This window comes from Mesoplodon densirostris, chromosome 16 (genome assembly GCF_025265405.1).
Source record: "Mesoplodon densirostris isolate mMesDen1 chromosome 16, mMesDen1 primary haplotype, whole genome shotgun sequence".
Lineage (NCBI taxonomy): Eukaryota > Metazoa > Chordata > Mammalia > Artiodactyla > Ziphiidae > Mesoplodon > Mesoplodon densirostris.
The window spans coordinates 5,129,481-5,417,838 of NC_082676.1; the positions used below are offsets into that span (position 1 = coordinate 5,129,481).

Consider the following 288,358-nt stretch of genomic DNA (forward strand, 5'->3'; position numbering starts at 1 on the left):
CTCGGCCCAAGCTCCACTGAGCCCGGCCTCCTCAGAGTGGGAACTCTGAGAATTCCTTGTATTAGTTAAAGCTCCTCCTCCTCTAGCCCAACTGTCTCAACAGGAAGAGGCCACTCCCACCCCAGGGCCCCCGCAAGACGCGAGTCGGTGAACTGCCATCACCAGCAGGGGGAGCAGCGGCCTCTCCACCTGCCAAGGTCTCAGAGGTTAAATGTTACTCAAGTGTACAAGGTGACTTCCCAGCCCAAGTCCCACCTTGCTCTTTTTTTTTTTTTTATTTTAATCAAGAATTTCACAAACAACCCACAACCAGAAACTTTGTAATTGGGCCAGTTCTTTGGAGAAGGAACTGAAAATGACAAAAGGCATTCTATTTTGGCATGGATTCTGAGTTTGCAAATATAAAGATTTTTGTGTGCAAAAAATATAGGCACCATTTGAAAAATGTTAAGCTACTTACATATGGTACATATGCTATATATATACACACACACAGCTTGTTTTCAAATTAATGTGAACGGCTATTTAGCTCTGAGCTATCACCTCATTCAGTTATATCTGACTCAACACAGCCTGCAAGTCCAGTACTGGTATCTTCCAATAGCAATTCTGTTCCTGGGATTTCTTTGAAAGCTTTTAGGTTTTCACGGATCACTGGAGGTTCTTCATTTTTCCCCCTTCTGTGTTATGTAGGTATAAGCCGTCTCTCTAGGTATAAACTGTCCACTGGTAAAAATCAATTTTGATTTTATCAGTATTTATTAGCACTGGTGCCAGCAGTTTAGAAGACTAGAGAAGGAAGACATGCAAACTAGGAGGAGAAAAAAAATTAAAGCCGGGTCCTCATACCTACAAATAACATAGCCTGCTGGTCTTTCAGTTATTTTGTAAGGTGCCAAGGGAGCTTAAATTACCAATTTTTAAATTCAATCAATAAAAATTTACAGGACTCTGTTACTGCTTGCATCTCTCCGTACCTGCGAGCCTGGTGGCGGGTATTTCTAAAACAAGGACACCACTCTCAGAGGTGCCGTGAGCCAGCAACCAGGGCAGCAGGCACCGGAGCAGCCTGACTGCGCCCGCCCAGTCTCCCTTCCCGGCCAGCAGCCTAACCAGCTTCAGCCTGGCTCGCTCTAAGCCAGTTTATTCCAGTGACTTGACTCTCACCCTCTCAGGACAGAATAGACCACGGGGCAGAACCGCACATCCATCTACCTGCTTTACTCTCATTTTCCAGGAAAGACACCCAAAATGTGCATGCTTGGGACTTCCCTGGTGGCGCAGTGATTAAGAATCCGCCTGCCAATGCAGTGGACACGGGTTCGAGCCCTGGTCCGGGAAGATCCCACATGCCGCGGAGCAACTAAACCCCTGCGCCACAACTACTGAGCCCATGAGCCATTAACTACTGAAGCCTGCGTGCCTAGAGCCCGTGCTCTGCAACTAGAGAAGCTACAGCAATAAGCAGCAGCACATACACTGCAACGAAGAGTAGCCCCTGCTCGCCGCAACTAAAAAAAGCCCGCGCGCAGCAACAAAAACCCAAAACATTCAAAAATGAATAAATTAAATAAATAAATAAAACATTTGAAAGTGTGTTTCCAGGTTCAAGATCCTGAGTGTTTGTGGCTCTTAAAATGGTCCCTGAACCAGAGCGGCGCCTGCTCCACACACATTCTCCTCCCTGACACACTCTTCACCGACCAGGGTCATTGGCACGGTGTCCGCTCTTCCCATCACCACCCTCCCTTCCTCTCCCTGGGCCGGGGGGAGATGTTCCCTTCTTCCACTCAGTCAAAAAGCTCAACAGGTGCTTGCCAAGTCCTAGCCCCTAAAACAGAAAGAGGTTTCACAGGATGATTAGTTTTAAGAGACAGCTTTGGATTTTAGATTTTGATTTTTAGCTACACACAAAATGCCACCATCCTCGGAGAAGCTGAATTCCTTCTAGATGCACACGGAACACTTAGTCACTTCCAAAGACCTAAAACCCAAGTGTCCCAGGTACTCTTTTTGAGAACTTAGTCACTCGACTACAGGCGCCAGCAAACTCCAGTCTCACGGGCCAAATCCCAGGAGCTGTTCTTGTGAATAAAGTTTTAATGGCACACACAGCAACATCCTTTAAGAAAATGTTTACCAACTCCTGCCCTAGAGGAATGGGACTGTACTGCACCCCCAGGCACTATTTGAGGCCCCCCCCCCCAACCAATCACTCTCCTTTCCAGGTCATCAGGTATTAGAAGCCACATAAAGAGTAATTTGTTGCAACTCCTACACTCAGATAGATTTTACTCCACTTAGAGAAAACAGCAGAAAGCACATGCTTCCCAGCTCAGTCTTCTCACTCCTTTTCCTAAGTACCTGGGTCCACACGGAATAGAGACTGGAGACTAATTTATAACCGGGCAGCCGGCCTTCCATAGCTTCACACCATGGGTGTGTGGTCGAGAACTAGGTCTATTCAACATTTACCGCGAGTTCTCAGGATGTATAGTAAACATGTTATTTCTCATCGATAGGGTTCATTTTTAAATCAATCTTCCAATGATAAAATAATAATGATAAAAATAACGTCTCCCTCCCCCCGCCATTTAGCAAAAGTGACAAAATGACAAAAGAACTCTTAATTTGGGGGCTTTATTTTAATTTTTTTTTCTTTTTAAGATGCTACATAGTCAAACAGAATTGGATTGGTCTTTTATGGCATAAAATTAATTCACAAGCTCTCAATCACTACTTGATGGATTATCTGACGATTCTCTCCCACCCCCTCCCAACCCCACCGAGCCGGTTTCCTCTCTCCTCCCCCCTCTGCTGCCTGACTCACCTGCCCTGATCCCCAGCTAGGGCCACACGGGGAAGGCCAGGGCCACACTGGGGCACGTGTGTGGAAGCGTGAGTGGTGGCTGATGAGTGGAGCAAGAAGGAGCAGCACAGAGATCGGTACCCCTTCCCCGCAGCAGGCGTAACCCCGGGGTGACTGCCACTACCGAGCACTTCCCTCCCCATGAGAGGTGCTCTTTATTTGCACAGAAAACCACTTCCTGGCAGCTGTTCTCCAACATTCCAACGAGCCGCACCTCCGTATGTGTGTACAGCCCAGAACCTCCAGCAGCAATGCCAGCTTCACCCAGCAGTGTTAGGTAGCACAGGTGACTTTAGGCCACAGAGTTAATTATAATCTTGTGACAAGAAAACATGAGATGAAATACATTAAATAAGTTAAATATGCATTAAACATCTCTGAATAACAATTCAATCTCATGACATGAACCAATGGTTATCTAGCTTGGTCCCTTTAAGAGAACAAAGCCTTCACTGACTTTTATTTCCAGAGTACTGGGTCACTCGGGCAACGCACACCTCCCACTCGTGACAAGCACAGCCGAAGCTGCCACAGCGCCGTTCTTCTCGGCCTCAGACTCTGTCCATCAGTCCCAGGGGACTGATGGCCGGGGCAGACATGGAGGAGCAGCCCGGAGGGAGCGAGCAGCGTGGGGAGGACGCCTTGGGGGGGGGATGCACTCTCCACCGCACTGGGCTCCGCTCCCCGAGGGCCAGCACCAACAGGCAAGGAAGAGTGTCATGTTGGAAGAGAGGTGATCAGCAACGTGGACCAAGGCTACAGGTGTCTAAAGTGACATGTACAACATGCCAGTCTCGTTTAATCATGGTTTCCCTGTCATTAATAAGGATCATTCTTTTCCCCCAATCATTTACTACACGTGTTAAACTTTCTAAAAGATTGTTATTTTATGTTCTATGTGTGTGTGTGCACGCGTGCGGCAGCACACATGCGCAGGGAGGGGTAATTTAAAGGCAAGACCTGTGAGATGTCATCATCATACATTAACTTCTTTTTACACGCGGTTATGATACATTTAAATCCCATGATATGGCGGAGCCATCAATCCAATTTACCATCCTTTGCCCGCTGCCTCTACAAGGCGATCTTCCCTATGATTACACCAACGATAAAGAACAAAACCACCAGCGCGAGTAGCCGGGTGCTGAGGCCCTCCTCCTTCCCAGCCGCGGCTAATGCAGGAACGGGGCTATTGCTCTGCGCGGCCTTCCTCATCCGAAGTCCATCTTCTTCCTATGGGAGCAAACACACGTTTCAAAGACAGTCCAAGGCACCAGAGCAGCAGCCAACTGTACAGCTTGGGGGACGCGGCGGGGGGGGCGGTGATGCTCAGACTCGATCACATGATGAGGTCCCACCTCCTCATTTTGCAAATGGAGAAACAAGCCTACAGAGAAGAGACTGGCTTGAGGCCACCACGAAAATACTGCCAGGAGCCCCTCTTTTCTCCCATCCATCCTACACAATGCTGCTGGGTACCTTTTTATACCACACATCTAAGCAGGGGACTCCCTGGTTCCCCATGATTTACAGAAAAAAACTCTTCAGAGAAAAGATTCACAAGAAACGACCAAGTGGGGGACCTGGAAGCTTTCAATGGTAGAGCTCTGTATATAGTTGATATCTGACGAGTTACAGGTAGACTGCTGGATCAAAACTGTGATGTGTGTAATATGAAAATGTAACTGAGCTTGATACATGCATCTCAAATATTTTCTACTTAACGCATGGAATTCCCACCAAAGAAGTGACTCTCTTTCTCATACACATGAAGATAACTTGGCCATTTCCCCCCGCACACACAGACCTGTACGAACAGAAGCTTTTGCTTTCTCCACGTCCCCAAATGGGGCGCACACCAAGGCTTTCCTACCCGGCTAGTTACCCCTCGACTCATCCCTGACGCCCGCACAGCAGCTGCACTTTCTCTTCTTCTCCTTCAGTCCGTTCACATTCACCAAGCGCCTAGCAGGCCTTGAAGACGACAGGCATCCAACCCATCGACCTTCCGTGACACTCATGGCCATCTCGGTGGCACCAAGCATCACACTCGTTACCAGTATTCGTATCGGGGCCTCTCCGGCTACCCTGGTTAACAGGGAGCTTATCTTAAGGGCAGGGACTGCCCGTGTCTGTATTCACAGAGCGGGGTACAAGGTAGGGCCTCAGGAAATGTGCTGGCCAAATGACAGGATGAAACAGCACAAAACAAGAAATCAGTGTTTGGCAAGATAAAGAATCTTCTAATGTCAAGATCTGTCTGATAATATTTTAAAGACACTCTGCTCATGGGGCATGGCCAATACGACTGCACAGTGATATACGACTGGTGCTATTCGATTAACTTTAAAAAAAAAATGGGCACAGCAATACAGCATTTATTTTATTGGGTTTATATAGAAGCTATTTCTACCTATTTATCACCTTAAATGGCACAGAAGTCTGTTTCTGAAAAGCAATACATTCAAGGAGAACCTTTAGGCGTATCTTAAATTTTTAGCCAAAAAGTAGTGTGTCAGCTTCATAATTTACTCCTTACTAAAAGAAGTCGAATCAAGATGACTGCCAAGAAAGAAGATGATGCCATTTCCCAAACTCTGTCAGCCCTTCTGTATCTACTACCTTGTTCAGAATAAGAGATGGAAGATTCAACTGCCACGAATTTATGACGTGTACCTGGTGCTATGCAGTGAAAGAGTGAAAAAGCCTATCATGTGGTTGGGGTACATGATCACGATGAAGAGAACAGATCAGCCTCGAGATTTAAGCTGCAACGAAAGACCCTATGATCAGACGTTCAGAAATGCTCTCTTGAATACTGTGTATGAAACAGACATACTTTTAACACTGGAAGGAGCCTTAAAGGGGTTTTGCGAACAGAGGCCTGGGAGCCGCTGTGACTAACAAAGATTCACAGCGAGTCCAAGTGTGGCTGGTTGTTTCCACAACACCGCAGGCCTCCAAGACCAAGTGAGGTGCACCTGCTCCCCTCCAATGCCAACCACCGGGTCAATGGCCACAAGCTGGAGACTCTGGTTCCCTGTAATTTCCACCCATGTACGGCGACAGCTTCCCATCTCCAGTCTCCTCACTGCGTTAACAGCAGGATGAGACCCTACTGCCTAGACCTATTTAGGATCCTCATGAAACAGAATTTTGCCTCTGTTAAAACAGAGTACAGGTCAGTATTTACCCACTTAAAAAAGATTCTCATCCAGTGGGGATGGAGTGGGGTTTGAACATGTGAATTCAAGATAACCACTGCTGTTTTATTTTTAGTCTCAGAACTGAATTTCAATTTACACTAATGGACTGTTTTGTTTGTTGCTTTTATACAAGGTGACAAGAGTTTATATTGTGCAAATATAAAACAACTCTACAAATTCAGGAGTCCATCAACTTCCCCACCCAAGATCACAGTGAAAAAGCCCCTGTTCCCCGCAGATGATCAGAAAATAAAATGCCGTTACCTTGAACTGCTTGTTCTCTTCCCGCAGCCTCTGAACTTCACTCTGCAGCCGCTTACATTCTTCCATCACCTTCTTAACTTCAGTGTCATCCAAAGAAGAACTCAGAGTTTTAGACACTGTTGGTGTTTCTGTCTTTGATGCAGTTGTGGATATAATTTTATTTATTTCTACATCATGCTGTTCAGAAATAAATGAAAGCCCAAGTGTCACCAACTATGTAATAATGGACTTTTTAATGCAAAGTAAAGTAGTTCTCAGCAAACACCACACGTGGTAGCGTTTCATCCACACTGTAAAATGTCACATTTACTTTTAAAATGGATCACTTTATCTAGTATCTTAATAATCTAAAGCAACTGCGCTCCAGAAATTATGGATAAGGGCAAATAATGAAGTTCGGCTGAGACTAACACTTCAAAGAAAGAGACAAGGGGCTGTGCATACTGCACTATCAAATTCCTGCCATGCAGAAGTTAGCATACTGTAATTGTGCAAACTCAGGAATTATCGGCCACAAATTACTGTCACCACGAAGATCTGAACACCCCCAGGACTGGCTGAGCGGGGGTGGGAGAAGGCCAGAGGGGACGTTAACACAGAGGGCGATTTATTTCATGAACTTAGAAAACTCTGAAGATGGAATGAAGGTGCAGTAAACTCAGTGTCTACAATATTTCAGTCTGGGGAAGCGCCACATTCCTCCATTTCCTCGGCCAAAACTGTGCTGTGACACACTCTGGAGCCCGGCTGGGGATGAATCGGTAGTGGTGGGAGGGCATGGAAGCACTCAGGTGTGTCGGGAAAATAAAATAACTGGGGATCGCTGCCCTGGGGGTTCCATGCAGCAAACTGAAAACTAGGAGCTCTACCCTTCGTCTCCCAAGTGAGAAGAGTGAGGCCCTGAAAGGCAAGGCCCCAACATACAGAGCTAATCACCTGGCACAGAGCTAGGGCCAGAATACAGATCTCACAGCGTCCACAACTGACCTTCCCAGGACAGACGTGTAATGGGAAGGGGGAAGGAAAAAAAGACCAGAGCCATTCAAACCAACAGGATAATGATAGTGGTCAATTATCGAGCAGAAAGAAAATGCTCCGTAGTTTCGACACAAAGCGTCAGCATTCCTGGAGGTGGCTACGGAGAATGTGGAGAAGGTGAGCGTTTCTGTTTCCCACGTCCAGCTGTTAACAGCCAGGGTGGCTGAATGTTCTGCATGTGTTTTAAACTGTGCTTTTAATACAATTTATTATAAGTTTTTTGACTAGGTTGAAGGGAGGTCCACATTAGCGTTACGGATACAATCTTCTCTCTCCAACTGGTCACAAGCCAGGGCCACGACAGGCTTATCCCTGGGTTTCACACAGAGAAAAGAGAGCTGACAGCTTGGAGGAAGTCGCTCCTTGCCCTCACCAGCTCGGAAAGCAAAGGGGGCGATTCTCAGCAGGGAATGATTCTGCCCCAGCAAGGGCACATCTGGCAATATCCGGAGACATTTTTGGTTGTCACAGCTAGGGGGTGCTACTGGTATCTAGTGGGCAGAGGTCAAGGATACCGCTACACATCCTACAAGGCACAGGACTGCCCCCATGGCAAAGAATTATCCCGCCCGAGTGTTAATAGTGCTGAGGTTGAGAAATCCTAATCTAAAGGCATATTTTGACTGAAGAGGTGGGTGGGGTTCAAGGGGTAGAGAGGTGGTGCTGAGGGAAAGTGTGGACGGGGAAGCCTACAGGCGGCACTTTGTAAAACAACAGAACCTCAGAGCTCACCACCACCTGTCCACCAAGCACCATGATAAACGGCAAATTATTCCCTTTTGGTCTTACCCACTGTTAAATAGCAACCTATAACTTTGCCAAGTCACAGAAGCTTTTTGGAATTTATGACATTTCAACAGCCAACAGGTTGCACTTTTCAAAGGGAAAAAATGTTTCAATTAGCTGTCTTTCTGCAAGTCTCTCAAAGGCAGATTTCATGAAGGCCCACTTATTTGTTAACTTCAGCTTATTTTTTTCTTCATACATCAGAAGAAGGAAAATAATTTGCCAACTTAAATCTTGGTTTTGCGGGAGATGGTATGCAAATAAGCATCAGCTTGCAACATTCAATTACTGTTAACTATAAACATACTTACTGGTTTATCATTTTCTGCTGGCAATTCAAACACACATCTAAGTTTTGAATCCATAAGGTCTTCCGGTTTTGCCTCCTTCCACTAAAACAATTTAAATTTAATAATCAGGATATTATAAAGCTGCTGGAAGAATAATTTTCTTCCTATAACTGACAATTTCAGAAAAATACTCTTAATGAGAAAGCCCTGATGTATATCAAATAAAGAACTTAGTTAAGTCTGCTGAGATTTCAATATTTTTAACATGACCAGATTAAATACACTAGCTCTCCTGAATATGTATTATTCTTCACAGACCCCAGTCTTGCCGCTTGACTCCTCAAAGCCCACCAGCGCTCCCCCTGTCCCCAGTCTGCGGAAAGCACACGGGACCGAGAAGACCACCACTGACCCAAGAGGAATCTTCTAAACTGCAACTGGACGGCCTAGGGACATCTGGGCTCTCCTTAAGAAAACACAACTTACTTCACAGGGCACATCCTTCTTAAGAGAGAGCAAGCACGCACTATCTGGGAGTGGTTTTAGAACGCTGCCCACTACCAACAGGGCACAAGAACTGGCGGGCCCCTCTCTGTGGGCACCGCTGTCTGGGCTGACCCCCACTGCCTCAGTCTGCTGGTAGTAACACCTTCCTGACTAAATCCATGCTCTGGGATGATGCACTTCTGGCTTACTCCTCCTCCTCTTGGCAGTGGAGGACAGGAATTCCAGGTGTTCTGATCCTTACAGACCAGCAGAGCAGGAAGGCTGCAATACAGAAGAAGGGACGAACTCCCCCAGCCTCACCCCAGAACCATGCAGCAGGCAGCAAGAGCAATACAGTGCCAAGAGCCAAAGACGGGAAACCATCTTCGTGTCGAACAGCAGGGAACCTCCACGTAACCCCTGGCGGGTACAGTCAATGGAACAGCAGGCCGTTCAAGGGATTCTGAGGAGTGTTTAATTGCATGGGAAAAATGCGCAGGATATTAAGTGAAGAAAGTACAAGCAATATTTTAAGTCTGTTCCTCTGCACACGCGCGCGCGCACACACACACACACAGAGTGTACGTGTGCCTGCGTGCGTTGTGTCAAAAGAACATCGGGCAAGGATCATCTCTGGGTGCCAAAAATTACCAAGTGAAAGGCTGCTCGCCGGCAAGCGGGACGTTCGTGTGGCCTCCAAGTATCTGATTACTCTGAGTATCACAGATTACCTATTAACCACAAGGGGGAAATGTGCTTTGACACTGGGGAGAGTTGGCATTCACCATCTTAACCAAGTAATCAAATTTAGTATCATCAAAAGAGGGATAACACAGCATTAAATGCCTTCTGATATGATGCATCATACATGACACCACCTAGGGAATATTCTTGCCCCCCCCCCCAAAAAAAAAAAAAAACATTTAACCTGAATTTAATCATGAGGAAATAATTGGACAAATCCAGAATGTGGGACATTCTACAAGTCAGCTGGCCTGGACTGTAAAAAGGGTGAGAGTGCTCTAGGAGAAGAAAAACTAAAGGCCATTTTTGGAACAACTGGAAAATGGTGAATATGGGTATGGGTTTCTCTATTGAACATTACTGAATCAATGTTAAGCTTCTTAGCTGTGATAATACGACTGTGGCTATGTAAGAGACTGTCCTTGTCTGAAGCAGTTAGGTGGTGAAGTGTCATGAAGTCTGTGTCTTACAGTCAAGTAGTTCAGCAAAAAAAGAAGTTTATGACAGCAACGAAGCAAATGTGGCAAAATGTTAAACGGTGCATCTTAGTAAAGGTTAGATGAGTAGGCACTACTATCTTTTCAACTTTCTGTATATCAAAATATAAAGAAAAATATTTTAAAGTAAAGAAAAAGCACAAGGCTCTCATTACAGTGGTTGGGTTTAGTATAAATAAGCTACAGGTCACTTAGTTTTATTTTTGCTCATTTGTATATTTCCAAATTTTCCAACAATGTACATTTCATATAAAAAATTTTTAACTGTTATAAAAGTTATCATGGAAGTAAAATTCACCTTTACTGTGTACATAGAGTGCCTGGCCTATAAACGTGCTCAGGTAAAACAGCTGCCAGATGCCAGACACTATGCCAAGTGTCCTACATACACAGCACATTTAATCCCACAACAGCCATATGAACTAGGTTTTCATCCCCATTTTGTATGTGACCAAACCCTCAAGAGAGTTAATGAACATCGCCCAAGGGCACAATGTTAGTAAAAGGCAGAACTCAGCTTCACACCCAAGGCACCCAAGCCCATGCTCTTTTCACCAAGCCATGCAGCAAAAGCCAAACAGAATATATTCTTGGATACTCCATATTTTGCATTTGCCATACACTTCCTTGATCACACAAAGTAACATGAAGTGACACATCATGTTCCAGGAAATAAAAGTAGTGAATGTCTCAAAAGTCATTCCTATTTGAAGGAATCTTAAAGGAAGCCTCCTCTCACTGATGTCTCTGAAACCCCCAAATATCTAGCTTACCCTTCATTTCCTACCCAGAAGTGAAACATGCATGAAGGTGGTCAGTTATGCTTTTCCAAGATGAAAGGAAGCAGCTGCGTGGTGGCACGGGGACATGAAGGTAGGCTGTGCATGAAACAGCACTTAGTATAAAACTTTGGAAGAGAAGCGGCAGTACAGTGTGAATCCTAGCGAACTCAAACTTGCAGGCATTCCTCGGACGACTTCAGTCTCCTAGTTTCGGTGGGCGAACTGCAAAGCGGTGAAAATGTTGAGGCAGTCCTGCCCTCCTTTTCCAAGCTGTGAGGGACAGACAGTCTGTCCTCACTGGTGCTGTGGATTTCAAGGTTTATCAATATATTGTGACTCACGCTCACAGCACCAGGATGCCTGCTGATTTATTTAAGTGAAACCTTGGGGAAGAACTACCATTATAATCTTCTTCTAGAAAAATCAATACGAGGGATTGATTGCAGGGCCCCGCCCCCATGGCTACGAAAATCTCAAGTCCCTCACATAAAACGCTAGGACCGTTGGCCCATATCCACAGATGCAGAACCCACAGAAATGAAGGGCCAACTGTCATATATCAATTATTTATTTTATGATTTTTTACCAAAAATTTTTTTTTACCAAAACTAAGAGACGGAGTTAAACATGTATTTAAGCAGGGAAGAAAAAAAAAAAATGAAGGAAACTTGGGGAAAAAAACAACAACAAAAAACCCAGAATCATGCTTACCAGAACCAAGCATGAAAAAATAAATGCCTAAAGGGTTGAAGGATATTTAGTATTCAACTCTCTCCCATCCCTCTGGGTTCTGGAGGATGGGGAAGATGTGGTAGGAAGGTTCTCTATAGTGAAAACTGTCCTTTTCTGTGGGGGGAATGGGAGGGGGGTGAAGGGAGAGAATCCTCAGACCATTCAAGACACAATCCACCAGAAGGCACTGCAGAAGGCAACCAGATACAAAAGTCAGAAAAGAAGCGTGTTCTAGAAAGTTACGTGAAATGTTAAAATCAAAGTTTTAGAAAAATCATAAAGGCAGTCAAAGCACAAACCTCCCTGAAGGCGCCATTCCCCTTTACAATCCATTCTGACACACTTTGAAATGCATGCACCCACAATTCTGCACCTAATCATTTCTTCTAATTACTGAAAAAAATAAGAAGCATTCAGTACTTACTACTGCTTCCATATCAGAAGTGTCAGTTGGAGCAAACATAGACTGAACCATAAACTTGTGTTTACTTTTCTCATTGGGATCATAATCGAAAGGCTGTAACATCACTGAGAAAGAAAATATTTCATTAGGAGGGTCAGAGCTTGGTTACCAGCAGCCATTTGTTACGTTAATTACTTGTAGTTTGGTTGTACATAGTTTACCAGGATTCTCTCATCTGAGCCTTAAGAAGCCCCAGGTGAAGCGAGCAGGTCTCCCCCCACTTTGCAGGTCTCAAACCCGAGGTCCAGGCAAGTGAAGGGACTTCCCCAAGGTCCAACAGCAGGTAGTGGCAGAACCAGGACTGGGGCTTAGGACCCAGGTCTCCCAATTCCCAGTCCACTGATCTGCCGCTAGGGCACACCTGACCAAACATCTGCTACGGGCCTTACATCCAGGTCAACCAGGTAGGAACACCTGTGCCTGTTTTGCTCAAGAAGACACATACAGATGATCTCTTCGGGAACTAAAACAGAGTAATCCAAGACATCTAAGGAACTGTTTTAGCTTCTCTCTGTCCTATTTCCCACGTCAAGGTCATCAAAGTAATGCTTCAAATGCAATTTTGCCAAGAATGTTAGAGAATTTTCAGAACCAGCACCCTCAGGGCATGGAGAAGACACCCCCGGCTTACACCCTTTTTCTCCCTAAGAACCTAGGGGAGTCTCACGTAAGGGCTCCCTTGACTGAGCAGGCCCACTGTGCTGCGGGAGGTACCGTCCTGTTCTGACTGGTTGCCCTAGGACCTACCACCCTACCCCATTAAATGACAGCTGCTTTAAAATACAGGTTTTGCTACAAGCCTTTGACTAAACCACACATCTCATTAAGTTCCCTGAAAACTAACTTTTCCATACACAGGAGAAGCCCGCTGTAGCCCTGACCTTGATAAGAGCTCCCCGGGACTGAGCGTCTCCCTTGGGCCAGAAGCTCAGCTCTGCACTTCAGCTTTATCATTACCTCAAAGGCAGGTAATGTTGTGGAAGTTGTTTTGATGGCTGTTCTTCAGATGAAAAAACTGACGCACAGAAAGGTCGGCTAACCTGCCCAAGGTCATACCGCGGAGGAGTGGACACCCCAACGCAGGTGGTCTGACTGGACAGCCAATGCTCGTGGCCGCCACGAGGGGCTGTGGCTCCCTGTCCTCTGACAGCGCAAGTCCTGTCCTTCTCCACCAGCACCTCTGCTGCTGGGCACTCATCAGTGTTCTCTTGCCCTTGAACACCACTTAGAACTTCCCAGGTGCTTAAAGCCTCACAATCAACCACCCCCTGCAGCAGATGAAGGGCACCTACCCTAAGCCCGAGCTTGTAAAGGAATCGTGAAGGGACTCGACAAAGTGAAGGGACCTGCTCAAGGTCACTGTGCTGGGAAGCAGCAAAACTTCGACAAGAAGCCACGTGCAGTCGGCACCCCTTCGGCCACAATGGACACTCCAATTCGAGACGGGGTCACATCCTGCACACGCCCCAGACCCACCATCACATATCTTACAGAACCACACATGAGGAGGAAGAGAAATACAAACACCCCCCTCCGTCTCAGAGATGCATGGGTCCTTTCTCTCTTGGGCACAGAGAAAGTCTATCAATATGTTCAGTCTGAGGACCCCAAATCCAAAGTGTGACCATAAGCAGAGGGAACAAAAGGTGGTTTAAAACACAGGACCACTCTACTTGAAATTTTATTCTTGCAGATGTAAAGGCACAGCTCCATCCTGGAAAAGCAGTCCCTGCTAGTGGCCTGGGACCTGGAACGGAGACAACTCTGCCTCTGGCATCACAGCTAGCAAGAGCTCTCCTGTGGAGAGACCTGGAACAGCACTACACACCTGGGCTTGACCTTTAACCTCAGGGACAAATGACCAGATTAGCAGGTCAAAACCATGGACTCTTATTCTGAAAGCTAAATTCCCATTACGTTTTTTCCACCTGCAAGACTGCAACAAGGAAGAGGCGTGTGATAAAGAAAGAAGCCAGTGTCTTCACATGCACTGTGATCTTCCCTGGACAGGAACTGTCAACTTTTTTTGGAGTTGGGTCACAGTCTTCAAACTACTATCAGATTAATATTTATTTTAAAAAATTAAAGTGAATTAGGTTTTAAGAATTTCAGATCTCACCTGGCTGTGACGAAATCACGCTCTAGTATTTTTTAGAATTGGAAAGAAAAGAACTTTGTCCTAGACTACACTTAGATTTTCAGCAGGGCACAGCTCTGGTAGAAACACTGCCTCATCCTTGAGGCTCTGCTTTCCCAGCTGTGAACCATGGAGGGCTCTGAGGCTGAACAGGATTACCTATAAAGAGCCCAACGCCCAGGAGACGAGAGCACTCAGAAGACACTAATTTTCAGAGAAGTTGGCCCTTCAGCTCCAGTGACACTGGATCACACACAGGGAATGGATGGGTCCAGAACCCTAAGACAGCCCCACATAAAGAGCCCCGGGAAGACCTGCGGCTCCCTTTCCACTCTTCTCCCCGTTCCTCCAGGGGGTGTAAGCCAGAAAGAAGGGCTTGGTTGCAGGCAAGTTCTAAAGCAAACTGACCCTTCCTTTTTCTCTCTACCTCGCCCCACGCTCCCATCCCCAATGCCTTCGCAATGTCCCAAGAAAGGAAAATAACTTTTACTAGGGCCTAGTACAGACTAGGCACCAAAGAAGGAATATTCTCCTTAGTTCTCCCATCAATCCTCACAACAATCATAAAGATGGCCATGTCCTTATGTTCTAGATGAGAAGACAGGGCTTGGAAAGGCTAAGTGGCCTCCCTCAGGTCCCATGGACAGCGTATTAACTGTTGGAACCAGAGCTCCGCATTGGCTTTGTGTCCACAGTCCAACTTCCACACCACAGGCTCTCGAAGTGTTACTCCCAGACCCCGAGACCCACCCCTCAGGTGGTCCATAAAGTCAAAACTGCTCATAATAATACCAAGACGTTACATGTGACATGACTTTTCCACTGCACTGACATTCAAAGTGATGACCGGCACAAAAGCAACGGTGGGTGAAACTGCTAGTGCCTGAGCGCAGACTTCACTCAATTCCAACCCTTGACGATGCATCTTAGCCCTCTGTACAATGAAATGACAAGTACACATCAAGCATTTCTGCTGCCTTGGGAAAAGCACCTGTGCAACTGTTTGGGTTGTGAGCTCAACTGGACGCTTTCTCATGGAACCATTTACTTGAATGAACAACCAACAGAGAAACTATGGTTATTCACACCTGGGTATACAGCAGATATTTTCCTGAAAAATGAATGAAGGGAGCCTGTCACTTTAAGGAAAACAACTTACAGTTGTTGCTGGTGATAAACACCAGGCATTCAAACAAAAGTTAGAATATTGGAAAACCTCTTTCTGCCACCAAGAGCTTCACAGTTTCCTGAAGATTTAAGGACTTTTCCAATAAGATCAGTGGGAATAGTAACGAATGTACTTTTTTGATACTGTATAATGAAATGTCAACAGTTGGAAGATCTGTATAACTCAGCTAGCATAATATTACCAAAGCCATCAAGTGTAAGAGAAACCAATGCATTTTAGTGAAACAAAGTTCAAATGGTACACTGACAGGGTGTCAGATTCTACACTGTACTAAACTTTAAGAAAGTGTCACTTGTCAAGTTTTGGTATAGTATCAAAGAATAATGTCTATAATTATCTGAAAAGGCTATTAAAAATACCCTTTCCTTTCCCAATACATATCTGTGGTAAAGGTGGTTTTACTTCATATATATTCACCAAAACAACACATTATAACAGACTGAAAAGCAATTGAGAGAATCCAGCCTGTCTTCTATTTAGCCAGAAATCAAGGAGATTTGCAAAACATATTGAATAAAGCCATAATTTTTTTGAAAAGTTATTTTCCACTAAAAATGTTACTGTTTGCATATAATTGTATTTATTAAAGTTGTTATTAAAGAATACTTTTTAAATTTCTCAGTTTAATTTGCAATACGATAAATATTGATACAACCCACACATCAAAAAAAGCTCTTTTGGTCTTTGATTTCTAAGAGTGTAAAGGGGCCCTGAGACCAAAAGGTCTGACCTCTGTTATTCTACATCAAGCTGCCTCGCGGGCCCCTCCAGGAGGAAAATGCTCTGGTCAATAACTCAAGTGAAGGCACTGGTGGCTTTGTGTAGCCCCCTTCTTGGGAGACTGTGCAGTTTGAAAGAGAAAGCAACCTCACGCAAACCAAGTCTCGAGTCCCAGGCCTCGGGTGGAGACAGAAGCGCACGTGCACGTGTCCCTTACAGAGAGGGGACTGGGGTTCCCTGTGCTCTGCTAACCAAACCACCCCGCAACCTCTTGCTCCACCTCTGGAGAAGGGTGCTGTCTGAGACCTCCTGCCACCCTCGGACCTTGAAGGTGGCATCAGTCCAACTCCAGGCCTAGAGCACGCTGCCTGCCAAGTCGCCACCGTGCAGAGCTAGAAGACCCTCAAGAGGATGTAACTGACACTTAGACCTCCGAGCTCAACAAGAATGTAAGCACACAAAGAGGTGGGTACTGGTGGTAACTGATCACCTTACAGGAGCACTGGGGACAGCAGAGGTGGCAGGTCAATTACCCCTTCTGCAAAGGCTGGGACTCATGAAACAGAAACACAGATGCCCGATGCACTGGTGAGACTGGCAAGGTGAAAACTTTAAGCTGAGTGAAAATAGTGGCTGCTGGTGAACTTCAGGAAGCGCAGGGTGTGAGATGGGTGTGAGACGGGTGTGAGATGGGTGTGAGACGGGTGTGAGACGGGTGCTCGGCCCCTCCCCCTCTGCAGCAACTCTCCTTCCACCTGGAACAGTAGGTGGAAAAGAAGGCGTTTGCCACCTACCATCGCTCCTTTCTTGTGGGCTCCCCAATCAGTGTGCAAGAGGGAGGAGGGCAAGTGGCACCCAGACTTTGTGAAATTTCATAAACCCTCGCTGGGCCTCAGCATCTGCACCCTGCTGAACGAACACAGCCCCCAACTCATGTCCAAAAGTTTGTATTTCTCAGCTACGATCACCTCATGTCGAATTCAATTTGTTATACCCTATTAGCTGGAACTTCACGAGAACACGACAGAATAAATGTTGTTAAACGTTTGTGCTTTCAGCTGCATACATGCAAATTGTGACAGAAATTATGTACTTTTTTCCATGACAGGCTAGAAAAGAGCTTCCCATTAACTTAATTTATTTCACTTGAATACCAGAGACACTAATGATAAAACCCTTTTAAATGAACCATCTATCCTACTTTTAAAAATGTATTGCTGATACTACACTAAAAAGAAGCCCGTTACCAGGAGACGGCCTGGAGACCAGGTCACCACTCACCAGCATTAACGCTTTGTGATACAATGTCTGCTGTACTGCAGACTGTGAAAGTGGGATCCTGTTAGGAAAGGGCCTTCATGGTCATAAAACACTGGATCAATAAGATCAGACTTTCTTCAGAAGAAATGCAGTATATATGCTGCTTAACACACACACACACGCCCCTCGGAGAAATGACTTGATTAAATGCAGCATAAAAGCTTCTTATGAGAACCCGAGCAAGTCACAGATCATTTTCATCTGCATCATAATGGCAACAGAGCAAATGAATAAAAGTCTAACAAGCACCTCGACACGCGCTTTATTATTTTTTTAATCTCAGAATTTTATCTTTAAAATGTCCCTCTCCTTGTTCACATGACCACAATCTCAGCTCAGCCCCACCCCCCAACATCTAAGTTTCCCAGCTAGATCTCCCCGCCTCCTCCCGGTCTCTCTCTCAGACAAGCTGCCCTGCAGAGCCCTGTAACACTACAAATCTAATCTCCCCCTAAACACCCTACTCACCATCACGATATTCCTCGGACCAAAAACCTGCTACAAAAAAGCCTATTTCCCAAGTAAAAAACAATCAATTCAAGTCCACAGCCTGGTTCTCTCAGTTTACTGATAAGATCCAACAATAGGCTTCCCTGCTGGTCCAACAGGTGTGCACATGGTGCTGGCCACACCCCCGCACGCAGGTGTTCTCCTGTCGTCACCCAAGTCTCCTCTTATCATGTTGGGCCTAGGAGGCTGGCACATCCCTCTCGGTCCCCCTGCCCTACTCACATCTCGGTATGTCACACACCCCCGGGCTTCATCGGACTCTGAACCTGCCACTAGTCTGACTCTGTCGTGAGGGGGTCTCCAGCTTCAGTGTGCATCAGACCCACCTGGAGTGCTTGTCGAAACACAGGTGGCAGGGTCCCACCTCCAGTTTCTGATTCAACAGGTGGGGCTGAGAACACGTATTTCTAACCTGTTCCCAGCTGCCGCTGCTGGTCCAGGCACCCACCTGGAGAACACGTGCTGCACGACACCGCCTCACGCCGCGCCGCAGCTGCTACTGGAATGCTATTTCACGCTCTCATCTTACTGGGGCTCTTACTCTACCAGCGGGCATTACTGACACAGAGTTCTCCCCACATGTTCGCCGTTTCTACCCAATTAAGCTGAGACCAGGACTCCATGCTTTGCTACCTCACATTCTGGGAGCTAATGTGCAGCTTTCCACTGGCTGAAGAGTACGCCCTGTCTTCCCTTCCAACATTCAAAGCCCCCCGGAATCATGCTCCCCCCAGAAACCTCCCTGGGCAGCACAGAGAGAGGAAACCCTCTTTAACCCTCAACCAGCTCTCTTCTCTTCTGCCCCACTTCCCAGAGCCACTCACTCTTCATCTCGTGGTTTAAGACAGTGGTTTCCAATCCTCTCATCACCACTGCGCTCTCTCTCTGTCTTTGCTTTCATGCCTGTGTCAAAAGACTGTTCTCTACCCACCTGCATTTACAATGTCATAATGAAGTCCCTGCTCCACTTTTTTGAAACGAATCAGAGACAAACCAGAACTCTGTCATCAGCTTATGATAACCAGTGTTCCACAACGAGGTGACAGAATTCTAGCCTAAAGCAAAGCGGACATCTTAGTTAGACTGGATGCCCTTATCATGAGTACATGTATTGTTTCCTTTAGGATGCTCCAAATGTTGAAAACATGACTACTTTCCTAGACCTCTGTCTATTCAGGGACCCATGGATGGAGCTAAGAGTCTAGAGGGTAAATAATTAATTTTATCTATTTATAAATTGGTTGACATTGAATTGTCTTTGTGCTCTCTACAGGAGTTTCCAGTTCAGTACAGCCCATCTTAGATAACAAACCCCTCAGAGTCTTATTGATTTATCTGTGCGGAGTTTACAGTGCAAATGTACCCCAGTATCACTGGAAAATGAGGTGTGCCATATACAAGTACTGGCCAAAGAACATGGCTGACGCACTCTTCTTTATAAATATCTTTTAAAATGCACATCTTTTCTCAAAGCTCCAACACACTTTCCCATCTCCATTAACACTTCATACTGGAACACCATCAGCCTTTCCTGAGTACTCGCGTGTTCTGATTATCAACATCCATTACATGCTATCTTAATATGGCCCACAAGCAAGGTCTCTCGGGACTGACCCACCGCACAGGGAGAACGGTCTGCCCGGAGGCTCAGGCAATTCCAGATCCCCGTGTTCTCTCCCCCGTACTTGTTCTTTGCGGTGTTCCTGTCCTGTCCAGGCCGTCACTGTGGCCACCGCTCACAGCCCGTGCCCTTCACTGTGGCCTGTGATGGGCTGGACATCAGAACAGGGTTAACAGAGAGTCTAAGGTAAGGGTACAACAGGAGAGTCAAGACTAGGGAGCCTAAGTGTATAAATGTGCAAGGTGCCGTAACCAGTGAAAAGAACATGACTCTTGGCTGCTCCGAAGTCACGCCTGGCTTTTGCTCCTCAGCCACACTGTAGGAGCTGAAGTTACCTTCAGCTAAGTGAGGTGTACTGAATGGACTTGGATAAGTCCTCTTGATCATGATCTTTGAAAAATGTAAATAATAAGGAAATTGTGTTACACTCATAAAAAGTGAAACATAGGATTCTCCTTAAGAAACTTCAATATTACAGTAAACTTTTTTTTTATACACTTATTTATTTAGTTTTGGCTGGGTTAGGTCTTCGTTGCTGCACGCGGGCCCCCTCAAATTGCGGCGAGCGGGGGGTACCCCCCATTGCGGTGCGTGGGCCTCCCACTGCAGTGGCCTCCCCTGCCACGGACCACGGGCTCCAGGCGTGCGGGCCTCAGTAGTTACAGCACACGGGCTTCAGTAGCTGTGGTGCACGGGCCCAGCCGCTCCGCGGCATGTGGGATCCCCCCAGACCAGGGCTCGAACCCGGGTCCCCTGCACTGGCAGGCAGGCTCCCAACCACTGCACCACCAGGGAAGTCCCTACTGTAAACTTAAAAAAAACCTTTAAAAGCACGATTAAGCTTAATTACTATTGGTAACTACCCCCCCTTTTTTAAAAACCACAATCTCATCTGGTGAAAAAGATTAAAGACATCTTTTAAGTATGAATATGAGATGTTCTTATCTGAGAATCATAAAGCTGGTTCATGAAAACCACTTATAAAAAGGTTCTGTTTTTCAGAGACTTCCAAAGCAAACGATCAAATGAAGAAGAATGTGGCTGTTAAGATGCCCAAACCTCCGAATTTAGCTCCCACTATCAGCACTTGACGCATGAATCCCTGACTTCTTTCTCTAAGGGCAGTGCACTTATACTCGGATGCTAATCACCTAAAAGCTGCAACCCAAGGTTGGCTGGTCCAGGGCAAGCAAGCAGCTCCTTTAAACTGAGTCAGCAAAATCTTAAAAGGATTAATTATCAGTTGCAGTACTACCCAATTACATTACTTGACCAATGTTTCCATCCAAGAAGAGTTGCTGATATTCATTCTGTCCTCGGGATTTTACTGGAAGAACTTTATGCTTTAAATGTGATTGAAATAAGTGCTGAAAAGGGCTATATGTCAGGAATAAACGCTGCTCAATTCTTTGAATTTTAATTTAAAACATAGATTCAGACACTAGAAGATTTGTGTTTGTTTGTCTTTAATCCATTTTCAATTCCCAGGGTACACTTAGTAAAGTGTATCTGTACCTAAATATTGGTATCTTTAATGACTCTTTCCAATGCCCCCCCCCCAAACAGATATTTTGCATTTCTAATTTCCTTGGTACAAAGGCAACCAATATGCATAAATGAACTGCAAATGGAAGCGTGCTTGCTACTTTAGTGAAATTAGAATTCAGTGAAGGTTATAAAAATATTAAACTTAATATCATATTACAGGAAGCCTAAGTATTTTTGATGGGCCCATAATTTTACCACTTCATCTGCTGTATCCGCTGGCAAACATGGTTTGGAATATTAATGGAAAACCCCCTCATTATTAAACTGCAGTATTAAAAAAAAAATCCACAACCACTAACAGCTTACCACAGACATTTTCAGAAATTATCTACCTTAAAAATATTTTCCCACCAGACAGTTCAGAAAACAGATTTAATTTTGTAAAGCTAGAACAAATGGAGAGACACCCCGCTGCTTCAAACAATTCATTAATTCAAAAAGTTCTATTTTCCTCGCATTTAAAATCTCTAGAGGAAAAAATCCAATCTCCTCTTCTCCAATCTCCATTTAAGTGTGCCTATTTTGCCGAGGTCCAGATTTGAATAATTCAAAACCGTCTCTAGCAGATGGTGCGTATCAAGGGGCAAGGGGCCAAAACCATGGCATTCTGGGCCAATTAATGCAAACACAAAGCACCCACCACCCCTCCCACCTACTGCCTGCCTCATCCAACAGGCACAGATCCCAGAAGGGGCTGTCAGAAAGAGATGCAAGGAGCACCTATCTAAAGGACAAAGAAAAGGAGTCAATCAGAGACCCGAGTGACCGGATCCCAAAACACCCCTTTGCAAAGTCCACATGTTTTCACCTACCGACACAAGAACTTTAGGTTATACCTGTTTCCAACTGTAACTTTACCACCTGAGTTTATACAAGAGCTGTTGTTGTTGCTTTTTAAGGACCCAATGAGTGATGTGCCATCTTCTGAAGAAAATACATGACAGGTCAGCGTCTGGACTTTTGATGCATAACGTAAGGTCCTGTGAATATCAGATTAAGCTGACAGCTGAGAAGAGTTTCACGGGGTGTGCCTGAAAGACATCTGACAGCTAGAAAGTCTCAACCCCCCATCAAAACCCTGATCCGTGTGCCTTCAAACCTCAGTCAGTCTTGCCAGCTCCACGGGTAGATACCATCCTCCTCCTCCTCTTCCCCATCCTCCTTGCCCCCCTCTCTCAAAGAATGATTTATCACCTTTCCTATCAGCTAGCACATCCCAAGGGTTTTCAGAGATGGGAAAAAAACAATGTAGTAGTCATGTCCTTTTCAGGTATGCTGTGGCATTCTGTGTGGTAGGCGGGGCGATGCTGGTAGTATTTTCAGTTGATTGGATGACCTCCTTTTTATAGACTGTATTTGAAAATGTACTAGTGACTTTTCACTATAAAACAAATGCATATTACAGAAAGAAGAAAAACAAAAATTTCTTCTTAAATTAGAATTAGAAAAATTTCATAAATTAGTAAAATGTATAGAATTGATTTATTTCTAAAAAGGCAATTCAAATATGTACGATCCACCTTCAACAGAAACTAGCCAGTTTCTGTCAAAGCTAGTGGAAGAAAAATGCAATCCCACTCTTGTACCACGCTTCCCGTTAAAATTCTTCAGCATTGGTAAATACTCTGTGAGGCGGATACCATTCTCTCCACCTCACAAATGAGAAAACTGGAACCTAGGGTGGTTAGAGTATTGGCACAGATCAGCCGACAGGCTAAACAGCAGGGCTGGGCTTCCCGTTCAGGTTTCCGAAGCCCAGCTCTAACGCCCTCTGAGCAGAGCGGGTGCAGCCGAGCTCGGCCGGGCGCGCGCGGGAAGGGAAGGCCGGCCTCCAAGCCCTCTGCGCTGCCCGGCCGCCGGGCGCCTCCTTCTCCTGAGGACGGTCTCTCTCACCCGCGGGAACCCGGGAACCCCACGTCCTCACCCAGATGCCATCACGTGGCTGCATTTTAACAGGACCCTTGGAAAAGTGCGGTACTTTTACCCCAAGACATGAATGTCTAATAAATGATACAGCGGCCCCTCGGCACGGAAAACTACAGCAAGTGGAGGCTGGTCTCCTCTGCCGACTGATAAGGCTGTCCCGAAAATGCGACAAAATCTGGCTTTACCCAGGTGCACCCCAAGCACGGAGACCGATACACACCAAATAAAAACAAAGGAGGCCTTTCTCATGTGTAAACATAATCTTGTCTCATTAGGAGGAAGGCCCACAGACACATGGACGTTTTGTTATTCAGTGGCTTATTTCCCCAAGTACATGACGTTTTGAGAGCCAAGGTATTTTGTTTTACATTCATTTGGAAGTGGGGCCGTCCCCTAACACTGCTGAGGCAGTTCAGGGTCACCAAAGAGCCACTCGATCAGGACAGACACCTGGCTTCCAATACTAGCTGGGCCACTGGTCACCCATGTGCCTGTAGGAATTCACGCCCACTCTCTGAACCTTACCTTCTTATCTGCAAAAGGAAGGCCACAACCACAAAATCTTGGTCTTCCTTAAGGAGGCAGACATAAATCAAAACAAATGCCCAGGGTTAGTTATTACCTTAAAAAAACATTCCTCTGATGGGGGAGGGAGGGGTCAATCTTTCTGAAAGAGATACACATATACTCACACACGTTTATATTTCATATTGGAAAGCACACCTACGCTGCACTGCTGCCTGTTGAGGCCGTTCAGAAAACGACGTTGCTGCCCCACGTTTACCGTGAACACATCTAAGTCTCATCTACTGACGACCTTACTCAAATCTGACCTGGGCAAGGAAATCAAGAGGTAAAAAAGAAGTCAATTTAAAAAAGGGAATTAAAGATATCAGCTGCCCTTGATTTCAACGGAAAAACTGAAACCCTATGGATCCAAGGAACGCCGAAATGCCAACATCCTGGGCCCCTTCCTTGACCAGCATGCTGCAGTTCAGAGAGTCTGGGCATCAGAGCCAAACAGGATGGTCCACATCTTGGCTCTGTCACTGGCCAGCTTTGTGAGCCTGTGGCCACCGGCCTCCTTCTTAGTACAATGGGGGTAACAGTGCATTCTGCACAGGGCAGATAACAGAAATTACATAATGACATGTGTGCAGGCCCAGCACAGAGGAGACCCTCAGTAAATGCTGGCTGCCACCCTCCTGATTTCTCCTGGATAATAACCCGACGTGAGAGTCCAAATCAGGTCTTGCAGCCTCAGAGACAAACACACAACGGGACAGCTGGTGTGGGCGCACCATAATGAGAGAGACCAATGGATGTAGGGAACGAGAGTTCGCAGAAATGATCAGATAATGAAACACCTTATATCTTTCCAAAGAGGTGAGTCATTTTCTTTTAGGTGTCAAATGAAGAGCCACATGTATCACAATCAAAATCTGTCATGAAAAAAGCCAGTCAGGTACCCACTTCAAATGAGTAGTAGCTTCTAATGATGCAGAACCTTCTGTAACACTCTCCTGATACTTAAAGGATTAACACACACTACCCCATAGCTCCTCCACAAATAACAAAAAGCACTGTTGGATCCAGAAGTTCTAATGAGCTAAAAGTTTATTCCATTTCTAAAATACATTTAAACTCAAACCCATCACTTACATCTCCTTAATTCTGAAATCCAATTCTCAATTTGGGCACTCTACCAGCATCTTTTCAAAATTTGGACTTTGGAAAATAGATGCCCTCTCAGACAGGAGGGGAAAAAACCCATCAGACATGCACAAAACTTGCACCCTTGAATATATTCCAATTTCCTCAGCCTTCATCTCCCTTACCCTTTCACAGTCAGTAAAGTGCAGTTACCAATCACTGGAAATGACATGAGCTTAATGTCAGAAATCATTTAGCTTAAATAAGAAAATAACTCCATTTAGCTTTCTCCCACAAAGTAAAATTAAGTTTGTTTAGCCCTTTTTTATTTACTGCCAAAGGGCAGATTTAATTTCAAGGGAGTGAAATCCAAACTCATTCTGAAGCAAAGTCTGAAGTTACCACTTTCATTTTGCTCTAACTATTGAGGCACGAAGGCTGTAAGCATTAAACTAAAGAGACTTTAATTATGGGAGAAAAACAGGTGAGTGGGACCCACAGGGCTTTTTAATCAGAGGGCGGGGGCTTGTGGGGGAGAAAACGACCATATTATTTTGCTGTACTGCACATACAAGCTTTAAGAGATCCCACTACTTCTAGGGGGCCTTTTTAGCCCACCCTGTTGGCCTTCATTCTCAGAACTTACCAGATACATTAATAGAGGCCCCTGCATCAATGATCCCACTGTTGGGCCTCACGCAGTACCTACGTGGTGCCGTGGTCTTCACTTTAAAACACACATTTCGGTCTGTCGGGTTGCCAAGCTTTAGGTTGGTGGTGACAACGTCGGTGAAGGGACCTGTGGAATGAGACAGAGACTGATTGGGGATCTCAGGAGGATCGTTTAGAAGAAAGACTGATTTATGGTCTGGAGTCAGGAGGGATGTGCAAATATGATTAATCCAAAACCATCTCATTATGATGGACAGGAGAGACCAGCTGAGGCTGACGCACTAACAGCAACAGCTAACATTCACCAGGTTCTCACCACGCCACCAGGCACCTGGCCTAGTGAGTGTTCTAGCATACAGTATCTCCGTGACACCTCACAACTTCATGATTACTGCCAGAGGAGAAAACTGAGGCTCGGGAGGAAACACTACTTGTCTAAAGTTTTCACGCTAGTTAGTGGTAGTTAGGATCTGTAACCAGGCAGCCTGAATCCAAGGCCAGTTCTTAACCTATGCTGAACACTGATTTCCACAATAACAAGATGAAATCTAACAGGGAGAATGTAAAGGACTAGACCTGGGTCCAAAATGATTATCAAAGGCAGAGTATGCCAATCGTAGTAGAGAGGCAAGAAAGACGTTGAGGTGTTAACGGTCTATACACACAAACTGCCCCCACAGCAATACAGTGTCGCTGCAGAAAAGTTAACATCATCTTAGGCTACGGCAAGTTCAGAGTCCTGCTGGGCAGCCCGCCCCTGAAACATCACGTTCAGTTTTAACTACCCAGGGTACCAGGAAGATTGAAACAAAGTGCCCTGAGGGTATTTTTTTATCATTATTATTTATTCATTTTCTACTTTATTAGATTTTTTAATTAAAAAAGTAAAACATGCTTCTTAAAACAAGCCAAATAATAAAGGATGTATAAAGAGGAAGTTAATAAGCTTTCCCTTGTCCCCTGAGATAACTAATATTCACAATATGGGACATCTTTCCACATCACGCATGCTTACACAAGCAGTACACACATACGTGAGTGAGGAGGGGGATTAACAAAAATGGGATCAAACCATTTATGTGACTCTGAAACTTCTCCAACACCTGACCACTAGGGTTTATCAAGAAGTCGGGGTGGGGGGCGGTGGGGGAACTACAAGGTCTCTTAGGACCTCTTCAACCCCTTTTCAAATTCCCATCTTTTCACTATGTGAGTCGATGACGTCTTTGTGTTTCCTCCAGGCAAGCTCTTGACGCCATCTTTACACGCACAGGAAGTAAGAGATGGGGTGGGGAGGTGGGTGTGCTCCTGGGTTCACAAACTAAGAAACACACGCAGGTGGTGCATCTGCTCCCTAAGAAGATCCACAACCAAGACGTTTAAATCTGCGCCTTGAAAAGTTGTCAATGAGACTCTAAGCTCCTGAGGACAAGAATGATACCTTACCAGTTTCTGTATCTCCAGCACTGTGCCTGGCATGTGGTAAAGGGGTGTGCGTGGAGAGAGGGGGCAGGGAGAGACAGAGACAGAGACAGAGACCGACTGAGAGTCACTCAGCAAGGAGGACAGTACCTCGTGGAGTACCACTAGCGAAATTAAACTCTCAGGCTGCTTGCTCGCCTCTGGAGGTGCTCTGGGCATGAAAAATCAATCTGATATGGGCTTAACAAATATAAATTAAGAAATCAATAACAGTGAAAAGAAAGAAAGGAAAAGGGACTCAATTCCAATAAAATAAACTACAGCCAGTTCTGCTAGAAACCTTATTCTGAAAACGTGAATCTGTTTCAGTGTGATTGATGTGAATATTATGGGGACAATCTGAGCATAAAATGAATTTCACATTTGCTTATGTGTGATTTTGTCTGCAAGAAATGCTAAGTGATCACAGAAAACTGCACCCAGCTGCACCGAGTGGCATAGAAATACACAAAATACACAACTACACACACCTCAATCACCCACCAGCACCTCAGTGCACCGTGTGGGACAGGGGCCACACCCCCATCCTCACCTTGTGTCACCTTCCCTGTGATTTCAGGTAACCCTCCTTCCTCCACTTCACTACCTCACAAACTGCAACTCTTCCAGCGCCCACGTCCACAGGCAAACTTCAGGTCTTTTTCAAGGTAAAGTGCCATATTTATTATAGTATGTATATATTTCCGAGCCATTTAACGTGTGCAAAACTGTGCTTCTGCTTGTATTAGGTTCCTATCTTTGTGTGTGTGTGTGACCAGCAAAGCTTTTGAGTGTTATGCACCTAACTTCGTTTCCTCCTCTTAAGTCCTATGGTTTTTACTGTGCTATTTTGTATAGGATGGCGATTTTTAGGAACGCATATGCCGCATTATAGCAGGACTGATTATACTACTAGATTATCTATTGTTTTGTCGTTACTAAACTAAAAGCTATTCCCATTCTTTGAGCAATGACACCTTCAAGAATGAAATGCCTAGGGAATTCCCCCGTGGTCCAGTGGCTAGGACTCCACGCTTTCACTGCCAAGGGCAAGGGTTCAATCCCAGGTCGGGGAACTAAGACCCCACAAGCCACGCAGCAGAGCCCCCCGCTACAAAAAAAAGAATGAAATGCCTAGACAGAATTTCTCCATTTGCTTACCTTTCCAATAAGCCCCGCCTCTGGCCCCATGGCAGTCAAGCTGGACGCCACAAGAGCGAGGCACTTTGTAGGTCCAACTGTGGTCAGGCACGGGGAAAGGCAAGGCCTCCGCTATCTCATCCCGCCTACTGACTCCGGGGAAAGGCAAGGCCTCCGCTATCTCATCCCGCCTACTGACTCCATCACACATAACCCTCTCTTGACATGCTAAGTCATCTCCTTACTGAGAACTAAAAGCTTACACAGGAGGGTGGGTACCCTGTGGCCCAAGAGGATTTTCAGCCACAGTGAGGGACAGCCAGATGCTGACCACGCTCCACCCTTGTATCAGATTTTTGGCCTCTCGGGAGAAAGAAGACACTTGGTGCTGAGGCAGTCTTTTCGGGATTCTGGAGGCAGCCGCTCTCCGTGACTCGACCCTTTTCCACTCTCCAGCACACGCAGTCTGGCTCAGAATGAAGATGGGGAGAGTCTGACCGCCCATTAAGTCTCTTTGCTGGACGTGGATATCACTCTAGCAATGATAAAAGAAAAAAAGAACAACTACACACAACTCCAGTTTTCTGGAGTCAAAGAAAGCAATGAAACAAACACACAAACACAAGCTCAGACAGACCTACACGGGCACAATCACGATGTCCATATATTCCTTGGCCCTCAGGTAAAAGGTGCCAATCACAAGGACTCACATGCCAATCATATAAGCAGAGCTCCAGCTCAAATGACCCCACAATGCTGGGGGGAAAGGAGAAGAAAACAGACAAAAACTGTGAGACACCTGAAAAGGGGTGCGCTTTCAAATATAAGGCCTACGGGGGAAAACAGTACCCTCACTGACAATCTGAAGGTGCTTCATAAACTAACAGGCCTTAAAGCTTTCCAGATATAAGCTTAAAGTTATTTGTTTCAACAAAATTCTGCCTCAAGAACATGGAAACATCTTCAGATCAGAATGCCAAGAATCCATAAGGGCCCACAAAGACATCTTTTCAAAAAAATAGAGGATTTTCTAAGGTGGTTTGAAGTATACTAAGCAGAAAATAGGGACGCTGGCAAGATTTCACTGTGATGAAATTAAGAGTACTTACTTGTTTCCAGCTCAGTTTCTCCTGTCTCTTCCTCCTCACCCTGCCTCATCAGAGGGGGGAGTTTAAGTGTGTTTATCCTGTACAATGACCTTTTCTTCTAGGTATTCCACAAAAATAAAGCAAATTTAACTGTAAACACTAATCTGCTTTTGGAAATTCCACCAGTTAACCCATTACATAGCAATCTAAATAATATTTCAGCCTATAAGATTCACCTAAAAAGTAGTCTATATTATTGAAAGACAAACGATATTTGTGTAATAAGCAGAATAAAATAAATATCCCAGATTTCTCCCTCAACACTCAATCCTGAGCCATTAAGTGTTAGAGATTTCTTGGGCTTATGTAGGTTTTATTTTTAAAAATCTGGAAGAAACTATACTAAAAATATATGCAAGTGAACAACATCATTGATAAAACAGCAAAGTCTCATGTGTAAAAATCATGACATTTTGTAAAAACAGGCCAACCCTTCTCTCCTCTCCCTGGGCAATTTACTCTAAGAATTTTATTGAAAACAAATTCTATTCGATTTGAGTAATTATAGGAAATAAACCATGTTACTGTTCTCCTTTTCCCCTGTATTAATGAATCAGAATACACAAAAACCTCAATAAAAATGATGCAATAAGGGCTTATGAGAATTATTCATATTTTTACTAGTCATTTTCATTTCATAAAACTGTCATTTCCATTAAAGCATTATGTAAAAAATGGGATTTTACTATACCAACATGTGTATTTATCACCAATGAACTTAAACATTGCTTATATAGTACAGAGTCAATTTACAAATGAAATCTTCAAAAATTAGACTTTTTTCTTTTAAAAGATGAAAAAAATGATTTGGTATCTCTAGTACTGCAGCACCTCCTTTTAAGCATTTTTCTTTCTAATCTTCTAGTCCTTATTTCAGATAGTTATACAGATATTTAAGAATTAACATCTAACGTGAAAAAGGAGGTCCAAAAAAATGAAGCAACATGAATTTGGGAGAAATTAGGAATATTCCTTAAAGTTTTAATTTTTCTTCTTTTTAACAATTTGAATAATGTTCTTCATGCCCTATATTATGCATATTCATCTGCGAAAATTCTTGTGAGTTTGATAGATGCTCATGAATAGCATTAACTAACGTGAATATGAATTCCACGACATGCTCTAAAACATACTAAGATAAAACTAAGCACAGTATAAACTATTTCCTCCACCCAGGTTTGGCTTATTGGTCATTTTAAAGTGTGTATTTTAAAACAGTAAGAAGATCTAGAATTGGCCTTAGAAAGTAAATAATACGATGTCAGCAGAAATATGCATAGCATTAAAAGTAAAAGCAGGAACAGTTAACTTTTCAGTCTTACTTACAAAAATGGAGTCTCAGAATTATAAAGCGCTGGTTTTAAAGGTCAAGGAAAGAAGGTCATAATCCAGCAAACGAGATTCTCAACAGTTAAGACATCAGGTTTCAGGTATTGACAATTTCATCAAAAATGGCTAGATAAACTTATCAATCAAGAAACACAAGGGCATTCTGTGGAAAAAGTATTCCATTAACTTTTTAAACATTTTAGCAATCTATGCACGGTGTAAGAGTACTTCCTTCCTGCAATCGTTCATTCCAAGATCCATGGAAGAGAAGACTACAACAAAACTCTTCCTTTCAGAAAATGCAAATAACCATTTTCACAAAAGAATAACTTAAGTGTTCAGGTCCCAATGACTGTAAAAGGTGACAGTGAAACTCCAAGTGAACTCAAAACTCAATCTTGACCTTACTTATCTGTGTAACCTTAAGCATATTATATCACCCCATATGTAAAGAGCAGGACAGAATTTAAGGGGTAATATTTTTCCTTAGCAATTCAACTAGAAAACAAAGATAGATACACACACACACACACACACACACACACACAACTATAAAACTCCTAGATGATAACATAAGAAAATCTAGATAACCTTGGGTTTGGCGATGACTTTTCAGATACAATACGGAAGGCACAAACCATGAAAAATAATTGATAAGCTAGACTTCATTAAAATTAAAAATGTTTGTTCTGCAATGGATACTGTTAAGGAGAATGAGAAGACAAGCAAGCCACAGACTGGGAGAAAATATGTGCAAAATATTTAAAGTATTTAATAAAGGACTGTCACCCCAAATATATAAAGAACTCTTAAAACTCAACAATAAGAAAATGAACAACTGAACTTAAAGAAAATGGGCAAAAGATCTGAACAGACACCTCAGTAAAGAAGATATACAGGTGGAAAAAATATACAAGTGAAAAGATGTTCAACATATGTCATTAGGAAATTGCAAATTAAAACAATAAATGAGATACCAATACACACTTATTAGAATGGCCAAAATTTAAAACACTGACAGCATAATAGGCTGGCAAGGATGTGGAACAACGGTTCTCATTCCTCGCTGCTGCGAATTCAGAATGGTATGGAACTTTGGCAGACAGTGTGGCTGTTTCTTAAAAAACCCATACTCTCTTGCCACACAATCCATCAATCACACTCCCTGGTATTTACCCAAAGGAGCTGGAAACTCACGTCCACACAAAAATGTGCCCACAGATGTTTACAGCAACTTTATTCATACTGCCAAAACTTGAAAGCAACCAAGATGTCCTTTAGTAGGTAAATAAACTGTGGTATATATAGACAATGGAATATCATTCCACACTAAGATGAGCTATCACACCATGAAAATTCAGACACAGACGAACCTTAAATGCATATTACTAAGTTAAAGAAGCCAATCTGAAAAGTCTATAACCTGTATAATTCCAACTACATAACATTAAGGAAAAGGCAAAACTATGAAGGTAGTGGTTGCCAGGGGTTAAGACGGAAGGGAGGGATACAGAGACTGCGTACAGAGGGTTATTAGGGCAGTGAAACGATTCTGTATGATATTATACTGGTGGATGGATACATGTTATTATACATTTATCAAAACTCACAGGATGTACTATACCAAGACTGAACCCTGACGCAGACTACGGACTTTGGATGACAATGACGTGTCAGTGCAGCTTTATCAACTGTAACGCACGTCCTGCTCTAGTGCTGGACGTTGACAGTGGAGGAGACCGTGCATTTGTGCGGCCGGGGCAACTCTCTGTACTTTCTGCTCAATTTTGCTGTGAACCTAAAACCGCTCTAAAAAAAATAAAGCTTTTTCTTTTCCCCCCAAAAAAGAAGGAAAAAAAAAGTATTTGGTCTTTATATTAATCCACTGTTGGTGGCACCCCCCCAGTTTCAGATAGTAAATATTACTGATTTTAATATATTGTGTATGTATAATTGAATAAATAAATAAATGAAAAAAGATGCTTTGTTTTGCTTTTCTTCCATTTTCTGGAGTTCATTAAATTCTGGTGTTGCAAATACATATCCTTCCTTTGTAATATGTGTCCTGATGTAGACACAATACTTTGAAACTCAAACTATGTGTTACCAAGTAAGTTATATGCCAATTTGATATATAATCTATCAGCTCTCAGCTTTCCAGATATAAATTTAAAGTTATTAGCTCCATAACAGTTTTTTTCCACTCTGCATAAAAAGAGCTATATTATTTTATACTCTTTTATAAACACAATTTAGGTACAATATCTCTTGTTTCTTCAACACTTCCAAAAAACAAGTTACCATATTTCATTTCAACTCTGAAAAGATTACCTTTTGGAAAGGTAATAATCTGTCTCCAGAAGCCTAGGACTGATGATGGATTTTGTTAAGACAATGAAATTATGCTTTAGGTTTCAATACAACAGACTCTGATGCATAGAGTCTATTGTAAAAGTATATTAAGATGAGGGAAATGGACACTGTAAAGTAAAAATCTGTTGGATATCTTACAGACGTCTTTAAAATTTATCCTTTGACAGTGTATTTTCATTAAAGGTATCCTACTGCTTCCTACTTTCCCTAACCATCTGCAATGCACCAATCCTCACATTATTTTTCTTGTTTATGTAAGGCTTCCACTTTCAGAATGTAAACTCCAAAAACACAGAGACTTTTCTGTCCCTCTTGTATTCACCACTGATCATCAGTTTCCAGAACACTTCCAGACATAGCGCAGATGCACAATAAATATGCTGAACAAATGAGTAAAACGGCCATGCCACACTTCTATCTATTTTAAACAATGCTTCCAGTCTTCCTGCACCCTCCCTCCTGGATGCACCACCAGGCTCGGGGTGAACTTGCACTGAGCTGGCTGCTGACTGCTCCCTCCGCAGCATTATCCCCCGTTTCATCTTTTACCTAAGACTTACCACTGACTGATAGTTCATGTGTTCCCTTCCTGCCTGTTTCCCACCTAGAGTGAACCTCCACATGATTCAGCACTGGAAGGTCTGAGTCTAGAACAGCACAACACACTGTTGCACTAAAGGGCTCAGTAAGTGTGTGCAGCACAAATGAACACCAGACTTCCTCAGAAGCGATTCAACTCTGATTCTGACACGTTTCCTATAAACGAATGCCTAGTCCATAACTTTGATCTGAAATCATGATACATTTTTTTTCATACACAGGTTGAAGGTACTAAAAATGTTCACTTGTGTCAATAATGCCTTTGTCATTATTATTCTATGATAATTTTGTTTAAAGTTGCCCCCTCTAAAAGAATGAAAAACAGATTTCATAGTAACAGCTATTCAAAGACAGTAAGCTCTTAAATAACCATGAATTCAAGAGTAAGGACACTGGGAGATAATTTTTTAAAATCTATTTTCTTGATTTAATTCTTAGCTCACACGTTAATTCAAAGCTTTAGAAACAAAAATAAAGCTTTGCAACCAATGTGCCTTTAATGGCAGACAGTGGATTCCAATATTTCAGCAGAAAGCCTAATGATGTATCTCTTATTTTGAAAGAACCACACATAAAGAACCCTACACATACATATAACTTTCCAAAGAAATCTTAGAATGCAAAGTGTTCTAAATTAATAAAGTAACCTACCTGATATCCTCGGAGAAGGCCAGCTACTGAGAAACATCACACCCATTATTATAGCAAGAGAAATCAAAACCCAAGAATACTGACTAATGATGCCATCAAAGGCACACTAGACGCCAGCTTGATTGAGACAGACTATACCAACCTTTTAAGGCTGCTTATTCAACTCACTAGTTTCCTAGCTCCTTTGGAGCAGAAAGAAATAAAACTCAGTCTCCCATCAACTCCATGGGTGGGAAAAACTAGACCACAAGGCACCCTACTGTAGTGTAAGAATCCAATGGATAAAGCACTATGGAAGGGTAAGATCAAACTCAGGAAAGCTACCTGCAAAAGACATAAAGCTGGACAGCAAGGAACACCTTAGGAAACTGAAGGATATTTGGAGCTTATGTTAACAGATAAGCAATTACTATTAGAATATATAAAGAACTCTTATTAAGAACAAATGTGTTGGGACTTCCCTGGTGGCACAGTGGTTAAGAATCTGCCTGCCAATGCAGGGAACACGAGTATGATTCCTGGTCTGGGAAGATCCCACATACTGTGGAGCAACTAAGCCCATGTGCCACAACTAATGAGCCTGTGCGCCGCAATTACTGAATCCCGCGGGCCTAGAGCCTATGCCCCGCAACAAAGAGTAGCTCCCGCTCGTCGCAACTAGAGAAAGCCTGCACACAGCAACGAAGACCCAACACAGACCAAAAATATATATATATATATATACATATATATATATATAAAACAAACGTGCTAAATTCTTATGAAGGAATACTATACAGCAATTAAAAAGAATGAACTACATCTGTATTTCAACAATAGATAGGTCTCAAAAAACATGTTACGTGATACATACACCACAATACCACATTAGGTGATACAGAAAAAAAATGGAAATAGTTCACACTAAATTCCTCTGGGAAGTGAAGAAGAGATCTGGAGATGTGGAGGAGAGACATGTCTTCAAATTCTTGGTGAAGGTTTATTGATTAAAGAAAAACTTTACAACAAGTCTAACAAATTATTAACATTTAGTTATTCTGTATTTGGGTGTTTATTAAATTATATGTATTTTTGTGTATTTACATTTTTTTTTCCACAGGAAAAAAGCAATAGTTTAAGATCCAGACAATGTTCTGAGAGAATTTTCTTCTTGTCCAGAATGCTTTGTATACATAAAAATACTAGAATTCTGAATTGTGGAGTTGTTGAAAACCATATACATACATCAATAGCCATTCTTGTGTAGTTTTTTTTTTTTTTTTTGCTGTACGCGGGCCTCTCACTGCTGTGGCCTCTCCCGTTGCGGAGCACAGGCTCCGGACACACAGGCCCCGCGGCCATGGCTCGCGGGCCCAGCCGCTCCGCGGCATGTGGGATCCTCCGGGATCGGGGCACGAACCCGTGTCCCCTGCATCGGCAGGCGGACTCTCAACCACTGCGCCACCAGGGAGGCCCTCTTGTGTAGTTTTTATAAAAATCAAGATTATTATTTAAAACACGTTTAGAGTAGAAGTGGTCTCATTAATTCAACACAAAGACCCAAACCCCAAAATCTGACAAAATCTATTGTAAAAACTTTGAAGACTAGAAGCCTTTACCCATCTAGAGATAAATTCTTTTTTTTTTCCCCCTGAAATTTATTTATTTTATTTATTTATTTTTGGCTGTGTTGGGTCTTCGTTGCTGCACGTGGGCTTTCTCTAGTTGCGGCGAGCGGGGCTGCTCTTCATTGCAGTGTGCGGGTTTCTCATTGCAGTGGCTTCTCTTGTTGTGCAGCATGGGCTCTTGGAGCATGGACTTCAGTAGTTGCGGCACACGGGCTCAGTACTTGTGACTCACGGGCTCTAGAGCACAGGCTCAGTAGTTATGGCGCACGGGCTTAGTTGCTCCGTGGCATGTGGGATTTTCCTGGACCAGGGCTCGAACCCGTGTCCCCTGCATTGGCAGGCGGATTCTCAACCACTGCGCCACCAGGGAAGCCCTAGAGATAAATTCTATGACTACTTTCGTTAATGCAACATTTCTTTTCTAAATAGAAAAATGGCTAAAACTATTATATAAGAGCTGAAGTTTCGTACATTCTACCTACACCCAGCACTAAAACAGATTATTTTAAGGTAATGGCACACGTGTGTGAATTTTATATCAGTTCTAAAAGTATCTCAGACTCAGTTTTTTTTCAATGCATAATCTTTGACCCATTGACTAACAAACATCTAGTAATTTTTCTTTATTTAGGAGACCAAATTTGTGATTAGGGTGATCATGAAATTAAACAAAAAGATAAGCAATATTCTACTCCAATTAAAATTCTACCTGTAAAGGAGAGTGGCAAAACATGACATTTTTTTTCACACAAAGCAGGAAGAATCAAGACAGATGTTATGCCCAAATGAGTTATATGCATGACTAGAGAGCAAGGGGTCCCAATTGCTCAGGGTCATGGTTGTGGCTGGAACTTGACTGAGTTATAAATTAACAGTTCAAGTCAAGTGCCTAGAGTCAGTATCAGCAGAAGTAAAAACTTCCCCAAAATGTTCAACCTTCAGTGGAGATGACAACATATGAAAAACCTCCACACCAAAATCAACACATCCCAATTCACAGCAGACACAGAGGAGTGAAGCAAAAACACACTTAGCATTCTGCACCTCTATGGTCCAAGTCGAACTTTCAATTTGTGAACAATGAGAAATAGCAGAATGTGGTTTATCAGTTAGTATGTACTTTGCTCTGGTTTCCTTTTCAACAGAGAACCTAAGTGGCTATACAAGTGAAAAGAGATTATCAACCAGGTCAGCAGCTTCTTAAATTCAACAAGAGGCCACGGAAAAAGGCTGTGAGACTTCGGTGAAAAATATCTTCTATTTTCCCCTTTCTTGACTTTGGAAATCATACTCATTCTTCAAAGTTTTGCTCAAATGTCCTCTCTTTTGGAAAGGCTTATGTCATCTCTCAGTTGGAAAGAATTATTCCTCCCTATACTGTGTTCTAACGATAAGCTGAGAATTGCCAAATTTATATCCACAGCCTGACCCTCTCCCCTGATGTCCACTTACGGCTGTACTAAGCCTCTCAAGTTTATCATGGCCAAAGAGCAGAGTCCCATTCCCCTCCCCCAAACCCACTGCTTCCCATCTCAAGAAAAGAAACCACCCTTCACCAAAATGCTTTAGCCAAAAGCAGTTACCTTAGTTTCCTCTCTTCCTCTCCTGCTCCACATTTAACCTTTCAGCCAGCTCTACCTTCAAAAGAGATTTGGAATCTAAGCACTTCTCATCCCATTCTCTCCACGGCCACCGCCCTGGTCCAAGCCACAGTCTCTTGGCCTGGGTTATGGATAACTGTATGGATTATGGATGGATGGATGGATTATGGACAACTGTGTGGATTATGGATGGGTGGATGGATGATGGATGGGTCAATGGGTGATGGATAACTGTATGGATTGTGTATGGATGGATGGGTTACGGATAACTGTATGGATGACGGATGGGTGGACGGGATACGGATAACTGTATGGATGACGGATGGGTGGATGGGTTACGGATAACTGTAAGGATGATGGATGGGTGGACGGGATACGGAAAACTGTAGCAGCCTCATGGCTTCCACACATACCACCATCCACACATCTCCCACAGCCTACTTTCCCCACACCGGCCATGGTCTTTTAAAAAGACTCCTGGTCAGAATCCTCCGTGCCTTCCCACATCACAACAAAATCCAAAGTCCTTCCCGTGGCCCGTCTACCAAGAGCTCCTCCTTCCTCCCTGAGCCCACCTCCTACTGCACCGCTCCATCATTCATTCCACTGCAGGCAAAGTGACTGTGCTGCTCCCTGAACACACCAAGCCCATCACCATCCAAGGGCCATGTACTTGCCGTGCCCTCTCTCTCTAATGCTCTTCCCCCAGCTTGCATGCTCATTTTACACAGGCCTCAGTTCAAACATCACCTTCTCGGAAACTCAGCCTTCCCCAGTTACCCTCTTTAAAACAGAACCCACTCCCAACCAAACCCCTTTATCCTGCGTCCACCCCCACCCCCCATTCAGCACCTACCATTGTCTGACACCATATTATACGTATTTCCCATCCTTTTATATACTGCCCATCTTCCCCACTAGAAGGTTTTGTCAGTTTTTTCACCTCGGTGTCTCAAGTACCTGGGACAACATTTAGCACACTGCAGGCATTCAATAAGTAACCGACGACTGACTGCACAGTCCAGGCTCAAGCTAGACAGATGACACTGCTGCTCCCGCCCAGAACCCTGAAAAGACAGAGTAAATACACTGGGAGAACCATGCCAGGACCCACCCAGGACTCACGAACAAGAATCTCTAGGGCTGAGGCTCTGGAATGATGTACCTTGGAAAAAAAATTACCAAACAATAGTAACATTAGTTAACACGTAACAGGTCTATTCTAAGCACTTCACAGGTGCTAATTCACTAATCCTCTCCTAACATACCACAAAGTGAAGAATCTGAGGCACAGAAGTTAAATACTTTATCCCAGGTCATCTAACTTTTAGGTGGTAGATCCAGGATTCACATCCAAGCATGTTCGCCCCAGAGTTCACACTCTTAACTGCTGGGTTGTACACTCCCTCTCACTGCACTGAATACCACGTGAAAGATAATATATAAAGTTTTGTGTAAACACAGGAGGGTGGGGAGTTGAACACTGAGGGCAAGTCCCGGAGTTTGAAAAGATGAAGGAACTACATTCTCAGTTGGAGGAAAAGCCCTGGGGTAAGCACAGTGCGGTGTGATCGAAGTGCAAGAGGCCTTTGTAAGGGAGGCCATATGGCTGCAAGAAGGGGTTTGAGGGGAGGGAATGAACTGAGAACCGGGAGGGGTGGCGGGAAATCACATCTGCTTATGCTTTTTAAAAGCTTATAGTTTAAGTAAAAATAAGCTGTAAAACCGTAAACCTACACAAGTCTGGCAACGAGCTCTGTGGAAGGAAATGAAAGGAAGAATATTAAAAATGACTCTAGGAAGGCAGGTATGAGGAAGGGAAATGGGTTTCCTTCTCCTCATGGGTTCTGAGAAGTATTCACCACCTCTGCCAGCACTCAGGAGAAACCAGATATAAGAGGAGATGTACTCACACATCTGTGTGTGTGTGAGTGTTTGCATATTTTAGTTGTTTAAAATAGAGAATAAAAGCCGATTGTTTTAAAAATAAAGAAGTGTGACCCAGTTTTGAAAGGCTGTGATGCTGGCCTAAGAATTCTGAACACTAACCTGTAGGATTGAGGGAGCCAACGAACGTTTTAAAATAAAGAAATGACATGATCAATTTCAATTTTTAGAAAATAACTCTGAAAAGTCTATCCAGGATAGCTTGAAGGGTGAGGGAAGTAGGGAGTAAATGAGAAACTGGGAGTTGGGACGTGGGGCAATACTACTGAAGAGAGAGGGCCTACACTCAGGATATGGCAGTGGGCAGAAACAGAAGCAAAGGGGTGCAGGAGACGCTGCTAATGAAAATGGACCGACTAGATGTGAGCAGTGTGGGATAAGGGGCGGGGAAAGACGAGGTTAGGATTTCTGGCTTACCCCTCTGGGTGCAAGGGCCATTCCCAAGATACGGCAGACACGTTCAACGGGGAACGAGAGCATAAACCATGAATGCAGCGTGGAATATGGCACGTCCTGAGGTGTTTTCATGACCACCAGATAGGCAGGAATGACTGGTAGGCAGATAGCCTAGAGATCAAAAGATCTGCTTGGAGATGGAGATATGAAAGTTTTCTGTGTAGAAGTGAGAGCTGAAGGGACTATTAATCAGACAACACAGAGAATGCTTAAATGGAGAAGACTGAGGACAGAAGTTTGGGGAATGTCAACATCCAGTAAAAGAGATGATAAACGGCTGGGCAGTTCACCAGAAAAGTCAAAGACAAAAGTCACAAAGAGAAACCTGGTGAACTGAGAAGGGCTTCAGTGGAGGGGTAAGGAATGAGAACCGAAAAGAAAGTGAAGACGTAACCCAGTCATTGAGATTCACTGCTTCCAAAACTTTACCTGTGATGTAAGACCGAGCATTTGCTAAAGTGGGGGAAGATCTGGAGGAATGTGATTTCCTTTTAGGAAGGGGAAACTTAACCATGTTTGCAGGCACTGGGAAAGCATCAAGTAGAACAGAAAGTTGAGACACCAGAAACACAGAGGCTGACTAGTGGAGCAAGATACCACAAGTGATGGAAAAGGAAGGGGGTGAAGCACACCAGGTGAAGAGGCGGTGGGGGCGGTGCTGAGGCTCTGCACCAGGAGGGGAGGCGGTGAAACCTAAGTGTGCAGAGGAGAGAAAAGTGACCAGTGCTTGGTAGAATATCTTTATTTTCTGAGTGGAAGGCACTATGTCCACATCGATCAGCTGCACACAGCAGGCCTTGCTGAGGGGCTTCACATTCCTTTGCACAGAAAGTTTTCTTTTCTTTTTCCCTTCTCACCTTTCTCAGCCTGGACATGAACTCCCTGAGAAGGGGCCCCGTGCCATGCATTATGCTAAGCACTGGGACCAGGGATAAAAGACATGGTCCAAAAAAGACCAAGGCCTTGCTGATTAACAGGGGAGGAAGGCAAGTAACCAAACACAACTCACCACGATACACGCAGGGGCACAGGGGACAGGCACAGTGTGAGTGGAGTGCCAGGAAAAGGACCTCAAAGTGCAGGAGGGGGCCTCCCTGGTGGCGCAAGTGGTTGAGAGTCCGCCTGCCGATGCAGGGGATACGGGTTCGTGCCCCGGTCTGGGAGGATCCCATATGCCGCGGAGCGGCTGGGCCCGTGAGCCATGGCCGCTGAGCCTGCGCGTCCGGAGCCTGCGCGTCCGGAGCCTGTGCTCCGCAATGGGGGAGGCCACAACAGTGAGAGGCCCGCATACCGCAAAAAAAAAAAAAAGTGCAGGAGGGAGCGGTGGGACAGGAGGAGGAGTGAACTCATCTTGAGTGATGGAAACAACATATGCAAAAGCTCTACAACCAGGGAGAACCAAAGGCCAGAGCACAAGCATGAGGAAAGGTGATGCTGGAGAGATCAAGGGCACAAATGATTTTCCAGGTCTTGTTAAAGAATTTAGAAGTTATTCTTTTGGCAATGGGTAGACATTTAAAGATTTTAAGAAAGCAAGAGAACTAATAAGAACCTGCTGTGTAAAAAATAAACAAAATAAAATCCAAAACTTCAAAAAAAAAAAAAAAAAGCAAGAGATAAGCTGAGATTTGCACATTTGAAAGTGCCATCAGTATGGAGAGAAGAAAGAGGACTCAGGCAGGAACCCCAGGTAAGAAACTATTAATTACAGTCATCCGGGAGAAAGGTGAGGCAGCCATATAGAGGGGACAAGGAAGACGGGAGAGAGCCGAGTCACGGGCTTTCTGAGTTCGGTCGCTCCACTGTGTGGATGTGGGTACCATTCAAGGAGGTATGTGCAGGAAGAGGAGGTTTGGAGAGAAAAGGAAAAGGCAGTGGGGAAGCGTACATCTCGGGGCATGCTGCATTTGAAGTATCTGCAGCCCCACATAAGGGCTCGGGTCAGGCCTAGGATCATTGGTCAACACCGTTAGAAGCCAAGGGTACTGGCAGAAGAGCTCCCCAACAGGGAAAAAGGAAGACGGGTGGGGACGCTGAGAGACAAAGAGAAAAGGAGCAAGAAGGGGTGGGGGTGGGGGGAGGGAAACCTGTACCCCTGAGCCTCACCCACAGGACTCTGTAAGGAGCGGGTAGAAACAGCCAGATGGGTGGGAGAAAGCCAAAAGAGGGGGATTAAGAAGGTGAAGGGAAGAGTGTCAAGTAGCACAAGGGCAACAGGTGTCAAATGCTACAGAGGGTACACAGGAGATAAAGAATAAAAATCCAACAACAGATGCAGTAATGAAGCAAGAAAGTCCCCAGGCAATGACTTTAGGAGTGAATGGGTGGTGAGAAAATGGTCATGAAGACTGTTTGCAGAGGCTTGCTAGGAGAAGCTACTTCCAGAAGGGAGTAGCTAGGGAGAGCGAACGAGACTGAGAAAGCAGTTATTCTTTTTTAAAGGTAGACAGGACAACACTCAGACATTTACTGAAGAGGACTAATTGCCAAAGCACTGTGCTCAAAGTTAGGCATGTAGAGAAGAGAAAAGAAAAGAAAAGAAAAAGAAACAATCTTACTAGGAAGGGCAAAGGCGTTCATTTAAAAATTTTTTGAAACAATAAAATAAAGAGACCCAAATAAACTGATCAAGTTTTCTCTGGACATCTCCAGATGACCTCTCATGTTTCTTCCCCCTCCGCCATTCTCTGAGCAAGATTAGAGGCCAACTAGGCACCCACAGTAAACTGTGATCCTCCTGTCCCCAAACTACATGAGAAGTTTTGAATGAGGAGTGTATCTGCAGATTCTCCAAGGAGTGATTCATGGCTTTTCTTCATCCAATTAGTAAAGCAGTGCCTGACTTCGAAAAGGTCAAAAAGCACGGATTTAGATTTTCAAAGCAGTCCATCAGGACACACTTATATGCCAACAAATCAATTCGACCAACAGAAAGAGAATTCAAATAAGCCTCCACAAGGACAAACCTTTGGTTTTTCAGCAAATCCCTCTTTTTATTCTTGTGTATGCTTCTATTTCAAATGGTCAAACCAAACACTGAAAAGATGACTTCTTTGGGGTTACTAGCAGAAGCAAACAATTAAGAAAAGAATATATTCTATCAGTTACCGCTGGGGAAAACTAGAGAAACAAAACCTATAGGAGCTTGCATTCTATAGCATGGAAGACAAAGCAATCAGTAAATAAAGCACAAGGAGAGGAGAACATAAACTAAACATGCAGTGGTACACAATCTGTACAGTTTGAGGTGATGCAGAAAACACTGGAACTGGATAAGAATATCCAAGAATACTCAAGAAAGGTTACTAGGATAGAGTGAGCTTTGCAACAGGAACAAGAGGGCTCATTAATCAAAGATCTGAGAGCCCACTAGTGCAGAGCAATGGTAGGTTCTAAGAGGAATACAAACTCCACTTTCTGCCCTCACGGGCTTTCCATCTTTCTTCTTCAGCGAAAATAAATTTTAATCACACGTTTTCAAGACTAGAGCTGGAAGGAACACAAAGTGGCATGGAGTTCAAGCTTCCTCATCCAACAGAAGAGGAAATCAAAGCTGGGTGGGGAGGTGAGCTGAGTGTCTCTCTAAGTGACAGCAGGAGTAGGAACAGAAGCGTCCCTTTGTAATACAAAGCACACAAGCTGTAGAGGCTGGAAAGGCCGAGGTGCAAATTATGCATTCCACCAAGTGCTGGGCCCAGTTTCTCTCATTTTTAAGATGGAGATGATGATAATACTTGGCTGTTCACCTAGATTTGAACTGCATGTGATGTGGCTTGGAACACTTAATTCCTTGGGTTCTCTAAAGGCTGGAGGGTCCTCTGAGAATGGACAGGAAGAGAAGACTGACCTAGGTACCATTCCTTTCCTTCCCTTTTTTCTACTATACTGTAAATGTTGCTGAGTGATGTAACTAAAAGGCAAAAGAGTACCCAGTCAACCTGCACTGTTTGTGATGACAGACACTGAGGTATAATAAAGGCCTTGGAGTTGGGGGGGGGGGGGGGCGGTGGTAGAAGGAAAGGTGTGGTGATAACATTAGCACATAATTTTCAACATTAATACATGAATGACACAATCAGAAGTGATCGAGTGAGAACAAAAGTTCTCAGGGGAAAACAGAATTAGTATTAAGATTTTTTTAATCAGTCGCTTTAGCGTTCCAGAACAACTCTGCGCTTCGTGGAAGCGGTGACAAAGAAGCCATTACTAGATTACAATGACAATTAAGCACGTTTCCTTCCTGTTTATATCTTGTTTCTCTTTCACTGCTCCTTCTCAAGTCCCACTGTCCTATTTCCAGTCCTGCTTTCATCTTCCTAACAACATAATAAATAAGAAAATCCCAGGCCTTCCTAGTGAGCCACACTCCCACTAACTTTTTAAAGGGAGCAATATAGCCAATGTAATGATAAACAACATGGGCTTTGCAGTCAGACAGATCTTGGTTCAAATCCCAGTTCTACCTCTAATTCAGGTTATGAACCTGAGCATCATAACCATCTACTTCCTAGACCTGTTTTAAGAATAAATGAGCACTTATAGAAAAATGCCTAGCACAAGTCACAGATCTCAAATCCCACCTTTCCTGTGAGGTTCAAACCCCAAAGCAGAATTAACAGTTTTTTCTAAGCTCCCAGTGAGGGACAGCCCGTAAGTGTCCCATTTCCACACTCTCCTCCATCCTCCCAACACCTGGAGGCTGGAAACTCTAAGGGCCGGGACTCCTCTCCAGTCCCCACTCCGGTGCCTGGCCCACAGGAAGCTTTCAGGACCCTGAGTCACAGTTATGCTATACTCCGTCAGACAAGAGGGGGGTCATCTGTTTATGAAGTAAACCTCAAAGGATGAGCTGTGGAAAAGGAAGAAACCCCAAATACTCTCAATCAGACAATCATCTACTACGCACACAATCATCATACCCATGCATGTCTCTAAACCCTCTCCAATCTGATTCATGTGCATAGATGTCATCATTTGGGGGAATGATGACTTCCCAAAGTATACCTCCTACAGAATAAAACAGCACATTCTGATATTCACCTTGAGTTTTTCTCTTTCAACATTTGAGAAATCTCTAGTTATATGTTAATTCACACTTATTTGTTTCTCTGCCTTTGTAGCCCCACTTGTAAGGTTTAAGATAGCACCTATGAAGGTCACTTATTTCAGACCTTCCTATCTTAATAAGCACCCTTTTGAACTCTAAATTCCCACTTTACAAATGTGCAAACCCGTGAAATCTCTACCTGTAAGTTTCACCCTACCTTCCAAAGACTCCAGAGCAGACTTGCAAATTACTCGAAAGTTAAATGTGTTCTAAATATACAGAATCATTAAACACCAATGATACCTGTTATAAAAACTGAATATTCACAAGGTAAATCAAAGAATGCTCTGGAGTCACCAGCAGGAACTTTTAAAAAGTATGCTGAGAAATCCCTCCTAAAAATTCCACAAATAATAATTCTTAATTAATTAATGTTCTTAAGAAATTACCCTGACAGCTCCTAACACTTCCTTAATGGTTAAAAATTCTCTGCCTCCCTCCCTCCAAAATGAAACCCTTTATGAGTTCATTCTAGAGTCGATGTGAAAGAAATGGGCTTTGACGCCAGACAAACCTGCATTGAATCCCTGCACCACTGTTTACCACAGTGGCCTCATCCAGAAGCAGGCTCCCTAACCACTGAGTAACTCACGTCACAGGACTGTGTTGTAGATTAAATAATAAGATGAAGAACATAAAGCATCTACCACAGTCCCTAGACTTTGTGGTCTACCTTCTGGAAATTAAGCATTTATCTCCTAGAAATGTTCATTCTTCCCTCACCCTTTCTTTCCTCTCATATTGCAAAAAGAGTGTCAGCTCCACTATGGCCACTGCTTTTAACTCCAGACCCACCCTACTGCGGGGTCTACTAAGTGGTGGACCTCCACCACTTAGCCCCTTACAAATACGCCCTCTGCTCCCAGCTCCCTTGGTGCGGGGTTCTGTTCCTCTCCAATCTTTGAGCACCCTCCAGCCTTTAAAGACAGCCCAAGGAACTTAGAGTCATAAAGGTTACAAGCCACATCACAAGCAATTCAAATCTAGGTAAACGGTACAGGGGCCCATATAACACTGTCTTCAAGTACAATCCAAAAGACAAAACAGTCTCAATCTCTTTCTCCTCCAAAATATTTATTTCCCTAACGCCCCTCCCAAATAGGCTAAGGTTGTAAGACCCTACTGAAATGCCAACTGGATACTAACTCAAACACATCACGGGTACCTGTGAGAATGTGTGCACACCAGCAACACTTTAGGTGCCCACATGGGCGTGCACACACAAACACAGCCAAAAGCCTGATTGAAGACACTACTTGACACAGATGAAAAGAAATAGTAACTGCTAGTGAAAAACTGATAATAACCCCTCTGAAAGGATGAAGGAAAACTCTAGGGAGGTATTTCTATACCTTTACAGTTTTGTGCCATTAATGCTAAATTATTAAATGAAAGCACTTCAAGATTTTTCCCTTGGGACTATGGCATTTTCTCAACGGTTTTTTTTTTTTTTTTTCCAGGCAAGGGGGGAAAATCCAAAAGCACATTAAGGCATTGTTTCTAGACATCAACAGCTTTTGTTAAAACAACGTATTTAACATTTTGAAAAACAGATATTCTAGAGATACTGTTTTGCCACACTGGTATTTTTTAAAATAGTCTTAAAATGACTGTCAAGTTCAGTAATTTTGTTCCCATAATGAAGCTTTTTAAACAACTGTTGTTTTCGTAAAGCTAGCAGCCTAGGTCTGTCAGGTAAAAACTTCAAAGAATGTGCACATCCACCGAGCAAGGGCCAAAGCAATCCTGGATACGCTATGCTGATGACAGCCTAGAGAGAGGGGCCTAGAATGATAGAACAGGAGGAAGCAAGCCTGGAAACCATAATGCAGCTTTGTTTTTAACACAATCCCCAGTGCAAAATAACTGCTCAGAAGGCTTTTATTTCATTAAAGACACTCAATGGCAACCCTGTCTTGACTAATGGAACTCAGCACTCTTTGTGTTCGTCTTTCTTGTCGTCTTGCTGAAAGCTATGCTCATTTCTTCCAAATCATGGTCATCCTTCAGATGGCAAATTTTTCAAATACAAGTGGGAGATATATGAAGCAATCTTGGAGATAACTCCTTATGTAAAAATTCAAGTTTCAGGTTCTAAAAATCAAGTCTAAGGGTAGTATTTGAGTATAACCAATATAGTTTACTCCCTTGACTCCTCCCCTGATTTTCAGCAACTTAGTGGTAATATTACAGGGTCAAAGTTCTCAGTATTTTGCCTTCCGCGCTGGAAGGAAAGATGCTATATAATTTTAATAAATAAAAGACAGTGTTAATCATGTTTAAGAGTTCACCTCTTTTATAAGCATCAATTCAGACTAATTATTTTAATAAATCCACACTTGGATGCAAAGCTACCAGGTTTATCATGAAGAAAACTGTGTTCATGTTACAACCACACACAACAAGGAACTATCACCATATAAGCACATAGCCGAGAACTATCCATTTCTTCCTTAAGGAGTTAACCGTGAAGAAGAGAAGTAAATAAGTGGGTAAAAGTAAGTTAACTTCTACCTCACATTCCTCTCCCAGGAACAAAAACTCAGAAGTAAGTAACAATCTATGAAGATTTAGGTTTGACTAAAGGTTGGTAAGTTTAATGCCACTTGCTTCTTATAAGCAAGCTGGTTAATAATTATATAAATGAAGATGATCTATTCAGGATGGATTTAAACCACTACCATAAAGAATCTTAAGCACACTGCTGACATTTTGTTGTGCTGTAAAACACAGTCTGCTCTATGTGATCATGAAATGTTAAGGAAATCAGTGCTATGCTAAAACTAGAGAATTAATGCTGTGATTAGCATCTGAAAGATAATTACTGCATTGAACAGACTATATCTACAAGATGTTATAATTTTTTAGCTTCCTAAATACTAAACTACACGTTAACTTAAGAGGGTGAACTAATGATTCTAAGCACGCTTTCCTTATACAAAAGAGACTGTCCCTAACCTATCTACCCAAGTTCCTATTTCCACCCCAGAGTGGTCATCAACCACACCAATCCAGTGGTGCTACCCGACCTGTGACCCACACTGACCAACAGCAGGACTACCCGAGACTTCTAGAAGGCCATGGTTTAGTCACACAATAAAGCAAAAGCAATGGGTCCACAGCAGGTTTAAATCTTAACTAATCAGCTCACGAGGACGGTTAACTGACCACTCTCAGGTAACAGTATCACGAGATGGGGAGAATGCCGGAATGTGAAGAAGGATTAAGAGTCCTGGGCAACGACCGAGAAAATACAAGACACACTACTGACCGTGGATGGAATCTATGGAAGGGGGAGGGGAGGAGGAAAAAAAGAGATACAAAATGCCCTGAAAGTGACTCATTCAAAAAGCTCTCATTCAGCTGGGCAACACGTGGGACCTCAGAGTGAAAAAGAAAATGATGTGGCCTTGGAAGAGGTGAGAGCAACAGAAAGAGCAACAACGCAAAACACACCTCCCAGGTTGTAGAAGCCCTTAACTCTTCCAGAAAGGTGTCCCCAGTCCAAAGAGATCCTACTGCTTCACCAAGGCAAATGTCACAGTGTCATGCTCCTTTCAGGAGGCCAGGAATCCTCCTCCTTTTGACACTCAACACAAGGCAGCACGGCACTTCCTATGAGACTGAACGAGGTCCTGCAAGTCTGTGCCCTCTTTTCTTCTGCAACATCCTTAACTTCAAAAGAATCACACAGAATGCCCAAGACGAAAAAGAATCCAACATATACAACCCTATGTCATTTTAGGCTACACTTAAAAGATGACTAATTTTTTCCTCTGGATGACAAGCATTTTAATTATTATCTTCTTAAGCAAAGTTAGCTTACGAGTTTGATTCATCTAAGTGAACCGTATGAAGTCAGAATCATCACCCCAAGTAGTCTGGAAGACACCAGTTAAATGTGCCAGTTCTCGTCCTGAAACGAATGCTGTCTATACAGCAAAACAGGGTATTGAGCCTCTATTCTGACTTCACAATCTTAGTCCTCAGTTTAAAACTAACCAACAAACAAATCATAAGGTGGTTCACATATGCCTGCAGATGCCTCAAGCCAACAGCCTTCAACAATTTGACACCGTAACTTTCCTGGATCACTTCCCTAGCAAAAATATCCAGTGACTTTGGCCATCATTACTTTGGTCAACCCTAGGCCAGAGACAGGTCACTCTTCTTTGCCATACCTTTCAGGTAAAGAAGTTGAAATGATGAAACCAGTGGTGTAAATACAACCAGTCTCTGCATAATACTGCACATTTACAAAGCAGCTGAGCAGCCATAATACCAACAAAAGTTTCTACACGAGGTAAGGGAGATATGAGCGCCATTCCCATGGAGTAAAGAGTAATCCCAGGCTTTGGGGAGCAAAGTGGGCAGCCCAAGGTCAAACATCACTAAGTAAAAGAACTGGGACAAAAACTTCAATTTTCTCCAATTAGTGCCTCTTTCTATCACATCACATTAGAGGAGAGTGTATGTACTAGGGGTGGGGTTAAGGTTGCAGGGGATCAATCAAGGAAGAACTAGCCGAGGAGACACAACACAATATGCACTTGGACACTGGCTGTGTCTGTGCACAGAGGCCTGAGAAGAACTGGCTCCTGTCTACTAGACAGCCTCATCTCCTCCTTTGCCTCGCGACCCCAATAAATGCTCTTTGTCACCGTCATTCTGAAATACTACTGGCATCCCAAAGGAGCCCCATCACCTCAGTCTTCGTGCCTCTGTACGTGCAATTTCCTCCACCTGACACGCTCCCCAACCCTTTCTGCTTTTCACCTGCTTCCATTCGACCTTTAAACTCTGCTCAAATGACACCTCCTTCAGGAGTTGGCCTCCTTAGTGCTCTCCGAGTACTCTGGACTACCCTGCATCACTGCACTGTTCTGGCTGGTTCTGTCATCTGCTCTCTTCCCTAGACCTAAGTTCTGGGGTGGGGGGTTGAGGGACAGCAGGGGCCTACACGTGATGTGACTCATCTCCTGGTACCTGGCACGTGGAGCAGGCGCTGAAATGTCTGTGGACTAAATGAATGCACGTGCCAATTCCCAGGAGTAGCTAAGCCAGGCTTCCGGGGTAGAGAACTTCAGACAACTCAAGTGGAAACCACCACCCTCCACATTCAATTGAGTCACCTGGATTCCTTTCTCAGGCGGGCGACGAGAACATCACGTAAGCTATAGCACGGTTGTGGAATTATAATCCACGTTAGGTTTTTGGGGTGTTTGTTTTAACTGGAAAACCTTCAGTTGTTTATACATTTGGAGTCACTTCCCAATGTGACCATCTGGAGATTGTTAACCTGGGAAGCTAAGTGACAGTCACAGAACTGGAGTATTTCCCAGGGGTCGGACAGCATAACGGTTATAGCGTGAACTCTGAAATCTGGGTTCAAATGTGCCATTTGCCAACTGAGTAACTTTGGGTCCGTTACCGGACACTACCTCCTGCCGGTACATTTAAGGTGGGGTGCCTTGGGGCCAGCAGGCATTCCAATGCCACAAACATCTATCGAGCAGCCACCCTAGGCTAAGTGCTGGTGACACAGCGGTGACCTGGCCGTCCAATGCAAGCATAGTCTCATCAAGCCAGCCTGTCTTATTTCCTTCACAGCACTCACCACTACCTGAAACACTCTCGTGTGCTGGCTTGTGGCCCCTCCCTACAAGGTAAGCTTCATGAGAGCAGGGGTCTTGTCTGTCTTGTCCATTCATCTCTCTCAAGGGCGAAGCAATGTCTGCTACACAGTTACTCAGTCCCTCTGGAAAGAAGGAATGGCCAAGTCAGATGAAATCCCCCGGCTCTGATATTTTGCTGGAGAAGGTAGGGGGAAAAGATTAAAATTAAGGGTACAGGGATTTCCCTGGTGGCACAGTGGATAAGACTCTGAGCTCCCAATGCAGGGGACCCAGGTTTGATCCCTGGTCAGGGAACTAGATTCCACATGCATGCCGCAACCCACTGCAACTAAGACCCAGTGCAACCAAATAAATAAATAAAATAAAAATAAAAATAATTTTAAAAAAACTAAAGGTACACATTTCAAGGGTCTCTGGCTCGCCACAAACACATGTGGCCCCCTGGGCTTCCTCGGGCTCCAGTCCCAGGCGGCTCCTGGGAGAAAAAAGATCTCGCCACCCTGACAGCCCCACACGGCTGCGGAGACATGAGCAACGGGCACGAGAAAGGCAGGAGAAGGAAAGCTGGGCCACGCATCCCGTCGGAACTTCTGCGGACGTTCCTTTCGTTCATTTGCTCAACAGGTACTTATTAGGCTCCTAAGGCGTGCGGGGCATAAAGCAGAGACGTGACAAAGTCCTGTCCTCATGGAGCTTCCCCCCTTACAGACACGGTACACAAGTGCGTAAAGTGGTCCTTTCAGCGAGTGGTAAGTGCCGAGCTGCCACGCGACAGGGGACGGCCGCAGGTGTCCACGGCGGGGTGGCCAGCCAGCGAGAGGCGACCTCTGACCCAGGGCCTGAGCCTTCTCGGCACAGGAGGCCGCCGGGGCCCACACTCAGTGAGGAGGCCGCATTCGGGACAGGAACGGCCAGAGCGGCAACGAGGAGACTGTCTCGAGGGCGAGGCGCGGGAGGCTGCGGAGGAGCAGGCCCTGGACTCCCGCGCCGGACGCCTGGCCCTCGGGGCCCGGGGAGCGCGGGCGGGCGGGCGCCGCGGCCGGGGGGCCGACGTCACCACCGCGCCGCCGGGCCCTCCGGAGCGCGGGCCGCAGCGGGGGCGCGGGGCGGCGGGCCTCCGGGCTTACCTCGGAATTTGAGCTCGTGTTGCGGCTCGAGGCTCAGGACCTGCTCCACCTTCGCCATGTTCCTCGGCGGCGGGACACCTCGGGCGGGGAGACCCCTGAGAGGTCACCTGGGGCGGGAGGCGTGAATGCTGCGCCCCCTTTAAATTTGGAATGGGGGGGCCAGCCGGGGCGCGGGCGGGGGTCGCCTACGGGGTGCGCGCCGGGGGGCTGCCTACGCGGTGCAGGCGCAGGGGCGGAGGGCGAGGGCGAGGCCGTGGCCGCGGTGCCCAACGAGCGCACGGCACGCACGCACGCACGCACGCACGCAGCGACGCACGCACTCACGCAGCAGGCCCGCCGCCACGGCCCGGAGCGCGCTCGGGCGGTGGAGAGCTGAGCGCGCCGAGCCCCTATCGGCCAGTGCGCAGGCGCGGCGCTTGCCGCGGGGGCGGAGCTGCCGGACGGCAGGGGGTGGGGCGTTGCGCAGGTCCGGGGGAGGGGCGGGTGGGGGACGCCCAGAATTGAGGACCGTCCCCCTGAAGATTATTTTTTCAGGGCCCGTGGGAGCCAGGCTTTGTGTTAAGTGCTTTACTCAATAATAATAATTAATAAGAATGAACTTCCACTTTCCCCTGCTAATGTGGTGCCAGGCACTTAGAGATTTTGAATAATAATGAAAGTACTATTTATTCTTATTATAAACATGATGTTTATGGGTGAATGATGTGTGCTAGGCACGATGATGTATGGTAAACAGTAAATATAAATTTAGTAAGCTACCAATTATTGCTTGCTCATTTTGTGCCACTCTGCTGAACGCTTTGGATAACAACAGCATCAATTATAATAAATAAAAGCTACTCTACATTAAATGTTTACTATGTAACAAACACTGTGCTGAATCCTTGCTACTAAATGCAACAAATATTTAGAAATACAATGATCAGAAATATTGACCTGGTTCCTACCCTCTCACTAGAGCCCATAGGAGAGGCAGCCTTTGAATAAATAACTGCACAGAAAAAGTACATGATTAAAAATTACTGAGACCCCCTGGACTTCCCTGGTGGTACAGTGGTTAAGAATTCGCCTACCAATGCAGGGGACACGGGTTGGAGCCCTGGTCCGGGAAGATCCCACATGCCACAGAACAACTAAGCCAGTGAGCCACAGCTACTGAGCCAGTGCTCTAGAGCCCACGAGCCACAACCACTGAAGCCCACAAGCCACAACTACTGACCCTGCGTGCCTAGAGCCCGTGCTCTGCAACAAGAGAAGCCACTGCAATGAGAAGCCCACGCACTGCAGTGAAGAGTAGCCCCTGCTCGCCACAAGCAGCAAAGACCTGACAGAGCCAAAAACAAATAAATAAATAATTTTTTAAAAAAATTACTGAGACCCCACATCTGCTTGGCCTCAAAAGTGAACACTTGGGCCTCCCTGGTGGCGCAAGTGGTTAAGAGTCCGCCTGCCAATGCAGGGGATACGGGTTCGTGCCCCGGTCTGGGAGGATCCCATATGCCGCGGAGCGGCTGGGCCCGTGAGCCATGGCCGCTGGGCCTGCGCATCCGGAGCCTGTGCTCCGCAACGGGAGAGGCCACAACAGTGAGAGGCCTGCATACCGCAAAAAGAAAAAAAAAGAAAAAAAAAAAAAAAAAAAAAAAAAAAAGTGAACACTTTACCTCATTATTGACATTTAAATTTTACTTTGTTATGTAATGTTTACTACATAAAATATGTATTAATATTCTCCTTTTCATATATAGATGAAACACAGCAAATAGCTAACACTGACCCTACATGGCAGGCATATGGGGATTCTTTGTACTATTTTTCCCACTTTTCAGTATGCTTGGAATTCTTCATAATAAGAAGGTTTTTTTAAAGATAATCTTTGTCTTTTAACTACAGCATTTGGTCCATTTATACTTATATATTTATGATATATATGGATTTATTTCTACAGTCTTATTTTGTGCCTTCTATTTGTCATGACTGTTTTTTCTTTTTCCTTTCCTTTTTGCTTCTTTAGGGCTGATTGTTTTTTCCTCATTCCACTTTTCTTCCTCTTATGTACTCTACTTATGTTGTTTTAGTGATTACTCTTTACTTTGCTCCCTGAAAATAAAAGCACTTAGGCATACTTTAACTCTAATCACCCATCCCCTAAATTATATGCCTTAATTATAGTATATTTTAAGTTTAATCTTTTCCTTTTTCACCAGTGAGTCATTACTAAATTGTTTATATAGTCAATGTTAGTTTAGACTCAACCACACAGTTACCAGTTTCTTTGCTCATCTTTTCTTCTTGCATCTCAGAACTTACAACCAGTATCACTTTCCTCGTGCCTGAAGTAGAGCCTTTAAACTCTGTTTCAGTGAGTTTGTTGGAGCAAATGCTATTGGTTTTTGTTCATCTGAAAATTACTTTATTTTTCCCTTGTTCTTGCAAGATATTTTGGCTGGTTTACTAGAGGGACAATTGTTCTCTCTCAGGGCTGTGAGGATGCCACCACTGACTTCCAGCTCTCGTTGTTACTGCTGAGGTTTCAGATGACAATCTCCTCATTATTCCTTCAAAAATAATCGTTTTGGGCTTCCCTTGTGGCTCAGTGGTTAAGAATCCACCTGCCAATGCAGGGGACACGGGTTCAAGCCCTGGTCTGGTAAGATTCCACATGCCGCGGAGCAACTAAGCCCGTGCACCACAACTACTGAGCCTGCGCTCTAGAGCCCATGAGCCACAACTACTGAAGCCTGAGCACCTAGAGCCCATGCTCCACAACAAGAGAAGCCATGACAATGAGGAGCCCGCGTACCGCAACTAAGAGTAGCCCTCACTCGCCGCAACTAGAGAAAGCCCGCGTGCAGCAACGAAGACCCAACGCAGCCAAAAAATAAATAAGTAAAATAAATAAAATTTTAAAAATATAAAAAATAAAAAGTTTTTTCCTGTTGTCCTGGGGTTCTGCAGTTTTATCATGATGTATCTTTTAATTTATTGTCTTAGCCCATTCAGGCTGCTTTAACAAAATACCATATAGACTGGATGGCTTAAATAATGACATTTATTTCTCACAGTTCTGGAGCCTGGGAAATTCAAGATCAAAGCACCAGCAAATTCTGTGCCAGGCAAGAGCCCACTTTCGGTTCATAGTCAGCTATTTTCTTGCTCTCTGGGGTCTCTTTTATAAGGGCACTAATCCTATTCATGAGCTCTCCCCACTCATGACCTTATCACAGGTCCTGACCACAGGTCCTTAATACCATCATTCAGGAATTGGGTTTCAGCGTATGAATTTTGGGGAGGATACAAATGTTCAGTCTATAGCATTTATCCTGCTTGAATTCCCGAGGGTTTCTGAATTTGTTGACGTATCTTTCATGGTTCTGGAAAATTCTCAAACAACATTTTTTTAATTTTTTAAATTGTTGTAAATACACATAGCATATAATTTACTATCTTAGTCATTTTAACTGTACAGTTCAATGATATTGAATACATTCGCATTATTGTGCAACCATGACCACCATCCATCTCCAGAACTCTTTTCATCTTGCAACTAGAACTCCATACCCAAAAAACAATAAGTCCCTATTCCCCCCACACACAGCCCCTGGTAATCACCATTCTACTTTCAGTCTCTATGAATTTGACTACTCTAAGTAAGTGGAATTGTACAGTATTTGTCCTTTTGTGTCTGGCTTATTTCACTTAGCATAATGTCTTCAAGATTCACCCATGTTGGAGCATGTGTGACAATGTCTCTTTTAAATGTTATTTTAGTCCATCCTCTCACTCTTTTCTTCCAGAAGTCTGACTAGTAGTTTATTCAACCAGTATTTTTCAAACTGCAGGTTGTTTCCCAAAGGTGACATAAAATCAATTTAGTAGGTTGTTACCAGCACTGAGAAAGAAAATGAACAGAAACTATCAGAGTGTGTTGTATTTTTTCATGAAACTTTTGTTTCAGTTGTATTTACTAACATACCTATACACGTAACTATGTAGTGAGTTACACGTAAAATGCATTTATTAGACCTTCTCATACCGTTCTCGGTGTCTCTTTGCCTCTCTGTCATAGCTTCATCTCTCATCTCTGTGTCCCGTATTGTGGATATTTCTTCAGATCTTTCTTCCAGTCAGTAATTTTCCCTTAGACTGCCGATAAACCTGTTCCAGGAGTTTTTCATTTCAGTTATTTTTTTTTAAGCCTCTAAGTTCTACTTTGTGCCTTTATACAACTAAGGATCACATTGGCAGGTCTCTAACGTTGGTTCCAGGCCCCCCTCCATGCAGGGAATGGTGCCGTATTGGGGTTTTAGTGTTGGTCTCCACTGTTGTCACTTTAGGCAGTGGCAGTGGCCAGGTCAGCTTGATGAGGGGAAGTCCATGTTCTCGGGCCCATGCAGAGCTTCCACACCTGCTACCATGAACACTTTTAAGTAAACTCAGTGTACAAGCAATGGCAGAGCTGGCCCAGAATTTGTCATCCTGTCCAGTGGATTATTACTGAGTCACTGATACCCTTGGGTGGGCATTCACACGGGACACTGGAAATATCTTCACACTGTGCTCATCCTGGGAGGCATCCACATCACCCCTCCCCACACCTCCTTCTCACGAAATCCAGTTCTGCTGTATCTGTTCCTGGCCACCCAATAAATGGAACCAGGATGCCACAGAAAAATGGCTGATTCTAAGAAGGGAGCATGGAACATATGAAATGGACCTGGAGCACCTTAGAGTGCCTGGAAATAAGGAAGTGCTCAAAAGACAAAACTAGGTGGTATGTCAAAGGGACACAGGAGCCAATGAAAGAGTTCCCAATGGAACAATTTAAGCAACAGCAATCAGTAGCATAGTATTGGATTATAACCTGAAGAATAAAATAAATATCCATGAGTCCATACTGATATGAATCATGTATTGAGTAAATAGAGTAGAAAAGACAGAAGAATTCCAAATAATTTATGTTAGCTATTCCTCCCTCAAGGAGGTGGGACATAACCCCCCACCCCCTGAGTGATGGCTGTGTTTAGTGACTTCTTTCCAAAGAGTACAAGATGGAAAGTAGGGAAATAGTAACTCTAAGAAGAGAGACCCAGGAAATGGTACCCCAGCCAGGTGATCAATGATGAGTCATGGTGGAGCATGGACCTTAATACGATGTGATGAGAAGGGCAATTCACCTCTGTGGTATTCCCCCCCAGAAGCCCACAGTTCCAGTCTAATCACAAGAAAAACATTGGAAAAACCCAAACTGAGGGACGTCCTACATAATACCTGAGCAGCACTCCTGAAACTGTCAAGGTCATCAAAAACAAGGACAGTCTTAGAAACTGTCACAGCCCAGAGAAGCCTCAGGGGATGTGATGACTAAATGTCATGTGGTGTCCTAGGTGGGGTCTTGGAACAAAAAAGGGGCATCAGGGAAAACCAAGGAAATCTGTATAAAATATGGACTTCAGTTAACAGTAACATGGTAATCACATGAATAGTGGTTCATTTGTTGTGACAAACGTATCACACGGAAGACGTCAGAGACAGAGGAGACTGGGTACTGGGCACATAGACACTCTCTTTACTGTCTTTGCAAGTTTTCTTTTTAAAAGAATTTTTATTGAAATATAGTTGATTTACAATGTTGTGTTAGTTTCAGGTATATGGCAAAGTGATTCAGTTATACATATACATATTCTTTTTTAGATTCTTTTCCCTTATAGGTTATTTTAAGATATTGAGTATAGTTCCCTGTGCTCTACAGTAGTTCCTTGTTGGTTATCTATTTTATATACAGGAGGGTGTATATGTTAATCCCAAATCCCTATTTTATCCCTCCCCCCGGGCTTTGCAAATTTTTTGTAACTCCAAATCTCTTCTAAATTTAAAAGTTTATTTAAAATATTATTATTGGATTTTCAAACACCTACATTGGCGTTCTCTATAGTGCGATCAGTTACTGTTGCTCTCTGACTCTCAAATTCTTTGATAACCAGAATGCATAAGGTTGAAGCACATTGAAGAAATGGGTGGCTTTGTCGAACTGGTGTCTCACCCCCTTTCCTGTTTCAGAAATGCCGCCACCCCTGGCTGTCCTTCCTGGCCTCAGTCAGTCACTCACTCATTCTCTCTTTCATTCATTCACTCATCCAAGCAGCATTTCCCAGGATCCACTGCATCAGCATCCTGCAGTGGATAGATTTAACCTTGGCTACAAAGGACCTTACTGTCTAGTGAGGGGAGTCAAGAAGAAAGATACCAAGAGACAATGAACTTTACTCTGGGGACTGGGAGAAAACTTAAAAGCTCATAGGGTATTAGAGAATAATCTCGGGAAAACAGTAGGAAAGATCTTGCCAGACAGAAAAGAGAAGGAAGAGTTCTCCAAGTAGAGGAATAGCAAATGCAAAGGCCCTGGGGTACACGGCCTGCCAGGGCCTATCTGGGGAAAGACAAGGAGTAATAAAACTTTCTCAAATTTATTTAGCTCCTGCTCTGTGTCAGGCAGTAGGTTAGCATATGTATTTGTTTCCTATAGTGCTATAACAAATGACCACAAAAGTGTGGTTTAAAACAGCACACAGGACTTCCCTGGTTGTCCAGTGGGTAAGACTCTGCGCTTCCAATGCAGGGGGCCTGTGTTCGATCCCTGGTTGGGGAACTAGATCCAACACGCATGCCGCAACTAAGAAGTCCGCATGCCACAACCAAAGATCCCACATGCCGCAAATAAACATGCCACAGCGAAGACCAGGTGCAGCCAGAATAGATAGATAGATAGATAAATAAATAAATAATAATAATTTTTTAAAAAGCACACATTTATTATCTTACAGGTCTGGAGGTCAGCAGTTCGAAATGGGTCTTACGAGGCTAAAATCCATCTGCGCTCCATCTGCAGGCTCCTTGCCTTTTCCAGATCCTGGAGGTTGGCCACAGACCTTGGCTTCTTACCCCTTCCTCCAAAGCCAGCAGCACAGCATCTTCGACCTTCATCTCCCATGGACCTCTACTTCCTGTGTATTGAGTGTGTACATGTGGGCCAGATACTGCACCAAGTGCTTTGTTTATATTAACTTGTTTAATCATCACCATGTCAAGAGGGTGATCTAGACCCACTTTACAGATGACGAGACCAAAGCACTGAGAAGCGTACCAGCAAGGGCCAGGGTGATGGGTCTTCTGTTGTGCTATAGAGTCTAGGTGTCACCCTTGGCTATCCTAGAGGATGTCCTATCCAGATGAGTAACATGACCAAACGCATTGGTTCTTTGTTTGTTTGTTTTGTTGGTTTGTTTCATTTTGTTAAATTTTTTTTCGTTTTTGTTTTTTAAATGTATTGTTTTACTTATTTATTTTTAATTGAAGTATAGTTGATTTACAATGTTTCAGGTGTACAGCAAAGTGATTCAATTATACATATAAAACGCATTGTTTTTCAGAAAGAGACCCACAGACATAGAAAACAAACTTATGGTTACCAAAGGAGAAGACAGGGAGGAATAACTTAGGAGTATGGGATTAACATATACACACGACTATACCTAAAATAGATAAACAAGGACCTACTGTATAGCACAACTATACTCTAATAAAAAATACATAAATAAAACCATTCCAATAGTTAGAAAGCCTTAAAAATAAATAAAATGCTCAAAACAACAAAAACAAAAAGTAAAATGTATTGTTTTTAAGTACACTTTTAATTTCGCAACAATTTTAGACTCACTGAGAAGTTGCAAAAGCGTTACAAAGAGTTTTGTCTACTCCTTACCCAGTTTTCCCAATGTTATCATTTTACATCATTTTACACAACTGTGGTGGCAACATTGGAACATTCATCATTGTAAACTCCAGACTGTTTTTGCACGTCACCAGTGTTTCCACAAATGTCCTTTTACTTTTACCGGATCCAGTCCAGGATACCACACTGCATTTAGCCAGTTTATTTTTCACAGAGATGCTCTGGAAGCTGACTGGGGGATGAAGTGATGTCACCATCAACTGTAGCCTCCGAGGACCAAGTGCCACATGACTGGCACCATCCTGAGAGGCACGGGTTTCTCCTACATTCTCAAAACGATGAGTGATAACATCCCTTTCTCCAGTTTGAAGCTGAGGGAACCAAGGCACAGGGAGGTTTAAATACTCGCCCAAAAGGAGTGAGAAACTGGAGCTGGAGGACAGGGACGTGGATGAAAGGGACCACAGGGGTGCGGGTGCGGTGCGTTTCTCAGAAGTGGAGAACACGGTGAGGGCCTGGGGGATGGCCACAGAATCCCGTGGCCCTGCCCGAGGCCCTTCCCACTGGCTGTTCCCTCTCCTGCGGGGCCTTCCCAGGGCCACCTGACACTGTCACTGTCATTCGACCACTTCCTGACTGCCTGCTGCGCACGGAGCGCCGGGCTAGGTCCCGGTCACATGTGGAGACACGTGCGCACAGGTGAAAACGAACCTCGGGAGGGGAGTTGTGGGCGCAAAGCTGGAGGTCCAAAGGCAGGTGGGTGTGAGCTGGACGGGACACCCGCCTGAGAAGCCTGCTCTGTGAGGCTTCCCTGACGCCAGCTTCTAAGTCAGGCTGTTCCTTCCCAGCGCTTGTCAACATGGAATTACGTATCTATTTATATGCGGCCCCTCTCCCCACTAGGACACAAGTTTCACAAGGATCCCGCAGGATGTGAGCTCCTAGCGAAGCCTCCAAGCACAGTAATCAGTAGAGGAAGGAGGGAGGGAGGGAGGGAAGAAGATCCAGGGTCACCAGGTATTGAAATTTCAGGACTAGCTCATACATACGCTGTGTTAAAACCCACGTGGACCCAGCAGCTCCAAACCGGCCTGGATGGAGGTGGAGGGTCATGGACTCAGAGCCACACCACTTCTTTGCAAACAAGGGTGCACTCATGTGGCCCGAGGTGGCCTAACCCTTGTCCAAAGAGGGGGGCCCTCCAGGCTCAGGCAGGAGGACTCAGGAAGGGCTCCCTGCTCAGGGGAGGGAGACGGATGCTTCCTCCCTTCCCCACCCAGGAGCAAGCTCTCCCCGCTGCCCTGAACTCCCTTGGTTTCTCATTCCTGACTGGGAGCGACCTGGGGCGGGATGGATTTGTGGTCCCCATCTCTGCGTTCAATACATGTCTGATGAATGAACGAAATAATGTAATTAAGAATTTGAAGGGGGGTTGGGGAGAAAGAGTCTTTTCCATCCTTAGGCCTTGTCCCCAAGCACCCAGAAGGCCACATTTGCATACAAATAATTGATATTCTAATTACAAATCATTGGTATTGATTTATTAAGCAGATCCCCAAAGGATCTCTAGAAGATAATTAGATTCCAAGCTCCTTAGGGGTTAGGAAGGCATATTTACCTCCTTGTTCCCCCCGGCGGTGTGAGAAGATGCCTACGTGATACGTGTTTGATGAGACGGGGTAAGCCTGCCCCCCTTGTGGGGAGAGCTGATAGCGGCCCCATAGATCATTTCCAGTGTGTCGGGGGGTGTTTGGGGGACAGGGGGCACCTCCATTTGTGTGTTTGCAAGTTCGTGTATGTGTGTGTGTGTGTGTGTGTGTATGTAAAATTTGCAAACCTCGCTTTTCCCCAAGCCCGAGTGATTTTCCACCCTGTGAGTGGCCTTCCCTCACGGAGGGGGCACACCACCCGAGCGTGGGGACCAAGGGACAAAAGACATGCAGACCCCTCGTCCAGGCCCAGCCGGAGACAAAGCCAAGCAGGACAGAGCCTGCAGTGGCCCCGCCACGGGGTGGCAGGGGGCTGGAGGTGTTGGACCCTTCCGGTCATCTCTCTGGGCCTCTTTCCCAAGCCACCCCAAATAGATGACATTAATACATTAAAAAAAAAAAAAAAGCCACAGGTGAAGGAAGCCATCAATAGAAAACTTGGCAGTTTTTACTGATCTGATTAAAAACTCTGCTTGCTCTGCGAATGCAGCTTCGAGTCCCCCCAGGTCCGCTGTCTGTCTGACCCACTGGCCACCCCCAGGGCCCTGTGAGAATAGACGCCTTGCTGCAGCCCGGGACACCAGGCTCAGAAGAAGAGGAGTATCCTGCAACACGACCCTCCAGAACTCGGTGGCAGAGCCAGCCAGCAGGGCCCGGGCAGGCCCAGGGATGGAGGGAGGGAGGGGTTGGCAGGAGAGAGCGCTGGTGAGAGAGGGAGGGAGGGACAGGTGTTGCGGTGGAGGTGTTTTACGGTTTGGTTTCTCCACTTCCATGTTCCTGTGCCCTGCTCCCAGGAATGCTTAGGGCCACAGATTTTCAAGTGACTGTCACAGCTTTGCATTTCTGTCTGGGCGCAGGGAAACAAAAACAAGCGATCACAATATGTAAAGCAAATGCAGCTTCTCAGCAAATCCAAACAGCTGCAGCCACCCCATCATCTCATGCTGGGAAGGGCCTTGTTGACCCTATCTGGGTGGTGGAGGCTGCTGCCTGGGCCACAGACCAGTTTAGCAGCTCTGAGATGTACTAGGTGTGTGACCCTCCGGCAGGTTCCTAAGCTGTGGGCAATGCCCTCCAGCCAACGGCCCCGGGACACAGCTGCAGTGGCCCGAGGGGAGTCATTGCTCACTGCAGTGCAGAGGAGGTAGCTCAGAACACCCAAAGGGAACGAGTTGAGGGAGGGTTTCACTCTGGGTTAGATGCAAGGGAGGGCAGACCAGAGGCAGCTTACAGCTGTAACCAACTGGCAAAGCAGTAGCCTACCCATCACTCAGATTAGCTGGGAGAGGTCAGTTTGGGGGGTTTGGACAACGTCCTTGTTTTGTCTGGGCTCAGAAGGATGACGGAGGGGTCTTGTTGTTGTCTCGACCCACCGTGGTCACGGAGTGGCCCTGTGGGGTGCTGGTGTCCTGTGGAATTCTGTTCAACAGGAGAGAGGACATCAGGACCAGCTGTGAGTGCCAGGCCAGCTCCTGGCTGCCAGGAGCTGCGTTTCCTTCCCTGCCCACGCCTCACCTGTAACGTGGGGAATAATCAAAGTTTCCCTCTCTAAGATTTGGGGAGGATGCAATGAATGAATGCAAGTAAAGTTCTTAGCGCCCTGGGCCTGGCACATGGTAACTCCTCAATAAAATATTAGCTATGACCATGAGGGTGGCATTTCACACAGCTCTCCCGGTCTCTTGTGTTGCATCTGGGAGGCTTGTATGCTGTGTGGGCTTGGGAGCTGTTCTATTCCTGGATATTTTACTTATTGCAGGGCAGGTTTTTTGGTACATTGTGAAGGAAGTGAGTTCATTGCATAGGTAAATCCCTCTCACCCCAAATACGGCACACCCAGGAAACAGGGCATTAAAAACTGGCTCTTCATCATCAGTTTGTAACTTGGCGAAGGCATCCCCTATCCCCCCATCTTTTGTTCAATAAAAGCAAGCGATTCTTCATTCGTAGCAATTAGAAAAAGGGGCATGTAGTAGATACCTGCTGTTATTTCCTCCCGTGGGAAAGGTAGCACAAAGAACCAGCTTTATCTCTCGGAAGATTAATTCCCTTGTGAGGTCCTTACGTATTTGTGTTGTGATAACGCATGGTGTGTGATAGGGGTCATAAAACCCTGTCGTGATTTTTCATGTATTTATTCCTCCGTGTCTGAGACGTAGGGCTTTGCAGTGGCAGGACTGTTTTAACATTTGATGATATAAATAATAAATGATGATGGATCAGCCTCTGAAAGCTGGTACCTGGGAGGGGAGGGGATGGCATCTGCCTCGCCACGGCTGTGGGCAGCAGTGCCCATGGGCACAGGCACTGTGCTCCTTCAGCTGCTCTTGTCCATCCCCTACCGCCCTACCCCAAGCCTCGGAGTTCTCGGGTGCAAACCCTTCTCGTCCTGTGCTATTCTGCTGCTGCAGCTGCAAGACATCTTTTGTCTTTTTCTCACGGTACTTTGCAATTTAAGTCATTGCCTTTGCTTCATTTTGTGTTTGTGTGTGTACTCACAAGCATGTGTGGGTGTATTTTTATTTAAAGTACAGCATTATGATAAATAAAGACAAACTCTTATATGTTTTAGCCTGTAATATAGAAACAAGAAAGAAGTCCCCAAAGGAACCCTGGTGAAAAAAAGCAGGTACTCAATGTGTGTGGTTTTGTAACAGGCTGTCGGATGCTAGGGCTAATAATGGAATTTGTATGTTTATTATTGGTGCGATTAATAATACTGATTTATAGAGCTTGACGGCTTGCCATCATTAGCTGTTCACAGTAGCCCCATGAAGTTGGCATCACTATCATTTAGCAAATAAAATCACACGTTGACTTGCAGAGGAGGTAGCCAAAGTTCAAGCAGTCACTGAGTAGGCAAAATACTACATGTCTTCTGGTCGGCCTTAGAGCCCCCTTCGAAAAATGAGCCCGGAGTCATTCAGTTTAGAGAAGAGCCCAAGTAAATGTAATTTTACTCCACATCTTGAAATGCTCTCTCTTCAAGATTACTAGATCCCTTAAGCCTGTACATCATTTTAATCCAGCTAATGCCCAGGCGCCTTTCCAGGTTGGTCTTCCACTCTAGGTGGCTGAAGTTTTTTTTTTTTTTTTTTTTTTGCGGGGGTGGTGGTAATTTGGTACGCACAATAATCATCTCTGTATTTGTACCATAAGAGGCTGTTCTTTCGGCACTGCGAGATTGTTAACAGTCCGTTTATAAAAACTGCCGCTTATCTACCCATGTTCCCATCTCCTACTACATTCAGAAGGAGATGCGTTTGGGGAGAAGTAATTTAAAACCAGGGAAAGAAAACCCACGGAGATCTTACTTCTCTAACATGAGGTTATCACATTGGACATAAGAAGCATAAAGATAAAATTTAAAACATTCAAGCAAAACGTTCTTAGTGGGATCTTTTATGATTTGATGGCCCCGTGTATTCATAACTGGTAATTCAGACCTCATATCACCCTGGTGGTAAAGATCTCCTCTGTCATTGCTGTAGCGTCTGTTCATTTTTTCCTTTGTTTTTTTTTTTTTTTTCACTTTTTTCAAAAACTATGATGTGTTCCATTTATATGCAAAGAAGATGTGACCTGACCCCATCGCTGGAGCAGCTGATTGAAATTCTAATGTTGATGATAGTATACCACGGGTATGGATTCTGTGCCCTAATACTGCGCATTAACCTCACACTTACATTCACAAGCCTACAATTTTCTTCTTAAAAGTGACCTTTCTCTAATGGAGTGGAGCCTTGGTAGCTTTGCCATTATGCTTTCCATATATTTTATTTAACAGAGGCCTGAAGGTAATAATATTCTACACTGTGTATTAATAAAGAGAATTCTGACCCTCTTGTCCTGTTTCCCACCCCTTTAACAGTGACATCTGTGGTTATATCAGCTTTATGAACACATCTTAAAAGGTGATCTCTGCATTCTTACATTGTTTCCTGGAAGATGCTGAAAGGTTACGCTGAAAATAAAAAATCGAAGTGACCAGAGGTCTGATTAAAATCATTACTAACACAGTGATTCATTTTGACAAGGTGTTAGCTGTGAAGTCTTTTTTTCCTTTCCTCTCCCTTACAATCTCCAGCAGTCTCTCAGAAAGGGTATAAAGAGAACTGATAATTTAATACTCTTGGTAAACCCTAGAAGGCTGATGATGCTTGACTCCCCAACCAACACTGACATTTTCAGTGGAGAATCATGTTTTTGGCTAGTGTTATTATAAGCCAAACAACTGGAAAATTTTAAAGGCTTTGCATTTTATTTGTATAATATGCCATCTTAATGGAAATCTAGTTCTTAAGTTCTAAAGGGAAAAAAAAATCTGCAATAAACATTAAGGTTGCTTAGAAACCTGGGTCCATGATTTAGCTCTTATACGCTCTAAGGTAACAGCCAGTTGCTTGTGGAAAAATAAAGCCCAGTTGTTTTGTGTCTGCATTTAAAACATCCCTGTTTGTTTCAGGTGTGTGCTAATTTGTTTCTTCCCTGTTGACAGTCTTCTCTTTTTCTTGGCATCTATAAATGAGACTGGCTTCTGTAATGGTACTATTTTGATAGGTGATAGTCTAATATTCTTCTTCTTAACATATATTTATTTATACTCTCCCCACCACCCTTTCTTCTAGGTGGATTTAGGGCAGCTTGAAAAGATATCAAAATAAATATGGACTGTAAACTTCTAAACACTTGCCCCAATCCAGCTCTAAGCTTTTCATTAACCAAATTGAAGGTGTGTGTGTGTATGTGTGTGTGTGTGTGTTTATTTTTTTACAATTTATTTTAATTAATTCATTTTTGACTGCATTGGGTCTTCGTTGCTGCACACAGGCTTTCTCTAGTTGCAGCGAGTGGGGGTTACTCTTCGTTGCGGTGCATGGGCTTCTCATTGCCGTGGCTTCTCTTGTTGTGGAGCACGGGCTCCAGCCACGCGGGCTTCAGTAGTTGTGGCACATGGGCTCTGTAGTTGTGGCTCGCAGGCTCTAGAGTGCAGGCTCAGTAGTTGTGGCACACGGACTTAGTAGCTTCGCGGCATGCGGGATCTTCCCGGACCAGGGCTCGAACCCGTGTCCCCTGCATTGGCAGGCGGATTCTTAACCACTGCGCCATCAGGGAAGTCCCTGTGTGTGTGTTTTAAAAACGAAAAATAAGACCAATGCAACTTCAGTGTATGTATTGAGCCAGTTTTCATGAAGAATCTGAAGAGTGAATTAGGGTGCAGGAGTTCATGACTTTTTAAAAAGAATATTTATTTATTCATTTGGTTGTGTCAGGTCTTAGTTGTGGCAGGCGGGCTCCTTAGTTGTGGCATGTGAACTCTTAGTTGTGGCATGCATGTGGGATCTAGTTCCTGGACCAGGGATCGAACCTCGGCCCCCTGCATTGGGAGCATGGAATCTTCACCACTGCACCACCAGGGAAGTCCCCATGATTTTTTTTTTTAATAAGAAGAAATCCACACCTAACATGCAGTAAAAAAAATTTAAAACTATAGAAGTACAGATAAAGCAGAAAGTGGAAAATAAGTTAACAGCTCTGTAACCAAGCCTCTCTCCTCAGGGAGGAGATTTTGAAAGCATGCACACATGTAAATGTGTGTATGTGCATAATTTGTTTTATACACAGACTCATACTCTACACGCATCCTGCTCTTCTTTTTCACTCAACAATATATTGGGCACACCTTTCCATGTTAATTTGTATGTGACAGTTTTGTTTCCTTTATGCTCCTTTTCCAGAAGTTATAAGCAAGGCTGCAAAGACTATTCTCTGTGTGAATCCTTCTACAGTATCTCCAGGCGGTGATGTCTTTAGATGGTGACCAAGGGAGGGGTCCTCGCCCCCCCAGAGGGCTTGGTGTGCTTCCCTCTCACCAACAGGCCAAAGAGTAGTTCACTGGTTTGGGTGTGCATTAGTGTAGTTTATCCTCTTTAACCTGTTAATTTGCTGTATTTTCTTTCTTGTGAGTTGTCTTTTCATGTAATGGGTCTTTTTATTTCCTTTTTTGAGGGTGGTTCTTTCTGCTTTCTGGACACTCTTAGCAGACTTAGATAGTAATCCATTCCATCATATATGCAGCAAACATTCCTCCCCCCGCCCAGGTTTTGGTTCACCTTTCAACTTCATCTATAGCCTTTTCTGGTCTATCTTCTCCAGTAGCCAGATAAAGGACCTGGGAGTTGACCCTGGCTTTGGGGGTCCCCGCCATACCTTGCATCCTCCTCCTTCATCTCCCCACACACGGAGCTCTAGCTGTGGGTGTATGTACTGTAACACTGGAGGATATGGACTAAAAAACACATTGAATAGGAAAATGCAAATTCCACCATATGATACCACTACACTCTGCAAGGACGGCTAAAACGGAGAAGAATATACCACGTGTTAGCAAGGATGCTGCGCAACTGCAATTCTTATATGCTGTGGGTGGGAGTTCTAGTGACATGCCACGTTAGGAAAACTGCATCTACTGAAGCAAAAATGAATAAACCAGTCTACAAATACATCTCTCTCCCATGACTCAGTAATTCCACTCCCTGGTATATGTCCAGCAGAAATCTGTATACAGGCACCGAAAACACGTGTAAGAATGTTTGTTGTGGTACATTCGTAATGGCAAAAATCTGGAGACAACCCAACGCTTATCAATGCAGAATGGATAAACAGTAGTTTATTCACACAGTCGAATACGATAGAGCCGTGAGAATGAACGTGAATACTACAGCCCGTGTTGAATGAAAGAAGCCAGACCCAGCAGTACATACACTACGGTTCCAAATGGTACGTATGGTAAAGTTCAAAATTAATCTCCTCCAGAGAGGCACAGGGTGGAGCTTCTGGGATGGGATGATGTCCTGCTGTTTGGGCTGAGGGGTAGTCACGTGGGTACGTCTCCTTTGTGAAAATGTATTGAGGACGGGCTTCCCTGGTGGTGCAGTGGTTGAGTCTGCCTGCCGATGCAGGGGACACGGGCTCGTGCCCTGGTCCAGGAAGATCCCACATGCCGCGGAGCGGCTGGGCCTGTGAGCCATGGCCGCTGGGCCTGCGCGTCCGGAGCCTGTGCTCCGCAATGGGAGAGGCCACAACATTGAGAGGCCCGCGTACCGCAAAAAAAAAAAAAAAAAAAAAAAAAAGTATTGAGGTATATACAAGATTTATGGAACTTTCTGTATGTTACGTTTCAAAAAAAAAAAGGCAACAAACAAAAAACCAAACTAATGACAAATAGTTATTTTAACTGAAACAGATAAAGATTATCAGGGAGATGGCTTTAAAAACAAATTATATGCGAGCACGTACTCTTTGTCAATGTTGTGCTGAATGCCAGGTATGTAGGTATCTCCCCCAAGCAGCCACATGTGGTTGGTGCTCTATTAGCTCCCCATTTTACAGATGAAGGCCATGAAACTCAGAGAGGTTAACAACTTTGTCTAAGGCCACCCAGCCTAGAAAGGGGCTAAGCTGAAGCTCAAACCCAGGTCTGTCCACCTCCTGGCTTCGCTGCTCTCTCTGGTTCCCTTGTTAGAACACATCTGTCCTGTCAACACAACCATAGCATACAGACAACTGTGCTTCCCTCGTAGAGGGATATCAAAGGGAAAATGAGTGTGTGAAGCTGTGCTTCTGTGGGCAGTGCACGGACTGAGGGCGTCCAGGGCTGAAGTCCACACTGAATGGAAATGCTGGCATCGCTGACGAAATCCACCAGATAACAGAAGATGGTGTGAAACTTTTTGCTCACGAGGTGGGGAAGCAGCGTTCCCTCCAAACGCTCGCTGGAGGCTTTGCAGGCCTGCCTCCATCATTGTTCCCCATCTGAGCTCTGCAAGGACACGGACAGGAAGGAGTTGTCTAAGAGAGAGATGCTGGGAGCTGGACTGATGGATACAAATACTGCGCTGCTCAACAGACACTATAGCTATCGAAGTTCTGGCATTCCAGTTTTCAAAAATCATTTTAAAATGACTCCGGGAGATTTGGTTAAGACAAACGTGTGATGAAGACTATCACAAAGAAAAACCACTTGAAAGGCAAATACATGTATCTGTAAACATAGCATTTTTATTAACAAAATGTTTACACTCTCCTTACAATACAACAAATTTTGTAGTGACTTAGCATGTTATACTCTATAAAGGTTTAGTATAGAATATTCAAGCTAAAACAATATAGTTTAAAAGTATGCCAAATCAACCACCATTGCAAACTATCTACTACCAGCCTAAATGTAAAAAGAAAAATCTTACAACAAAAATCAAAAGATCAAGTTTTCTTTCGTCAGCATCTACAAACAATACAGACATCATACGGTTTATATATAGACTTAGGTCCAGCCCAAGGTTAAGACTGCAAAAATAAAGTCTTCAAACATCCATATAAGCTTGGCAAACCATCATTACAATATTTCATCACAGGTAATCAAGCGATGCGTCATGCAGAGAAGCCACGGCTACACATTTGGGCGGTTTATAGTGCAACAAGGCGGCCTAAACTGTAAGCAACTTGATTTTTTTCATAATAGATGCTATTATAGAAAGGCACAAATATCTTATTCCTTGCATCAGGTCTTGAAAAGGCATGACATTCTTAGGAGAAATAAGACTTGCTGGTACAACGGCTTAGCTTTTTTTTTTTTTTTTTTTTTAAATGTCTAGGCTCATCTCCACAGCCGTTTCTCTCCAAGACTTCAGACTTGGGGTTTTACACACTTTAGCAAACGTTCTATTACAAACTGAGCGAGGTGCTGACACTTAAAACTGCCTCGTCGCCGGCGGTAAGGAACATTTTGTTCCGCAGTCGTGTTGCCACTGTGGGCTGGTGCTGCCCTTTTCCTCGCTGGAAATACTGGACTTCTTCCCCTAAAATTACCCTTTGTGTTATCTGACGGCACTGGTTACCTACTGCTTTCCCTGTTGGAGGTGGTGGGCAAACTGTACTGCTGCGACCAGGTAAGGCGGCACGGGAGGGCATGTCACACGCGCCGAGGAGGCGGCTGGTGCCCTGCGTCTTTAAGGGAGAGCCCACAGCAAAATGAGAAGAGGAGAAACAAGGCCAAGAAGTCGGCTTCGATCACAGAGAAGGCAAGACGTCCATTCTTAAGAAGGTCAGAGGCATGACTGACAATTATGCAAGTGACTCATGACGTGAGATGATGGAAAGACTGAGCGGCTGGATGAGAGTTAAAAAAAAAAAAAAAAAAAAATCTTTTCCAGGGCAATAAAGCTCCGTCTGCACAATACAACAAATGGTTTAAAAAACAGAGCCACCAATCAGTTGCTCTGACTAGCCAGCTGCTGCTAATTTTCCCCACACTGAATCGACCAGTCGCTTGGACGTCACGTACATGATCCACATCAAGAAAGTTTCCTAAACTAGGTAATAACCGCACAGGCAGAGTCAGCGGAGGTACACAAATTTAAGCCCCACTTTCAACATTTTCCAGTGGGTGAAACTGATGATTCAAGTATAAATTTCATGAAAAAATTAATAACGATGAATTAAGGGTTAAGCTCCAATTGATGTCACACGCTGCTGGGTGCTGACGATTCCTGAAGTGGGAGGGGGCGTGCTCCACCCCGTCCCCCGGCCTGTCCCACTCCAGATGGTGCTCACTAGGCGCTGGGCTTGCCCTGGCGCAGAAGGGGTGCTTGGCTCTTCTCCGTGACATAAGATGGGGAGTTTCTTGGATAACTGCAATTCTGAGTAAAGATTGTCAGCCCTTTGTGTGAAATGCTGTTTTAAAGATGACTTCCTCTGAAGCACCGCTTTAAACAATTTGCTTCTGGAAACACGAAAAAGTTCCTGAATCAAGAAGTTGCATCAAAACCGGAGCATTTTGTTTCTTTTGCAGGATTAAGGAGATGATTAAGATTAAGGAGTTTAAAACTGCCAATTATAGAAGGCTCTTTCAAAAAATCATTCCTATCTGAGGATTTCCCATTAACTGGCTGAATTCCTGGCACTTGAATTCCTGCTCGTGGAAAGCTACCCAGAATTTTGTTTGTTTCAATTATGAAGCATTTTGATGAGGCACTGGATGCCAGGACCGTGCACACCAATCTGAAAATGAACTGGCCGTGAGTTTTTTTAAATTTCTGTTTAATTTGTTAAGACTCCATGGTTTTAATTCTAGTCTATCTACTGAGGACACATCCTAATCTTACTATCTATCTAAAATTTTCAAGATAATGAAAGGAAAAGATGGAAGATTTCAGATTTTTCTTTTTATTAAACTTCTGAATCTTTTGTTTGAAAGCCACAAACAATTCTAGCCTATCTGGAACTGATTATACTCTAAGAGGAAAGAACACAGATATTAGTTATTTCTGATGGTACAGACCAAAAATCAGAGTTGATCTATGCCACTGGAAGTCCTTCTAGATTTGGGAAGTAAATCACTTTCCTTACATGCTAGGAGAATCCTGAGGGACAAACTGAGAAAGAGGGAGATCCTTGGTTCTATTTATCCCCTTTCTTCATTATGCCTGATGAAACTTCATCAGTAACACGTTGCTCACTTATCATTCTCTGGGACTGAAAAAGTGGAGGCTCCTGAAAAATGTAATACCCTCCTAATTTTTTTTTTAGACTTTCATTTGCACATAAAACAGGACAAATGCCCCAGAATTCCATTAATATTTCATGAAAACCGGATAACCACATTGCCTGGCTTTCTATTACTGGGAGTCAAGACAAGTAACTCTGCTGTCAAAGAGAAACGGGCAGAGGTCACTTCTTCCAGTCCAAGGCTAAATTCCACCTCCACCTCCCTTTGCTAAAACTATACAGTATCATGTTTATCTCCTGGATAAATTTGTTGCTTGGACTGTTTTTTTGTTTGTTTGTTTGAATTACAGTACCACAGGGGTTAAAACACATCTCCTAAACATTACCTTGAATCATTTAAAATTTTCTGATGGGCCAAGCTAACTGAGGGCAGGTATACAGTCACAGCCTGACCCTTGAAGGTACATTTCACTTCTTCTTCTAAACAATATTAACTGTTAAGAGGTAGACGATCTCTTGTAGTCAAACAAGTCATGCTGCTATAGTCCCTTTAAAACAAATTCAAATAATGAAGAATGTTTACAGGTTTCCACTCTCTAGCTTATCACTGTTGTTTAACTTTCGTTACAGAGACAGGGGAACACGTGCAGCCTAATGAGTTGAGAGAGAAGAGCCAGCCTGAGTCTGTGGGCTGTCATCTCTCCCCCAGATGCTGTACAGCAGGTACCTAGTATAGATCAGAGTTAAGGGGATTCTACTAACTTTTCCCCGGAAGGAAAGGATTTTCTCATTACTTATACAGGTTCTTGCAAAGACATCCGAATGTGTAGGGGGCTCGTCTGTCATACACATAACATACTGTGTGCCTATTTCTTATACACTAAGGGGCCATGAATCACTTTCTCAGCGTGTTCTGAAAAAAAAAGTGAAAAAATGCTTATAAGAATTTATACAACCTCTTTTGCAACTTACTCTCAGCCTATAAAAAGATGCATATAACAGTGAACAAATGCCTTTTCAAGCTCTGAGGCTGACATGCCAATTAGTGCAGTGTAGTCTGAATTAAATCTGCCCATTTTAACACAATGCCATAACAGTACAGATATGCTGGTTTGACGCCTCCAGGAAAGCCATGGAATAGTCATCTGAGGACATTTTCATTATTCTATCTCCCAGAGTTTAATTTAGAAGGTCTCCTAGACCTATTTTCCTTCTTGAGAATAGAAAAGAAATAAACACAAAACGTAAAGAGAAGTTCTGAAATTAAATGTGGTTTCCTTTCCCTTTTTATATATTTAGAAATAATAAACCCCGATAACCTCAAGAAGGACACCAGCCCACTTAGAGGAGGTCGGGCCTCCAACACAGGAGGGTCAACCCTCTCAGACTTGGGGAGGAATCCAGGAAGCCTGTGTACAACGGGAGGCAGGCGCCTCAAACAAAACCACACACAGGCGACCACGAAGTGTGTTATTCTGAAGGAATCCAACCTTTCCTTCGCTACGTGTAGAACGTGGCCTGTGGCTGAAAAGCAGGTGATGGAGGTTTCATTTGGAACCAGAAGGGCCTGCGATAGGTACTTTTCCCTAATCACTTCTTAAAGAGAGTTTAAAATGAAGGACACTTAATCATACTCATACTTTATGTTCTTTTAATCACCAAATGACAGTTAATGAGTTATCACAGAATCAGAAAAACACTTGTGTGAAAGGAGAGTTCTTAAGACCAATGGTTACTAAGATTGGACACCTGCAAAGAGCTGATTTCCATTTCTCTGAGAGGAATCAGTATACACTTGCAGCTAATTAATCATTTTTCTCTTTTCAGTCCCCAAAGTTTTTAAAGATGGCCCTGCGTCATAAGAGAACCAAAAGAAGATTGTTATAGATGGGCTGTCTCAATTCTTTTACAATCTAGCATTTTCTATAATAAGAAGTAAGAATAAAGAATATATAAAACGTGTACTAGATCACTATTTAGTCAGGTGAATAATCCAAAGTGGGCTCAAAATAAAACACTGTTTCTGACTTGAATATTCATCTTTGCATTTGAGAAGCAAACAAGATAACTGAAAACATTTCCCCCCGTTCTCATCGAGTATGAATTATGAATTCTGAGAAAGCAATGTGTAGTTGTTATTGTTAAGCATTAAAAAGACACCACATGAGAAACAGAGCCATGGCAATTTCTGAGACAGACTGAGGAAAATGAGAGCAAGAGAGGGCCTGAAACGCATGAGGAACACATGGGAAGGAGAACGAGAAATCAGGATGAGAAGGCGGCTGCGGAGGGCTGAAGGATGGACCCGTTCTGGGCTCCGTGCAGTAAATGTCACAATAGGATGAGAGGCATTCGGAGGCCTTACCAATAAGAGAGGCACCGAGGCGCTTTGCCTTTCCCTGTGCACCCAGACACCATGAAATCATCCACGCTGACTGACAGTTTTGGTTGAAAACATGTGAAGGTCACAGATTTGGGTCATCTTTTGGTGAAAAAAGACGGAAAGGGCCACACACGCGTCGCCTCTTTGTGAATCCAGCAACCTTTGTTTTACGTTGTTGTCATGGAGATAGAGGCCCAGCAGTGGGAATGTTAGGGACAAACCAGGGCGGTGGCCTGATGGCCCGATCCATTTGGAAGTATATGAGACAAAGCCAAGCCACCTTCAGGTGTAAAGAGCCCAGCCTTTGGAATCACACATTCTCTCTGAAAGCTTGCTAATTTCACGCTGGGAAGGAAGCTAGATGCTGCAGGGGCAGAGAGTCCACACGTATTTTAAACAAAACAACATTAGAATTTTCACTACCTACGTTCCTTCTGTATGATTTCGATAAGAGAATAAGCAATTCCAAATGCTTAAGACATACACCAGGGGAAAGGGAATCGTCTTTTACTTAATCTGAGTTATAATTTTCCCATTACAACCTAACCGTATCAAGTGGGGGGGCACAAAGAAATAACCATTAGTTTTAAAAGTTTCAACTGTTCAGCTTAAGGATAGCTCTGAAAGCACAATTTAGTTTGAAATTCAAACTGTTTCATTTCCTATTTAATCTTGTACATTTCCTTCCCTTACAATACTCAGGTTGGAAGGGTGCCAAATTAGACCAGGAACAAATTTTCACCAACTTCACTTCAGTGCTTTATTTTTAGATTACATTAAAAACCTCAGTAGGCTCCCTGAGGGAAAAGAGCCTTAACCACTAACAGAGGCAGGGGAAAACAAGGGAAAGGGAAAGACAGGCTAAACTGTTAACAAGGAAAGCTCTCTCAAATCAGTTGGCCTGAGGCTGCTGTGAAAGCTAAAAGAAACTTACCCCCAAGACCAGGTAGGTAAATGCCGAGAGCTCGGGACCTTAACCTCTTGCCCCGACGCTAGGAAGGGCTAGTCAGGCTTGTCAAAGAGGCATACGTCTTCACGCTGATTTCCAGATGGGACTGGAGGGGCGGGGGTGGCGGGAGGGAAGGCAGAGAAATCCTGACCGATCACAAGCCACGCGCTCTAAGCTTTTGCACCATGTCAACGTGCTTCAAGGAGCCTCCTGTGCACGGGCTGCGAAATGGGCGGGCACAGGGTGAGAGTAAATGGAGTGTCGAATGAAACACAGAATTTGTTAATGTATTTACATAATTTATAATCTGTAAGCAATGGTCTTGTAAGTATAGAGTACAACTTTACATAGGCTAAGCAACAGATCATTGTCTCCCCCACCAAAGTATCTCGGTTAAATAAAAAGATTGACAGCATTTACACCGCTTGCTTTACTTTCCCTCTCCTTCCCTTTGTAAACCACTGCTAGTCAGCTGAGTCATCTGCGATTCAATGTATTCCAGGCAGCTTCTCTACCACCACCACCTTGATCGTGACAGCTTCCTTAAAAAGGTGCCAATAATGTGCCTGGTGACACGCACGTGACAGGGTCAGGGTGCAAACCCCGGGTGAGGCATGCACCTGCTGCTGTGAGTTTACTGTGCATGTCCTGGGCTGATGTACCCGATGGCAAGTGCTTTAGAGATGGCAGGGGTGAAGCCATCTCCATCAGCCCTTATACATAAACCATTTTAGCTTCAAATAATGATAACTGCCATCCCTCCATTTATGATAACCGACCACATTCTAAATGACACCAAGGAAATGGTATCATTGGTACCAAATGGTATCATTGGTATCAATGGGAAACCGAGGAAATGATAATCTCCACAAGGTCTTTTTCTTCCCTTAAGAACCACAAAAGTGCTAATTTTCCCTTTACAAATGTTACATAAAATCTTGATTACAAAACTACCCAACAATTTAATCCTACCATCCATACAATTATACACTCCTTCTCAGCAAGGTCAAAAGCCTATGATGTAGTCCCTTTGTACATCAGAGATTCTTTACAGAAGAGAAGTCCACAGACTGAAATATTATTGCTGCAGTCTCCAAAGAGGAAACAGAACCGGTCCATTCCTGTGGATCCTTGTTGCCCGAAGAAGATACAAGACCGGCGAGGCGACCCCTGGCGACAGGGCTCCAGCCCTCCCGCTAACTTTCAGGACCACCTACTTCACCGTTGAGCCTGGAGGCCGAGGCTCAGTCAGCAGCAGCTCCGTTTCGGCTCCGAAGGCTGTCTTCGGAGTTTGAAGCCCTTTCCACCGGAAGGCGGGTTGGCGTCAGTGGATGGAATTCTTCGACCTGAACCAAGAGGACAGGAGGGAAGGGAATGAGCTTTCACATTCTCAATCTGTTCATTCTCAGACACAACCATTTTGCAGATGCAATTTGAGAGGTTTCATTAAAATTAAAAAAGTTGAAAAAACTTCTAATTTCGGGAGACTTTCAGATTTACAGAAAAGTTGCAAGGACAACACAGAGCACTGCTGTATCCCCTCACCCAGCTTCCCCTGATTTCGGCATCTTATAGTATTACCATGGGATTCGGCAAAATGAAGAACTCGACACTGGAACATCACTGTCAACCCAACTCCAGACTTCTGTCAGATGCCATCAGTTTTCCCACTAATGTCCTGTTTCTGTTCCAGGGTCCAAAGAAGGGTATCACATGGCATTTAGTACAAAATTTTTTTAACTAAAAAAATTACATGTTCAAAAAATTGCATCAGAATGTGCCTGTCCCTCTGTCTCATGGCAGAGGCCACCTTCCAGAGACTGGTGTGTGCAGACATGCACAGCACACACACGCTCTTAAAACCAGGGCAGGAGCAAATACTGTTTCACTTAATATATCCTGGGGATTGCTCCACCAGAGCGTTCTTTTAAATAGCTCTGTGATACCGCATTGTGTGGATGTACCGTTCTTTATCCCCTATTGATAGATATTTAAGTCTGTTTCCAATATTTTGATGTTATTAAAAACAATGCAGGGCTTCCCTGGTGGCGCAGTGGTTGAGAGTCTGCCTGCCAATGCAGGGGACACGGGTCCGAGCCCTGGTCTGGGAAGATCCCACATGCCATGGAGCAACTGGGCCCGTGAGCCACAATTACTGAGCCTGCGCATCTGGAGCCTGTGCTCTGCAACAGGAGAGGCCGTGATAGTGAGAGGCCCCGCGCACTGCAATGAAGAGTGGCCCCCACTTGCCACAACTAGAGAAAGCCCTCGCATAGAAATGAAGACCCAACACAGCCATAAAAAAAAAAAAAAAAAAACCAACAACAACAACAATGCAAAGGCTGTGTTTGTAAACCCATGAGTGCATGTGTGGGATAAATTAACAGGCGTGGAAGAGCCGGGTCATGCGATTCTACTCCTGGGTATTTATCTGACACCGACACTGTATTCCCAGTGTCTATCTAGCACAAATGCAAGAAGGATGTGCAATTTCAATTTTGACAGACGCTGCCAAATTGCTCTCTGAAGAGGTTGTGCCACTTTATTCTCCTACCAACAATGCATGAGAATGAACAGGTTTCACTGTACTGCTCTGTGACTCATAATGTCAATTTCGAGAGAACCTTAAATCACCCATCCACCTACCTCACTGATAACTCAACGGCTGCTTCCTGTACAAAGGCTTTGCTGAAACCCTCCCACTTCCTAACTCTGTCCAATATCTCAGATGCTAAAATCAAGTCAGGAGCCAGAAGCACATTACTACACATTTGTTTACGCAACTATCTCCATTATCTCCCTCTAATCAGGCCCAAAGCTCTTCAAGGGAAGAGATCTCTAGCTTTATGTTTCCAATATCTATTTAGCATAGCACCTGGCACTGAGGTATTTTGAAAACATGGAACGAACTGACACCTGCATCTTTGGCATTAATGAGGCTGAGTGGGAATCTGCCAACTCTCAGGCCCTCGGATGCCCAGCCTGAAGCCTCTGGCACATCCAGCGGCCTGCAAATCAGGGGTTGGGGAGGGAGAGGTCAGAACACAGCATGGTGCCCGCATGGCTAGGAAGCATCCTCCAGTATGTCCTACAAGCACTTTCAAATGCCTATATGCACTGCTGTGAATACAACGCAAATTTATTTAAAAGCTTTACTGACTCTTCTTGTCATTACTTATTTCTCAATAAATGGATACTGAAGACACAGCTGGTATTACAGAGCCATCTCTGAACTATTTTTAGAAGAATGCAGAGGAGAACACCTTCGTGACCTGAGAATAGGCAAGGGTTTCTTAAACAGGAGCCCCAAAATGCTAACCATAAGGGAAAATAAGGATACATCGGATTACATTAAGATTAAAAGCTCCAATTTACTAAAGGGGTTGATTCAAAAATTAAAGTCAAGGGACTTTCCTGGTGGCGCAGTGGTTAAGAATCTGCCTGCCAATGCAGGGGACACGGGTTCGAGCCCTGGTCTGGGAAGATCCCACATGCTGTGGAGCAACAAAGCCCATGAGCCACAACTACTGAGCCTGCATGCCACAACTACTGAAGCCTGCACGCCTAGAGCCCGTGCTCCGCAACAAGAGAAGCCACTGCAATGAGAAGCCTGCACACCACAATGAATAGTAGCCCCCGCTCGCTGCAACTAGAGAAAGCCTGTGCGCAGCAGTAAAGACCCAATGCAGCCAAAAATAAATAAATAAATTAATTAATTGGAAAAAAAAAAAGAAAGTCAAGGCACACAGTGCGTCTCTCCAATAGACATAATCAACAACGGACTCATAGTCAAAATAAACTATAAACACTAAGATAAAGGCAGATAAACCCAACAGGAAAATAGGCAAAACTACACAAAAGAGGATATCTAGATATCATAAAAATGTAAACAGACATCGGAAAGGGGCTCGACCTCATTCACTGCCATAGGTGCAGGTCACTACCCTGCCCCTCCGCGTCGGAGTGACTGGGGTTCGCAGACCCCACTCGTGTCCGTGCCAATGTAACCACCCTGAAGACTGTCTGACAGTCAACTTGTGCTCAACGCACGCATACCTGAAGACTCAGCCATCCTTCTCCTGGGTGTAAACAGACCCAAGAAAAACGTGTACCTGTCGTGTACATGTTGGACATGAAGCAGAATGTTCACAGAGGTTCTACTTGTCATAGCTCGAAACTGGACAGAACCACCCAAACGCCTACCCACACTGTGGGTATTCCTCGCCGCGCCCGCCCTAGCACACACACTCTGTGGCGATGAGGACGAATCGCGTGCTGACGTGGACGAATCTACCACTTGTGATGTAGAGCTAAAGACGCCAGACACGAGAGAGTAAATCCAGCATGTTTTAAAAGCATAAAATATAAAAACAGGCAAAACAAGAAGAGTTAGTGGTCAGGATGGTGCCTCCCTGGGGCGGGCAGCGGGGCGGGGGGGAATGCTGCCGGGACGCCACTGGGTCTTGAAGTGAGTGCCGATTACAGGAGTCTACACAGTCCGTCAACATGCCTGGAGCTTTATACTTCTGATATGAGCACTTCTCAGCATGTATATTAGACTTTAATAAAAAGCTCGCAAACCAGGCACTGTGCTAATGCAATTTTACAACACCCCAGTAAATAATAAACTCAACTTACATCTCTTAAAATTTTTCTAATCTTTTTGAACATATATTTTTTATTTTTCACAGTTAAAATGAGTACGTACAGGCTAGTTTTTATACAGGAATTTTCATTATTGGTATAGTTCACCACTTTCCTGTTTTTTAATACTGCTGGAGTAAAGAACACTTTAAAGAAATAGTGATAATTTTAGCACTCATGACACCACACACTTAGATATTTTAGCTTGAACTGTGAAAAATTCCCGACCGGCTTCATGCTGCCTTTCAAGAATGCATCTGGGTAACTGCTATTTACAATCTAGGAAGACGATAAACATCATGACTCTTCAATGCTGGAAGGAAGGGGCTGGACTAGAGCTTGCACACCAGCCTCTACCAGCCATCCCAGGCAGCAGATGGGCCTGGCAGGCCTGCACAGTGTTCGGAAAATATTTGAATAAGTGGCCAGATTTAAAGAGTGTGACATGTTACATAAAATTCAGATCTCTGGTTCTCGGAACAGACTAAAAACATCAAAAAATAATAACACTGAAAATAACCCCAACAATTGAGCATCCAAGGGCCTAAATCCCAGTGCGGTCCACCTGCTGGAGCTGGGCCTGCCGTAGCAAGCTGTCAGGGTCACCAGGGCTTTGTGCAGCCCCCCAAGTCTCGGCACTTGCCCCAGGCCTGCTCCTCTGTTGGGCCGTCCCTGCCTGGCCCCGGTGGTTCTTCCTCTACATGTTGGCCAAGGGCCCTTCCACTTCTCTCAGACCTCCCCCAAAGGATGGATCTTAACGAATAAGTTCACTGTGCTTTGCTGGCTTTCTCCTGTCCTCCAATGGGAAGTCTGACCTGTTCAGTTAACATGAACCCCAGGGCTCTGCACACCTGCTCTGTCGGGTCTCAGCTCCAGTATCACCTCCTCAGAGAAGCCTTCCCCGACCACCTGCAGAAACTCTTTCACTTCATCCTATGTTATTTTCTTCCTATCGCTGCTCATCATCTGAAAGCACCTCCCTTATCTGCGTGTTCACTGTCTCTCCCACAGAGGAACGTGCGCCCCAGGACAGCAGGCGCAGACCCCATCTTGTTCACCGCTGCCTCCCCCGAGCCTGGAACAGTTCTCAATGAATATACTGATGAATTTGAAGGAAGTGAATCAACAGGTACAATCTGTAGAGGACCCCAAAGGTACACTGCAGCCTCTCTCCTATCTAGTGTCATCCTATTAACACTTCTGGAAAGGGAAAGAGGAGGGGTGGGAAACAGCGGTCTTGCGTTTCACCAGCGAGTGTCTAGTTTTAATTTTTGAGGGCTTTCTTATAGTGGAATTACACACGCATTTCATTTCCCTTTATTTATTTTGTTCATTTTCAATGACTCTGGACAACTAAGTGAAACACAGTTAAAGAGAGAAAGAGGGAGAGATGACAGCTTCTAGGACCTCTAGGCCGTGCACATTATTTATTCAGTAGCAACGTTCTTTCTAGAAGGGTTACAGTCATTGGGCAGCAGCCCTCCAGCACTTACAGCATGATATGAAAACCCACCGTCACTCTTAAATTCTCAAATCTCATTCCACTGAGAACAGTATTAGAGACTAGACCACTCTATGTAAGGGGAAAATTCTACTCGGCAAGATAATTCTGTTTTAAGTTGCTCTGCACAGAGGAGACCCATAAGGCACAGAGATACTCACTAATTTCTATAAAGAGTTCGTTTATGTTTATCGCGTTTTTTGCGCTGGTCTCTACAAAAATTGCATGGATGGAGTCGGCGTAGTCCTTAGCATCTCTCTCCATGACCTCTCTGGAAGGCAACGAATTGCAAATCAGAAATTCTGCCCATCAAGAGCTTAATGTGATCCCCACCTACCCAGTAATTAACCAGATTTATGATGATAAAGGATGTCACGAATGGCTGGTGAATGAGCCCTGACACCGCGGTCCTCCCAATTACACCACTTCTACGGTTAAAGAAAACAGAACAGAACAGAATAGGACCCGGGACTACTAGCAATGCATCCAATGGAATGGCCAGAGAATCACCGGGGTTTCTTTTCCCCTCAAAGTAGAGCCCTTGCTTGGGGAACCATGGAAGTGGTCCAGAGAAATTGCCAATAAATGTACTTTCCTTAAAATATCCTTCCCCATTCAGGTATCCTATGTCATGAGAGCTGAGGGCTACACTAATCCCAGATAATGTCAAGTATGATGCAAATGATGTTTAAATAAATTACACACCTGTCTCGATATATAATCTAATTAGCTCCAAATGTCTGAACTCTTAAATTTTAGTTTGAAACTTCAGGACTCCAACCAAACAAAAAAAGGAATTTTTCAATGTCAGAGATAAAATAAAAGCAAGATTCTTATATTGGATATTGCTCTGTAAGAAAAGGAACACACAATCAGCACTGTAATCTCCTGTTCTAATAACTTACCTTACATCGATAAGATCACACTTATTTCCTGCAATGGCAACTACAATGTTGGGGGGGCCGTGCTGTCGGAGCTCTTTTACCCAATTCTTTAATGTTGAAAACGTCTCCTGTAACACAGAGGAGGAAAGCAACTGGAGATATAAGCAGCCAAAACAGAGTTTTCAAAATAGTCTAAAGAAAACGGTATGTAAGTCTTACTTCTTTTGTGATATCATAAACAATTATAGCTGCAGCCGAGCCGCGATAGTACATTGGCGCTAAGGCACGAAACTGCAGAGAAGAGGGAAAAATAAAAAACAAAATTGGGAAAACTGGTTAAATATGTTTTTTACTAGACTTTTAAGCCCATTATCCCTGCACAAAAGGTAATCTTTCTCTTAAGCCAAAGATGCCATGATGCTTTAAAGCAAATGAACCAGTAATTACCAAAGGCAAAACTTTTAATGTAACACTGAAATGCCTCTCAGAAGGTAGTTTAGAATACAGTTTTATAGGAATTAAATATGGTGCTATAAACAATTGTTTCAGCTAAAAAGGCTTTTTAATTGAACTCAATGTTATAATTCCCAAATTCATTTGTTCAATAGTCCTTTAAATTCTGGCTTCCCAAACTATCAAAGAGATAAAAATAATGCTGTAGGGCTTCCCTGGTGGCGCAGTGGTTGAGAGTCCGCCTGCCGATGCAGGGGACACGGGTTCGTGCCCCGGTCCGGGAAGATTCCACATGCCGCGGAGCGGCTGGGCTCATTAGCCATGGCCGCTGAGCCTGCGCATCCGGAGCCTGTGCTCTGCAATGGGAGAGGCCACAGCAGTGAGAGGCCCGCGTACAGCAAAAAAAAAAAAAAAGCTGTAAACAGTTCTCCAGAGAAGTGGCTGCATTTGGGTGTTGAAAAGATAACACTGTAATCTAAATGTTGATTGTGCTACAGAAATGAGTACACATTTACATTCACCACTTGGATGAGCCTGTAACTCGCTTTTTTGATATCTTCCACACACGTGGCAATTCCCAAATGCAGGTACATATCTCATTTCATTAACATGAATTTAACTTTGTGTGCAGGGCTCCTTCCCACCAATCACCTCCCTGCCCCAATACAATAGGGAAGGAAGAGAAGGAAAGGGAGAGTAATAACAATTTAAACAGCGAGGCTGATTTAGTGGGCCATTTCTCTTGATAGAGTGTGAGGTGGAAAATGGGAAGCTCTCTCTCCAGTCAACCCTGGTTCCTGGGCATCTGTGTGAGCACCCTGCTCAGTGAATGTGATGCCAGTGTTGAAAGACGAGACTCTTACCTACGCTTGACCTTTGTCTTACACCCTGACTTTGAAACCTGACCCCTACATATGATGTGAGAAATACCCCTGGACTCCCCTCTGGCTCTCTGTTCTGTGGCTTCCCCGCAAAACACAGGTAGGAACTCTCATCAGAAGTGAGCATCTGAATACATTCCATATACAGAATTACAGACTCCACAACTTCTTACCCAATGACTTAACCTCTGGCTTTTAAACTTTCATGCTAATTTGAGTTTTATAAATGAAAGTGAAATTATGACTGTAAACTCCATGAGGAAGGGTGCATATCTGTTTAGTACCCCATTTTATCTCTGGGCCAGGTGCCTGGCACACTGCAGTAAGCCAGAAAGAAGTGGGGAATAAGGGAATCAGAACTGTTTAGGTGCAGGAAGAGGTCAAACTAAATGCCAAACCCAGATGAGCATCCATGTGAAGTTTTACTGCTCTCAGTGAGGAAGATCCCTGCTTCTGGGGTCAAAGCCTGATAACTTCCAATAAAATATGTTAAGTTTTAGAGAAGAAAAAAAAAAAACCAATAATAAAGCCTGTAAGCAACTTTAAGGAAACTAGATTATTAGGTAGAAAAGACTCTGGATTGTCTTCCATGGGGTGAGAGTCACAAGAGCAAAGGCAATGATATTAGCTTTCATTTTTGATGCATTATTCTGGCAACATGCTTTAGAAGATTGTTGGTTTTTTTGGCTTTGTTTTGTTTGTTTTTTACATTTAAATTTGTAAGGTAAAATCCATTTAGAGAAGTGCAAAGATCTTAAGTTTGATAGAAGGTCTTAAGTTTTGGTACAACAACAAATGTGTATGTATACAACCACGTAAACATCATCCCACCGAGATATAAAACGTTTGTATCAACATGGAAAGTTCCCTAATGCTCTTCTTTTTCATGCCCCTTCTTTATCCTTGAATATCCAAGTCTATTTTATTGATATTTATTGATATTGATATAACCACAATGGTTTTCTCTTGCTTAAGATCCGCATAGAATATCCTCTTCCATTCTCTTATTTTCAAGCAATCTCTGGATTTACATTTAAGGTAATCCTTTTATAACCAGCACATTGTTAGATCCTGACTTTTGATCCAATCTGACAACCTCTGCCTTTTAAGTGGAATGTTTAGTTCCTTTACATTTAATGTACTTACCAATATATTTGGGTTTTACTAATATTAGGTCTACCATTTTGCTGTTTGCTTTATATTTGTTCCATTAAAAAAAAAGAAAACCCTGTTCTTCTTTTCTTCCCTTCTTTTGCATTAACTAAATATTTTTTAGTATTCAATTTTAACTTATTAACTTGTCCATTGGCTTTTTAGTTATACCTTCCTGTATTATTTTTTAAGTGGCTGCTCTTGTAACTACAATATACATTTCTCACAGTTGACTTAGAGTTTAAAATGCACCACCTCATGTAAAAGATCAGAACCCTGCAAGATTTTTTAAATCTCACTGCCCTTTGTGCTACTGTCAAATATTTTAAATCTATGTGATAACCAACACAATCCAATATTATAATTTTTGCATTAAATAGCCAGTAGTCTCTTAAATAAGAAGAAAAAAGACAGATTCTTATATTTACTGTTTCTAGTGGTTATTATTTCTTCCTATGGATCTGAGTTACCATCTGGTGTCATTTCCTCCAGCCTGAGAACCGTTCTGGGATCGCTGCTGCTAAATCCTCTCTGCTTTTCTTCTTCTAACGGTGTCATGACTTTGACTTCATATTTTAAAGATAATTTTGGCAGATGGATAATTTTAGCACTTTAAAGATACACTGCTCCACTGTCTCCTGGCCTCCACTGACTCTGTGGGAAGCTGGCCCTCATTCATACTGTTGTGTCCCACACATAATGTGTCTATACTATTATCTCTGGCTGCTTTCAAGATCTGTCTCTTTAACTTTGGCTTTCAGCAGTTTGATCATGATGGAACTAGATGTGGTTTTCTTCGTACCTATGAGTTTGCTAAACTCTTAGATTTGTGAGCTGATATATTCCACCAAAATTTGGGAAATTTTCAGCCATTATTTCTCAAAATATCTTTTCTTTCTGTCTCCTTCCCCTCTTTTTACAACTTCTGGGTCTCAAGTTACACATATGTTAGATTGTTTGAATTTGTCCCTATGGTACTAAGACTATGTTCCTATTCTTCCACTCTTTGTTCTTTTGTTTTGTCACTTACCCAGTGGACTTCTCATCTTAAATACTACAGTTTTCAGTTTTAGCATTTCCATCTGATTATTAGTTGCCATTCTGTGTAAGATTCCCCATCTGTAGTTAAGTAGATTATGACTACTTTACCTAAAAAAAAAAAAAAAAAAAAAAAAAAAGACTACTTTTCCTTTAAATCTTTGAACATTTCTAAACCATCTGGTTTCCTTTATCTTCTCTGAAGAGTGTTAAAACACTGGCTAATCACCCTGAGATTGGTTTTACACATGGTTAGGGTGGGTCTACTTGGGTCTCTACTCTTAAGACATGGCCCTTCAGAAGTTTCAAGGGAAGCCCAACGTGTTTATCAATCCTCTCTAACAGGGCAGGACTGGACTCCAAACTCTCCTTTTCCTGTGATGAGCAGCGACTGAATCTCTGCTCCGCCTTGTCACCCCTCCAGCTGTTGGCTTCTGCTGGGTCTCTTAGTGTCGCTCCTGTGCATTCACAATTTGGGGGTTAAGCAAAGCCTTGAAGGGAATTTACAAGCAGGTTTTGGGGGCTTCCCTCCTTGTTGGATCCATCTTTTCTGGGATTTGCCTCCTTCTTTCCCAGATGCTCTAGCAACCTTAAACTCTGTCCTCAAATACTGCAAGCTAAAAAGACAGCCTTTCTGTTGGGAGTCCTAGCTACCCTGTGCTGCATGGCCTGGGGAGTGCCCTCTGGGGAAAAGCCATGAAAATGTGAGCCTCACTCAATGTCGTTCCCTTTTCAGTCCCCAAACTGCATCTGGTTGCTTGGCAGTACCTTCAGAGAGTTGTTTAATGTTTTGTCCAGAGTTTATACATAATAGTTCTTTGTGGGAGGGTTAGTCTGTTACAAGCCACTCCACCATTACTGACACTGAAACTCTTTCCATGTCCTTTCGGTGTAAAGAAAGAAGGTGGCAGCTTAAAAAGAGACTAAAAGGACGTCCGCACAGCTCTGTGCCCAATCTGGCTCTAGATCAGGGGTTGGCAAACTTTTTCTGGAAGGGGCTAGGCAGTAAACATTTTGGGCTTTGTGGGTCATACGATCTCTGTCGCAACTCCTCAGCTCTATTACGGAAGTGTGAAAGTAGCCGTAGACAATATGTAAACAAATAAGCATGGCTGTGTTCTGATAAAACGGGAAGCAAGCTGGATTTGGCCTGTGGGCCACAGTGTGCACCCTGGCTCTAGATATTCAGCCACTGCACGTTTTCCTGATTTCAGACACGAGAACAACTCCTATGTGGCTCCTGTGGCAGCGGATGAGTCCGTGTCTTCCTGGCGCTCTGCCCTCTAGGAACAGTCATTAGGAGAAACCACAGTAAGATCCAGGGACAGAAATCTTCAAGGACTGGATGCAGTGTCTATGAGACTTTGGTTAGAAGCTTTCTTTTACATGATCACAGACAGATGGCAAGTAATTGAAATGCTGCTGCTACAGTTACGGTGCATTTCTGATACGGACTTGAGGTGCATGTCTGAGCAGGGGCTGGGTCTGCCTCCATGCTTCTGCAGGAGTCCCTGTTAGTGAAGGGTGATTGGTGGGAAAAGATCACTTAAAACGAATTCATTTAGGATAGCAAATAGGAATGAAAAGGTTTGACAAAGGCTCTATCTTGAGAAAAAAATTATGAAACGAGTTTCATTTTATCTGATATTAGAAAAAACTTAGGTTTATTATTGCAACCAGGAGCTAGTTTCCTGAATGAACACTGAGTCAGAGTTGATCGAAAACTTGACTGTGATTCTTTTGATAAAACCATATGCTGGCACAATATGATATCTATCTTTCATTTCATGTTTGTCTTTCCTAGTCCTATCATAAAAAAGGAATTTTTACAAAATATTTGAGGACTCCAACAGTCTTCCCTAGACCTCTCAACAACTTTTTGATACACAAATCATTACCTTCTGAAGCACTATGTCATCATTCTGATCAGTAGTTTTCTCACTTAATGTAACAAACCCCTTACCGTCCATGGCTTTGCCTGACATCTGTGAAGTTCTCCAAAATCACTTTCATTGACTTAATGAAATTACTTTGCAACCAACTGTGACTGGACCATCAGAAAGATGATCCATCTGTGAAAACGCGAGGGTCAAATGGGGAGGATGTCTGAATGGTCAGTTCACCATAAAGGGGTGCCATTTTACGAGGACTTTTGGTTCCATAATAAATGTCATTACTACAGAGAACTGAATAATAAATAATAAATATGCAAAAATCAGAAATGTGTAATTTGAGGCATGCAATACTCACATGGTAAAACTAGGCAGAGGATTTGTTCCTCCTTACCTGTGCCAAAGTAGGGCTGACAATCAACTGATCTAAATCCACTGGCATCAATACTGTGTGCCAGGGGCTGAGTGCACAGACATGAGGACGGTCCCTGCCCCCAAGGAGCTCACAGTCTAACAGAAGATAAACAAGTAAGGAAACGGGGGACAATCCCACGGATGTGGGCAATCGCAAAGTCTGTTCAGGATCCGAAGAGATACACTGAAGAGTTCAGCTGCTAATTGGTCCTCCCAATACCTGAGCATCAACCCCAGGCCAGGCTCTGTGCTGGGCCCTGGGAATACGGCCCCGTGGTCCCGGCTCTCACAGTTTACAGTCTGTGGGGACAGCCTGTCAGGAAGAGTGTGTAGACAGATATCTAATTACAACTTGGAAGGAGGGTCCTGAGGGAAATGAATAAAGGGCAGTGATGGAGAACGAGCTGGGGTCGTGCTTAGGTGCAGAGGGGTTAGGGAAAACTGTGAAGGTGTGACGCTGAACTTGAGACGAAAAGGCTGGTAAGGAGCCAGCTGGCCAGGCTCTGAGTGGAGGAAAGAGAGAGTTCCAGTACGAGAAACAGCGTGTGTGGAGGCCCGGTTCCGGAGAGTCTGAGGAACTGAGCAGAGGCAGCAGGTTGGAGCTCAGGGGCTGAGGGCGTGGATGGACCGGGAGGGCCCTGGGGAGCAGGGGGAACAGGCCGTGCAGGGCTGTGCAGGCCAGTGGGCAGGGCGTGGCTCCCAGGAGAGGGGCAGTGGGCAGTCACTGAAGGGCAATAAGTGGGAGGATAAGGTACTAAGTGGGGCTGGGAAGGGGGAAGGCAGGAAGACCAGTTAAAAGGTGAAAGGAATCCTCAGGTGAGAGTTAAAGGTGGCGGAGAGCAGAGCTGGCAGTGGAGACAGGGAGAACCGAGCGGATCTGAGGTGCATTTAGAAGCCGGAGCTGTCGGGACACGCGGTCTCGCCGACGTGGCAGGCTGACGGGGAGGGGGGTCGAGGAGCGCCTCCGCGTTCACGCCTGAGCACAGCGGGCACGTGGCCACCTGAGAATGGCAGGGGTGGTGAGGAAAGCTCCCTGGGCGACATCAGACGCCAGCTCTGAAGGCTGAGCATGCGCTCTCTAGGCTAACGGTGGGAGGGTGGGTATTCTGAGCAGAGGGAACGGCAAGCCATGGGTATGAGGGTGTGGACTGGCCTGGCGCACTGCAGAAGCCTATGCAGTTTGGTCTTGGAGGATGAATGGGTGGGAGGAGGTGAAGGTGGAGGGTCAGGACGAGGCTGGCACGGTCCGGGCCCTAAAGGCCGTGCCCAGGACAAGTGGGAAGGACAAGCTTACAGATGCGCCCTGGAGGATCCTCCCAGCATTTCAAACAGTTTGTGATTAGCTGTCAGATGTTTCGCTCTTCTTAAACCCTGTGATCTGGCAACAAGCAGCTGGAGCGAGGGCTCACTGCAGGCACCCCTCTCCTGAGGGTCTCCTCGGCACGGGGCTCTGATGGGCGGGCCTTCTGGGCCCGCTGGGCTCATTTACATTCCCTGCGCGAGCCCCTGGCTGGTTCAGTGATCTAGCTCCAGGTAGGGGTGAGGCAGATTTGCATCTCAGAGCAACTACTCCTGGTGCAGAATCAATTAGAAGTGGGGAAACAAGAGGCATGCAGACCAGCTAATTACAGAACTTCACAGAATCCTGCTGTTCTGGTAGCAATAAGAGAGAGGCCTAAACCCTTGTGCTCTTTTTTTATGTTCTGGAAAGAAGAGATGTTACATATCACCATGTCCACCAGGACGGGCTCTGATTCAAAGCATAATGGAATCTATATCATAGCATGTGCTTTATAATGAGGGTTTCGCTGTGTCATCAAATATATGGGAGGGGGTAACCGAAACTTGGGATTCAGTGAAAGGGCACATATATTACTTGTATGAAGAGCCACGAGTTGGGGGCTAATAGACTAGATGCCAGGGCTGTGTCCATGGATATATTCAGGAACACCGTGTGGCAAGCAGCCCTTCTGAAGGACAGCAGAGTGACGGTTAGCAAAAGCCTATCCGCACTGGAGACGCACAGCCCAAACCACGTAGGAGCAGCGGGGACCGGAGACTTAGCAGACGCATCTAAGATGAGGAAATGGACACAGGGTGTGATATCCGGCATTAAAAAAACAGAAGAAACCAAACAGAGCAAACTTTAGACATTAAATCTGTGCAAATGTATGCTGTCTACGTCTAGGACGACAGTAATGGTTTGTTGTGTTTTCCTCCACGTGTCTGTGATGATTCTTTTCAGGGTTTATACCATTTGCGGTATCTGTGCCGTCCCAAATAGACTGTGAGGACAGACTATTTCTCCTGATTCCTTCTGCTGTAAGAGCTTAAGGTAGCACTGTGCATCCATCCCATGTTCTTGTTTTGATAATACTGTTTGAAAACAAAATTAAACAGCAGCTGGGTAGCTGCCAGACACCCCTCCCAGACACCCGGAGGGCAAGTGAGGTGGCCGCAGCGTCTGGTCCCCTCCCCGCCTTCCCAGCCCGTCCGATTCGGGCGGGCTCTGCCAAATGCCATTCTGCACCGTGCAGCCGTGCTCCTGGCCCCAGCTCTGGGCCAGGCCCTTCCTGAGGCAGATGACCATCTTGGACAACTTCATCATCAGGCGTTTATTAAGCACCTATTGCACGGCACTGTGTTAGCTCATTCATTTCACTTAAATCTCAAACTTTATACGCTGTAAAGTTCCCTCCTTAGCTTTTAAAAGGCGACTATAAATGAGAAGTGCTTAACTCTCCCTTTCTACCATTAATTCTTTTATATCTTTGCTAGAGGATGGAGCCCCAGGTTACACACAATACTCTGAGCAGGGTTTTATCAGGCCTGTTACTCAGCGTTTACTTGAGGACACTAAAAAGCATAAAAATGTTCTCAGTGCCCGTATCACTTCCTCCATCGGTGGACTCTGTGGTTCTAATTGAAAAGAAAAAGGCTGGTCCACGCAAACGGAAAGACGTGTCTCCAGCACAGAGAAGTGAGGTGAGGGACGTGAAATGACAGGACCCGGCGGTTTTGTTGGAGCCTTAATTTGGGCCTCAGAAAAACACAGAGTAAATTGAAGAGTGACTTACTCGTTCTTGTCCAGCTGTATCCCAGATTAGGAATTTATGTAGCTCATTCTGGTACTGGACAGTCTTGGTCATAAAAGATGCCCTACAAAGAGAGACCTAAATGATCAGAATACAATTATTTAGAGCACGTCGCCAGCCCCAGCTGGAAACACCACTTAGACTTCACGCTCAAACTCCCGCTCCACACTATATGCTAATTGTGGTCCCCTCTGGAGTATTTACGAGATGCCCAGATGCTGGCTGCATATTCCGTGTCAAAATAGAGTGTCAGGCATATCTGCCCAACACAAAGGAAGGGTTCTTTGGCTTGTGACTGCCTAGGCTCCATATGAAAAGAACCAAGAGATAATTTGATAATCCAGACATTAGCCTCCCTTGTAATATACAGAAGCTGTTCTTTAAAAAGATGGCACCATGGGAAAACTTTTGTAAAAACAACTGTGTCCAGGAAGTCAGCATGCTTATAAGCATCAGGCCGTTCAGGTTTGTCCTCACCCGTTCCTAAACCACATGACCACATACAGAGCTAGTGTAATACTAGAGTTAATAAAACTACGATGCCAAACAAGCAGCAGGAAGACAGCTGGTACCTCCGTGTTTCAGTAACAAAGCAGCCCCTTGGTGGTCCTGACGGGCCACCTCAGGCCTCAGGGGCCGCCCCAGCCCTCCACGGGGAAAGAAATGCTGATGTGCAGGTCTTCCTGCTCTCTGTGAGGTACCACTCTGCCCAGAGGCCTTTGAAGGCAGGGGCGGGGGGGCCTCATGCTTTCTGGAGAATCTGTGAGGGGCTGTGGTGGCCCAGAACACATGCCTGGACCCTCTAGGGGCTCCTGGCTAAAGGTTCAGGGGTCCTGCCCTGGGCCTGCGCTCGGCTCCAATGCCACCCTCTGCTCCCCATCTCACCCGGGAAGCTCCCTCCTGGGAAGCCCTTTCTCTCCCAGTCTCCTCAGTGCATCCGAGTCTGGGTCAAGAACCCAGAGGTGATTACGTCTTCCTTCCCACTGAATGAGCCTCCTGGGGCCGAGGGTCCAGTTGGACTCTGGGAGTCATAGCCTAATCATCCTAATCAGAACAACCAACTCAATGGCTAGACATTTTCAAATATGCTGGATCTGAAATATCCTTGAGATTCAAGTAACAGATACATAATTTTCAAGAAAGTTCAAGCTGAAATCGATAGAATGAATGACTTTCTGAAGTATTACTGAGCTTAGGTAAGTATCAGAATCCTAGTTTTAAAAACTTAAACTCTGATACAATGAATTCCTAGTAATATTTATATGAATTTATGGTTTAGCAAGCAGCCACCAAAACAGTGACTGGGATGAGGAAGGGGGAGTGAGCCAGGAAGCAAGATCACGTTTATTGGGCCGGGGCTCCTCCCTTGGTATCTCCTTAAGGGAAGTTTACCCCGTGCTGTCCTTAGCAAAGTGCTTTAGGCACAGAAGGTGCTCAATAAATGCTTATCACGTCAAGAACTTCTGGCAACTCACCATGATTAAATCAAGATACGCACCATGATTTCTCACTTTAGGAAAGATCTAAGCATTCAAAAAGCCTCATTTATTGCGAAGATTAAATGATATGATGTATGTGAAAGTGCTTTGCAAATTGTAAAGTACTATCCCCATACAAAATATTACGACTACTGTTATTATTGTTATGTACAGGCAGCCGCAGGAGGCGTTTTCGTTTAGACTCTGCCGTTAGTCCTAAGGGCTTGCAACTCAACTCTCCATCAGTGATGGCTGTGGTGTTGGCTCTAAGCGTGACAGCAGAGCCCTGGTAGGGGCCTGTCAACAGAGCCAGTGCATCCAACACATCCGTTTTGGCTGCTCAAAGGACAAGAGAAGAACTATGCTTTCAGTAGAGAAAAAGCTGAGAAAGATATATACAACAACGAAAAGGAAATGTTTCATTATTACATCTGAATTCACTGAAATCCAACCGACCTGCCAACCACTTCCCTTGTAACGAAAGCACAGATTCATTACTCAGACAGGAGGAAAAAAGACAAAATGGCAGCTGCAATGTAAGGTAGGGATCTAAAAGGATTAAACCCAACTTCCTGTCTGCGACCCTAGGCCATCCTTCCACCTCTCCCCCGTGGTCGCTCTCAAGACAACTCCTTCCCATCTGCACTGAGGTCTTGTCATGTCCAAAGCTCTCTACTTAGGCCTCCTTGGGTCTACACATCTGTTGTCCTCTTGCCCTTTTATCGCCAGCATCACTCGCCACACTGTGCCAGTTCTTTAGGAACCTTGCCTGTCCTTCCGTCTCAACCACCTGGAAAAGCCTCTCTCCCTGCTTCCTCTGCAGAGAGGTGGGGTGGCTGCCTTGCTGGAAGAAAGTCACAGAGCTGTGAGGACCGGTGTGAAGACTGTCCTACTTCAGCTGAACCCACCCAGGCCTCTCATTCCACACAGCAATGATCCCACACTCCTACGACTTTTTTCCAGCTCCCAACCACTGCCCGAGACCCCTCTTTCCCGGGCAACAGCTTGTTTCAGCCTTCTCAGAGAAGACAGAGGTTATAAGCCCAAAGGTTCCCCACACGTTCCCCCATCAACCCTCCCAACTTGAGAACAAACACATTTCCATTCACACCAGCTGTGATTTCCACTTTTCTGCCTCTGCTGAGTCAGAGGTGTCTTGTCCTTGATTCACCCATCATCACTGCTCTGATCATGATCCCAGCACACCCTGCCTGGGCCACTGCAGTCATCGAACTGGTCTCCTCCTCCCAGACTCAAAACCTCCCAATTGTCCTGTTTCTACCTTCACACTGACTGTTCCTCTTCCTTGAATGCTTTTCTCCCTGGCCAAATGCTCCTCAGGTTTTAGGTCTTAGCTCAGCTGCCAACAATCACAAAAATCTGTGTGGTCCACCCAAGCCAGGCAACTTTGCACCCCAACTTTACCCTGCAACACTTACATCATCCCATTTTGACTTCAGGGCATCTGCTACAAGGTGTGTATAATATCTGCCTGGCTTATTTATTTATCTATTTTTATTTTTATTTTTATTTTTTTATTTTTATTTTTTTTTTTCGGTACGCGGGCCTCTCACTGTTGTGGCCTCTCCAGTTGCGGAGCACAGGCTCCGGACGCGCAGGCTCCGGACGCGCAGGCTCAGCAGCCATGGCTCACGGGCCCAGCCGCTCCGCGGCATATGGGATCCTCCCAGACCGGGGCACGAACCCGTATCCCCTGCATCGGCAGGCGGACTCTCAACCACTGCGCCACCAGGGAGGCCCTATTTATCTATTTTTAAATCTACCTGTTCAATGCCTAACTCACCCATGAGAAATGTAAGTGCCACGAAGGTAGGGACCTTGTTGTACGTCTTTCTCTGTAATAGGCGTATCTTCCTCATCTCCCTCCTTGCTATCCTGGAATTCTGACAAAGCATTTACCATGTTGCCATAAGCCACTTCGCCTTCCATGACGCCGACAGCTCCAGGGAGTCTCGGCCAAGCACTCCCCAAAGCATAAAGTGAGACGTGCTTCTGGAGCACAGAGAGAGCTGAAATCAGAGGAGCCTTGGGGGCTCTTGAGCCAGGTGGGTGGCCTCTGGAGGTGGGGGTGGGTGCCCCCAGCAGGGCTGACCACGCCCAGGGAAGTCCTCACGACCTGCTGCTGCCTGGCCGCCAGCTCTCACCTCCAGGCCAGCCAACAGGCACCGGGCGACAGCCAGGCGTCTTGAGCAGTGACCGACTCCCGTGTCCCTCCATCGCCCAGACTTCCAGAGCCATGCTGGGGGAGAGGCTGTGGCACTCAGCAGGAGGGTCTCCCCAACCGCCGGGCCTCAGCTCAGGTGGCTGTGGCGTGACCACCACGCCTCCCTGTCCTCTCCTCCCGGAGCCCCGTGACGCCCCTTTACTGCAACAGGTATCTCTGCTGATCTCTGAGAACCTGAGATCTTGGCCTGTCACACCTGTAAGGACATTTCCTCCCCTTCGGCATGTGTATTTGGTGAGTCTACACAGTGATGACACCCCGACTCGGGCCCAACACGGCAGGGGGTGATGCCCACTGTCTGTCCCGGGTGGTCCCGGCGTGCTGGCCGGCCCTGGGCAGGAGGCCTCCCGCACGGCTCACCACAGCTTTAGGCTTCCGTCCGTGGGGGACAGTGCTTTTCTAAATCTGACCGCCTTCAGCTCAGCTCCACAATCTAGACACTTCATCCGCATCTCACACATGACGCGTGAGGACGGGGCTTACTTCCACTCCACTCCCACCACAGTCCCCGATTCCAAGTTCTCAATCAGAACATGGGGTCTGCCTTCCATGGAACAGACACGGGTCTGCAACTCTTCTCTGTCCTTTGTTACTTCCATCCACTCTGAGAGAACCGTCTGGTTCTTCATTTTACATTTAATCTACATTTGAACCTCAACCCCTGAAATAAATTCACAAGTTGGACCCTACTCTTCGAGCGGGACCACTACAGTTTCTCCCTCCCACCATCACTCCAACTCCAGGCTCACTCCTTTAACGTGCAAGTTAAACGATGCGGGCGGTATGATAACTTCAACAGCTTGCTTTTTGAAGAACAGGCAATGGCTCCCTGCCATCCAAATGATACATTTGTACTTTCCAGCCCGTCATTTACTTGTCTGATAGCCTGATTCTTCACGGCTAAACCACCCCTCCTCACTCCGCCTAGGCAGGTCTTATTACCTCTTTAACCTAAGATCCCTACTAGCACTATTTCCTAAAGCTGGAACGCCTTTCATGTACGTCTCCATTTCTCGTGACATTCTAAAAATATGACTTTCATGGGCACCAAGCAGTCACGATCTTCGGTAGGGGCATGTGTTCCCAATGAAAGTACCTGCTACAAGGTGTTTGAAAAATGCCTTTCCTCTAACGGCAGCAGACTTGTTCGGCCCTCTCAGAACACAGGTGTGCCCTGCATCACACTCCAGTACCTCCAAGCCCTTTCCTTGGAATGACACATGGATGCTGCCATCCCCATAATGGTACGTGGTGCCTTGTAGGGAAGGCTTTGAGGATCCAGAACCTCAGCTCCTCATGTAGGTTCCACAGTCACACGCATCTTTAAACTCTACCATCTCTCAGAGATCTAAGGTCTGATGTGCCATTTCGTACCACTCTGCACGGGGCAGTTGTCTAGGCAGCCCTGCCCACCTGAACCAGAGCAGTAGGTGCACACGAGATGGCTAGGCCACAGGTTCACGGTCACCCTAAGCAAGTTCTCTAGTACTTTCTACATTTTTGTCATTCTAAAAACTTTTGCAAAAATATTTAAAATCAAGGAAAACATTACTTTAAACCTAAAGACAATTAGACTTCATAACAGAGAGCGTAGCCTAAGTTTCCTAAGTTTGTCCAGAATAACTTACACAACAGAAAAACCTTTCACAACATAAACAGTAAAATCAACAACAGCAGGGATGGAGCCAGCCACCCTGAGTGGTCATGACGGTCAGGTGCTTTTCTCGTCCTTCACGCGTGTGACCCCGTTTAGTCCTTGCTGTTAGCCTCTGGGTTGGGTTCGATTCGTCAGCACCATTTTGCAGACAAGGCATGGAGGGGCGGAGCAAGCGAGTGGCACAGCTGGGAACCTCACCAGGCGGCCGGGCCCTGAGCCTGGCCTGGGAACCGCAGCATTGCAGGGCCATCGTGCACTGGGTGGTCGACTCCCTCAAACACCTGCCTTCTTCTGTCCGGCAGGAAGTCTGGGCAGGCAGGATGGCTGCAACCCCACCCCTGCCCCCAGGAGGCTCACAGGGAGAGGACTGGTCAGATGACAGATAATTATAAGGCAGGTACTCAACGAGATACTGAAGGATGGACAGAGAGGTGCGGGAGCACAGAGGTAAAGCCACGTCCGAGTTCACAGGAGAAGGGTGGCTCCAGGTGTGGGAGGATGTCCACACCCCAACCCTAGAACCTGTGAATATGTTACTTTCCATGGCAAAAGGGGCCTTACAGACGTGATTACGTTAAGAATCTTGCGATGGGGTGAGGATGCTGGATTATCCAGATGGGCCCAAGGTAATCACAAGGGTCCTTAGAAGGAGGCGAGAAGCTGGAGCCAGAGAAGGTGATGTAAGATGCAAGTGGAGACCAGGATAATGTGCCCTGAAGATGGGTGAAAGGCATCTTCTGGGTGCTGCTCCCTTCCCCTGTGTTGTGAGGCGTTCTCCTGCATGGGAGCTTGTTTTCCAGAGGGTGCTGGGCTCGAAGTGGCCAAGGCCCCACCCCACTGGCCTGGTTTGCCAGGGTCCTCACGTGGGGAAGGAGAGCCATGCCCTGCTTCCTTTCCCATCCTTCTGGATTTGTTACTATTTTGCATTCTTAACACCTGCCAATAAAGACTGTCTACATGGAAAAAAAAGAAAGTACCCGGGAGAGAAGCGGTGCCAGGTACGGGAGGCTGGAAGAAAGGCAGCCCTGAGAAGCTGCAAAAGGCAAGGAAGCCAATTTTCTCCTCAGAGCCTCTGGGGGGGAACCAGCTTTGCCAATACCTTGACTTTAAGCCAGTGCAACTAATTTCAGACTTCTGACTTCCAGAACTATAAGACAATAAACCCGCGCTCTTGCAAGTGACATTTGCTATATTTTGTTACAGCAGCAATAGGAAACTAATACACCAGGGAGGACTTCATGAGAAGAGGTGAAGTTGGAGCTGAACCCCGCTGAACCCTCCTTCAGGAGAGTGTTTGCCCAGCAGAGGCCCAGCAACAGGACCTAAGGTGGGGGGATCACATTCTATAGAGAGAAACAGCAGGAACAAAAGCACAGAATGGTGAACGTGCAAGACGAATCCAAGTGGTTCTGCAGAGTGAGCCTGGGTGGGGTGGGGTGGGGTGGCCAGCACGTTCAGGTAACCACAGAAAAGGCTCCAGGCAGGGCGGGGACAGACAGGTGGTGAAGGTCAACGTGACGCTGCATCTTCACACCGATGAGTGTCTGCTCTGCATGAGGCCCCTGTTTCCTGTACGTCAGCATCTCCCGAAGGCCAGGGCCTCACTGTCACCATTTCTGCCATATCCATGTTCCATCTGTATTACTTACTACTGAATATTGTAAAAAATCATTCTTTTTTTTTTTTTTTTTTTTTTGCGGTAGGCGGGTCTCTCACTGTTGTGGCCTCTCCCCTTGCGGAGCACAGGCTCCGGACGCGCAGGCTCAGCGCCATGGCTCACGGGCCTAGCCGCTCTGCGGCATGTGGGATCTTCCCAGACCGGGGCACGAACCCGTGTCCCCTGCATCGGCAGACGGACTCTTAACCACTGCGCCACCAGGGAAGCCCTCATTCTATTTTTTTTAACTTAAACTTCTCTGAGCAATAATATTGGTAAAATTAAAATCCCACAGGATTCATGGACTAGTTTATTTTTTCTAACAGACAATAAAATACTTAACAATATAAATTTAAAACGTCCACCTGTGCACCATGTGAAGTCATCTGGAGGGTGATGTTTTGGGAAAGACGGCTGAAAGTGGGAGGAGCCCCTGAGGGGGGAGGAAGGCATAGTGTTATCAGACCTGTCTGAAAGCTGAATTCTGGAAGCAACAGGGCTTTGGGGTCCTTCTGCCAGATACCAAGCCCTTAGTAACCCATGGATGAGTGAGATGGATGTCTATTTTTAAGGACCTTACAGGGCAGAAGTGGAAATGGATTTCTAGGCAAAACCTGGGGAATACTAAGCACCGTGAGAGCTTGGACCAGATGGAGGGAACGGGACACAAAAGGGAAACAGGGAAGGAAACGAGCTGGGAGGCCCTGAAACAACCCTGGAGAAAGATGGGGTAGGCTTGATGGGTAGGAAGGGACACTTTGAGGCTGATACCCCAAAGCCACAGGGATGCTGGTGAGAGGGACAGTTCTAACAAGTCTGAGGCAGGCTTCTGTCAGCTTAGGCAACTATGTGTGTGATGAGCTATCTCAGTCATTTCCAAATTGTTACTATATCATTAATTTTTGGAGTAGGTAATACACTCACAGGCTTCATGACCCAGCATGTACAGAACAGGTGTACTGGCCTGAAATGTCTCCCTCGCACCCCTCTCTCCCAGCCATTCAAGTCCTCTCCCTGGAAACTATCTCATCCGTTTCTTAGGTTTCCTTTCAGATATACCTGCGGTTTATACAAGCATATGTGCATGGTTTCCCCTGCATCCTCTTTTATTTATTAACCCAGATGGTAGAATACAGTAGGTATCTTTGATTTTTTTCACTCTACACTACACCTAGGAGGTCATCCAATATAAGTATATAAAGTTTTCTCAAGCTGGCCTTTTCCCTTTCATCATATTATATCAAGTGATTATGCTATAAATAATATAATCAGCCCCCTGCTAATCCACAACGCTGCAATGACTAACCTTGTATAGTTACTAACCTTGTTGTTTGGAACTTCTGGGACTTTATCTGAAGGATAAAGTCCTAGAAGTAGAATTTCTGGGCAAGGATCTGAGACAACAGCCTTCTCACTAAGAGTGCAGGCTTTTCAGCCCGACTACCCAGCTCGGTTTATTCGTTTTGCCAACTGGGCAAGTCAATTAACCTCTCTTTGCCTCAGGTCTCTCATTTGAAAACTAGGAATACCTTCAGTACCTATAACACAGGGCTTTTAAAGCGTTTGATATATCTAAATATATATATATATATATAAAAATATAAATATATAAATATATATATAAATATATAAATATATATATGTATATTTATATATATAAATAAATAACATATAAATATTATAAATAATATATAAATATATAAAAAATATATAAATATATACATATATAAATAATATATAAATATATATGTATATTTTACTGAAGTATAACTAACGAACAATAAAATGAAGCATATGGTTTGACGTTTCATATTCTCGTGTAACTACTGCCCCAAACAAGATAAAGAACATTTCTATAACCCCCAAAGTTTCCTTAGTTAAGGACAGTTTGCCCATTTCTAGTTAAGTCTTGTACCTACCCCCGGCAAAGCTTTTTGACTCCTACTTCACAGATTAGTTTTGATTGTCCTTGGATTTCATATAAAGTATATACTCTTGTGTCTGGCATCTTTCATTTAATGACGTTTTTGAAAGGAATCTATATTACTTGATAGCTAACTCTTCTTTTAGTGTGGTATGGTATTCCATTGTATGAATATATCAGACTTTGCCCATCATTATGTCGAGGAATATTGGGGTTGTTTCAAGCTTTTGGCTATTATGAATAAGGCATTTTTTTTACAAGTCTTTCTCTAAACATATATTTTAATTTCTCTTGGGTGAATACCTAAGGGTAGAAGTGCTGACTCCTAAGTTAGATGTACGTTTAACTTAATACGAAAATAGAGCACAGTCCTCCAAAGCAGTCACACTATTTCCTACGCCCCTCAGAAATGTATCCCGTTCTAGCTGCTCCACATTCTCACCAGCATTTTGGCTATTATGCTGTAATGTCAGCCATGCCTTATGACAAGGCATGGATGTCCACTCTCACCACTTGTATTCAACACTGTATTGGAGGACTGAGTCAATACAATAAGGAAAAAAAAAAGCACCAAGACTGTAAAAACAGTAAAACTGTCACAGAGACCATATTTATAGACATCAATATAGAGTATGTAGAAATGCACAATGCCCTGTGGAATCTATAAAATATGTGAAAATATGTGAAATAAGAAAATTGACATTCAATGTAATTATTTCCATGACTGGTTTTAAGTGTCTCATTTTGGCATTTGTTTGTTGTTTCTCTGCTCCTCCTTTTCTGCCTTCTTTTGGATAAATCACACTTTTTTCTGTATTCTATTTTTTCTCTTGTATTGACTTTTTAGCGATACCCCTTTGTGTGTGCCTATTTTTTCCAATGTTTTTCTAGAGATTACAATATGAATCTTTAAATTTCAGTCTATTTCCACATAATGTCATGCTACTTCATGAACAATGGAAGATATACAACAATCTAATTTCATGTATTCCTCTCCCACCCATTGTGCTCGTTGCCTTATATTTAGCCTCTTCAAATGTTATAAACACAGTAATACAATTGTTATTTTTGTTTTAAAAGCCAACATTCTTCTTAGAATTTCATTTAGTATCTTTCATGATATGGGTCTGCTGTAGGCAAATTCTCTCAGCTTTTGCCTGCGAGTATCTTTAATTTACCTTCACTTTTTTTTTTTTTTTTTGCGGTATGCGGGCCACTCACTGTTGTGGCCTCTCCCATTGCAGAGCACAGGCTCCGGACACGCAGGCTCAGCGGCCATGGCTCACGGGCCCAGCCGCTCCGCAGCATGTGGGATCTTCCTGGACCGGGGCACGAACACGTGTCCCCTGCATCAGCAGGCGGACTCTCAACCACTGCGCCACTAGGGAAGCCCTACCTTCACTTTTGAAGAAAATTTTTGCTAGATATAAAATTCATGCTTGGCAGGTCCCTGCCCCACCTTTATTTACTGTGTTGAAGATGCCATGTCATTATCTTCTGACCTCCAGTGTTTGTTTAGAAGTCGGTGACAATTCTTATCACTGTTCTTCAGTATATAATGTGTTTTTTAATGCCCTTCTGATTGCGTTTAAGATCAGCTCTTTTGTATTTATTCTGATTGGCGTTTGGAGATATTCTTGGACTTGTGTATTGATCACTTTCATCAGTTTTGGAAAGTTCTTGTCCTTTATGTCTTGAATTATATTTTTGTGCCGTTCTTTTTTTTTTTTTTTTTTTTTTTCTTTTTGCGGTATGTGGGCCTCTCACTGTTGTGGCCTCTCCCGTTGCAGAGCACAGGCTCCGGACGCGCAGGCCTAGCGGCCATGGCTCACGGGCCCAGCCGCTCCGCGGCATATGGGATCCTCCCAGACCGGGGCACGAACCCGTATCCCCTGCATCGGCAGGCGGACTCTCAACCACTGCGCCACCAGGGAGGCCCTGTGCCATTCTTTTTCTCCTTTCTTTCTGGGATGCCAGTGATGTGTATGTCAGTGTGGCATAATAAGAAATATATATTTGGTCTTTGTTCCCAGGCTCTGACACAGGGCTATTAAATCTCTTGGAATATCCTCAGTGAGAGGAGTGTCTTTTGTTCAGATGAGGTGAATCCTGGCAGGTCTCTAGATAGCTCCAGATTGTGGGGTGGGAGGGCCGGGTTGCCAGAAAGACCAGATCTTGATAAGGGGGTTGGAACTTTCAGCCCTACCCCCCATCCTCTGGGGAGGGAGGAGGAGCTGGAGACTGAGTTAATCTCAATGGCCAATGATTTAGTCAGTCATGCCTTGCAATTGAGCCTCCATACAAAGTCCTTAACAATGGGGTTTGAAGAGTTTCTGGATTGGTGGCATACCCCCAACTCCACAGGACAGAAGCTCCTGTGCTTGGGACCCTTCCAGCACTACAGACCTCTTTGTCTCACTCTTCATTTGTATACTTTATAATAAACCCGTAAATGTAAGTAAAGTATGTTCCCGAGTTCTGTGAGCTATTCTAGCAAATTATCAAACCTCAAAGGGGTGGAGGGGTATGTGTGTGTTGGGGGGCAAGTCTCAACTTTGTAGCCACGTCAGACAGAAGCGTGGGTGCCCTGGGCACGCGACACTGGTGACTGGCAGCGGGAGAGCCAGCAGGCTCGTGGGACTGAGCTGTGAACCTGTGGAGGCTGACACAACTCCGGGGAGGTAGTGTCAGAAACGAACTGGACTGAGGATGTCCAGTGGTTGTCTGGAGAGTTGGAGAGTTGACTGCTGGTGTGGAAAAAACCCACACATTGGGTGGAAGAGGTGTCATGAGTAAAAACAGTTAACAGTGAAACTGCCTTGATATTGTCCTGCAGATTTCAGACGTCCTTTTATTGCTGTTGTTAACTCTTTTCTTCCCCTTGTGGTGCAGTCTACTGACCTGACTTTAAATACATATTTTATTAGATCAGCTTAATGGCTGACCGGCCACAGCAGAGGAAGGATCAGCAAACATGATCAAGATTTTGAGGAGTTCCCTTGGCCTTGCAGTTCCCCACCTGGATCCCTGTGCCCTGGCTGCTGTCACCCTATGTCCAGTGAAGGCGGGGACTCCCTCAGAGATGTTTCTCTGGGCTCACCAGCTGCCTCAAGTCTCCGCAGTTGACAGCCTGAGGGCCCCGTCTATGGCAGCTTCTCCCTGTCCCTGTCTCCGCAGGGAAGGAGAGCAGCCATGGATCACTTCTCTCTTGTGAGTGGCTTGTCACTTTCTGAAGTTTCGTTCATTTAGGTTTCTTTGTGAGCTCAGGTGTCTAATGGGCTTTAAAAAATTTATCTTGCTGGTTTTGTTTTTTTTTGGATGAGAATTTTGTGACTTTTTATATCTGGATTGTAAGCACACAGGGTTGTTTTAAGGATTAAGTTATCGTATTTAAAGTAAAAAATATGAGCAACATTATCACTACAACTTGGAGCTTGGAGTGGTTGTATCAATTCACACTCAGTGGTGGACACACTGACAAGGAGGATGAGGTCTTTGGGATGAAAGGTGGAGAGAGGAGTTCAGGGGCAGATATGTCGTGTCCCAGGTGTGTCTGCAGTGACACAGCAGTCATCTGCAGTCGCTGGAGAAAGGTGGCCCTCAAGGCTGTGAGCGTGAATGAAATCACCTGGGAAGACCCAGGGCCATGGCAGAAATCTTCCCTGCTTCCACATTTTAGGGGTGGACAGCAAGGCCAAGAAACAGCAAAAGGAGGACTATCCCAAGAGGTAGGAAGGAGGAGAATCAGAACTGTATCCCAGGGACTTCCCTGGTGGCACGGTGGTTAAGAATCCGCCTGCCAGTGCAGGGGACACGGGTTCGAGCCCTGGTCCAGGAAGATCCCACGTACCGTGGAGCAACTAAGCCCATGCGCCACAACTACTGAGCCTGAGCCCTACAACCGGCAAGCCACAACTGCTGAGCCTGTGTGCCTCAACTACTGAAGCCCGCGGGCCTAGAGCCCGTGCTCCATAACAAGAGAAGCCACTGCAATGAGAAACCTGCACACCGCAATGAAGAGTAGCCCCCACTTGCCACAACTAGAGAAAGCCCGTGCATAGCAACGAAGACCCAATGCAGCCAAAACAAACAAACAAACAAACAAACAAACTGAACCCTGGCCTCAGAACCTTTGCACTTTCTTAAAAAAAAGAGGAAGAAAAAAAAAGAACTGTATCCCAGGTAACAAGAGGCTTTGCAGAAAAAAAAAATAATGCTAGGTATTTCTAGAGAGGAGAAATACAATAAAATGGATTATACTTGGCCATTCACGAGTTGATGTTAAACTCTGCAACAGTGGTTTCAGTGGAATAATAGGGCAGATGTCGATAAGAGGAGGGTCTGAAATGAATCAGAGATTGGTAAATAGAGATGATGACTATACAATTGTAAAAATCTTATAAGTAAAGAACAATCTTTTTTTATTACTGAGCACATTAACTAAGGGCTAGGCACTATGGATACATCTGTAGTCACTCTGGATAAGGTTCCTTTGCTCATAGAACTATGGAGTGGTGGGGTCAGACAGTAAGTAAATAAATAAATGATAATAGATTTTAATATTTACTATGAAGATAACAAAACATTATGCGGTAATGGTGATTAGAGTGGTTATTTCATCAAAGAAAAGAGCACTGAAAGAAACAAACCAACCAGATATTCCAGAACTTTAGAAAAATAACAACAGAAATAAAGAATAAAGATAGATTTAAAATTAGATTAGAATTAGCTGAAAAATTTAAATTAAAAGATTAAAAACTGGATTAAGGGCTAGGAGAAAATACTTAGTTTAAGGCGTGGAGGAAAAAAATAATGGAAAATGTAGAAAAGAGTGTAAAAGCCACACACACAAATTCTAAACTATATGTGATAGTAGTCTGAGAATGTGAAGAGAGAAAATGGAGCAAAAGCAATATTGAAGAGATAATGGTTGAGAATTTTCCAACTTGAAAGACATCAAACCACAGGTTCAAGAAATACTATGAACCCAAGCAGGATAAATACAACAGAAGTCTCACCTAGGCACATCAAAGTAAAACTGGTGAAACCCAAAGACAAAAAGTAAATTTCAAAGGCACTCAGAAGAATAAATGACACATTAATATTCAGAGAGCAGCAAGACTGACACCTGACTTCAATAAAAACAGATGAAGTCATAAGAAAATGGGATACATATTTTCAAAGACCTAAGAGACAATAACTGAAAACCAAGAATTCTATATCCAATGAAAATAGACTTTAAAAAATGATTGTGATGTGCCAAAATAGCTTAAATTAAAAACAACTGTTGAAGATGTGGAACAAATGGACCTGTCATGTATTGCTGGTAGGAATGGAAAAGAGCATGCAACCACTTTGGAAAACAGCAAGTTCTTATAAACATGCCTTAAAACCTATTGTGGCAGCCAGCATCTAAGACGGCCCTAAGGATCCTCACTCCTGGTATTTATGTCCTCGTGTAGTACCCTCCCACAGTGAATGGAGCTGACCCATGTAACCAAGAGGATATTATGGAAATGAAGGTGAGGTCACAAAGACATTGTGGCTTCCATCCTGGGCTCCCATGTTGTGAGGACACTCAAGCAGCCCTATGGAGAGGTCAGTATAGCAAGAGCCAGAATCGCCCAGCTAAGTTGCTCCTGAATTCCTGACCTACAAAAACTGTGAGACAATAGATGTTCATTGTTGTTTCAAGCTGCTAAGCTTTAGGGTAATCTGTTACACAATGGTAGATAAGAAAGATGCCTTTGAACCAGAAATTCCATCTTCAGGTATATACTCAAGAGTGACACGTGTACATATCTACACACAAAAAATGTATACAAATATGCACAGCAGCTTTATTCATAATAGCTTAAAACTGGACTCCATTTAAATGTCCATCAATAGGAGACTAGATAAACAAATTGTGGTATATTCATACAATACAACACTACTCAGCAATAAAAAGGAACAAACTACTGATATGTGCAAAAACATGGATGAATCTCAAAAACAGTATTTTGAGCAAAGGAAGGCAGCACAAATGAGTAGATATAATAAGTCTCCATTTATATGAAGTTTAAAAACACACATTTACTCTATTGTGATAGGTTAGGTTGATGGTGGTTAGGCTGATGAGGCAGGGGTGGGTATACCAGGAAGGGAGCTTTCTGGGGTAATGGAAATGTTCTATAGCTTGATGGCACTTAAACAAGTACAAGGCAAAAATGCACTGAACCACACATTTTATTGTATGTAAATAAAAGCTCTATTTAAAAAAGATGAAATTAAGACATTTTCAGACCAAAAAACCCCCCAGCACCAGAAGAGTACTGTAAAGGAGATATGAAACAGTGTTCTTCAGAATGAAATAAATAATCCCAGATGGAAGGTCAGAAATGCAGGCAGGAATGTAAAGCAACAGGAAGAGTAAACATGTGGAGAAAACTGATAGGAATGTTGACTGTATAACAATAATAAAGGTCCTATAAGGTCTAGAATTAAAATGAACTGTAAAAGCATAAAAGGCAGGAAACAGGGAAATTGGATTTGAGATCCTTACGTTGTGGGAATGTCGTGAAGGTAATTTATATTAGACTCAAAAAAGTCAAGGATGCGTAAAGTAATTGCTAGAGTAACAATTAAAGAACAATTAAAGAATGTACTTCCAAGGTAACAAAGGGGGAAATATGGCACTAAAAGCAAAACAAAACAAAATTCAACCCACAAGAGCACAGGACAGGGTAAATAAAAAGCAAAGTGTAAAACTGTAGTGTTTAAACACAAATACATCAGTAATTATAATAAAAGTAAAATAATTAAATACTCAAATTAAAAGTCAAAGTCAGGGAGCTCTGAGCCCAGGCACGGTGGTGGTAGCCCGCACTGGGAGAATCCTCACCGGCCTGTCAAGCAAAAAACCAGTGCCGCTGGCTGGAGGATGGGGTTTGGGGCTCCCAGTGTGGCTGGAAATGCAGACGGGATGCCCTGGGAAGGAAGATGCTGCAGAGGAAGCCTCAAATCCATGCATCAAGTCCCCTCAGACCCACGGTGACTTTGAACCGCACATGTGTGGGGGAGACTCTGAGGACAGCGCCAATGGAAGGCTGAAAGAGCTGAGCAGGATTTCAGCTGCTGTCAACTGCAGGAGAAAGAGTTGGAAGTCTGAATACTGCCGACTTACAGGGGCCCAGTGAGCACCATGAGTAAAAAGCCAGGTAGGCCACCCTTCAGAAGTAAAGACCGTATCCCAGGAATAAGGATTTGCCATGAGGCTGAAGGCAACAATCCAACAGAACCATCCTAATAACAGAGTGTAAAAGCACGTTTCCCCAAGTTCAAGGTGATTGGCCCACAGTTCAACTTTCTGCTAAAACAAAACTCAGCATTTCCCAGAAGATAAGAGAATAGAAAATCCCTACAACATACCTCTGCAGCATTCAGTATACAATAGTAATTAAAGAAAAGATACTACATACGCAAAGACATGTGACCCAAGGTCAAGAGAAAAAAGAGTAAATAGCAACAGATCGGAGCTGATCCAGATGTTGGCACTAGCAGACATGTGCTTTAAAAGCTATTAGAAATATAATCAGGACTTAAAGACAAAGAGTCATATTGAGTGAACAGATAAGCTTACAAAATATAAAAAACAAAGACTCTAGAATTAGACAGTATTTGAAGTTAAAAAAATATACTAGATGTGCTTAAAAGACAGAAGAAAGGATCAATCGAACTTAAAGACAGATCAACAGAAATAATGTGATCCTTAAAGAGAAAAATTTGGAAAACAAAGCAAAACAAAACCCAGGCCGCAGTCACCTGCGAGATAATATCCAACAGTTTAATACACGAGTAACTGGAATCCTATAGGTGGAACAAGAGAATGGGGTAGACAAAATATTTAAAGAAATAATGGTTGAAAATGTCCCAAACAATCATATTTCTAATCCAAGCAACTCAGTTACCCCAGAGTATATCAAGCACCTAGCACACAACAGTAAACTGCTGAAGACAAAAGATAAAGAGACCATAGATAACTAAGAATGTGCTGTATAGCACAGGGATCTCTACTTAATACTCTATAATGACCTATATGGGAAAAGAATCTAAAAAAGAGTGGGTATATGTATATGAATAATTGATTCACTTTGCTGTACAGCAGAAACGAATACAACATTGTAAAGCAATTATACTCCAATAAATATTAATTAAAAAAAAGATAAAGAGATCTTAAAGCAGCCAGATGATAAAAATGTATGTTACATACAGGGGAACAGTGCTACGGATGATGCCAGGCCGCTCAGCAGAAACCACGGAGGCCAGAATACAGTAGAATACTATATTCAAAATGCTGAAAGAAAACCATCTGTACATTACACCTCCAAGTGTGTACCTCTGACATCTTCATTCATCTCACCCATGGAAGGTACAGCTTGGTGACTATAGTTAATAATATTGTACTGTATATTTGAAAGCTGTTGAGTAAATCCTAAATGTTCTCATAGCGAGAAAAAAATTTTTCTAACTATGTGTGGTGACTGGATGTTAACTACACTTATTGTGTAATCACTTCACAATATGGTCCCATATCAAATCATTATGCTGTACAAACAAAATACAAAAAGGGGAAAAAGCCCCCCCAGAAATCCTTATCTAGCAAAAATATCCTTTAAAAGTGAGGATGTAATACAGACCTTTTCAGATAAACAAAAACTGAGGGAATCTGTCACTAGTAGCCCTGAGAATCCATGAGATGCTAAAACAGTTCTTCAGGCTGAAGGGAAATAACAACAGATGAAAGCTCAATTCTACAGGAAGGAATGAAGAGAAATGGAAGTGGTAATATGGGTGTAAAATAAAAAGAAATGAGTTTTGCATTTCCTCTTTTTTCCTACCCTGAATAATTACTCAAATCTCAGTATCGCTTAAATTACGTGGGCCAAGCAGGAAGGTACATGGCGGCGGAGGGGTGGGGTGACCCAGGCTCACAGAGCCGGCGTATAAGGCGAAGAGTGCGTCAACAGCTCAGTGTTACACTGTTTTACACCAAGCAGCCAGCTGTCTTTTAATGACATTGGGGGATAAAAGCTGGTTGTCTTTTAATGTCTTTATTTACAGTAAAATAGCCATCATTAAAAACAAACAAACAAACTTGAAACAGTCTCTAATTTAGAGAAAAGTTACCAGTACAGAAGTTATTTATCCTGAGCCATTTCAGAGTAAGTTGCCTCATTACCTCTGAACATTAGTGGACGTTTCCTACAAACAAGACTATCTTCCTGCGCAAGCAGAATAAGATAATCAAAACTGTGAAATTAACACCAACACATTATTACCATCTATTCCTCGGAGCCCATTTGAGTTTTGCCAATTGTCCTAATAATACCCTTTTTGGTAAAACACCCACTTCAAAACACATGCTGTACTTAGCTGCCATGACTCTTTAGTCTCCTTCAGTCTGGGTTAGCTTCTCAGTCTTTCCTTGACTTTTTAAACTTTGAGACTTTTGAAGATTATATACCCGTCATTTTGTAAAACGTTTCTCAATCCAAGTTTATCTGATGTTTACTCACAACATGATTAGATACAGTAAGGATGATTAAACTTTTGAAATTCAATTAATGTAATTGTGGTAGTTACAAAATATGTTCATTTTTTGCTTTTTGATACTCCTTCCTTCAAGACTGGAGCTTAATTCCGTACCCTTCGAGTCTGGGATGGGCTTAGTAACTCCCTTCTAAGGCGTCATAAAAATACTACAGATTCTTCCTTGCTCTCCCTTGGGTCACTTGCCCTGGGGAAAGTTAGCTGTCCTTTTGTGAGGACACTCATGCAGCCCCATGGAGAGGCCCACATGGTGAAGATCTGAGGAACTATGGCCTCCAGTCAACAGCCATGTGAGTGCGCTATCTTGGAAGCAGATCCTTCAACCCCAGCCAAGTTTTCGAATGACTGCAGCCCTGACTTGACTGGGACATCTTGACTGCAACACCACAGAAGACTCTCAGCCAGAACCATATCAGCTAAGCCACTCTGATTTCTGATCCACAGAAAATGTGGATAATGAATGTTTGTTGTTTCAAGCCGCTAAGTGTTGGGATAATTTGTTACTTAGCAATTAATAATGAATACAGTTATCCATCACATTGACAGAAAAAAGGAGGTAACAAACCATATTGTCATCTAAATAGATGCAGAAAAGTATTAAGACAAAATTCAAGACCCATTCTTGATTTTAAAAAAGTTTCAGCAAACTAGAAAGAGAAGGAAGCTTCCTTATCTTAATAATGGGCACCCTACAACTAACATCATACTTAATAGTATAATGTTGAATGTTTTTCCACTAAGATTGGGAAAAGGCAAGGATGTTGGTCACCACTTTTATTCAATATGGTACCGGAGGTCCTAGCCAGTGCAGCAAGGTATGGAAAAAATTAAAAGGAAAGGAAGAAACTGACTTTATTTTCAGACAACATAATCATGCATGTAAAAAAAAAACCTAAAGGGGCTTCCCTGGTGGCGCAGTGGTTGAGAGTCCGCCCGTCGATGCAGGGGACACGGGTTCGTGCCCCGGTCTGGGAAGATCCCACATGCCGTGGAGCAGCTGGGCCCGTGAGCCATGGCCGCTGAGCCTGTGCGTCCGGAGCCTGTGCTCCGCAACGGGAGAGGCCACAACAGTGAGAGGCCCGTGTACCGCAAAAAAAACAAAAAACAAACAAAAAAACCCCCTAAGGACTCTACAAGATAGCTATCAGAATAAATGAATTTAACAGGATTAAAGTATATAACGTCAATATACGAAAATCAATGGTATTTCTATATACAGGTACAAACAATTGTAAATAAAATAAAAAATTACAATTCCATTTACAATAGTTTAAAAAACATTAATATTTAGGAAAATTTTTTAACAAAAATACTCTTAAGACTCCTGCACTGAAAACTATAAAACAACGCAGAGACAAATTAAAGAAGACCTAAGTAAATGGAGAAAGACACCATGTTCATGGATCAGAAGACTCAATATTATAATTTATTAAGATGCCAATGCTACTCAATGGGGAAAAGAAAGTCTTTCAACAAATGGTGCTGGTACAACTGGATAATCACATGGGAAAATAATGACTCTTACCTCTACCTCACAGAATACAGAAAAGTTAATTTGACATGGATCAAAGAACTGAAAGTAAGGCTAAAACTATGATGAAAACATAGGAGAATGTCTCTGAGAACTTGGCGCAAGCAGCGCTTGTTTAGACAGGACCAAAAAAGCATGAACCCAAGAAGACAAAACTGATAACATGGCCTTCATTGAAATTAAAACTCCTCACTAGAAGACATCATTAAGAAAATGAAAAGGCAAGCCACGGAATAGAAGAAAATATTCACAATAAATATACCTGACAAGAGAGTTCTATTTGTAATATGTAAAGAATTTCTACAAGTCTGTAAAAAATAAGGCAAAAACTCCCAGTAAAAATGGGCAAAAGACCTGAGTACTGACTTCATAAGATATATATGAATGACAAATACACACATGAAAAATGCTTAACATTATTAGTCATCTGGGAAATGCAGACTAAGAGCACAATGAGATACCATTTTATATCCACTAGAATAACTGAAGTTAAAAAGACAAATGCTGGTGAGGAGGTAGGGAACTGGACTTCTATACCTTGCGGGTGGGAGGGTAAAATGATACAACCACTTTGGACAACTCTTTGGCAACTTCGTACTAAGTTATACATGCACCTATCCTGTGAACTACAAATTCTATTCCTAGTTATTTACCCAAAGGAAATGAAAACCTATGTGTACAAAAAGAGTTTTAAAAGAATCTTCACAGCACCTATATTCATAGTAGCCCAAAACTAATGGGTAAACAAACTGTGATCTATTCATATAAGAGAATATTAGTCACCAATTTAAAAAAGGGACTATGATACATGCAACAACATGGTTGAATCTCCAAAACATCGTTTTATGGGGAAGAAATAGGACACCAAAGAGTGTCTTCTGTATTATTTCATTTACATGAAATGCAAGAACAGGCAAATTAATCCATAGTGATTGAGGTCAGCACAGTGGTCCCTTGTGAGGAGTGGGACTCACAGAAACAACCTTCTGAGGTGATGAGAATTTCTGGATCTTGATTAGGTGGTGGTTATAAGGAATATATTTTATCAAATTCAAATCATAAGCTGCTTACAAGAAACCCACCTTAAACAGAAAGATACAGAAAGGTTAGAAAACAAAAGGATGAGACAAAGTTGCACCATGCAAATACTGACCAAAGGAAATAGTCTTGTTATATTAAGACACAATTAGACCTCAAGGCAAAATGCATTCCCAGAGCTAAGGAGTACATTTCAGAATGTTAGAAGGTTTGTATTATCAGTAAGATACAAAATTCCAGGTTTGTAAGTACTTACTGTAGCTGCAAAACAGATAAAGTGAAACTGACAGAACAAAAAGGATAATCAGACAAATACACAAGTATAGTGGGAGATTTTTAACCCACTAAGTCTCTTAGTAACTGATGGATTTGGGTAGACCAAAAAACCAGAAGAAATGAACACGATGAATAAACCTGACCTAATTCCACTCACAGAACGTGGCAAATAACAGTTGCAAAGTATACAATCTTTTCAAACACATATGAAACATTTACCAAAATCAACATATGCTGGGTAAATTGCAAACTGCATCAGAAATTAAAGGATTTAAATATGTTCTCTGACCTCAATACAATTATGCCAGTAATCACTAAAAAAAGTTAACTAGAAAATTTCCCTATATTTGGAAATCAACAAACACATATCTAAATGACACTTGGATCAAAGGTGAAATCATAATAAAAATCAGAAAATATTTTGAAATGAATGACTTTGAAATGTATGACAATGAAATGATGATATACAAAAACTTGGATCCAGCAAAAGCCATGGCTAAGGTATTAAAACATAAGGAATACAAGTGAAAATAAAGACTGAAAATCAGTTATATAATCATCTCTTTCAAGGAGTTAGAAAAAGAATAGCACATTGAACAGAACAGAAACTATAAAGATAGGAGCAGGAATTAATGAAAAAAGAGAAATACTGCAGAGTTGACCAAAGGCAAAACTAATATCAGAAATGTAAAACAGATATATGTAAAATGTAAAAAGTATAAAGTCTTAACATCTTTCTGCCAATAAATTGGGAAAAGTATATGAAAATAGTGAAAATCCTTTAAAAAAACCCCAAACAAACCACAATCTATCAAAATCAATACAAGAAGAAATATAAAATCTGAAAATGAATAATCTTACAACTATGAAAGAAATTGAGGGACTTCCCTGGTGGCACAGTGGTTAAGGACTCCACGTTCCCAATGCAGGGGGCCTGGGTTCGATCCCTGGTCAGGGAACTAGACCCTATATGCATGCTGCAACTAAGAGTTCGCACACCACAACTAAGGAGCCCGCCTGCCACAACTGAGGAGTCCAAGTGCCTCAACTAAGGATTTGGCAAGCTGCAACTAAGGAGCCCACTGGCTGCAACTAAGGAGCTCACTGGCCACAACTAAGGAGCACACATGCCACAACTAAGGAGCCAGCGAGCCGCAACTGAGACCCGGCGCAACCAAATAAAAAAATAAAATAAAAATTATTAAAAACAAAAGAAAGAAATTGACTCCTTAAACTATATTATACAAGGACAACTTGAAGCCCACATGCATTTTACTAATCATTTAAAGAAGAAATAAGAGCAATTTTACACAAACTCTTCCATAGGAGAGCTTCTCAACTAGCTTTATAAGGGAAGCAAAACCTTCATGCCAAATCTGACGTGTACATTATAGAAAGTAATATTACATGACAATCTTACTCAAAGGTCCTAAAACATACACAAAGGTCCTAAAATAACACAGTAAACTAAAGCCAGTGATATGTAGAAAGAAAAATATATCACCATCTAAGTGGATTTACTCCATGAAAATTCAACAACGTTATTTACCACATTAACATCATAAAAGAATAATTACAGCATCAAGCCAATAAATGTAGAAAAATCTTTTGGTAAATTCCACCCTTATTCATGTTAAAAAAAACAAACAAACTCCAGCATACAATAAAAAGAAGGACACTCTGTAATGTGATAAGGTGTATGTACAAAAACCTTACAGCAAACATATTTAATGGTATGATAGAGAAAGCTTTCCTGCTAAGATTAAAATAAGATAAGAATACCCAGTACGACCATTTCTATTCAACACTGTACTGCAGATCCGTACTCAACTCAATAAAAGATACAAAAAGTTTAAGTTTTAGAAATAAAGCTATTTCAAAGCAATACCATTTAGCACATTGACAGCAGGAAACTGCACTGAAACATCAAACCCCTTGGATTAAATCTAACGAAAGATGTGCAAGTCCACTACACAGAAAAGCAGAAAAAAATGCTCAGAAAAAATAAAGAAGCCTAACAAATGGAAGAATAATCTATGTGCATATATTGAAGATGCAGTATCATACAGATGTCATTTCTCTCCAAACCAATCTATAAATTCAATGGAATGTCAATCAAAAACACAGTGGGGATTAGTGTGTTGGTGTGTGTGAAAACAGATAACACTAATGTTTACATGGAAATGTAACAGGCCAAGAACAGCCAAGAAATTACTGAAGAATAAAATAGAACTACTCATACTACTGGACATTAAGACTTATTACAGAGATACTGGATTTAAGAAACTGTGACACTGGCACAAGGACCCAGAAAAAAGACTAATTTAGTCTCTTTAAAAGATCACTGACTAAGGCAAAAAATAAGTGTATTGTGGACTTTATAAGATGCAGAAATAAAATATATGACAATAATAACAGAAAGAATGAGCGAGGGGAAATGAAAGTATACTCCTGTAAGGAGGTTCTGGGAAACTGTATATTATTTGAAGGCAGGCTGACAAATTAAAGAAGTATATTGTAAATCCTAGCACAACCACTAAAATAAGAGAAGAGGTACAGCTAACAGGCCACTAGTGGAGATAAAATGGAACCATTAATATGGGCAGTAGAAAAATACAGCAAGATGGTAGATTTAAGCCAAACCATATTGATAGTTACAAAAAATAAAAATGGTCTAAACCAGTACTATACAACAGAGCCTTCTACAATGAGAACTTGAAAGGTAGCTAGTGTGACTGAGGAACTGAATTTTAAATTTTAACTTAAGTTCAGATAGCCACATGTAGCTACTGTATTAGACAGCACAAGTGTAAACACGCCAAATAAAAGGCAGGACCCATAATGCTGTCTGCAAGAAACTCACTTTAAATATACAGATATAAATAGGTTAAATGTAAATGGATGGGAAAAGATATGCAAACACTAACCACCAGAGAGCTGAAGAGCCTGTATTCATATGAGACCAGGTAGAATTCAGAATCAGGACTGTTACCAGGGAAAAAGAGGGACATTTCATGACAGTGAAGGGGTCAAGTGAGCAAGAAAAATAACAATGCTACATGTAGGTACACTCAATAATAAGAGCTTCAAAACAGCAACAAAAACTGATCAAACTAAAAACAGAACTAGACAAATCTTCAATTAGGGTTGGATTTCAGACACTCCTTTCACTTCAAATAAGGGAAAAAAAACCCAGTAAGGATACAAAGGAGAGGAACAGTGCTGTTAGCCAAGCTGATTATTTAACATTTACAGAACACACCACACAACAGTAGCAGAATACATTCTTTTCTGGTACACATGGAACATTCATGAAGGCCATATTCTAGGCCATAAAACAAATGTCAAATGTAAAAGGTCTGAAATAATAATGAGTATGTTCTCTGACTACAACGGATTTAAACTACAAATCAGTACTAATTGAAAATATCTGGAAAAATTCCCAAATAATTGTAAGTTAGAAAACATACTTCCAACAACTAACAGGTCAAACAAGTCACAAGGGAAAGAAATACTTTGAACTAAATGAAAATGAAAACACAACATATCAAAATCTGTGGGATTCACTCAAACCAGTACTTACAGGGAAATTTATACTTCTAATTGTATAAATTGCATAAATAAAAAAACGCCTTAAAAAATCAATATTATAAACTTCCACCTTAAAAAACTAAAAAGGAAGAAGTTAGGCCAAAATAAGCAAAGGAAGGAAAAAATGAAGATAAAAGCAAAAATCAATGACAAGGAAAAGAGTGAAATATTAATGAAATAAACTGATTCTTTGAGAAGACCATTAAAATTGCTAAACTTATAGCTGGACAGATCCTAATGACATTAAAAAGATAATAGAGGAATATTATGAACCACTTCATGCCAATAAATTAAAAAACAGATACAATGGACAAATTCTTTGAAAGACACAAACTACCAAAGCTTACTCAGGAAGAAATGAATAGGCACATATCTATTAAAGAAGCTGAACTGGTAGCTAAATTTTTCTGAATAAGAAAACTCCTTGCTCAGATGGCTTCATCCATTGATCAAATGGATATAATTTATGAATTATATCAAACTTTTAAGGAAGAAATACCAATTCTACATGAATTCTTCCAAAAAAGTAGAAGAGGAAAAAACACTTCCCAGCTTAATTTTATGAGGCCGTGATACCAAAATTAGAGAAACATATTACAGAAAACTGCAGATCAATATCCATCATGAACATGGAGGCAAAAATGCTTAGCAAAATTTTAGTAAATCTAATTCAGTAATGTATTAAAAAATTCATATTAACCAAGTGAAATGTATCCGAGGAATGCAATGTTGGCTTAATATTTTAGTATCAATTGTTGTAATTCACTATTTTAAGACTGAAAAAGAAAAAGCATAAGAACAGTTCAAAAGATGAAAAAAACCACCTGGCAAAATTCAACACAATTCTTGATAAAAAAAATCTGATTTAGGGATAGACGATAACATTCTCAACCTGATAGTGGGCACCTATAAAAAAAACCTAGAGCCTAGACGTCTAACTTAATGGAAAAGACAGAATGCTTCCCCCACCAAGATTAGGAATAAGGAAAGGATGTCTGCTCTTACCACTTCTCACAGTACTGGAGGTCCTAGCTCATGTGCTAAGGTAGGTAAGAGAAATAAAAGGCACACAGATTGGAAAGAAAGAAATAAAATTGCCTATTACAGATGGCATGATTATGCACCTAAGAAAATCCCAAGGCATCTATTAAAAAGGTGCTTGAACTAACTGAATTCAGCCAAGTCACACAACACAAGGTCCATACGTAAAAATCAATTTTATGTCTATATATTAGTAACAAACAATTGAAATTTTAAAATTCCATATAATCTATAGTGACAGAAAGCTTATCAGTGGTTGCCTGGAGCCAGTGGTAGGGGTGGGGATGAATACAGGATGGGGCAAAAAGGAACAGTCTGGAGTGATGGAAGTGTTCTACATACTGATTGCAGTGGTGATCTCACAGATGTATAAATCTGTCAGAATTCATCAACATGTTCACTAAAAATGGGTGCATTTTATTGCATGTAAACTATACTTCAGTAAAGTCAATTAAAACCACAGATCAATGGGATATAATAAAAAATCCAGGGGCTTCCCTGGTGGCGCAGTGGTTGAGAGTCCGCCTGCCAATGCAGGGGACACGTGTTCGAGCCCCGGTTTGGGAATATCCCACATGCTGCCGAGCGGCTAGGCCCGTGAGCCATGGCCGCTGAGCCTGAGCGTCCAGAGTGTATGCTCCGCAACGGGAGAGGCCACAACAGTGAGAGGCCCGCGTACCGCAAAAAAAAAAAGAAAAAAAAATCCATAAAAAGTGCACTATAAATACAGATGCTCAGTTTATGACAATCACAGCTCAGCATAGAACACTGAATTATGGATGGTCTAAAAAAACAAAAAAGGGATGAGGATTACTGGATAACCCTGTTGGAATTAAAAAAAAAAAAGCCAAAACGCCCCATAACTTAACGTTTATTTTACATCTCATCCAGAAATTAATTCCAGGTAAAATTTAAATCTCAATCTGAAAAGTGAAACAAAATTTCTATAGGATAACAGGAGAGTATTTTCATGACCTTGGTAAATCAAAGTTTATTAAAAGGACATAAAAAGCACTAACCATAAAGAGAAAGATTGATCAAATGGATATATTAAAAGTAACAACTCTTCATTAAAAGATCCTTTCAGAGAGTGAAAACCTTAGTCACAGAGTGCGAGAAAATATCTGCAATGCTCAGAACCAATGAATGACTAGTATCCGGAATACGTACACAACACCTACAGATCAATAAGGATATGACTGATGACCCAATAGAAAAATGAACAAGATTCTCAAACAGGCAACATATCCAAATGACCAATAAACATATGAAAAGGTGTTCAATAGCTTTAGTCATATGGGAAACAGAAATTAAAACCAGAATGAGGTACTACCGCCCATCCTCCAACACAGCTAAAATTTGAGACTGACAATACCAAATGTAGCTAATATGGAGCAACCGGAACTCCCAAACACTGCTGGTAGGAATGTAAATTGGCGCAATACTTTACAAGGTAGCTACTAGAGTTAAGATACATATTCCTTCTGACCCAGGAATTCCACTGCCAATTGCCAAAGAAATTCCATACATATGGGCACAAAAGACACGTACAAAAATGTTCATAACAAAATTATTTGTAATAGCCTCACACTAGAAACAACCACAATATCCAACAGTAGAATAAACTGTGGCATATTTATCCAGTGAGTTACTTACTATACAGAGATGAAAAAGAATAAACTATTACTACATGCAATGACATAGATGAATCGTACAAGGTTTGAATAAAATAAGCAGATACAAAACAATACCTACTGGTCTAATTCCATTTAAATAAAGTCTAAAAAAAACTATAGTGTTACAGGCTTATTAAAAAATAACAGTTGCTAAGAAATTACAAATGCTTACCATATGCCAAGTACCATTCTAACTAATTTTTATGTGTTTCACTCAATTTTCACAACTCTATAATGAGATGCAACTTATTCTCCCAAATGTGCAAATTTAGTCACAAAGAGGTTAAATAATTTGCTCAAGGACACACAGCGACTACGTGTTAGACCTGGAATGTGAAGGCAGCTAGCCTGGCTTGAGAGCCTGCATTCTAAAGGCTACATTGATGCTCAGTGGTAGTGCTTTACTGGAAAGATGGAGGGAGGGCAAATGAGCACAGGGAGGTGGGAGAAGTAGGATGACTAATTCCCATCTCTCAAGAAAACAATCAGTAGATACTGCCTAAAATTGGGGGATGGGGTGGGGGAGAAGAGAGAAGGGATCAAGAATTAGCAGTATATGCATGTTATGAAAAGATCTGGAGGAAAGAAAGATCAGAAAAAAACAGCTAAACAACATCACAACAGTCGTTGCCTCTAGGGAGTGAGTCAGAGTGGACCAGGGGACTGTTATCCTTAACTTATAAGCCTTACTGTTACAGAAAAAAACCACATGCACATTACTTTGATAAAAATAATTTTTAAAGATTTTAAAAAGATGTAAATATTTTTAAAAACAACAATGCTATCATGTATTGAGCCCCAGGGTCCCTGGCATTTAGCTAAACATTTTAAATACAGTAGCTCATGGAATTCCCCTAACAATATGGAATTGGTGCCAGTATTACTATTATTTTGCTGATGGGGAAACGGATTCAGGGTTAACTAGCTGGCAGGTGGCAGAGTCCATGTCGGAACCAGCACGAGGGAAGAGGAAGGTCTAGAAGTCAACAAAGAACAGGTATGGAAGGATATTCAGGAGGAGCCCTGGACAGGAGCTAGCGACTCATGCTGGCTTCGGGGAGGGGAGGGGACATTAGGAGGGGGATCTGAGATGGATGCCCAGGTTGCTGGCTGGCTTGGGTACCTGGGGCCATGTTGGTCCTTTTCTCTTGCACAGGGTCCACGGAAAGGGAAGCAGGGGGCCCAGCCTCTGACGGGGAGTTTCTGAGCTCGGTCACAGATACACAGAGCCCCTTAGTGTCTGGGAGAGGCACGGCGCGGAGGAGGACAGAGGAGGACGCAGTGTGGGGAAGACCAAACGCTATGAACTCAGCGGGGGGAGAGGGGGGCAGGGAGAAGACTGGGCAGGATGGTCACGGACCCAGGGAGAGAAAGAACGTCTGGGGCCTGGCCCTGCTGCCTGCCCGGCCTCCGGGCCACCCATCCAGTGTGCCCTGTCCCCCACCCTCGCAGCTCCTGCTGTCCCCCGTGCTCCTCACTGCCCTCAACACCACCGATGGTTACCTTCCACTCTTCAAAAACTGTTTTTCGAAATACAGTCCACTCACCTTTCAGTACTGAAATGTCAGGGCTTCCAAGTGCCTCACACCCTCACTGTTCCCCCAGGAACCAGTCATGCCCTTGGGCCTGGGTGAGGCCCCTGCTACAGGCTCTCACAGATGCTCCACATTCCTCCTTTGGAGCACAGAAAATGGTCAAAGAAATCACTTCCTATACTTTAGTTACAGAATATGTCTCTCTCCTTCTAGGAGAGGTTCATGAGGGCAGGAGGGGCTGGCAGACTCTTTCTGAAAAGGTCCAAACAGTAAATACTTTCAGCTTTGCAGGCCACAGGGTCTTAGTCACAACTATTCAACCCTGCCATTGTAGCCCGAAAGCGGTGCAGACAACATATAAAGGAACGGGTGTGATGTGTCACGGTATCACTTGATCTATAAAATCAAGAGGTGGGCTTCCCTGGTGGCACAGTGGTTGAGAGTCCGCCTGCCAATGCAGGGGACACGGGTTCGTGCCCCAGTCTGGGAAGATCCCACATGCCGCGCGGAGTGGCTGGGTCCGTGAGCCATGGCCGCTGAGCCTGCACGTCCGGAGCCTGTGCTCCGCAACGGGAGAGGCCACAACGGTGGGAGGCCCGCGTACTGCAAAAAAAAAAAAAAAAAAATAGAAGAGGTGGGCCAAACGGCCACGGTTTGCTGAGCCCTGGTCTAAATCACCAGCCCCCAGTCTAGCATCCGGCATACAGCAGGCAATCAATGAATGAAGAAAGAAAGAAAAAAGCCATTGCTTTGGCAATGAGATGGAGACAGGTACTGAGGGGAGGTGGTTTCAGTGGGACGGTGGGGTGGGACGGAGACAGCAGGGGGCTGAGCAGAAGCAGCAGCTGAGGGAGCAGGAGGTCCTCCTTCCGGAGCCCCCTGTTTGCCCGGCAGGCTTGGGGGACGGCCCTGTCTTCGGGGAGCGTGTCTGCAGGCTCCGACAAGAAGGCAGGGCTGGGGAAGGAAGGGGAGACCTGAGGAAGGCGGGGCTCCAGAGCTCAGGTGTGTGTGGGGCTGGTCCTGAAGGAGGAGGACACGTGCGGAGGACAGAGAAACAAGGGCGGAGGAAGGGACAAGGGGGAAGCCTCGGATCCTCTTCCCCGTGAGACGTGCGCCTGGACCGCCTGGGAAGAGAGCGGGGCTCGGGGAGGTGAAGAAGCCCAGCGCCTGTGGGGCTGGGAGGGCCGGCCACGCAGGACAGGGCCACAGGCCTGAGGGAGACCCTCCACCTTCCTTCCCTCTTCTCTGGTGAGACAGCGCTTCTAACCAAGCTGGCGTTTGGGCTTCTGTGCTGCCTAGTGTGAGGTGTGTCACTCACTGAGTCACCGGCACGACCTGCTATCACTTCCTGTCCCTTCACTTTCCCACGCGGGTAGTGACAGGCAGGCCCAGAGGAGGATGAGTTCACACTTCAAACATGTAGACATACCCAGTTCTTTCTTGAAGGCTACTGGAAGGCATTTTAATTTCAGAGAATCACTGGCTGTTTCATCTGGGTGCCCTCAAGTGTGTACGTGTATGCTGTAAAGTATTTCCCGATTAGGCAGAACAGAATTTTTCTTTAAATGGAAGAAACCACTCGATTGGGGCTTTGAATAGTAGCTATCTAGTCTTACAAGCCTAACAAAGTATTAAAACCCACGAAACACAACTTCTCACAGAGAAAGGATTAATATTATGATATTTAAACAGCCTGAAAAGTTTTCTCACAGAGTGGAAAACCGACAGCCAGTCAATTTCACTTATTCTAAGACCCAGATACCAGGAAAAAAGCTTCCATTTTGACATTAATTTGTTAATTCTTTACTACTACTGGAACATGTAGTAGCAGTGCTGGAATGTGTGAGAAGGGTTTGGACCCCAAACTATTTTTTACGAAGAACTAAAGCCACCTAAAATATCTTTTAGGTGACATACCGGGGAAAAAAAAGTATTAGGACCTGTTTTCTTCTGCCTTATTTCAAGGTGTAACTGCTGTTGCTATTCATAGATCGAAGGCTCTATGTATATTCTAACAAGTAAAACTTTAATTCATACTTTCATTTTGAGGTTTTCATTCCTCACAAATCAAAAGACAATTTTCCTAAAACACATCAATCCTCACTCCACCATTTCAAGTTCTTCTAGACATGATGGGAACCACTGACTCCAAATTTACTGGAGTTTAAAATGGGGATGCCTAACCCCTGAAACACAGCCTTTATTTGAATGGACTTTTCAATACACCTTTAGATGCACATTCAATAAACTTGATCTCTTACCCTATTGTTGGGTTGATATTCGGGTCAAAACTGTCTTCCACGAACCGCCACACAATACTTGATTTACCTACACCTGTATCCTAAAAGAGAATGAGAGAGGTAAAGAAGAAAAAGTTTTACCTGCTTGCATACACCAAAAACTACCTTGTGCCCTAAGTTCAGGATTTTGGGAAAATCATTCCAGATAGGTAAATTTTAGAAGTTAAGAAACACAAAAAGGTTTTCATAAAAATTCAGTGGAGTAACTAGGAGATTTCAAAATGTATTGTAGGAGAGGTGTTCCAAGTTTTTAAGAGACAGGATCTTTTGAAAGATCCAAAGTTTCTGCTTACTGTGCAAAGTGACAAACTCACTTGCTTTATAATAAGTCTAAGTGAACTATGAACTCTTGAACTACTTCTGAGTAATCCCTGATAAATCCCAGCCCCACCCTATCTAGGAAGGGGTAAGACTAGTTATTGAAATCTTTTTCAGTCTTTAAAGTAGCAACTCAGGCAAGAGAGCATCAATTTCAGAAAGTATGCTCTGAAATAGCAAAGTTGCCTTGACAAGTCAGGAAGCTGAAGCTTCAAACTAGTCTTTGGGGCTTCCTGATTTGAATGTCCCCCCGCCCGCCCCAAGGAAAGTAACTCTGTGAGAAGTGTGAGAGGTATCCCACAAGTTCAAAAACACCAAGCAGATGGCAAAGGAGACTACTGCTGCTCGTAAAACCTAAAGACCTGTTACTGGCTGTACTTCGCAAGACTTGGCCAACTCCTAACTAGTACCTGGGGAAGCTATTTAAGAGCTGCTCTTAACCCAGATGCAATGGAGAAGCAGGGAGGGCTCTTCACCCTTTAGGGGGCGGGAAGAGACCCTGGGCTCCAGGGAGGGACGAGGGGGAAGGTCCCTCCCGCCAGCAAAACCTTCAGGATGGTGCGGCCAGGTGGGCGGGACGGCCCGGGGGCGGGAGGGGGGCTGGAGGGAGGGTCCCGGGGCAGGTAGGCGGCGTCCCGCACGGAGACTGGGAGAAGGGGCAAAGGGGACGTGGGCACGCCCGGGTCCCCGGCCCGCCTGGCCTCCCGCGGCCCTCCCAGCCGGCCCGCCGCCACTCACCCCCAGCAGACACACTTTGAGCTCCCTCAGCGCCATGGCCTGGGAGCCAGGGGCGCGGGCCCGCCGCCGCCCTAAGTTGAGGAGGGAGAGGCCCGGCCCAGCACGAGCATCCCCCAGCGCCGCCGCGGCACGGCCTAGCCCCGGCCGCGGGGCGCGTAGAGGCGGCGGCCGCCCGTTCGCCGGTCCTCGGCCTGGTCCGTCCGTCACCAGCCGTGCGGGGCCCGCCTCAGCAGCCGGGACGGTGCCGCGGGTTCCCAGGCGCCACCGCTGCCGCCATCTTGGGACGCCAGCCGGGTCACCTGACCTCCCCGCCCACCTCGGCAGCCACCTTCGCTGCGAGGGCGGGGCCGGCTGGCGCCGTGAGGCTCGAGGCGGGGGTAGGGGGGCGGGGCCGCCGATGAGGGGCGGGATCCGAAGCCAGATACCCCGCCCCTCTTCCTTTGGCCCCGCCCCTCGCGCGCCGGTCCCGCCTCCAGGCCCATTCCAAGATGGCGGGTGAGTGGGGCTGGACTCCCGGGGTGCCCCCCTACCCCCAAGCCGGGACCACCCCCTCGAGGCCCAGGGACCACCCCCTCGAGGCCCGGGGACCACCCCCTCGAGGCCCGGGGACCGCCCCCGCCCGCCCCTGAGGCCGCCTGCCTCAGCCCCCTTGTAACTCCTTATGTGTCTCTTGGTTTTCAGGGATCCCCCTGTACTTTGTGGACTTGCAGGATGACTTAGATGATTGTAAGTAACAGTTCGGGCGTCCCGCCCCTCCCTGGGAACCTCTCATAGAATTCGGGGTGCACGAAAGGCGGGGGTGGGACCTACGGGCTGGCCTCTCCGTGTTGGGCCCAGAATAGCGGGACCCCCAACTGCCTTAATCACTTGTGGCGGTCCCTCCTCACTGGGCGGGGCGGCCGAGGATGGGAAGGATTTTTGTTGCTGGGAAACTTCTGACTTCCTGTCGCTTTCTTTCTCTTCCTCCTCCTCCTCCTGCTGCGGCGGCCCGGGAGGGATGGGAGGGCTAGGCTCTCCTAGTGATTCCGGGAGGGAGGAGGCGTGGCCACCTTGGGGGCGGGGGGCTTCCACCCAGGGTCTCCACTTTTTTCCCTGGGACTTTTCAGAGTGCTGGGGAGTTTAGGAGGTTCGGCTCCCCGTGTGGCCGGCCACAGACTCGCACAGACTTCTCCAGTGTCCTGGCCACAAGCCCAGCTCCGTTCTCACCCCTAGGAGCCCATTGGGTGGGTATCCTTCACCTGTCCCTTCCTGCTCTTTCCTTTAGAATCACGTTAAGGACTGATGGCTGGGGAAGGTGTTCCTGGAAATGCAGGTTCGCATTTGTGGTGACTGAAGCATTTCCTTTCCATTCAACAAACATTTCTTGAGCACCTGCTGGTTCTGGGCCGGCCATGAGCGGAGCCCGGGACCTACAAACTCGAACCCGAAACGGTGACGACTCTCAGGGAGCTCACAGTCCAGGGAGAGAGCCGACAGATAATCACCAAACGCCGTGTTGCCTGCTGATGAAGGAGGCCTGTACAAAAAATCACAATAGCCAACATTAATGGGGGCTTACTGTGCGCTTCCCTTCCCCATCTACAAGTTTCCTACTAACAAGGACTGGTGTTTACAGAAAACACCATAGGTCAGGCGCAGTTTAAACCCTTTATACACATTACTTCTTTTAGAAGGAGGCAACTTTATTAAAGTAGAATGACACTTGAAGTGGCCAGTGTTTAGGAGCATGGATCCTGAAGTCAGATGGCCAGAGGGTGAAGTCCTGAGCCACTCTTTACTGGCTGTGTGATCCTGGCCAAGTCACTGTACCACTTGGAGCCTCATTGCCTCATCTGTAGAATGGGCATAATAGAAGTCCACCTCAAAAGGCTTCCACGCAGGTTAAATAATAAAAGGTTTAGCGTGAAGCCTTGTACATAGGACACGCTGGGTAAATATTATCTGCCATTATTATTGTTGTGATCATTATTCATACTTATTTAACACTGTGGGGCAAAGTACAGTGTTGGCCCCAGGTTTACAGAGCTGAATGTTTCGGCCAGCAGGCATCTTCGAATGGAAGGAATGTAGCCTTTCTCTTGATAAACAACAGTAACCTGCTGTTAAGGCACCTCTCATTCATAGATTCGATATTTGGCCTGGCTGGAAAAGCTGATTTCTAGCTATATCAGTTATCTAACAAACCACCCCAAAACTCAGTGGCTTAAATCAACAGCATTTTGTTATTTCTAACAATTCTTTGCATTGACTGGGTGATGCAGAAGCTTCGTGTGTTCTCTTTGAACTCTGGGAAGATAAGAAGGTCCAAAATGGCTTTCTTCACATGGCTCTTGGCCAGGAAATCTGCTGGGACTGCAGGTCAGGGCCTCAGTTCTCTTCCAGGAGGTTCTTCCACTTGGCTAGCTTGGGCTTGTCACAGCGTGGTGACGGCAGACATTTGGACCTCTTTTCTGGCAGCTAGCTTCCTTTTGTCTTTTTTGTATATGTGTTCAAAAAGGAAGAGATTATATAGGAAAAAATAATTCTGATTTTCCTTTGGCCCTGTTTGTGCAAATATTGGGTGTTTGAGACTTGTGATAAAGAATGCCATAAATACTCTTTAGCAGACTGCTGAAGACTCGTCCCAGTAAAGAAGAAAACCAGCCTTGTGGCTCTGAACACACCCATGCCATGGATAGGGCAACTCTGGGAGCCTTCTGGGGCTTCTTTTTTTGAGCAGGGGTGGGGGCTTCAGGGTGCTGTTCCTATGAAATTACAATATAATTGGTTTGATTAATAGCCATAATAGGAGGGCCTGTCCCCCCAGTCATTTATGCAGCCCTGGGTCCCACCTTTGCATTGTACTGGGGTGGTATTTGGGAGGCATTACCGTGCTGTGATTGATAGCAAGAACCCTGAGGTCCTGTAACCCACTTCCTGCCTTTAGCTGAGTCAGTGTGAGCAGATCACTGACTCTGTTCACATTCTTCATCTGGAAAATGACATAAGAATTGGAGATGCTTCATAGGACTGATATGGGGATTAGATGAAACAATACACATAAAACATTTTAGCCCAGTGCCTGGCATAGAGTATTATATTCAATGATTTGATTACTGTTCTTATTTTAACCATCATCATTATTGCTAGGCACTCGTATACGATTTTCTGATTCGGTTTTAAGGGCTGCTACTCTGTGAAGTAGGTGGGATTATTCCTGTTTTACAAATGATGAAACTGAGAGAGGTTAACTAACTTATCCAGTGTGGCACAGGTCATAAATGATAGAACTAGCAATCCAACTCTGTTCCTCTGAGTCTTGCTTTTTTTATTCCATCACACAGATTGACCTCACAAATATCCTTAAGCTAATGGCAGGAGCATGGATGTTGGTTGCGGTGGTTCTCCATCTGTTGTCCTTTTTGGGCATTTTTTGTCTAAACGATGGGATAACCGCTCCACTTAGGCTCTAAGTCACTTTGGGCGGGAACATAGGTCGTCCTTTTTTATCACCCAGTGTCCTCCATAATCTAGGTGTTCAATTAATGTCATTACTGGTAGTGATAATGGATGACGAGTCTTGTCCAATTTACTTTGTGATTTCTTGATTAAATTGGCTAACTTCAAAACGAAGCCATAATGAAAGGCTGCATTGTCTTTTAAAATCATTCAGAGTCTTCAGGTCATTGCAGCACAGAAAAGATTTAATTTTAGTGAATTAGCTTGCTGAAGCAATCTAAATTCCTTCTCTTGAGAGCAGAAAGTATGTGGGATGGTCTGGCACAGTGGTCCTGGTGGTGGATTGCACATAGAAAGTGGAGCTGGATGCGTCTGTCCCTCAGGGGCTTAAAGTCCTGTGACCGTCTGGGTTGCTTAAAGCAGGTGGAGGCTGAAGAGGTATTACTCCTGGTAAGGTTTGCTTGGCCAATTGGAATTTAAGTGTGTACCAGTGGTGGGTGAAAAAAAAGGGGAATCTGTTGCAGATATAAAGAGACCTAAGAGACCTATCAACAAAATACAATACGTGGTCATATTTGGATCCTTAGTTGAACAAATCAGCTATAAAAAGACATTATTGAGACAGTTGGGGAAAATTAAACTTGGGCTGGGTATTAGGTTATATTAAGAGTCATTATTAATTTTGTCAGATACGATAGTGGTGTCACAGTTTTATTCAAAGGAGAAGGACCTTATCTAACAGAAACAAATAAGCATTTATGGGTGAAATGATTTAATGTGTGAGGTCTGCTTTGAAAATGCTGCAACAAACAATAAATCATCAAAAAGTTGGGAAGAAGGATGAGTGGGAGAAATTGGCAGAATGTTTATACTTGTTGAAACTGGTTGCTAGGGGTGTGGGGTTTATTATACTATTCTATTTGTTCACGTGTTTGAAAATTTCCCTAATAGAAAGTTTTTAAAAATGAGATGAAAGTTTCACATATGACCAAACGTCTACATGAGGAGTTTAAAGCTGGATTTCAATTCTGAAGTCAGCTGCCATGTTATTGTAAGATGCGTTTAGCTTCAAAAGACAGACTTGGAGAATCTGTTAGTATTTGAGGGACTGTGTATTTCTTTTCAAAGGTTTAGTTTTTGAGGTATCTATGAAAGAAGTTGGAAGAAGGTATACTTCTGTTGATGAGAAAAGCTAGGTGCCAACAAGTATCTGTTGAAAATGGGATTAGCTAAGTCAGAGGGATACAGATAGACTCTTTGAATATTAATGCTAGAAGGAGTGGTGTATGTTCAAGCTTGAATAAAGAACATCCTCCAGAGCAGAATGCATTCCATTTCACCTGCCCACATTGGTCCAGGTTTGTAAAAATGTTCTGCTTGAGGACCATAGCCAAGCAGAGAAAATAGATTAATTTTAGCCCCAAACCAAACCATTGAACCTTCTCTCTGAACTATTACATAAACTCAAATCAAAGATTGTCAATTTTTTTTTTAAAGTAATGACCTCCCTGTAGTTTGAACAGCAACTTGAATGTGCTTATAGTTGGGAAATAGAACAAAATCCAGACATCAGACTATTCTCCAAGTCAGAGATGGGCAAATTTTTTTTTCTATAAAGGATCAGATAGTAAACATTTTAGACTTTGATGGCCAGAAGGCCTGCTATAACCACTCAAGTCTGCCACTGTAGCCTGGTAGCACTCACAGATATACATAAATGAATGAACATGGCTGTTTGCTAATAAAACTTTATTTACAAACACAGGGCTGGATTTGGCCCTCGGTTCTAAACCAAACTTGATTTCATTTTTTTCCCTTTTTTTTGGGGGGGGGTGGATTTTTTTTTTTTAATTGAAGTGTAGTTGATTTACAATGTCGTGTTAGGCTCAGGTGTACAGCAAACGGATTCAGTTGTATATACATATATTTATATTCTTTTTATTATATATTTATTATATATATATTCTTTTTTCAGATTCTTTTCCATTATAGGTTATTACAAGATATCGAGTATAGTTCCCTGTGCTCTACAGTAGGTCCTTGTCGGTTAGTTATCTATTTTATATTTAGTAGTGTATATATGTTAATTCCAAGCTCCTAATTTCTCTCTCCCCCCTTTCCACTTTGGTGTAACCGTAAGTTTGTTTTTTATGCCTGCGAGTCTGTTATGTAAATGAGTTCATTTGTATCCTTTTTGTAGATTCCACAGATAAGTGGTGTCATATATTTGTCTTTCTCTGAAACTTGACTTCCTTCTGTCTGCACCCAGAAGTCTGTCGATTAGCTGAGCCAACCTGAAAGGCTGCCTTTCCCACTGGGCTCAGTTTGAAGAGCTGACTTTTGCCTGCACAGCCCCTGCTTTGCTGAGGAGCCCTTGACAAGTTGTTCAGCCTTCACGTCTCCTTTTTCCTGTTGGCGTGTTGGATATTAAAAGCCTGTACCTATCTCCTCCCAACAGGATGAGGGTGAGCAAGGAACAAAAGAGTCAGCATGGTGTGGGCCGAGTCAACTGTGCTTCCCGGCTGGTAATCGTAATGCATTTTACTTTGGTAGTTCTGTATTTTCCATTTCCTATGAGACAAACAGATGAACATTAGAGATTCCCTGAAATTGTCTCTGTTTAAAAAGAGAGTTTTATATGGCTTTCTACCTCGCAAATGAAGATTTTTTTAAGCAGAAATTTTGCAACAAAACCTAGCTAATGAAAGAGAAAGTGGTTTTGAGCTTCAAAACACCACTTAGCCTAATGAGGAGAAAAAATAAGAGATGAGAGCAAGTGGTTGCTTTCCCTGTTTGGAAAGTCGTTCATCCATGTAACAGATGTTTCTCCAGCTCCTCCCAGGCACCAGCCTGTGGGAGGCACTGGGGACTGAGGGATGAAGAAGCCCTGGGCTCCATCCCAGAGCTGCTCCCACCTAGAGGGAAGGTGTGCGTAGAGATGGCACAGATGGGAGGTGCCGGTTGAGTTGGGTCAGGCCAAGGAGGGCAATGGGTGAGTGACCTCAGTGAGAATGTTTCCAGTGCAACCAGGGGCCAGTAGCCAGGCCAGAATGAGTGGCATCGAGAAGTTGAGGATATGTTGCCTGTAGTCCATGCATCGAGTACCCACTGTATTCCAGACACTGGCTGCCCATTGGGCATTTTGGGGAATGGTCACTGTTCTTGGGAGCTCCCAGTGTAGCCAGGAAAACAGACCCTTTTTTTTTTTTTTTTTTTTTGCGGTATGCGGGCCTCTCACTGTTGTGGCCTCCCCCGTTGCGGAGCACAGGCTCCGGACGCGCAGGCTCCGGACGCGCAGGCTCAGCGGCCATGGCTCACGGGCCCAGCGGCCATGGCTCACGGGCCCAGCCGCTCCGCGGCATATGGGATCCTCCCAGACCGGGGCACGAACCCGTATCCCCTGCATCGGCAGGCGGACCCTCAACCACTTGCGCCACCAGGGAGGCCCCAGACCCTTTTGAGAAGAAGCAGCTGGAGGGGTTGGAGGGGTTGAAGTCAGTTGCTTTTCTTCCTGGATAAGAGAGCCCAGAACACCTTTGCATTATTTATATCTACTCTGACAACCTCAAAAAAAAAGAAAAAGGATTTGGATGGCCCAGCCTTTCCACTCCTGGTTACTTGCCCACAAAACGTGAATGCATATTTTCAAAAAGACAGGGTCATAGTTGCACTATTCTTAATAGTCGAAAACTAGAACCCACCCAAATGTCCATCGTGAGTGAAATGGATTATAAATTGTGGTTATGTTCACACGATGGAAAACTATGCAGTTATAAGAGTGAATTATCTACAGCGTCACTCAGTAATATGGATGAACTTCACAAACATAGTGGTTGGTGAAAGAAGCCAGACACAAAAGGGTATAGACTGGATGATTCTGTTTACACAGAGTATGGAAACAAGCACAGCAATCTAGCTTATCTGATGTAGAAGGCAGGAGAGTGGTCCCCTTTGGGTAAGGCAGTAAGTGGAAGGGAGCATGGGGGGCTTTTGGAGATGCCGGTTAAATTGTCTTTCTTGAGGTGAGGACTGGTTTCACAGGTGTGTTCAGTTAAAAGATTGGTCACTTACTTTTTGTGCACTTTTCTGTGTGAATGGCATACTTCAGTTAAAAAAATAAGAATTGCTTTTTAAGATCAAGGCACAGGGGAGAGCATAACCGTGGATGGGGGGAAGGAGTCCGTGCAAAGGGGAAGATGGCAGAGAGCAGGAGGGGAGGGTGATGGCGGGGTTGGACTGTGTAAGACAGGCATGGAACTCGGTGCATCTGCAGAGGAGTTTGCTTCTTTCCAGAAGGAGGAAGGCGACCTTCCTGGCAGTTTGGCCAAGGTGGTCACTAGAAAAGTGGTGTAATGTTGGCCAGCATTGCTTGATTGTCTCAAATATTTTGAACAGTAGGAAAATAGAGTCCCCCACGCGCATACACTCACCCCAGGTGCTGTGGGTTTTGTTCTGCAACCTTTTTTTCCTTTTCGAATCTGCCTCAAGTCTGAATGGAGAAGTCGCTGCATTTTTCAGTAGCGCTCTTCCATCCATCAGACTGTGTAGAGTCTGGCCCCCTCACCCACACCTCCTCCAGCTCTGTCCCCAGCTGGGTGGGTTGGCAGGAAAATTGAGATGTATAATATCACAGTGGAGCCCACGAGCGGCTTGGAGCTGCAGAGTGCTTGCCTATCAGGTGACCCGAGTCAGTGTTTCCCGTTGACCGTCAGTGTAAAAGCCAGAGTCATAAATAATGACGGGTTTTGGAAGCCGTGATTAAAGCCACAAATCAAAGAGGAATTTCCATGTATGCATGGCATAGAAAGGACGGCTGCTCGTGAGCTGGGTTGGTCGCTTCAGCCAGCAAACTGCGTAGTGCTAGTAATAACCATCAGTAGCCCTCAAAGACTTACAAAACATTATGCACTGGACGGGTCCGCTCATACAGGAGCTAATAAATCAGCGTGGGTCTTGTTAGAGAATGGCATTTACACAGAGAAAGTTTGCCTGCGCAGCTTGCCATTGAAATTTAGTTAAGTCAACAAAGACCTGCCATGGGGAGGGGTCAGTTCCACCTTCCGCGCCCCGCCCCCAAGTCAGTGAAGAAGCAAGAACGTTCTTTATCTTTCGCCTGGGTTGGGTTTGTCTGGTGTAGCTTTTAGAAATAGTCCCAATTTAGGAATCTGCATTAGTATTTATAAGCCTGTTAGCAAGAAGGATGAAGCCACTTTAAATAATACATTAATGGATGGTTTACTCTAGTTTTCCCCCAAATCATATAAGGCCTTGCAGAGACTTGGTTATTGTTCATCGAAGAGTGGCTAATGAGAAGCGCTAAGAATGATCAACTACATAAGCTCTACATTAATACAGATTTCTCTCTCTCTCTCTCTTTTTTTTTAAGTACACATTTTGCAAATAAGGCTAGACTCCTTCTCAGCCACCATCAACCAATCTTCTAACATTTTGAAGTGGACACAGACAGTGGGTCACATCTGTCATGTTTTCTCCCAACCGATGTCCCCTAGTGCTGTGTTAGAGACAGAATATTGGATCGTATGGATAATTGGGCTGGCCCAGGGTGGCGTATCTCACACAGAGTTATAGTGACAGGATGACATGTTGAATGGAGAATCGTAAATATTGGGAAAGCCTGGAGAACGGATTCTTAATGAAAATGCTTGCCGGGATAGACGTGCTCTAACATTCTGCCTCCGTCTCTACCTCTGTTCATGTCTGGGCCAATAAAGTTATCTCACTGGACATGTTTTATTGTGTTTATTTTTTCTCACCTTTCCACTTCAAACCAGTTCTGGGGTGGCTGCTCAGCTAGGGCTTGGTGGCTTCATGAGAAATCTCTGGCTTCCCGAACCCCTCAAAGGCAGCAGCCAGCCAGTGCACTTTCCTCTGCTGTGTTCTTCCCTTCCTCTGGAATGTTCTTTTTCCCTTTACCAGATCCTCTCTCTCTTCCTGTGTGGTAAACTCCTACTGGATCTTCAAGGCCCAGCTCAAATATCACTGCTGTTGTAGGGAAGCATCTCCCACCCCCTCCTTCCTCCTCCAAGCAGAGCTGGTCTCCTCCCTGTCTTGTTTATACCCGTACCCTGTGGCTCTTGCCCCCGGGGTATTGTGGGTTGTTCTGTGTGGGAAGATCTTTGTTCCCTTGGGAGCTTTTGGAGTCTGGGGACCATGCCTTTGTCATCTCTGAACCGCCAGTACTCTGTCGAATGTTGAGTTATGGTTTACCGTTGTCACCTGAAATTAACCCTTGTGGGTGGGGAGAGGACGTTTGAGATGGGTTTGCTGTTAACACGCCTTCTGTTTTTTGGACTAGATCTTCTGATCCTTTTTGTGATGCAAAATGACCTGTAACATTTCTTTTCTTTCTCTCTTTTTATGAGATCTTATCTATTGTATTTTGAACCTGTAAAGCACATTCACCTAACATTATACTTAAAGCGTTAATTCATACCTAGCCTGGTTTAAGACAGATTGGTGTCTTGTGAAAAGCACTGACACACAGGCACGTGCTCAGGGTTCCCTGTGTGTTTTCGCCAGAGCAACCTCATCCAACTTATTTTGCGCCCCAGCCTGTTTTATTTATTTTTTTATGTATTTTTTTGGCTGTGTTGGGTCTTTGTTGCTGCGTGCGGCCTTCCTCTAGTTGCGGTGAGCGGGGCCTACTCTTCGTTGCGGTGCACGGGCTTCTCATCGCGGTGGCTTCTCTTGTTGCAGAGCACAGGTTTTAGGCACGCGGGCTTCAGTAGTTGTGGCTCGCAGGCTCAGTAGTTGTGGCTTGAGGGCTCTAGAGCGCAGGCTCAGTAGTTGTGACACACGGGCTTCGTTGCTCCGCGGCATGTGGGATCTTCCCGGACCAGGGCTCAAACCCATGCCCCCTGCATTGGTAGGCAGATTCTTAACCACTGTGCCACCAGGGAAGCCCCCCCACCAGCCTGTTTTAAATGATGACTCTACTGATGGTGTGCATTTTGTTTGGTAGATAACCCTTGAGTAACCAGTTAGTGTTGAGGAGGATCTGGGAAAGGGAAAAACGTTTTTTACCCCACGGTTGTAGCTTCCAGAAACACATTTAATGCGGGAAGAGGTTTTTGTTTGTTCACCTGTTTTTTACTTAGTCACCTAGCATCAGGGTCAAAGGATAATAATTCTGTTGTACTCTGTAAACTGATCAGTATCATTGAAGTAGAGGTAGCCTCATCTTCGGTTGGGTGAGCTTAAGGCTACTGCTTCAGGACCACTCTGGTTTTGGTTGGATGGAGGTGAGCTTTATATCTCTTAGCTGGTTAGCTGGGTTTTTTAACTTGGACCATCCCCCTGGAGGGTAGGCAGCAGCCACAGCTGCTGCCTGAGATGCACCAGGGCCACGGGGACGTGGACCCTACGGTTCAGGGAACATGTGGATACGTGGGTGTGCAGCTGGGGACAGGGTGCTGAGCAGAAGGTGTGGCCGGAGGGGACCCCTACCCCTACAAGTCAAATAGCACTTCTCAGCCTTTCCCTTGCTGGTCTTTGTTAGGTTTAAATTATTAGTCATTTTTGGTAAAGGGTCAGTGATGTCCTGTGCAAACTTGCCAAGGAAGCTCATACGTGGCAGAAACTTAGAAAGCAGCTGCTGCCAAAAGTCCATCATCGCAGAGATAGCAAATGAAGCCGATCATGATCAGTATTGTTTTTAAAATATTTTAAGTGAGCCAAGAAGGCTTGAAGGTATTAGAGACTATTTTCTTAAGAAGGCTTTGCTTTTCTGTATTATATTAAGCTTTCTTGAGTGGAGTAGGTAACTTTTTTTTTCAAATGTAAGAAAATATAATGAAAAAATTTGAACAAGGCATTATTCATACCCTACTTCATATTTCATTTCTAGCTTGAATGCTTAAGATTCCTGATGTTTGTGGATGACCTGGACTTGTGGATCCTCAGGATAATCGACTGCTCCTGATATCACCATGTCCATAGACCTTTGTTCCTTATTCTGTGAGCAGTTGCCTGTTTGCCCTCTTAGCAGTGGCTAGAAATGTAAATTCTAGATAATTCTTTCTGAGAGCAGGAGTCATTTTATGTGTTGCTGCCACTGCCAGGAGGCATAGCAAGCTAGCTTGACAGATCTTTGCCATTTATTCATTCAGCAGCTCTTACTGATTGCCTGCTGTGTGCCAGACATATCAAGGAGTCAGTAAAAGGTTTTTGCCCTGGGTGCGATGGCGGAGGATTGGGGGTGGGCCCAGCTGATCAACAGTAGACGTGGGAAGAAAACGTTCTGTGTGTCAGAAGGTGATACATTCTCTGGAAAAATAGAAAAGTAGATCAGGGTACGCTGGGGTGTAGGTGGGAGGCATGCAATTTCAACATCAGGTGGCCAGGGTGGACCTCATTGAGAGGATGAGCGAGCAAAGCTCTTACTGAGAAGAAGGAAGTCATCAAAGGGGACATCTTGTGGAGCAGAGTTCCAGGCAGAGGGACGTGCTGGGCTGTGTGACGGCCCTCAGCCGGGGAAGTGACTGGGGCCCTGGGGAGACAGCAGGGGGCTGCATGGCTGGAGGAGAGGGCAGGGATGGGAAGTGAGGTCGGAGAGGCCAAGGGGCGTCCAGGTCATTCCTGCTGATGCCGACATGAAGCCCCTTCCCTTATGGGACCCTCCACTCACCAGGGGCTGCTCAGGTGACACCTAGCTTATATCTTCACAGTGGTTCCCAACTGGGGACCGGTGGCTGTGTCTGGAGACGTTTTTGATTTTCACAAAGTGGGGAGACGATGCTCCTGGCATCTAGTGCGCTGAGGCCAGGAAGGCTGCGGAATGTCCTGTAATGCACAGGACAGCCCTGCATCGGGCTGTTAGAATGTGGTTCAAGGGCCAATCATGCTGAGGCTGAGAAACCCTGCTCTGTTATTATATAGTTCATCAGCTGTTGATTGATTTAGTTTGTCTTTGAAGACTTAATAAAAAAAAAAACAACATTAAAATGTCATGGGAAGAGGTTATTCATCATGGTATCCGGTTAGAATACTGTCAGAGTTGACGTTGAAGATAATGCTGGCTGTTTTCATTCACTTTGTGGCAAGGGCTTCCAAATCGGCCTTGCATGTACATTTTAGTAAACTCTGGTGCTTGTATGGAGTAGTTCAAAAAATTTAATACATCATTTACAAGTAAAGAGTAGTAGTGTCACTGATAATCTCATCAATTGGGATTCAAGTAGGATTTTGAAAGGGGCCAGGATGTTGATCCACACAAAGGACCTATATTTACCTATATTTGGAACTTGGAGTAAAAGACACTATTATTCATAAATGAATGGGACGCTCTTAGTGGAGCATATTGTCCTTGGATTATACCAACCCAGTGTTTTTCAGAAGTCTGTCATTTGTGTACTGCTTTTCCTATGTCTGCTGTATCTATAGACCACCTGTATTTTTCTTTGTATCAAATAATTTATTTAAACACATTTTGGGGAACTTGTATGAATTGCTCAACATGAAACTTAACCAAACTATCATAAGACAGAAGTAAAATAACATGATAAAATTCTAGGTAGACACAGTTGTCTGCTGAGGATTCTGAGTGTGAGCCCTGCTCTGTGTTCGAAAGGAAGATGAACTAGTTTTAGGGAAGTGTTGAAGACACACTAGTCGAAATGAAACTTTCTTTGATTAATCAGAGAATTGAGAAGAGAATAACTTTCCCACTGTGTGGTTTAGTGATATTTAATGTCCCTTCCCTGTGCCACACTGGGGGATGTGCCGTCCTGAGCTGTCCATAGTGAGGCCAGGTGACGGCTGTGCATTTGCAGACACGCTGGTGAGGTCAGAGCTGCAGTTGGAGAGTATGTGACCAACCAGGGATGTAAAGGAGGCGGGTCCTCTTTGGCTCTGACTGGCCACCAGCGGTCTATTAATGCAGAACTCTCCCAGAGAGGTAGCTGTGCGGTAACCTGGTTCTTTGTTCTGTACAGGACTAAAACTGTAATTCCATTTCTTAAAACAAAACAAAAATCCCTGTAATTCAGATTTCTTACTATTTCCAGTGAATTTTATACGTCTTTCTTCCCTCTGCCCCTCTTTACCTACTTAATATGAATTACCAAAATTTAATTCTACTATATTCATTGTTAGGATGGTGGAATACTTTTGAGGAACTATGCGCTTTGTATTGGATGTTGAAATGTATTCATTTTATCATAGCAGTTATGTGATAGTTTTGATCTGCGTTCTGTCCTGAAACTAAGATCTCTCATTTTTGCAAGCAGAGGTGAATGAATTAATGTCTTGGTTTCTTGATAACTTGCTGTGCGTGCGGCTCCAGGTGGCTTTAGGCTAGTTGCTGCACCTCGTGTTTCTTTTGGTGGAAGCTAGATTTTCTCAGCTTCTCAGGGGCTGTTAGACTCTCAGGAATTGAATCCAGGTAGTCAAAGTCTTGGGAGACTGACTTCTATAGAAACTGCTATGTATTAAGTGTAGGCTATGTACCAGGCATTATGTGACATGGTCCCAGGGCGTAAGGGCCTCCAAGTCTAGCCGTGGAGACAGAAGCAGTCTACTTAGAGTTAGTAATGCACCACTTTACGTAAGATGTGGAAAACTGACAACTGTATAGTTCCATTTCTTACCCTCCTACTTTATGTTGCCGTTTTTATTGCATAGTACATCTACGTGTTATAAATTCTCCAATACGAAGTTACAAGTTTTGATTTGTATTGCTTTAAACCATTGTGTGTCTTTTGAAGAAATCAGGAGGAAAAATCATTTTTAAAACATTTACCCACACATTTACTGCTTCCAATGCTTTTGATTCCTTTTAAAGGTGAAGTTTCCAAGTGGTACCGCTCCTCTTCAGCCTGTAGGACTTCATCGAGCATTTCTTTCAGTCCACCGTTGCTGGCAATGTTTAAACGGGTGTGTTAGAAAGTATATTCTCAGTGTGTGTGCTTTTTTGGTTTCTTTTTAGTCTGACAGTGTCTTTCATTCATCTTTCTCCCTGAAAGGTATTTCACTGGATGTCAAGTTCTGGATTGACGTTGTTTTCTTTCAGTCCTTTAAAGGTGTGCTTCCACGGTCTTCTGCTTCCACTCTTTCTGCTGAGGAGTCAGGGGACATTCAAATCATTACTCCTTGTATGTAATTTTTGTTTTTCTTTGCTGCTTTCAAGGTTCTCTTTGGTTATCAGCAGTTTGACTGTGATGTGTCTAAGTGTGGTTTTCTGTGTACCGTTGACTCTTGAAGAACTTGGACTTGAACTGTGCAGGCCCACTTATATACAGGTCTTTTTTCAGTAAGAAATACTTCAGTGCTACATGGTCTGTGGTTGGTTGAATCTGTGGATGCAAAGGAACCACGCATTTGGAAGACAGACTATAAGTTATACTTGGATTAACCCCGGTGTGGTTCAAGGGCCAACTGTATTTATCTTCTTGAGGTTTGCTGAGACCCTTGATTTTATATATTTGTTTCTTTCACCGAGTTTGGGGAATTTTTGGCCATTGTTTTGTCATCTCCATTCTGTTAAGTCTGCTCAGTGAATTTTTAAATTTCAGATATTGTTTCAATTTTAGAATTTTTATTTCGTGTCTTTTTTTTTTTTTTTTTTGCGGTACGCGGGCCTCTCACTGCTGTGGCCTCTCCCGTTGCGGAGCACAGGCTCCGGACATGCAGGCCCAGCGGCCATGGCTCACGGGCCCAGCTGCTCCGTGGCATGTGGGATCCTCCCGGACCGGGGCACGAACCCGCGTCCCCTGCATCGGCAGGCGGACTCTCAACCACTGCGCCACCAGGGAAGCCCTATTTCGTGTCTTTTTATAGTTAACATTTCTTTGCTGAGATTTCTTATCTTTTCACTCATTATAGGCAGATTTTCTTTTATATCCATAGGCATTTAATAATAGTTGTTTTAAAATCCTTGTCTGTAATTCTAAAATTTGGATCCTTTCAATATGCTTTGACGTTTTCTCTTTTAGCTAGTTCAAGTTTTCTGTTTCTTTGTTTACTGAATAATTTTGGAGTGTAACCTGGATATAGTGAATATTATGTGCTGTAAAAATCTCTGAATTCTGCTATATGCCTCCAAAGAGTGTTGATTTCTTTGTTCCGTTTTGTTTTATTTCAGTAGGCATTTAAATTGAGGTCCAACAGTTCCCACTGTCTCTCCTGTAGTGGATAGCACCCCAAATCTCATTTCAGTTCTAGCCTCAGCTATGCTGGAGTTTACCACACAGGGGCATGGTTTAGGGGTCAAGCCAGAGTTTGGGCTGAGTTTAATATGAGGGCTTCCCCTCATATTCCCCCCGCCACCCCCCCCCCCCGCAGCAATACACTTTCTAGTTGCTGTGGTTGCCCTGAACTCTGGGCGGGGGGTAGAAGCATAAACAATACCAGTGACATAATGCGTTCAGTGGCTTAGACATAAGAACAGCAGCAGCTGACATTTCTAAAGCGCTTATGTGTGTCGCATGCTGCATAACTACATCTATCTGTCCATCTCCTGTCATTTAACCTACCCTACAACAGTCACCTGAGGTAGGCATCCATTTTACTAGAGTGAGAAACTGGGAATCAGAGAGGTGAGACGTTTACCTGGAGTCGGTACCTTCTAAGAGGCTGAGCTGGGTTTCAGAACCAGCTATTTCAACTCGTACATTATACCTCTGACATCTTTTAAGTGCGAGGTCTGAGATTTAATCTTTACTTTTTCTCCCTTTTCTTTAGATGCTTTTCTTTGCCATTGGTGTTCTACAGTGCTTCCAAGTATGGATTTGTTATTAATCATTCAGTTCATGATTTGTACTTCTTCAAATTGAATATTCATCTTTTATATTCTGGAAAATGGTTAGCCATTATCTCTTTGAATATTGCCTCTTTCCTATTTTCACTCATCCGTCCTAGAATTCCTACTGAACTTGTCTTAGACCTTAGCATTCCATTCTTCATGTGCCTCAATTGCTGTCCCGTCTTTTCCAACTCTTTAGTCCTCTGTGCAGTGTTCTGGGTGATTTGTCAGATCAATCTTCCAGCTCACTAACTCTCTCTTGAGCTGTGTCGAAACTGCTATTTAAGCCAGCTACTGAATTTTTAATTAAATTGTCTCTATTTTTCATTTCTGCTTGGTTCTTTTTCAAATGTGCCTGTTCCTCCCACCCTGCACTCTCCTCTTTTTTCATTATGGTGTCTACTTTAAAAGTCCTATTCATTCTATGCATAATTCTGTGACAGTGTACTTCAGATTTTTTTATGATATCTCTAATCTTGGGGTGCAAATTCTCATTTGTTGTGTCTGTTAACCCTTCCTCTTGATGGTTTGTAACCATGTATAGTTTGAAAATTTTTATTGCATATTTATCTTCAGCAGGGATTGTTTTATGAAGGTGCATGCTTATTGGATTGTAAGTCTCTTTAGAACAGCTTGTTTGCTTCAGCAGGGATGCCTGGAATTGGAATAAATCTGGACAGTGATCCTCCCAGTTGCTCAGTGTGAGGCGCCTATACTTTGCAAGTCGTGTAAATCTGGTCTCTACACCCATAGGTCATGCAAGGCTGTGTTTTTGATTTCTCAGGAGTGAGCGTCCTTTACCCTACTCCCACCTTAACTGTAGCACCCTTTCCACAATTGTCTTATATTGGGGGCTTGGTTTCAAATTCACCACCTGTATTTTTTATCCCCGTATAAGCATCAGAAATCTAGTGCCTTAGCCCTACCTGTGTGTAGGTCTTAAATGTTGACCATAGGGTGTCAACTTCTGCTAAAGCAGTTGTTTCCTAGCAACACACAAATGGTTTATCTTCCGGGGGCTGCTGTGCTGATCTCTGTGGCTCCCTCCCCTCCCCTGGCCTCCTCACGCTTCCTGCTCTGCAGCTGAGAACCTTGTAGGTGGTCAGCCGCTGCCACCTCAGGACTCTCCTTGCTTGTGACAAGGAGAGATCTTCTCTGGGAGATCCTAGTGCTGGGCTGCTTGTTGTCCAGTGCCTGGAAACTTTTGTTTCATTGATATTTTTCCTGGTTTTCTAGTTGTGTAAACCTTGCAGGTCTTTTACCTTCTCGGCTGGAAACGGAAGTCTCTCTCGCCTTCCTTCAGTTGCCTCAGGGGCCATAACCCTTGCCTTTGGCTTTGTTGTGCTTTCAGCCTTCATCTCAGTAGGTCTTTCTGCACATCTCTTGAAAGAGCGCTGGGCTGGAATGCAGAACATTTAGGTTCTAAGAATTCCAGTTTTTGCTGCTGGCTTTGGGGGCTCTGAATATAAAATGAGGGAATTTACCAAGGCATGTGCTAAGGTTCCTTCTTGATTCTTTATGATTTTATATTATAACATTCTTTTTTTTTTAATTCAGTATTTTCATTCGTTTCTTTTGGTGTTCCTTCACGGCACTACTTTTTATTGAGCACCTGTTACTTGTCAGGTGCTCTACTGGGTGCTGGGGTTACAGCCCCTCCGTGGAGCGGGCAGAGCTGCTGGGAGACAGACACGAGCAGCCACAAAAGCTGGTGCCAGCACCTCTGTGGTGGCGTGAGGACAGGAGAGCCACAGCTCCAGGAGAGTCTGTAGCCAGGGACTGGCCTTCCGCCAAAGGTCAGGGAAAGGCTCTTTTGGACAGTGACACCCAGGCTGGGGTAGGGCGTAGTGATTAAGGAGTGATAGTGTCCCAGGCAGTGGGAACAGCATGTACAAAATCATCGAGATGAAGGCCTTTGGTGTGTTTGAAGAACTAAGGGAATGCCACTGTGGCTGAATCCCGGGCAGGGAGGAGGGAGGGATTTCTTTGAAAGTTAAAATTAAAATTTCGGTTTCCTTTCTGGCAGGACAGCATAGTGCAACATCTAGAGTCTGACTGTTTGCATTCAGATTCTGACTCTGCCGCTCTGTAGCTGCGTGACCTTCGGCAGCCTTCTTAGCCTCTCTGAGCTGCAATTCCCTTAACGGAAACATGGGCTAATAGGGTTATTGTCAGGGTTTAGTGAACTACTGCTGTACAGAAAGCTCTTAGCACAGTTCCGGCTTATAGGAGGTAACCAATAAAGTTTAGTTATCCAATATTTTATGGCTTATGGCTTTTATTTCCATGTATATAGTTAGTGTAGTTTTCTATAGTTAGTGTAGTAGAATCATTCATGTTCTCTAATAACAATTATTCTTTTGTAGAATGAATTGCTAAGTTCTTTAGGTCTCTGATAAGCAGAGTTTTTTGTTTTGTTTTGTTTTTGGGTTACACGGGCCTCTCACTGCTGTGGCCTCTCCCGTTGCGGAGAACAGGCTCCAGACGCGCAGGCTCAGTGGCCATGGCTCACGGGCCCAGCCATTCCGCGGCATGTGGGAACTTCTCGGACCGGGGCGCGAACCCGTGTCCCCTGCCTCGGCAGGCGGACTCTCAACTACTGTGCCACCAGGGAAGCCCATAAGCAGAGTTTTTTGAAGAAATATTTTCTTTTACTTTTAAACAGGAGTTCTTAACCCATGAAGTACACGGTTGGGCCTCAGAGGATGTTTTGAAACCTGATCCTTATGAAAGGTTGTATATGTGAAAAGGGCATGTATGTCTGTGGACATCATCAGGTCCCAAAGCTGTCTGTTTTGAACTTGGTGTTTTAAAGCCCACTCCAGGCCGGGTCTGCAATGCTCTGTGACTGTCTGTGGGTTGGAGGTTGCACATTCTTCCTGCATCCCGAAAGGTACTGAGAATAGCCCATGCCACGTGACTGTGGTTAGGGGCCTGGTGCTCCTTGGAGGGACCCTGCAGGAAAATGACGTCGTTGATCATGGCACACACATTTGTTTCTAGAAATGTCTAATTATGTGTAAGAATTATCTGGGTAACTGTTATACAATGTACATTTTTAATAGGCTCTAATTACTAGCCTAAAAGAATTAGTTGAGAAAAAAAATGTGGTTAATGTTTCAAAGAAGAGTAAGCACCTAGGTGCAAACTTGTCATCTCTTGTTTTCAACTATTATCAGTTACTGCCTAAATTAACCGTGGTTTTTCTATCTGCCACGTAGGAACCCTCTTGCTTTTTTTCAGTAGCGCTTCTCGCCCAGCTATTTCTGTTCAGGGGATAGGCGGGAAGCCTTTCCACCCCTGACGCGTGGGTGCGTAGAAGGTGGTGGCCAGGGTCAAGGCCAGGTCATGAGGGGCCAGATCCCGTTGGTCTTGCCGTGCACGAACTCATTTGTTCCAGCATCTGGACTGGGCAAGGGTAGGGTTTTGTATGCACCCTACATGTTAGAATATGGGAGCATAGACAGGTGAAGTCACTTATTCTGGTCACGCAGCTAATACATAGAAGTTGGGGGATTCATTCCATTCCAGGGTCGTATGGCGTTATGTTGGAGGGAGGGGATGCCTGCCCTCAGCTGGGGGTACGGGGGAGCAGGCTTGGAGAGGAAGAGGCAGTGTGACAGCTGGCTCACTTTTGGCCAGAGTGAGTTGGAGGCACCCGTTAGACATCCATGTGAAGGGGTCTGGTTGGGTGTTGCCAGGCCAGGGCTGAAGGTTGATGGGACTCGATGTCACGGAGTGGGTGAAGCTGCATAGTGAGGACGTTTAGGCCACGACAAGATACAGCGCCGAGGACTTGCCATCAGATTCTCACTTAGGGGTCAAACTTCTTTTTCTTTCGACCGTTTTAAATGTGTTTGCATAGAGCTCCGTGGCCAGTTTTCATAGGGGCGAGCGCTTTGTTCACTTGCTTCTGTGTCCCAGAAGGCAGAGAGGGTCCTATCCACGGTGGTGAGAGTGCATCAGAAGGGAGGGCGTTTGGCCCTTCTCGAAGGCTCTGGTCTCACCACCCTTCCCTTGGTTTATTAACCTGCCCCCTGCATTTTCCATGCATTGTCAAGTCTGCCTTACTCAGAGGCTTCAGCCTGGAAGGCCTGTGAAAGTAGAAGGCGTGCGACCAGCCCCGTCTTGCCCAGGTGTGACCAGTCCCAGTTGGTGCGCACTTACGAGTGTGGTTCCCCTCTTCCCCTCTAGATGGATTTGAGGACTACGGTCCCTCATGCGACGGCAGGAGGATGACAGCCTTCTTGGACGTTCTGGGCCAGGACAACCTGCCTACACTTGCTCGCCTGGAAAAGTACACTTTTTCAGCGGCAACATCTTCAACCGGTAAGCTGTGCCTGGCCTGCGTACGGTTAAGGGGCCACTGGCGGCCACCTGTCTGTGACAGCCTTGCAGGATTCATGGTGGAGGTGGAATACGGGCTGTCCCCTGGATGCCGGGAGTCTGCCCGAACAGCACTGCGTTATTAGGGTTTCCCATTATTCTTGTTGCTGTTTTACTGACCACCCGGTAAGCCAGGAAGGAGACGGTGATGAAATTTAACGGGATTTAAATAATTAAGATTGCTGACTGGCTTTCCTTCACATGTACGGTGCTCAGAAAAGTAAAACGTGTCCCGCAATTGAGAAGCATCGGTCGGTGTGTTGCTCGCCCGTCTTGTGTCTTGACGGCACTGGGCTTCAGGGACCTTTGTGCCACTTGTCCTGCACATCCTGCTGTCACGCCTCACGGTGCTGGCAGGACCCTCCTCCGGGCTCAGCCCACGCCTCTTCCCTTCAGCAGACGACCTTGACTCTTCCTTCAGGAGGAAAGCAGAGACTAAGGCATCCCTTTGGGTTCCCAATCCGCCCAAACCTGCATCTGCCGGCACTTCCCTCCTCCCTCAGAGGAGAAGGCGCTCTCTCGTCTCCCGTCGCCCTCCGTCTTCTTGTCTCTTCCTTGTCACCCCTTCTACGGGCCCTTTCCTTCCACTTAAAAACCCTCCCTCACTCTGACAGTCCTGCGGACTCTACCCGGCCCTCCCCGCATCCCTTCCCTGAAGGACAGGTTCTGTTAAGACTGGTTCCTACTCACTGTCTATTCTTACTACTCCTTTAAAAAATTATAGTCTCTGCTTTTACATCTGTTAAATCATAGAAGGCTCACAGCAAGTGCTACTGAGCGAGCCCAGTTAGTATCCCAGAGCTACAGCTGGGGAAGTGAGGGTGCTGCGAGCGGCGTCTTTTGATGAGCCGCTCTTCCTTGAGGCATGTAGTCCACGGTTTAGCAACTTTCTCTTTTAGGGTCTCTGCTTTTCATGTCCTGTGTAAGAGACGTCTGCCTCCCCCCAGGCCACTAGCGTATTTTCTTACACTGTCTTCCTGAAGTTTTGCTGTTTCCCGTTCACACTGGGAGCCACAGTCCACCTGGAATTGCTTTTCTTGTTTGGTATGATGTGAGGGACAAGTTCAAGTTTCATTTCCCTCCTGTGGTCTCCAGTTAACCCAGGGCCATTTACTGAGAGCGCTTTGATCTCTGCTCTGCATTGCCACCTTTGTCTTCAGTCAGGTGTCCGTTTCTGGACTCTCTAGTCTGCTGCATTGGCTGTGTATCTGTCGTAGCACCAGGACCCCACCGTCCTCATTACTGCAACTTTGTCATCAAAGTCTTGGTATCAGAGAGATTACCTGATACCTCGCTATCCCACTTTGTGCTTCCAGATTGTCCCGGCTGCTGTTGGCCCTATGCGTTTCCAAGTGTATTTTAATACCAGTTTATCAGTTTCTAGAAAAAAAAACCTGCTGGGATTTTCACTGCAATTGCATTGCATCCATAAATCAATATGTAAAGAATTGATATCCTTACAATATCTAGGTGTCTACTCCTTCCATTTTTTAAGATTTTCTTCACTTTCCCTGTGTGTGTGTGTGTGTGTGTGTGTGTATACACATATATACATATACATGTATAAACATACACATAAATAACTATAAAACTATAATACATAGTTTTCTGTTGTAGAGATCTTTTGTATCTTGTTAGATTTAGTTCTAGGTATTTGATCTTTTAGGCTAATGTAAATTGTATCATTTCTTTTTTTTTTTTTTTTTTTTTTGCGGTACGCAGGCCTCTCACTGTTGTGGCCTCTCCCGTTGTGGAGCACAGGCTCCGGACGCGCAGGCTCAGCGGCCATGGCTCATGGGCCTAGCCGCTCCACGGCATGTGGGATCTTCCCGGACCGGGGCACGAACCCGTGTCCCCTGCATCGGCAGGCAGACTCTCAACCACTGCGCCACCAGGGAAGCCCTTAAGTCTTTTTTTGTTCATAGTTGTTTTCCTTTTGCTCTTAAATCTCTTTTACTCTCTAATTGATTCTCCCTGTCATCTTCCTCCTACATCATGTATTTGTTGAAGGGGTCGTTAGTCTTTTGTTTTGGCTGCATTGGGTCTTTGTTGCTGCACACAGGCTTTCTCTAGTTGCAGTGAGCAGGGACTACTCTTCGTTGTGGTGCATGGGCTTCTCATTGTGATGGCTTCTCTTGTTGTGGAGCACGGGCTCTAGGCACATGGGCTTCAGTAGTTGTGGCATGTGGGCTCCGTAGTTGTGGCTCGCGGGCTCTAGAGCGCAGGCTCAGTAGTTGTGGCACACGGGCTTAGTTGCTCCACGGCATATGGGATCTTCCTGGACCAGGGATCGAACCCATGTTCCCCGCATTGGCAGGCAGATTCTTAACCACTGCACCACCAGGGAAGTCCCTCTTGAAGGGGTCATTAGTCTTGTAGAATTTTCCACATTCTGGATTTGGTGGTCATTATTCTCATGGTGTAATTTCATGTGTTCCTTTGTTCTCTGTATTTTCTGTAAACTGAAAATTAAACTTGGAGACTTGATTAGATTCTGCTTCAATTTTCTTTTAAACAATACTTCATATGTTGTCTTGTATACTTTTTATTACAAAACATCAGGAGGCAAGGTCTGGTCGAGATGTTAATATTGAGCAGTGGGCGCAGGTGTTCGATTCTTTCACTACAAAATTCCTTACCAGCCTTTCTTCTAATGATTTTAATGGTCACAAATAATCACCACTTAGATCTGTTATTTCATTGTCTGTTGGCAAATGGTAATTTTCTTTTGTGTGTTGGCAAATGGTAATTTTCTTTTTATTGTCTGTGAAATCTGTAGTATGGCCCCATTTTCCATTCTGTTGTTGGCACTTGTTGCCTTTTCTCTTTTTTTCCCCTAGATGATTCTTACCAGAGGATTATCAATTTTATTAGTTATTTTGAAGAATCAAGTTTTGTCTTTGAATTCCTCTGTTATATGTTCATTTTCTAGTTCAGTAATTTTTACTCTAATCTGTATTTTTTTCTTCCTTGGAGTTTTCTTGTGGGGGGGAATTTAATTGCTGTTCTTTTTCTTACATCTTGTGAGGAATGCTTAACATTTTACTTTCTTGGCCTTTCCTTTATAACATCTGCATTTTACATTTTAAGATTGCTATTAAGTACTATATTAAGTATTATAAATACTTAAATATTATATTAGTTGCATCCTCAGGTTCTGATAGGCAATATTTTTCATTACCTTTTATTATAGAGTATTTTTAACATCCATAATGATTTCTCCTTTGACCAATGAGTTATTTAGAAGTATATTGATTAATTTAGAAATATTTGATGATTTTTCAGGTATCTTTCTGTTATTTGATTCTTAGTTTAAGTCTTTTGTGGTCAGAGAACATACTTTGTATTATTTCTCTTCTTTACAAGTCGCTGAGATTTGTTTTGTGGCTCAGAAATCTACTCTAACTTGTTGCATGTTTCATGTGTGCTTGAAAAGAACGTGCATCCCAACGTTTTTGGGTAGAGTATCCTATCAATGTCAACTTGGAAAGTTGTTTGAAAACATTATTCAGGTCTTCTTTATTGTTTATTTTCTGTCTTCTTGTTCTGTCAATTACTGAGAGAGGAATGTTGGAATCTGTGACTATAATCATGGATTTATCTGTTTTTCTTTCAATTCTAACAGTTTTCATTTTGTGTATTTCGAAGCTGTGTTCACACTTAGTATTGCCCTGTGTTCTTGAATAAATTGATCTCTTGATCAGTGTGAAATGTCCCTCTTTATCTCTAGTAATATTCCTTTTTCTGAAGCTTACTATGTTTAATATTAATATATATACTCCCGCTTTCTCTTGATTAGTGTTTGTATGGTATATTTCTGCCTATACTTTTGTTTTTAACCTTCCTATGTCTTATATTTAAAGCCTGGTTATTGTAGAAAGCATATAATTGGGTCTTGCTTTCTTATCCAGTTTAACAATCTGCCTTTTAATTTGAATGTTTAGCTCATTTACATTTGTTACTTTTGATACGGTTCGGTTTAAATCTACTGTCTTGCACTTTGTTTTCTGTTTGTCTCAATTTTTCCTGGTATTTTCCTCTTTTCCTGCCTTTTTAAGAAAAATCGAATGAGTTTTTTAATAATTCCAATTTATCTCCACTATTGACTTATTAGTTATACCTCTTTTAAAATTTTTTATTGGTTGTTCTAGAGATTATAGTATATTTCTTTAGCTTATTCCAACTGTTCAAATAAAATTATTCTAGTCTTCATGCAGTGCAGGATGCAGTATAAGAACCTTACAGCAGTGGACTTCTGTTTCCTCGCCCCCTATTGTCTTCCTACATTTTACCTCTGCACAAGTTACAAACCCTACAATACCTTGTTACTATATTTGCTTTGGATAGTCAACTATCTTTTTAAAGCAACTAAAATGAGAAAAATATTTTTTATATTTGCTATCATTTTTACCATTTTCGTGCTTTTTAGTTCTTTTTGTAAACTGTCTATTTCTGTCAGATATCCTTTTGCCTCAAGAACTTCCTTTAACAATTCTTGTTAGCACAAGACGACTGTCAATGAATTCTCACAGCTTTTGTTTGTTGGGAGGTTTTTATTTCACTTTAATTTTTTCTTTAATTAACAGACTTTATTTTTGTGAGCAGTTTTAGGTTTGCAGAAAAACTGAGGAGAAAGTAGAGAGAGTCCCCGTATTCCCTAACTGCCCCAGCACGTCCAGCTCTTCCAGTGACCTGCAGCACGTGAATCAGACTTATTTTCAAGTCCTCTTCTGATTGTTCCCACATCGGCGGCCGATGACCTCACCCCTCCGCGTCTCCCTACCCAACACCTGCTCATCCACACGCTCATCTCCCTGCCTCGTTCCTCCACGTCCTTCTTCTCTGTCTTTAGAATCGCATCACTGTTGGTCATCATCGATTTTCCTGCCTCCTTACAGGCCTCGACTGTGAGCTCCTTCACAGCGGGACCTGGAACTTGCTGGTCTCTGCACCCCAGGCTTCCTGCCCCTAGTCCAGAGCCAGTGGGGCTAAACTCATGATCGTAACTGCATGAGTGGGTGAGGGAAAGAAGGGACAGAGACACCACGGGTTCCTTCCGTGGTGACATTTCCAGGGAACATTGCCATGTGAAAGCAAGCCACCCTCTTTCTTTATGTTTAAAAAAAATTCACAGAAATAATACGGGCTCTTTGAAATTTAGCAATTTCAGGAGTTAAATAGTGAGAGTCTCCCTCCCTTCCCCACTATAATCTTAGATAGTAACCATGAGCCGTTCAGTGTATATCCTTCCACACACTTCCTAAATGAGTGTACGTATATGTGAGTGTGTTTATATGTACATGTATTGCACACATATGCATAAACATAATTTTTGTTAAGAAATGGGTTCATACTGTATGTAAAATTCTTCCTCTTGTTTTTTCATTTCATGTATCATGGGCATCTTTCTAACTCAGTGCATTTCTAAAGGTACCTTTAAAAATGGTTGTATGGGGGCTTCCCTGGTGGCGCAGTGGTTGAGAGTCTGCCTGCCGATGCAGGGGACACGGGTTCATGCCCCGGTCCGGGAAGATCCCACATCCTGTGGAGCGGCTAGGCCTGTGAGCCATGGCCGCTGAGCCTGCGCGTCCGGAGCCTGTGCTCCGCAATGGAAGAGGCCACAACAGTGAGAGGCCCGCGTACTGCAAAAAAAAAAAAAAAAAAAAAAAAAAGGTTGTATGGTATGCCAGTGTATAGCTGCATCATACTTTATTTTAGCTTCCCTCTTTTGATAGACATTTTGATTGCGATTCTTTGCTTATATCGTAATATGGTTGATGGCTGATGCACTAGAGGACTCACCGTGTGCTGGGTACCATGCTCTGAGCTTCACGTGCACGATCTCATGATCTCATTTAAGCTTCCTCACACTTTCCTGAGGCGCACAGTTGTCCACTGTTCTTTCATGTCATTAGCACAGCTGACAGAAGTATCGACTCTGATGCTTGTGGACTCTGCTCATCCGCTGTGACCTCTCCAGGTCATTCCAACATCAAGCAGCCAAAGTGTTGGTGCCAAAGCGCCAATCTGTTTGCGTCTTTACCTCTCTCTCGTTCTGCATTCACAGCAGTGGATGTGTCCCTGCTTCAGGGCCCTCTCTTACCCCTTTCCTTGCTTTCCTTAAGAGGGCAGGCCTCCTGTGACCACTTGAGGCTGGATTCAGCTCTGTCTATCCATTCTATGGCCCTACAAGCAGATTGGGGATCTTAGTTGCTTGATTTCCCCTGGGAGGCTGCCATGAATGTGGTCCAGTGAAATGTAATCAGGGACTTTATAGTGTCTGTTCCGGCTTCCCCAAACCTCCTGGCTGCCAGATCTCGACCTTTCATCCCAGGGGTGGTATAGGTCTCTCCATGGGCAGGCTCGAGCTGATGGATTTCTTCCTGTAGTATGCTGGGCCAAAAGATGCCTCTTTGAATTCCACATTTCTAGTTATCTTTTTCTGAAAATCAAGGTGGGTTTTTTTTTGTGTGTGTGTGGTATGCGGGCCTCTCACTGTTGTGGCCTCTCCCGTTGCGGAGCACAGGCTCTGGACGCGCAGGCTCAGCGGCCATGGCTCACGGGCCCAGCTGCTCTGCAGCATGTGGGATCTTCCCGGACCAGGGCACGAACCCAGGTCCCCTGCATCGGCAGGCGGACTCTCAACCACTGCGCCACCAGGGAAGCCCCAAGGTGGGTTTTTGACTTCAGCTCTTCTCCCGATGCTTGGCCAGAAATGACACAGAGACGTGTATTATTTCTAGATTGTCAGGTACCCAGAGGAGCAGACAGAGGCAGACAGAGGCTCCTTTCCATTTGCTCCAAGACACCCATCAGGAACGCCAGTCCCTCTTTGCGGGCACACCAAGGCCTCCAGGCCACCGTTAGCCACTGTTGATCCCACTGACTTTTCTCCTCATCAGTGTCTTTGAAACAAACACCTTTATCAAGGCATACTTTTCATGCAATAAAATCCACCCACTTAGAGCGTCCAGTGAGGTGAACTTGGGGTAGATGCATGCACTCGTGCAGTCATCCCCATGGTCAAGTTTGAACATTTCCATCAGCCCCTTGTTTCCTTGTTGGCCTCTTTGCAGTCAGTCTCCCCCTCTCTCACCACCACTGGCCCAGGCAACTACTGATCTGTTTTTTGATGCTAAGATTTTGCCTTTTTAAGAATTTCCTATAAATGGAATCATGTGGTATGTAGTCTTTTCTGCTGGCTTCTTTTACTTAGCAAAATGCGTTTGAAATTCCTCCCTGTTGTTACCAGAAGTTCTCTCCTTTTTATTGCTGAGTCATATTCCATTGTATGGATATTCTGTGTTTTGTGTATGCATTCCCCAATTGACAAATATTGAGATTTTTTCCATCTTGTGGCTATGATGAATGATGCTAATATGAACCTTTGTGTACAAGTCTTTGTGTGGACATATGTTTTTATTTCATTTGGGTACATACCTAAGAGGGAATTGCTGTGTTGAATGATAAGTGTGCATTTAACTTTTTGAGAAGCTGCCAAATTGTTTTCCAAATAACAAGTTGCATTCCAAATAACAATTGTGCTGTTTTGCATTCCCACAAGCAAAATCTGTGAGTTCCTGTTGCTCCATATCTTTATCAGCACTAGGTATTGTTATTATAATTTTAGTTCTTCTAGTGAGGGTCATGTTACCCCATTGTGGCTTTTTTTGGTCTTTGTTTTGTCTCTGAACCTTATTTTAAAGTAACTTCAGATCTACAGAATTGCTGTAAAGATGGTACAGAGAGTTCCTTTATGCCTTTTGCCCAGCATCCTTTAATGCAGTGGTTCTCAACCAGGGGTGATTTTGCCCCCAGTGGACATTTGGCAATATATAGAGACATTTTTGATTGTCACATCATGGGGAGGGGGCAGCCAGGGGGCTGCTACTGACCTCTAGAGGGTAGAGGCCATTCAAGATTGAGATGGCCATCGGATGTCCCTTTGGACCATTTCCTTCTGCATTTTATTGGTCACTTAATTCCCTCCCACTGTCATGGGACCTCTTTTCCAAGTCTATCTAGGCCTGAAGACTCAGTCAGAAAAGGAGAAAAAGGTTTTCTTTTGTGCAGGTGGACAGTTTCCACCTCCAGACTGGAGGATATGGGTCCTCTTCTTATAGGATGTTCCTTGACTGTGTCTTCTCCCTCTGGGCGGAGGTGGCTGACTTTCCTTTCCCCCATGATTGTATTACCTGCTCGTAGCACATGCCGGAATTAGCACACATAACTGTATGGATCCTTTCTCGCTTCCACAGTCAGGTTATTGCCAGAGGGCTGCTTGATATCTTCCGGGACTTCAGTAACAACGAAGAAGACTTCGTAACGGTAATGGAGATTGTGGTCAGATTGTAAGAAGATGCAGGTTTGTACAAGGATTGTATACTTTTATTTTTAAGTTGTACATTTCCAAGATATTGTATATAAGCTTTTTTTTTTTTTTTTTTTTTTGCGGTACGTGGGACTCTCACTGTTGTGGCCTCTCCCGTTGCGGAGCACAGGCTCCGGATGCGCAGGCTCAGCAGCCATGGCTCACGGACCCAGCCGCTTCGCGGCATGTGGGATCTTCCTGGACCAGGGCACAAACCCGTGTCCCCTGCATCAGCAGGCGGACTCTCAACCACTGCGCCACCAGGGAAGCCCTGTATATAAGCTTTGATAGCTGATTGGCTTGCTTTAGATTTTGATCATTTTAACTGAAAATAGAAAAATAAGCCCTTTCATATAGCTCCCATATTAGTTTAAAATATTCATATGAGTATGACACAACGCTTTTAAAAAGGCCCAAGTGGATGTTTTGAGTCCTTAAATGGGTACTCTTTGTAAATGAGTCACCATTTACAGTGCTGAAGCAATTATATATTTGTGTTAAATTTAATGTGGTATATTGGAGGTAGAGCTGCTCTTTTGTTTAATGCTTTGCCTTAGAAATAATTGGGGTGCATGGATTGTGGGGGAGTGCATTTATGAAAGAATTATTTATAACGTATACATTCTGGCTGGAATTTAAATAAGCACAACCCATAGGTCTCGCATGTATGCCGTTAGTTGTAATGGGTTTTGGACGCTGGCCCGGCATGCAGACCTCTTGCTCCCTCCTTGATTTATATATGGCTTGTTATAATAGAGTTGTCATTCTCTCTTCTTTTTATGTTTTTATATTGCCGTATAGCCTATCAGCTTTTTAAGCTCATCTGTGGCATAAATACCCTAAATGGGAAATGATTTTTAACCTGCATTTGTCTAATTTCCTTGATGAAGTATTTTAGTAAGAAAAGCTAGAAACTATCAATATATACTCTATAAGATGCTTGGCTTATTCTTATATAATTCTTTGTCTCATTTTTTTATTGCTGCAGAGCCCACAGTGCGGGCTGAGCTGCTGGAACAAATTCCTCCTCTTACCATTTTTCTACAAGAAAACAGATCCGATTTTCCCGTGGTGCTCTCTGAACATCTCGTACCCATCGTGGTGCGGTGCCTCACAGATCCAAACAACCAGGTGTGAAACATTATAACCTTAGGGTCTTTGTAGCAAATTCTCTTTCGTCTTATTTTAGCTGACATTCATAATTCAGAAAACAGCTGCTTAGAGTTAAGTGACTCAAGAACAAAAGGTCTTTTTGTGCCCACTTTCTTTAATCACATAGGAAGGTAGATGGCACGCATTCTTATTATCATATTTCTTTTTGTTTTTGTGGTACGCAGGCCTCTCACTGCTGTGGCCTCTCCTGTTGTGGAGCACAGGCTCCGGACGCGCAGGCTCAGCGGCCATGGCTCACGGGCCCAGCCGCTCCGGGGCATGTGGGATCTTCCCAGACCGGGGCACGAACCTGTGTCCCCTGCATCGGCAGGCGGACTCTCAACCACTGCGCCACCAGGGAAGCCCAAGGATGGTTTTAAATAAGGAAAGAAGTCATCCTACCTCCACTGTCCTGTCTTCAGTATTTTGATTATTTTCCCATTTTCTTCTCCGGGTGCTTACATGTTTTCCTACATAGGTCTAATCATAATGCGATGCAGTTTCCTTCATCCATTCATTTGTTCAGACAGCTTCTGAGTGCCCATTATGAGCTGAGCATGGCGCTTCGTGCTGGGGATGAATAGATGAGTAGGATGGATTTTTCTACCCTAGGAAGCTCGTCTGTGTGTCATAGATGTTGTACATCTTCATAATCTTCATATTTTTAATTTTTTTGAATGCTTAGCTTCCTTTCAGCTTTTTTGTTCTGTAGATGCAGTGAGCTTCACAAAAGTTGCAGTTTTATTTTTCTGTCGGCTTTTCTTTTTCCTTTGGATGCATTCTTAAAAATGAAGTTAGGCTGGGTTGGGGGACGTGACACGTCCTTTCTTGAGCTCTCACGGTGTGACGTACCGTGCCCTTGTTTCCTCCTCCTGACCGTCTCGGGAAGAACGGGCATGCTGGTGAGTTCATCCTTGTTTTAGAGGTGAGGAAGCCGAGGTGCAGAGAAGTGTGGTTGTGTGTGTTGGGAGCCCGGGCTCCTGAGGCTCATCTGGTGTATGTATGTTTTGGGATTGCCCAGGTCTACTGGACATTGTAACCAATAGTTTCTCTCCCATTCTAGACCCTGAGCCCCTGACACTAGGACCTGGGTCTTCTTTATTTATCTCTGTGACCTAGCAAAGGGTCTGGTGGCTGGTAGGTGTTTGGAACTGCACTGACTGTAAACTCTCCCTTTGGTAACGTAGCTGTCCTGAGCTCCTTGCCTCTGTCTCAGGGGAATGGCCATCCGACCTCCTTCTCCAGTCTGATGTCTTCCCTCCCCTCTTTGGTCCCATCTCTTGTTCATAGCTTGCTTATTTTCCAGTCTCTCTCTTTTCTCTTTCAGTTATAATCATGCCTAAGTCTCCCTCATCTTTGTGTCCCCTGGCCTTGACCCTGAGCGCACCATCACTCCTTTTCCAACTGTCTGCACTGTGGCCTTGACCCTCTGTGGGCTCCCGTTCAGGGGTCAGCTTGTTGTACTGCAGCTGGTGGTCCTGAAGCCAGTGAGAGGTATCTTGCCTGGACTCAACTAATCTCATTGTGAAATCTGATGTTTTGGTTTTTTTCAAAAATAGTTTTAATTTATAAAATTTCATAAAATATTTTAATCACATGGGAGGATTATGTCATAAACACCCATATCCCTAACCGCCTATATTTGAGAAATGTTTAACCTTTTGAAATTTTGCTTCAAACCTTTTTATTTTTATTTTATTATTTTTTAAAGTTTTCTACATACAACAGCTTTCTTTTATTAATTAATTAATTTATTTTTGCTGTGTTGGGTCTTCGTTTCTGTGCGAGGGCTTTCTCTAGTTGTGGCAAGTGGGGGCCACTCTTCATCGCGGTGCGCGGGCCTCTCACTGTCGCGGCCTCTCTTGTTGCGGAGCACAAGCTCCAGACGCGCAGGCTCAGTAGTTGTGGCTCACGGGCCTAGTTGTTCCGCGGCATGTGGGATCCTCCCAGACCAGGGCTTGAACCTGTGTCCGCTGCATTGGCAGGCAGATTCTCAACAACTGCGCCACCAGGGAAGCCCCAAACCTTTTTATTTTTATTTATAAGTTGCAGATATGGTGAAAACTGCATGGGGCCCCTCCTCCATCCATTCCCCCTTCTCCCTTTTCTGTAGGAACCTGCCACCCTGGCTTGGTGTGTCCCTTCCATGCCGGGTTTTATAGTCACACCGCCAGTGTAAGTGGCCCTGAATAAGAGAGTGTCTTGTTTCAGGGGCTTTAAAACCTTACATAAATGACATCAGGCTGTATTTTCCCTTCTGCCACCTACTTTTATTCTCCCCGTTTTTAAGATCTATCTCCGTTGATCCAGAGAGCTCTTGGTCACTCACTTGAACTATTTTATGGTGTTGCATTTCTATTTTTTTCACCATCGATTTGTCCAGTGACTTCCTTTTTCCTTTGTTTGATCCTTTTGCCCCATTTGCCACTGTTAACTACTTTTGTGGTTTTGAAGAAACCTTTCTTGGACGCCCACTCAGCAATTATTGTTGCTCCATCCCGATATGCCCCAGACACTGTCCTTTATGTATATGAGGTCGTTTCATCCCCACAGCCACCTGTGAGATAGGTACTATCATTGCCCACTTCTACAGGTGAAGAGATTGAGGCTCAAGGAGGCTGATCCCCTGCCCAGGAGGCCCCACTGGTCATCATCGCACAGCGCAAGTCAGGCACAGCATTCGCGCCACTGCAGTGTCACCTGTTGGGCTCGGAAGTGTCCCCCCGCCTTTCCCTCCCTGCCTGTGTCTTCACCAGTCTCCATCACCAGCCCTGGTCCTCGCCCGCCCTTCAGGCTGTTGTCTGGTCTTTTTCTCTTGTGGTGCCGGGTCTCATCTGCACCCCTGGGCCTGGGGAGGTCCCTGTGCGTGCGAACACCAGGACGCCACGTCTCAGCCGGGCCTCAGGAGTTGGTGCGTCGCTGACCTCCTCCCCCAGAGCCCAGTGGCTGGCTGTCCCTAGAGATCTACTGCATCAGATCTGCAGAGTTCAACTCTTCCAGCACCCAAACCTGGTCTCTTTACCTTCAGTCTTATTTTCTCTGTTTTATTTACTGGTGCCTGGAGGCAAAGATCCCGAGTCATCTTTGATTTTCTGTGACCACATGCATGCAGGGACCCCCTCTCCTCTGTCCCCTGCCCCCAAGCCCATGCCTGGTCACAGCTGGAAGTGTCGCTGCGCAGGAGCCCCTTGCCTGCTCTCAGCATTTAGAGCCCTTCGAGGTTTCTAAACTGTCACCCTCACTGAGGCCAAGACGATCTTGTCACTCCTCTGCTTTTCCACCCTGGGGCTCCCACGGTGCCGGAGTAGCTGCCAGAAGTCTTAGTGGGACTTGGAAGCCTTTCCCACTCCCACCTCGCTGGCCCTTCAGGCTCGCACTCCGCCATCCACCCGCCGCCCCCATGCTGTCACCCAGGACTTCTCCCCAGAGTTCATCTCTGTGCTCATGAGCACGCTGTCCTCTCCCCTTTTCCTGCTTGCGGTGTTAGTCTCCTGGGGCTGCCAGAACAAAGTACCACAAACTGGGTGGCTTAGAACAACAGCACCTGTTCAGAAACTTCTCTGCTGGCAGGCCTCCGGGGTTCCAGTCTCCCAGGCTCGCCTCTTTATAACCAGTTCCTGTCTTATCACCTGCGACTCTGCCTGCACATTTCTGGGTCCCGTTGCTATTCCCCTGCATCCCCATCACTGCGATGAGCTGCCAGTCTCATTACTTCCTCTACAAATTGGAATTTCCTGTGCTTTCACTTCCCCAAAACGTTCTCTCTCTAGCCTCTTAGGAGCCCTCGAGCTCCGGCGGTTGCTCACCCGGTGCAGACAGTGAGGGGCAGGCAGCTCCCCAGCTTTCCGCCTCTGTCCCCAGGAGCCTCTGTGCGCGTGTCCCGCCTCGCAGGGCAGGTCCTCTCCGCCAGGGCTCTACAGAGTGTCGGGAGGACAGCTCCCCAGTTTTCCGTCTCTGGCCTCGGGAGCCTCTGTGCGCGTGTCCCACCTAGCAGGGCAGGTCTTCCCCGCCAGGGCTCTACAGAATGTCGGGAGGACAGCGCCGCGTTTTCCCACCCCCTGCCTGCGTGGTACCCGCTCTCCAAGTTCACTCTCTGCGGTGGGAAGACAGACAGCAATGTGTCATCATACAGGAAAAAATGCGTGTATGTGTGTGTGTGTGTGTGTGTGTGTGTGTGTGCGTGTGTAGAAATCTGGGGTAGGCGTTGTGAAGGCAAAGTGCAAGCCTGGTTACGCTGTCAGAGTGTAGATGGGGAACCCGACCCGAGTGGGGAACGGGATGTGTGGCCTGAGCGCAGAGGAACCGTCGGTGCCGTTGGTGGCCTCATCTAAGGCCTGGGGGAGGAAGTGACCGGAGGGCCAGAAGATCCGTGTGGTGGGGCGGGTGGGGCCGGGGGAAGGAGGCAGGGGCCGGCCTGGCACTCACCGTAGGGAGTTTGGTCTTTGATCCTGAAAGCACTCTGGCTCATTCTGTGTTTCACCTTTGGCCTCTTCCAGGTTAGAAAATCAAGTCAGGAGGTGCTGTGGATCCTTCTGAAACAAGATCTAATTTTCCAGCACGATATTTGAAACAAAGTGTGTCCAGTCCTGCTGGCACTCTCTGCCCCTGACAGTGATGATGAGTACAAAGCAGAAGCCGTGAGTGTAAGTCTGTTGGGGAGTGACAGCCCCAAGCCTCGGCAGACTGTCCCATAACTTGACGTGTGCGGGACTCGAAGCGTCACTTGCGTTCAGTGCTGATCGGCACTGTTCCCATAAACAAGGCAGCTGGTGGTGTGGCCTCCATCGGAGAAAGTTCTCAGTTCAGATCCAAGCTTGTCCTGGAAGTGATGATCCTTATATCCAATTGTTTCAGGAAGGCAAAGCTTGGGAAATCAGAGTGATTGGGGCAGAGGTGAGGCAGCTGGCATGGACTTCTGCTGGGCAAGATGCTGAGATCTATTAGGTAAAGCCTTGAGCCAGCTTGGGTCATGGACCCTGTCTCCCAAAGTAAGGAACCAAGTGTGGTATGGGAGCTGCTTTTAGGTGGTACTTGGACAATTAGAAAAAAAAAATCGAATGGACACGTGTGTCTGTTTTATAAATTAAGATGAGACTAAACTAGGTATGTCAGCAAATAAGAGAGTCTATGTGAAGAATGTGGCCATCACGTTTACAGCAGTTTGGGAAATGCTGGGTTCAAGTCTCTGTGCTCTTGTCAGTTAAAGGTATATGATGAAAGAAAGAGTGTAAGTACTGAATGTCTTCTACTTTTAGTAGTTAATTTAATGGTATCCTTGGGTCTGTAGGATTCTGTACCCATTATGAAGTGATTATGCAAGCAAGGACTTCCTACTTGCTTCTGGAACCCTTGTTCACAAACTAGCTGTTGGCGAGCCAGTGCCGGCCTTCACGTGCTGCCCTTAGACTAAGACCCAGCTTGTCCTCGGGCTTCTCCTTCATGGGTCAGGGGAAGGTCATCCAAGGCCACCTTGTGTTCCGTAGCTGCTGCTCCCTCCCCAGGGATCGAGGCAGGGGTTGCTGCACCGGCCGGCCCTTTGTGTTGGCATCACAGAACTAAACAGCTCCAGGAATGTTCCAGCATTTTAGGAAAATACATAAGGATTTACAAAATCTTAAGCCTTAATTGTGAGTACAATAAGATAGAGTTGTTTTCTTGGTTGAGGAAGAATGATGTTCGAAAAAGGAATTCTTTTTCAAAGTGGAAACATTATACACCATGGAGCTAAAAATTTGTAATACAGCATCAGAACATTTGGTCATTATTCTTCATTTATGTAAAAGTTGTCCTCAACTATGAGTTAAAGGTCTGGCTTTTTTAACTAACTTAATTTTTTGCATATTCCATATGTTTATAAGATGAATCAGGCTGAAGAATAATTGATTATTAAAATTCAAATTCTCCAGGGTTCTTTGATAAATTTCAAGTTTCCCTGTAAGAAATTAAATTCATTTTGCAGAATGAACCTGGATAATATCATTTAGTTGGGATACTTGGCAGTTGAGTGGTAAACTTTGCCAACTAGATCTTCTTTTTCATTTGAAAGTTGGTTAGGCTAGTTTCCAAAGCTACTACTGACAACTAAATATCTTATCCCTAAAGACTGCCAAATACCATGACAAATAATTTTAAAGGCGTTTTTGCATGATTCTTATTTTGTTTTGTTTCCAACCACTCCATTCTTGTCAGCAATATTCTTCTTTTCTTTTGGTGAAAATATTTGGAAAATATAACAAGTCTTCAAAAAGCTCTCTTCACATTTCACTTGCAGAACAAATTAGTTCACATAAATTGTACTTTTTATTCCAAGTGGGTTGCCGATTTCATTACTTGAAATGCGCAAGCTTTTAAATGTGGCTGCAAAGAACAGAAATGGTCTTGAACCCTCCCCAGGTAGAGGCACATCTGCGTTTCAGGGCACTTCTGGAAGATTGCCACTTCTCCTCCCTTAGGGCCCCGAGGGAAGCAGGATTTGGGGCTCCTTGCCTGGCCCGTGTGTGCTTGGGTCAGACCCAGAAGCTGTTCTGTCTTCCCTGATTTCCTGGAGGTCAAGGAGTCTTGGAGGGGGCCTCACTCCTTGGGCCCCCAGAGTCCTGGAGTACAGAGGGTGCTGTTCTCTTTTCAGCTAGGAAATGACAGTACGATAGGGAGTGGATTTCATTCTTCAAGGGACAGAGGCCACGTGTGGGATTGGCAGAGCTTCCCCAGGAGGACAGCGCTCTCATTTAGCTGGTCTGAGTGACACCCCAAACACTGTGGCTACCAACATGTATGTGTGAGGAGGTGACAGGTGAGAAAAGAAGCCAATTGCACTGCTCCGATGCCCTTGTATTTTGGGCTTTCTTTGCAGCCATATGGTGTGAATGTTGCTACGTCCATATGTCCATAAGCACACACTCTCGGAACAGTGCTGTTTTGAAGGAATTGCTTCTTGCTCCTAGGAAACGGCGTGCCTCTATAGACAAAATGTGCATCTATTCGTTAGCCTTTGCATTCCCTTTGGAAGTTACAATCAGTTGATTCTGATGCCAGCTACCCTAGTGTATACATGATTGAGAGAATCGGAGCTAGCCAACTGGACATGTCCTGGGCATTTTAAAATTGAGTTATGCAGTGCAGGTTATGTGTATTATGTGTTGGTTTCTTATGTTCTGGTTTCTCAGATAAATGCAGTTTGTTCTGTGAAGTCTGTCTAATATGCCAGGCGACATTAGCGACTCCCTCCTTCACGCATCCCGGAGGCTTGGTTCATATCTGTCTTCTGTCATTTAGCAATAGAACTGCGAACTTCATTTGTTTGTTTATTTCTCTTTCAAAATAGTGCGCTTCTTAAACAACAGGTGTCTTTCTGCCCTCGGCACCCAGCACAGTGCCAGGCCCAGAGTCAGTACTAAATAAATGTTAGTTGTTGAATGAATGAATTGGTAAAACCTGGAAGCGCTGTATCCTGTAATTATATCTAGACAGCATAAACAGGCCACCGGAGACCAATTATAATTCCTCTCGCTTGCAGGAAGGCCATTAGCATTCTGAGATTATAACTAATTGTCAAAAGCCTATTTTTCTCTCACAACACGTTTTCACATTAAGGCTTCCTCATTTTTTTGTTGTCATTCCTAGTTTTGAGCTCATTTTTACTTGTGCATTTATTTAAAAAGAATGTTGTGGTTGTGTGCTATAAAGAATAGTTGGCCCCCAGCAACCGAGTGAAGATCGTCATTGCATACAAGTGGTTCCCAGGGCCACGGGAACGTCATTTCTTGTCGCTCGGAGTGCTGACTTTTTAACGATTCTGGATTTGTTGCACACGGGTAGTAATAAGGTCGTGTGGGCGTGGCACATGGAGAGGGTGGATAAAGATGCGGGGCCCTCTTTAGTTGCCCGTCACCCTGGATACGAAGCCTCGCGGCTCATTTATGTGGCCGTCACTCTATGCAGTTCTGCCGAGCATCATATCAGAAATGTGTGTCTTCTAAATTCGGAAGACACAGCCTTTCCCTCATTTGTGTTGTGGGGATAGTTTCCTTTTCCCCCACCCCCGTTGGTTCTCTTTTCCCTCTTGTCTGTGATGTGCAGAGTCCACGTAGAACAGTGGCTGAACTGCTAACCAGGAGCTTGTTCTGCTGTTTAAAAAAAAGAAAAAAAAGGCAGTGCTGTGCAGTGGGCAGAGCAGACATGAGGGATGGGAAGTCCTTCCTTCTTTCCTTTCTTCTTCCCTTTTTCTTTTTTTTGGAGGGGGGGTGGGAGAGTTCTTTAAACATATTTGGGGGTAATTTTTCATTCTGTCTTAATTTTAAACTTGTAGAAAAGTTGCAGGAGTGAACTCCTGTACATACTTTATCCCACTTCTCCAGCGGTTTATACTTACGTCTGTCTGTTTAATCACATCCTCTCTCTTTACACATCTGCACACACACACAGATATATACATACACATGTGTGTATATTTTTCTGAGCCATTTGAGAGTAAATTGGAGACATTGTGCCCCTTTAGTCCTAAATAATTCAGTGCATATTTCCTTTTAAAAAACAAGGAAATTCTCTCCTAAACAACCATAGTACACTGATCAAGATAAAGAATTTTAACCCTGATACAATACTAATATCTCATCCATGGTTCATGTTCAAATATTTTCGTTTGTCCAGGATCACACATTGCACTGAATTGTCGCATCTCCTCTGTCTCCTTGAACCTTGGGCAGATCCTGAGTCTTTCTCTGAATTTTGTTAACATTAACATGTTGGAAGAGGGATGCCCTGGAAGTAATGTTGTGTCCTCATGTGTCACGTTAGGAGGCCCAGGACTTCAGTTTGTCCTGATGTTGATGATGTTAACTCTGGTGACTTAGACAGAGGTGGTGTCTGCCAAGTTTCTCTGCACCACTTTTCCCCTCTGGACATAATAAGGGGAGTTACTTTGCAGCTACACAAGTTTGCTGTTCATCAAACTTTCACCCACTAATATTAGCATTCACTGATGATTCCAGCTGTCATTCTACTGTGAAGAGCGTTCCCTTCTCCATTATTTGCTGACATTTTGTTGAGATTTTCACATCTATATTCAAGTGGACTATTGTAAGCAATTTGCTTTTCCTGTTATGTTTTTGTCAGCTTTTAGAATCGGGGTTATTCTGGCTTCAAAAAATGAGTTGGGAAGTATTCCCTGCTCTCCTATTTTCTGAAAGATTTTTTTTTTTTTTAAGATTGGTGTTATTTTTCCCTTAAATATTTGTTAGAATTCACCAGTAAAACCTCTGGTTCTAGGGTTTTCTTTGTGAGATGGTTTTTGATAACAGATTCAACACAGATATGGACTATTCAGGCTTGTTATGTCATCTGTGTTATTGGGTAAGTTGTATATTTTAGGGAATTTATTAATTTCATCTAAGTTGTTAATTTATCAAGTTGTTGGGATAAAGTTGCTTACAATATTCCCTTACCTCTTAATGCCTGGAAGATCTGTAGTTTTATCCCTTTCATTTATGATACTGGTAATTTCTACTGTTTATTGTTTCCTTCCTTCTACTTACTTGAGTTCAATTTGCTTTTAGTTTTCCCGTTTCTTAAGGAGGAAGCTTAATATTTTTCAGCCTACCTTCTTGTCTACTTTAAGGGTTTAAAGCTACACATTTAGTGTTTATATCTTTGTGATGTATTGACTCTTTTACTAAGAAGTGACTTTCTTTACCACTAGTGGTAATCTGTATCTTGTAGTCCACTGTGATATTACTGTAACCACTCCAGCATTCTTATGCTTACTGCCCATCATAGTATATTTGTTTACATCTCTTTACTCAAAACCTTATATGTCTTTACATTTAAAATGCTCCTGCTTTCATTAGCATAGAGTTTGGTCTTCCTTTTATAGCCAATCTGATAGTTTCTGCCTTTTAATTGGAGAGTTTATTCCATTTATGTTTAATGTAATTATTGATATATTTGAATTTAATTCTGCCATTTTGTTATTTGTTCTCCATTTGTGTCATTTGTTCTTCTGTTATTTCCTGCCTTTTCTCAGGCTAATTGGATATTTTTGTATACTTCACTTTAATTTCTCTATTGAGGATTTTCAAAAATGTAGGACCTTGCAACATCGTAGCTCCCCTCACCCTCTCCTCCTCTGTGCTGTGGTTGTCATATACATTATGACATGTACATCACATGATGATCCTGGTAATGTGGTATTATAATTTTAGATTTGAACAATTCTATCTTTGGGAGAAAGTAAGAAAAGAGAAAAAATGCATAGCCCTTTATACCCACATTTTTACCATTTTTGGTGCTCTTGCTTCCTTTCCTAGGTCTGAGTTTCCATCTGGTATCATTTCCCTGCAGCCTGAAGAACTTCCTTTAATACTTTTTTTGAATTTGGTTGGCTGCTGCTGAAATCTCCCAGTTTTAATCAGAAAATGCCTTTATTTTGCCTTCATTTTTGAATGATAGTTTTACTGGATATAGAATTGAGGTTTGTTTTTGTTTTTCCTTGCAGCACTTTAAAGATATCATGCTGTTGTCCTGGGGAAGTCAGCTGTCATTCATAGCGTACTCCTGTGTAGAAAATATCCTTTTTTCTCTCTCTGCTCTTGAGATTTTTCTCTTTATCTTTGCAGAGTGAATGCTTATCCTGCTTTGCGTTTATTAAACTCCTTGGATATGTGTACTGATGCCCTTCACTTAATTTGGGCAGTTTTTGGCTATTGTTCCTTTAGGTGCTTTTTCTCTCTTTCTCCTTTCAGCCCGGGCCTTATAAAGTTGGGACCCTTGATATTGTCCCAACAATAAGTCTTTGAGGTTCTGTTTTTGTTTGTTTGTTTTGTTTTTTAAAGTAATTTTTGTCTCTGATGTTCAGATTTAGTGACCTTCATTGATCTGTTTTTAAGTTTGATGACGCTTTTTGTCATCTCCAATCTGCTATTAGCCCTTTCCATTAAACTTTTTATTTCAGTTATTGTCGTTTTCAGCTCTAGAGTTTCCATTTTGACCTTTTAAAAAATATATTTATTTATTTATTTATTTATTTATTTATGGCTATGTTGGGTCTTAGTTGCGGCACACAGGATCTTTCATTGTGGCAGGTGGGATCTTTCGTTGTGGTGCGCGGATTCTCTAGTTGTGGCGCACGGGTTCCAGAGCGCGTGGGTTCAGCAGTTGCGGCGTGTGGGCTTAGTTGCCCCACGGCAAGTGGGACCGTAGTTCCCTGACCAGGGATCAAACCTGCATCCCCTGGATTGGAAGGCAGATTCTTAAACACTAGACCACCAGGGGAGTCCCCATTTTGACCTTTTTTTATAGTTTATATATCTCTGTGATGTAGAGATTCCCTATACGTTCTTTTTTTTGTGTGTGTGGTACGTGGGCCTCTCACTGTTGTGGCCTCTCCCATTGTGGAGCACAGGCTCTGGACGCGCAGGCTCAGCGGCCATGGCTCACGGGCCCGGCACGCTAGCATGTGGGATCTTCCCGGACCGGGGCACGAACCCGCGTTCTCTGCATCGGCAGGCGGACTCTCAACCACTGCGCCACCAGGGAAGCCCTCCCTATATATTCTTTATGCTTGTATTTTCTTCTCATCCTTGAATATATTTATAAAAACTCCTTGAAATTGATTGTCTGGTGGTTGCAACATTTGGATCATCTTGGTGTTGATTTCCGTTGATTGCTTTTTTCTTTATTATGGGTCACTTTTTCCTGTTAATACATAGTTATTTTTAATTGAATACTGGACATTAAAAATGATACACTACAGAGATCTGGATTCTGTTTTATTTCTCTAAAGTGACTTTTTACATAGCAGGCAGTAATCTTGTCTGATCTCCAACTCCCAGCTGTCTCCTTTGTGGTGAGCAGCAGCTGACGCCTCTGCTCAGTTTGTTTAGTTTCTGGCTGCAGCTTTTCTGCTGGGCCCCTGGGGTCTTCCCCATATATGTGTAGTTTAGCAGCAGCCAAAGATCTCAGCAAAATATAGACACAGATTTTGGACCTTACTTGCAAATTTCTCCTGTTGCAGTTCATCTTTTAAGGACAGCCTCCGCTCCAGTTCCTGCCTTTTGGTTGCTCTCCAGTACTCTTAAATGATTGTTTTTTTTTATGTTTTTTTCAAGATTCTATAATTGTTATCTGTAAGAGTGTAAGTCTGACCAAGCTACAGTGTTATTACCAGAAGTCTTGATTCTTTTTTATAGTTTCCGTTTCTTTGGTGAGATTTCCTATCTGTTCATTTGTTATGACTCTATTTGCCTTTTAGTTCTTGAACATATTTATAATAGCTCTTTAAAGTCCTTTTAAAGTCCACTAATTCTAACATCTGGATCTTCTGTGGATTTGTTTCTAGTGATTGAGATTTTTCTTGAATATAAGTCACATTTTCCCATTTGTTCTCACGTCTGTGACTAATGTATCTTCTCGATGAAACATTGCAGCAACTCTGGATTCTGTGTTTTTCCTCTGAAGAGTGTTGACTTGTTCTAGCAAACAGTTCAGATTCTGTTTCCTTTGCAGTTCTCAGCAGCTGAAACCACACAGATCCTTCTGCCTTCAAGCTATTGCTTTGCTCTGTGAAACTCACCATCTCCCCTGTGCCCACGTGGTGCTGAGATCAGCCAAGGATAAGAGTAGGATTTAATCGGAGGTGGGGGCTCTCCCTTTTTTAGCTCCCTTCCTCCATCCTTCCCTCCCTCCCAGGATTTCTACCCTCACTTTCCAGCCTTCCTGGCCACCTCCATCTCTGTCCTCTGACTTCTCAAGCCAGTAAAACGGTACCTTTTACTTGGAAGTCCAGCTACCCCACGTGGCTGTACAGAAGGAAGGATGCCCCAGGCAGAAAGGCAGCAGCAAGCAGTGCATGTTGTACCCAGTGTGGTTTCCCCTCTCAAGGGTCTGCTTCCCTTTAGTCCCCACCAGTGTTTGGTTAGTCTTTAGAGATCGCCTGTGAGCCATCTTTTATGCTTTGTCCAGCTGTTACTGTATGTCCCACCTCAGTACTCTTTGGTTTTGGTAACATGACTTAACCTCTTTGAGCGTTAGTTTCCTTATCTGGAAAAATGAAGATAAGTGATACTCATGTCATAGGGTTTGAGGAACATGAAAGAGGTAATGCACATAAATTGTTCATTCACGTGTCGGGCACATGGTAGGCACCTGGCAAATGGTAACTCTTCAGCTTTAGACAAACCATATCTGAGTAAAACTTGAAAACTATTGGCCTTCTATTGATATAACTTGACAAAATGCAAAAGAAGGTGTTCTCTGTTTTGACCTCTTGGGTATTTTGGCAATATTTTTGATACTAGCTTTCGGAATCCAGTTAGTGATACATGGGACGTTTATACTTTGGTATTCCAAGTGACCCAAGTTTTCTTGTTATTTGTAGATAATCTGCAAGCTGGCATCAGTGCTGAGCAAAAGCACAGTTGAACGCCTGCTGCTCCCTCGATTCTGTGAGCTGTGTGGTGATGGGAAGCTCTTTTAAGTTCAGAAGGTGGGAATGCACAGTTTCAAAACTTGAAAAATTCAAAAGGTTAAAAAAGATTCGGGCTTCCCTGGTGGCGCAGTTGTTGGGAGTCCCCCTGCTGGTGCGGGGGACGCGGGTTCATGCCCCGGTCCGGGAGGATCCCACATGCCGCGGAGTGGCTGGGCCCGTGAGCCATGGCTGCTGAGCCTGCGCATCCGGAGCCTGTACTCCGCAACAGGAGAGACCACAGCAGTGAGAGGCCCGTGTACCACAAAAAAAAAAAAAAAAAAAAAAAAAAAAAAGATTCAAAATTGATTCCTTTAAAGTGCCTGGACTTCCTCAGTAGACACAGTCTGGATGAAAAATGTGGCCAGTGTGAACTGTGTAAGGAAAACAGTGAACACTGTTGCCAGTTTTCCCTGCCATCCGGGCATCTGTGGAGACGTAGGGTTAGGCTCTGTGAGGGTAACCCTCTCGGGCACAGGAGGAAGAGACGTTGCTGGCTTGTGCTTCAATGCTGGGGCCCAGGCGTGCAAGGCCTTTTCATCACTGGGGCTGACTGGCTCCAGGACCCTTGCATGTTTGCTGTACCTTCCAACTGCACCCCCTGCACTGCCCTCCCTGTTTATCGTTTGTCACTCGGTTATCATATTCTTCCTTCTGAAGACCATTGCCAGCCCCTCCCTGAGCAGCCTCACCGTCCACCTTGCTGTGCAGCTGCCCATCTTCCCTGTGGTCTCCCCTCGTGACGCAGAGGCAAGGAGCTGGGTCTCATTTACCGTGCAGAGGACATTAAGGGTCTCTTTTTTTTTTTTTTTTGGTATGGACCCAGCTGCTCTGCGGCATGTGGGATCTTCCCGGACCGGGGCATGAACCCATGTCCCCTGCACTGGCAGGCAGACTCTCAACCACTGCGCCACCAGGGAAGCCCTAAGGGTCTCTTTTGCTCTAGTGCTAACCAAAAGCATTATGTATTGAGATGATTAGGAGCCACAGTGTCCTAGCGTGTGGTGCTCTATTGTAAATCTTCTGTTTCCAGTGCAGTGGAGGCACCCGGGTGGTGCTGTGTGGGCATTGGGCTCAGTAAGTGCTTGTTAGCTGCCCGACCAGAGGAGTCGTTGCTCTCAAGGCTCCTGCTTGTTAGTTTTCATGATTTGTTAAGACAAAAAGAAATCGGAGGATAATGAGTATGCCTTTTGCCTTTTTAAGGTATATGCCACAAATTTTCGTGATATTTGTCATGCTGTCGGACAAGAAGCCACTGAGGAATTTTTGGAATGTGACGTTTTGCCAGCTGTACTTGCTGATGCAGTTCTTAGGGCACTTTTGAAATTAGTGGTGAAGTTTTGTATTTATGAGTCTGTTACTTTGGAATGGCAGTTTTGCATCCATCAGTTTCAGGTTTCTTGGCTCCTGAAGTAACATTTCTTATAAGCCTCAGGCAGCTGGTGTGTGGGATGCTGCGGGAGCAGCCCCGCCCTCTTCCCTGGGGACTTCTGCTGTCGCTTCCTCGCCGCTCGCTTTCCCCCTGGGCTCTTCTCACTGTCTAAGCCACTTTCTGTCCCTTCTCGACTGCTCTTTCTAGAACACTGTTCCACCACCTCCTCGCTCCTGGGTTTCAGAACCTGTGGGATTTTTTTCTTGGTTTACAGACTAAAATCCAGACCCTTGTTGACCCCTCAGTTCCCTTCACAAGTACCTTTCCTGCCTCACCTCCAGTCGCCTCCTTTGGGTCTGAACGGCGCCCTGACCTTCGGTCGTGCATCTGAACTGCAGGGAGGGCGAAAGGGGGCACGGCCGGGGTCTGTATTTTTGCTGACGTCCCTGGTGGTTCTCGGCACAGCAGTCTGGAGAACGACGTCACCAGGCAGCTGGGGGCTGTTCAGGGCCTCGCAGCTCTCTGCTCTCGTGCACCTCCCTGCCCTGCTCATTACTGCCCGTCTCCTTCCAGAGGCTTCCCTGCCTGGCAGGGCGACCCTGCTCACACTTCACACCCAGCTTCCGTGTGCATTTGCCTCTGTCAAGTTCCTTCCCTGTCTGGACTCACCTACCCACTGGGTCAGAGAGAGTTAATCTCTCCCTTTTCAGCATTCCATGACATTCTGTTCAGAGTACTTGCGTGTCCCCCACCGCGCCTCATTGCAGCGTTGCTGACGGGGACTTCACTCCATCACGATAATCTTTGCTTCTCCACTGCCCACCCATACCAGGCCCCCAGAGAACTGTCCTAAGTAAGCACTTGCCACTTTTACATGACAGGGTGTACTACCTGTATGGCTGGAATACAGCTAGTTTAACTGAAGCGCCACAAATTTACGGTCACACCGAGGAGGGCCAATGTGAACTTGTGAATGGACTCACAACCGTGTATATCCAGGGTGATGACAATCCATTGCATTCCACTGCACACAGTTTGCGTTCCGTGGACTGGAACTATTTGCTACTATCGGGTTTTAACAGTATGCCTTCTTTCACTAAAGTACCCCAGCCAAAGACCGCGGCACCTGGGTGGGGCCGCTACTTGGGGCATCCACAATTTCAAAGTCATTCACAATTCTTCTCTACAGTTCACAGACGCATATCAGTCATTCAGCCTTTGGGGAGGTTTTCTGTATTATCTTGTTGAATTTAACGCAGTCATTTACTAGGATTAAGAGGTAAAGGAAGTTACTTATCCTAATTTCTGTTTGTTTCGGACGATTCCTTTTGGACTCATAGCTTTTGTGTCATTAACTTATGGCTCTGCCTTAACTACGTCATTGAAACAGGTCTACCCTTCCTTCGGGTGACCGAGTCTGAGTGCCATGGTTTTGTTTGCTTCGGTAGCTCCCGAAGTTTTTGGAGCTCTGCTCAGACAACGCGTGGGGGATGAGGAAAGCCTTTGCGGGGTGCTTCATGGCCGTGTCTCACAGCACGTCCCCCGAGGGCCGGCGCTCTTGATCACGCTGATCAGCGACCCCTGTTGATGGGTGAGTGCGGCCACTCGCAGGCCTTGGTGTGGCTTTGGACTTGGCACTGCGTACTGTGTCTTTTCAGTAACGGATTGGCGTATTTAGACTTTGTGAGGATTATCAGGGCACCTAAAATCTCAGAAGCCTGGTGTGTAGTAAGAAAGTGGCACACACCTCAGCATTCATAGCAAACGAATATCACAGAAGTGAGAAACGAGAAGGAGAAAGCTGTAACTGTATTGTTACCTTTTCTGTTATGATCATAAACATGCCCGTCATGATGAATAAGGTTTGTTCAGACGCTTTACAAAGTCTGGAATTATTTGAGGTAGAATTAATATTCTGGAAGCATACAAACTACATGATGGCACTAAATTTTTCCTGATTTTCTGTTGAAAAATAATTTATTTGGAACTCAGTGACTGCCTTAGAAAGCAATACATCTGCTTAGACATAATGTGGCGGACAGTGAATTGTCTGGTGATCAGCCATCTGTTCAGCCTGGGATCAGACCTGGCCGACACCGCGTCCACCGCGCCCTTCGTCTCTGGTTTCAGGTGCGCCAGGCTGCCTTCCAGTCCCTGGGCCCCTTCACCTTCACCTTTGCCAACCCCTCCAGGGCTGGCCTTTATATTCGAGAAGATGGCACCCTGAGCATCCGACCACCGGATTTGGACTCGGATTTCACCTCCGGGTCACCGGGTGCAGGCAGCCATGGTAACATGTCCTCAGCCTGGTAAGTTTTGGCTGGGATAATTATCAGGATCCCGGCTTCACCGCAAGCATCCACCTAAAATTCTAGCAATTATCTTGTCTGGAGTTTTAGTAACAGTGACCTTCTGGGCAAGATGGAATATTAGAGCTTTAATTATGTAAAGAAGCAAAAAGTAATTGCAATAATGATTTTGAAACATGACTACTGGGTTATAAATAATGAAGCTACTGTGTCTCTTAAATTTAGATAAAATATTCATTCAGAGTTGTGATTAAATAACCTATAAAGAAAATTTTCTCTTACTTTTTGATTAATGAAGTTCTTTGGATAATTTACACAGGGAAAATGTGACGTCTCCCCAATAGAATTTTGTGCCGTAGGATTTTTCATGCACATGAAGGTGACATTTCCTGACTCACCGTTAGTAGGCCCACACTGTTCTTCTAGTAAGTTCTAGTGATTGATCTAGAGTTTTGAGTTTGAGTTCTTTCCTGTTTCCTCAGAAGACGATGGGTACGTAGTAAGCAGGCCATTCGAGGTAGTTTACTAGCATTTCTCCATTGCGAATGTTCCTCCTCAGCAGTGCGGGAGGAGGTGATTCACGTCTCGGATGGCACGGATGCTTCGTAAGATGGGTGCATCCTTCTCTCCATCTTTCTCCACCAAAATTCATTGAGTTCTTGCTGAAGGTCAGGCCTGTGTGCCACATCTTCCTCCTCAAGACTTTCCAAGTGGTTCACAAATAGCCAGTTCTTAGCGGCTCTAGCACCTTTTATTTTCTAATGCCTCCACCCCCTGGTGGAGGTACTGATGGGCAGTTAGTGCATGGAATCTCGCCACGGAAGGGGTGCCCGCATAAGCCGGGGCTAATGCCCCACTTGAATGTGATGGAGGGATTGGGTGAACCTTCCTGTGGCATTTTCAGTGCTTGTAATACTCCCAGTGGGGCAGAGGGCACTGACTGGACCTCTTATCCTCTGTGAGGTTATTAACTTCTGGCACTGGAAGACACAGGAGGTCGGGTAGCCAGGTAGAGAGGAGGACTGGGCTCGCGAGGATGGGGATCTGATGTTTTCCCATCTTACTTCCAGTCTATTACACGGTGCTAAAAATTTGCTTCCCTCAATTTAAACTAGTTCAACAAAGCCAGGCCACACAGAGCCAGCTCTACCCATGGTAGGCACATCCACGGACACCAGCAATTTCCTGTGTGTCCGTAGCTCCTCCAGTGGCCTGATGGAGAGCCCAGCGGAAGACTCTGTCTTGGCTGGAGCCGAGTTGACCAGGCTTTCCCCCGAGGCCACGAAGCTCCCCAGTATTTACGACCTGCCCGTCAACAGCCATCCTGGACCAGACTCCTGGGCCCGCACGGGGAGTCCTGAGGACGTTTTCAGTAATTTCCTTTATTGGCGAACTCCTCTCCCTGACATAAGCAAGGACTTAGAGCTGCTCCTGAGCGAGGCTGGCCCGCAGGAGGAAGATGGCAGCACATCCGAGGCCGTGCATAGGAGCTTTGTGGCTAGGAGCGAGATTCAGAGAGTCCTGGATGGTTTGTAGGAGCATATGATGAACGATCCAGATGTGCAAGGTAACTGTTGTCCACGGTAATGAAAGAGAAAATGGGATCTTTCTGGATTGTGTGTCACCCGGGCCCGTGTGGCTGTCCACGTGTGCGTACTTCCCTCAGTCGACCCTGCGCACCCACCACGGGGGCGCCTGGCCCAGTCTCCGCACAGCCCTCACACCGGGGATCCTGCTGTTGCAGGTCTCTGCAAGGGTTTTGCCTCCTTGCTTTTCAGCCATGTGACCTGGTTCTCAGATAAAAGCAGCTAGTTCTCGGGCATGTCTGGAGCGGTGGAAGTTTTATTAGCTCCTTGGACACGGTTCTGTCTCTCGCCATGTGACAGTGCCCTTTCTAGTTACGGACAGCCAAGGATGGTGCTCCTTTTGGAGCCTGTTAACTCACCTAAACCTTAAGGTTTTTGCCTTGTACAGCCAGGAAAAGCATAACTTCTTCTTTGGGGTCTTTTTCATTTTGTGACTAGTGTTCCCACTGAGCGCCTGATCTGGGAGCCAGGCCTTGCAGTCCATATCCATCACCATGCCTCTTCTTTCTCTGAACAGGACTCTATTTGTATTCTTCCTTGAGTTGGGGAAATTGGAAAAAAACAACACTTGCTGCTGTTACCGGGCAAAGATCTGTGAAGCTTTCGGGAAAGGAAATGTGAAAATCCAGTTAGCCCTGTGATTATTCTTTGTCTTTAAATTTATAAAGGAAATTAAGTCAGTGTTTGCTGAAGGAATGAGCACATGTAACATATCGCTTCTAATTGTTATAGACAAAGGTCTGTTTTTGGAAAACACACTTCTAAAGCCGCATTATTCAGTGCTTGGACCCGGGCTGCGTGTTGGGGCAGTAATGCCCAACACGTGAAGCCCTTAGGGTCTGGTTGAGGGGATTATGGAAACAACCACCCAGCATAGGGAGTGGCACAGGCTGGGGCAAGGGTGGGCACACAGGGCAGGAAGCCGGTCCCTCCTGGGGGAGGAGGAAGCATCTGGGAGAAGACCTCGCAGAGCAGCTGACATTAGACGCGGGCTTTAGGCGACGGCCAGGACCCCATCATCTTGAGAAGTCGAGGGTTGAGTTTCAGAGGTTTCTTCCAGTTTCCTGAAATCGTTGTTTGTACAATCTTGTGTGCATATGCAGACTTAATTTCTTTGTAAGGAAGGACCCGCAGCTTTCATCAGTACTCAGAGGGATCTGGGACCCCAAAAGATTGAGAAATAAACTACCCGTTGGGTATTTGTGAACTGGCCATGGCTGAAAATGTCACTCAGACCCCTGGGAAGGGCCTTGGGTGCACTGAGGAGGTGGCACCTTGCCCTGGGCCCAGTGGGGAGCCCTTGCAAGCTCTAAACATTTTAAGGACTCTTGTTGAATTGAACTAGTAGAAAACAGGATGCAGGCAGTATTGTGTGTGTGTGTGTGTGTGGAGGCTGGAGACATGGAAACATCAGTTTGTTTTTACCGAAAGACATGTGAACTATGTCGTCTTCACTGCTAGGAGAGTCTCGAATAGCCGTGCTATGGACAGAAAGAACGGATAGTGCTCGGGGCTGGGTGAACGCGGTCTTTGCTCGTCGGTGTGAACGGGGATGGATTGATCCCAGCACGCACGTGCGTGTATGTGCGTGTGGCAGAGCATCGGCCGCCCTGGTTTATAAATGGGGGGTGGGACCCCCTCCACCCATATCGCTGGGCCTCCCAGACAGCAGCGTTCAGGAACATTGTGTTGTCTTTCTGTGAAAGATGATGGACTTGAACTCTGATTTTCCTGACTGAGGCTTTTCGAGTTCAGGTTTGATGCTCTGTGTGTGGCTGGCGTTTAGTTGGAATCAAGTTAATGGCCGTAAACATCAGCACCTCGGTGAGAGCTGGCGCCGGGCGACCGACGTCCGGGAGGGGAGGGCTTGTGCGGTGCGTCCACGTCCAGCCCGTCTTGTTGGGAGTGAATCCCCACAAACCAAATAAAGTTATTAAAGTTCTTGGAACTTCTCTTCCTGCAGCTCAAGTTCAGGTATTGTCAGCTGCACTGATGGCCGCACAGCTCGACTCTGTGACTGAGCCCGAGCGCCCGCCAACAGAAGGGCTCAAGGAGGTGTCCATTTCAGACCCCAGCCCAGCCTCTGGCCGTCGGCCGGCCCCGTCGGCTTCACCCCCGCACAATGAGCTCGCCGTGGCCAGGACGTTGCAAAGCACGGTGAGTCTTTGCCCTCTCCCTCAGCCACCGAGGAAGTGACAGAAATCACGAAGCTGCGTTTTCTTTTATTAATATATCCTGGCAGAATTGATAAATGGCACATTTAATTTTATTCTTAAGGTCATGTTTTGGATAACTAGACAACGAATCAATCAGGTGATTGATAACCCCGACTCTCCTCCACAAAACAAACGTGGGGAGACCAAAACACCTTCCCTCTTCTCCAAAGACAGCCTGGTTCTTCGGGGGGATTAACCGTCTGAATGCTCTAGTTCACTGCTAAACCTACGCTTACATCTTTCAGTAGCAAGGGGAGGTGAAGTCATGCACCTCCTAGAATGTACAGTTGACGGTGACCTTTGAGATCGCGCATATCCTCCAGCCCGGCCTGTGGGCCTCCTTTAACCCATGCTTGCTCAGGAGTGGTGCTGGATGCCGTTTCTCGGAGCTTTTGAGAAGACAAGTAGCTCACTACTTTTTCTCCTTTAGTCTGGAACCAACCCCCGTGAGGCTGGGACTCCGTGTTTGGGGCGAGAAGGAAGCCTGGCACTTATTTCTCACCTTGAGTTTCTCTAGCTTTCCAGCTCGCTCGTGGTAGGAGCCTCTGATGCCTTCCTAATTCCTACTAAACTTGCACATGGACCCCTTTGAGCCGGGGTCCTTCACAGGTAGTGGTGAGACTAGCGAATTAAAATTAGCAAGGGGTCTGTGCTCATAAAGTCATGATGTGTGGGCACCCTCTCATTTTCATGTGCCACGATGGAGAATCTCTTCAAACTTGTGGTCTCCAGGGTCAGAATACCAATTGTTTCTCCATTCACACAGTTTACATTCTGATGTCCGTGATTAAACTAACTTATCACCTCCTTTTACCCCTTAGTCTGCTCCAGTGAAGCTAAACAAAAGACGAATTAAAAAAGCCTGAATAGAAAATGTTCAAGGGTTATTAAGGTTGCCTTTGATTAGTAGGGAACAGATGATATCCTGTTTTGCTGATTTGCTTCAAAAAATAGGCAAGAAAGCTCACGTTGTTACCTTTGTTACCTGGAGTATAAAAACCACCCGTGTTAAGTGGAAAGGTGTGGTCATGTTTACCTTGGTGGGAGATGTGATGGTATTCGGGCTTCTTTGTCATATACAGAAGTGAAAAAGGAAAAGAGAGAACAGATTCCTCCAAGTTGGCTGTCTTGAGTGAAGGACCTTAAAAGGGCCTGTATAATTGGGCTTTTGGTTTATGGCGGGGGATGTCAGGGCTCTTGAATTTGACTCTTAGGTTCCTAAGGGATCAGTCAGGATGCTTCTAGTTGCAAAAGAAGGAAAAAGTAACAAAACAACTCAGAGCTTAAGCACTGAGGACAGAAGAGGAGGTGAGGAGGCTGGTCGCCCTCGGCCCTTGCGTTGACCTTGGTCCAGCTCCCACTCCGCCATCTTCATGCACCAGCTTGGTCCCGAGGTGCCCAGGGGAAGGAGGGGCCTGTTTCTTCCCACTTGTCTCTTTTGACTGCCAGGTAGTTTTCTGGGGAAAGACCTCCCAGTTCCTTCTGGGGTTGCCTTGACTTGGGGTGGTTTACTTAAACCTTAAGTAAACCTTGGTCCTGGAATAAGTGCTGTATGTAACTATGGCACTGAAGACTTTGGAATAAAATTAATTCCTAGAAGAAGAATAACGATTTATTATTTATTAATCTATATGAATTTATTAACTTGGAAAAATTGGGGTCTTAGGTTATCATACCAAAATATTTCTGTTTTATCATGTCCTCTGTTAAAATAAGCAGTACATTTCAATGAAAACCTTGGGAATTGAAGGTTCTGGTAGTGTGCCTCAGAGCAAACGAAGCATCTATTGGTGTATTAATCGACTTTCCCGGATCATATATTGAGCTGATTTGTCAGAATCCATTAAGCTGGTAGACAGTATGACATTTCAAGTGCAAGTAGGAAAATCCATGTTATGGTTGAAGGAGAAGGTCAGGTCCATCTCAGTTAATGTTAATCAATGACCAGAGACCAATATGTCACCGCTGGATGGTCCTGCTCGTTTTAATTGTTAACCTAATGTAAAGGTTCATCAGCAAACATTAGAGGTATTTGTACATGTGAAAATTGAGAACAGTTTTCTAAGTAAATACCCTTTCATCAGCCATATCTTTTCACTCAGATTAAATGGGTCCCCCCACCCCCCCGCCTCTCCGTCCTCTGTCTGGGGTCCAGGGCGCTGTCCTCTCTCGTCCCTGAGAAATGCTGGAGGTGCTCTTCACCGTTTCTTGCAGACCTCGCCCTGCCTTCGGGAGTGGCCTCTGCTTTAGACATGCGACCGTTACCTAAGGGCATCAGCTAGCCACACCGGGGACCCTGGGGCCTAAAGAAGGGTAAATACAGACTTGAGTTGTTGGTACTCACCAGCAAGCACCTGTCTTTTGTAAGGGCCTCAAGCAGCCTTGAAACTAAAATGCACTTGAAATGACTGACCCATACGGTATCATATACAACTGTGCAAATGGATTCTTTCACATCTGGAGGGATACCATTGACTTCAGGGGAGCTCTGGTCTTGGTCTGCAGAAGTCATTTTTGGCCTTGAAAGAGGATTCTTTGAAGGGGGAGTGGTAGGACAGCTTCCTCCTTTGGACTACGTTGGTAATGTGCCTGATCAACTCTGCAGGGTCCAGGCGAACCTGGTGGTGGAACCAGTGACCATTTGGAGACCGACCAGAGAGGCATGGCTGCAGCCCACTTGAAGAGGATAAATCTAAATTACAGGTTCGTTCCTTGAAAAGAAAAGCAACTCAAAACTACGTTTTCTGGAAGTTAAATTTAAGAACGGCTGTTGGAACCAAATGTTTTTCTTCCATCAATATTAATGACATATCTTAGTTCATAATCTGTGTTGCTGATATTTCCTCTCTAACGTAAAAAAAGTAAATTCTCAAGTATTGTTTAAAGTCTTCTGAACAATCTCGAAGGTATTTTAATAAAGCAAATCAAATATGAGAAAAGAATTTGGCATGTATACATTCATATTTAGTGTCTGTTTATACAAGCCATTTAGCTCCTTTTTTGTCTGAAAGTTTTCGACAGCTTCCTTTGTTGAACTGTGTTTGGTTTTGTTCTGTCTTGTGGATTAGCTTCCAGTGCTATGGAAGTTCTCTTAAAGGTTTTTAATTATTGTATCCCCTTGTCCTTGCAGAGAAAAAGGTAAGTGGGTGATGTCTTATGAAGGCAGTGTCCCATCAGTTGGAAAAAGGTAGTAGTGAGCAGAATGTAGGGGCTCCGGCCATAGGTGCTGGGGGCAGTTAAGAAGAAAAGAGGAGCTAGCTTGCATTCTCCAGAGCTGCGTGTACCAGACCAGCCAAACGCTGATATTCTAGACTGTGCTCTGTGATATCCAGTATTGGACCAATTTAGAAAAGATGAGTGTGGCCACTGCTTTAACTTTAGACAAAGCTGACTCACTACACACCGAACAAGAAGTTTGTGCACTCCAGAGCCCCGAGCTTTGGGAAGCCTCTTGTTCCTCTTATACTCCCGCTTTGCTGTTTTCACCTCCAAGTTCCTATGTCTTTGTCTTTCATGAGTGTTCTCCTTCTCTACTGCAAGCATGATGGTCCCCTTTCTGTCCTGTTTCCCAGGATATAATACCTCAGCCCCTGCTAGATCAGTATGTGTCCATGACCGACCCAGCTCGAGCCCAGACCGTCGATACCGACACAGCCAAACACTGTGCCTACAGCCTGCCGGTGGTGGCGCTGACCCTGGGCAGGCAGAATTGGCACTGCCTGAAAGATACGTATGAGACGCTGGCTTCCGACATGCAGGTAAAAGGAGCCTTTTCAGGGCAGGCACAGAATAGGATGGGTCATCTAATTAGGGAGAAAGGGAAGCTGCGGCAAGGCTGCTCACTGACCTGTATTTTATGTGGCCGCCATTGGCTTGTTTACTGGTCTCTGGTCAAATGAAGCTTTAAGTGGTCAACCCCTGGCAGTATCAGTTTGGCTCCACAAATGCCACTTACGCTCTTGATAACACTGAATTATGCTTGCCTTTTGTGGTCCGTATGTCTCTGCGCACCCCCAGTGGAAGGTCCGTCGGACCCTAGCCTTCTCCATCCATGAGCTGGCTGTGATCCTTGGGGAACAGTTAACGGCTGCCGACCTGCTGCCCATCTTCAATGGATTTTTAAAGGCCCTGGATGAAGTATGAATAGGAGTTCTGAAACACCTGTATGACTTTCTAAAGGTAGGAAGAAGGATGAAAACAAAAAACAAATCTCCCCTCTTCAATACAATTTTTATATATTTATTTGGCTGTGTCGGGTCGTAGTTGCGGCACACGGGATCTTTCTTTGCGGCGTGTGGGCTCTTTGTTGCAGTGCCCGGGCTTCTCTAGTTGTAGCACATGGGCTCCAAAGTGCGTGGGCTCAGTAGTTGCGGCGTTTGGGCTTAGTTGCCCTGCGCATGTGGGATCTTAGTTCCCCGACCAGGGATCGAATCCACGTACCCCTGTGCTTGAAGGTGGATTCTTAAACACTGGACCACCAGGGAAGTCCCAATACAATTTTTTAAAACCCTGGATATGTAAAGTATCAGTGGAAAAAAAACCAGAAACAGCTGTCTGGGTTTCTTCAGTTGAAGCATATCATCCACAATCTTAAGGTGAGCGTTCTTTCAGTGATGGGTAAATATCTTTATCTTTCCTCCTAATCTTCCTGTCCCTTAGAGTTCTAATTGCATGGAGGATGGTAGACAGATGGCCCAGCACACTGAGAAGGGAGGAACCGGGCTCCCGGGTGGCGGTGGCTTGTGACTTGCCCGGGGTCACCTAAGGGAAGAGCCCAGCTGAAATCCAATCTCAGTTCTGCATGAAGGGCTCTTTCTTGCAAGATGTTGCTGCTTCCCGTCTTGCCTTCCCCCCGCCCGCCCCCGCCCCAGAGGAACGATGAGCGTGAAACTAAGAGTTTAAACATGACCTAGAGAAACGAATTGCTCGCGTCCACATGACCAGGAGCTGTCCTTGACGGAGTCTGGCGCATGCCGCATCGCTGGAGATTTTCCTGTCTGGTGCAGGAGCACACGAGCAGTGTCGTCTCCCTGGGAGGCAGCCGGGGGCATTATCTTCCAAGCACACACACGCTTGGTTTGTTTTTCAGGCAGGAAACCGTGCAAGAAGGATGAGTAGGGGGCGTGCAGAAACACACAAGCACATCCACGAACCAGGGCAGAGAGGGTGGAAGCAGGCAGGGACTCATTGGATGTCTGTTAACAGCAAAGCTAATTCACAGCCACACTGGGTAATGGAGTACAAGGCGTCAGGGAAATGAACGGTTCTGGCCGGTGACCAATGTATAATAATCTGAAGTATAATAAAACAGTCTCTTTGGGGACATTTTGAAGGATTATATATTTTTATTTATATATACATTTAAAAAAAAATAGTTGCTTCCTGAAGACAAGAGGAGAGCATATCTTTTATCAGCTTCCAGAATTTGTAGTGACCGATAGCAGCAGGCATTGGAGGTTTCGATATGGACTGGCAGAGTACGTAAAGCCTGTTTGGGGTTGTGAGAAGGCCAGCTAGGTGGAATAGTTCTTCATGTCCCCACCTTATAATTGATTTCCAAAGTAGCAGTAGGAGTGTTCTTTTGGATAAAGAGATTATGTTTTTATTAAGGGATAAAATGAATTCCAAAGCTCGAAGTTACAAATACCACCGTCTCTGGGGAGACATTCATTTTCAGAGGCAGGCAGGGTGAGAGTCACTTTGGAATTAGAGTGTTGTGCTGTTCTGTAAGCCAATTTATTTGAACCAAATGAAAGATGAATCACCCACTCTTCAATATTTTCCTATTAATCGGAGCAGTTTTTGCCAAAGCTTTCTTGAACATTCTGAGTGTAGCCCTTTGTGTAAGGGCACAGTGCAGTTTATACACTTCAGCCTCTAAGGAAAATTATGTTACAGTGAGAGATATGAAAAGGTCTAACCCAGATGAAGCGATTATTTAATAAAAACGTCCCCCAAGGTGGCTCAGATCTGTACATCATTTTGTGTGTGAAGGCGTTATTTAATTCCCCATTTTGTGCCAGCAGGAGGAATGTTCAAGGTTTTAGTGATTCTAAAAGAGTGAAAGTGTCACTTTAAATAATTCTCCGTCCTGAGGTGTATAATGTGCTTCCCGCAGTATTGAGTGGATTTGTTTGTGGTGTTGTTGTTTGGGTTTTAGTTTTCACCTTGTCGAGATTTATTTCAGTATCTCTAGTTTTCATTTTTCTTGCTCTCAACTGGAAATCTCTCAAATAATTGTCTTCCCTGTAGAAATCCATCAGGCTTTTGCGGCTATTCAGGATATGATTTGGCCGATGCCAGGGGCAAACTAAAAGATTTTCTCTTTGCTGTGATCCTTAATCATTATGCTTAATTTGAGAGATTGAGGTTTCAGTCATTATGCCATGTTCCCGGCGTATATTCTCAGAGAACCGAGGAAAAACAGGCCCACGTTTTTTCCATGAAGGCATCGCGCCCTCTAGCGGCTGAGTGCAGGAACTCGGCGAGGTCCGTCTCGGGCCGGGCTGAACTGCTTCCCGGGGATGGGGATGGGGATGGGGTCGGGGTCGGGGTCGGGGTCGGGGATGGGCATGGAACCGGGGACTGGGGACCCCGGGGTGGGGTTGGGGCCGGAGACCGGGGATTGAGTCGGGGCTGGGGACCGGCTGACTGGCTTCCCGGGACCGGGGACCAGCGACGGGGACGGTGTGGAGCCGGAGCCGGTGCCGGCTGCGATGACCTGCTTCCCGGGGCCGGGCCGAGCCGGGCCGGCTCGGCTCGGCTCGGCTCGCTTCGCCCGACGGCGTTATCCCCGAGCGCGGGCTATCTAACTAACATCTCTGCGATGGTTATTGAAGCCAAAGCCACTGATATGAATTCTGTGCTTCCATGCCCACGATATTGGTATCACTTTTCTAAAAACAGTGCTTTTTGATATGAAAGTATTCACCGGCACTCCTGGCTTTTGGTTCTAGCTTCCTTCCAATCTCTTTTTCATTTCCTTTCTTTGCCAGTGTGGAAATAATGCCATTTATTTTCATACCCTTCTCCCCTACTCCGTTTAGAAAACAGTGAAAGCTTTGGTAGTAGGTTTTTCCCACCAGCCATCTTATGAATTTTCCCCTGGGGTTAAAGAGCTCGTGCTCCCGTTCTCCAGGTGGACCTTGTTGGGTTGAGAAAAGCTCGTGAACAGTGCGTGAACCGGCCAGCAAAAGCAGAAAATTTAATTTGCAGCTTCAGGAACACTGTGGAGACAGTGAAATCTCATTTGTTTTCCCTTGATCTGTTGATCTTTGGGAACTTCAGCGTCCTGGCTATTTTTATGTTATCTGATTTTTAAAGTTTTATGTGCTTTCGAACTGATAACCTAAAGTTGAAATATTAAATCCCTATTCATAAATTTCTCAGCCTCTGTTTTACAAAGTTTAATTTATTTCCTTTCTGTTTGATTTGTGTGTGAGAGAGAGATGAAGAATTAAGATTTTTTTCCCCCAATTTTCTTTGCGAGGCCATTTTCACTCAGCTTTCTGCTTCCGTTGATCTCCCAGCCTGGCTATTTTTATCTATAAAATGAGATGAGAATAAAGAGAGGTTGATAATGTGTTTTTCACTCCCCAAACAACTTCTTTCTTTCTTTTTTTTTTTTTTTAAATTTCAGACAGCTGATGTTGATTTTGGAACTCTATAATCCCAATGATGTTTATGATATTTAGTGCATATTGCCTTAAAGTTGTGTGCAGATAAAGTTTCTGAAGTTCGGTGGATCTCCTTCAAGCTAGTAAGGAACCATGACCTTTTCTGTTTATGAGTTTTAGAAAAAGGAGTATTTATGTTTTTTTCCATTTTAACTTCTTTATTTTTTCTGGGCTTAATTTGTCCATTTACCCATGAAAGCAGCTTTTAAGTTTTGAAATTAGGAACTGTATTATAGTTTTATCAATATGTAAGATAGCTCTTTTGTTAAGCAGTATGCTTGAGTGATGAAAATTGTGGACAAATCACCTTATGTATGAAACTCTTTAAACAATGGCTTAGTGTTTCTTTTCAACAGAGATTGGGTTGACTCTCCAGCACAGTTTTGTAGAAAAGCAGTTAGTGAGCAAAAACTCCAGGAAAGAAAAGCCGATCCTGTTTTATGTGGGCTTGTACCAGCTGGATACTGAGGGAAAAAAATCTCATTTGAAAATATTTACTAAGGTACTCTGATGGTGCTAAAATTTTATAAAAATGACATGTTCTGAAAGGTAATGATTTAGTTGTTATGCAAGGGGACATTTTCTAAAATTGGGGATCTTAAGGTTAATAATGTATTTTTCTAATGCCAGTCCCTTTTTACATTTCCTTTGATGAAGGGTTTTATGGGTGTGAGTGTGTGTGTGTGTGTGTGTGTGTGTGTGACCATATATTTAAACATCTTTTTCCCTCTGTGTTCTAATGATCACTGTGACAAAAATGACTCTCTCCCGTGCTTATAAATTCGTTTTAAAGGTGGAAGGGTGCATCAAAATGTCCAGTTTCCGTGTAGAGTAGTATTCATAATCCAAGTAGATGGCAGCCAGCATTCTAAATTCGCTCTTCTAATATTTTTCACAGGTTGTAGCAATTCTGCAGAAGTTCTATTCCAGCAGTGAAAGTGCGTTGGGGTTAAATTTCATGAATGAACTCATCCTAAGGCGCTGGCACTGTTCTAAGTGTGTCGGAAGGCAAGCGTTTGCTTTCATTTGTCAGGTTAGCAGGGCCTGGGGGGAGCATCTACCCTGCACATATGTTTGCCGCGTGATATCAACACACAGCACCAGGCAAAGAATCTCAGCCCCGGAGGACTAGCCAGGAGAGAACAGAGGACTGAACCCCCTTACCTCCCAGGAGACTGTGACAACACAGTTTGGAAAAGGGACTCGCCCAGGGTTACCCAGCCCTTCTGCGCAGTCATCCTGTGGGTAGTGACTGAGCACCTGCTGTGTGCCAGGCCTGCTCTAGATGCTGCAGACGGAACAGGAACAACCTCCTGCTCTCCGGCACTTTCCGTCCAGGGAGGTGGGGGCCGGGCCCAGCCCGTGCTCCCGTCCTGTCCAGTGCAGGGCTGCCCACCGCAGTAGGGAAGGAGGAAGGTGGGATGAGGAGCACAGCAGCGGGGCGGCTCGGGGACCTTTCGTCTCTTTCAGGTGAAGGTCGGCCCCTCAGGTCGCCCTCTCTACGTAGCATCTTGGAAACGAGGGCGTGACTTATGTTTGGCTGGGGAGGATGGCTGACTTTTTTTTTTTTTTTTTTTTTTTTTTTTGCCGTACGCGGGCCTCTCACTGTTGTGGCCTCTCCCGTTGCGGAGCACAGGCTCCGGACACGCAGGTCCAGCGGCCATGGCTCACGGGCCCAGCCGCTCCGCGGCATGTGGGATCCTTCTGGACCGGGGCACGAACCCGTGTCCCCTGCATCGGCAGGCGTACTGTCAACCACTGCACCACCAGGGAAGCCCCTGGCTGACATTTTTGATGGCCTCTGTGTGCCGGGCCTCTCATCCTACACCTGATCCTAACAGTAAGGTCTGCCAGGTGTTGAGCTCGGGCACCCATGTATCAGCTGCTGTTGTTACCCTGTAGTGGGAAGAGCTACAGGATGTAGAATCCACATTCCTGCAGTGGAATCTCCACCTTGCTGCTGCCTGTGGGTCTTGAGCCTTTGGGTATCACCACAACACTGGACTCACCTGCAAAACTAGGCTCAGTCTGATTTCCATGACTGGCTATGAGATTGAAATAGGAGAATCCACATACGACTCTTTGTAAGTAGAGCAGCAGTAAATGCTACTTATTCACGGAGGGCCAGGCACTGAATTGGGGTCTGGGATTTGGCTGTCATGTGATAGGCGTGGCCCCTCTCCTCAAAGCCTGAGCTCTGGTGAGTAACAGGCGTGAAGGTTCCCAACCCTTGTTGGCGGGCGCTACGCTAGCCTTTGCAAAAATGATCTGCCATCGCCATTGCTACTCCATGGTACAGGTGAGGAAACCGAGGCCCGGAAGGGTGAAGCCACTTACTCATGGCCACGAAGCTAGAAGTGACCAGGTTAGGTTTTGAACCTGGACCTGTCTGACTCCAAAGCCTTTGCCTTCCCCATCAAATATTACACCACTTGTACCCCAGTGCTTGGTAATGAATTATAAAAGTGTTGACTGTGTTTCTAACCAAGTTCGGTGGTTGAGATTTTAAAATTCAGACACACACACACACACACACTCCTCAGACCAAAAGATCCTGAAATTACTTCTTTGGAATTACAGAAGTGTATGTTTTTAGAAAAACCGTGCTCATCACTATTGAAAAAGGTCCGTTTTTTGGCTCTGGCTTTCTCTTCATCACAGGCAGTGGTGAGCGAGGGGTGTATCCCTGTGGACCAGTTTGTTGAACACTTACTCCCCAGCCTTTTAAGCCTTGCATCAGATCCTGTGCCAAACGTAAGGGTTTTGCTCACCAAAGCTCTAAGACAGACACTGTTGGAAAAGGGTATGTGGACTATTTTTCTGAGCTTACAGACTTTAAACTTCATCAGGCAGCAGCTAAATCTCCTCTTTAGGGAATTGTGGCAAATTGTGTGGTAGCGTACTTCAGATCTATTATATAAATTGATATGTTAATTTTTATGCATAAATTATGTTATTTATAAAATGACTAAGAGTTAAGATAGCTCAGTTCTATATTTAATAAACATGCTGAAATGCAAAGTATTACATAGTCTTCTAGAAATGCGGGAAACTTTTATAAATTTTAAGTTATGACAGAGAAAGATTATGAAAGGTAGTCAATTTAAGCATTAACTATGGTTAGGTTTTAATGGTATTAATTTTGTAGTCAGTCGGAAAAAGTTTATACCCCAACCTAGTCAGTTATTTTAAAGCTGAACAGGACTTAATATAAGACTGTGTCCCTTGTATAGTTCACTTCTACACCACATATTCAGGAGAACATCTTATCTCCTACCCTGCATATCCCTTTGTTGCCACTTCCCTCCCATCCTCCACCCCATCTGGCCAGCAACCTGCTCCCCCCTTCCTGTGTTCTATGTTGCCAATTCTTTTGTACTGGAGGGAAGAAAAGATAATATTAAAAGATTTTTAGTTATAGTTGAAAAAATATGCATGCCTATTCTTAGAAGTTTGTCTTTAAAATTTAGGAAATACTCTTTGATTCAAGCAATTTTATCATTTTAAAGGACTTATTCTATGAAAAATGGTTTATTGTCCTGAGACGTGGTTAAAAAAAAAACAAACCCAAACCAGAGTATGTTTTTGAACACAGTTCATGGTACATGTAATTCAATTTCATGTTTTTTTCCTCTTTAGTGTGTTTTAGAAATGCCGGTAACCCTCATCTTGAAGTTGCTGAAGAGACTGTCTTAGCTTGGCAGTCTGACCAGGACCAAGATGTTTCCTTTTTTGCCACCCTAGAACCAAAGCGGCAGAATAGTATAGACGCTACCATGCTAGGAAGCCAGAATTAACGAGTCTGTGATTGCTCACAGTCTGGTCATTTCATGTGTGGCATATGCTGCTCACCATACCTTGAAGGGGAACTGATTGTATCATACCTGCCCAGGGAGGACAGATTCTGAAGCTCTGATGCTGTGCGTTCAGATGACCCCGTTCCCGTCTGCACTCACGGGAACTACTGCCGGGACGGGCAGGAGTCCCAGGTGGCTCGGCCTGTGCTGCGCTTCTGGGCCCCTGCCTGCCTGATCAGGAAATCTGTGAAAAGGCTGTAGAACCAGGTGGGTCACTGAGCGGGTTGAGGTGGGGAACCTCCATGGCATCAGACTGCCTGTGAGTGGTTTGTTTTCTCTATTACAGACTATATTATTTAACCCCCCAGCCAACACCTCCCCCCGCAAAATAAAGTACATTGTTGGAAGCTTTTAAGTCTTTGACAGATGTGTATATTTGGCTTCCCTCATGCTTTCCTATAAAATATAGTTTATGGTATTTTATTTTTAACTGAAATACTGTACATACGTAAATAACTCGTGACAGGAAGAAAATATATTAATGTAAGATAAGCCTCCTATCAGTGAACAGAACAAATACATCACTTAAATTTATGCTCCACTTTGAGTTGCTGCAAATATAGCCCAATCTGTTTACTTTTGAAAAATGTGATAGTTAAAGAAATCTACTAAAGACTGATTTATGGCATTCTTTCTAATATTGTACTTTTGTTGTAAACTGTACTCGGAACTTTTCCTCAGGCACTCTCCCCCTCCTCTTCTTGCAGGAACTGTTTCCATAAAGATAGGTACTGGCCTTTGATAGAGGCACAAATAGCAGAAAGATTTTCATTCTTATATGGATATATTATCATTTGTTTAACAACTTGGGGGTGGGGGGAAATTGATCACTGAGATGCATGGATATTGACTTTCTATCTGATGCTTTAGAATCTTAACAAAATATAGGAACTCATAGTTCTGATCCCTCTATATAGTTGGCCACAAATGCCAGTGATTTGGGAGGTTAAATTATGATACTCTTCAAATCTAAGTACACAGAACTTAGATTTCGTGCTTTTAAAATTCAGACTAAGGGAAAGATACTCTAGAATTTAAACAGGTTTTGCATTAATTAATAACTCAAGGCTCTATAAACAGTTGATTAAATTCTGCGTACATGTATGCTGAAGTTATTTTTCTTGTTTCTACTTGTATCTTCTCAAAGGCAAGCATAAGGGAAGGAAAGGGCAGCCCACGTGGGGTCCCAGAGCTATAGCTGCAAAGGGCGCGCCAGCTGGCTTCACTCTTCCCTTGGATCTTTTTCTTATCTTTCTTTTCTTTTTTTTAAAAGATAAAATTTCTGGAGCTATATATTGAATTTCCTGGTATACAGGATGTTTTCCCCTCCCCCAAATTCCACTGGGCTGACTCTTTAAAAAGAAAGGAAGGAATCTATACCGTGCCAAAGAAAATAAGGCACATGTATGAGAATTTCACATTGCAACCCAGGATAGCATTTTGACAACTTCAGCAAAGAGTGAGTTAATACATTGGAGACTACATATTAAGAAAAAAAAAATCAATCTATCTTGTATTTAGTACTTGCCTAAAGTCAATAGATGGAGGTATTGTTTTGCTTCAGTAACAAGCAATTTTTAATTTATTTTTATTGCCTAGAAATTGAGATTATCATGTTGTAAAATCTGTTGATCTAGCAGCAAGTAGAATTACTCAACTGGAATCTTGTATTCTGTGCAGAGCTTCATTTTCCATTAAGGAAAAAACAAATCAGTTGGTGTTGTGATGTGTAGGATTTGCCTGCTGAATCAGATGTGATGGTAGAGATTTGTTGAGACTCTTTGGTAAATAAATAATCTAACCTTTAAATTTTCAGTTTATGTGTTAAAATTCTTCTATAATGCCTTTCCAGTGGAAAGCTATTTTTATGATTAACTTCTCTCAAAAAGTATGTTGAAAACTTGCATTTTATTCTTCGTTGGTAACAACTGAGATTTTTCTAAGCTTGTTCTGGTTGCCCTTGCTGTCCTCTCCTGTAGCTTCTCCATCAGTTTAGGTCTTCACATATTAATTGTTCTTAGGTGCAGTGTTGAGTGTCTGTGATTTGACCACTGAAGGTAAGCTTCCTGTTTTCTTGAGCACTCGGTCTCCTCCGGTGAATTAATGGAAAAGCACGAGATAGTTTCTCACAGGTACAGCTGCCTTGAAAGGCATCTCAACAATAGAACCATCTCATCTTTTCCCCAAGTGGACATTTCCTCCTTGCTAAGTGTTTTCATTAGCACCTTTCTCACTTCAAGAATTCGAGAACGTTTTCAATATGGACGGATTTTGATGTAACTTTGCAAATTTTCAGGAAGGTCTGTCTCCCACTTCCGGAGTGGCCAAGTATCAGGTTTTTTCACTGTCAAGTTGGGCCCAGATCGGCTTGAAAGGGGTCATATTTTTGCAATGTTGGTTTTTTCCTTCATGCTAAGAAATAACGATTTTTAAGCATGGCTAAAGTCTGCACTTTACCACCCTCTGTAGACGACGCATGCAAAGATGATTTAGAGCATTATTCACACATAATTCCTATAGGTAGTTGGCCCCGAATTGTGCAATGATTGTATTTTAAACAGACATGGAGAGGAGGTCACAGTTGCCTAACAACGGCCACGAGCCGCCTCGTCTTACAGTTTCAAGGAGCTGACGGTGAGAGCAGCTCGGAAGCGGCGAGGAGGAGTCGGGGCTGCGGCCCAGCTGGGTCTGCGGGGCGCGCGGCCTCTGCGAGGCCGCTGGATGGATCTCAATACATCCTCCCAGTGTTTTAGAAGCGCCCGGGCCCTTTCCCCGTATCGCAGACGCGTCACCCGCGTCCACGTGGAGCCCCGCCTTGGTTAACGGCGGGCCCGTCGGCCCACTGAGGGCGCTGGGGGCTCGGCCGTCCCGGAGGGTCCACCGCGGCGGGGGCGGCCGGCACCGGGCGGCGGCGGCGGCGGCCAGGCCGCCGGGGGGCGCCTTTCGCCCAGACGCCACTGCGGGCCGGCCGGCCGGACGGGCGGGGGGCGGGCTCGGCCGTTCCGCAGCCCCTCCCCGCGCAGCCCCGCGCCCGCGCCCGAGGCCGAGCCGCGTCGGGGACCCGAAGGCTGTGATCCTGGCGCTCGACTTGGCCTCAGACGTCTTCGTCATGCGGGTGCTGCTGGAGGATTCCTGGGAGATGGTTCCGAGGGACAGGCTGCCGCAGCGACATGACGGTGCGGGAGCTCAAAGAGGAGCTGGACCTAATAGCCGGCATCCCCTTCCACCTCCAGCGGCTCCAGTACCTGGACCAAGGTGGCTCCTGCCCGACCCCTTTCCTGGCCCCGCGTACTCCCTCGACCCGGGGCACCCAGTCCCCTCTGAACCCGCAGTGGGGGAAGGGAAGCCCTCCCTGAGGAGGACCCCCAGATGTCAAAACAAACCCCACCCCCGTGAAACCCCGGGTGGAAAAGCTAACCCTGGACACATAGGGACTTCCCAGCTCCAGAAAAGCCGAGCTTCACGTTAGACCCCAAATCTCCAGGCAGACCCTGTCCACAGCAAGACCCTAATCTGCAAACAAATCCTGCCTGTGCTGGGACTCCAGGCCCAAAGCTAGCTGTCTAGTTTGGCCTGCCAACCTAAGCCCAGCCCTGTCCACGTCAGGACCCCAAATCCCGAAACAGACGGTGCCACTGCAGGATCCTCCAACACCAGACCCTCAAACTCCCACGTCTTCATCAGGGACCCAAGTCCCAAAGCCAGCAGTGCTACACAAGACCTCCAGTCTGAAACACCTGTCCTCAGCGGGACCTCACAACCTTGGGCAAAGCTGCTCGTGTCAGGACCCCAGATGGAATTAAACGTCAAGTCCCTGTGCTGGGCTGTGGGACACCAGAACCCCCAGCCCTCCAGCCAGCCACATCCGTGCAAGGACCCCAAGTCCAGAACAATCCTGCCCAAGACTGAACCCCCCAATCCCCAGGCTGACCATGTGACCATCCGAACCCCAAGTCCTCCCAGCAACCGTGTAGACTCAAGGACACTAAAGCCTTAAGCAAACTCTGCCCTCTTCGGAACCCCATATCTCTGCACGAACCATATGCACGTTTGAACCTCAGACACAATCCTCAGGTGACCCCGGCTCGCGACAGAAACCTAAGTCCCAGGGCGTGAAGCCTACTACCCAGATCATGACCCTAGATCCCAGAGCAGGCACACCCAATTCTGAGCCCCACTCTCTGCTTAACCATTTGTGCATCTGAACCCCAGTCCATCAGCCATCTCTGTCTACGTAAGGATGCCAGGGCCCAAAGTGAACTCCTCCCACATCTGGACCCCCAAATTCAAAGTTAACTCTGCCCACACCTGAAAGCTAGTTCCCAAGCTCACCATGACGACAGCAGAACCCAAAGCCAAGTGTCATCAGAAGGGCTCCAAGACGTGAGACAAACTCTGCCCACACTAGGACCCCAAACTCAAGTCCAGTCTACCCATACCTGAACCTCCAACCTCTACAGAAACCACGTCCACACTGGCACTCCAAGGTTTAAGCCAGCCATATCTGTGTAAGGAAGCCAAAGTTCAAAATGAGCCTTGCCTACATGAGGGCCCCCAAACTCAAAGCAAACTCTGCTTGTATTTGAAAACCCCAATCCCTCATCAACCTGATCCACACCAGAACCCCCAATGCTAGACCAAACCCACCTATATTAGGACTCCTAATCTCAGAGCCGAACCTGTCACTATCAAGACCCCCGAATCCCGGGGCAGACCTGTTTGATTCCTTACCCCCAGTTGCCACACTACCCAGGCCTACATCAGACCCCCAAACCCCAAAACAAGTCCTGCCCACAGAAGGACTCTGCATCCCAGAACAGACCCTTCCCATACCAGGACTCCCAGACAGAAAGCAAACCTTGCCTTCATCAGAACCCCAATCCAGAGCAAACTCTGCCCTCATTGGGACCCCAAATCTCAAACCCTGTCCACGTTTGAACCCCGAATACTGGCACTGACCCAGTCCGTATCAGAACCTCGAATCTCAAGCTGTGCCCTTGTGATGTCAGGAGCTCAAAGCTAGCCCAACTGGAATCGAAACCCAGTGCCCGAAGCTCACTGTGATTGAATCAGGACCTCAAGGCCCCCTGTCCAGACAAATCCCATGGGGGAGGCACCCCATGGTGGGCAAGGGCCCTAGAGCCCCATCTCTCCCTCCATCGGTCTCCTTCCCTCAGCCTGAGGACCTGGCTGTCCCGATCTGATCCCTACAGTATTTAGGGTATGAGAACAGGATCAAAGCCCCCAGGCTCCAACATCTCCCCACCCGGTTGAAATCAATGCAAAAACACTTCAAGAAAACGAAGATATAAAAAACTCTCTGGTCTGCACAGAGAAAGTGAACAGCCGATATTGCAGAGAGACTGCAGTTATACTGCAGGGGCTGGGAAGCCATGGAGACAGAGGTCTGATAGCAGCCAGTCTCCACGAGAATCGTGTTCCCAGGCCCTGTGCTTCCGGGGCTCAGTTTCCTAACCTGTAAAGCAGAGCCCCGTTAGCTCTAGGAGTCTCAGTGCCGTGTCCCCCTTTAGGCAGAAGTGACTCGGGAGACTCAGAAGGTATATTGAAGGCCAAAATCCTTTCCTTTGCCCTCTTGGAAATCAGTTAAGCATTTTTCATGATGTATTTGCTTTGCTATAGGGGTATTTGGAAGATGCTTTGGAGCATTTTTGAGGCTTTATCGGGAAAGAGATGTACCTGTGCTTAATGTGTTAAAAGTGAAGTGAGCTATGGAAGAACTTAGTAAGAGTTCCAAAACAAGTAATTCGAAAATTACGTGTCCTAAACTACAGATGTCTGCCACCCCTTCCGTTAATTTATTTTTGCCGATGAGCTATGCTGAGCAATAAATTCAAGAAAGCTAAGAGGGAATGAAAGGGATGGAGTGCCTTAACACTGATGTCACAGTCCTATCACTCAGCAAGCACTTAGCAACTGTTAGGAGCTTGACCTCTCTCAAGCTTGGTTGCCATCCTTACTGTTGACGCAAACAAGGAGAGAAGGTACACCACGTCAGTAGAAGAAATTTGGGCTTCTGCGGATAAATAACCAGCCTGATGCCTCTTCACCCACCTCAAAGGTTGCCAGCGAGGATCAAATGGGATAATGTGTGTGAAAACCCTGAGAGACACGAGTCTAAAGGGGGGTGAACATCTTCCTGGAGGCGGGTCACCTTTCCACGTCTGTTGTCAACTCTAATAATTTATTTAGCTGATGATAATTAGTATTTGTCTAAGCTGAAGGCAGTTTCTGCCTGCCTGTAAAAGGAGAATGTGCTCTGATTTCTCTAAGAGCTGTTTAGCATGTGTGAATTGTGCTCTTGTCTTTCTCAGGGAAACACACAGCCTTGCTCCATTTTTTTCAAAGTTGTTAGGAAGTCTTCGAGTTGTCTTACTTAGACTAATTACTGATTATTCTCTGTGTTCGAACCACAAATAAGACCCTAATTAACAGATTTGCTAATCACTATTCCGCGTTTACATCCACCATCTGGAGTTGCTGGGGACTAAAGGGTGCCAGCAAAATCTAGAGTGAGCATCACATGGTGCCCGAGGAAAGGCAGGTCTGGAGTCCCAGCGTTGCCGTTCGCTGGCCAGGCGAGCCTGCGTCCACTCCTGCAGCAAATGGAGAGGACGAGCTTGGCCCGTCGTGAGGTTTAAAGCATGTGGGGGCTGGGTACAGGCACTTAGTAATCACTCAATCATGAAACCAAAAAGCTCATGAATTCTACTCGGAATAAATGATAATCCAACCTGGGCAGAGTTGAGAGGTTCCATTCTGGGCACTGCTTATTGGAGATAACAAATGACTCTGTTAACCTTCAGCCAGGTTACAGGTGGCCACGTAGGAAGAAGTGTGTGTATTTTAAAAAGTAAACTAAAAACAACTGCATTTTTCTTGCAATTTTCCACAATCCTCTTCTACTAATTCTGATGGTCTTCCCCAAAGGGTCTGAATTTAGGAAGTGTGAGTGGATCCACCCCCCGGCCCCCATTCTTTCGTATGAGGAAGGGGCTGTTTGGGGAGAACCTCCCAGAGAAAGGAGCTCTTCCATCCCACGTCACTGAGATGCTTATGTTACCATAGGGTCTCCACTGGGGCAATTTTGTCCCCCAGGGGCCATTTGGCAACATCTAGAGACATTTCAGTGGTCTCAATTAGGTGAGTGGGCGACTGCCATCTCGTGGGTAGAAGCCTGGGATGCTGCTAAATGCTCTGCAATGCCCAGGACAGACCCCACAGCAGAGGGTCATCTGGCCCCAAATGTCAGGAGCGCCAAGGTTGTAGTCTGCCACAGACTACAATTTGAAAGATCCAACAAATTTTTGTCATTATTACCTCTTTAAGCTAACTAATGACAAGATTAACCAGAATTAGTTAGTATTTTAGTTTAACATCTATCACTTGTATAACTGCATTGCACCACATCTGTAATATACAGTCACTTCAAGTTCAAGTAACTCTACTTAGGGTTTGCCTCCTGAAATGACTTTTATTCACTCATGTATTTTTTTGCCATAGGTCAAGTTACAATTACAGAATCTTATAAATCGTTGCCTTTTTTTTTTTTTTTGGTTTGGCTCCTCTTTGAGCTAAGCCAAATTAATTTTCTAAAAAGCATCAATAACCACAAACAGGCGGATGCGGGGTCATCAAATGAGAGTAGTGCTCAAGGTTCTCAAATTATCCTTGTGATACCCAAGGTCAGGTAATCTCTTAACTAAACCAATGTAACAGTTTATCTTTAATGCCCGATTTTTCTTTTTAGAGAAAAAATCATTCCCTGTAGGAATTTTGATGGATGACGCTCCGCTGAAGTTCCACGATGTTGTTCCTGGTGGAATTATTTCATTATGTATCTGGCATTATGATGGATGGACGGAACTGGTTTTGGCGGCTGTGGAAGAGGATTCCAGTAAGGTGTTTTCATGCTTCTTTAAATGGATATTATACTTCATGAACCAGCTGTAAATTGTGGGCGTGTGTGTGTGGGGGGGGATTCGCTTAGTCTTTAATATGAATATTTGGGTAAAAGTTTCAGCGTAGAGGAAAAAGATAACAAGGACTCATGTCATCATGATCAAGTCGAGTATTTCCATTTGCTGTTTGGCTTTTGCGATTTCACTGCGTCCACGTAACTGTGACTTGTAACCCACTCACTGTGCCCCAAAAGGAGCCAGGGCAACGCATTTTCTATTCATGTGTCTATCCTGTAAAGTTGAAAACCTAAGTTAACAGTGGAGGATGCCAGATCACTTGGAAACGTGTGGCCCAGAGTGTTCAATGCTGCAAAAAATCCCCTGGGGGGTCTGCCCTCACCCAAGGGGGAAAGACTTGGAAACACAGTGGGTGCCGTTAACTCTTGGCCAGGCCTTGAGCTGGGTGCTCAGCTGGGCTCTGGGGTGGGAGTTGGAAGGCAAGAGGCGGAAGGGTGTCTACCCAACAGTGAAGATGGATCATTCAGACACGAGGGGACAAGTGCACGTTCTTTCTGGAAAATAAATTCGGGTGAGAAGCTATGAGCTTGTGGAGGAGAGAGTTTACTTCTGGCTGGGATGGGGATCAGGGAAGGCTGGGTGCGGGAGGGGCGTTGGGATTAGGTCTGGGAAGGGGGAATGGGCTCGGGGGTGGCGGGGCCAGGACCGCAGCCAGGACCTGCTGCCCTGGAGCCTGAGCCTTAGAAGGAAGGGCGGGGCCCATCCAGCTGTTTGCATAACTGTCTGGTTCCTTCCTGCTTTTCTCCTCTTCCCCTGCCTTCCCTTGCTTCCCCTCTGGCTCTGTGTCCGTCCCTGGACTTTCTGGCTCTTGCTCTGGACATGGGTGGTGGGTGAGTCCCTCCTCTCTTGAACCAGAATTGCTGTCACCCCGCTGGGGGCCCCTCACATCCCGCTTCACCCCACACCGGATGCTGCACATCTGCGACCAGGTTCCTCTCTGTCGGAGCCCGTAGTCATCGTCCTGTGCTCAGAGCCTTAATTCTCCACGTGATGATTATATCTCGGGGCTGTTATTCACCTGGGAGCAGAATTCAGAGTGTCCCAAAAGATAACGGAGACAATGGGCCCAAAAATAGACCGGAAGGCCAGTATCCATCACATCTCCAGAGAAGCCTGTGCCCCTCTGGGGAGGCCATGCCATGTCGGCTGGGGTCTTCCTTCAGAGCCGTAACCCCCTTCCTCTGGACACCCAGAAAAGCTATTTTCTCTCTTCAAAACATGGACAGGAAGAATTTCCTGCCTCCCAAGCCTGCCTGATGGTAAATTCGTATTTCCTGGACGTGTAGAGAGAGTTACATGTCTTCCCCTGGCTCGTTTCCAGCTTCTCCGCTCTCTGATCCCATCACCAGCCTGCATGTGGCATCCAAGCAAACTTTCCCTCCAGAGTGTCCCGTCACCCACCAGCCAGGTGTATCTGCACTTCTGAAATCACCCAGACTCACGTGCGTAACTCTGTTTATCTCGCCCAGCTGTCTTGCCTCGGTGTCGCCGAAGATTCTTCCTACCGAACAACAAATTCACAGCATTTTGATGACAAGCAGTGGAAGACGTGGATTTCTCAAAGAGCGTTCATGGCGCTATACGTTGCCTCACACAGGGGTCACTCAGAGGCTGTTCAGTACCTTCTAGAAGACGGTAATTCTGATAGCAGCTGAGGACGTTCAAGAGGGCGGTTCTTTTGAGGGCAAGGGGGACAGTGGCTTGCCTCCTGGTCCCTTCGGTAATGGTTTCCTGGACCCAAGTTTGTCAACCACCAATCGAGGTCCCCATCGGGCCACTCAGTCCCTGTCTGAGGGGGTCTTTGGACATGCTTATTGGAGGCTGTGTCCCCTCTCCTGGCCGGGGCTCAGGAAGATGGACCTTTCAGGACACCAAGTCACAGGGCTTCCTGGTTTACTGCGTCTGACCAGACATTCCGCTGGGGATATTCCTATCCTGTTTGTTATTTCTTCCCACCCCAAGTCCCGTTTCTGCAGTGGTCCGAGGGGTCTAACCCCAAACCAGCATCCCCGCCTTGGTGGTTGGCAGGCTAGCCAGTCTCCTTTCTCTTTGAATTTGCCCCACACCCTCTTTTCATCTTTCTTCCACCAAAGGGCAATTACTCTCACTCTCTCTCTGTCCATAGACATAGAAGCCTTAGCCTGCCTTGTCTCCGAGTTAAAAGGCTTTGCATGAGGTTCTGTGGGAGTACGTTTTATCTTCCCTGGATGTAGAGTATTTTTGGGAAAAGGGGCCCACTGATTGAGGTGTAGACCATTCACCCAACAGTAGACAGTTGCAGACGTCCCAGGCCACTGGCTTCCTCGGGACAAAGGAAGAATGTGGTATTTGGTCAATGGTTTGGGGCTCAGGAGGGGGCCTCATCTGAGGGTTTCCCATATCAACTAGCCTCCAAGTTAGACCCCTCCTTCCCAGCCTTCGGCCTTGAGCTCAGGCTCGCTGTGTTGTTTCCCCCACTTCCACCAACCAAGCTGGGAAAGCATCTCAGATGCTCAGGCAGGATGCTGGGGCTGCACGTCTGGATGGGCAGAGGTTTTTCTGACTCTCCTCCTCTCCTTCCTCCACTGCTTTCTTCACTTCTCCTGTTGTAAGATGAAATATGGGCTTTTCACAACCCAGCCGTCCGTTAAGCTCATAAAAAGTCATTTTCCCTCTGATGGAGTTGTGATGTATTTGAAAGCACCAGTTAAAAACTTACAGGCAGCTTTGCAAAGTTTTCTGTCCTTTGCAGACAGTGGCTGTGAAGAGGCACCAGGGCTGAGGCTAAGTGTTGTGAGAACCTATTTAAAACTTCCTCACCGACCAGCCATAGCTCATAAACACTGGCTACCGAAATGTCAGCTGCATGTAATTGAATTGCCTTGTTTTCTGTGTCATGATATTTGTTACCCGCTATTTGATTCAATTCAACAAGTCCGTATTGGACACCTGTCATTAGCCCATCCATCTGCAGGAGGCAGTGAGGAATTCAGTCGAAGTGAAGTCTGTCCATGAGTCAGGCGGCCCATCATCTGTCATTTCCCAGGCGCCTGTCTTCTCCAGGCATCGTGCTACGTGCCAGGGATGAAAACAGCAGTGATCAAAACAAGCGTGTTTTCTGCCCTTGTGGAGTTTATGAAGGGAAGTCAGCAAATTATTACAAATAATTAATTCCATGGTCAGTCGTGCATGGCGTGTTCTGGAGACGCAGAATGTCTGCTGAACAAATGCAGGGAGATTTGTGGGGAGGAGGGCTAAGGAAGGTTTTCCCGAGGAAGTGAATGAAACCTCAAGGAACATAGAGTTAGCCCAGGAGAAAAAAAAAAAGAAAAAAGGATGAGAGCGTTGTTAGCAAAGGGAATGGCATATGCAAAGATCCTGGGGCAAGATAAGGGAGCAGGTATATTGACGGGATAAAGCCAGAAGGCTGGTGTAAGCGGAGCATGGGTGGGGGGAGGAAGATCATGGGCAGGCAAAGAAGATCACGGAGGGGGGTAATGCTGGAGTGATAAGGGTGGGTGGGTGAGATAGAGCAGTAAAGACGTAGATCATCGCCCCAAGGGTGGTAGATGCCAACAATGGGATTTGAGCGGGAGATTGGTACAGGCATTGTAGGAAGGTCATTGGCTGCCGTAAGAGAAGCATGGGGTTGGGGGGGGAAGGCAGTGCTGGATGCTGAGTGGGAGGGGGGAGATGCAGCAGTGCCCCCCTCCGTGCACTCGGTTGGTTATTCGTTCTTCCAAGCATTCCTTTCCCAGCCTCGGCCCTTCCCATGCTTCTCTTCTTGAACGGGTTTCCAGAAGGTTGGCTCCTGCCAGCAGGGGGCCCTCCCTCAGCTAACTTTCTTATTTCCCAGGTGCCAACTGTCAGGGCAGATCCCCCGTGGGCAGGACGCCCCTGCACGTGGCTGCAGCCATGAGCCGGCTGGACTGTGTCAGCCTCCTGCTCAAATATGGGGCCTCCATCGACGACAGAGATGCCAAGGGGGAGACGCCCATGTCCCTTGCCCGCCGCCTGAGCTGCAGCCAGAGTAGGCGGCGGATGTTCCTCTTCTGCTGGATGGTGAAGCTGGGGACAAAGGACCCAATGGACCCTGTCGTGAACAAGGCTTTTCAGAGAGTCAAGGCCAGGTTTGGATCCAAGAAGGAGAACAAATCGTAGCTCCACCTGGGAACGTTTGCATGTCAGCTCTGACTTGGGGTAACTTTCCTGAGTTCAGATCCACGGCGGCCAGTGGCTTTGGGTGAGGAGGAAGGCTGGGAAACGTGGCAGTTCCTCTGAATCAGATATGAAACCATCTGTCCTATTTGTAAATGACTTGAGGAGGGTATTGATGGAAGTGGGTGTGTTTGTGTTCATTTCCTAAGTCCACACAGACCTAACGGGCTCCCATGCCAGCCTTTACTTTTGAGCTATTTGTCCATTGTATCCAGTAACGCTGCTTGGGGTGATGGGAACCAATTACCTTCTCTCCCGTCTGGACACCATCTAACGCATTGGCGTAATAGGGGTCATAGCCGTGATGAGAGTAGCTCTGTTGTTACGGTACAAGACCAGCACAGGCAAACGTCACCAGGCCGTGGGCAGTGTGACCTGTGAATTTCAGTTTGTAAACTTCATGGCACTAGATGCTCCCTAAGCTAGCAATGTTCCAGAAGTTTTCCTGAACCTTTCCAGAGGGGTCTGCTGCCTGAGTCTGAGGTGGGGCTGGGCGAGAAGCCAGGCTGACCTGGGGGGCATCTAAGAGCTTGGTTCTCCACAGGGGCGCCTGGTTACTCTTGGTGAAAGGTGATAAGCTGGCACTGGATTTGGAGGAGACGGTGTAAAAGGTGATGAGGAGCTCGTAAGGGGAAGGATTTGAGCTGGCAGCTTCCTTTTTCCTTTTGTCCCACCCCCAAAGGTCCAAGCACCCGCCTCCCACTAGCTTTCTCCTTTCCTGCTAGAACTGGGATAGTTCCAGCATCCCTACTGTGGGGCAGCGTCTATGCTGAACTCTGGGCTCGACACCCACAAAAGCTGCCCTGTGGGTGAGTGAGCTGGGTGTGGGAGCCGAGAGGGAGGGGTGAGGACTGGGGCGGACTGACACGCACACCCTTGTCTGAAGTGGGCACTGTGACTCAGCTGCAGCAGAAAGGTGAGCCAAAGGCAGCTAGATCTTTGCAGAGCTTCCCAGAGCTGGAAACCTGGCTTGTTGATCTAAGTCCTGATTTTTTTTTTTTTTTTTTTTTTTTTGCGGTACGCGGGCCTCTCACTGTCGTGACCTCTCCCATTGCGGAGCACAGGCTCCGGACGCGCAGGCTCAGCGGCCATGGCTCACGGGCCCAGCCGCTCCGCGGCATGTGGGATCTTCCCGGACCGGGGCACGAACCCGCGTCCCCTGCATTGGCAGGCGGACTCGCAACCACTGCGCCACCAGGGAAGCCCTAAGTCCTGATTTTTAAGCGTTGGCTTGAATTATGTTAAGGTCAGCGTACGGAACAAAAGGAGTAGGAGACTTGAGGCACACGGCTGGGACCGCCGACCATGGTTAAACTAACTCATTTCACTGGGGAAACGGGTAGAAGCAACCTAAGACTCACTGGAACTTTCCCCGGCTCTGAAGCCACAGGGCGGGAATGGCCACGAGTGTTGCCGGGTGGGAAGCGTTGTCCCCCCTTCCACCCGTGGCCATACATGTTTCTCTGAAGCCCTGTATCCTGACACGGCTTCCGGAGTTAGTCTGTGTGGCGACAGTCTCTTGACCGTTGAAGTTCTGTTTTTGAAGGTGCTGGAAAATGGCACTGTATCCCAGCCACCCTTCTTTCTGACTTACATCCCAAGAACTGGATTCCGCTTTTACACTAATTGGCCGCATTTCCTGCTGTCGTGGCAAGTAAGAGCCGTGCTGGTGACGTGGCTTTACACTCAGTGGACGTGGCTGGACCCAGCTCAGCAATCTGTTTGACAAATAATAGTCAGGAAAAAAACATACAGCTCAGCATCAACAGTGTCAAAACTGAGATCTTGTTTGTGGCAGACGTTCTCCAAAGTCAATAGGCAGATATTAAATAACCTTATCCAGCAGGGTCAGTTCATTTAGCTAATGAGGTGTGTTGGCAGGGGGACCTGGGCACCCTTTTAACTTAACAAGTGGTGTGACTCAGAGTCATGTGTTTTCCGGGAGCTTTGCTCTGCTGTCTTTATTGTTAGCAGAGCCAGCTGCCTGACATTTGTCCCCAAAATTTTGGAGGGAAGCCCTCTGTCTTTGTCACCCCCAATTCAGCTAAACACTTGGCCGGCAATTAGGTGAGTTCCATACTCTCCATGGTGACATTTTGCTCGGTGTGTGGCGGGGTCATTAAAACAGTCCTGTAGGTCCTGGGGGCTCTTCCTTTTAGACAATCTTAACATTCTAGCTGTTATATTCAAACAAGCCTGTATCACCTATTCAATAAAATATGTCCATAGCCTCAGAAGAGTTGATTTGCAATTGGTTGCCATCATCTTACACTTTGCAGAAAATTTCATTCAACATTTGAAGTTTTTTGGGGTCACACTTTGGAGCCAACAGAAATTTTTTTTTTAATTGGGGTATAGTTGTTTTACAATGTTGTTTTACTTTCTACTGTACGGCGAAGTGGAGTTCCCTGTGCTATACAGCAGGTTCTCATTAATTGTCTATTTTATACATATTAGTGTCCATTTTTTAAAAAAGAGGTTGATCTCAAATGGTTTTGTAGGACCCTGAAATCCTTTTAGGCCTGAGGTATTGGGGATGGTCTTTTGTGGTGAAGCAGCGGTGGTCTGCCATCACCCAGGTGGGCCTCACCTCTGCATGCAGAGGGACAGGCTTCCTCTCGGAAAGGAGCTACTGTCAGTTGTCTGAGTATAATATCCATCTCCCTCCTCCTTATTGTGTATCTCCCATGAAGCTGGACTCTCAGTTGCCAGAGTGGAATTGCTACTGGGGTAGCATGGACATACAGGGCTCGGACCCCAGATTGCATCTTGGTGGCTCTGCCCTGTGGCCTTGGGCACATTCCCTACTGCTCCGAGGTACAGGAGGCTGGAGGGTGGCCATGGTGCCTGGTCCCTAAGGTTGTTGGGAGGGCCTGGGAGGTAGGAGGTACTCAGTACATACTAGCTCTTTTCGTCTGAGAGCTTGACTGCGACTCCTTCTGAAGTCATGGGCTCAATTGTCGATGATCGACAGGGGATGGGGGCAAATAGGAGAACCATTTGGTGCCTTTCTTGGGTTCTCAAGTTCTGATCACCATGAGACTGATGACCTCTGAGCTCAGTGCCCCCAGGAAAGTGCTGTCCAGCGTCCTTGGATTTCTTGGCGGCCGCGTGAAGAAGGACCCCTCAGCATCCCCTCCGTCAGGGACACTACGTGCACCTTATGCCAGCCTGGAAAACAGCCTTTGGGAACCGGGGAGCCCCTCTGGAGAGGCCGACCGCTCGCTCAAGGAGGACGGTGACAGCTGCACCTCCACCTTGCTTCCATCTGCCTTGGCTGTCCCTCTGGACCCCTGGCTGCCTGGGGTCTCTCAGCTCCGCCCAGGGCTTGGGTGAGTGGCCGTCTCTCTCCAAAGACTCGTCCGGGGGGTTTCAGCTGCACTGAGTCCTTCCTCTGTCTCAGGCTTGAACGCTTCCTTCTCTGAAGCATAGTCACCAACCAGACTTTCCCAGGGAGGCGAAGGGCACCCACTGGTGGCACCTCAGGGGACTTTAGTTGGCCCTGACGCTGCAGTAAGTGCCACCGAAACACAGGGTGAGAGTTATTCCCTTTTCACATCGCTCTCAATCCTTTTAATTCCAACAAGAGGAAAGTCTCCGCTTGGTGTTAGTAAGTCGGACGCCCCCCTGACCTTTGCGAAAGGGGAGCTTTTATAAGATACACAAATAGAGCAGCCTTCCGCAGGCAACAGTGTTTTGCCAGGATTTAATAACATCGTCTTGTTTTCAGTATATTTGTGGGCTGGGATTCTTTTCCTTTTTCCACTCCTAACTAGTATGTGACCTCGGGGAAAACTGTCACCTCCACAAGGACCCCCATCATCTCCCTCTCAGCCCAGTTGCGATGAGCAATGGGAATTGTCCTCGGGAAGGGCCCGGGCTTGGCGTCCAGCAGATCCCATTTAGTATTTTCCTCCGCTGCTGGCTGGGTGGCATTGGGCCAAGCAATTGCATCTCTCAGAGCCTCAGTTTCTTCGTCTGAAACATTCGGGTAATAAAATCTGCCCCTGTCATCATGGGAGGGATGAAATGCCTGGCACAGAGCAGACTCTTGAAAAATAGTATCCATTATTATTATTATTACTACCACCAATTAATTTGCTTAAAATGTTTACTCACTGGGAATCAATACACTCCCGGTGTCCAGAGCCTCATAAATTTTCAGCAAACCTTATACAATGAGAGTCTCCGTCCAGAACTAATCATTCCTAGAGTGGGAGATAAATAATTTCCCTGAAACTTGCGGATTTTAGTATTAAGTACAGGGTCCAGAAAGTCGTTCTGAACTTAAAAATCCAGGGCCAGTTCTGCAGGAAAGAGAGAGAGAAAAGAAACAATAAAGCTCTAAGGTGAGAGGAAAATTCCAGTCTCTCAGCTTTGCCTCTGCAGTGCGTACTGACTACACGCGCATCCAGCAGAGGGCACAGAAACCCATTAACATTTAGAAAAACACCGCTGTTTGTGTTCATCGGAAATGTCAGAGCTGCGGCAGTCTGGGCCCCACTGGAAACTCAAGAGAGGGGCTCAGCCACAGGGGCTCCCGGACAGCTTCCGTGCCTGAACCCCTGAAATTGTCTGCAAAACACACATTTTCTGGGGAGAACATTCATCATGTCCTGTGAGGGTCCATGGATCCCTCAAACCTGGGCACGTAACAGGGAGGCCAACCTCCCCAGTTGTCAAATCAAATCAATGCATCAATTCAACATCCCTTTCTACCCCTTGGGTGGGTGTTCATTGTCAATTTGCGATTGGAAAAAATGATAAATACTGATAACACCTGGTGCTGATGTGCCTGTGTGCGTGTGTACACGGGTGTCTGGGACACGGCTCTCTCTGGTGCTGCAGCGGGGAGCTTGTAGAGTCCTGTAGCCTTGCCGGACTTCGATTGGACAGTAGGTATTCAGAAGGCCCTGCTCCCCCGCTTTGTAAGTCCATCCTACAGAGATGAAGCCCCACTCCGTGATGGTACGCGTGTGCAAATGTTTGTGGCAACTGTTTCTGGTGGCTAGTGCCAGGAAACTCTCCAAATGCCCACCGCTGGGAAAGATGGTGGCACATTTTGCAGCTATTAAAAAAAATGACTTGATCTGTATGTCCAGGCCAAGGGACAGCTGCGAGGGGTGTCTGTGATGTGTCATTAAGTGAAAAACAGCAAGTTGCCTAGGAAATATGTATGAGCTCATGGAGTTACAATTCTAAAAAGGAGGCAAATCCAATAAATGTGCACATAAGCACATTTTTATTTGAGCAAGAAGAATGATGTCAAAGATCCTTAAACTCTTAACATTGCTTACTTTGGGGCCGCGGGGTTGCTCTACACAGCTCTGAATTATCACAGCCGGCCTGTCTTGTCTTTTTTTTTTTTTATGGTGGTAAAATACACATAACAAAATTTGCCATTAGTGACATTTAGTGCATTCACAGTGTTGTGTAACCATCACTCCTATCTAGTTCCAGAACATTCTCATCACCCTAGAAAGAAACCCTGGACCCAGTAACAGTCCCCCTGACCTTCTCCCTCCCCCCCAGCCCTAGACAACCACCAATCCGCTTTCTGTCTCTGTGGATTTGCCCCTTTCTGGATACTTCACATAAATGGAATCATACAATATGTGGCCTTATGTATCGACTTCTTAGTGTGATGTTTTCCGGCTTCATCCACGTGGTGGCATGTATCAGTGCTTCATTCCTTTTTATGGCTGAAGAATATTCCATCGCTTATCCATTTGTCAGTCGATGGACATTTGGATTGTTTCCACCTTTTGACCGTTGTGAATAATGCTGCTGTGAACATGGGTGTATAAGATTTGTCTGAATACTTGTTTCTTTTGAGTACATACCCAGGAGGGGAATCCCTGGGTCAGAAAGCAATTCTGTGTTTAGCAGCATGTCCTACATTTGTAACTAAAAAAATAGGAAAAAGGAAAAGAAGCGAACCCACCTCCCACCTGAGCTCTCCAAAGTTTGAGAATCACAACTATCATTTTTTTTTTTTTTTTTGCGGTATGCGGGCCTCTCACTGTTGTGGCCTCCCCCGTTGCGGAGCACAGGCTCCGGACGTGCAGGCTCCGGACGTGCAGGCTCCGGACGTGCAGGCTCAGCGGCCATGGCTCACGGGCCCAGCCGCTCCGCGGCATATGGGATCCTCCCAGACCGGGGCACGAACCCGTATCCCCTGCATCGGCAGGCGGACTCTCAACCACTTGCGCCACCAGGGAGGCCCTAGAATCACAACTATCATTTATTGAGCAATTATCCCAGGCCAGACATTCTGCATGAATTATCTCATTTAATCTTTTCAGTAATCCTGAGGGCCAGAGGTTTTCAACCTTGAGCGCAAATCAGTCCCAGGGAGTGCTTATTAAGACACAGATTGCTGGGCTTTGCCTCCCGAGATCCTGGATTAAGAAGTTTGGGGGCAGAGCCTGAGATTTCTAACAAATTCCCAGGGATGCTGGTGCTGAGTGGCACTGAACACAGTCTAGTCCATCCATGCCCGTTTTTCATTTGAGGAAACTGAGGCTCAGAGAAGTCAGCAACTTGCCCAGAGTCACACAGCATGTAAAAGGCAGAGTGAGAATGCCTGACACTAGACCATGGTTCTAAGAGGCACCTGACAGTATTAAACTTGCCTGATCACAGACCATGATCTTTCTCTGGGAGTGAACCAGCCGGCCTGGGAGGACTTTCTGGCGGCTGTGACCTCGGTTACCTCTCTAAGGGCCCCTTTCCCTGCTTGTAAAACGCAGAAAATACTGGCACTCTCTCAAAGCACCGCAGAGGTGCCCACCCAGAGCCTCACCAGGACGGACCACTGGGCTGGGCACCACCAGGCAGCACAGAACGCAGGATGGAGAGCAGGTAATCAAACCCCACCGACACCTCCTCGTCCGCTCTCGGCTTGTATCAGAGCCTCAGCAGGACAGGTCCCTGGGGGGCCTGAGCATTTTCTTCCAATCTCAATCTTTGGTTTAGACAAAAGACTCTCTCCAGGCCTCCCAGGGTCAGCTCGAGGGCGCCCGCCAGGTGGCGCTGCTGAGCGCTGCCGCCTCAGGTGGGCGGACGCGGCGGCCACCAGGTGTCGTAGCGAGACCGCGGATGGATTTGGTGCACCCGAGAGTTCCTTCCATCCAGACGGGAGTACGTCCAGAGACCCCCGTGCAGGTTGTAGATCCTGCTGCATTTAATTTTCTCCTCTCCCTTTAGACATTATACCCCAAGGACTTTCCATTCGATTCTTTTATGCTGTTTTGATCTTGGCATAGTATAGGATATTTAAAAAAGTAACTATGTGGATAGTATTTTCACATAAAATTAATACAAGAATTTTAGAAAGAAATACGGCCCCCCAAAGATTCTTCCTCTAGGGGCTCACCAATGGTCTTAGGGTCAGGAATAAAAGCCAGCCAGCTTTAGAGATAAATTTTATTTTTTTTAACCCCCCAAAGGGAGGAAAAGTCTAGGACCTTCCTTGCAACTCTCATGAATGTTTAAATTAATGTCTTATCACCCAGGAGGGTCTGCAACAAGAAAAATAAGAAAGAATTTTGCTAAATTAAACTCAAGATCCTCCATATTTTCCCCAAAGTATAAGCCATGGCACCCAGAGAAGGGCTGAGATTAAAAATGAGCACTCATCAGAATTGCTATTTTTACCAAATTACACCTTCAAAGAACTTCATGATTTATCTCCACCTTTCAGCAGACTGCAGTATATTTCATACCTGGTTCATCTCATGATGGTTTAGAAATTCTATTTAAATGATGAAAAAAAATGCATCAGGTCTGCTTAGGCCAGCCTATAAAGTATCTCATTTGCTGCTTGTAAAGACCCCATGAGGTGTTATTATTCCTGCCCCACAGTGACAGAGGCTTGGGAAGCAAAGCCACTTCCTTTGAAAAGAAATGAATCGGTCCCCTGCAGCTTGGAGCCCTGGACTTTTAGACAGATGGCTGTGCTGGTGATGAGGCGAGGTGACTCACCTGCTATCCACCCCGGCGTTCAGCAGATGCCGTGATTGAGCCCTCACGTGTGACAGGGCTCCAGGCCGCTCTGATCGCAGGCCATCGGGAATGGTCTTATTGCTGCTCCGCTGTCGCCCTGCACACCCACCCTGTGGGCTTCCTCTCCCTGCCTCAGGGAGTTACTAGATCCTTTGGCTATTTACTTCTATAAATCAACAGCCATCTTTTGCAAGTCTTAAAAAATCCAGCCTGGGCCCCGTAGAAACCACCATCTCCTCCACTGTCCCTCCCCCAGCTCAGGGCTGTCCCCGGCTGGCTGGTGGCCTTGGGCCTTTGGCCTCTATGTCCTGTCCTCCACAGCTCTGCACTTGCCCAGCTGTTTCTGTGTCTCTGGGGGGTGGGCCTGGGATGCTGGGGGAAGTTAGAGGGGCTGTGTGTGGCTCTCCCCTTATCCCCAAAGTCTCTCTGTTGGGGGTACCAGACACTTAGTGGGTTTTGGAGATCCCCCCTTGGGCCTCTGCCAGTGGTGATTTCCTGCTGACCCCCTAAGACCTGCCCTCCTCCTCTGTCTGACTGTTCCCTCGGCCTCTGTGTTGCAGGTCAGGTGGTGCTCTTGGGAAGGGGGAGACGGCACCGGCCCCTGGCCTGCCCTCCGTGTGCCCACTTGGCCTGCAGGAAAATGGTCTTGCCCTTGGTCTGTAGGGGGCAGCAGTGGGAGCCATCAGATCACTGGAGGTATTGCCGGTGTCCAGGTGCCAGAGGACAGTGGCCGAACCAGTGTGGTGACGGCAGGGAGCATGGAGCAGGGCCGGCAGGTGCTGGAGGTGCGGGAATGGGAGAGGGGGTAAAGCGACCCTTTTCCCAAATAAGGGCACGTTCACAGGCTCCAGCTGGACACATCTTTCCAGGGGCACCGTTTCACCCCCTCCAGCGGGTATGTTTGAGGTGTCAGCACCCACGGGGATGCTGTGTGTAGGCTCACAGGAGAGAGACTCGCCGGACCCCTGTTTTTGGGGTCGTCGGCAAGCAGGTGATCTGAGAGGGAAGCAGGAGGGAGAGGGCTGTGGATGGAACAGAGGAGGGAGGCCGGGGGTCTCCTCTGTTTGGGGCTCAGGAAAAGGGGAGCCAGCAGACAAGGAGAGGAGGGGCTGGCGAGGGAGGAGGGAAAGGCTGGGGGTGGGCGGAGGGCGTGGGCATCAGAGCTGAAAGCTGCTGAGAGCCCATCCAGCTTGGTGACACGACTGCCCTTGGCAAGGCCAGTTTCCTTGGTGTCTTTTAACGTGTCCCCTGTCCCCTGCCTTCCTGTGAACTGGATGTGGGACCTCCAGGGGGGATCAGCTTCAGGCTGGCCCCACCATCAGGATGCCAAGTTCAAGCCTGGGGTTGTGGTCCTGACAGCTGCCCCCCTCCCTGGGAAGTTCTGTTTCCTCCTTTGGACTAGAGAGTAATTTTGAGATGACCCCTTCTCACCCTGTGAACACCTGTTCCCGCTACCTTTTTTAAAAATTCTTATGGTAAAGGAAGCATAACCTGGAAGTTACCAGTTGGACTCTTTTTAAGTGTACAGTTCAGTGGCATTAAGTGCATGCACACCGTCGTGTAACCATCACCCCCGTCCGTCTCCAGAACTTCTTCATCTTCCCCAACTGAAACTGTCCCTATCAAACACGATCTCCCTCTCCCCCTCCCCCAGCTCCTAGCAACCACCACTCCACTTCCTGTTGCTATAAACTTGACTCCTCTAGGCACCTCACGTAAGCGGAATCATCCCAAATTTGTCCTCCCATCTGCTTTTTGAAAAAGCAGCTTTATTGAGATGGAGTTCTAGTTCACATCCCGTACGCTTCACCCATTTAAAGGATGCAGTTCAGTGGTTTTTATTATATTCACAGAGTTGTGCAACCAACACCTCTCTGTAGTTCCAAAGCATTGTCATCATTCCCAAAGGGGACCCCAGACCCATTAAATGCTCACTCCTCATCCCTCCATTGCCCCAGGCCCTGACAGCCACTTATCTTTCTGTTGCTGTCGATTTACCTGTTCTGGACCTTTCCTATCAATGGAATCATACAATACGCGGCTCTTTGTGTCTGGCTTCTTTACTTAGCTTGATGTTTTCAAGGTGCATCCACGTATTACACTGTCACATGTATCAGTTCTCATTCCTTTTTATGGCTGAAGAATATTCCTCTATATGGATGGACCACACGTCGTTTATCCATTCATCTTTTGATGGTCAACTTACAGACTTGTGCAGTCATGACCCCAATCCATGGGACTCACATTTTATTTTTTCCTTTTTATTTTTTAAGTTTATTTTATTGAAGTATGGTTGATTTACAATGTTGTGTTAACTTCTGCTGTACAGCAAAGTGATTCAGTTATATATATATTCACATTCTTTTTCATATTCTTTTCCATTACCGTTTGTCACAGGATACTGAATATAGTTCCCTGTGCTGTACAGTAGGACCTTGTTGTTTATCCATTCTATATATAATAGTTTGCATCTGCTAATCCCAGCCTCCCAATCCATCCCTCCCCCAACCCCCTCCCCCTTGGCAAGCACAGTCTGTTCTCTGTGTCTCTGAGTCTGTTTCTCTTTCGTGAATAAGTTCATTTGTGTCATATTTTAGATTCCACATATAAGTGATATAATGTGGTATTTGTCTTTCTCTTTCTGACTTACTTCACTTAGTAGGATAATCTCTAGGTCCATCCATGTCGCTGCAAATAGCATTATTTCATTCTTTTTTTATGGCTGGGGACTCACATTCAAACATGGAGATTTTGTGCTTTTTCAGTTACCTTCAATTCCAGGGTGAGCAGTTCTGGAGAATGCACCAGAAGCACACAGTGGGGCGGCCTGGACCCCCTGGCCAGCACTCAGGCCTGTGGGCAAACCCCTGTGATTCTGCCAGTGGATTCTGGGTCTTCTTTTAGCACCTTCTAGGACGTAGTTTTTTTTTTTTTTTGGCCATGCCATGCGGCATGTGGGATCTTAGTTCTCCGGACCAGGTATCGAACCCGCACCACTTACATTGGAAGTGTGGACGCCTAACCACTGGACTGCCAGGGAAGTCCCCTTTAGCACCTTCTAGAACCTCCTTATTGCAGCACAGTCCCTGGACAAGCATCATTGGCTTCACCTGAGAGTTTGTTAGAAAAGCAGAACTCAGGCTCCACTCCAGACCTATCTGATCAGCATGTGCATTTTAACGAGATCCTGGGGTGGGTGGTGGTTTGCAGGGCATTGAAGTTTGAACTCTGCGGTTCTTCTTGAGGTTTCCAACACGTTCACACCAAGGCAACATCACCCTAAGAAAGCCTCAGCACCGCTGGGTGCGTGTCTGGTCCAAGTCCTCCAGCTGCATGAGATGGAGGAAAACTTTACTTTTCATTTCTGTCCCAGGGCATTTGTGGCATGCCTGGGCATCAGGGCTGGGCAGCTGACCTTTGCTGGGACATGTGGTTCTGTCTGACTCTCAGACTCTGGTCCGTGCAATGACTGCTCAGCCTTTCCTCGTGATGTCTGCAGGGTCCTGTCTACTCCTCTCTCTCGGCCATTTTCCTTCTATTCTCAGGGGCAGTGGGCACATGGAGCTGGTCTCACACCAGTTGGGGCAACTTGGGGGCTCAGGAAGCTGTAACACCCCACCCTGCTACTCCCGTGACCTCCTGGGCTTCCAGTACCCCTCTGCTACCCTTCCTCGGCCATAGCAGCCCCAGGAGGCTGACTCGCATCCTTTCTGCCTAGATACTCCGGGCAGCCATATCCTCATGGGGGGCTTGTCCCCTTCCAAGGGGGCTCCTGGTAAAAGGGACCCTCTCCCTGTACACCCCCTTGTGGGTAAACTTTGCCCATGTCAGGGATAGACGAGGTGGGAGGCAAGTTTTCTAGGAAGCTTTTCTCTCCTTCAGACCTGCTGCCAGATCCATTCTCCCCGAGTTCACGCCCTGCTCTGTGGATGAGACTTTTGAAACAAAAGCAGAGAGAGAACCGACTCCAGTTTTCCTCTGCTTCCTGGGGCATCCTGCTTGCTCAGAGGCAATGGCACCAAATGCTTGGTTCCCACACTAGGAAAAGGGTCACGAGGGAGAAAGAAGAGGGAAAACGATTATTTTTATGCAAATTTAATTTGGACCCAGAGCTTTATCCCTTTGGGATGGTGGTAAATTGAGCTTTGGTCAGTCTTATGGACTCTGCCCCTCTGGGGGGGTGGGATTATAGTCACTGATCAGATACCAGTGGTCCCAGGACACTTGGTCCTTACATAGCCTAATGGCACAGGACGTATGTGCCTGTTTTGGGGGCCACTAGAGTCTTTGGCAAGGCCAAGAACCCTGGTGTCTGGAGGTCCCCTCCCAGGCAACGACTGGCATAGGGTAGCAGCTGCCGCCTTCCTGATTTTGCCTCGGCCTCGACCGCTCCCTATTGCCTCTTCCACCCGGCCCTGCCACCCATTTACACGGCTTGCCAGGCCCCTAAAGGCATTTTTCTAGTACTAGATGAACAGTTCTCCCTGCCTAAAGGCCTTCCTAAGTCTGTGTAAAGAGAGGGGAAGTGAAAAACATGGAGATGTCAACTAATTTCATGTTTTAATAAATACTGCTGCTGTGACCTGCTGGTGATTTATTTTGAGAAAGGCTATAGATTGAGCAGGCCCGTCTGCTGTCCCTCCTCCAGGAAGTTTAGAATTAGAACCAGAGGATGTGATTCTATTGAACTTTTGCCAGAGCAAGTTCAAGAGGGAAGACCTTCACCTCTTATATTTGCTTTCAGACCCCATGACCCTCCGTTTGGAAGGGAAAAAGATTTCTGGCATTTTTTTTCAATTTTTTTTTAAGCAAAAGTTTTGCTAAATCCTTGGGAACAAGAAACCCCACATCCTGTTTTTATATGTCCAGAGCAAAAGATAAGGATCTAATTTAAACCCTGACCCTAGTGCAATAAGACCCAATTCATACAGGGCACGTATGCCTTCCCCCTTCCCAGAGTCTGTTTCTGTCCAGATTAACGCAGAGCCTTCGTAGTTTGCGAAATTTTTCTTCCCCCAGGGAGTCCTGAGGTCAGGGCCGGGCCAGGGCAGTTCAGTCACAGGACTGCAGGCCCCTTTGGGCAGGGGGAGGGTGTCTACGGCATTTGGAGGGTCTGACAGATCTCAGGTTGGTCATTTGGACACTGGTTAGCCCTGCGGGGCGGCAGACCCATCAGTTTGGCGGATGGGGGGGCACCGTGGTGCAGCGGCCGAAGCTCCAGTGGTCCCCGGAGCAGCTGCACGCACAAATCAGACGCCTCTGCGGGCTGAATCCCTGCCAGTATTGATTGAATCGAGCCCTGGCAATAAATAGGGTAAAAAAGTCATTTGGGAATTAAAGAAGGCCCAGGGTGCGCTGGTTATAGAAAACACTTAAGTTTAATGCATTGGCCGAGAGCAGAACATCATTTCACAGTGGTGCCCGTTTGCTGAGGACATGAAATAGCTGGGTGGCCACTGCCCAGAGGAGCGGGCTAGTTGCATTCTGAATTAGCCAGCAGCATGGAGGAGCTGGTGAGCAGCCTGGGAAAGTTCATTACCGAGCGGCGTTAGACAAAGAGGTTGGGGCCTGAAAGCCACCTGCTGCTTTGGCCAAGAATCGTGCGGAATACTGATCCGATGGTGCCCAGCCCTGGACGTACTGCTGGCTGCTGCAGCTCCCCCTGCCCCGACTTGGGATGGAGCCCCATTCACCCCTTCCTCTGTCTCACCCCTATGTCCAGCCTGCCTCCGAGGCCTGTGGCAAATCATCCCTCCCGTTCCACCGCCGAGCCTCTCACCCAGCCCTGCCTTCAGAACCATCTTGCAAATCAAATTTGTGATATCTCTCCTCTGCTTTGAACTTTCAATGGCTCCCCATTGCTCTTCAGATAAAGCCAAAGCTCCTGATGGGGGGTTTCAAGTCTTCCCTCACCCCTGCCCTGTGATTTCTTTTATTTTTTAATTTTTTTGCCTGCGTTGGGTCTTCGTTGCTGCGCTCAGGCTTTCTCTAGTTGTGGAGTGCGGGGGCTTCTCTTCGTTGCAGTGCGCGGGCTGCTCATTGCGGTGGCTTCTCTTGTTTCAGAGCACGGGCTCTAGGCACGTGAGCCTCAGTAGTTGCGGCACGCGGGCTCAGTAGTTGTGGCTTATGGGCTCTAGAGCGCAGGCTCAGTAGTTGTGGCGCATGGGCTTAGTTGCTCCGGGGCATGTGGGATCTTCCCAGACGAGGGCTCGAACCCGTGTTCCCTGCATTGGCAGGCAGATTCTTAACCACTGTGCCACCAGGGAAGTCCCCCCTTCCCCACCCTGTGACTTCTTGTGGATCTCATTCTGGGCCACGTTCCTTTCTGCACGGGTATCCCAGGCACGCAGCCTTCTTTTATTTCCTTCCTGGAGCAGGGCCTTTGCACATGCTGCTCCCTCTGCCTGGGGTGCTCTTCTGGCCAGCTAATCCCACCCACCCTCCCGTTCTGCAGTCTCCTGGTGGTGAGGCCTGCCTGCTGCTCCTCACTGGCCTGGCACATTCCTGGGAGTACCCCTTGGCTCTCCTATCAACACGGTAGTGGATTATTTGGGGTGTCCTTACTGTCCTGTCTCTGTCTCCTTCATAGAGGGGAGCTGCGTGAGGGGAGGGCCTCATCTCGCCTAGTTTAACACCGCAGCCTTGTGGGCGGCATCTAAAAGGCAGAACCTCAAAAACATGTTGCTGAGTGAAACACGGTCATAAAAGGCCCCATTCTGTAGGATTCCATGGGCACGAAATGTCCAGTCTAGACAAATCCGCAGACAGAAGACAGATCACTGGTTGCTTAGGGCCGGGAGGAATGCAGAGTGACCGCTAATGGAGTTTCTTTTTGGGGTGATGAGGATGTTCTAAAATGAGATTATGGTCATGATGGGTGATTCTGTAAAAGGACTCAAAACGATTGAATTGTGTACTTTCTGTGGGTGATTTTTATGGTATGTGAATTGTATCTCAGTGAAGCTGTGTATTTTAAGGCATCCAGCAGATATTTAACAAATGACAAGTTGTGAAGTTCAAGAGAAGGGGAAATTCTTTTCTGTAGAAAAGCAGTCGACTTAATCTGTGAATATGCAGGGTAACGTGCTGATGTCCTCCTCGGAGATCCACTGACCCAGCGGGAGAGAGGAAGAGGTGGGAGGAGGAGGGTGGGGATGGGGAGCAGGTGCTGCTGATGCGCTGGGCACGGTGGGTGGGCAGCGGTGAGCGGCGTGGGAGGGCGAGGGTGCTGGGCGCCGTGTGGACGCGCTGAGTTTCAGGCTGGTGGGACTTGGAGGAGGTGGCACCCACGTTGGGTCTCCGAGGCACAGGGGTCTCGGCACCACGTGAGATCCTGCAGGGAGCCTGGGGGTGAGGAGGAGGAGGCTGAGGAGAGGGCCGAGGAAGCAGGCTGGGGAGGGAGGTAGAGATAGGAGCCGTGTCTCGGGGAAGCGGAAGGTGTGCTCTGCTGTTCTCTCTGCTCCTCCACCCGCTGTTCCTGGACCCTCGGGGTCAGCGCCTGGCGGGGCGTGAGAAGGAGCCGACGAGGCTTAATCTGCAGCTGGTGCCTTTGCCCACCATGTGGCAGGGATCGCTCTTTCTGGCTGTGGGGTGCTCTCCCCTGGTGGGCACTGAGTTCTGCTCTTGACCGTCCAGGCATCCTCGAGACCTGCCCTTGTCACCCGGGGCCCCGGGAAAGCCCCTGTGCCCTCCAGCCCCGCATTTCTGGGTTGACACACATGTGCTCCTGAACTGGTGTGTCTGCTGGCTGTCACTGCCCTCTGCTGGTGTCCCTGGGCACTGCCATGGAGCCACCATCTCTGGACTGTGGGTGACGGGGAAGGGGGGGCAAGACCCCGACCCCTGTGATGCTGTCAGGGGGAGAAGGGGGTCCCCAGCGGTGCTGACGGGGCCCTACGTCTCCCCATTTCTGCTGTGACTGTGCAGCTCCCCGTCCCCTTTCTCTGTCTGACTCAGACATGATGTTTCTTTCTCGTTATTAACCTCTGGGGCTGCTTCTAGCCGCTCCGGACCCCTCCTCGCTCCCTGCCAGTTGCTGTGCTCACACTTTCACGTCCAACACGTCATGCACGGCTCATCACGCCACCCCCAGTGAGCGTGGCGCTGCCATCTCCACTCGGTACAGGAAGGATCAGGGGGCTCGCGGGCTCCGGGAGGAGCTGGGGTTTGAATCCTATTTGTCCAGCGCATCCAGAGATGGCTGAAGCCTGGTCTAGTCCGCACTGGGGGGCCCCAGTCTTCTCACCCCACCTGCTGAGCCGAGGTAACACCCGGAGCCGGTGGCCATCATGTCCCTTTTCACCTCAGATCCGCTTTCCTCTCACACCTCCCCACCCTCCATGCCCCCTCTGCTGTGTGTCTGTGTGTCTGCGTGTGCATGTGTGTGCACGCATGCATCTGTGGGTGTGTGTCTGTGTATTTGTGTGTCTGTGTGTGTCTGTGTCCACACATGCATGTCTATGATTGCACACACGTCTGTGCATGCATGTGCATGCGTCTGTGTATGTCTGTGTGAGTGTACTGTGTCTGTGTGTGCACCTGTGTGCATCTGTGTGTATGTGTTCGTGTATGCATGTTTGTGTATTTGTGTTTTTTTTAAATATATTTGATATACAAAAAAGAAAAACTTTATTACTACCTTTAGGGATTTTTTTTGAAAAGCAAAAATCAAATCTTCATTTTTTAAAAACATTTTTTAATTTAATTAATTTATTTATGCAGCAGGTTCTTATTAGTTATCCATTTTATACATATTCATGCATACATATCAATCCCAATCTCCCGGTCTGTTTTTAATTGTGGTACTTCTATGGCAGCTTCTCCAACTTCTTTTGATATATCTACTCCAAGAGGCCATTTCGGCTCATAGCGGATGCCTTCTGTATATGCGTGTGTGTTTACCTGTGTGTACGTGTGTTTCTGCTCGTGGGTACACAGTCTGTGTTTGTGGCCTCTGGTGAGACTGCTGTGTGGCTGGCAGCAGACCTTCACCGGGAGGTTTTCTGTGTGGGACTGTGGATGGTGGGGGGAGCTGGTCACGGGCGCAGGCCTCGAGGCCCCAGTGCAACCTCCTGGGAGACACACAGCAGTCGGGTCTGGAGGGTGGGCTGTGGAGAGCGCGGCTACCTCCACACACTGTTTCAGAAGCTTCTTTGTACCGTCCCCCCAGCGACCCGCGCCTCTGTGGCACTCAGGAAGGTGTTTATCTCTGTACGGGAGGAAGCAGAGGTTTCCCTCAAGAGAGAAGAATGACAATGTTTATTTTCCCCCAGCGGAGTTAGTATCCATGATGACTTTAGAACTCAAAAAAGAAATCCTCTGACACAAAAGCAGAGAGTTTAGGAGCTGTGGTCGAATCTCCTGGGTCATTCCTGGGGGAGGGCACCCAAGTTCCCCGGTCAGGGGTGGGCCCTCCTTGGCACGTGCCCTGAAGACCCCAGTTTCTCCTGGGTGGCCCTCATCACCCCCATCAGGGACCAACTCTTGGCCACTCTGTCTGACGGCTTCTGCCTCTGCTCAACCTGCTCCCCAAGTTTGGGATGATGTCTTTCTCACCTGAGTGAGTGAGTGAGTGAATGAATGAATGACAAAAATTCTCTGTATTACTCAGGACACATTTGGGTGTCACTGACAGAAAATCAACTCAAACTGACTGTAGCCCAAATTGGACATTGTTGGGCTCATGAAACAGAAAAATTCAAGGTACCACTGGGTCGAGGGGCTCCAGGGATCAAATGATGTCACCAGGTTCTCTCTTCTGCTTCTTTTTTCTCACGTTTGTGTCCCTCTCTTTTCCTGCAGTCAGGTCCCTCCATGTATCAGGGGAAAGTGGTGCCAAGAAGCTCCACCTTATGTGGTCTTCATGGCTTGAGAAAGAGGATCCACCTCCCCTAGCATGAAGTCCCAAGGAAGCCCCTGATTAGCCTGTTTGGGTCACATGCCCAGTAGAATGGAGTCTTCTCATTGGCCAGCCTGGTTCATGGCCCGCCCCTGTACATGTGTTGGGGCAGGCTACCATGACTGGCACATGATTGTGGATTCATGGGAGCGCTGGAGTGTGGGATGTGGTTTCCTGAAACAAAGAGTGTTGAGCAGAAAGAATACATTTTTCTATTCAATACATTCTTTGATAATTAAACAAAGGCAGCATCTCTTTATTCCCCTAGATTGACCTAGTTTGGAAATCAAACTTGAGGTATGGCTTTTTATCTAACTTTGAGAACTTTCACAGCTCTTGTGATACATAGAACTTAAAACAAAACAAAATTAAAGTAAAAAAGTAGAATTTGACAGTAATCTTCTAGCTGCTGCATTTTTGCTTTTAGCTGTCCATCCACTAAATGAGTGTATATCATCAACTCAAAACGTGGCCCCCAAATGGGTTCTCCCTGCCATTGTAGTCTCAGAATTAGGTTCCAGGACACATTACCCCAAGTCTCACTGGGGACAGTAAATGAGCATTTCCCTATGGGCTGGCAAACGAGAAATGTACAACTGGTCATTAAAAGCTTTAGTTCAGGGTATTTTTTTTCCATTAACATGACTGAAATTGTACTGAAAACCAAGCAGTTATCTCTGGGAGGCGAGGGAGTTTCAGGTAGGAGTTGGGGAAGAGGTGAGTTTTAGCACATAAAGTGGGAAGTTTGTGGGAGCCTGAGGGGGACCCCGGCCTTGCTGCCCGTGACCGCCTATGATTCCAGTGAAGGGTCTTGGCCAGCCCCTTTGGCCTCCACAATGCCCGCGGTTACCTCGGCGACTCTGTCATCATCTGCGGATTCCTGGGGTCCTGGAAACTTTCTTCTCTCTGTGTTTGTCTGAGATAGTCTGGAAAGGATGGTCTTGGGGTCAGATGTGGCTGTTTGTGTCCTGGCTCCCCTACTTCCAAGCCCTGCGACTACCCTTACCCCCCACCGCCCAGCTGGGAAATGGACGCCCATGAATTTATTTACAACAAACACCATATATGCCTGCGTATATGGGGACCCAAAACAGAAGGAGATTCTTCCCACTTTCCTAATAAGAATTAAAAACAAAAAGACCATATTGGCCAAGATGTAGATGAAATCATCAAAAGCCTAGTTATAATGTTTCTTTAACTAGTTACACACGTGTATTTAAAAATCACATAATGCAGAGGTATTACTCTGGAAATATGGCTAATCCCCTCTTTCACATTTCATGGATCGGTGTTTTTTTTTTTTTGAATTGTATTTTATTTTTTATACAGCAGGTTCGTATTAGTTATCCATTTTATCCACATCAGTGTATACATGTCCATCCCAATCTCCCAATTCATCACACCACCACGCCCCACCCCCGCCACTTTCCCCCCTTGGTGTCCATACATTTTTTTCTCTACATCTGTGTCTCTGTTTCTGCTCTGCAAACCGGTTCATCTGTACCATTTTCCTAGGTTCCACATATATGCATTCATATACGATATTTATTTTTCTCTTTCTGACTTACTTCACTCTGTATGACAGTCTCTAGATCCATTCACGTCTCTACAAATGACCCAGTTTCATTCCTTTTTATGGCTGAGTAATATTTCCTTGTATATATGTACCACATCTTCTTTATCCATTCGTCTGTCGATGGACATTTAGGTTGCTTCCATGACCTGGCTATCGTAAATAGTGCTGCAATGAACATTGGGGTGCATGTGTCTTTTTGAATTATGGTTTTCTCTGGGTATATGCCCAGTAGTGGGTTTGCTGGGTCATATGGTAATTCTATTTTTAGTTTCTTAAGGAACCTCCATACTGTTCTCCATAGTGGCTGTATCAATTTACACTCCCACCAACAGTGCAAGAGGGTTCCCTTTTCTCCACACCCTCTCCAGCAGTTGTTTTTTGTAGATTTTCTGATGATGCCCATTCTAACTGGTGTGAGGTGATACCTCATTGTAGTTTTGATTTGCATTTCTCTAGTAATTAGTGACGTTGAGCAGCTTTTCATCTGCTTCTTGGCCACCTGCATGTCTTCTTTGGAGAAATGTCTATTTAGGTCTCCTGCCCATTCGTTGATTGGGTTGTTTGTTTTTTTTAATATTGAGCTGCATGAGCTGTTTATATATTTTGGAGATTAATCCTTTGTCCATTGATTCATTTGCAAATATTTTCTCCCATTCTGAGGGTTGTCTTTTTGTCTTGTTTGTAGTTTCCTTTGCTTTGCAAAAGCTTTTATGTTTCATTAGGTCCCATTTGTTTATTTTTGTTTTTATTTCCATCACTCTAGGAGGTGGATCAAAAAAGATCTTGCTGTGATTTATGTCAGAGTGTTATTCCTATGTTTTCCTCTAAGAGTTTTATAGGGTCTGGTCTTACATTTAGGTCTCTAATCCATTTTGAGTTTATTTCTGTGTATGGTGTTAGGGAGTGTTCTAATTTCATTCTTTTCCATGTAGCTGTCCAGTTTTCCCAGCACCATTTATTGAAGAGACTGTCTTTTCTCCATTGTATATCCTTGCCTCCTTTGTCATAGATTAGTTGACCATAGGTGCGTGGGTTTATCTCTGGGCTTTCTATCCTGTTCCTTTGATCTATAATTCTGTTTTTGTGCCAGTACCATATTGTCTTGATTACTGTAGCTTTGTAGTATAGTCTGAATTCAGGGAGTCTGATTCCTCCAGCTCCGTTTTTTTTTTTTTTTCCCTCAAGACTGCTTTGGCTTTTCGGGATCTCTTGTGTCTCCATACAAATGTTAAGATTTTTTGTTCTAGTTCTGTAAAAAATGCCACTGGTAACTTGATAGGGATTGCATTGAATCTGTAGATTGCTTTGGGTAGTATAGTCATTTTCACAATATTGATTCTTCGAGTCCAAGAACATGGTATATCTCTCCATCTGTTTGTGTCATCTTTGATTTCTTTCATCAGTGTCTTATAGTTTTCTGAGTACAGGTCTTTTACCTCCTTAGGTAGGTTTATTCCTGGGTATTTTATTCTTTTTGTTGCAGTGGTGAATGGCATTTTTCAGATTTTTTCATCGTTAGTGTTTAGGAATGCAAGAGATTTCTGTGCATTAATTTTCTATCCTGCTACTTTACCAGATTCATTGATTAGCTCTAGTAGTTTTTGGTGACATCTTTAGGATTCTCTAGTATCATGTCATCTGCAAACAGTGACAGTTTTACTTCTTCTTTTCCAATTTGTATTCCTTTTATTTCTTTTTCTTCTCTGGTTGCCGTGGCTAGGACTTCCAAAACTATGTTGAATAATAGTGGCGAGAGTGGACATCCTTGTCTTTCTCCTGATCCTTGAGGAAATGCTTTCAGTTTTTCACCATTGAGAATGATGTTTGCTGTGGGTTTGTCGTATATGGCCTTTATTATGTTGAGGTAGTTCCCCTCTGTGCCCACTTTCTGGAGAGTTTTTATCATAAATGGGTGTTGAATTTTGTCAAAAGCTTTTTCTGCCTCTATTGAGATGATCATATGGTTTTTCTTCTTCAGTTTGTTAATATGGTGTAACACATTGATTGATTTGTGTGTATTGAAGAATCCTTGCATCCCTGGGATAAATCCCACTTGATCATGGTGTATGATCCTTTTAATGTGTTGTTGGATTCTGTTTGCTAGTATTTTGTTGAGGATTTTTGCATCTATATTCATGAGTGATATTGGTCTGTAATTTTCTTTTTTTGTAGTATATTTGTCTGGTTTTGTTACCAGGGTGATGGACTCATAGACTGAGTTAGGGAGTGTTCTTTCCTCTGCAATTTTTGGGAAGAGTTTGAGAAGGATGGGTGTTAGCTCTTCTCTAAATATTCTCTAAATATTTGATAGAATTTACCTGTGAAGCCATCTAGTCCTGGACTTTTGTTTGTTGGAAGATTTTTAATCACAGTTTCAATTTCATTACTTGTGATTGGTCTGTTCATATTTTCTATTTCTTCCTGGTTCAGTCTTGGAAGGTTATACCTTTCTAAGAATTTGTCCATTTCTTCCAGGTTGTCCATTTTATTGGCATAGATTTGCTTGTAGTAGTCTCTTATGATGCTTTGTATTTCTGTGGTGTCCATTGTAACTTCTCCTTTTTCATTTCTAATTTTATTGATTTGAGCATGGATCAGTCTTATCTCAACGTTCCACTGGGGTCTCTTCCGCCCAGACCTTTGAGGGTCCAACATTCTCCAGGGCTCAGCATCTTCACTCCCATCTAGTTGCATGAGACACAGCACTTTTCAAATTCCCTCCGTAAGGCTCTTACTCTATATTCTATTGTAGGGTACATTTGTATGATGTTAGGACAGTTTTCCCCATCTGGCCGGTAGGTGTAAGCAGGTGATCTTCATAGGGCAATCATTTGCTTTATTGCATTTTAAAATGATCTAAATAGACTCATTCTGTTAGTTTTCTATTGTTGTGTAACAAAGTAGCACTTGTTCCTGGGACCTTATGGGACACGACCAGCATTCCCATTGGACAGAGGAGGAAACTGAGGGTATAAGAGTGAAAGTCATTGTCCCAGGGGTCCCAGTGAGGGAGGGTGGAGCTGGGGGTGGCATTCAGGTCTTCGGGACTCCCGCTCCCCAGGGCCAGGTATCAGGGATTCAGAAGGCACAGGTGTTCAGAAGGGATGGATGTTCAGTGACCTGTCAGGAAAAGCAGGGATGTTTTGCCCCAGGCTTTGCCTTCTCCGTAAGCATCCTTGGCAAGTGGAACGTTGTTCCTTCTGCTAATGGGGTGCACGCACACATCCCTCTAAACCATTGCTAGGTTCTGAATCGTGTACTGTAAAAACAAAGGCTGTCACAGGCTTTTGCAAAGATGTTGGCTCGAGGCTCATTGCTTCACACACATGGGTAGCTCATTTAATCCTCCCAGCCACCTGTGTGGCGGAAAAAACTGTGATCCTATGTAGCAGATGAGGAAACTGAGGGTCAGAGAGGTTAAGTAACTTACCCCAAGTGGCACAGATGGTAAGAAGCCACAGTGGGACTCCACCAGCTCTGCTGGCCTGCAGAGTCCAAGGAGAGAGGCCCCAGGACCCAGGAGTCGGGCGAGGGCCAAGCAGGGCCAGGACTAGGGTGAAGCAAGTGCAACGTTCCCCTGTGGTGCAAAATTTACGGGGACGTCAGAAACAGGAAACAAGATAAATGATGTTTTCATGCGATTTGCAAAAAATCAGAATTAATGCGAAAATCCATGATGAACAAAATATCAAAGCTTTAAAGACGGATAAGTAACAGGGTTGTGCTGAGCCATATTGGAGCCTGAGGCAAAGGGAAAAATCAGTAATACTGATCCTGTCTTCACTTAAAAATTTCCACGTTTTGTTCATCGTGGAAATTTTGAATTTTTAAAATAGTATTTATCTTGAACACTGTATTTTGGGAGTGTCCCATTAAAATTTGCACCCCATTTGCCCCACTCTCGGCCTTGGGGGAGCAGCCCCCAGAGGCCAGTTAACATGAAAGGATGGATGTTGGCATTTTCCATGGCCACCAGCGGGGCCGTTTTGACCCAGGTGCCACCCTACTCGCCTCTCTGGTTTGGGGCGGTCCTTTGCCTGGATCCCCTCCATCACAGCTCCCCAGCCTGTCAGCTCCCAACCTCTCTTCTTTAAGGCGTTAGGTGGCCTTAAAGAGACCCCAGTGCTCCCCAGGGGAGACGTGTCACGCCACGCTCATGCAGGGGGAGGGGAGGACCCCAGCTCAGCGCCTCTCTCCTCAGGGACCCCGGCAGCGGCCAGCCTGGGCGCCTAAGTCCCCGCAGCCCGCACCTCCGCTCCTGTAACTCCACATCTGCCCAGAAGGGGGCGGCGTGGGCACGTGCATTCCCAGCCTGCGACCTGGGGGCGTTCCTTCTTCCCACTTTGCTGCTTTTCCTTCTTCTTGCCAGCTGTCCCAAGTGACAGCCGACAAGGCTGCTCTTTCACCCCTGGCTGACAGTCCCTCTCCTGGGGAGGGATGACGAGAGGGAGGAACCTCTGAGTGCTGTTTTGATGAGCAGCATTCTTTCCCTTGGATTTGAACTGAAAAAAATTCACACGTTCACACAGACGAAATGTGTATGAATGTTTACTATGTGCCAGGCTCTTCTCCCACTGACTCTGCACAGCAGCCCTGAGAGGTGGTCGCTACTGTAAGCCTCACTTTCATAGATGCGCGTGCTGCCCGGGCTCAGTGGGACAGGGTCTCCTGGGAGACCACCAAGTGCAGATCTGATCCCGCGTTCGATGGCGTCAGTGTCCTGTCCACTTCCTCTCGACGCTTACCATTCCAGTGCCAGGGAGTTAACGTCCCCCCAGAGCAGGCCCCAGCCAAGGCAGTGGGAGTGGAGGATGAACGCCCAGCTCCCTGCCCGCGGGTACCCTCTGGTACCCCTCCCCCAGTTTTCAGGTGGGCTCGAGCCTCTGGGGCCCAGGGTGGTGGTTTGCCTTGATAACACCTCCCCTGTCCCATCATCACCCCCGCCAGCAGTAACATTTATTTTTGCCGTTTATTGAGCACTTGCTGTATGCCAGGAGCTGTGTCTAGGGCTTTGCAGGGTTTACCTTATTGGATCCTTTCAGCGGGTCCCATTTTACGGATGAGGAAAGGGGCCAGGTCACAGGGTCACAGGATTCAGACCCAGGTCTGATGGCCTTAGCTAGTTGAACGAACCAGAGACTGAAGAAATGGCAGGTCGAGGTTTTCCAGGTGTGAAGGAGTGAATGAGTGCCGGGGCCTGGCTTCCTCTCAGGATGGTCATTTTGGACGGCTCTAGGCAGCCTGACGTCATGGATGATGGTGTGTAGCGGGGAAGCTGGGGTACATCCCAGTCTGCGAGTCACAGCTGGAGAGGGAAGACTCCACCCCCGCTCTGTGCCAACTGGGGTGGAGGGCTCGTTGTTCATCTCTCTGCAGTTTATATTTTCCTCATTTTTCTCCCAAAGGCGAGTGTGCATTGCTTTTCATAATTTGAAAAGAAAACCGTAAAAAAATTAAGACTTTCAGGTAAAAGCACAGTTAGACATAAATTAACTGAGGAAATGTAGCTAGAGTGAGCTCTTAGCAGGATGCTTGGTCAAAAGTAGTTTCTGGAATGCAGGCAAGTGGATGGCTGAATGGTCGGATCTGGTTGATAAGTGTCTGCCCACTGTCCGCTCCAGAAGGTCAGGGTGCATTGCCCCCCTCTGAAGAGCCCCACCCTCAGGAACCCAATAGTTACTGACATGTTGTGGTGACCATGTGTCATTAACCCTTTCAATCTCCACAGTAACCCCATGAAGTAGGTATTACTATTATTCTTCTTCTTCCAATTTCTCAGGAAAATGGAGGCCCAAAGAGGTTAAGTAATTTGCTGAAGGTCACACAGCACAAAAGGGGTGAATCAGGAGTCTAGTCTCAGAATTTGGCCCCAGAGGCAGCTCCTGACCCTCCCACCTTGACTGGGACTCCAGCATGGTCTGCATAAAAAGCAGACATTTCCAGAGCTAGTGAATTCCCTCTGGGCAAATCAGAGACTTGAGTTCCACAGAGAGAGTGATGTCCTACAAAGAAGGAATTCAGGGTCAGCAGACCTGGGTGTGTGAGGCCCTGCAGCTCCACTGAGGGGGAAACTGAGGCACAGAGATGCCAAGCCCTTGCCTAAAGCCAGCCGCCAAGGAAGCAGGCCTCCTGCACCTGCTGGGTGTGGACTCTGTGCCTGCCCGCAGGTGGGTGCTCCGTGGTCTGTCTCTGGGCGGCGGGGACGGGAGCCAGCGGGGTGGAGGCCGTGATGCCGTGCCAGCCCCCCGCCTCTCTGGAGCGCCCGCCCCAGCCCCACCTCTACCCACTCCGTCTGCTCCAATCCCTCACCCCCAGCCAAATTCTCAGCTTCACCGCGACCTTCTCGGGTGCCTCAGAACGCTGGTCCCAGCTTCTCTCCGGGTCTGGGGCTGTTGGAGTGACGTCTTGATGAGACCATCAGCCCCAAGGGGCCGGGACACCCGGCGGCCTGGCTCAGTGCATCACATGCACAGAGCAGGTGCTCAGCCAAGTGCGTGCCGATGAAGCAAAGAATGAACAAATGAATGAGCGGACGCCGGTGTGCACTCAGCCTGGAGGTGTCAAAGGGTGTCTGGGGGAGGGGGGGCACAGCTGTCAGCTGTGGCCGGGCTCCAGTCCCGTTTTCTCATCCAAGAGAAACAAAAAGCGGTGATGATTACGGAAGGAGCCCTTGGCTTTCCCTCCCAAGGGAAAGCGGCTGACCTTTATATTTGGACTGTCCTATCCCGTGTCTGGGAGAAGAACTTTCCTCCCTCTGGTGGGTGGGGGCTGGCCGTGACACTTTGTCTTAGATGCCAGCCCTCCCTCCCTCCTTCCCTCCCTCCCTTGCTCCCTCGCTCCCTCCCTCCCTCCCTCCCTCCCTCCTTCCCTCCCTCCCTCCCTCCCTTGCTCCCTCCCTCCCTCCTTCCCAAGCACAGGGTGGCGGTAGCAGTCCTGCCTCCCAGCCCAGGGCCCTGCAATTGCACCGGGCGGCCGGGCAGTGGGGCTCACAGACTGCCTGGGGGATGGAGCCGGGCTTGTGACAGCCCCTCTTCCATTTCTGTGTTAAAGGGAGGAGGTAACGGGGTGTGAGCAGGGCCCAGCTAGGGAGGGGTCTGCACTTGTTGTGCTTTCACAGAGTTTCCTCTCCAGGGTGGGGACTGTCACCTGGCCCAGGGTCCTCAGCTTCTCCAGGGACAGGGAAAGTGCCTCTTAGGGAAGCCCATCCTGTCGGGCCCCAGGCAGCAGGGGAGGGTGCTGGGCCCAGGGGCCTCCTGGTCCCCAGGTGAGGGCACAGGCACCTCCTGTGCTGCCCCCCGAGGCCGGTGGAGGGGGTGCCTGGAGTCGGAAGGGTGACAGGTGACGGTCCTGGCAGGTAGGGGCCCTGGCCGGTGCCCTCTTGCCTGTGCTGGGCTCTGCAAGCCAGACAGATGGGGGAGGAGACGGTGGGGGGGAGGAGACAACGGATGGCAGGGGCCGCTGGGTGGGTGGTGGCAACGGCCGTGTTTTCCGTGGGTGTCTGGCTGGTGACCTTTTAGAGGAATGGATTCAGAAGTGACTGCTATTTGTCGAGGCCCAGTTCAGAGACATCCTCGGCGTTAAATGTCAGGCCCCCACTGTCACCGGGAAGCAGGAAGTGCATCCCAGCAGGATGCAGGCTGGCTGACACCTGACAGGGTAGATGGACACCCCGCAGGCCCAGGGATGGGGGTTTGAGGCGCTTCTGGGGGATTTGAGGAGAGTGTGGGATGGAGTGTCTGGAGGACCCAGGAAGAGTGGGGCTCTTTGCTCTGCTTTGCAGGAAGCTGGCCTGCCCGGTGTCAGGGGGTGTCTCTAAGGGTGACCTGGTGACAGCTGCTCCCCCCTTGAAAGAGCCCCTCCTGCATGTCACCCCAGTGGGTCTCCTCACGTTCTCTGAGCGGAGCTTCGTGCCCCCGTTTTGTAGTCGGGAAGCTGGGACTCGGGGCCCCCAGGGGGGCTGCCCCTGCTCGTGGCTGATACGCCGAGGATCGGGGACCCTCAACATTGGGCTTAGCTGCCCTTTCGGGGCTCCGACTTCCCAGGGGAAGGCTCTGGTCTCTAGTGATGAAAACAGCTCAGCCCTGGCCCAGCGATGCCCCCCCGGCCCCCCGCGGCTTCTGGCCTCTGAGCTCAGGGCTGAGCCCTTCGTGGGGATGGGCCCCCTGCCTCTCCTCTCCCTGTGAGCCACCTGTGTGCTCAGGAGACAGACGACAGCTCTGTCACTTTCTGGCTGCCTGACGGGGGATCCAGAGGGCGCTCCTCCCACCCCAAGTCTCAGTTCCCCGTCTGTAAAGTGGGGGGATCTGCAGATCTGCCCCGCGGGTGCCTGCCGGGAAGGAGAGGCAGGCCTGGCGTTCCCACTGCGCTCAGATGCTCCCCCGTCTCTTCCAGGAGCTTCTGCTCTTTTCTCCTGGGCAGGGACTGGGGGTAACCTGCAGGTTCCAAGCCTGACCCTCGTTCTGAACACCCTCCTGTGCGGGGGCAGGGCTCCCCCAGGAGAGCCGCTTTCCCCGGGGGAGCCTGGCTGGTTCCAGGGTCATTTCTAGGAACGGGGACCTGGTCTCCATCCCGGTGGTGTGTCCTAGCTGGCCCTGTGCTGAGCCTGTTTCTGGCCTTGCTTGTGCAATTCAGCCACAAGGCCACGGGCGTGAGCCACCCTGGGGTGCTGGTGCTGGGGGTCAGCTGGTGCCGTGGCCAGTAGGGGGATGTGGCTTTACGTGATGGTGGGAGGCCGTGGGCTTTGAACCAGAACCCTGGGCGGCGGCTGACTATTGAGCTTTGCTGGGAGTCAGGTGCCACACCTGAAGTGCCAGGTAACTGCAGGTGACACGTGGGACTTCCTCTCAGCAGGTTAGAGCCGAGCACCCCCAGAGTCCTCTCTACACTCGGGGGGTGCAGAGGTACTGCCCCCCCAAGCCGCCTGCCCACCTGAGTTCCCACGCTTCCAGCTGGAACTTCCATCTCAGCTGGGCTTCTTTGGTCTTCGGCCTGAGGACTTGGAGGCCCCTGGGGGAGCCTGTTTAGCCTCAAGCTGGTTCAGCCTGCAGTGCGGGGAGTTGGGTCTCCCTCAGCGGGGTGGAGACTGCTGGTTAGGTGCCCATCATCCTGGTCCTCTCAGTTCCTTAGTGGGTCCCCAGCGGGATCAAGCCCAGGGTCCTCCCATCAACACGCACCCCCCCCACCCCTTGCTGTTCTCGCTCCCCGGGCCCCTTCCTCGCTTGCACATCCTGAGACCCCTGCTCCCAAGCTCCTCAAGGGCTCTGCTTTTGGGGGACCCCGGTCAAGACAGGTTCCTGAGGTGCCCCATCAGATACAAGGCCTGTGACGCTCAGGACAGGTAAGTGCACCCGCGGCCGCAGCGCTGAGACGGCTGAGCTTTTCCTGCCTCGTCAGCGTTGACCCTCAGCGCAGCCTCTGGCCAGAACCCCTGATCCCTGATCTCACACGTCAGGGTGTCCATGTCACACGGAGTAAGGGGTGGAGGTGGGGCTTGGACCCAGGCTGGCCCCAGCTGGTGACCAAGGGCGACAGAGTAAGTGACCATACCGGGATGCTTCCGTCTGGGACAAATGCTGAACTGGACAATGGGTGTCACCAGGGACTGTCCCTGGGATGGGAGGCTGGTGTTGGAAGAATGGACTTGGGTGGCGCTCAGCACAGATGCGGCCGGCCACCCTCGCCCAGTTCCCCGGGAGCTCACAGGTGGACGGTCACCCAGAAGGCAGCTCGTCCCCAGGGACTGTGCCACCAGGGGGGCCGAGCTGGGATTCCAACCCGTGCCATCTCGTTCCTGGGCTGGTTGCCCAGTGCACACCGGCGGCTTCTGGGGAGCGGTCCCTTTCCTGGGAATGCAGACTTCCCTCCCGATGGAAGTTCAGAGAAAGAAAAACAAAGAAAAGGAAAGAAAAGAAAACAAACCTGCTCTCTCTGCGAGCCCTCCCTTCTCTCCCCCCCTTTTCCCTCCTCTGCTTCTCCATCTCTCTCTCCTCCTGTTCTTTGTACATCTCCCTACCCCCCGCCCCCGCCCCTATCCACCTTTTATCTGCTTCTGTCTCTCGCTCTCTCCCTCCCCCTGTCTCTTTTAGTCTCTGTCTCTTTGTCTCTCTCTCTCCCCCTCTCCTCCCCAGCCCCCCACCCTGGGGCAGGCGCTGGAGGTGTGGGTTCTACTGGGCTCTGTGCCCACTGTGGGGACTTGACCTTGTCTGTATTAAGGGGAAGGGACAGGATTAGCTCCTGTAATCCCCAGCCAGCTGTTGGCCACGGACGCGGACAGGGTCCGGGCTGAAACTGCAAGACCTGTTCAACGGGCCAGGTATGCGGGGCCTGGCTGGGCTTGGCTTGGGGTTGGGGGGGCTCTGAAAGGCCATTCTGGGGGGCACAGGCCTTTCCTGGGCTCCCTCCTAGGTGTCAGCAAGGCCACGGAGGGGAGGTGGGCGCCAGCAGCTTCTCCAAGGGCTTAAAAACAGACCAACGCATTCGGATTCTTGCTGAAAAACATTAGAGGAGTGTGTGCCCTCCGCAATTCCACGTCTGTGCTCCTGACTCTGAGCCTGAGAACAGTTTGCTCGGGGTGGGTAACGTTCCAGTCCTCCGTTTCCTTTCCCACGTCTCAGTGTCCACAAGAGCAGCTTCGGACCCTCTGCTCCCTGTGCTGGGTGGGGCTGAAGTTAGAAATTGCAGGTACTCCCCTCTTGGTCTCCAGAGGGGACCCTGAGCCGGGATAAGGCAGTTCTGTCTGCACAAGAAAGAAGTTGTGATAAGCAACTGTGATCCACCTCCTGTGCATTGATTTTCTTAAATGGCACCTGAACCCCACATCCCGAGATATGGAGGGCTGGAGCCACAACTCGCCCATCTGGAGGTTTGCCACCTGAAGCCAAGCTCTGAGCCAGTGTTTCAAAGGTTTGGCAGGAAATTAAATGTATCCAATGGAATTTTGCATTTATTATTTACTTTTAAACTTTTTAATACTGAAGTCTAGCATAATACAGGAACACTCACACATCGTAAATGTTCAGCTGGATGCGTTTTCACCGATGGAACATGCCTGTGTCACCAGCATCCAGACTGAGACCTAGAATGTGACCTCCCCCCTCCGTCCCTGCCCCGAAAAGATCCCACCATCCTGACTTCTCTCAGCATCCATCCGCCTTGTCTGTTTTTGCGCTTTTTCTAAATGGAATCACACAGCATGTTCTCTTTTGTGTCTGGCTTCTTTGGCCCAGCATCCTGCGGGTTTATTTTTATCTCTGACCCCACCAGAACAGTCTTCCTGAGGCCAGGAAGGATTCTGCTAATCAGGTCCATGGGGTAGTGATGGCTGACGGAGGTAATGACCAGATGGCCACCATGGATGATTGAGATCTGACATGGCAAACTGACAGCTCAAGGGCGGATCGTACTTAACTTACCCTCTGCAGCAGGAAATATATGTTTCCATATATATGTCAGATGTAGAAAGAACATATAAAAGAATAATTTCATGCACATTACCCAGAATCGACAACTTAATTAACTTCCGGTCATTTAAAAAAAATTGAGCTGAAATTCACACTGCACAAAAAGAACCATCTGCAGTGTATAGTTCAGTGTTGTTTTGTATATTCACAATGTCGTGCAACCATCATCTCTATCTGGTTCCAAAACTTCTTCATTGCCCCAAAAGGAAACCCTGTACCCATTAGCAGACAACCCCCAGACCCCCTTCCTCCAGCCCCCAGTAGCCACAAATCTTCTGTGTCTATGGATTTGCCTGATCTGGACATTTCAGACAAATGGGACCATACAACAGGTGACCTTCTGTGTCTGGCTGTTTTCAGTCAGCATCACGTTTCTGAAGTTCTTCCATGTTGTAGCACGTCTCAGTACTTCCTTCCTTGTTATGTCATTTTTTCTTTAAAGCAGAGGAAGCAGCTTTTATTGATGAGTTATCTCCAGAAACCAAAAAGACTGTGTGCCCATTTTCAGTTACCCACTATCCCTCCAGGATCTCACAGCTCCTCTTGGGGAGAGGATACAAATTGCCTTTTGGTTTTCCAAAGCCCCAGTCCTCTGATGAGGTTCCCTTTCTTTGTACATAAACGAAGAAAATGAAGCCATCACAGCTTTTCCATCAACATCTGATTTAAGGATGGGCCTCTATCCTGAGATGACATCTTCTCTTTCTCGGCATTAAACTGTTCTTTTATGAGATAATTGTGATACTAAATGGTGTAGTCCAGGGGTAGGCAAAGCTTTTCCATAAAAGGATGGATAGCAAATATTTCAGCTTTGTAGGACATACAGTCTCCGTGGCAATGACTCCTCTCTGCCACGTGGAAAGCCGTTTTATCCATGTGCAAACGAATGAGGGAGCTGTGTGCCAATAAAACTTTATTAATAAAAGAGGTGGCAGACTAGATTTGGGCACCCCTCATTTAATAGATAGTGGCACTGTTTATACCTATTTGACATTTTCTTAACTTGTAAAAATAAAAACTTCGCAAGGGTAGAGGTGCTGGTCCCTGCAGCAGACATGATTAACGGTGATGAAGACTCCTTGCCCCTTGAAGCTCAGCACGATTGCGTGACTTGCTTTGGGCAATGAGATGTGAACAGAAGACACGTGTCCCCCCCCGCCCAGGATGAAGCATTTCCAGGCCAGTGTGCGTGGACCACAACACCATTTGCCATGGACCACGCTGCCTACCATCACTGTCACTGCTACAAAAGGCGAACGTCACGGTGTCCCAGGCCTGTGCTATTACAGAGATGCTGCTGGTGGCGGAGGTGAAGTAGAGACTTACACTGACCCATAAGCTGAAGGATTGCTGGGCTGGGGGAGACGGGGGAAGCCTGTCCCTTCCCGGCGGCCGGGAACACCCTGGTCACTGTGTCTCATGGGAATACTGGGGAGGGGCAGAGATTTATGGGGGGGGGGCGGGGAGGCGACAGCCGGAATCAAGAATTTAATTTCTGAATGTCAAGTTAGATGCCTTTTAGACATCCACATGGAGATGTCAGAAAAGCAGTTGGAAGTAGGAGATAATTTTAGAAATTGTAAACTGGGGCTGCTGGCATATTTGGTTTAACTTGCATAGTATTCAACAGTAATTTAAACATTAGAAAAATCAAAAAAAAATTTTTAAGTGTAAAAATTTGGGAAACTTTACATTATAAAATTCAGATTGTTCAGACTCCTTTGACTGATTAGAAGGTCTGGCTTTCCTGGCCCCGAGTTCCCCAGGGCGAGGCTCTGCCTGAGCAGAGGGGCAGCTGCTCCTTACACAGGACCTGGGCTCTGCAGCCTGTGGCCCCTCCTCAGAGGGTCCTTGATCCTGAATTTGTATGCCAGTTGCTATTCATCATTTTGCTCAGGAGGCAGTGAAGAGGAACTTTAACTGTGTCTCTACACCCATGTCTCTGTTGAAACTGGGAAAACAAAGGATAGTGCAAGAGAGTCAATTTTCAAAGGAATTATGATGGTATATGCTTTTTCTTACACTTGGTGCATTTCCTTGTGTGTTGGAGGGTAACCCTTGCCATATCAGCCAGCAGATGAACTTGAGCTGTCCTGTGGAGGTACAGCCTGCACACCTGAGATCAGGCTGGGCCCCAGCACCATATTGGTAGCTCCCTTGGCTTTCTTTGGTGCAAATATTTGAATGTGGTCCTATATTTCAGTATAGTTGTTTTATAAGAATGAGTGGGGAAACAGGAACTTGCTGAAACCAGGGATGAGAAGTAAAGGTCTCCCACATTAATGCCATTGCAACCAAGATGGGTATTGTATTAGTTAGCTGTGTTTCCAGAGAAACAGAACTAATAGAAGATCTATCTATCTATCTATCTATCTAACCTATCAGCTATCGATTTATTATGAAGAAATGGCTCACACAATTATGGGGACTGAGAAGTCCCATATCTGCCATCTGCAAGCTGAAGACCCAGGAAAGCTGGTGATGTAGCTCCAGTTTGAGTTTAGCAGATGGTGTGAATCCCAGTCCAAGGGCAGGAGAACATGAGGCAAGATGTCCCAGGTTAAGCAGCAAGGCTGGAAGGAAAAGGCGCGAATTCCTCATTCCTCCACCTTTTGTTCTATTCAGGCCATTGGATGGGTTGGAGGATGCCCACCCACACTGGGGAGGGCAAGCTGCTTTACCAAGTCCACCGAAACAAATGCTCATCTCATCCTGAAACACCCGCACAGACACACTCAGAAATCATGTTTAATCTGGGCACCTCTGTGGCTTAGTCAAGTTCACATGCAAAATTAACCATCACAGGTGCCTCAGACACCGTGGCGCATCCCTGGCCCAAGTGCGGGCTCATGTCACAGGAGGCAAATCTGAAGCCTTTCTAGTTAGTCTTGAACAAAACAAAACAAAACAAAAGAGCTGGTGTCGAATTTGAAATATGGCACTAAAAATCACCTCTAAAAGACCAAGGGTAATTAGGGATTTTGTAAAAATGTTTTCACTCTCTAACAAGGAGAATTTTCCTAATGGCATGTAAAGCGACTGCTAAGAGTTTCAACATCTAACTTTCACACATGTTTTTCGGAAATCTTTATATTTGGACCTTTGAGGTGCCTGTAATTTTATTAGAGTTTTATACTGTGAAGATTATACTGAGCTGTGAATGTTTCAAGGGCTGAGCTGCTATGACTCCACCTCAAGCAGCGTCTTTCTTCTTTCAGCAAGTATTCAGCACCTATTATGCACTGTGTATTGTTCTAGATACTGTGTGTGTAATGGTGAGGAAAGCTGGACATGATTCCTGGCCTGCCAGGAAGGTCAGGCTCTTAGAGGAGTAACATATTAGTAAAAATATTACACAGATAAAGACGGACTTGTTGGGTGATGAGCTGTCGCGAGTGGTGTGTGTTGCCCTGATAGCCTGAAGGCTGCGATGGGGCAGAGAAGGTTGCTCTTAGGCAGGGGACCAGTGGCAGAAAGCGGAAGGTGAGTTGAAGTTGCATAGTGAAAAGCGTGCCCAGGTGTGGGCAGACGGGGAGAGGGAGGGGTGAGGCTTAAAAGGTGTCAGCAGTCAGACATGGAAAAGTGGGGTCCGTCTATTATGCTGGCGCTTAGCAGAGATCCAATAAATGCAATAGATGTAGTCAGATATCGAAAAGTGGGGTCCGACTATTACACTGGCGCTTAGTAGAGATCCAGTAAATGCAATAAATGTAGTCAGACATCGAAAAGTGGGGTCCGACTATTACACTGGTGCTAGTAGAGATCCAATAAATGCAATAAATGTAAGCCCTTATTTTATCCACTCCCCCCGCCCCAGTGGCTGTCCAGCCTCTCTTTTCCTATAGGGGCACTAGCCTGGCTCAGCCCTGGCCACGCACCCCTTCTGCAGCCTCTGGCTCCAGGGCTGGTTCAATCCACACCTCTGTGCCCGCCGTGCAGCCTGTGTTGAGCCCAGATCAACATTCTATGTGTATCCCCATGGGAATGTTATAGTCAGATGTCGAGAAGCAAGATCTATTTCCTAATTAAAAGAGAGCTTCCTGTACAGCAAATCAATCGATCACAACCACGCACACACACACAGACAACAGTTGCTTACTTACACTCGTGCCTAATTCCTCTGGGGAACAAGCAAGCTGCTCTCTTCTGATGCCTGGGGTTCCAAAAGCTGTGGCTTAACCAGAAGTCATGGGCTGCATTTCCTCTAGTCAGAGTCGTGCCCCAGAATAGGCAGAACACGGCCTATTAAGCCCACGACTGTGTCCTGAAACGAAAACCCAGTCAGGTAGCCTGCTGGTGCTACAATTACGTGCAACGAGTGTAAAATCCACAGTTATCCTGGCCTCCATTTTTAAAGTTTGAATGAATGGCTCCAGAAAGATATTAAAGTTTTTTTCCCCCATGGGGGAATGGGGGAGAGTTTAATGGATTTGTGGGTTTTTGAAGGAGCGCCCAACTTTCTCTAGAGCCCTGGCAACAGGCGGCTCTTAAACACGGTAGGTGCTGAGTAAATGCTGTACACTTAATTGAAAAGCCTGAGGACAGTCTCACTTTATGGAAGTAGAATTGTTTTCATTACCAACAACAGCAATAAAAGTAGCACCAAGCGCCCTTGTCTGAGTCCCTTGGCCAGGCCAGACGTCTTAAATACTTTATCTTCACCCTGTTTCTGAAGCGTCTATTCTTTTGCCGCCAGGGATGGAACAAACATTTTCCTCCTCTGTCTCCTCTGCCAACCCCTTTCCACCCTAATCCCGGTTAATCCTTACTCACGCCCCTGTGAGACTGAATCTGTGTCTTTATCTCGCCGCTGAGGGGGCAGGGGTCTGAGTGGTCCACCCACCCGCCCAAGGTCACAGGGTCTGAAAGGGGAGTGGCCGGCTTGGAGGGCAGGTCAGCCTGACTCCTGAGCCCAGCTCCTGACCCAGTCCCCTGATGCAAGGGCAGCTCTCCCTGGCCCTTGGTGGACCGTTGCGGAGCACAGGCTCCGGACGCGCAGGCTCAGCGGCCATGGCTCACGGGCCCAGCCGCTCCGCGGCATGTGGGATCCTCCCGGACCGGGGCACGAGCCCGTGTCCCCTGCATCGGCAGGCGGACTCCCAACCACTGCGCCAACAGGGAAGCCCTGAGGACTGTTTTTACATTGTCGTTGGAGCTAGAGGGATTGTGAGTTATTTTTCTGGCTTTGTCCCCCAAACTTAAAACGACAAGCGTCACCTGGAATGCTGGTCCAGCTTCTGCGATTTTAAGGAAGAGCTTCCTGAAGGATATTTCACGGTATTTCCTTGCAAAAGGGCTCTGCCCCTTACGGGACACTGGTGATGTCAGTGTGCCTTGAGGGAATGTCCCAGAATCCCGGAACGCTGCAGAGCCTCTGGGGAATTCTCTAGGCTCTCCTGAAAATAGGGTGATTGGGTGGGTTTGCTATTTATTTGCTATTATAGCCTGTATTCGTTAGCGGCTTCTGCATAACAAATTAACCCCAAACTTAGTGGCTTAAAACAGCATTTGTGATCTCCCAGCTTCTGTGGGTCAGGAGCCCAGGTGCAGCCTAGCTGGGTCCTCTGGGTCGGGGTCCCTCCCAGGCTGTGACCATCGCAAGGCTCTGCTGGGAAGGATAGGCTTCCGGGCTTGTTCACATGATCACCAGCAGGACCCAGTTCCTTGTGTGCTGTTGGATTAAGGCCTCCTGAGCTGTTGGACAGTGGGTTCCCTCAGTCCAGGGTCCGTTGGGTTGGTACCCGGGTGTGTTTGAACATGTAAGAGCAAAAGTTTTGTTCTCCACTAGTTTTCTCTCGTTCGGTCATGTCACTTTTTTGAAATTCAAGCACCGGAGTTTCTACTTTGTCTTAGACTGAGCTGTGCTTGTGACAGCGTCCATCCCAAGTCCTCGGCCCGATTACGTTTTGCTTCATTTCCGGGGTCACTCATTTAGACCGAGGCCCGTTTGGACGTTCACTGCTGTGATGTATTTCAGCATCGTGAACCCAGGTTCACCAGCCTCGTCTCGACCTTGGAAATGTTGTGGCATTTTACAGTGTGTGGTGACATTTATGAGCCCATTTGGACACCCACAAAGAGGTTGATTTCCATAGATTAAATGTCAAGTTTGAGACGGTCCAGGGTGATGGAATCCTCCAGTGCTGTCCACTCCCATTCTCAGCGATGGCCTTTGACTGGACATTTGTTCTCTATTATGAGCCCACGAGTGCAGCCCAAATTACTTAGGTCATCTGAGTCCAGGGGGATTGGTGTGATGGGGAGGCTCCTGGCAGTGTAATTGGAGACCTGCAAAAATGTCTCATTTTTATTTTTTTAAATAAAACACATACATGGTCAGTGAATAAATTATCGGAGGCAGAAAAAAATTCCACCAGCTGAGGTTTCTGAGATGTTGGTTAGTTTATAAAACCATCTGTGTGTTGGGCTTCCCTGGTGGCGCAGTGGTTGAGAGTCCGCCTGCCGATGCAGGGGACACGAGTTCGTGCCCCGGTCTGGGAAGATCCCACATGCCGCAGAGCGGCTGGGCCCGTGAGCCATGGCTGCTGAGCCTTCGTGTCCGGAGCCTATGCTCCGCAACGGGAGAGGCCACAACAGTGAGAGGCCCGTGTATTGCAAAAAAAAAAAAAAAAAAAAAAAAAAAAAAACCATCTGTGTGTTGACCAGAGCAAAAGGGTAAAAAAAATCTGTGCTTCAATGTTTTAAGTAGAAGTAGTTTTACGGGGCATTAAACTCATGAACATAAAATTGGAGTAAGTGTCATCTAAATTAAGGGGTGGCAAAAAGCATCAAATAGTTTCCTAGAAGTTTAAATGTATTTGTGTTCTTACTGTCTAAAGGATTTGTGTGTCTTCAGATTTTGACCTGACTCCCTCTCTCTCTCTTTTTAAAGAAATCTTAGAATTTATAGTCACCATGCTGTACATTACATCCCCAGCATTCATTTATCTTATCACTGGAAGTTTGTACCTTTTGAATCCCTTCACCCATTTTCCCCACCCACACCTCTGATGACCATCGATTTGTTCTGTTTCTATGAGATTTTTTTTTTTTAGATTCCACATATAAGTGAAATCATATAGTATTTGTCTTTCTCTCTCTGACTCATTTCACTTAGCATCATGTCCTCACTGTCCATCTGTGTCATTGGGCTTGCAGGATTTCCTTCCTTTTTATAGCTGAATGATATTTAATTGTATACAAATATACCACATTTTCTTTATCCACTCATCCATCAATGGGCACTTAGGTTGTTTCCATCTCTTGGATACTCTATGAAATGCTACAATGAACATGGGGGTGCAGATATCTCTTCGAGACAGAGATTTCATTTTCTTCAGATAAATACCCAGACGTGGAACTGCTGGATCATATGATAGTTCTATTTAAAATTTTTGGAGGAACCTCCATTACTGTCTTCTATACAGGTTGCATCAACTTACATTCCCACCAACAGTGCACAGGGTTGATCTGGGTCTCTTGAATTTTTATTCTCCCAAGGACCTGAAGTTAAGTAGATCTAAGTATGGATGTACCCATTTCCTCCACTGCTCTACGGGGGGTACCAGGGCCGGGACAGCCCTGAAAACCTTTCCAACCTGGACTTCTAGTCTTTCTGAAGTTTCAGCTGTTGGCACTGCAGTGTGGCCTGCTCTGCTGCTCTGGGCATTTCCCTTGACAGCACTGACCTACAGCCAGGCTGTGATCGACACAGACCAGCCAGTTAAAAGCAGAATTAAAGTCAACCCACCAGCAAGTTTCAGGAGAGTCAAACTGGGCATGTTGAATTCCTGTCCAGGCTTGGGGTCCAGACAGTCAAGGGAGCCCATCTTTTTTTTTTTTTTTTTTGCGGTACGCGGGCCTCTCACTGTTGTGGCCTCTCCCGTTGCGGAGCACAGGCTCTGGACGCGCAGGCTCAGCGGCCATGGCTCACGGGCCTAGCCGCTCAGCGGCATGTGGGATCTTCCCGGACCGGGGCACAAACCTGTGTCCCCTGCATCGGCAGGCGGACTCTCAACCACTGCGCCACCAGGGAAGCCCAGAGCCCATCTTTTTTGCTAGACTTTTTTGTTGCCAAACTGTTGTGGAAGATGATGCACAGATTCATTTTATGATCAGGAATTAGAACAAAAAGCAGCACCTGACATTGGAATTGTGTCCCAGGCCAAGGTGTGTGCTGCGTCATGCCTAGCAGACAGAAATTCAACCCTGGCCGGGTGGAGGCAAAGCTTGAAGACAGAAGATTCTGGCTGCTCTGCTCAACCACAGTGGCGGCATCTGATCACAAGGGACGTGGGTTTCTTCAAGGGTAGATGCCTCGCCTGCAGCGATGACTGAGATGCCAAAACATTAGGATTTAAGTGGAATGAGTCTGGCCAAGCATCCTGTTGTTTAGTCTATATCAGGCTAAACATCTGGGTGATTGGAAACATCTTTGGAGTTGAATGAGCCACGTGACCTTGTCTCATGCAGGCACAGCCTGAGTCAAGACCCATGAAGGACATGTGCTCAGAGGAGGGTATTTTCTGAGTGGGGGGAGAGGGAGGCAGCAAAATGTATTCAGTACTCTGTCCTGCTCCTGCACAGCCATAAGCAAGGACCACAAACCGGGCAGCTTAAGTAACAGAAGCTGGTTCTCTCACAGTTCTGGGGGCTGGCAGTCTGAGATCAAAGTGTTGGCAGGGCCGTGCTCCCTCTGCAACCTGTAGGGTAGAATCCTTCCCTGCCTCTTCCTGGCTCCTGGTGGTTTGCTGGCAGTTCTTGGCATCCCTTGGCTTGTAGATACATCACTCCAATTTCTGCCTCTGTGGTCACGTGGCTTCTCCCCCTGTGTCTTCACGTGGCCGCCTCCTCCCCGTGTCTCTCCTCTTCTTACAAGGACACCAGTCACATTGGATTAACCCCACACCCCCACTCCAGTATGAGCTCATCTTAGCTCATTCCCTCTGCAATCACCCTGTTTGTAAATCAGGCCACATTCACAGGTGCTGGACGTTAGGACTTGGACAGGTCTTTTTAGGGGGGACACAGTTTAGGCCATAATACCTTGGTCCTCTTTTTTCTCAGGACCTAAAGAGCTGTGACATTTCTCCTTTAAATGTGTGGTCTGTGGGTGGCAGGTGGGATGTGAGCATGACGACCGTGGGATTTCCTGGTGGCCGTGGCCCGTGTGACCCATGTGGCAGGTGATAAGTGTAGGCTCCACACTCAGAGGGAATGACAAGGCTCCTTGAAGGGCTGTTTCTCTTATGTTCCGGCTCTTCCAGGCTGGGCAGCCTGTGAGGACCTGAGTTTCCAGCTCTGGGCTGGAGGAGGGCTGTGTGGGGCAGAGAACCAACGAGGTGCCTGGGAGGAGGCTTCGCCCTGTGGCTCTGTTCTCAGCACCCGACCGGCTCCCTCTGGAGCTGTCGGCAGTCAGCACCCCCACCCCCCGGTGAGAAGCCCAGTCACTCAAAGCACATCCTGCAGGCTTTGTAGAGAACCACATCCCTGAACAAGAGGAGCTCTTCAGCCAGGAGCCTCTGGCATTTGGACACTGAGCCCAGAACTTGCAGGGGTGGCCCAGACTCGGTAGGAATTCTGTCCCCCAGTATTTGGTGCCCCCAAAGTCATGGAGCCCCTGTAGAAGTGCGCTAGAGGAGGCCAGTGTCCAGGGTCGGGGAAAGGTTCTAGATGAGGGATTCTTGCATTGGTAAAGCACTCCCACCCACACCTGGACAGGAAGGTGAGCAGGAAAGGTTTGGATGGGTGGGGCTTGTAGGTGGATTCCATGAGATACAAGCGCCTCCAGCCCCCTCACTCAAGCAAACCCAGGGAGGAACCCATCCCATGAACAGTGACACTGGACCAACCAGAGGGAGGAAGGAATGTGACTCCGTGGAGGGCAGGTAACTGACATGGCTGCCCTCCACCTCTGCCCACCCCAGGTGTGAAGGAGGCACCACCCTCTGCTACTCAGAAACGAAGCACCAACCCACCTTCACAGGCCACCTACAAACTCTCTGCTTGCCTACTGCCTGGGGTCCGGTTGGTGGGGCCTCAGGGCCTGCTGGCTCTTCCTTGCTGCCCTCTTTCACCAACTGGACACGGCACTCTCCACCCCCAGCCCCATTTGTAGGAGGTGAAGCAAAGCCTCAGGGACAGGCAGGGACCGGAAATCAAATGTTGACCAAGGGGTTAATGTCAGACGTCCACGGGGGACGGACGATGGCCTCGTTGCCCAGCTCGGCTGCTGTCTGCGTGGTGATGGGGGTCGGGGGGGTGGACCAGGTAATCGGGGAAGGTTTTCTATGGAGCGCTTGGGAAACCCATCCCCTCCAGGAAATCTGCACTCAGTGGCACATCTTGTGCTCGTTTTTGCTTTAAAGCTGTTGACGTATTGCAGATATCCTGGGGAAGGAGTGTCGAGGGACGCTCAAAGCACTTTATTCCTCCTGAAAAGCAGGCCCAGGGGTATTTGGGTACAGAAACACCTGGCCAACAACCTCATTACAACGAGGATGCTGAAAAGGGGGATTGAAGGTGACATGAAAGGGTTTAGACAAATATTTAAAAATGAAATCACATTGTGTTTTTAAAAGCCATACCTAGAAATTCCCATGGTATTAAAAAAATCAGAGAGTCTATTTTGCTTTATTCATTGCATTAGCCAAGAATGAATATGTTACAAGAATGTTCCGGAAGGGAGGCATTGATGAATTGAAAACGTCTAAGGGCTATTTTGTGTTCTTTGCAACAATATCCCATGAACAGATGTGGAGGGGAACCCTGTCCTTGGCGGGAGGCCGGGGAGCTCTTCCTTTCCTGGGCATGGGCACCGGCGTCTGGCGGTCCACCCTTCCTGGCCTCAGGGGCCGGGGTCTCTCTCTGGACTCAGTGGACACCTTGCTTCGGCCAGTTTAGCTCCTTGGCATATGCCCCTTTGCAGCTTCTGATCTCATAATTGTACTCCAGACACTTGTGCAGTCCTGGCACACCGGATCTCCAGCCGATGAAGCCCTGGGTCGTCTTTGGGACTGGGGGGGATGGGAGCACCTGGAATAGAAAGGCAGGGGGTTGAGTTGCCTTGGGCCACAGCAACACGAGGCGTGTCCACGGAGGCATCAGGATCGGTACGCCTGGTGTGGAAAAGACAGAAAGAACCACGGTACTGGCCCCAAAATAGACACATAGGTCAATGGAACAGAACAGAGAGCCCAGAAATGGACCCGCACTTCTATGGGTACTTAATCCATGACAAAGGAGGCAGAATATACAGTGGGGAAAAGACAGCCTCCTTGATAAATGGTGTTGGGAAAACGGGACAACGACATGCAAAAGAAGCAAACTGGTCTGCTTCTCACACCATGCACAAAACTAAACTCAAATGGATTAAAGACTTAAAGGTAAGACCTGAAACCATAAAACTTCTAGAAGAAAACATAGACAGCACATTCTTTGACATTGGTCTTAGCAATATTTTTTGGGATATGTCTCCCCAGGCAAGGGAAAAATAAAAAAATGGGACTACATCAAACTAAAAGGCACCTTCTGCACAGAGAAGGAAACTATCAACAGAACAAAAAGGCTGCTTACTGAATGGGGGAAGATATTTGCAAACGTATGTGATAAAGGGTTAATATCCAAGATATGCAAAGAACTCATACAACTCGGCATCAAAAAAACAAACAACCTGATTAAAAAGTGGGCAGAGGACCTGAATAGACATTTTTCGAAAGAAGATATACAGGTAGTTAACAGTCACATTAAAAGATGTTCACTGTCACGAATCATCACACCTGTCAGAATCGCCATCATCAAAAAGACAACAAGTGACAAGTGCTGGCGAGGATGTGGAGAAAAGGGAACCCTCCTGCACTGTTGGTGGGAATGGAAATTGGTGCAGCCACTGTGGAAAACAGTATGGAGGTTTGTCAAAAAATTAAAAATAGAACTATCATACTATCCAGCAATTCCACCCCTGGGTACTTGCCTAAAGTAAATGAAAACACGAATTTGAAAAGGTATATGCAACTCTATGTTCATTGAACCATTATTTACAATAGCCAAGATAAGGAAGCAACCTAAGTGCCCATCAACAGATGACTGGATAAAGATGTGGTCTATATATACAATGGAATATTACTCAGCCATAAAAATTAATGAAATCTTCCCATTTGTGACAACATAGATGGATGTAGAGGATACTTAAAGGTGAAATAAATCAGACAGAGAAAGACAAATACTGCATGATTTTACTTACATGTGGAGTCTAAAAAACAAAACAAATGGACAAAACAAACAGAAACAGAGTCATAGAAACAGAGAACAAACAGATGGTTGCCAGAGGGGTAGTGGAGGAGGAGAAGAATGGGTGAGGGAGAGTAAGAGGGACAAACTTCCAGTTGCAAAATAAATGAGTCACAGGGATGAAATGTGCAGTGTGGGAATATAGTCAGTAATTATGCAATATCTTTGTATGGTGACAGATCGTAATGAGACTTATGGTGATCATTTTGAAATGTTTAGAAATATTGAATCACTGTGTTGTATAATAAGAACGAACATAGTGTTGTGGGTCAATTAGACTTCAAAAACAAAGAAACTTGTGAAAAAGTGGTCAGATTTGTGGTTACCAGAGGCGGGGGTGGGGGAGGAGGAATTGGATGAAGGTGGTCAAAAAAAAGGTACAGACTTCCAGTTATAAGACAAACAAGTGCTAGGGATGTAACGTGCAACAGGATAAATATTATGAGCACTGCTCTATGTTATATATGGAAGCTGTTAAGAGAATGAATGCTAAGAATTCTCATCACAAGGAGAAAATAATTTTTTTTCTATTTCTTAAATTTTGTATCTATATGAGAAGATGGATGTTCGCTAAACTTATTGTGAAAATCATTTCATGGTGTATGTAAGTCAACTCATGATGCTGCACACCTTATACTTACTTAGTACTGTATGTCAATTATAGCTTAATAAAACTGGAAGAAAAAATTAGAAAGAAAAGACAGAAAGAAGAGCCAGGGTCCCTAAGTAAGGTGCACTGAACGTAAGCACGCTCCAATCAGCTGGCCTCGGAGATCACATTTTCCCTGAAACTAACGATCACCAAACATTTCTCTTTATCTTGTAATGCTTAACACATTTAATTCACAACCCAATGAAATACTTTTTATTTGGTAAAAGAGAGAAAAAGAGAAAAAAGTAAGGTGCAGAAATATCAAATACTACAGTTCACAGTGCCCTTTATAAAATATGTGGCAACATTGTCAGATGGTAGCCTGGCAGTTATAGGTTTGATTAGAAGGTTTTATGATACGTGTGTGTACACACACACACCCCCCCCCCAAACCATAGATGCCACAGGAATGAAAAACAATTGAATTTAATTAAAAACCAGAAGGGAAATGGGATTCTATCTGAAATGAAAAAAAACCCCACAATTTTGTTTGCCAATTCCTTGAAATTTGGAAAATTTTTGGAAAATGAGGCTAAATGTTTATGCAGGTTTCTCCCTTCCATTTGGAATAATCTTCTGTTCTGCTCTTACGGGGGGGTTTGAACCAAGACAGCAGTGAGGAATATTTGTTCCAGCAGAAGAACCGAGATGAAGCGGTTTAGTATGCTTGGGGTTACGAGTTCACACTTGGCTCAAAGGATCTTTGAGTGAGGCGGTGGCCGGAGGGGACGGTCCTGGTGGATGAAGCCCCTTAACATATATTCTTGATGAGGCATTAAAATTAATCTCTTGAGAGGCCCCATGCAGGGAGGGTCATGAACAAATGCCAGCGGGGCCAGAATTTCCTCCAGCGAGCCAGTTCTCCACGATGCTGGGACCTCGGGAACACACGGGACCAGCTTTCAAGTCCATCTCCAACTTGTAAGAGAGTGCAGTCAGAACCCACCCTGGCATGCCACACTTCACCCATCAGATGAAGAGAGGAAAACACCACCGTGAAGGAACTTATGGGAAAATCTGTTGTTAATTCTCTGTGAAGGGCAATATTACCGTCATCTACGAAAAATGAAAATGCAAACACTCTTTGACCTGACAATCCATCCCTAGGTATTTATCCTAAGACATCCTAATACCTGCACACGCACATACCAAGGCCCTGTTTGTCATAGCCAATGCCTGGACACAGCCTACGTGTCCATCCATGGGGGACCCATTCAGCCACAGTCCCTCTGCACCATGGAAAATTACGCAGCCATTTAAAAGAACGAGGTAGCTCTGTATATCCTCAGATGGAATGACTTTGAAGACAAACTGCTAAGAGAAAAAAAGATGCATAAAAAGATGTAAAATATGGTATCATTTCTGTACTAAGGAAAAAGGGCTAGAGCCCTCCACATCCACCTGGATAGGCATATTGCATCTGGGGAAGGGTGCAGAGACGGGGGGCAACAGCTCTCAGGACTTGGGGGAGGGAAGGAGGCTTTTCGCAGCATTGCCCTTTGGGGTGTAGGATGCCTGTTAAACCATAAATGTATTTTTAAAGGGTCTACCCACCTGAAGAGGGGATGGGAAGGAGGAAGACGGGAACCATTTCTTCGGCAAGGAAGGAAGCTCAGAGGGAACCAAGCAAAGTGCCTTTCTCTGCTGGATCGTGAGACTGACCCTCCACTCCTCCCCCCGTCCACCCCCCCAGGCTCTGACAGGGGTGTGGCTTCCACACCTGGCCTTCTCCTAAGCAGAGGCTCACACAGGGAGAAATCATGTTCCGTTTTGTTCTGGTCCCAGGACAGTTCCTCTCTTCTCCCCCCCAGAAGGGGATGCTGTTCTGATCTCTAGGTGGGAAGGCTTCCTTTGAAAAGATGATTCTGGTGGCAGCTGCCACCCCGCCTGAGCAGGCACGGGGGCCATTTGTCAGGATGGCAGAGGGAGGGGCCCAGCTTCCCCAGGGGCAAGGCACTTACGGGGACCGCTCCTGGCCAGGAGAGACAGCAGGGTCCCTCGGGGACCCCTGTGTCCTCTTCTGGGGTGGAGGTGGGGGTAGGGAGGTGGCTGATGGGTCTCAGCCCTCTGCACAGCCTGATCCCTCACTCAGCAACAAGAGCGATCTCTTAAAAAGGCAATTCTCAACACCCTGTGGCCCTGCTTCCCACTGCAAATCGGGCTCAAATCCCAACTCCTTCCTCTGGCCTCTGAGGTCCCTCCCGTGTAGGGACCAGTAACCCGCTGTGTCTCCCATGTGTGCGCTTAGAAAGGGCTGGAAACCCGCCTCCCCGCAGGCCGGGCGCCGCTCTGTTCTTACCCAGCTCCTGGCTGGGCCCACCAGGAGCAACACCGGAGAAACATCATCTCTGGTGGGGTTGATTTCTTACTTAGGAAAGCAAGTACTTAAAAGGACTTTGCGAACCTTGATGTATTTCTCCACTGGGGTCACTGGCCGGATGCGGAAGCGCTCGGGAAGCTCGATTTTGGGCTTTGGGGTGGCGGGCTCTTCTTCACACTTGATCAGCTGAAACACAATCCCCAGGGATGGGGCCCCGCAGGCTGAGACCTTGGAAGCTTCCCCTCACTGCCCCCCCCAGGACAAGGCACTTTACAGGTAAGGTGGTGCTCAGATCACAGTTAGAAAGGGGTGGAGTGGGGACTGGCCAAGAGGCCAGCTCAGCCCCAGGCCCTTGCAGACTGCCTATTTACAGCCCTGCTGAGTGATTTGAGAACACGTCACAGGTTATGGACTCAGAGTAAAACATGGCAGCAAGGTTCAGGACCAACCTGTAAACTACGAGGAGAGCCTCCATCCCCCCTTTTAATTTTTAAAGCAATTTTGAACTCTTCAAAAACCCAATTTAATTACACATAAGGAATATTAATATAGACTTTTTATGCATATTATATTAATAAGGACTCATTTTATGCATGAAATTTCAAATTGTGTAACTCTCTAAGTATTAAAAAAACTCATTAAGAATGGCATAATTTCAGCGCTAGTGGGACAGGGTGAATTACAAAGGGGCTTTACGCTGCCTAGAATCATGAACATTTTGAATTATGTGGCCTTTGTGCGATTCTGCCTCCCTCCAAAGAAATGTGGTTTCCTCATGTTGTGTCCTGGAGATCACGTGGAAGGTTGCAAACCACTGGGCACAATCCCAGTGAAGCTCACACAAGCATTCTGCGGGCCTGTTGGTGTCTTATAAATCCAAGCCACTATTCTAGACTCAGAAGATTTCATTAAAGCATCTGGATTTCTGGACTCTCTCTTTTTTTTTTTTTTTTTTTTTTTTTTTTTTTGCGGTACGCGGGCCTCTCACTGTTGTGGCCTCTCCCGTTGCGGAGCACAGGCTCCGGACACGCAGGCTCAGGGGCCATGGCTCAAGGGCCCAGCTGCTCCGCGGCATGTGGGATCTTCCCAGACCGGGGCACGAACTCGTGTCCCCTGCGTCAGCAGGCGGACTCCTAACCACTGCGCCACCAGGGAAGCCCTGGACTCTCTTGAACAGTCAGAAAATACAGCCAGTCTGCTTGCCTGGTGGCCCTCAGCTGGGCTGACGGTGGCTGCCTCTGGATGGGGTCAGTGGTCTCTTTGCTGGTGTCCCCATCACTCCCTATTAATTATGCCTGGTCCTTTTCCTCATTTCTGTTTCCTATCTGGTGTAGGAAGTACCAAGAGTATTTTCCTAATAATCGTGCCGATATTCACTTGGCCTCTCCTCTCTTTCCATCTGAACGTCACAGTCACTCAGTGAGGCAGTGAGGACTATCACCCCATTTTACAGATGGGAATTCCAAGGCCGAGTGGCCCTGGAATCAGCCAGACCAGCATCTCCCCTTGGTGCCTCTCTTTCTGAGCTGTGTGACTTTGCACTTCTTTGAGCTCAAATTCCTCATTTGGAAAATGGACATCAAAGAGCACCTCCCTCTGCACAGGGGTTGTCGTGTGGGTTCAATGAGCTGGTTCGGATGAAGCACCTAGAACGTGCCTGGCACATAGTAAGTGCTCAATAAATTTGTGAATGGGAGGAAACTTCAGATGTCAGCCGTCTTCGCCTACAACATGCTCTTTAATTTATTCTTGCAAATTATACACTTCATAACCATTTATTCTTGGAAATGATTGATTCTATAACCTCCAAGCTCACCAAATTTACATTTACCTCCTCGAGGGGGGTTGTTAAAAATCCCCAGTTCGGGGCCCAGTTTTGTCGTGCTTCGTTTTCAGCCTTCAGGCGGTACTTCCTGAAAAAGAAAGCTCTTAAATACCAGACAACATTTGAAAAGGGTTAAAGTAGCAAACCCTAAGGTGCAATGGGGAGAATTTTACATTCTTCGATGCATCTGGACTGAAGGATGATTCCGTGTCAGGGAGGAAACAGGAGTCCCTGTCGCTGGGGACTTCCCACTAATGTAAGGAAGACACATGTCTAAGAACCAGAGATGCTGGTTGGATGGTACATCGGGGAGCAGAGAGGACTGGGGCTGACTCTGCCCGAGGGGTCATCTAGGAATGGAATCCTTGTTTTGGGGGCCCCTGGACCTATAGTAATGGGAGAGTGTTAAGTCGTTATGGAGGTACATATAAAGGTCCTTTGTTTTCAGAGCAAGGCCCCGGGGCAGAGTGAGTGAGGCCCTGGGATGCAAAATTTAAGGAGGTGCCCGCTCTCAGGTTCCTGCAAGTGCAGAGCCAGCACCTGCGTGACCTTGAGATGGAGCCCCCCCCTTAACTATTGCACTCCAGACACCTCACTCATCCCACCCTGATCCTGGCCCTGCTTTTGCTCCACATTGAATATAATTTATACATAACTACCTAGGAGCTGAACTGAGTTGCAATTGAAGAGCGGGTGTGTCGCATTTTGCAAAAATCTGATTAAACATGTATTCATTTTGATTTTCAAGTTTCTTTTCCTATTTTGGAATCAATAACTGCACCCCAAGCCCCCTCTGATGTCTCAACAGTTTCAGAGGTCCTGGCCAGGCTCTTTCCCTGGGCACTGAGCATCTAAAGCAGAGTCTATTTCCAAGGGAGCTGTAACATGAGACAAAAATATGAGCCATATATGTAATTTAAAATTTTCTAGAGCCACATTTTTAAAAAAGTAAAAATAAACTTAATTTTGGTATCACTTTTTAGGGGCATGAAGTTTTTGAAATCTAGTATTTTACATTGACAGCTCATCCCAATTTGGAATAATCACGTTTCAAGGGTTCAATAGCCACTTTGGACATGGGACTGAACAGTCTAAGGGCTTAATTGGCTCTGTTCACATAGGAGGGGCCATCTGATTTGGGTCTTGAAGGATGAGTAGGAGTTTGTTTGGTGGGGGAAGAGAGAAAAGGGCATTCTAGGCAGAGGGAACAGACCCTGCTAATACCCTGCTAGGTAGTATTTCCTATAGTGGGTACTTGGATAAAAATAAAGATTTAAAAAATAATAATAGCATGTATTTATTGCAAATAATACTGGCTTTCCATTTTCAAGAGTGATATAAAGTTTCCTATAAAAATAAGTTCATTAAGTGAAACAAAGCTAATTTAAAGAAAAATATGAAGTGACTATTACAGGATTTTCAAGGAAATGGTAAAAGTCATAGAGATGACAATAAGATAACTGAAGTTTAAGAGCTAAGCCATGTTGGTTTGTTGTTGCTAATATTTACTTACCTGCATCTAAATTAGTAACTTCCCATACTGGTTAAAACTTCAAAGAGATGGGATACTATTTAGCAATGGGATAGAATGCCAAATAAAAACATCCATTACAGATGTCTGCTGAACGTAAATCTTTTAGAAAATGGATCTATTCTTTAAATTAAAACTTCTTGTTCAAAAACCAGGACAAGCAAGAGAGAATGTGAAGTGCTCTCATTCGACTGAACAAACATAAAGATTTTTTAAACATTTGGTAAATATTAAAAATAAGCACACATCAGTCGTATCTCAACAAGCAAAGCTTTGCAGCGGGTTGTAAAGCCAGATGCAAAACCTTTCACGCCTTTGTGGTGTCCCTAAGAAAAGAGAAAGAAAGGCTCTTTCGTCCCTAACACTACCCCCTTTCCGCAAGGCCCCGACCACCTCCAGGGCACGCTCTTCGCGCCCAGAGGTCGATCACCTCAAGGACTTGGTGGGGAAACTGAGGCCGCCAGGTTGAACACTTCAGGTGGGAACGGCCCAGCCCACTGGGTTACCGGGTCCCGGGCGTTACCAGATCTCGTCCTGGGCCACGAGGTTCATGCGCTCGGCCGCGGCCCTGCTGATGGGCTTCTGCGCCATGGGTCCTGGGGTCTTGGAGCTCCCTGCACGCTCGGTCACTGGGCTCAGCGTCTCACGTCGCCTAGGAGACGGGTTGCCAAGCAACGCAGGACGCGGAGGCGGAGGCGGCGCAGCACCTGGCGAGGTTGTGGCCGCCTGGCTTCGCGGCTTCCGTGCGCCCACTGCCAATCTCAGTCCGCAGCTGCGCTCTTCGCCCGCCTCCCTGCCCACCTGCCGGCTCGCGGGTGCCGCAGCCCTTCTCTGCGGAAAACCTTGGGGAAACCTCAAGACCTTACATTCCCTCCTCCCTTTAAAATTTAGACCTGTCATGCAAGTGTACAGGCCAAGTGTACCAACCCTAAGCGTACCGAGCTTAATGGATTCCGTCATAGAGACCCCCTGTAACCACCGCCTGGGTTACGAAATAGGTCACTCGACGCCCCGCCCCCCAGCCCCGTCGACTTCTGTCGGCAGAGATTTGTTTCATCACAATTTGAACTTTGTGTAAGTGGAATCATCCTGGTGTCGTTTTTGCCTGGCTTCCTTGGTCCAGTGTTATGTTTGAGAGGTTCATCCGTGTCGCTGCGAGTAGCTGGGGTGTGTTCACTTCCATGTGGGCGTCACTGGGGCTGAGTTTTGGGGCCTCCGTGAAAGTGCTGCTGTGAGTTTCAGCGCACATGGCTTTTGGAGAACATATGCATGCATTTCTTTGGCATCCACTCTTTATAACCATCTCCAAATGGTTGGCCCAAGACACAAAGGTTTGGGGGACAGTGTAGGGAGATGGAAATGGGGCTTTGGGTGGAACTGGGGTTGACTTCTTGAGGATGTCAGTTTTGAATAAGAGGCTATGGATGGCTGGTGGACTGGCCTGGAAGGCGAGATTCCTTCTTTCCTGAGAAGTGAGAGAGGAACCCGAGCTACGCTGGCCTGGGGTTCTCCCCGGGCCCCACCCTGAGGCCACTGCAGGAAGGCAGTAACCGTCATGGTGCAGCGTTCACCAGGTCCTGGCTGGACGCTTCCCTCAGCCTCTAACTTCATGGAGATTCACAAACTTCGTGGAGGAAGGGTTCACTCGTGACCAGGTCACAGAAGGGAAAACTGCCTCAAACAATAGGTGGAAGAGAAAGGATTTGAACCAAGCCCCAAAGCCACCCCCTGCATCTTACCATAAACTCCTGTCTTAGAGGACCTCTCCTCCTTCTCAGGGGCAGGACCCTCCGTAAGGTGCAGAGTCACCATAGCCTGGCTTTCCTCTCTCTCTTGACCAGTGAGGAGGCCCCCTTCTCTCTGGATGATTTCCGAATGGCTGAAGCTTAGCTGTGAGGGTCGAATCTGCTCAGAAAATGACAGCTGGGGAAGAAGCCCGGGCCTGGCCTTCCTGAGGTGATGTCTGTGGAAGGCAAAGTTTCTCCTTGGAGCAGCACTTGCTGTGCCTTCAGGCAGCCGAAGCTGAGAGAGGACTGAGATCACATAGGGACCCCAGACGCCAGCTCCCTGGACCTCCCTGAAGGCTCCTTCCTGACCGATAGGCTCGGGACTTGCATCTAAGTATGAACAGAGCCTGGACTCACTGTCCTGTTGGAGTGTGTATTATCAATCCTTAATTAGCATAACCTCCGGAACCTCCTATCAGTAGGGTTGCAAGATTTAGCATATAGAAATACAGGACACAAGTTTGACTTTCATGGAGCATACCCATACTGTACTATATGCTAAGAAATTATGTATTTATTAAAAATAGCTCGGCATCTGTAGCTTACATGACCACCCTACCCTCAGTGAGTTTCTTCACCAGTGTACCTACCATGCTCAGCAAATGAGTACATTTGCCTTATATGAAATTCTCTTGATTTTTATTTCTGGTGGTCTGTGTTTCTTTGCTTTATACATATCCTCCTTCTTTCCTGGTTCTGGGGGTCAAACCCTCCTCCCTATATTCAAAACAAGAAATTCATGGACCTCTGACAGACAGAATTTATTCACCTAATGCTTTTAGTTTATTTTATTTGGGAAAAGTGTTTCGCAGCATATATATCTATATCTATATATATAGATATAGATATATTTAATTTATTGATTTACGGTTGCATTGGGTCTCTGTTGCTGTGCGTGGACTTCTCTTTGCGGTGGCTTCTCTTGTTGCAGGACATGGGCTCTAGGCATGCGGGCTTCAGTAGTTGTGGCACACGGGCTCATTAGTTGTGGCTCGTGGGCTCTAGAGCACAGGCTCAGTAGTTGTGGCACACGGGCTTAGTTGCTCCGCGGCGTGTGGGATCTTCCTGGACCAGGGCTTGAACCCGTGTCCCCTGCATTGGCAGGCAGATTCTTAACCACTGCGCCACCAGGGAAGTCCCTGCAGCGTAGATTTCAAACAGGAAGTTTGAAGGGAGAGCTGAGGGAGAAGAAGGCCGCACTTGTTGATTATACCTGGGAAATGGAGACAATATTTACAGCTTGCAGAGGGTTTGCCATGTTCCTGTATATTAATATTTTTGGCCCTCTCAGCATTCTGGGGCCATTGATTTCTCATTTTTTATTTTCTTCATCTTGCTGTTGCTTTTTAAAACATTCCAACAACTGGAGCCAACTGCTTCTTTTTAGTTTTTAAGCTTAAACAGTTTTCCTTTTTATTGTATGATTTTTTTTTTTTTTAAACCAAAGAAGGCTTTGTGTGGGGAGAGGTCCCTGCCAGCCAGTGTGCCTTTTTCTCAGCACGGGTGATTATTACCTCGACTGCACAACAAAGACGCGGAGGCTTGAACTGAAGGTGCTAATTTGCAGGGAATGTATTTGATGGCTTAACCGAGCTTCAGCTCGGGGAGCTGGGAAGTTCCAGCCTTCACAAACACATTATGCTGTCTTTAGTCCCAGCAGAAAGAACTCTTCTCTTACTTCGCAAAAAAGCTACACTCCACACCCCTAAGGTAACAATGGACACATTCTCTGGGTCTTGCTGTGGAAGAAAAAAGCTGAGTTCCCCGCTGCCACCTCTCCTCTCCTCAGCACCCTAGAAGTCTCCCTCCCGAGCCTGTTCAACATCTGGCATAATTATCAATTATTGCTCCAATTAGAGACCCTGCGCCAGGGCGAGGGTACAGCTTGTCCTGCTCTTTCTCTCTCTCCTGCCTCTCTTGTCCCAGCTCTTGGGATGTGAGAAAAGCCCAACCCCTGTGTGAAAAGGAAAGTGAGTTTGAATGCAAGGGAAAAGAACCGACTTTGATTTCCAAGTGTGAACGTGGCTGGAGGATCTGGGTCATTCAGGGTGGGTGGTGAGTGCCCAGGACCCCCCTTCCGGTGGCTGTTAGGATTGGAAGCAGAAGGCGTCTGTGCATCTGCAACGAAGTGCTTGAGAAGGGTGCTAGTGAGAGATGCATGTGCTCTGAGGACAGGGGCGTCGTCTCTGAAGGGTTTAGACATAGCTTTAAGTCACAAAGACTGAACTTGAATGGCAATGTAAGTGCAGTAGTTATCTGTTACCCCAGAGATAGTTTATGGAGCCGGGCTGGCCACGTGGAGAGCTTTGCTCCCAGAGAGGACCCGCTGCCCCGGGTTCTGCCGACAGAGGGTCAGACAGAGGGTTTTGACGGGAAGGTGGATCACTGGGGTGGGGGGTGAGGAGGGATTACAGCCCACACTCATTTAGTCACCTGGGGGACACCAGGCAAACTCCTCGCATCCTCCACTGGCTGAGGCTTAAGCAAGATGGCTTTCATTCATTCAACCAACAAATATTCATAGAGTCTCTTTTATGTGCTGGGCTTTGTGCCAGGCCCAGGGAACCCAGCAGGGACAAGATAGGTCTAGTTCCAACCTCAGGAAGCTTCCAGTCCAATAAACAAATAAACCAGGAGAGTTTCGGCTGGGAACGAGTGTTATGAAAACGTATAAAGCATGGTGTGGAGTCGGGGTTCTCTAGCGGGTGGTCAGGGAAGGTGGCATTTGAGCAGGGACCCACGCGAAGCACGGAGGCCACCCCCAGAAAGAGTAGAGGCTGTCCATGGGAACTGGGTCCAGCAGGCCTTGCAGGTTGGGGTGGGGAGTTGGGACTTTATTCTGAGTTCAATGGGAGGCCCTTAGTGCATTTGGGTAGCTCTGTCCAACACACAGGCCTTCCTGTAGGAATGATGATCATTCTTACTTTGCAGAGGCAGACACAGAATCAGAGAAGTTAAGCCACTTGTCCGTGGTCACACAGCAGTAAAGGTAGGAAGCCAAGGTCCAGATGCACCTCATCAACAACGGGCAGATTGCAAGGAGAAAGATCACCTGGAATACCCGTTCAGGCCTCTTAGATGGTTAATAGTCAGGAATACATCCCATGTGTTTCCCATGTGACGGTTTGCACAGTCTTAATGCCTATAATGGAAGCCAATAGCGTTGCGTGTTTCTGTGTCCGCCCCCCTGCCACCCCTTACGCCTCACCCCTACAACCTGGGCCTGAGTGAAAGGCCCTCCGGATGAGTACCTGCCGCGTGATTGTTAAGGACCTACCAAGTGTCAAGCTCCCGGTGTGGTGGTTAGGGTCTAAGTCTCATTACTCCCTCTAGACCTGCCACCAGCCAGGGCCCAGCACACAGTAGGCCCTCAGCAGATTCTTGTTTGGTTGCTTGAAGGCTGTTCTGACCATTCTGTGGCTACAAGCCTCACCCAGGGTGTGAAACTGCAACACGAGAGGCTAAGAAACGTGTCCAGGAGAGGCCTTTCCTGTCATCATTGTGGAGGGAGGACCCCCTGGGATGCCGCACATTTGATCTAAAAGGCAAGTCGGTTTTGTGCACGGATCTCTTTCTGCATTCTTCACGCTGGTGTCTGGGGAGACATCTCATGGAGGTTCCTGTTGATCATGCTCAGGTAACTTCACATAAAATGGATTTCAAATGAAAGCTTGGAGGCTGAAATCCAGAAGGCTAAGTTGGGAATAGCTATTATTTCAGAGATTTGCTGCTGCTGTGATTGTTGACAGGCCACGTGCCTGCCGGGTCTTCTACAGCTGGTTAATAGGAATAGCGGCTGCGGTGGCTCCCAGCTCCCGCCCGTCTGTCGAGTCATCGGAGGGGCTTAAAAGGGAGCATTCGGATGGGAATCTGGGGAGACCATCCGGCACACAGCCGAGGGGGCCGCTGTCCGCAGTCAGCCTCACTGCCCTTCAGTTCTTTCTCTGTGATTGGGGGACGGAGAGAGAGAGAGAGAGAGAGAGAGAGAGAGAGAGCAAGACCAGGGGAGGAGACAGCCAAGATGGAGTTCCTGAAGTTTTCGTGGTCCTCTGAGGCCGTATATTGTGGAGGTGAGCTCCTAGGCTCCAAGATATGGGAATCTCCCAGACCCATCGGGGAGGGTGCTGGTCCCTCTGGATGAGAGAGAGCTTGGAGCCTCCAAGAAGAAATGGAAGCCCACTTCTGGAGACCCCCTAAAGCCCAACTGACAAGTACAAGACCCCTACATGCCCTGTAATCAGCTCGGACTTTGTCCTAGATTTTGCTCTGGGGAGGGGCGCACTGTGCCCTATTTTGTTTCGGTTGCTCTGGTATGGAGAATGGACTGTATAGCAGACTGGAGGCCAGGGGGCCAGTCTGGAGGTTGGTAATGATACCTAGACAAGTGGTGATGGGGCCTGGGCCCAGAGAGGTGGCATTTGGGGTGGGGAGAAAGAGTTAGATATGGGGTGATAGGGAAAAATTAGGAGGACGTATTAGCCAGGACTCTTACTTGAAAGTGTTAGACATTCAGCTCAAATCAGCTTGAATAAGAAAGGGAGATGGTTTAGCTTCTGTATTTGAAGGCTTCGGAAGCTTCAGGTAACGCTGTATCCAGGAGTTAGAGCAAGGCCATCAGGACCTGGTCTCCTCCACCCCTGGGCTCTGCACGCCTCCCTGCTCGTTCCTCTCTGGCAGGCTCTTCTGGCAGTGGCCACCGGCAGCTCCAGGCTCCCGATGGATGGAGGCTCCTCCTTTCCCCATGGCTCCTACACCAGTCTCAGCATTCTCTCTGACTGGACTGTCAGAGGTGTGTGCCCATCTCTGACAGGATCACCATGGCCAGCAAACAGCATGAGCTAATTAATGGGCTGGGGCTACGTGTCCACTCCAGCACCTGGATAAGGGGTCAAGGTGCGAGTAGGCAATTCTGACAAATGTCCCTGCACAGGGTGTGGAGGCCCAGTGGGCATGGGGAAGAAGTGGACGCCACAGGTGACTTTGAGCATCACACTGAGGTGTAACCAGGGGCTGGGGCTGGGTGCCATGAACTGAGCCCGCTGACAAGGGGATAGGGGAGTGGCAAAGACAGCAGTGACATTTGGACTACATTAAACCAAAATAACCCTCTGGCTCTGCCCGACTTAAGTGTTCCCGATTTATAGATTTGTGACGATCGGCCTTCGTTTGCCTGTAACTCAACTGTCATTTCCACTTTATCTCTCAGTTAAGATCTTGTCACCCTGCAATGTGTTTAGTGTTCCTCGATCAGGGGAAAAGGATGAACCAGTGCAATTTTCTTTTTATCTCCAGGGACAATCAGCTTATCACCCTGACAATAATCAGGATGGGTTTTATAGGAAAACCATTTTTTTTGATTCAATACAAAAAACATTTTGCTGGTGAGTGCGTTGCGGGAGGACTGTTGGAGTCTGGGTTCAGGGCGTCTTTGGGTGCATTAGGGCAGCTCTAGCCATGTGGATAAACTGTGAGGCTCCCTCCACACCCAGCCTGGGGGTCTCCAGCCCACCTCTGGCCCTTTGCTGGGTCTTGTCCCATCTACACTCTCCTTGCCCTTTAAGACTGACCGTGAGTCCTTTGGGATCATAAAATCCACCATTTGTTCTTGAGGGCCCTGTGCTTGTGGCTGGTCCCTGTCTCTCAGCGACCGTGTGCCCAGGCTCCCCTCTCTTGGCTGTGTTTAAAAATTGGTGAAAGTCATGGGCTCGAAGGACCCTTGGGTTCAGGCGTGCCTGGACTCCGGTCCCTAATAATAACACAGGCGCCGCTGGTAGGAGCCCTTCCACTGAGCCAGACAGGGGATCCGTATCTCCTGCATGACCTGGTGGAGTCACGGGGTGTATGCGGTCACAGATGCCACTTACCCACGGAGGAGCATAGTTGCCCCTCAAATACCACTGGTGACATTGCCGTTGATGATGTGATTTTGTGAAACAACTCTTGACTGTATCTGAATGCAGCAGTTTTATTCCTGGTGAATTTAAAGTCAAATAAACCCGTGCAAAGAGGACTGTACTGACATGTGTGAAATGGCTTTGCGTTTCTATGAAAAACAGAGGGCTGCTCCGGCTTAGATCCTTATAAGGGAGATTTTCATGAATGAACCTCTGTGAATATACAGCAGGGGGATCCCAAGTCGTTGGGGGTGGGGATCTTTCTTGGTGGTGCCCCGTCCTGTGTATTTTTCTTAGCACACCACGTGGCCCCATCACTGTGATAACCCCAAATACTCCTCCCCTCCCGGGCATTTCGTGTTGTTTTTTTTCTCCCTGGCGTTTCTAACATGTTCCCTAGACCCTGTCGAGAACCCCTGAACCTTATGTTCAAAACTCACAGCGTTCCCAGGGCAGATGTTCCCGTTTCCATTTTGTAGCCCCTGAGCTCAGCCCGGGGACCCTGCAAGTGAGTAGGGGGCTCCCTCTGTGTGTTAGAGGTGCTCACAGGCTGGGCCGATTTCAGAAGCTTGTGACATTTGATAGTAAGAAAAAGCATTTCCAAGCCCCAGTACGCACATTTATTCATTTCTTTTATCAGACACTTATTGACGCCCTACATAGGTAAATGAGCCCCACCTCTGCTCTCAAAAGACAATTATCTTGCAAGGTGGTGTACTGGGTTGAATAGTGTCCCCCCAGAATTCATGTTCCCCTAGAAGCTGTGAATGTGACCTTCTCTGGAAGTAGGGTCTTTGTACATGTAATTAGTTAAGATGAGGTCATACTGGATTGGGGGGGCCCCAAGTCGGTAACTGGTGTCTTTATTCGAGGCCATATGACACTCACAGACACACACAGGGGTAAGATAGGCCATGTGGAGACAGAGGTAGAGATTGGAGTGATGCAGCTACAAGCCAAGGACACCGAGGAAGCAGGCAGCCGCCAGAGGCTGGAAGAGCCAAGCAAGCATCCTTCCCTCGAGCCTTTGGAGAGAACATAGCCCTATGGACACCTTGGTTTTGGACTTCCAGCCTCCAGAACTGTGAGAGAATACGTTTCTATTGTTTCAAGCCCCCGAGTGTGTGGTCATTTGTTAACGCAGCCCCAGGAAATGAACACAGGGGACATACACGGGTCTCAGCAACCACTGTGCAGGCTGCTGAGGGCTTGGACGGGAGACAACACAGATCGATGCGCCTCTAATCCACATTTATAAATCCGGGAGAGCTTCCTTGGAGGAACCTGAGTAGGACAAGGAAAATGCCCAGCATAAGTGGGGCTCTGAGCAGAATGTGAGCCAGTACGTTGGTCCCTGGGGAGAGGGACTGCCTTTGCGTGGGGACCGTCAGGCATCCTCAGTGGACTGGAGCCATCCTGGCCCAACACCCCCTGACCCCATCTCTAGCCACCGTCACCCCACCCTCCCCGTCCCCCAGGTGACGAGGGCGCAGTGTAGAGGGAGGTGTGGGATGTGGCTGGATGGCTCCAGGGCTCGGTCCTCAGCCTCACAGACCTGGGTGCACACCCCAGCCCTGCCAGCCTCTCGCTGTGAGCTCTCAGGCCAACCCTCCGGCCTCTTGGAGCCTCCGTCACCTCCATAACATGGGTAAGAGAGTGGTACCCACCTTATGGGCTCAGTGGGGAGTTAGCAATTTGGTGCATGGACAGCCTTGGGAAGGACAGCCACCTGCATCATCCGAGGGTTGTAGCATCTTCCTGGAGAAGGGGGGGGCCACACCCCCACGAAAGCGCCTTGCGCACGTGACCCGTACGGGGTATACTCTATAATTATAATGGGCTTTCCCTGAAGGTACAAAAATTGGGAGCAAGAAGGCAGAAGGATGGAGAGCTGAGTGTAGCAGAAAAGAGTTTAGGAAGAAACACGTAACTATTGCAGAGGGGAGCTCACACGGAATGCTGAGATTTCAGGCTGCTTTGAGGATCCTCCCTGAGATGTCTGCCTGAAATGTTAATACTCCCAGGTACCTGCCCAGCCTGGTACAGAAAACATCTCAAATTACCCTGGGCTCTGTTGTGTAATTCGTTTTACTTGTAAAATGGCTACACATTAGCTCTCTTTAGATCTTTCCCAGGAAACAGGGATTTCGGGAAAATTTCTGGGAAAGGCTGGGAAAAAAACCCCAAAACATTGACTTTTTCTAGAAATAACTAGAAATTTTAATCAATGCAGCCCAAGCTAAAGAAGAGCTAAGTGATCTTCATCTGGGGTTGTCAGTGTTTATCAGGCACTTACTATGTGCCGGTATTATGCACATGTAACACTCTCTTGAATTTCTGCATTCATCCTGCAAGGTAGGTATTATTATCCCATTATGCAGATAAGGAAACTGAGGCTCAGAGTGGCTGTACTACCAGCCCAGGTCAACTAACTGTTACCGAGTCCAAGCTTGTACTGCTCACTGCATGACAGGCCAATAAATTGAGAGATGAATTGTCGGGGTGAGGAATTGGGACTTTATTTGGAAAGCCAGCAGACTGAAAAAATGGTAGACTGATATCCCAAAGAACCATCTTACCCCACTTAGAATTCAGGCGTCTTTAGTACTAAAAGGGGAGGGGGGTTTTGTTGGTTGTTGCAATCTTCTTGGTGTCAGAATCCTTTGTTATTACAGGGGACCACGCAGGTCAGGTCACGATGTTCCTGCAAACCTCAAAGACACATGTTATTCTCCGTTCTGCAGCTTTGTATCTCAATATGAATGGAAAAGTGTTCTACCCTTAAAGGTCAGAGCCTTGAGAAGGGGCTCTTCTGGATATTTCAGGCTATAGGCAACATTCTTAACTTGTAGCAAAAGCAATAGAAGACAAAGGTTAAAGTAAAAGAAACAGATTCCATATGGAGTCAGGTTTGTTCTTCCCCATTTCATAACCACTGTATGTAATGAAATCTAAAATGCCTTTGATCATGAGACACCCTGGTATTTCATGCGCCATAGACATACAAACGGTCAAGTTTGCTGCCGAGAACTTGGCCGAGAAGAAGCTGAGTGCACTCGGGCCCCGAGCTCTTGCTGTTGCTTGGGAGGTGTGCTTTGGCAGGCAGTGGCTGGATGGGATGCAGCTCAGAAAAAGCCCAGGCAGAAGGATTCTGTTCTTGTCACGCTCTACGCATGGACAGGGATGGCAGCCAGGGAATCTCTGACAGCTACGGGAGGCCTGGCTGGACCAGACAGCCTCTGGAGCCTCACAGCTGAGTCATCCTGTCCTTTGCAAAGCAAACTCAGACCCGTGGGGCCAGCTCTTTGCTCCACTCTCAGAAGAGGGAGGAATCAAACCTCCACCGCCATCTGGGTGTCAGCCTCCCTCTGCCCTTTAAGTCTGACATCCATCCAACGTGAGTTGTGTCTCAGTTCAGAGATCTTAAAATGTGAACTAACGTGCATTTAGAATCAGCAAAACACAAGGCCTTGAACCCAGGTTGGGTGAGGACAGCGAGCGTGTCCAGGGTGAGGACCCCAGCCGGATGCAGCCCCTCCTCTGCCCTGCGCCGGGCTCTCCCTCAGGGCCACGTCCCTGCATTTGCACAGGGTGCTTCTGTCGCTCCCTCCCGCCTCGTGCACAGGGTGGATTTCATCTCCGTGTCTCCACGAGGGGCTAGTGTTGACTGTGAGTTGCAAGGTCTTAGCGGCAGGGGCATGGAGACGGGAGATGAAATTTCCCTGCCAGAGGTTTGCTGAAGCACTGGACACGCGGGGAACTGGGCCACAAGGCGAGAGGGGGCCGTCCTCCTGGCTGCAGCGGGGGTCAGGTGTTCTCGGGTGACTGACGACACAGCAGTCCCCTAGAATCTCAGCTTTTGAACCGGAAGAGTGCCAGAAATCCATGCCGTCATCCACCCTGGAAGCCTTAAATGCTCCCGACGCCATGGTTTGTCCCGTTTAGTTCAGTTTGTGCAGAAATTCACTCAACAGAAGTTTACAAGTGTCCCGTGTGCATGTGGTGAGGGGGAAGGCTGTGTGGTCCCTGCCTTTCTGGGACCCCCAGGTGGTGGCAGACCCGAGGTGGACAGGGGCGTGTGGTGGTGAGTGAGCCCCAGGCTGCGCCTTCAGGAGCCCCCGGCCCGCAGGGTTGATGGCGGGCTCCAGTCCATGCGGACGGTGAGGGAGGGAGTGCAGGGCTTCATGGGGGACCCACCCTCACCTGGTCCCGGCACAGCATGGTCAAGGCGCATCCTGCCAAGCCTGAGTCACGAATGATGAGCCGGGACTAGCGGGTGGGGGCCAGGAGGGGGAACCACTGACTCAGCACTGGGGCGGGAAGTGGCACGTCCACAGCCCCCCAACCACGCTCCCCTCCCCTCTCACCTCATCAGCACCCACCAGGCCCCCCTCTTCCGCCCCTCTCCACCCGGCAGCCAGAGTGGGCTGGACACTCACATACTGGACGGAGTCACCCTCCCTGAGTTAAGCCCCCAGTGGCCCCCTCATTCCCAGCGGTGATGCTGCAGTGTGGGGAGGGCTGGGCTGCTGAGTGAGGCTCCTGGGGTTCGAATCCTCTTCTATTTACCAGTTGAGCAAAGTTGAGGAGATTCCTTCCTCATCTGTAAAATGGGGATCACGATGATACCCACCTTGACAGTTGTTATGGAGAAGAAATGAATTAATACCACATGGGAAAGGCCCCACATGTGCAAAGGACAATGAAAGTACCGGCCCTTAGGGGCAGGTGGAGGCTTCTCACGGTGGACACAGGCCCCGCCTGGGCTGACCCATTACCTCAACCCTCACCTCCACCCTCTCTCACCTCCTCCCCACAATCTCTGCTCCTGCCACACTGTCCTGGTTTCCATCGAGGAAACACTTTAGGCAAATTCCCACCTCAGGGCCTTTGCACTTGCTGTTCCCTGGCCTGGCATGAACTTTCCCTTTCCTCCTCTTCCCTTAGAACGTAACTCGGCTGTCACTTCCTCCAGGAAGCCTTCCCAGACCAGGCCAGATGACCTCCCCACCCTTTCACAGCATCATGTCGTTTCTCTTAGAGTGTGTCCTAATAGTTTCCATAGTTGAATTTGGCCCAACGCTGAACTCTCTCAGGGTCTAGGACGGTGATGGCTCTTGACACTCAATGAATATTTGTTAAACAGATGATGGCGACGATGATGAGAGAATATCCATCTGCTGTTCTTAGCACACGCTCATGCCGACAGGATCCAAAAAAACCAACCGAGTCGATGAGTGTTTTGAGCATACGTGGAGGTGTTTGCAGAAATCAGGAAAAGGCAGGAGCAAACCAAGGCTGTTTTTGCGCCTCTGTCTCCCACCTCCTTTGAGGTTCCATGCTCATGGCTCTGAGCGCTGCAGACCAGGGAAGGTGCATACCCTTGCTGGCCGTCCCACGCCCGCACTGAACCGCTCCTGGCTCCGTCGAGCGTGCTGGGGCAGAAATATGAAGGCCCAGCTTGAGTTCCTTGGCTCCTGTGGGTTTAAGTCAAGCTCTTAGTGTAATTTCAAAGTAGGTTGTTTTTTTTTTTTCCTTTTGGGTGTACTTTATAGAGAGCGTGTTTCAAATCAAAGAGAGAGAACATTTCCCCTCTTCTTCTCGTGAAAAGCAGGGGGTCTAAGACATTTTAATAGCTTTCATATTCCTCGCTCCAAATATATTATTTCAGCACAATAGTTTCTTTGCGGGAGAATTGCTTAAATGATTCAAAATGGATTTAAAAATATATTTCAAGTTTTAATTTTATGCACAGAACATTAATGAGTGGAGTGCCTTAGAGACTGCCTGTCAGTTTAACATATTCACAATATTCTCAACACAGATGTTATTCCTTCTAAATCCTTTCAGAGGGAAGAAACCAGTAATTTTTTTCTCGGGGGATGTCAGAAAATACATTATTTTTGAAGTTGTATTTTGATCCCAGAATTCTGCGTAAAATATCATTGCTACGGTCTGGGTTTGTCAAGTCACTTGGACGCCAAACTTTTAAAAAGTCGAGAAGGGAGAAGCAGCCGAGAACTTTTTATTTGTTTTATGTTATTCATGTTCTCTCATGAGGACTTTGAGCTGGGACAAATGAAGGTGAAATAATGAAGATTTTACCAAGCTGTGTATTTGAAAGTTTCAACATCCTTTAAGCAACAGCAAGGAGTTGAACAGATATGGGGTTTGATGCAAAAACACTTAGAAAGAGTGATTCTCATTTTTTTCTGTTTTTGTTTTGTCTGTTCAAAAATGCTGGCTGCCAGCATCAATACTGCTGTATCTCTTTGCTTGTCAGATGATGATTCAGGCTTAGTCATTTTTGTGTATATATATGCTAGCATTGAGTTCATTTGTTTATACGTATCCATACATCAGGGAGATGCGTATTCAAAGACCAATATTTTCCTCCAGGGTGCTGCTGGCAGTATATTTCTTGCTCTTGCACTGAGCGTGGTATGTGTGTGGAGTGAACAACTCAGCTCCAAGTGCCCCGAGCTGTGTGGACACGTGTGAAAGAACTAAGCTCTCTGAGATGCTAATCTGTGAAATAGGGTAACGATAGGTATCTTCTAGGATTCAGGCCAGGATGGTGACTGCGCTTGGGGCTCCATCTTCCATCCCTCTGCCTTCCTCTTTCAGAAAGTTCAGGGAGCCTCCTAGCAGATGAGGGGCCAGTGCCAGAGGTACCCTCAGCCACTTTCTGTTTATGATGCTGGCATATCTTACTTCTTGGCATATTAGAAAGAGACTTAAAAGACCCTTTCCCCATTTTTAACAATAAAAGAAAATTTATTTTGAAAATGATTGAAGTAATGCATAGTCACATAAAACTCTTAGAGTTCATATGGAGGGAGAGATGACCCCAGAATGGCTAGGAAAATGTGAACAGGGATGGGGAATTAACCCCTCCAGATATCAGTATGTACTCTAAAGCAGCGGTCCCCAACCTTTTTGGCACCAGGGACCGGTTTCGTGGAAGACAATTTTTCCATGGATGGTGGGGGAATGGTTCAGGCGGTAATTAATGTGAGCGATGGGGAGCGGCAGATGAAGCTTCACTGGCTTGCCACCAACCTCCTGCTGTGTGGCCCGGTTCCTAATAGGCTGCGGACCAGTAGCGGTCCCTGGCCCGGGTTTTGGGGACCCCTGCTCTAAAGGCCCTGCAAACAAGTCAGTTTGGGTGCAGGGAGCAGTAACTGCCTTTCTGACTCAGACGGTGTCTATAGAGACAGCCCATGGCATAGTTCAGTTTAGAGGAGGCAGGATGGACCCACTGGCAAGTGGGAGAAAAGGAAAATGGAACCAGTCACCCACGGCACACAGAAGTAAATTCTAGAAGGGTTAACTAGGTACAAGTAATAAGTTAATAGTAATAGTATTGCAAGAAATTTACGGTACTACATGTACAATCTAGGGGGTGTGGAGACCTTCTTAACCAAGATTGGAAACCCAGGAGCTATAAAGAAAAGATTGATATTTTTTGACTCTATGAAATTAACAAGTTTTTCATGCCAAAGATATCACAAAGGCACTACGCACATGACCAATCTGGAAAAACATGTTTATAACCGAGATGTCAGACAAACAGGTTAATTTCTGGGCAACACAAAATTTCCAAATAACCCACACGTGTTTAAAGTAAAAAATGAATGTTTTTCCCCTGTCCCCAAGCCCCTTCCCTAGGGGGAATAGCTTTTAACGGTTTAGTGAATTTCCTCCTGGCCACTCTTTCTCCTCCATCACACTGCAGAGGGAATTCATTTTAGTTTTCGTCTGCTCTGCGGCGACGGGGAAGCAGGAGAACCAAGTTGGATTTTCTTGTTATTGATGGTACTCTATCCCAAGCCTGTCCCTGGCACACCTATGACATCTGTGCTATTATTTACTTCATCTTTTCTTTCAAATTTTTACACACTTTTGAAAACATACATCTATTCAAAATGGAAACTTTAAATCATTACCATCAACGGAAAACCAATGTTAATTGCCGTATGTAGAAGGTGGTCATAAAAGTAACAAGCCAATGTTATTACATTCCAGTTCGATGCTGTAGCTGTTCACTCTCTTTATTCAAAAGGGTGGTGGCACCATTCAGGATGTGTTAACGTTTGGCTAGTTCCCTGGCGGAGGCTCTCCTTGGCCGAGTCAGAAGGGTTAAAAACGAATAACTTTGTCAGTGTGTGTTTCTGTGCTTTGTGATGCCCCCTTACCTCCAAAATCACCTTGGGACCTCCCCTTGGGCTGTGTGCCCTCTGGGCATTGCTAGTTTGGTGGCATCATATGGAAGGAGATGGCAGGGCCCCTTGAAGTCAGCACAGCCTGCAAATCAGTCTTCCATCTTCTAAATACTACAGTTTACACTTAAAAAAACTATGTCCTCAGAGGAAGCCTCAAATGGAAGGAAAACTGCATAATCTTACCAGTGCCTTTTCAAAACTCCTAACGCAGTTTTTTATGATTTGAACCTGTCAACGCAGTATTCTGTGCTGCAATGAAATACTTAGAGAAATTTGGTTGTAGCCAAGGACAACTAAATATCCTCACCTTTTTTTTTTTTTTCTTTTAAATAAAGGAAGGAGTAATCATTTTGTTTTCGAGGTAGGTGCCAGTCACTGCTGAGAAAGGGATCATTTATTTCTGGTAAGTCAGAAGAGAGTGAAGAATCAGATCTTGAGATTTCTTTTTTCTTTTTCGTCTCTGTACTTTTCTTCCTGACACAGAAAGCTTTGTCTTTTTGAAAGCTGATGTAGAAAGCAGCACATCTGTGACCCAAGGAGAAACTGGAAAATATGTTCGATTACAGAGAGTTCAGATATTGTCTCTTGAGTGTGAATTTTAGAATTGATCTCCCTAAAATATGCCTCTTCGGATTGCATCCTGTGACCAGCCCAAGGCTCAGCATTGAGGACCAGAGGATGCAGCCTGCGAACAAAAAGAATATTGTAGCCCACCACTGGCTATGGTGAGGAATGGATTTGATTTCAAACAGAATATCTTACAAAGCAGAGCTTCCTCTTGTATGAAAGGTGTGCTCCTGTTCGCCTTCTTCCAAAGAACTCCAGAGAGAAGGCACTATTGCAAAGTACTATTTCTTCGTGGCCTTCTTTGCACCCTGTATTTACATGTTTCTATGTGTTACTATTTGTTAATGTCTGTGTTCCCAGCTGCTCTCCATAAATGGGGGCTTATCTCCTGCCCCTAGTTTCTTGCCCACTGCCGGGCACAAAAGGCGGAACTGAAGAAAATGGAAATGAAGGTTTATATCCCAAGATATAAATAGATACAACAAGTGAGCGTGTTCTGAGCGATTCGCTCCATAATTGCAGGCAGAGAGCATCACACCTGCCTCTGGTCTCCTGAGGAGTGTTCACTATCTAAAAGTCTCCCAGCATGGTCAAAAGCAAGCGCCCTAATTAAGTTAATTCAACAAGGGAAAAATAAGATGGCTTCAGTTTGTTGGGAAGGAATCACGGAGGATGAAAATAAAAGAATTCACTACAGGAGCAAAACTGCCAACCCATCTGAACAAGGTTCTCATTTGCTCGGACACGCTTCCTCCTGAGAGGCCAAGTTCAAAGCCGTCAGCAGCATGATTCCTCAGCATCCACTGGACAGATCGGAGGGGGCTGGGGGTGGGGCGAGGAAAAGGAGGAAGTGAATTGGCATTAGCGCCCACTCACCCACCCACCCACGCTATTCGACAAGCCCAGAAGGGCTTGACTTCCGGATATGAAGCTATAGAGGAATAAGTTTTGAAAAGTCTTCAAAAATGTTTAGAAACTGCCCTAAGCCTGGATTTTAAATTTTGTTTTTAGGGCTTCCCTGGTGGCGCAGTGCTTAAGAATCCGCCTGCCAATGCAGGGGACACGGGTTCGAGCCCTGGTCCAGGAAGATCCCACACGCCGTGGAGCAACTAAGCCCGTGCGCCACAGCTGCTGAGCCTGCGCTCTAGAGCCCACGAGCCACAACTACTGAAGCCCGCGCGCCTAGAGCCCGTGCTCCGCAACAAGGAAGCCACCTCAATGAGAAGCCCGCGCACCACAACGAAGAGCAGCCCCCCTCGCCGCAACTAGAGAAAGCCCGTGAGCAGCAACGAAGACCCAACGCAGCCAAAAATAAATAAATAAAAATAATAAATAAAATTTAAAAAATTGTTTTTAATTTTCATAAGATATGGCATTTTATAGTTTCTGCCTGTGCCAACCATTCTTCCTGCTTCCTGGGGGCTTCCCCCAGACCTCAGCATGCACTGGTTTTACCTTTTACTCAACAGTGGAGTGATTCTGGGTGCATTCTCTTCCTGTTTGGGCCTCAGTGTGCTCAGCTGTAAAATGGGGATGTGAGAGCCCTAGCTTTCCGGGCTCTTGCAGGATTCCGTGAGTGATGTTGCAAAGCCCTTACTGGCAGAGCCTGGGGTCTGCCATTTCCTAGCTGGGACCGCAGCAGCCTGTAACTTCCGGTGACTGATAGTTCAATTGACCTCTGGAAAGGAAGTGATTGTGGAGGGGGGAATCCAGAGAAACAGAAACGTGAAAATACTCTGATTTTCTGTTGTAAATCATAGCACTAATAGGTCATACTTACTCTCTGCCCCGGATTACAAAGTGCTATAACCTGTTATCTCAGGCACATGTGTGTGCACATGTGTGCAATCATTCCCACTTTACACACCAGGCGCTCAGGCTCAGAGACGTTAAGTTCCTTGTCTGAAGCCCTACAGCTAGTGAGTTGTAGGAAGTGCACCCTGGACCAGCTTTCTTGGTTCCAACTCCTGCAGACCCCAGGCTGTGCATTACTAGGATGGTGGTCCAGTTTCCTGAAGATGGGACCTCAGAGGAGGATTTAGTTTGCTTTAAAAAAAAAAAAAAAAGGAACCTGACAGTTTGGGGGCCCCAGAATTTGTGACTGTAGATTTATATTTGGTGCACCAGCCTGTAGGCAATTGGCTTACAAATCCAGGAGGCGTTTATGAATGACCTACAGAGTGAAAGGAAAAACATCTTAGTCCCTGCCCTGCAGAGCTCTGTGTGGTTGTGGGGAAGTGAAGCGTGTGGTCACGGAGGCCACAGGGGAGCCAGGTGAGGCGCCCGTAGATGAGCCACTTTGAGAATGCAGCCGGGTGATAAATGCTAGTGTAAACCCAGGGATGACAGGCTCTCTGCAGCTGGTGGCACAGGTCTGAAGTGGGCAGCCTGACAACATGAGTGCTAGGGAGGGAGCGCAGGGCCGGGCGTGGGAAAGAGAAGACGTGGGATGTGTCTGCGTGGGTTGCAGTCTCTCCATTTCTCTTGGTTGGCTGCTGAAGTTCCATGGCAACCTTCAGAGTCTGCACACGATCCCCTGTGAATGCAGCAGACAAACTTACAGAACTTCTGGCTCCATGAAATCCTTATTAACAACTCAAAAGTCAAAACTTGAGTTTGAGAGGGGTTGAAGGGAAGAGCTGCACTTTTTAGAGATTTTTTTTTTTTTTTGATGTAGACCTTTTTTTTTTTTTTTTGGCTGCATTGGGTCTTCATTGCTGCACGCAGACTTTCTCCAGTTGTGGTGAGCGGGGGCTACTCTTTGTTGCGGTGCTCGGACTTCTCATTATGGTGGCTTCTCTTATTGTGGAGCATGGGCTCTAGGGCATGCGGGCTTCAGCAGTTGTGGCATGTGGGCTCAGTAGTTGTGGCTCGCGGACTCTAGAGCACAGGCTCAGTAGTTGTGGCGCATGGGCTTAGCTGTTCCGTGGCATGTGGGATCTTCCCGGACCAGGGCTCGAACCCCTGCCGCCTGCATTGGCAGGCGGATTCTTAACCACTGCACCACCAGGGAGGTCCAATGTAGACCATTTTTAAAGTCTTTATTGAATTTGTTGCAATATTGCTTCTGTTTTACGTTTTGGTTTTTTGGCCACGAGGCATGTGGGATCTTAGTTCCCCGACCAGGCCTAACCTCAGGACCACCAGGGAAGTCCCAAGATGCACTTTTTTTTTTTTTTTTTTTTTTTTCGGTATGTGGGCCTCTCACTGTTGTGGCCTCTCCCGTTGCGGAGCACAGGCTCCAGATGCGCAGGCTCAGCGGCCATGGCTCACGGGCCCAGCCACTCCGCGGCATGTGGGATCTTCCCGGACTGGGGCACAAACCCGTGTCCCCTGCATCGGCAGGCAGACTCTCAACCACTGCGCCACCAGGGAAGCCCCCCAAGATGCACTTTTAAAGTCACTTGTGCTTACCCTGAATCTCCAGAGATGCTTGGAAAGTGGAGGCAGTTGGGGTAGTTCCCAGCTGATGCTGTGGGGAAACAGGCTTGCCTGTCAAACAAACACGTGGACAATAATGAGGTTGGAGCAATTTTGACAACAGGGTTGATGCAGTGGAATGGTTTTTGGTTGGGATCCATGACTTTTTCCCCACCAATTAAACGGGAAACAACAATTCTGAGCAGGTTCCAGCCCTCGGCTCAGTGCAGCTGCTCCATAAATGCATGGGGACACTCAGTATTGAAGCCATTCTGCCATGACATGGAGTAGAATTTGGGGGGCACCCACTTGCTTTGATTTTCTTGTTTTTAAAAACAAGAATGGATTTCATGGCGGTAGGTCTGGCCTGGCTTTTCTAGAAATTATTACTACACTTCTGGCGTGGCCTGGAATTGGATCCAAGTTGGGCAAGTCTAATCACTGACCACCCTTGGAGTGACGTGTATCTGGCGAGGAGGCGTGTACATGGGGAAGGAGAGGACTCACTGAAGGGGAGGGTGCACCCACAAGAGGGGTGCGTGTGCTGAAATGCAGTGTGTGAAGGCCGAAGGCATCACGTACAGCCAAGTGGGGTATGGGTGCTGAAATGGGGGTGACTGAGATGAGATAGAGCCTCTGGAGTGTGCCCACCTGTTGTGAATGTGCTAAAGCAGAAGAAACCCTCTGAAGTGGGTGGACACGGTGAAGGACCCACGTCTGGCTGCACCTTGGTTAAACCAGTTGATGCTAGTTCCCACTCTTATAATAGTACCAACTTCACTGAGTTGCTGTCAGGATGAAATGAGGTACGCTATGTCAAATGCTGAGAACAGTGCCTGGCACACAGAATACCAGATGTCTTTGGTACCCTGACTTATAACCTCTTGTTTCCCCTGGAATTTCAGCTGTGTCTGCTGTAGGTTCCATGAAAGCTTGGACTCGCCTCACCCTTGTAGAATCTAGCCTCCAAGTGTGCCATGTAGCTTTTTTAAAAATTAATTAATTAATTAAGTTGTTTGTTTAATTTTTTGACTGCACTGGGTCTTTGTTGCTGTGCTCAGGCTTTTCTCTCTAGTTGCGGCGAGTGGGGGCTACTCTTCATTGCGGTGCGTGGGTTTCTCATTGCAGTGGCTTCTCTATTTCAGAGCACGGGCTCTAAGCACACGGGCGTCAGTCATTGTGGCTCACGGGCTCTAGAGCGCAGGCTCAGTAGTTGTGGCGCATGGGCTTAGTTGCTCTGCGGCATGTGGATTTTCCAGGACCAGGGCTCGAACCCGTGTCCCCAGCATTGGCAGGTGGATTCTCAACCACTGCGCCACCAGGGAAGTCCTGCCATGTAGCTTTAATTAATGCCCCTGCCCTGGAGATGCTTTGATGCTTGGTGATCAGGTGGGACCCTGATCACCAAGCACACACATTCAGCTTGAATGTGTACCCTAGTACCCCAGGAGAAAGCCTCAAGCAATGGGGAGTGGAAGCTGATGATTGAATAATTCTCCAGGTAGATCCTTAGGTAGATAATTCTGAGAGGTGTTCTTTTTCAGACATTCCATTGTCTTCTAGCCCCCATTGTTTCCAAATGAGATGTCAAGAATAATTCTTATCCTTGTTCCTCTATATATAAAGCATCTTTTTTCTCTGGTTGCTTTCAAAATTTTCTCTTTGGCTTTGGTTTTCAGCAGTTTAACCAATCTCCTTCCTCTCTGTTCTCCAGGTTACATAATTTCTATTCATTTGCCTTCAAGTTCACCTATTCTTTTGCCATGTTTGGTGTAATGTTAAATACCCCAGGGAATTTTACATTTCAGTTATTGCAATTTTCAATTCTATAATTTCATTTGATTTTTTTTTGTAATTTTCAATTTGTTGTTGAGATCCCCTATTTGGTCAGCCATTAAGACCATATTTTCCTTTACTTATTTAATGATCTTTATAAAAGTCTTTGCTAAGTCCAACATCTGAACCATCTTGTTTAAATTTCTATTGACTATTTTTTTTTTTTTACTGTTGATTACATTTTCTTTTTTCTTTGTAGGTCTAGTGGGTTTTTTTGTTTGTTTTTGTTTTTGTTTTTGTGGTACGCAGGCCTCTCACTGTTGTGGCCTCTCCCGTTGCAGAGCACAGGCTCCGGACGCACAGGCTCTGGACGCGCAGGCTCAGTGGCCATGGCTCACGGGCCCAGCCGCTCCACAGCATGTGGGATCTTCCCGGACCGGGGCACGAACCCGTGTCCCCTGCATCAGCAGGCGGACTCTCAACCACTGTGCCACCAGGGAAGCCCCCTGGGAAGTTTCTATTGATGTATCTTGAAGCTCACTAATTCTTTCCTCAGCCATATCCAGCTTGCTGAAGAGCCCATCAAAGGCATTCTTCCTTTCTGTTAGAAAGTTTTTGATCTCTAGGATTTCCTTTTGATTATTTCTTAGAATTTTTATTTTTCTGGTTACAATGCCCATCTGTACTGCATGTTTTTCCATGAGAGTCCTTAATGTATTAATCATAGTTACTGTAAATTCCCTGTCTGATGATTTCAACATCTGTGTCATATCTGAGTCTGGTTCTGATGCTTGCTTTGTCTCTTCAGACTGTGTGTTTTTTCCCCTTTTGGTATGCCTTGTAATTTTTTGTTGCAAGCCAGACATGTCATATCAAGTAATATACTTTCAGCTGTAATCCACTGCTGTTATATTGGAGCCCTGTTGGTGTGGTGGTCAGGAGTGGGAGAAAGGGAGTGTGCTGTAATCTTTAGGTTAAATCTGTCTTTTAGCGGGCCTGTGTATCAGGCTTGTGACCTTCACAAATGTTCCTCCTCCATTACCCCATCCTTAGGTGAGACCAGGCTGGAGAGGGTTAAAGTAAGAGGATTGCTCTGTCCCTAGCTGGGATAATGCAGAGTGGGCTTTTGTTATGGAGACGTATCTGAGTGTATTTCACAAGGATTAGGTTTCCCTTCCCCTTGCCAGAGCCCAGAAGGGATCTTTCTTGGATATTCACAGGAAGAACCTGGTGGAGTTCCTGGAGATAAAGCCCATGAAATCCACTCCCCACCCCCCTCAACCCAAGGACCACAGCTCGCAAGAGTTCCTCGCTCTCAGCTAGTTCATACTCAGCCTTCAGCAGTTCATAAAAATTATCATTTAGGGGCGTCCCTGGTGGTTGGTTCAGTGGTTAAGACTCTGCGCTCCCAATGAAGGGGGCACCAGTTCGATCCCTGGTTGGGGAACTAAGATCCCACATGCCATACTTCGAGGTCAAAAGAAAAAAAAGCTTTAAAAAAATTTACCATTTAACTCTTCCTACTGATTCTGGCTCCGGCAGCTTCTGTTCCAGGTAAGCACGGGTCAGCTGTGCCTCTGGCATCATCCATCTTTCCAGAGTTCAGAGCAGAAGTTTATCTTGAAAACTCAGGTATCTGATGGGTCCAAGAAAAGTCATTGATTCTTCAGTTAGTTCAGCTTTTGTTGTTGTTCTAGAACTGGGAGTGACGACTTGAAGCTCTTCACGTGTTGGAGCTGAAACTGAAAGTCAACAGTGTTTTTCATATCATAGAACAATTTTTTCCTTTTAGTATGTTTTCTTCTTTAACAGACAACAAAGACAAACTTTGGAAGGAGGGAGCCAACACATGTCATTCACCAGCAGAGCAGTAGATCCTCTGCAGTGGGGATGCCATTTATTGCCGTTGTCATGACGACCCCCTGCCAAAGGGACTGATACCCCAATTTACAGTTGAGAACTTAGTGAGGTTAGGTCACCAGTCCAAAGTCACACAGTCTGTTGTGGCCAAGCTGAGTTTCAAACACGGCTCCGATGCCAGGGTCCTTCCCGTGACTCTAAGCCATTAGCCCCTTCTGGTGTTGTCTTTGGTTGAGATGTCAATGAGCTGATAAAAATCCCTATCATTCTAGGTGCTTCTCACATCTATCCCAGTAAGTCAGGTCTTGGGGTTTTTCAACATCAGCTGTGAGACTGGGCCAAGACCTCCAAAGATGATGGTTTTATTCCCTTGAACGAAGGTCAGTAAACTTCCTGTAAGGGAACTATAGTAAATATTTGCAGCTTTATGGGTGATGTCTCTGTTGCAGTTTACTCAACTCCACCATTCTAGCACAAAGTATAGCCAGTACCTAAATAAATGGGGGTGGCTGTGTTTCAGTAAAATTTTATTTGTGGACCCTGAAATTTGAATTTCATTTAGTTTCCACATATCACACAATAACAGTCTTCTTTGGAAGAAGACTATTTTTCTCTATTAAAAATGTAGAAACTGTTATTTAGCTCAACAGGTGTACAAGACAGGTGGCAAGCAGGGGATTTGACCCACAAGCTGTAGTTTGCCCTTAGTCTCACAGACCTGTAGGTACCAGGTTTAGAATGGGGTCCGAAGACTGCACTGAAAGGGCAATGTAAACTTTGAAAGTATCTTATGATACCTACAGAGAAATGATGCTGACGCTGATGATAATAGGTCTTGAAGAGACACGCACTGTGCTAAGTCCTTTGCATACATTCTCTCCCTCAATTCTCTCACAGCCCTAAGAAGGAGCTATTATTTTTATGCCCATTTAACAGATGAGAAAGTTGAAGCTCAGAGTCGCATATTTACCACGCAAGAGAGTGGACCTTCAGGCTGTCCTAATGACTCCAGTCAGTTCCATGTTGGGTGGGGTGAGCTGGGACTATAACTGGTATATGAAATATGAAATCTGGGACAGGGCTCTCTATCACACATTAAAAGGATGGAAATAAAGGCTTATTTATTCTGGATTCAGGAGCTGGGACACCTCTATTCTTCAGGTTTCGTAGACTCATCCTCCCTTTCCCGGGTGACTCTAAGACTGTGTGTGTGAATCACACCTGTCACCGTCCCCAAGACGGTCCGTTCTCTCCGAGTGACCCCTCCTGGACCACCACATTGGCTGTTTCCCGGGGATGTGTGTTAGTGGGAGAGGCACATTGCTGAGCTCTGCATGTCGTTGTGAGCTCTGGCATTAATGTGTCTTATTACTGTGAAATGGTGGTTAAGCCGCCAGAGCGGGTGGATGTATCATTTAACCTAGAACGTAATTTAATGAAAGCCTGCCTCTCGGCCCCTTAGCCTGTGGAACAGCTTCCTACTTTTGTACAAGGCGCTTTGCACATTAAAGTAATTGCAGAAACTTATGAGGATGAGAGGAAAGCTTACTCTTCCTCCTTATGGAGAAAACAAATGTGTTTTTCTGCAGACTGCCAAGGCTGTTTTAACGATTTAGCAGGTGGAGCTGGTACATGTGAGCCCGCCGGGCACAGCTGTCTGCTTTTTCCAGTCTGAGGGGCTTGTGACTGTACCAATAGCACAGACGTGAGCCAATCAGCCCCTCTCTGGGCAGCTCCACTCTGCTAACCTGCAATGTCACTTAAGGTGTGGGTGGGGACCTGTTGGGAGACGAGGGTAAAAACGAGGCCAAAGCATCAGCATTTGGAAAAGTTGACTGATTTCCTTCATTGTGTCGCTTGCGTTAGGACTGAAGCCTCTTGATGTCTTCTGCTCCTGCGGGGGTGGGTGGCCCTGGATGGCCCACGAGCTGGGAGGTCAAGGCAGAGTTACGGCATTTCTCCAAAAGCCCTGATGTTTTGCTAACACATGCTCCATCAGATAAACCATCTGAGTGCAAGAGACAGCAAGAGGAAGGATGGGACGTTTGCTTTTGAAGATTCACGTGGCTGTGAGGCTTTTAACTCCTTTGGGTGAAGGTGAAATTGTTCTCTGCATTCATTGCTTCTTGTTTGGAACTCAACTGGAATTCAAAACTTGGGTGCATTCTTTGATTGACCCATCTTCTGTATGAATAGTTGAGGGGGAAAGGAAACAAGAATTTAAACAAGTTCAGGGCTTGGGCTTAGGAAGAGTACACTAGTCAAAGTTGTATTGGTTTCCTACTGCTGCTTTAACAGATGAATACATTCTTAGTGACTTAAAACAACATACATTTATTACAGTTCTGGAGGTCAAAATCATGGTGTTAAGCAAGGCTGCACTCCTGGAGGCTCTGGGGGAGAATCCATTTCCTTGCCTTTTCCAGCTTCTAGAGCACCTGCTTTCCCAGCTCGTGGCCCTTTTTCCTTCATCTTTAAAGCCAGCAGCACAGCATCTTCCAGTCTCTCTCTGACTCTTCTTCCCTTTTCCTCTTATAAGACCTTTAGGATTATACTGGGTTGACCTAGATAATTCAGAATAATTCTGGATAGTCTCCCCATCTCAAGACCCTTAACGAATTATATCTCAAAATCCCTTTGCCACACAAGGGAGCATATTCACAGGTTTTGTGGATTAGGATGTGGATGTCTTTGGGAGGCCGAAGATACCTGTCTACCACAAAAGTGTTTTGCATTAAATGTCCCTTTTCTGATGGGCTAAGAACATTCATAGGAATAAGGTCTCTGGGTTATGGTCATAATCACAAAACCAGATTATGTGGTTCAGGTTGCTTTGGTTGCAAGTAAGCTTAGCAGAAGGGGGGAATTTGTTATTCCCGAGATCTGAAGACCAGAAGTAGAGTCAGATCCCATGGAGGCTCAGAAACAGGAAAGGCTGCAGGAGCCAGGGAAGCTTTGTCTCTCTCACCTTCAGCCTCCTCTTCTCTGCCGACCAGTTATAATCATCAGCTTGGGCCGCCAAAACAAAGGACCACAGACGGAGAGGCTTAAACAAGAGAAATGAATTTCCTTGCAGTTCCAGAAGCTAGAAATTGCAGATCAGGGTGGGGGCAGGGTTGATTTCTTCTGAGGCCTCTCTCCTTGGCTTGCAGACGGCTGTCTTCTCCCTGTGTGTTCACATGGTCTTTCCTCTGTGCATGTCTGTGTCCTAATCTCCTCTTCTTATGAGGACATCAGCCATATTGGATTGGGGCCACCTTGTTGAACTTATTCTAACTTAGTTACCTCTGGAAGGATCCTATCTCCCAAAACAGTCACATTCTCAGGTACTGGGGGTTAGGATTTCGACATAGGAATTTGGGGACATGACTCAGCTCCTAACAGCAGCTTTCTCCTCTCCTCTGAGCCCTGGACCACCCCATGGCTCCTGCTCAGACTTACCTTCGAGTAGCAGGTAGAAACCATTTAGGCCCCTGAGCACTGAATCCAAAGTCCTTGGGGAGGAAATCTAATGGGTCTAATCGAGTGGTGTGATCACCCTCATGCCAGGTGCTGCTGGCTAAAAAGGTAAGTGTCCCCTGGTGTATCAGTCAGGGTACGCCAAGTACCATGACAAACAACCCCCAAATCTCAGTGGCTTCACAGCATCAAGATGTGTCCTCCTTTGTGGCACAGCCCAGTGTGGGTGGCAGGGAGGCTGCCCCGTGTAGTCACTCACACACCCAGGCTCTCCCAGCAATTCTGTGCAGACACCTGGGAGATCGGATAGACTATGTTTTTTTGTTTTTTTGTTTTTTTTTTGTGTGTGTGGTACGCAGGCCTCTCACTGTTGTGGCCTCTCCCGTTGTGGAGCACAGGCTCCGGACGTGCAGGCTCAGCAGCCATGGCTCACGGGCCCAGCCGCTCCGCATCATGTTGGATCTTCCCAGACCGGGGCACAAACCCGTGTCCCCTGCATCGGCAGGCATACTCTCAACCACTACGCCACCAGGGAAGCCCTGATAGACTATGTTTGAAGGCACAGCTTTGCTCAGCTTAGTTCCACTAGGTGAAGGTCAGAAGAAGCGATGTTTGACCTGAGTCTGAGTGGCACGGTCCCCATTGTGGCCATAGTTATTCCCCAAAGGGTCTTTTTCCTCTTCAAACCTATGAGCTCCCAAGTGGGCACAACCAGATGGCTCACCGAGTGTCTCTTTGTTAGGGTGACCAACTGTCCTGGTTTTGAAAGGGCCCAAGGGGGTCTGTGGGAAGCGGGACTTTCCGTTTTATAACTGGGACCAGCCCAGGCAAACCGGGATGAGTTAGTCTCTACTGTTTGCTCAAATACATATTTGCAGGAACTGAGATGACACAGATTTGCCACCCTGAAATTAGTGAGAAACAAAGGAACCCTACGCAGAGTCACGACCAGCTACCCTGCTGACAAATGCCTGTTTTCCAAATCTCATTGATCAAGGTCTTCTGTTTAATATCTGGCTTGAGGGCAGAATCCAGTCAGAGACTCGCTTGGCCAGGCACCTGTCCAAATCCTTTTTTACTTTATTTTTTTATTTTTTTGGCTGCGCCACATGGCATGTGGGAGTTTATATAGTTCCCCGACCAGGGATGGAACCTGTGCTCCCTGCAGTGGAAGTGCGGAGTCCTAACCACTGGACCGCCAGGGAATTCCCCAAATCCTTTTTAAAAACTATGAATCATTCTCATTATTGGGAGATTTGAAGTTTAGATACAGATATCTAACTTCTATTGAAAAATCAAGAGATCTGGGGGCTGTATTTCCATGCAGAGACAATTGTCTGGAGCCATGTGGAGGGCCCCAGGTGAGATGGCCCTGGCTTCTGGGCTTCCACAATTGTCGCCATTCTCTTTTCTCTTATGTCCCACTGACCGTGACATCACTGGCCTAGCTGCTGAAGCAGTTGAGTTTGTAATAGGTGATGTTTTGTTTCTTGATTTTGACCCAATCAGTCAGTCTTAGAAGAAGAAATCTCAGTCCTGATTTTTTCCCATAAAACACGAATCTCTTCGGGCTAGTTGTAATCTTCAAATTTCAACCCCCATCTCAGTTGCTGGGTTATCTGTTACTTTCATGGGGAGCGAGAGGTTGGGAAAAATACAGAGGGCTGGGTACAAGTTTAGAAACTCTTTTTTCCTGGGGTGTTTTTGAGTCAGTCAAGCCCACTGCCTGCTTCTGCCAGCATCCTAACATCCTTGTAGTAACACCCAGACATGCAGCCAAGGCTGGGGAGCCTCAGGATTTGGGGGACCTCAAAGCAGAGTCATTCACCTGCCATTTTTCTTAGCAACGGGGCCTCCGCTGCCTTTTGGGCTTGTCTTAGAGAGTCAGAAGTTCCATTTACCAGCCCCCAAAAAAGCCTAAAGGTTTTGACGCCTGCTTTGAAATCAGTACCTGGGGTTTGGATTGTGCTCTAATTCTCCTGGTGTGTCTCCTTTTCTCTCTGAATCAAAAGCAAGAGGAAAAAAGGATAGACTGTAGGAAAAAATATTGGTGAGACTTAAGAAAATGCTGTCCTAGTTTATCTCTAAATGCTGTTAACTCAGCCCCTTTGATAGTGTGGAAATTTACAGCAACCAACAAGACTCTAACTGACTCTTAAGAAATTAGGGGACAACGATAGTAAAGGGAGCTTTGTGACATGTTAACTTACTGAGCATGGGTGGTTGGATACGTAGTGGCCAGGGTCTCACTTGGTGAAGTCGAACGTGGTTTTCTTGGAAAATGTATTTACTGAACAAATGTTGGCAGAGTTTCTACCATGTGCCTGGCACCGTGTGAGACCTCAGGTTACAATGGGGTACTAGGGCAGGGCCTCTCCCAAACGGACTGTCTTAGTCAGGGTTCTCCAGAGAAAAAGAACCAACAGGGAGAAAAAAAAAAATATATATATATATATATGTACACATTTATATATATGTGTTGCTGCAGATGGCATTATTCCATTCTTTTTTATGGCTGAGTAATATTCCATTGTATACACATACCACATCTTCTTTATCCATTCATCTGTCGATGGACATTTAGGTTGCTTCCATGTCCTGGCTATTGTAAATACATTTAGGACACAAAAGCAAGAGTTGATTTAAAGGAAATATTAAGTTTGGGATGGTGATTATGGAGAATGTGCCATGCCACCTCACCTTTGCTTACAGCCTGCCAGACGGTTTAAGTTAAGAGCCAAGGACCTGGCTATTCACAGTGCGGTGCAGGCCTACAGATAGGCATCGCCAGAGAGCTGGTGAGAAGTGCCGATTCTTGGGTCTACCCCAGCCCCGCTGAGTGAGAACTGGCCCTTTAACACGAACCCTGGTTGGTTTGTATTCAGGTTAAAATTCGAGGTGCCATGGTCTAACATGTTAGGTATGCAAATCTTACCTCCTGGCAGACCCCTTGAGTTCAGAGACCCCATTCCTTAAGACCTAGAGCCACTGGTATTTTTTTAGCATAAATAGATACTTAATAAATTTTGTTAACTGTCACCATGCTCTCTTCCTCCCCTCATGACTCAGCTACCAGTCGTGGAGGGAATGCAGATATCTTTGCAGCCAGAAGCAATGAACGAACGACTGAATTGACATCAAATTCTTACCAAGCACCCACCATTCTCCAGACAAGATGCTAAGTGATGAGGATGCAGAGGTGATTAAAACAAGGAGCCTGGGGCTTCCCTGGTGGCGCAGTGGTTAAGAGTCCGCCTGCCAATGCAGGGAACATGGGTTCGAGCCCTGGTCTGGGAAGATCCCACATGCCGTGGAGCACCTAAGTCAGTGTGCCACAACTCCTGAGCCTGCTCTCTAGAGCCCGCAAGCCACAACTACTGAGCCCACGCACCTAGAGCCCGTGCTCCGCAACAAGAGAAGCTGCCGCAACTAGAGACAGCCCGCACGCAGCAACGAAGACCAACACAGCCAAAAATAAAAAAATAAAAATAAAAAAAAAAATAAAACAAGGAGCCTGCCTTCAGGGAGGTCGTAGCCTCATAGAGGAAACCGGGGCGTGAACGCATAATTATGATACAGTGGGCTGGGTTAGGTACTGTGCACAGGGACCCCTGGCAGCAAAGGGACCAGAATGTCGGCTAGTCTAGGCTGGGGCGTCAGGCAGGGCTTCCTGGGTGGGAGACACCCTTCTTGCTGAGTTTCAAAAGAGGAGCAGGACTTGGGCAAAGGAGAGAAGAAGGGGATTCCAGGGAACAGGTGTGCCAAGGGGAGCAACGTGGTTGGGACTGGGGTCTCGTCTGGAGAGGGAGGCGGGGCCAGATCATGGAACGGTCCAGAGGCCATGGTGCGGAAGCGGAGAGCTTTAAGGACATCTGACGGGTTTTAAGCAGGGGAAGGAAGAGGTCAGCATGGTCATGTGTTTCGGCTCAGGGTGGAGAATGGGGGAGGCGGTACGTGGAGTGATGCTGACTCGTGTGGGCACTGCTGCCGTGGTCCAGGAGAGAGGTGATGGAGGCTGGATGGATGCAGGTGGGGACAGCGCTGAGAAATGCCCTCTTCCTCCCTGGGTTCCAGACCCCAGGAAATGCTCTTCCCTCTGCCTCAGCCGAGGTACATCCTTTCTTCTCTCAGCTTGCAGCCAACCCCATGTTTGATGGCACTTCCTTGCAGCCACCAACTTGAGTGGAGTTTTTCTTCAAGGGGAGCATTTGTGTGAAAAACTTCCCACCCCTGCCTTGAACCCCTGACTTCCTATTGTGATTTCAGGTTCAAACCCGTTCATTGCTGTGAAGTTTGTATGAGGGGCATCTTAGGTGGAGTCCCCCTTAAATGCAGACTCTGAGTATACATAGTTTATTTGGAAGATGATCCCAGGAAACTCCATCGGGGTTTAAGTCCACAGGGAAGAGAAGGAAGCCAAGCCAAGCATTATTCAGCAGTTTATCTCGGTGGGTACCTGGAGCTTGTGCCACTGGGAAATTCGGGAGGCAGCGCGGAGCTCGTAACTGAGTTATCACAACTGACAGTACTTTCAACACGTGCCAGTTCATGGGCACCCACTGTGCTCAGCTCTCCCCAGCTCTGTGTCCAGTGACACTGCACTGGTGGTTTAAAATCAGCGGTGGTAGGAATATTTACATCATGGAAATTGGCAAATGCTACAACTCAGAGCTCCCCTCCTCCCCATTTACCAGCACACCACCACCGTCCAAGCAGAGCAGGTCCTGGCTGCCAGGGAAAGCAGCCCAGAGAGCTGCGGGTGTGGACCGGAAATAGGACGGCTGAGGGGATGCAGGCAGCAGCGGCTTCAGAGTCAACACTCTGTCATCCCAGTCATTTCCTCCTGTGCCTTCGGGGGTGTGACAGTACGGTGGCGAAGTGAACAAGCCAGGCAGAGGGACATTCAATTCTGATTTTCCATTCAAGTGAGTCAATGACTTGGAAAAGTCTCTTCCTGTAGGGAGCACTGCCTCACGTGTTAGAAAGGACTGAGGATTTGCCTCAGAAAGCCTGGATCAGGAGGCTGGAAACAACCTTGACGGCCAGCAGTAGGGGATTGGTTAAATAAATGACCAAACAGCCTCACAGGGAAATGCTCTTTAACCAACAAAACAGAGAAAACAGCAAATTAGAAAACAGTATTTGCAATAGAATCCAGTTTTGGTAAGAAAAGTAATCTGGATGGATATTCCACTAAAATGTAACATTGGTTGTTGAGTGGCTCATTTAAGCTTTATTAACTTCACAATGGACTTGTGGAATTAAATTATGTATATGTTCTTCATGGACTGGATATTGATCAGTCTTAGCTTCAATATTTTCGAGATGGTTGTCTAGACGGTTATCTAGAGCTTAGACAAAGCAACTTTGTGAGACTTGGTTTCCTCGTCTATAAGGATACACATAGTACCTGGCTCCGAGGCTTAAGTGAAGCAAATGAAATAAAAGTGCTTTTAAAATATAAGATGCAATATAAATATTACATATTATTATCAATTTATCTTAGGGATGATGATCCAGTTTCTGCTGTGACAAAGTGGGCTATGGAGGTCCAGAGAAAAAGACTGCTGGGTGCCAGCTCAGCCACATTGAGATCAGCCTTTGGCCAAAATCCATCCTGCCCCACGCTGGTTGGGATGGCAGCCCTCGGGACTCTGTAAAGGAAGAACGGGGGATGAAGTTCCTGAAATGAATACTCCCTGAACCTGTTTCCCTAGAACAGCCTTTTTTTTTTTTTTTTTGCGGCACGCGGGCCTCTCACTGTCGTGGCCTCTCCCGGTGCGGAGCACAGGCTCCGGACGCGCAGGCTCAGCGGCCATGGCTCACGGGCCCAGCCGCTCCGCGGCACGTGGGATCTTCCCGGACCGGGGCACGAATCCGCGTCCCCTGCATTGGCAGGCGGACTCTCAACCACTGCGCCACTAGGGAAGCCCCAGCCTTTCTTTTTTGAGGCTGTTTTGAAATGACAAGTGGAGATGCAGTGACGTCACTAGAAACACGGGTACCTCCAAACCTCTTCCTTCTCCCGTGCCCCTAGAAAGGGCTTTTGAGAGCAGCAACCTTTGGGGTAGACACAGCTGTGATCCCACGAAGAGCTGGAACTTTCTCTGCTGATGCCGCAATCTATGGGATGTATCTTTCTTCCAGGGATTCATGAGCAGGAAGCAGCTGTGGGAAGTAAGTGCAGGACGAGGCGGGGAGGGAAGGAAGTGCTGCCTTTGAACGCCTGGCAGCCGGTGGCGCCACAGCTGGCCTGGGAGTCAGTGCGCTCCAAACGGCGACCAACTGCTTCCAGAAAGAATCCGGAAGCCGAGATGATTTCCGCCTTTCCTGTGAAATTTACCTGGACCGGTGGTCTGATGGTCCCCAGAAGATTCACTCCAACAAAGAGAAGGTGAAAATTCCTGGAAGGGGAGGAGGGGGCCGGAAAGAAACAGAGTGAGCTCCCAGGAGAAAAATCTTTCTGCTTCTTTTCCGTGAAGACTTGAGGCTGGAGCTCCGGTCCTGTGGCCGCGCTGTCTCAGAGGGTCAGAGCTGCCTGGATGCCGCCTCCCTCCCTTCCTTCCCTCCTCCCACCCTCCTTCCACCATCCTCTCTTCTTCCTCTCACCTTCCTCCACTTCCTCCTTTCCTTCCTTCTTCCCAAACATTTGCCAAGCGACTACTGGCCCCTACACTCTGTGTTGGGCACTAGGGTCTAGTCAGCCCTCCTTATCCATGGGTTCCACGTCCGTGGATTCAACCAAATAAGGATTGAAAATATTCGCGGGAAAAATTCCATAGAGTTTCAAAAAGCAAAACTTGAATTTGCTGCTCAAAGGCAACTATTTACCTGCATTCCCATTGCATTGGTATTATAAGTAATCTAGGGATGATTTAAAGTATACGGGACGATGTGCATAGGTTATACACAAATACTGTGGCATTTTATATGAGACTTAAGCATCTGCAGATTTCTGTGTCTGTGAGGGATTCTGGAACCAATCCCCCATGGATACCGAGGGATGACTGTAATTCCCAGGGGAATAAGACACTGCCCCCATTTTCTTGTGGGTTCATGGGCTGGCGGGGAGATAGATTGTCCTCCACTGAAGGCTGAGCAACGTGCTCCAAGAGAGGTATGTGTGAGGTCACCCGGAAAGCAGATCAACACCTGCCTCTTGTTATCTGCTGACTGCCTGGCAGGTTTTGTTCCAAATGATACCGTGTACGTACCCATCTCCCTTGAACATTTGATCTGTTCCAATAAAATCCTATTCATCTGAATGCCAGTTGATGAAAATTCATCAATTAAGTGGATTCAGATGGAGCAGCTCGCAGCCAACGTTTGGACCACAGGCTGAGGCGTCCTCTGCCACCTTCTGGGGTGAGCACTTGTCCTGTCCCCCTCCTGATGTACCCCACCGCTGACCAGCTGGGTGCCATACTTCAGAGGAACATGCGCATTGGCATCACGTTCAGAAACAGCCCCCAACATGGTCTGAAAAAAGTCTTCATTGGCTGGGCAGTAGCAGGGGATGCCCTTGGGTTTCCTTAGCACAGTTCACGGTGCGACTGTGAACTTTCTTGCTGTACTTGGTTGGGGGGGTGCAGCTGCTGCAGTCCTGGCCAAGATAGATGAAGACGGCAAGTGATCTCTCCCACCTTGGACCCAGGCGGGCTCTTGTCACCGTTCATGGGGGCTGCCCATTGGGTGAGGGCTGTGGGACAGGGGGCTGCCTTCATGGAAGCTGGTGGGATATTAGAGCAGCATTGCGCAAACTGCTCTGAGTTTTGTTCTTCTAAATGAATCCCAGTGAAAGATGATCTGTCTCAAAGCCTGAAGTCGAACATTGCATTTCTCTTCTGGGGGAAGTGAACTCTGATGGGCTTTCCTGTAATTTACACCTGTCTTGTTTACCTGCCCTAACACACCTGGATTCTCCTTGGAGCCCCCATGGTCATGGTGGAGTTGACACCACCCATGTGCATGTATGGCAGGAGACCCCGGTCTAAACCCCCCCACAAAGGGTCCATTCCTTTGCCCACTGTGATTGGCTCAGGGATGTGCATGTGACCAAGTTCTGGCCAATGAGAGCTTAGAACGTGGACTTTCACTGGTACTGAGGGGGAAGAAATATCTCTTTCCTCTGGGGACAAGACACGAGAATGCTTCTTTTCATTCCAAGCATCCTGGAATTCATATTTCAGAACTTCTGATGTGTCAATCAAGTATGGATTAAAAAACCTCCCTTGAATTTCATGTTCTCAGTAATTTCTAAGTTGTCATCCAAAGTTTTTCCATTCTTGACTGCGATGACTCTCCTTCTCCCAACCTTTTCTTGTTGCATCAGAAGTGATATTGCCCTGTTCTTTTGGTCTCCGTCTGCCAAACGCGTAGCCATCTGGGCACCTTCTGCAACTTCTTGGCTTCTTCAATTGTCGCATTGCTTGTCAGCAACCACAGCACCGACAGCCACGTCACCCCTCTCCTGGTCTGGGGTCCACTGGGCCAACTGTTGTTCTCCAACTTTCCTTGGCCACAGAGCGTGCCCATGCTGTGGGCACGGCATGCTGTGCACAGGGTGGTATCACTCCAGCCTCTTCATTTGTGTCAGTGCCAATGTCCTGAGCATCTTTGGCACCAATACTTACCTATTTGCCCTTTAAGTCAGTTCTTAAGTCCTTTGAAGGGTCACACCATCTTTAATTACTTTGAATCTGCCCCAACTTTGTTGAATAGTTTTCTTCTTTAGCTCCATAGCAACAGCTACAGATTCACACTTTGAAGCATCAGGACTCAAACACCTGCACTGAATTTTAAGTCTTCTGCATAAGTCCAAGTGGGGTGGGGGTAGGGAAGGGATGGTGGCCTCATCTGATGAAGGACTGTGGGTGGTCACAGCATTTTGTGGGGAGACTGGCTGGGTGTTTGTCTGGCCAGCAGCCTGTGAGGATGAGAGACAGAGTTCAGGGTGCCAAGGACAATGAGTTCCCACCCACTCAGTCCTTCACCCCAACTCCTGAGCCACATACGTGGAGCCCCACCCTCCCTTTCATCCACCTTCCCTCATCATCCTATTTTTCAAAACTGTCTTTCTTTTCTCGTACATTCGTTTTCCTAGGAAAATTTTATACCCACTTGTCAAAACCTGCCTCTCTCTGACCCCTTGTGATTGGAATTATATTACATTCACTTATTAATTTGGGAAGGGCTGCTATGTTTACAAATACTGCGTCTCCCCTTCCAGAAGCTCCGTTTCTCTGTGTATTTCAGTCTTCTAGAATGTTCTTTAGTAAGATGTGGTGGTTTTCTGATTTTCTTCCTATTGATTTTGCAGAGTTATTCCTTAGTTTACACCTAGATATTTTATAGTTTTTTTAAAAAAAGCAAGTGTGAAGAGGCTGCATCTTTACGTTAACATGTTGAACTTTCCAAATGCATGTTGACTTTATTTGCCTTTCAAGGAACACGTTCTTGAATATGTTTATAAATTCTATGTTTTGTTCTGTTTTCTAATTTCTTAATTTTTATTTTATCTGTATTAATTCCCTCCTTCTGCTCTCCTTGGTTTCATTTTGTTCTTTTTTTAGTTCCTTGCCTTGACTGCTTTCTTCATTTAGTTTAATTATTTCTTGTTCAAATATGAAAACATTTCAATCTCTCATGTTTTCCTCTGAGTGCAAACTTGGCCACTTGCTATACATTTTTATGTGGATTGTTGCTTATATCATATTTGATAAATAAATTCTAATTTCAGTTTTGATTTCTTCCTTCACTGGAGTCATTTCACAAAGTGATTTTTAATTTCTGGAAGGTTGGAATGTTTTTGTTTGTTTCCTTATTTTTGTTTATCCTTTTGCTATCAGGTCAGAGTTACTTGTACAGCTTCTACATTTTGAGGTTAATTAAAGTTTTCTTTTGGCCAAATGTATATGATAGATTTTTATAAACATCCATGAATTGGGATACAGAATGGAATACGTCACTACCTGGTGTGCATCAGGCTGGGCACTGAAGTCCTGAGCAAGACAGACATTGTCTGAGACACCCCTCCCCCCAACCCCGGGGGCTTAGACTCTCGTGGGAGTGGGGAAGGGCATTTAAACAGGTAATTGCAAATACTGACCGTAAACGTTGTGATGGAACAAGCAGCATGTCCTGTAGAGATCTTGAGGTAACCTCGAAAGTTTTCTGCAAGAAAAAACATCTAAGTTTAAGGACATCTCAAATCCATTTGCTTCATATATTTTAGCACTATGTTATTGATGCATAAAGGCTCATGACTATTATATCATCATTGTGTATGTCTCTCTCTCTATATATATATACACACACACACACAAAGTAAACCTTTTTATCATTCTTTTTGCCTTGAATTCTATTGCTTAATATTTCCAACAATCCTTTCTGTGGTTGCTTCTTTGGGTTTGCTATATGTATATATACACATACACAAACATACATAATATACATTTGTGTGTGCATCTTTGCATCTCTCTTTTGCATATCTCTTTACTTACTTATTTGAACCCAGGTGAAATAACCTTAAATGTCCTTGATTCTCATTATGGGAAAAATGAGGGCTTGGACCATTTAGGTGACTATTTAAATAAATAATTAATTGCAGGCTAGCCATTGCGTCCTTTGCCTTGTGCCGGTCAGTATTTTAAGCGCTTTACATACATTAAACCAGCTGATTGCCGAAGCAACCCTCTGAGGGGGGAACTAGTCTCATGCCCATTTTGTAGAGGAAGAAACTGAGGCACAGAGAAGCCAGGCGGCTGGTTCTTGGTCTCAGAGCTCATATGTGAGGTGGTGGGGACTTGACCCCAGGCAACCTGGTTCCAGAGAGCATGCCTGTAAACTTTGCTCCCACTCACTGGCCAGCAAACAGACCCAATTGCTCCGGAAGTGGGAGTAACCAGGAAGGGTTGCCAAGAGTCTTGGTTTTCCCAGGACAGAAGGGCTTCTAGGGGGCAGGGGAGGGACTTTCAATGCTAAGACTCAGTCACCCTAGAGTGGGGACACTGCCCCCTGCCTGGTGCTCTCTCCCCGCTGGACTTGGACCTCCTCCTGCTTTCACCCCACAAAGTCCTGTAAAGACACTGGGACTTGGAAGAGGAGTAACGTCGGGGAACCGTCTGGAATTTAGAGGACATGCAATGATTGATAGCAAACGAAGGGACTACTCAGTTCGTAGCTTCTTTGACGATTCCCTCCGAGTTCTCCCCAAACAAGGAAGTCCTGCGAGCGTCAGACGACAGTAGGGCCCTTCTGGGTGGCAGAAGGGGCCCTTTTAAGCCACCTGCCAGGACCTTGGTCCTTTAAGGGGCCCTCCTTGTCCTGGGGGTCGGGGCTGTGGGAGGATCAGAGCTATGACAAGGACAGGGTTGGGTGGCCATCAGGACAGCCTGTGGCCGAAACTGGGGGTGTGGGGTGTCTGCAGGGAACGAAGGTGGGAGGCCCCCTGTGAGCCGCCTGGGCAGTGCCCATCTGGAGGCAGGTACGGGGGCGGGAAGCAGAGCATCTTGTCCCAAGCGACCCTGCTGCCTTCTTGTGGATGCAATGTCTTCCTTCCAGGGAGAACCGCCCCCCGAAGCCCCTCACAGCCCGGGGTGGCCTGTCGCCCCACCCACGGGAGAGCTACAGGACCTTAATTGTGTTTTCCCACCGGACTGGAGGCAGAAAGCTGGCCTGCCCCTCCCTCCTTCCCTGATGAGATAAAACACTTAAACGACCACCCGTGACCCGCAGGACTAGCCAGCTGCCGCCGGGGTGTAGCCTGTGTGACCCGCCCTCTGGTCCCACCGGGCTCTCTCTGTTACCCTTTGGGGTGCGGAGGGGCAGCAGAAAGGGGACCAAGCTGCCGTTCCTCCTGGGCGTGCTCCCCAGGCCTTGCTGCCCCAGCCGGGGAGGGGGCGTCTGACGCCAGCTGATGGAGGGGGTGGGCGTGCAGACCTACTCCACGCACCTGAGCAGCTGCGGATCCGGCTCTCGGGGCGGCCCCTCCTCTAGTCTGTCTGTCTCTCTCCTAACCCACGTTCTTGGATAACTTCTTCTGGAGGGGCACCTGCACCCCCTTTTCCCTGAACCCCCTGCTCCTCCCTCACAAATCGCAAATGCCAGGCGTGGGGTGTCTTATGTCTGGTAAGCTTTCACAGCCTCAGCTGCTGTGGGAAGTCAAAGCCTGTCTTTTCACCTGGAATTTTTGCTGCTGGAGATAGAGGTCATGTCTCATGGGAGGGGGAAGGTTGGAGGGAAGGGGTCAGCCTCACCTCAAACCCTGGGGCTGCACCCACCCCTCAGTCTGACTTTCATCTCGCTTGTCTCTGTCCTGACGAGGGCACCTGCCCCCCTTCTGAATTCCTGGGGTTCTTTCTTCTCCGTTTGGGGGGTGGGCTGGGGAGGGAAGGGAGGGAGGCCTCAGGGATACCAGTGTGGGGTGTGGAGGACCCCACAGGAGTGGACGCAGGGGCCCGTTCAGAGGCTGTGGCTGTGGAGGTGGACGGTGCCATCCTTATTTCTACCTTCCCAGGGCTGAGCACCCTTCCTAGCACAGAACTGGTTTGCTGAGCGAATGATGCCGTGCTGAGGAACGGAGTCCCACGTTCTTCCTGTCCATCGGCTCATATAGAAATCCCCAGACCAGCTACTCAGAGTGCGGTCTGTGGACCAACCAGCAGCATTGGCCTCACCAGGGAGTATGTTACAAAGGCAAATTCTCAGGCTTTCTCCCCGGCCTGACCTACTGAATCAGAAGCTTTGCGGGGTGGGTCCAGAAAGGCAATCCATTTTAACAAGCCCTCTGGGCCGTGCATGGTCAAGTTTGAGAGACTCTGCTGTAAAGAGTGATCATTTGGATGCATTTTACATTGGGGTGCACATTTCAAAACCTTATACAAATAAACAACTTCCAGCAAAGGCTGCTGTGGATCATGACACCAAAAGACTCCATTGCCTTTCCCTCATCCAATCCTGAGGTCTTAGAGTGTTCTGGAAAATAGCCATTAACTGGACTCAGTTCATCTTTAGGTTCATATTAAGCTCTTACTGCATCCTTAGGAAAATGCTTTTAGAGGGAGGGGTTATAAAAAGAAAGCAGTTAGTGCCTTCAATTTGCCCCTAATCCAATTGAGGACTAGGGCTGCTGTAACTGAAGTCCCTTAAGCAGGGTAGCTTAAACAACAGAAATGAATTCTCTCACATTTCCGGAGCCAGAAATCCGAGATTAAGACATCGGCAGGGTTGGTTCCCTCTGGAGAGGCAGAATCCCTTCCATGCCTCTCTCCCAGGTCCTGGTGGCTGCTCCATTTTCACATGGCCTCTTCTCTCTATGTTTCTAATCTCTCTTTTCTTATAAGGGCACAGGCCATTGAATTCAGGGCCCACCCACAATCCAGGATGATCTCAACTCGAGATCCTTAACTTGATTCCATCTCCAAGGACCCTATTTCCAAATAAGGTCATATACACAGGTTCCGGGGAGTTATGGCACGGACACGTCCTTTTTTTTCTTTTTTTTTTTTTTTTTTGCGATACGCGGGCCTCTCACTGTTGTGGCCTCTCCCGTTGCGGAGCACAGGCTCCGGACGCGCAG

At 46.2% G+C, this 288,358-nt stretch overlaps 4 protein-coding genes and 1 pseudogene across 5 annotated transcripts; 2 read left to right on the plus strand and 3 right to left on the minus strand.

Moving 5' to 3' along the window:
• Nucleotides 1-2,621: 2,621 nt before the first annotated feature.
• On the minus strand, nt 2,622-51,961 carry VAPB (VAMP associated protein B and C). Of its 2 annotated transcripts, none has more exons than XM_060119923.1 (6): nt 51,637-51,961; nt 25,491-25,580; nt 12,119-12,222; nt 8,475-8,555; nt 6,340-6,516; nt 2,622-4,102 (listed from the first exon to the last, which is right to left on the minus strand). In XM_060119923.1, exons 1-6 carry the CDS (start codon nt 51,692-51,694, stop codon nt 3,944-3,946), a joined length of 669 nt encoding a protein of 222 aa, XP_059975906.1. In that variant the 5' UTR covers nt 51,695-51,961; the 3' UTR covers nt 2,622-3,943. The 2 variants fall into 2 exon arrangements, with proteins under 2 accessions (XP_059975906.1, XP_059975905.1); XM_060119922.1 differs by having other exon boundaries at nt 25,428-25,580; nt 51,637-51,958.
• A 21,253-nt stretch (nt 51,962-73,214) lies between these two features.
• On the minus strand, nt 73,215-123,793 carry RAB22A (RAB22A, member RAS oncogene family). Its single transcript, XM_060120269.1, has 7 exons — nt 123,463-123,793; nt 122,368-122,447; nt 90,849-90,930; nt 82,161-82,232; nt 81,963-82,069; nt 81,219-81,328; nt 73,215-76,258 (listed from the first exon to the last, which is right to left on the minus strand). Exons 1-7 carry the CDS (start codon nt 123,496-123,498, stop codon nt 76,161-76,163), a joined length of 585 nt encoding a protein of 194 aa, XP_059976252.1. The 5' UTR covers nt 123,499-123,793; the 3' UTR covers nt 73,215-76,160.
• A 157-nt stretch (nt 123,794-123,950) lies between these two features.
• On the plus strand, nt 123,951-186,072 carry LOC132476180 (serine/threonine-protein phosphatase 4 regulatory subunit 1-like; annotated as a pseudogene).
• A 211-nt stretch (nt 186,073-186,283) lies between these two features.
• Nucleotides 186,284-199,243, plus strand: ANKRD60 (ankyrin repeat domain 60). The gene is given in 8 exon segments (XM_060077974.1): nt 186,284-186,300; nt 188,660-188,859; nt 188,916-189,089; nt 189,092-189,183; nt 189,185-189,296; nt 193,831-193,961; nt 195,508-195,673; nt 197,874-199,243. Coding segments are annotated over 8 exon segments (1,197 nt in total). The 3' UTR covers nt 198,179-199,243.
• A 40,804-nt stretch (nt 199,244-240,047) lies between these two features.
• On the minus strand, nt 240,048-248,415 carry CIMIP1 (ciliary microtubule inner protein 1). Its single transcript, XM_060079426.1, has 4 exons — nt 248,315-248,415; nt 246,267-246,348; nt 244,520-244,621; nt 240,048-240,209 (listed from the first exon to the last, which is right to left on the minus strand). The coding sequence occupies exons 1-4, from the start codon at nt 248,380-248,382 to the stop codon at nt 240,048-240,050; spliced, it is 414 nt and encodes a 137-aa protein (XP_059935409.1). The 5' UTR covers nt 248,383-248,415.
• Between the last annotated feature and the right edge of the window lie 39,943 nt (nt 248,416-288,358).

What these genes read in the sequence shown, in the direction of transcription:
- CIMIP1 (XM_060079426.1), bottom strand. Translation starts at nt 248,382, where the DNA reads ATGGCGCAGAAGCCCATCAGCAGGGCCGCGGCCGAGCGCATGAACCTC. An exon ending in GTGGCCCAGGACGAGATCTG is followed by an intron (nt 246,349 to 248,314) that starts GTAACGCCCGGG and finishes TTTCTTTTTCAG; the next exon opens with GAAGTACCGCCTGAAGGCTG. An exon ending in CAGTGGAGAAATACATCAAG is followed by an intron (nt 240,210 to 244,519) that starts GTTCGCAAAGTC and finishes TTTCTATTCCAG; the next exon opens with GTGCTCCCATCCCCCCCAGT.
- RAB22A (XM_060120269.1), bottom strand. Translation starts at nt 123,498, where the DNA reads ATGGCGCTGAGGGAGCTCAAAGTGTGTCTGCTGGGG. An exon ending in TTTATGATATCACAAAAGAA is followed by an intron (nt 82,070 to 82,160) that starts GTAAGACTTACA and finishes TCTGTGTTACAG; the next exon opens with GAGACGTTTTCAACATTAAA. An exon ending in CGAACTCTTTATAGAAATTA is followed by an intron (nt 76,259 to 81,218) that starts GTGAGTATCTCT and finishes CTCTTGGTTCAG; the next exon opens with GTCGAAGAATTCCATCCACT.
- VAPB (XM_060119922.1), bottom strand. Translation starts at nt 51,694, where the DNA reads ATGGCGAAGGTGGAGCAGGTCCTGAGCCTCGAGCCGCAACACGAGCTC. An exon ending in CTTCTGATATGGAAGCAGTA is followed by an intron (nt 8,556 to 12,118) that starts GTAAGTACTGAA and finishes AAATTGTTTTAG; the next exon opens with TGGAAGGAGGCAAAACCGGA. An exon ending in AAGAGAACAAGCAGTTCAAG is followed by an intron (nt 4,103 to 6,339) that starts GTAACGGCATTT and finishes TTGCTCCCATAG; the next exon opens with GAAGAAGATGGACTTCGGAT.